Below are 278,534 nucleotides of genomic sequence, written 5' to 3' on the forward strand. Positions count from 1 at the left end.
AGGAAACCAATGAGTGGAGAATGGTGACAGGATTCAGGTTTCTAGGACTTCCCCAATAGGTACTGTTGTCTGTGAAGGAGAAGCAGAGGAGGGCAGACTAGGAGAGGCAGAAAGAAATGGTCTCTGCACACACACCCAATACAAGGCATTCAGAAACTGCTGGGGGGCTTACCCTGCTGTGAGCATGGGGAACACAGCAGTGACCAGGCTGGCATGCCCGTTGTCCAAAAAGAGCTCCCAGGCTGTTTGGGAAAATGTCAAGGTCATTGAACCCTAGGGGGTGCTGGAGACAGGGTTTGGGAACTGTATGTAGTACGGGCAGGTTTGACCCTAGGTCCTAAAGGATTTTCAGTTCATGAGAATTTAGAGCATATATATGATGGGATATTACTCAGCCATAAAAAGGAATGAATGGTATTCACAGAAACCTGGATGGCACTGGAGACTATTATTCTAAGTGAAGTAACTCAGGAATGGAAAACCAAACATCATATGTTCTCACTTATAAGTGGGAGCTAAGCTATGAGGGCGCAAAGGCATAAAAACATCACAATGGACCAGGCGCAGTGGCTTATGCCTGTAATCCTAGCACTTTGGGAGGCTGAGGCGGGAGGATTGCCTAAGCTCAGAAGTTCCAGACCAGCCTGGGCAACATGGCGAAACCCCGTCTGTACTAAAAATACAAAAAATTAGGTGGGCATGGTGGCACACGCCTGTAATCTGAGCTACTCAGGAGGCTGAGGCATGAGAATCGCTTGAACCTGGGAGGCAGAGGTTGCAGTAGGCCGAGATCGTGCCACTGCACTCCAGCCTGGGCTACAGAGCAAGACTCTGTCACAAACAAACAAACAACCCACGATGGACTCTGGGGACTCAGGGGGAAAGGGTGGGAAAGGGGCGAGGGATAAAAGACTACAAATTGGGTGCAGTGTATACTGCTCAGGTGATGGGTGTACCAAAATCTCACAAATCATCACTGAAGAACTTATTCATGTAACCAAACACCACCTGTTCTCCAATAACCTATGGAAAAAACAAAAAAAAAAAAGCCTGGGCACGGTGGCTCACACCTGTAATCCCAGCACTTTGGGAGGCCAAGGCAGATGGATCACCCGAGGTCAGGAGTTTGAGATCAGCCTGGCCAGCATGGTGAAAACCCATCTCTACTAAAATTTAAAAAAAAAAAAAAAAAATTAGAGCAGCTCAGAGTGGAGCTCTATGTCCCTAAAACAAAGCCTTAGGAAGAGCCTCTCAGTGCCTCCTCCCCACAACACACACTTAAATAAAAAATGAAAAAATTAAAGCATGAGCAAATTATTTCACATTGAGAGTCATTGACTATATGGCTTTTTTTTTTTTTTTTTTTTGAGTCAGAGTTTCTCTCGTCACCCAGGCTGGAGTGCAATGGCACAATCTCGACTCACTGCAACCTCTACCTCCTGAGTTCAAGCGATTTTCCTGCCTAAGCCTCCCAAATAGCTGGAACTACAGGTGCCCACCAACACGCCCAGCTAATTTTTTGTATTTTTAGTAGAGATGGGGTTTCACCATGTTGGCCAGGCTGGTCTCAAACTCCTACCTCAGGTGATCTGTCTGCCTTGGCCTCCCAAAGTGCCAGGATTACAGGCATGAGCTACTGCACCCAGCCATATAGCCTTCTCCTTGAATCTGGCCTTCATGCCTTAATGTTTAAAGCAGCTTACCCGTGTTACTCGGGAGGCTGAGGCAGGAAGATCACTTGAGGTCAAGAGTTTGAGACCAGCCTGGGCAACATAGCAAGACCCCACCTTAAAAAAAATGAATACATAGGCTGGGCGTGGTGGCTCACGTTTGTAATCCCAGCATTTTGGGAGGCCAAGGCAGGCAGATCACGAGGTCAGGAGATCGAGACCACCCTGGCTAACATAGTGAAATCCCGTCTCCACTAAAAATACAAAAAATTAGCCGGGCGTGGTGGCAGGCGCCTGTAGTCCCAGCTATGTGGGAGGCTGAGGCCGGAGAATGGCGTGAACCCAGGAGGCGGAGCTTACAGTGAGCCAAGATTGTACCACTGCACTCCAGCCTGGGCAACAGAGCAAGACTCCTTCTCTAAAAAAAAAGAATATGTAAAACCCAGTTTACCGTGAAATCATCTTCAACTCTTCATTTAAGCTGATAGGAGAGGCTTTATTCAAAGTTCTTCCCCTAAATGGGCTAACTTGGCCTCAGAATTTAATAAAACATCATGGTCTCTGATATTTCTGGAATATAATACATGTAGTGTGTACACTGACTTTTATTAGAATTTTTAAAATAACATGTAGAAAGTTAAGTCAAATAAAAGGTTATGAACTCCTGATGTACTTTCATTATCCCCTAGTGTCCTCTGAGACATGATGAAGGGAAGCAAGCTGATTTGACCTATCCAGTCTGCATCCTTTACCTGTGAGGAGGTGGGCCTAGAAATCTGCAGCGACTGGACTGGAACTCCCACCTGTCAGAGAACTGAGGTCCCAATCAATTCTCACTCAGCCTGGGCTTGGCCGAACCCTGGCCCTCCTTAGGGCCTGAGGCCCAGACACTGGCCACCCTGGCTCAGAGTCTGGACTGCAGGCTCCACATCACAGCACAGAGCCCACTCTGGGCAGGTCAGCATTTCCTGTGCCTCAGCCCCACTGGGGAATGGGTCCTAAAAGGTGAGGCAGGTCCTGTGAAGCCCGAGACCCCAAAACTCTAGGTTCTATAATTCTGACAGGGGCTATTCTTCCTTCCCAAGGGAAACTGATTCCTTTCCCTCTCGTCATATTGAGAGGTGACAGCGTGCTGGCAGTCCTCACAGCCCTGACTTGCTCTCGGCCCCGCCTCTTCCTGGGCTCCCACTTTGGCGGCACTTGAGGAGCCCTTCAGCCCACCGCTGCACTGTGGGAGCCCCTTTCTGGTTGGCCAAGGCGGGAGCCCGCTCCCTCAGCTTTCAGGGAGGTGTGGAGGGAGAGGGAACCGGGGCTGCGTGCGGCGCTTGCGGGCCAGCTGGAGTTCCGGGTGGGTGTGGGCTTGGCAGGCCCGCACTCGGAGCAGCTGGCCGGCCCTGCCGGCCCCGGGCAATGAGGGACTCAGCACCCGGGCCAGTGGCTGTGGAGGGTGTACTGGGTCCCCCAGCAGGGCCAGCCCACCGGCGCTGCACTCGATTTCTGGCCAGGCCTTAGCTGCCTTCCCGCGGGGCAGGCCTCGGGACTGCAGCCTGCCATGCCTGAGCCTTCCCCCGCCTCCATGGGCTCCTGTGCGGCCGGAGCCTCCCCGATGAGCCCCACCCCCTGCTCCACGGCGCCCAGTCCCATCGACCACCCAAGGGCTGAGGAGTGCCAGCGTACGGAACGGGACTGGCAGGCAGCTCCACCTGCAGCCCTGGTGCAGGATCCACTGGGTGAAGCCAGCTGGGCTCCTGAGTCTGGTGGAGACATGGAGAACCTTTATGTCTAGCTCAGGGATTGTAAATATACCAATCGGCACTCTGTATCTAGCTCAAGGTTTGTAAACACACCAATCAGCACCGTGTGTCTAGCTTGAGGTTTGTGAGTGCACCAATCGACACTCTGTATCTAGCTGCTCTGGTGGGGCCTTGGAGAACCTTTATGTTGATACTCTGTATCTAACTGATCTGATGGGGACGTGGAGAACCTTTATGTCTAGCTCAGGGATTGTAAACGCACCAATCAGCGCCCTGTCAGAACAGACCACTGGGCTCTACCAATCAGCAGGACGTGGGTGGGGCCAGATAAGAGAATAAAAGCAGGCTGCCCGAGGCAGCAGCGGCAACCCGCTGGGGTTCACTTCCACGCTGTGGGAGCTTTGTTCTTTCGCTCTTTGCAATAACTCCTGCTACTGCTGACTCTTTAAGTCAACACTGCTTTTATGAGCTGTAACACTCACCACGAAGGTCTGCAGCTTCACTCCTGAAGCCAGCGAGACCACGAGCCCACCGGTAGGAACGAATAACTCCAGACGCGCCACCTTAAGAGCTGTAACACTCACCTTGAAGGTCTGCAGCTTCACTCCTGAGCCAGCGAGACCACAAACCCACCAGAAGAAAGAAACTCGAAACACATCTGAACATCACAAGGAACAAACTCCGGACACGCCACTTTTAAGAACTGTAACACTCACCGCGAGGGTCTGTGGCTTCATTCTTGAAGTCAGTGAGACCAAGAACCCACCAATTCCGGACACAATATGATGTCAGTTATTAGCAGAGACACTGTTTTGTTTTGTTTTGTTTGTTTTAGAGAGACGTTATCTTGCTGTCACCCAGTCTGGACTGCAGTGGCACGATCATAGCTCATTGCAGCCTCGAACTTATGGGTTCAAGTGATCCTCCTCCCACCTCAGCCTCCCCAGTAGCTTGGACTACAGGCGCATACCACCACACCTGGTTATTTTTTATTTTTTGTCAAGACAGGATCTTGGTATGTTGCCCAGGCTGGTCAACAGCCTTGGCCTCCTTAAACTGCTAGGATTTCAGGCCTGAGCCACCACACTGAGCTGCAGAGTTTTTTTTTTTTTTTTTTTTTGAGACAGGGTCTCACTCTGTTACCCGGGCTGGAGTGCATTGGCACGATCTTGGCTCACTGCAACCTCCGCCTCCCGGGTTCAAGTGATTCTCCCACCTTAGCCTCCACGTACCACCACGCTTGGATAATTTTTTTGTATTTTTAGTAGAGACGGGTTTTCACAATGTTCGCCAGGCTGGTCTCAAACTCCTGGCCTCCCAAAGTGCTAGGATTACAGGTGTGGGCCACCGCCCACAACCCATAAACATTTTCTGATAGCCATGTCAAAAAAGTAAAAAGCAACACGTGAAATTAATTTTAACAATGTACGTTATTTAACCCAACACACCTAATAGTCATTTCAATATGTAATCAATATAAGCCATGGTTATTGCAGTTTCACATTCTTTCCTTTCTTACTGTATCTTCCAAATCGGGGTGTGCTTGGCACGGCACATCTTGGTTGGGACCAACACATTTCAGGAGCTCATCAGCCCGTGTGCCTGGGGCTGCCTGAGACTTCAATTCAGGAGGAATTGTAATTCCTCTTCGAAAACACCTCCCTTAGTTCCCGCCTTAATCCCAGCTACTCAGGAGGCCCTGGCGGGAGGGTCGCTTGAGGCCAGGAGCTCGCGATCAGCCTAGGCAGCACAGTGAGACCTCTCCTCCCAGTAAACAAAACAAAACAAAACAAACAATTGGCCAGGCGTGGTGGCGCGCGCCTATGGACCCAGCTACTCTGAAGGCCGAGGTTGGAGGATCGCATGAGTCCAGGAGTTGGAGGCTGCAATGAGCGGAGATCGCGCCACTACACTCCAGCCTGGGCGACCAAGCGAGACCCTGTCTCGAAAGAAAGGAAAGAAAAATAAACCAAACACCTCCCAGCCAACTCTCAGGGCCCACCGCTGGCGGTTCCCAGCCCATCGGGGCGCCCCCAGCCGGGGTTAGCCAGCGCCACGCAGCCGGGCCGGGAAGGGGCGGAGCGGCCGGGCCCCGCCTCCCTCGCCGCGCCGGGGCCGCCGGGGCACGGGGCTGCCTCCTCCGCCGAGAGCGCTGTCGCCGCCGCTTTCTCCCGGGAGCCGGGGGCCGGGCGCCATCATGCTGAGCCGGCTCGGGGCGCTGCTGCAGGAAGCTGTGGGGGCGGTGAGGCCGGGAGGGCCGGGCCGGGCCGCCGGGGGTCGCGGGCCTAGGCCGGGCTGGGCGGGCGCGGAGCCGGGCGCGGCCGGCAGGAGGGCGGGCGGGCGCGGGCCCCCTCGGGCAGGGACCCCTGGGCCGCGGCGCCCCTTCCTCGGCCTCCTCTCGCCGGCCGCACCCCGCTTCCCCTCGCTCTTCCCAGTCCCGCTCCCAGACTCCTCCCGACCGCCCCGCCTCCCCGGCCTGCTCCCGCGTCGCTTCCTGTCTGTGCGTCCTCGCCCCGGAGTCTCTCCCAATTCCCGAACTCGCCTCCGCCGGGACGCTCCGTGTCACCCCTTGGGGTGTTTCCTGCCCCCCGGGGCCCTAGGCCGCCTCCCCGCAGTCCGGGTGGGCCTGCCTCCTTCCTCCGCTCCACCCCGCCGCCTCCCCTGGGCTTGAAAAAATCGCCGCCCCTTCCCCTCGGTCTGATCTCCCAGACAACTCCAGGACCTTGTTGGGGTGCAGGACGCCCTTCCCGTCACCCCGGGACGTGGGAAGTGCAGGCCCTGCCGGTCCAAGACCCCGCGAAGGGTAAAGACCCGGGGCAGGCTGGTGGGCGCCCAGCCGGGGAAATCGCTTTCTGTTGGGTGCAGATGTTTCCAGCGTGGCTGTGACCTCTCACAAGCCAAATTGACTTTGAGTTAGGGACAGGCCCCCCGTGGTGGGGCCTGGGTGGTCCTGTGTGGGGAGGAGAGTCCATTGATGTTTCACATGCCGTCAGAGTTTGTGTTTTTGCCATTTTTTGTTGGGACTGCGGGCTGGCAGGCAGCCTACTACTAGGGTTCGTTCAGCAAGATGTAGTGCTGTGTAGGAAGGGTGAGGGTATTCCCGGTAGGGTGGGGGGGTACCCGCTGTTGAAAGTAACTCTGCCAAGAAGCTGTCTGTAAAGTCAACAATACTTCTGCCTTCTAGTGTAAATCTTCCCCCAATTGATGAGTGGAGTATCAGATTTTCTCAGGAGAGAAAGCCTTGGGTTTCACCCTCCTTCCTCACCACCACCTCCTCCCCAACCCTCATGGGAGCTCCTGTTGAAAGAAGTTTGCCTTAGGCAAACTTGGGAAGAAAGTCAGAAACTATGACTTCCTCCACCTTCCCAGCCCTGCTGTTGACCCAGGTCCAGGGCCTTGGGGCATCCAGGTAGAGAGGGTTCCAAAATGATTTTTCCTCCCCTTCCCCCATCCCCAGTCAAAACGGCTGTCATCTTCAAAAGTGATCTGATAAACTAATTCATACCTCTGGGGAACACTCCATTTACAGGAGGTGAGACAGGCCAGACAGTTCCTCAGTCCTGAGAAGTGAATTTCTTTCTTTTTATTATTTATTTATTTATTTATTTCTGAGCCCAGGCTAGAGTACAGTGGTGCGATCTCCGCTTATTGCAGCCTCCACCTCTTGGGCTCAAGCAATCCTCCCACCTCAGCCTCCTGAGTAGCTGGGACTACAGGCGTGCGGCACGGCCAGGCTAATTTTTGTATTTTTTGTAGAGACAGGGTTTTATCATGTTGCCCAGGCTGGTCTTGAACTCCTGGCCTCAAGCGATCCACCCACCTTAGCCTCCCAAAGTGCTGGGATTACAGGCATGAGCCACCGCACCCAGCTAGGAGTCATTCTAAGGCTTCCAGTGATGGAAATACAGGCATTAGTGGCAGGAGGAGGTTTTGGCAGTGGAGGGAGATCTTTTTAGGCAGGTGATCTTCTGGGCCCTTTAGTATTGACCATATAGGCTATGACCGGGAGGTGTGGCTGGCCCTACGGGAGATGGGAATTCCTCTTTTCTGCTCTACCCCCAGGTCGCCAGTCTAGGTCTTTCCCAAGCCTCGGTCACCAAGTGTGATCCTAGTAAGTCAACTGATTCCTCATTGAGGAGGAAGACTGCTCCTCCCCGCCCTCTTCTGATCCAACAGATTAGGAATCATTACAGCTTTTTTTTTTTTTTTTTTTTTTTTTTTAAGATGGAGTCTTCCTCTATCACCCAGACTGGAGTGCAGTGGGGCGATCTCAGCTGACTGCAACCTCCACCTCAGGTGGTTCTCCTGCCTCAGCCTCCTGAGTAGCTGGGACTACAGGCCTGCACCACCACGCCCAGCTAATATGTGTAATTTTAGTAGAGACGAGGTTTTTGCCGTGTTGGCCAGGCTGGTCTCGAACTCCTGACCTTAAGTGATCCACCTGCCTCGGCCTCCCAAAGTGCTGGGATTACAGGTGTGAGCTACCACCACATCCGGCCACTAATAATGTCTTTAAAGAGAAATTGTTGGGTCTGGTGCCTTTGGTTTGGAGTTACCATAGCTGGTCGTGGAGTCAGGTAAAGATCACACACCTGTGTCACCAGCTCTCTAATGGCCTGTGCTGGTTAACCTGCCTCTCCTGTGTCTCCTGCCGTACTGGAGTGTTCTTTTTGGTTAAAGCCCAGCTCAAGGTTTTCAAAGACTATAAGCCAATTTTGAGGCTAAAGGAGACCCCATCACAGAAATTATGAGATAATTGTAGGGCTGGTGAAGGGCCAGAGGACTTTCTAAAACAAGGAACTAGGGAAAGAATGTCTCCAGGAGTTTCCTGGGATATTTGGTAAATATTCATGGGTATTCACTATGTGCTGAGCCCATTGAGGGCAGGCTAGCTGTAAAACACAGAACCCTGGCTCTCAGGGAGCTCATCGTCTAGCAGAAGAGACGACTGCTCAGCACAGCAGGCACTGTCACATGGAATGTAGTGAGATGCGGTTACTCCACAGGGATGGAATATTTGGAATAACTGTGGGTGGTGCTACTTTTGAGAAGGGTCATAGCCCCTACCAACTAGCTTTGAAAGAAGACAAGATGTCCTGCGGACCAAGGGGAGTTTCCAGTTCTCTGAATGTCATCCCTCCCTCCCCATGTTGCAGTGGCCTTTACCTCCTCTCCCAAGGTCAACTGCCAGATGAATCTTCCGAAAACACTGCTCAGAAGGTGCCAGTGGCCGGGTATGGTGGCTCACGCCTGTAATCCCAGCACTTTGGGAGGCCCAGGTGGGCGGACCACTTGAGGTCAGGAGTTCGAGACCAGCCTGGCCAACATGGTGAAACCCCGTCTCTACTAAAAATACAAAAATCAGCCAGGCATGGTGGCACACGTCTGTAATCCCAGCAACTTGGGAGGCAGGAGAATCACTTGAACCCAGGAGGCGGAGGTTATAGTGAGCTGAGATGGTGCCACTGCACTCTAGCCTGGGTGACGGTGAGACTTTTTTTTTTTTGAGACTGTGTCTCAAAAGAAAAAAAAAAAGCTGTCATTGACCTGCTCCATGCTGCCTGCAAAAAATGATTGAGACTTCTTGGCTTGGCATTAGAGACTCCAAAGTCTCGCCAGCCCAACCCTTCCCCAGACACACTTTGCAGAGTTCCTTCTGCAGGGACTGTCTTTCCTTCTCTTGTTGATATTGACCCAATTGTTCAGGTTTTAGTTGAGATGTGATCTTGGTAAAGCCTTCCCTGTTCCAGCCTGTTAGAAGTTACCCCTGTTTTTCTGAGAGGTCACTACTTTCCGCCTCTCCTGCGGCCTCACACTACTTCCTTGTAGCTTCGTTATTCAGTGCGGTTTTATATCGTCTTCTCCATGGCACGTTTCTCGAAGACTGGGTGTTAGTCATCATCATGTTGCTTGTGGCATCTAGCATAGTGTCTTGTACATAGTGGGCGCTTGGAATGAAAGAATGATTTCATGAGTGGCTACTCAGCTCTGTGGTGCAGTAAAGTGTGAGGTCAGAGAGGTGTAGGCAGGCAGGGACACTGGAGAGGGCTTAGTGGAGCTGCTGGGGACTGAACCTCACTGGGGACTCTCAGGATCCAGACAAGTTAGCGGGATACAGAGCACCTTGGGCAGAGGAGTGGCCCCAGCAAAGACCTACAGGCAGAAATGCACAGCTGTGGGGAGGGATGATTAGAATTCTTTCTTTTTTTCCTGAAAACATTTACTCTGCAAGAAAAGCGAAGGAATGGTTTTTTGTTTGTTTTTTGAGAAGTTTTCAGGGAAAGTGGTTGTTCTCAGTGCAAGGCCAGTATTAGCCATGGTGTAGAGATGGAGAGAGTGCTTATGGAAAAGGGGGAGGTTAGGGGCTTCCCCAGAACAGAACCAGAATTTTCCAAGGCTTGATAGAAGGAGCCGGTAGAGGAGCAAACGAGAGCAGCACTGGCTAAGGAGTTGGGGTTGTGCAGGCTCAGGCTTTGGACACAAGATGAAAGCATGTTATAAAGATGGCACTTTGTTAATATCATGCTAATGTTACCTACCCATCAGGCTGAACAGAGCCTGTGGTGGTCTTGAACAGATTTTCATAGACTCTCAGATTGAGAGGAATGGGAAAGCTTTGTCTTTTTTTTTTTTTTTTTTTGAGATAGGGTCTCACCTTGTCACCTAGGCTGGAGTGCAGCGATGTGATCACAATTCACTGAAGCCTTGACCTCCCTGGGCCCAGGTGATCCTCGCACCCCAGCCTCCCAAGTAGCTGGGACTATAGGCACACACCACCACATCCTGCTAGTTTTTAAATTGTTTATAGAGACAGAGCTTCATCATGTTGCCGAGGCTGGTCTTAAACTCCTGGACTCAAGCCGTCTGCCCACCTTTGCCTCACGACGTGTTGGGCTTACAGGCGTGAGCCGCTGGCCTTTGCCACATTTTCGATCTGTATCATCTTGCTTTTCTTTGGGGGACTGCACTCCTGTGTTCCTCTATGTGCGTGTATTGTAGCGTAACCATGCTGTGTTGAAATAATCTGTGTCTGTTTCCCCCAGCAACGTTCTTAGCACCTCCAGGACAGAGACAGGACAGGATTGTGACATACAGCAAGAAAACAGCATTTCCAGGAGGGAGGGGTATCTAGGGAGAAGTGCCTGTCAGGAGATCCTTGGCAAGGTGCCAGTGTGTCCTGGAGGAAATGTGTTATTCCTCCCTTTGAAAGCCAGGGAGCTGGGTGCCTCCTCATGCGGAGGCCTAGCATGAACCTGACACTCAGCATGGAATGTCTGTTCCCATGAGGGCAGGGGCTCCCTGGCCTTTGTGGCCCCCACTAAGGTCGTGTCTCTGCCCTCTCCGCAGCGCGAGCCCAGCATTGACCTGCTGCAGGCCTTCGTGGAGCACTGGAAGGGCATCACGCACTACTACATCGAGAGCACAGGTGCGGCCTGGCCCTCCCCAGCCCAGGGACCCTGGAGGGAGCGGGGAGGAAGGAGTGTGCAGAGTGTCACCATTCAGGTGTCCTGGGAAAGGTAACATGCCCAGTCGTTCAGAATCGGAGCCGAGTTCATGGAGACAGAGAACCAGACAGACAGAAGACCCAGAGCCCTGGGCCACTCCACTCCTGATGATTTAGCTGCCGGTCCCACCCTGACCTTTTGGAAAGGGGCTGTGTGAGGAAGGAGTAGCCTGGTTGGGGGCCTCACTGGCCTGACTCTGCAAGGAAGATGTGGCTGCACTTACCCCAGCTTCCAGCTCCAGACCTTCAGGCCCCAAGTGCTTGTGCCTAGGGCTTAATGATCAAAAGAAAAGAGTTTAATAAATTCCCCTTTCCTCTGAGCCAACTTAGGGGCATTTTCCTTGTAGAGATCTGGCGTAGGAGGAGAACGAAAACCAAGGTGGGTAACATGCCTGGGTCCCTCTCTCCAAGCTGACACCCCAGAGAGTCAAAGCCTTGGCACCTGGTCCCATCAGGACCGCTCACTGAGGGGATGGCATCTAAGTGGCTGCTCTGCAGTCATGATTCTGCCATGGGTGGATACAGACTGGTTGCCAGGTAACCATATCCTGCATCCCTCGCTTTTCTCTTCCTGGAGTTCAGACTGGGGCTTGATCCCAGCCCACACCTTTCCTACAGGCTTTCTTTCCAGCCCGGGCCAGCCCAGGAAATTCAGAAATCTGCGGGACCCTCTGAGGGTTCTACTAGACCAGGTTTCTCAATCTTGGCACAGTTGGCATTGGACCTGGAGCCTTCCCTGTGTGGGGCTGTCCTGGGCGGTGTGGGATGTGCAGCAGCAATTCTGGCCTCTACCCACTAGGTGCCAGTAGCACACCCCACCCCTGAATTGGGACAACCAGGAAGGTCTCCAGACATTGCCTCATGTTCCCTGGTGGGGGGGGAAGCACACCCCTGGTTCTGAACCATCTCTTCAGGTTAAAGATCTCTTGAAGGAGAGCCTCAGTCCACCAGCTGAGTAAGATCAGATCAGAACTGGCTGAAATTCACCTGGGGCTTCCCCCATCCAGCCCTTTCATTTCCAGAATGGTCCCTAGACCAGAAGGGTTGGAAGTGCGTGGGGCAGGCCGCCCTACTCAAGCTCCTGTTCCTTAAAGGAAAGCTAGGGGGTGCTCCAAGGCCAGTCCTGAAGCACCAGAACTTTCTTTAAAACACACACTGAGACTCTGACTGCAAAAGCCCCCACTAAGTAGTTTCCCTTGTCAGGGCGTTGGTCCAGGGAGCAGGACTGGGTCAGACCTGAAGGTGGTGGCGCAGATGTTTTTTTCTGCTTTGTGAAAAACAGAGGCTTGCCTTCTCTGAGTGTCAGTGGGGGAGGCCCCAGGAGGTTCTCTCTCAGGCAGCTGCTGGAATTACAGCTTCTAAGTTATGTGACAAGAGCCCTGAGCCCACAGCGTCTCACTCAGGCCCGGAGCTGACAGCAGCCTTCTGTGGGCCCAGGACCACGTGTCCCTGTCTCTGTACCCATCCCGGGTTTGAAGGAAACCGATGCTGCTGCCCCCTGATAAAGTGCTGGGCATGCATGTGTTCTGAGAGGACTGTGTCCTGAGCCTGGAAGGACTTTTGTCTTCTTAAATATTGAGGCATCCACTGTAAACTTCCATTTCCCAGTTGCCAGCAGCTCTCTTCCCCCACCTCTCCCAGACAGGACCTCTCCTTTCTGGGCTTTGGCAGGAGAGGGTGAAATTTTCAAGCCAGGGTGCCCCTCTTCACCCTACTCACCCTTGTTTCCCAAACATCATTAGATGAAAACACCCCCGCCAAGAAGACAGACATTCCCTGGCGGCTGAAGCAGATGCTGGACATCCTGGTGTATGAAGAGCAGCAGCAGGCGGCCGCGGGTGAGGCAGGGCCCTGTCTGGAGTACCTGCTGCAGCACAAGATCCTGGAGACTCTCTGCGCGCTGGGCAAGGCCGAGGTGGGAGGCCCTCTGCACGCTGGGCCAGGCCGAGGTGGGAGGCCCTCTGAGTGCTGGGCCAGGCTGAAGTGGGCAGTGGGCAGCCTGGGGCTCCCTGGATTCCAGGCCTTTCTGCCTGTGCTCTTCCCAGTCCTGACACTGAAAGTGGCAGTTGGGGAGAGAGGAGCAAACAGGACGGGCACTGTGGCTGTCTCATTTAGAACACTCCACCGTCCCAGCACTCCTGTTCCCAGTTCACTCCACAAAGATGGGCCTGCCATGTGCCAGGCTCTGCTCTAGATGCTGGGGACACAGCAGGGATTCAGACTGACAAGAGCCAGGCATGGTGGTGCACGCCTGTAGCCTCAGCTACGTGGGAGGCCGAGGTGGGTGGATTGCTTGAGCCCAGGAGATGGAGGCTGCAGTGAACTGTGATCGTGCAACTGCACTCCTGCCTAGGAGGCAGAGCAAGACACTGTCTCTTAAAAAAAGGAAAGAAAACTCGACAAGAATCCTAGTGGGAAAGGCAGGACCATCCCGTGATGGGTCAATAATGACCCAGTCGTGGAGCAAAGTGACGCAGGAAAAGGGGTTGTGAGTGCCAGGAAGGCCAGTTTCGAACAACGTGGCAAGGGAAGCAGGCCTGTGAGAACGGGCCCTCTGAGCTGGGACTGAGGGAGGAGTTGAACCTGGGGCTTTCTGGGGGTGCAGCGTTCCAGGTGGGGGACACAGCTCTGACAGGCGCTCTGTCCCTGGCCTCAGTACCCCCCAGGCATGCGGCAGCAGGTGTTCCAGTTCTTCAGCAAGGTTCTGGCACAGGTGCAGCACCCCCTGCTGCATTACCTCAGCGTCCACAGACCTGTGCAGGTGAGAGACCCGGAAGCCAAGGGGTGTCTGGGCATGAAGCCCCCTCTCTCCCCTGCCACCCCTCTCCCCTCTGTTTCTGTCCTGCTGCTCTTCCAGAAACTCCTCCGACTTGGTGGGACTGCTCCCGGATCCATTACAGAAAAGGAGGAGGTGCAATTCACCACCGTCCTCTGCTCCAAAATACAGCAGGACCCAGAGCTGCTCGCCTACATCCTGGAAGTGAGCACTCCGATCGGGAACAGGAGCGGGAGGGCCCGGAACCCCAGGGCAAGCCCCCTCGGCCCTCCTGAGGAGGCAGAAGCAGAGAGCAGGTACCCGGGAGGCACGCAGGCAGCTTCCCCTCCAGCTCCAGGCCGACGCGCTGCTGGCAGCCCACACTGCGGTCCCAGTGGGGGACCCTGGGAAGTGGTCCCCACCAGGCCTGGCTTCATCTCACCCTCTTTGCAGGGTAAAAAGATTGTAGGTAGGAAGAAGGCATGCGGAGAACCCACTGCCCTGCCTAAGGACACAGCCAGCCACAGGGACAAGGACTGCTTCCACGATGGTGCTCCTGCCAGGCCCCAGCTGGACGAGGAGTCCTGTGGGGCCCAGGCCTTGAACAGCCACATGCCTGCTGAGACCGAGGAGCTGGACGGTGGGACCACAGAGAGCAACCTGATCACCTCCCTGCTTGGGCTGTGCCAGAGCAAGGTGCTGGCAGCAGAGATGGAGAGGGTGGGGGTGGGGGAAGGGTGGGTCGATGGCCGGGGGGTGATTTGGGGGCTCACATGCATGTCCCTGAAGTCGTATCCTCATCCCCTAGAAGAGTCGGGTGGCCTTGAAGGCCCAGGAGAACCTGCTGCTCCTGGTGAGCATGGCCTCCCCAGCAGCCGCCACCTACCTGGTACAGAGCAGTGCCTGCTGCCCTGCGATCGTCCGGCACCTCTGCCAGCTGTACCGGTCCATGCCTGTCTTCCTGGACCCCGCAGACATTGCCGCCTTAGAAGGCATCAGCTGGAGGTGGGTGCCCAGGCAGCCCTGCCTGTCTTTGGTGGCCAGCTCCCCTGGTGTTCCATGTTGCTAGGGACCTGTGCTGGCCACCCTCTCCCCAAGGCTACAGCTGATCCCCAGGGGCCTTCTCACCCTCCAGGGAAGCACTGCTCTTGCTGCCTCTGTCCATAAAACCCCCAAGATAACTGATCCCCAGCCACAGAGGTTCCACGGGAGAGGGGAAGGGCCCAGTTTCCGTAGACATTGAGGAAGACCTTGAAGCTCCTCCTCCACTCTCTGAGACTTCACTCCCCTCTTCCTTCAGGTTACCCAGTGCCCCGTCTGACGAGGCTTCCTTCCCTGGCAAGGAGGCCTTGGCTGCCTTCTTGGGCTGGTTTGATTACTGTGACCACCTTATCACAGAGGCACACACGGTGAGCAGGGGTGGGTGGAGGCCGGGCTCTCACGCTATTCCCTGTACCATCTCCATCTTGAGAACTGAGTGGAGCAGGGACATGGAAACATGGAGTCCAGGAACTAGGCGGGGCCCCAGGCAGGCCGGGACCCTCTCCTGTGGCATCAGGCACTGTGCAAGGACACGGTTATTTCTCAGCTGGAATTGTGATGAGGGCAAAACACGTTGACGACACGCTCTCTGGCACCCAGGTGGTTGCGGACGCCTTGGCGAAGGCCGTGGCTGAGAAGTTCTTTGTGGAGACCCTGCAGCCCCAGCTTCTGCACGTGTAAGTGTCTAGTTCCCTCAGGCATGACTGGCGTACAGCAAACCGCCTGCCCCACCCAGCCTCGTCCTGTCCCTCAGGTCAGACACCTTCTTGACTAGAATCCCATCTGTGGACCCCATTGGGTGATGTTTGCCAGGCCTGCCCCGTGATGTGCACATGGCTTTGAGCTACGTGGGCTAAACAAAGGCCTCCTACCGTTCCCTGCAGGACCTCAGCAGGGATGGGCAAGTGACCACAGACATACCAGCCAAAGATAGGCAAGCAGGAAGGGTTCTGCCACCTGCACCCATGTGCTGTCTGCACACACCAGGCCTGGCTAAGGTGCCCTCTTCCCGTAGGTCTGAGCAGAGCATCCTGACCTCCACCGCCCTCCTCACAGCCATGCTGATCCAGCTCCGCTCCCCTGCGCTGCTGCGGGAGGCCGTGGCTTTCCTCCTGGGCACAGACCGGCACCCTGAAGCCCCCGGCGACAACCCCTGCGCCCTGTATGCTCATCTCATCAGGCACTGTGACCACCTCTCCGATGAGGTACAGCGGGGGACCTCCATCTCTGTTCCTCTCACCACCCCTGCCAGAGGGATTTCCTGACCACTCTTCCCATTTCATTAGTGTTCCCAGCTGACTCCACCTTTGAGACACTGAACTGCAAAACACTGCCGAGCCACTTTTGTCACACACTAATTTTCTATGATCATATACTTTTTTTTTTTTTTTAAAGAGACAGGGTATTGCTGTATCACCCAGGCCCTGGAGTGCAGTGGTGTGATCATAACTCACTGCAGTCTCCAACTCGTGGCCTCAAGCGATCCTCTCACCTCAGCCTCCTAAAGTGCTGGGACTGCAGGCCTGAGCCACTGAGCCCAGCTTATTTTTTACAGTATTTTATAATGCACACTTGGCTCGCTGGAGGGCTAACACTTACTCCGTGAGGTAGGCGAGGTTGATACTCCCATTTCTCAGACATGGAAAGTAAGGCACAGAGAAGCGAATTGACTTGCCTGCAATCGCACATCAAATTAGTCACATACCAAGGACCACCCAGACTTCTTGATTCCTAGGCCCACACCCCCTACTCCCCCCAAAACCTGCCACCTTAGCATGCAGCCAAGGGAGGTGACTCTGCCTTAGAGGCCTTTTCTTATCTGGGTTAGCCATGCCAAGGCACCCCTGGGAGCTGGGTGGGGAAGGGGCTATCCTGCCGACCCCCTTCCTGCTCCAGATCAGCATCGCCACACTCCGGCTGTTTGAGGAGCTGCTGCAGAAGCCCCACGAGGGGATCATCCGTAGCCTGGTGCTGCGCAACCTTGAGGGCCGCCCTTATGTGGCCTGGGGCTCACCAGAGCCTGAGAGCTATGAGGACACCTTGTAAGTGAAACCGGCGCCCTTTGGACCCAGCCCAGCCCTTAGCACTCGCACGCTCACTCTGTCCATTCATTCATTGGTGCCGCGCTGCTCTGCCCTGGCCACAGAGATCTGGAGGAAGACCCCTACTTTACCGACAGCTTCCTGGATTCCGGCTTTCAACCTCGCACAAAGCCTCGCCTAGCTCCTGCCACCAGTTACGATGGCAAAACAGCAGTGACCGAGATCGTCAATAGGTGGGGAGCAAGTTAGGCAGTCTGAACCACTTGAGTTTTACTCTTTTTTTTTTTTTTTTTTTTTTTTTTTTTGAGATACAGTCTCCGTCACCCAGGCTGGAAGTGCAGTGCCACAATCTCGGCTCACTGCAGCCTCCACTTCCCGGGTTCCGGATCCAAGCGATTCCTGTGCCTCAGCCTCCCGAGTACCTGGGATTACAGACATGCACCACCACACCCAGCTAATTTTTATATTTTTAGTAGAGACGGGGTTTCCCCATGTTGGCCAGGCTGGTCTCGAACTCCTGACCTCAGGTGATCCGCCCACCTCGGCTTCCCAAAGTGCTGGGATTACAGACACGAGCCATCGTGCCTGGGCTGAGTTTTACTCTTTCTTTGGCCACAGCCCTGGGGTCAGGGAGGGAGATGGGGTCCCACGAGCAGGGGAGAACAGGGTGAGCCGGGAGCGCCTCCACACCGGCTTCTATCTCTCAGTTTCCTGTGCCTGGTCCCCGAGGAAGCCAAGACCTCTGCCTTCCTGGAGGAGACGGGCTATGACACATATGTCCACGATGCTTATGGCCTGGTGAGTGGCTCTTGCTACCAGCTCCCACTTCCTGTCCTTCAGAACAGCTGGATGATAAGCTCTGGGTTCCCCCTCTCTCATCTGCCCGAGGACCCCAGCCCATCCCTCCTGCGTGGGGCCCTGTCTGCTGGTTCCCAGTCCCCAGGCCTGCTGCCTCTACTCTCCCGCCTCTCTCAGTTCCAGGAGTGCAGCTCCCGCGTCGCCTCCTGGGGCTGGCCTCTGACCCCCACACCTTTGGACCCCCATGAGCCCGAGCGACCTTTCTTCGAGGGCCACTTCCTTCGAGTGCTGTTTGACCGCATGTCCCGGATTCTGGATCAGGTAGCCAGTGGGCCTGGGCCAGGAAAACTCCAGGCTGGTGCCCCTGGGGTCCTTCAAGAGCAGAGAGAGGCTGGCCACACGGTTGCCTCCGCTTTGGTTCTTTGGTGCCACCCCTGTCCTTTCCCCAGGTGGGAAGCCCCGTCTCACCCCTGCTCCACACGTCCTAACACGTTCTGGCCCTCAGCCCCGTGGAATCCATGACACACACACATCATTTGAGCCTCCCACCCCCACACACGTTCATACTGGCCAGGCACCTTGCTGGGGGAGTGCAAAAATGCTCACCAGCCTTGCCAGCCTCGGTTCTGTCCACCATGTTCCGACAGCCATACAGCCTGAACCTGCAGGTGACCTCGGTCCTGTCCCGGCTTGCCCTCTTCCCCCACCCCCATATTCATGAGTACCTGCTGGATCCGTACATCAGCCTGGCCCCGGGCTGCAGGAGCCTATTCTCTGTGTTGGTGAGGGTGAGGACGCCTTGGCCCAAGGGAGTGTGCCCAGTGGGGGTGGAGGGGACAGCAGGGAAAGAGAACGGGGCAGGTGGTTGGGGGCTGGAGAGGTGGGCACCTTTGCCAGTGCCAGGGAAAGCACAGTCTCCCATGCTCTGCATGGTGTGGCAGGGCCAGGGGACTCACTGGTGTTGCTGGCCCCATCTGAGTCCCCCGTGGTTCCCTCTGTAGGTGATCGGGGACTTGATGCAGAGAATCCAGAGGGTACCCCAGTTCCCAGGCAAGCTGCTCCTGGTGCGCAAGCAGTTGACGGGCCAGGCTCCTGGGGAGCAGTGAGTACTAAGGGTGCCAGCTAAAACCTGGGGGTGGGAGGGTGGAAAGCACCTCTGGAGGAGAGGTGGCTGGCCACAGGGTCAAGCCTCGTGGATGCTGGGCTGTCATGCTGGGCACAGTCCTGCCCCCACCCAGCCATGCCCCCTGTGGCATCTCCCCTCAGGCTGGACCACCAGACCCTCCTCCAGGGCGTGGTGGTGCTGGAGGAGTTCTGCAAGGAGCTGGCTGCCATTGCCTTCGTCAAGTTTCCCCCACATGATCCTCGCCAGAACGTCTCCCCAGCCCCGGAAGGGCAGGTCTGAGCCAGGACCAGGGCGGTGGGAGACTCCTGTCCACACCTCTGTCCCAGAGCTGCCTCCTGCCTGGCACTGCCACCACACTCCCCTCCTGGGATGGGGCTTCTGCTCCCAGGCTCACTCAAGGAGACTGCGGCATGTTGACCACACCAGACTGGGTTTCAGGGAATGGGCATGCCAGGTGCCAAGGAGCCAAACAGATGGCTTTCCAGGCAGCAAGGTCCTTGGGGCCTTCTTGGAGGAGCTTGGGTGACAGCCAGGTGAGCACCCAGACCCCAGACCCTCATGTGCTGTGTGCCTGGCCCCTTCTGTACTGGCCATTTGTGGCCAGGGCCAAGCCTGTGACTCAACTCCAGGGGCAAGACGGGGAGTGAGCCTCCACCTCTCTATCTGTTCACTGGGACAACAGAGACTGGTCGGGAGCCCAGACCAGTGAGATGGGGCCTGGAGCCTTGTCTGTGTCACATTAGGTACCATGGGAGCTGCTGAGACCTGACATTTTGTCCCCTGCCTACATGGCTTGGCCCATGGAGAAGGAGCAGTGAATGGGATCGTCGGGGAAGCCCCTCTTCCTGCTCTGCTCCCCTGGAAACTGTTGCAAAACTCCCAGCCGCCTCATGGCAAATGCCCAAAGCATGTTCCGCACCCAGGCGGGGGCCGCTGCTAATGAGAACCTTGGTGCAGCTGCAGCCAGGAGGGGAGCGGGCCCGGGAGCCAGGCTCAGGTCCAGCTGGTTCCTCTCTGGCGCCTTCTGAACCCGTCTCAGCAGGTCCACAGCACCTGGGCAGAGAGGTCAGAGACCAGGGGAGGCCGGGCCTTGCCCTCCCTTCTGCCCAGGGCCCAGTGTTCTTGATAGGAGACCCTTCTGGGGAGCCAGGGAGCTCAGGGGACAGATAAGGGCAGGAGGCCCCCTGACTCCAGGCCCCTGAGCCTGGCGGGGAGTGGCTGCGGCCCAGGCAGCCAGTCCTGGTGGTGTTCTCCCTGCATGCCCGCCGTGGCTGGGCTGCCACCCCACCCGGCCCGAATCTGTCTTGACCTGCAGGAATACACGGGCGGCGCCAGGCATTACCTCACAGCGGGACTACACAGTTGCTGGCTTTGCTCCTGGGCAAGGAGGAGCAGGCCAGAGCCTCTTTTGCTTCCTTTTCTTGCCCATGCCGCTTCTAGAAGCCAGGCACAGGTTGCCAAGAGGTGACACGAAACAGGAGGAAACTCAGTGACCTCTGCCTCTCCCGCATTCCTCCCCACGGGGGAGGACCTCGCCACTCTGAAGAGCACTGTGCGCATGTGGGTGCACAAATGTGGGTGTTGGTGTGGACGGGGCGCAGATCTCCGTGGATGAACTGCGTCTGGACTCTCTGATTCATAAAATATTCGAGGGTTTGGGAGTCACAGACCCTCCCCTCTCCTCAATGCACTTTGGCGTTTGCATGGTGTCTTCCCCGGACAGCACAGCAATAAATGGTGTGATTGCGTGGACACGGTGGCTCTGTTCTTGGCCAGGTTTCCCCTCCTTCTGCCCAGGACTCCACTGCTAATTCGGGCCCATCTTCCTCCCCAAGGAAGACAAATTCTTTTTCTAGCGCTGGAGCAGGGAGGTGGGGTGGGCGGTAAACAGACAGGCTCTGGCAGTGCAGATCTGCTGATCCTCAGTGCCTGCCAGGAGCCAGACTCTCGGTGGAGCAGTGCCACTTCTGCTGGGCTGACCTGCAGCTGAGAGCCTGCCCGCCCCGGAGACACCGTGAGGGAATGGACCACGTGGGAGCATCTGTGTGCAAGTCTCATTTGGGTGTGTTTATGCTGCATGTTGTATGCCTGTTTTAGTTGTAAAGTAGGCCTGATATTTAAAACCTTGTCTTTAAGTTCAAGGCTGCAATGAGCTGATTGCACCACTGCACTCCAGCCTGGGCAACAGAGTAAGACCCTGTCTCTAAAAAAAAAAAAAAAAAAAAAAAAAAAAAAATTCACAGGTGTGTTCTCAGGGAAAAAGAAAAGTTAAGACATAAACAAATAAACCCTTTGTCCTCAGATGTGTGTGGAGGGGTGGGGGATCCTCTGAGGGGGGTCCCCAAGAGACTGCGGGAGGCAGGCTGAGAACTTGGAGGAAAAGGAGGCAGATGTTGGCTCTCAACTCGTGTTGATCACTGGGTGGCTTTTTAAAATCCCAATGCCCAGTGCCCCATCACCAGTTAAATTATTGTTGCTGGGGGTGGGCCCAGAGTTAAAGCTCTCCAGGTGGCTGTGCGTGGTGGCTCACACCTATGATCCCTTTGGGAGGCTGAGGCGGGAGGATCACTTGAGGACAGAAGTTCGAGACCAGCCTTGGCAACATAGCGAGAACCCCATCTCTACTAAAAGCTTAAAAATGCACCTGTGATTCCAGCTACTTGGGAGGCTGAGGCAGGACAATCACTTGTCACTCGAGCCTGGGAGGTCAAGGCTGCAGTGAGCCAGGATCACACCACTCCACTCCAGCCTGGGTGACAGAGCAAGACTCTGAGGGAAAAAAAAAAAAAAAACCAGGTGACCCTAATGTGTGCCCAGGGTTGAAAACTACTAGGCTAAATAATGGGGGCAAATAGCCAAACATTGCCTGGCTGACTGGATATGGGCCGGTGGGTCCCTTAGACACTGAGAGAAGTGAACTGAAACAAAGGGTTTGGTTCCATCATTTGTGAGGTATTTGTCCTCAGAGGGTACAAGGATTCCTACCACCTTCCAGGGGCCAGAAAGGAGGGCAGCCAAAGAGAGGCAGGGAGGAGGCTGGGAAAGGGGCCTGGGAGGTTCTCTTGGCCCTCAAGAGAAGGGGAGCCTGTGCAAGTGTTTCCTTGCTCAGAATCAGAAATCTCTACCATAGAACACTTAATATATTTTATTTGTTCATTTCCTTTGATTTTTGCTTAAATGTCAGTAAAGTTCGTTTTTTTCTCTTTTTTCTCAAGTGATCCTCCTGCCTCAGCCTCCCAAAGCACTGGGATTACAGGTGTGAGCCACCATGCCTGGCCAAAGTTTTTTTTTTTTTTTTTTTTTTTTTTGAGATGAAGTCTATCACCCAGGCTGGAGCTCAGCTCACTGCAACCTCTGCCTCCGGGGTTCAAGCAATTCTCCTGCCTTAGCCTCCTAAGTATCTGGGATTACAGGCATCTGCCAACATGCCCGGCTAGTATTTTGTATTTTTAGTAGAGATGGGGTTTTGCCATGTTGGCCAGGCTGGTCTCGAACTCCCTGACCTCAAGTGATCCACCTGTGTCAGCCTACCAAAGTGTTGGGATTACAGGCGTGAGTCACTTTGCCCGGCCACTTATCAAAAAAAAGAAAAATTCCTACCATGATTCAGCCAGGCTGAGGGGAAATGAAGAAAAGGTTTGGTCTGGTGTGGGCTGAAGCTGTGAAAAGGCAGAGGCAGGAGAGCCAGGGGGAGGGGTCCGCGCCAGGGAGGCTCAAGGAGAGAGCAGAGGCAGCCCCTGCCGCTCCTGTCCCACGTGAAGTTCCTCTGGGGCCACCCACTGCCCAACCCTTGGAGGGCTCAGAGCTGTGTTTCATTAGGGATGGGTCCCCTCAGAGTCACATCCCGGGCCAGCAGGCCAGCTGAAGGGAGCCCCAGGGGCCGTGCTGGACAGCGGACTGGCCCGCACTGTCAGTGCACTGGGAAAGGTGTGGGTGCCTGTGGGTAACACGAGGGGAGCAGCAGCTCTTGGACAGCAGTCCCCATCACTTTCTCCCCACAGAGACGTTTAGGCAGGGAGGCAAGGTAAGTAACACCTCTTTACTCAGCAACGTGCTTCTCCCTCGGGGTACCTTCCCCAGTGCTCCTCCATGCTCGAAGGGCCTGGAAGGATCAGGATGCAGCCCTTTCCCAAGGAGGGCACAGAACGTGATGAGATGCCACTGGGGGTGCAGAAAGCTCCCCATCCCCCTGGGGAGAGGCGTCAGCGTGCCCTCAGGGTAGTCAGGTCCTGAGCTTTGGACTCCTTGCTTGGTTAAAGGCACTGTCCCTTGTGCAATCTAGAGGAATGCTCCTCAAAGCATCTCTCCTGGGGATCAGGAGAGCCGCCCCTGCCCCCAATGCAACAAGACCCCTGATGGCCAGCCTCTTGCCTCCCTCAGAGGGAGACAAGTCCGCACTGGAGGGAGCACGGCTGCCTAGCTCCCTGTCACCTCCTCCAACTCTCTATCTGTTCACTGGGACAACAGAGGATCCCTGAAGCCGCTGGAGGAGCTGGCTTTGCAGGTCTTCCTCCATCACCTTCCACCAAGAGAAGTTCTCACCCCGAACTTTCGGGGGTTCATCCTGGATCCCTGGGCTCCGAAAAGCCACAGTCACCAGCACATTCAGACAGATGCCATCACTGTGATCTCGGCCCAGGTGCTGCAGTCCAAGCAACCCCTTGATCTCGACCACCAAGTGATGCAGGGTCAGACACTCCTGCAGCAGCCGTAGGACGGCCATCTTCATGCCACCCCTCTGCTCCATAGGGTCGAGGCCACAGGCAGTGACAGGCAAGTGAGGCATCCCCACTGTGCCCACCAACACCCACACTGTCTGGGCACTGGTAAAGGTGGCCACGAGCCGCTGGCAGACCAGATCACAGGGTAGCTCTTGGGGCAGAATTAGAGGGTGCCTGGCTTGCTGGCGATACTGGGCGGCTAGCTCAACCAGGTGCAGGATGTCATGGGCTCGCAGCGGAGTGGGCAGGGAGGTCCGTGGGTACCAGGCAGCCTGCAGGGACTCCGCATCGGCCTCCTTGGAAGTCTTGAGAATTCCACCTGGGGGAGATGTGGGGGATGGGTGTTAGAGATGTGGCAGGGAGGGTCTGTGTGGAGAGAAGTGCAGGTCTGGCAGAGAACAGACATCCCTGACCCAGGAGAGAGGCCCCCAGCCCAAAGGCTGGAATCTGCCCATGCCAGGCTGTGCCAGCCATAACAGGGCTGGCTGTGGAGGGGCTCACCTCACCTAGGAGCTGGGGGAAAGGTGTCAACTGGCCCTGTTCACACTGCCTCCAGGTGGGCCATACCTGTGGGGCGAACGAGGAACACGAAGCGGACCCAGGAGGGGCCCCGCTCCTCCACGGACAGCAGTGTCTCGGGCTCACAGTGCAGCCCCGCCTCCTCCTTCACTTCCCGCTGCAGCGCCTCCACGATGGTCTCCCCTGGCTCCATTCTCCCCGCAGGCAGGTACCACGACCCCCGGCACTCCCTCTTGGCCTCCTGGATCAGTAGCACCTCATCCTGAGGGGAAAGAGGATCCTCACTTCCTGCCACAGCCTTCCCTCGCCCCGGGACCAGGGGGCATCTCAAACACAGTTGCCCAAGACTCCCCTCTGGGCAGACACCCTCAACCCGGCTAGCGCTCCAGGAGACCTGCCCTCGTGTCGCTGGTGGCTGCAGCCCTCTCCTCTCTGCAATTCGTCCCTCTCTGGATTTAGGAAGACTTCCATTTCAGGAAGGGCTGAGATTCCTGGAAGCCGCTTCAGGGGCTGGAGATGAGGCCCCAGAGTGAGGGTCACCATGTGTCTGTCTTGCATTTATTTGCGTCTGTACCTGTCACTGTGTATCTCTCGCCTCCAACGGCGTGGTTTACAAACTGTCATGAGTCCTCACACTGGGGTCTGGCTTGAAACACGACCCCCCACCTCCACTCTGTACAACCCCGCCCTATGGCCCTGGCCCCTTCTAGTTGTCATTACATCGCCCACTACAGGGATCACCACCAAAGCCCTAAGGGTAAGCCCGGGTTGAGCCACTGCTATCTGAGGGGCCCTGGGCATTCCGCTAGACTCTGGGGAAGGGAAGGAATGAGGCCTAGTGGGATGAGACAAACAGACCCCGGGCCTCAGTTTCCTCTTCTGCATATCGGGGCGAAAGCAAGACACAGATGCGAGTGGGAGTGGGAGTGCTTTGCAAAACTGGGAAGCGCCATGCACGTGGCAGCGCTGGCTGTGGCCGTTGGGTCTTCTGTCCCCACCTGGGCTGGCTGCGCGCTCCCGAGGCCCGGCGGGCCCGGGGGCGGCCGCTCACCTGCTCGCTGAGGAACACGGCCAGCACCACGTAGCACACGTTCTTCCGCAGCCGCACGGGCGCCTGCGGCTCCCCGGCCGGCGCCGAGTCGCAGCTGTGCACGCTCGACCCCTGGCCAGCCAGCACCGAAGCCAGCGCCCCTACCAGGCCCTCCGAGGCCATCGGGTCCCCCGGGGGGCGGCGGCCCGGATCCTCGCAGACCCTAATGAGCCGAGCCGCAGGCTACCGTGTGCTGCGGCGCCCTCTCCCAGTCCCTGCGGCAGCGGGCCGGGCGCTCACGAGAACGCGGAAGCGCACGCGAACGCGGAAGCGCACGCGAGCTCTGGCCGCTGATAGGCTGCGCGGCGCCGCGGCCTGCCCGGATTGGCCGGCCCGCGGCAGTCACCGAGGGGGCGGGGCCGCCCGGGAACTGGGTGGGCACCCAGCGGACCTCGCCCGGCTTCTGCCGCCTGTCAGTCCCGCGCGCTCGGGACGTCTCCCAGCCGCCCCCCGCTCGCCAACTCCCCGAGCGCGCACTGGTCTGCAGGAGCTCCGACGGTGACGTCATCTTTCCTGCAGGGCGCGTTGCGCCGCCGAGGTAGGCGACGGTGACGCGACAAGCCCGGTGACGTCACGGAGGCCCCGGGGCCGCCCCTTGGACCCACTGTCCCGCTGTTGCCGTAAACACACAGTGGCATTGCCGGAGTTGATCATATCCCAAATACTTTTCTTCTCACTCCACCAAAGAGTTATAAATGTCACATGGCCCGTGGGGTGAGGGACATAAACCCCTGCCTTGAAGGAGATTCTGCAGTAGTTGGAGAGATGGACGGAGTCCTAGATGAGGAGTCAGCTGAGGGTTCGAGGCTAAGTGCTAAATGCTTGGTTTGGGCAGGAAGAGTGACAGGCGCTGGGAGGAGGGTGGGGGCAGGGCTGGGGATGGCGGGAGGGGTCCGGGGCTAAGAGAAGGCTGCAGTCAGCCGGCCCACCCTCATCAGTGTCCCTCTGCCCACCGCATTTCCCACGCAGCTCAAGGCCTTCTCTGCTGCAGATGGTGCGCCCTGGGAGGGCGGGGGTGGGGCCCTGCTCCACCATCCTTGTCGTCACCCTCCCACTCAGCGTGCAGGACCTGGCGCGTGGAGAGCAGGGTGGGGGTGGTTGTGGCGAGCGCCTGCTCCTCTCCCAGCTTGGTCTTTCCTCCTTCACCCTCCCCTCAGCACTGGAAGGCAAAGCCAGCTGGAAGGGATCTGCGAAGCAGGCCGTCTGGCTCCTCACCCAGCGGAGGCCACCCCTTTCCTCTGCCTCTGATAGTTTTGTGCGCCTCCCTGCTGGGGAGACAGTGGCTTGGTGGTGTGGACAAAGCTCAGGACCTGCAGCCAGATGGCCAGCCACTGCTGACTGGCTTGCTCTGTGCTCCTGGGTGAGCTGTGGGCCTCAATTTTCTAATTTGTAGAGTAGGGTCATAGCAATTCTTCTTTTACAGGGGTGTTGGGAAGCCACAACAATCAGGGAGGAGCTGTGTGGATTGTCCAGCACTGGGCACCGTCCCCAGGCAGCCCACCAACCCTCAGGGGTGGTCCCTCTCCACCATGGCTCTTGCTATCACACGCAAGGCCTGCCCTCATGAAATGTGACTTTTGTTATCCCCTAGAGACAGGGTTTCACTCTGTTGCTCAGATTGGAGGTGCGGTGGCATGATCACAGCTCCTACCGCAGCCTTGATCTCTTGGGTTCGAGCCATCCTCCTGCCTCAGACTTCTGAGTAGCTGGGACTGCAGGTGTGCACCACCACGCCTGGCTAAATTTTTAATTTTTAATTCTTTGTAGAAACGAGGGTCTTGCTATATTGCCCAGGCTGGTGTCGAACTCCTGGCCTCAGTGATCCTCCCGCCTTGGCCTCCCAAAGCGATGTGGTTGCAGGCATAAGCCACCACGCCTGGCAAAATGTGCCTGTAGAGCTGCCTTAGAACTGGACTCAGGAACTTCAGCAACACAGGATGCGTCTCTTTAGGCTCCTCTCACCTGCTGATACTGACCACAGGCTCCCTGGAGGCAGGGCCCTGTGTTAGGCTGTGGGATATCACTAGAAGGCCCATGAATTTTGAGGCACTTGCTGAACGCTGCTGGGCCAGGCCCTATCCTAGACCTCTCACCTTCCAAATAACTGCAGGCACAGGACCCCAGGACTGCAGAGCAACTTGTCAACATATTTGCTCTGTGTGTGTGTGTGTGTGTGTGTGTGTGTCTTGCGGCACACGCACATGTGTGAATCCCTCAGTTTTCCCACCTGTGAAGTGGGGGCAGTTTGGACCCAGACTCCTGTCTGTCTGGCAGGGATGATTTGAGAGAGTGAGATCATGTCTAGGCAGGGAACTGGGAGCTTCAGAGGCAGCCTAAGGTAAACAACAGGAGGCCTCACTGCCCAGAGAGCAAAGACCGCAGCAAACCATGGCTCCACACCTCCCATTATCCCGGAGGGGAAAGCCCTCCCCAAAAGCCCCTTGTAAACTGTGAAGGGAGTGCTGAGACAACAAAGAGGCAGGAGTTCCCAAGGCCTTGGGAGAGAACAGCAGTCAGATAGAGGCTGGAGAGGCCCTGAGACAAGGGAGGCAGCTGAGGGAGGACGGGAGGCTAGATAGGAACCACCAGTGTCCCCATCAAGTCAACTGTGTGTCCTCCAGTCACAGAGAGGGAAGAACCCTGGCCAGTGTGGCGGGCCGCACAGCATGGTGAATGGGAGTAGCTTAATGCTCCCAGCACCCATGGGAGCCAAGCCGGAGCCAGCCGTTTCAGGACATATGTGCGCATGTGCGGGGGATGGTGGGGGGAGCACATGAGCAGGAAGGCCTGGGTAGGCGGCCATGGGGATGGGGACGGGGACAGGGACAGGCAGGGCAAGGTTGTATCAGGGGCATCTGTGATGCTACAGCCATGGACAGAGCAACAAGGCCTGTGTCTTGACAAGGTAGGAAGGTGAGGAGGGCAGGAACCCAAGCTACAGCGGGAGAGGGAGGGCTGGCCACAGGCCAGCTCTCTGAGGGACCCTGGGGATGCCACATCTACCCTCCAGGCCATCTGTCAAATGCAGGCATGGTTGGATCCTGGAACAGAAAAAGGGCATTCATGAAAAAACGTGAAATCCTGGTGAGGGCTGTTGCTTCGTTAGTAGTGTGGTATCAATATTAATTTCGTAGTTTTGATCAAGGCACCATGGTTATGTAAGATGTTCACAATAGGGGAGGCTGGGTGAAGGATAATTGGGAACTTCCTGTGCTATCTTTGTGACTCAGCTGTAAATCTAAAATTATTTCAAAATAAAAAGCCTGAGCATGTATATTCAGGGCAACTCAAATCTATGCTCCTGGGTAAAAAGGGAAAAAAAAAGTCTAAGAATTTTATCAGAGAAAAAGGAAAGAAGGCATTGGGTATGCAACCCTGCGCTCACTTCCAGCTTGGCTGGTTGTATGTCTGGGATTTCTGAGCGACAGAGGGGCTGCAGGCAGAGCACAGCTGGTAGACCCTGTGAGCAGCAGAGGCCCAAGGGTCTCTGAAGAACAGTTCCACCGAGTGCCCCAAGACGAGTCTCAGAGTCAGTCCCTACCTGGCCTGGCCGCATTCTCAGGAACAGTGCTGGAACAAATGAACATTGATTCACTTCTGTTTACAAAGAGACCAAATATGTCCTCAAGGGCATTGTGACCCACCTGGAAGGCCAGGGGGGGTTAAGAGGAGATAGGGTCTTGTGGGGAAGACAGAGGTTCAGTGATGCACTGTTCCCACCCCTAAAGGGTAAAATTCAGAGAACCATCTTCCCACAGGAAATACCCCGGATTTGGGGTTCTGAGGTGACATCAGGACATAGCTACAGAAGATGAAGTGGGGCATGGTGGATCATACTTGTAATCCCAGAACTTTGGGAGGCCAAGGTGGGCAGATTGCTTGAGCCCAGGAGTTCGAGACCAGTCTGGGCAGTGTGGCAAGACCCTGTCTCTACAAAAACTACCAAAATTAGGCATGGTGGCACGCACCTGTAGTCCTAGCTACTCAGGAGGCTGAGGTGAGAGGATGGCGTGAGTCCGGGAGGCAGAGGTTGCAGTGAGCTGAGATTGCATCACTGCATTCCAGCCTGGGTGACAGAGTGAGACCCTGTCTCAAACAAAAGATGAAACGTAGGTAGGAATGGGTCATTCAGGGCCACTTGGAACATGATCAGCTATAAAGCACGTACATTGGAAGAAGAAGGACAGAGAGGAAGGCAAGCCTGTCTTTAAATTCTACTAAGAGTTAAGACTATAATGTACACAAGGTGGCTTGACTCAGAAAACTTGGTTCAAATCCTAGTTCTGCCACTAAAATTGCTATGCGACCTTGGGTAATTTACTTAATTGTAGCTTGCCTGTTTCTTCTTCTGTAAAATGGAAATAAATCCTATCTGTCTCAAAATCGTGATAACGGATTAACTGAGATCGTTTTAATGAAAGGGATTAAATGAGATAAATTATTATTATTATTATTTTGGAGGCAGAGTCTTGCTCTGTCTCCCAGGCTGGACTGCAGTGGCATGATCTCAGCTCACTGCAATCTCCACCTCCCAGGTTCAAGCGATTCTTCTGCCTCAGCCTCCCGTGTAGCTGGGATTACAGGCACCTGCCACCATGCCTGGCTAATTTTTTTTTTTTTTTTTTTTTTTTGGTATTTTAGTAGAGACAGGGTTTCACCATGTTGGCCGGGCTGGTCTTGAACTCCTGACCTCAAGTGATCCACCCGCCTCTGCCTCCCAAAGTGCTAGGATTACAGGCGTGAACCATGTCTCCTGGCCAGATGAGATAAATTAAATGAAAACAATAGCAAAGTAAACTGTAGAGTTCTCAGTTTTTTCTTTTCTTTTCTCCTCTTTAGCCCATAAAAAAATGAAAATAACTGAGTTCTCCAAACAATGAAGGAAGCCCTACATTTTTTTTTTAAATAAAGCATGGTTTTGTAAATCATGGCAAGGCCACTTAATGAAATAGAAGCAGTCATTTAAAATGAAGATTAGGTAGCAACACAGAAAACGATTATGATATGGTGTTGAAAGAAAGAAACCAAGGACAAAACACAGCAATCCAGCCATGTGCACAGCAAATCCTTGGGGAAAGCACTGGGAGGGAATACGCCAAAATACTCATAGTAGTTGGAGGTGTGTAATGATGGGCTCGAAGGTGACTTTCTTGTTTTCTAAATGTTCTGAAAGTATATTACACTTATAATAAAAAACTTTATTTAATAAAAAAAATTCCCCAAACCACAGCAGGAACAATTAGGTATGACAAGAGTGGGAGTGTTTTTCTTTGTGGGGCTGAGATACACAAAGGAAGCGGGAGAGGGCAGAGCGCCACCAGGAGGCTGCGGGCGTGGAGCGGGGACAAGGAGGGGTCAGCTGCCTGAAGCAGTCAGGCTCAGTCCCAGGGTGGCCGGGCCTGGCGTCGGCCACGGCCACCAAGGGCAGACAGGCGGGGCAAGGGCTCTTCTGGGCCATACTCCTGGATCTCCAGGTCAAGGTAGACAGGAGAGATGGGACGGCCTGGAGCTTGTGGGTGGAGTAGGGCTGGGGAGTCTCTGCACAGGGAGGTCACCTCATGGCTGTGCCCCAGGACTCTGCCTTGCCTGCGGTTGCACTCAGGAGCATCTTCGGGGGACAGCCCCCCACCCCACCCAAAGGCTTCTCAGTGAGAGGCAAGGACCCAGGCCCCCGAAGAAGAGCAGGCAGTGGTGTCCTGTCCCTCAGGCCCCAGCTCCGAGCAGCCCTACTCCATTTGCCTCTACTGTAAGGCAGATTTCCATGTCCCCTTCCCTCCCTGGACCATGTGGCCTGCAGGGGCAGGGCCAACCACACTGGCAGCAGTCACAAAACAACAGACTTTAATGGAAATCATGAAGGAGGGAAGCAGGCGGACCGGGAAGGGGCTGAGTGACATCGCCCATGCCGCTCCCTCTGCCAAGCCTGAGCAGCTCCTGATGCCACCCTCTCCTCACACTCCCCAGATCTTTTGGCAGGAGGGCAGAAGGTCGGGGGCCCCTTGTTCAGCATGCCTGCAGTGAGCCCAGTGGGGATGCGGTGGTAGAAACGCAGCTGGGGCAGTAGAGTGGGCTCACCGGGAGTGAGCAGCACGAGGAGGTGTTGTTTAAGCCAGAATGATTCCCAAGGTTCCCCAAGGAAGGGCTGTTTGTCCCCTGGGTCGGGGAGGAGTGGGGATTGGAGGAAGTCAATTGCCCCCAGTGCGGGCCTGGTACCATGGAGAGGGGCACAGGGTGGGGGAGGTGCCAGCCTGAGAAGGACAGGTGTGAGCTTGGTGGCACTGTGGTTGTTGGCTTAAGGGGGAGGGGAACAGAGTGCCCTGCTTGTGCCCAGAGTGGTGCTTGTGAGGTTGACCAGAAATCCCCAAGTCCCCTAGCGTCATCCCCTGCTAAAGTTGTGCCTGGGCTGAGCACCTGGTCTACCTGTCCCCACCCTGACCCCAGACATCTAGCATCCCTCTATTTGGCCTCCTGTAATGTTCCCACGGCCACCTTCACTGCTTGGAACACAGCCCAGTCCATCTAGGAAAAAGAGAGAGGACAAAGCATTTTCAGCTACATTCCTGGGCCCCCCCGCTGTCCCCCACCCCACTTAAAAGGAATACTCTGGCCAGGTGCTGTGGCTCACACCTGTAATCCCAGCACTTTGGGAGGCCAAGGTGGGTGGATCATTTGAGGTCAGGAGTTCGAGATCAGTCTGGCCAACATGGTGAAACTCCACCTCTACTAAAAATCCAAAAAAAAATTGGCCAGGCGTGGTGGTGGGTGCCTATAGTCCCAGCTACTTGGGAGGCTGAGGCAGGAGAATCACTTGAACCCAGGAGGCGGAGGTTGCAGGGAGCTGAGATAGTGCCACAGCACTCCAGCCTGGATGACAGAGCAAGACTCCATCTCAAAAAACAAAATGAAACAAAATAAACAAAAGGAATACTCTGCCCCTGCACAGGGTGGCTGCCTGCTTGGCACAGGGTGGGATCTGCTATGTCCACCGCAGCTGTGGCACAGGGAGGTGGGAGGCTTGGGCAGCACACCCAGCCTGCTGGCCCACATCCCACTCACCTGGGCATAAAGCAGGCGGCAGTCAGGGGGAAGGCTGGGTCCCTGGTGGCAGAGCTGAGCGGAGAGGGCAGAGGTCTCAGGGGAGAGGAAGTGCTGAGTGACGCTGACTGTGCTCACCAGGCCCTGCATCTGTGTCGGGGGGACACGGACAGTGAGGCTCAAGATCACACATCCTCTCCCTGTCCCCCTGGTCCCTGAGGTTCGCTTCCTCTAATGACACCCACCCCTAACCCCTGGCTCTCAGCAGATTCCTGGATGCACCAATGGACACCTCATAGGCTATGGCCAAAACCAGGCCTCAGAACTGCCAGAGAGACCCAAAGTCTCCCCGCGAGCCCCCTGACATCAGCATGCCCAGGAGACCAGGAGTGGACTCTGGCACCAGTCCCAGTTGGGCTCAGTGACTTCAAGGCCTATTGGCTCCCCCGTTTTCTCTTCCCCACAGCAGCGTGCGGCTCCCTACCCTGCCTGGCTCTTGGGTATTGAGGGGATGTTGGATGCCTGCGGCCTTGATCAGGTCGCTCCTGCCATCCTGATCTCCCCGCAGAGCCCCTGCCCGCCGGGAAGCACCTGGTGGGGAGCCCCTGCAGGCACCAGCACGGCCTCTCCGGGGGCCTGGAGCAGGGTCCAGCAGCTCACGCCCCACTCCTCCCGCAGGCGCCGCCGCAGCCCTGCATCCAGGTAGCAGCTGCCTGGGGCGCCAGGCTCCAGGGCGCCTGCCCCGGCCGGGCACACCTCAAAGAAGAGAAGGGGGAATGAGCAAGATGGGGAGGGAAGGGCAGGGCTGCAGGAGGATGGGGCATGGACTTTCCAGAGGCCAGGGGTGGAGAAAAGAGCCGAAGGGTCAAGTCTTGAAGGGCAGGCAGGGAGGGCATGGCTGAGTTTGTTTGGGGCTGGGGCAGCTCAGGTTGGCAGAACACACATTTGGCTGGAAGGAGCTTAGAAGGAAGGGATTCAAGGCCCTACAGTTGGGCAGGCTGAATCCCTGCTTTTCTGGAGCTGGAGGCCTTTAATACCCTCTGTGACCTCGGCCCCTCTGCTCCCTCTCAATGGTACCCCTTTCTGCAAATCTGAGGGAGACGTCCTGCATAATCCCAGTTCATAAACTGTCTACTAGGACTTCTTCATCTGAAGTCTTTGGAATGGCCAGAATTGTGTGCTAAGTGGTGGATGAGGAGAGAGCTGTATGTCCCTGAGGAGACAACTCAAAGTGTTCATCAGGGTCTCCCTAAGATTCCGGACACAGAAAAGGGAAGGACCACTGTGAGGCTCTGAGTGCCAGCGGGTGAACAGGCTTTCGGGCCAGGCTGAGGCCTCTGCAGCAGCCACAGCTACGGGGACCTCACAAGCCCAACCAGAGCAGGGAGCTCTCTGGGCAGGAAGGGACTCGTGGAGGCCAGAGGAGCCCAGGGAACATGTGCAAAGGGGACGCCAGCATTATGCTCCAACCCACCACCAGCCCAATCCACCCCCTTTGGCAAGGACCTCAGCCATTGTCTCTGGCCTTAGGGCTGCAAGATGGGGCCATGGGGGAAGAGAAGGCTGGTGAAGCAGATTGGACCCTAGGGGAGTCCCAGATGGGTGCCAAGATTCCTTTGCCCTTGGAAATTTAGGTCCATCCTGGAGCTGAGCAGTTTTTCCCAGGCCACCCAGGGAGACTGTGCCCCTCAGCCCTGCCCCGTGAGTCACTGGGTTGGGCCGTAGTGACTGCCCACGGCCAGCCACACCCAGCCCGGAAGAGGCCATCTGTGTGTGGAGGTGTGCTTGTCTGCTCCCCTCTGCGTGTCCCAGCATCTGTGTGTGCATCTACACATGTGTGTGCCTCTGGGCAGGAGGGATGCACACCATGCTGGCCTCTGCACGTCTCCGTGTGTGTGCCTTGGCGAGGGGTGACACTAGGTGGAAGTCTTTTCCCCAGGATAATGAGGGCTCAGCTGGACTTGGGAACCACGGGGCTGCCCTCGGCTTACCCCTGGACTCTCTTCTCCCCTGCGCCTCAAGCTTCTTGCCTCCAGCTTCTTGCCTCCAGCCCACCCCATCACCTTCCCCTTCCCTGGCTCCTCACCTGACCCGTCTCTCACTCCACTTCCCTCAGCCCCCTTCCTTGCTAGTCCCTCCGGGAGCATCTCTTCCAGGCAGTCTCCCCTAACAAGATGCAAATACCAAAAGGGGGGCAGCTGGACAGAGTCTCAGAAGGGAGAGGAGGCTGCCTGCTTCCAGGAAAAGCATAGAGTAGTGACCTGGGGCCATGACAGACAGAAGCTCAGATCCCAGCCCTGCCATTGAGCCTCGGTGTTCTCATCTGCCAATGGGAAAGGAGCAGTGCCTGCCTCATGGGGTGGGGGGCTGAGACGGATAACAGATAATTGCGCCTAAGGCCCTAGCGCCACGTCCAGCCTCGGGCAGCTGGTGCTCTCATTTCATCATTGGGTCCAGGCTCTCCTGCCGCAGCCCCTGCCCCTTCTCTGAGCCCCACGGCAGAACTCCGGGTCCCCTCTGCCTTCTCTGCACCTGTCTGTGCGAGTTGGGTCTGTGCAGCTCACCTGAGGGCGTGGGGCGGGGAGCGAGCACACGGGACCTGGACCGCACACTGGGGTGGGACTGGACGAGCTTCTAGGGCTGGGCGGGGGGGAAGGGGAGGGCTCCCGGCTGCCTCCTCACCATCTGGAGAAAGCGGCGGATGCGCTGGGCGTCCTGTGCCCGGAACACGTGCCACACAGTGCTGACCTGGCTGCCCGGAGACCAGAGCCCCTCCCCGTCCAGGCCTGAAAGGAAGTCTGAGGAGGAAAGAGCGCTCAGGCAGGCCCAGGGCTGGTGGCGACAGACACTCACCTCTGTAGCTTGTCCCCGCTCCTAACTCTGGCCGGGGACCTACCTTTCTGTGCCCGGTGCCAGGCAGGCAGTGGTGCGTCGGCGTGCACCAGGATGCTGACCAGGTCGGCCACCTCCACACAGAGGTTCTTGGTCCCCAGGTGTCCCCGGTGTGGGCTCACACCTGCATGGCAATAGAGAAAGAACAGTTAGAAATGGAATCAGAGAGCCAGGCGCGGTGGCTCATGCCTGTAATCCCAGCACTTTCGGAGGCCGAGGCTGGCAGATCACCTGAGGTCAGGAGTTTGAGACCAGCCTCAACATGGAGAAACCCCATCTCTACTAAAAATACAAAAAATTAGCTGGGCGTGGTGGTGCATGCCTATAATCCCAGCTACTCGGGAGGGTGAGGCAGGAGAATTGCTTGAACCTGGGAGGTGGAGGTTGTGGTGAGCCAAGATCGTGCCATTGCACTCCAGCCTGGGCAACAAGAGCGAAACTCCGTCTCAACAGAAAGAAAGAAGGAAAGAAAGAAAGAGAGAGAGAGAGAGAGAGAGAAAGAAAGAAAGAAAGAAAGAAAGAAAGAAAGAAAGAAAGAAAGAAAGAAAAAGAAAAATGGAATCAGAGAAGTGCTTCAGGCCCCAGCGCCTTGACACAGATGCTCATGTGCCCCGAAATGACAGGCATGGGAGTAGAGACTGGGCAGGAGTGGAGGGACACTCACCATAGGCTGCCCAGAGCTGGGGCTCCAGTGGACTCAGGGCAAGGCCCGGTGGGAGGTAGGAAGCCAGGTTGAGTTTTCCATGAAGGGCGCAGTACTCCGGGAGTGGCAGGCTGGCAGCTAGGTTCTCCACCCTGTCAGGGGAGGGGGTCATGCCCAGCAGGCCCAACCTGGGCACCAGAGACCCCATCAAAGCTCCCCCACTGCCGGGGTAATTCCCAGAGGGCAAACATGAGAGTACCAGGGACCACGGGGTGGGAGTGGGGGGCAGAGGAGGAGGGGAGGGCTGAACGAGGCGGGGCCTGCGGTGGCTGGGGAGGTAGGGCTGGCCCTTGGTGACATACATACCTGCTGGTGTCCTCATCCCCCAAAGCTCGGTGCAGCAGGAGGACAGAGCCCTCATCTGACTTTGGGCGAACTAGAGGAGGAGACAGAACGGCCATTGGCCTCCTCGGCCCCGAAGCCCCTGCCCCGGCGGCAGCAACACCAGCTTCCAGCCCCTCAGGGTCACCCTGGGACTCCTCTGACACCCGATCCCTAGGGCTTGGGCTCCCAGCTCCCTCTCCCCTGTGTCGGGGACACTTACGCTTAGGCCAGGAGAAGCCCTCCCAGAATGTTGTGCTGCCCAGGCTGGTGGGCTGGGGAGGTCCGAGGGGGTTCAGCGCCTGCACCTGGCCTCCAAGTGCCCCAAGAGCTTCTGTCCCCCACAGGTTGCCCTGCAATGTCCTTTGGATCCCTGACACCAACACAGGCTGTGGTGGGAAAGGAAGGAGGCCATGAGGAGAATGGCCAGGGTGCCCGCCGTGGCCAGGCAAGGGCATGTTGTAAGGGCAGTAGAACAGCTCGGGGACAGCCCTCCTGCTCCCTCTGAGCCACTGGGTCTGTCTGGGCCTAGGGACCAAGGCCCCGAGGGGCAGGTGGGGTGGCCAGGGCTGGGAGGGGAGGGGAGGGGTGCCTCACCTGGCCCTGCCTCCAGTGCTCCTGGAAGAGGTGGAAGCCACGCCGAGGCCGAGGCCGGGGCTCCTGCAGCCACAGCAAAGCCCCCGGGGGAGGCAGCCGGGGCCGCACTGGAGAGAGGGGCAGGCCCAGGCCCTTGCGCAAACCCGGGCCAGCTCGAAGCCCCGGCCCCAGGGCTTTCTCCTGGATCTTCCGTTCCACCACCTGTGCGATAATGCTGTCCAGGATGTTGGTGATGCGGTCGTCCTGCAGGGAGGGGCACAGCGGCTCAGGACCCACTGGGCCCCGCAGGGAGGGCAGGCCCAGCCTCTGGTCCCCTGGCTCCTAGCCCTCCCTCCATGCCCTCACTCACACTGGGCAGGGCCGGAGTGACGGGGGCGAAGGCCATGTGTATTCGCTCATGGCCCAAGCAGAGTTTGACTGCGGTAGAAGCCAGCAGTTCGCAGAGAGAAGGACAAGGCAGGGGCCCTCGGTCAGCACGGTCCTCTGCTGGGGTCTCAGCGGAATCGGGGGTCTCTGTCGGGGAGGAAGATGGTGGGGGAGTTCACGTTTGCTCCCTCCTCTTCCCCTCGAGGCCCTCTTGCCCACGCTGCTCTTCCCTCTCTTCCTGGCTGAGCCCACTCTCTCCCCAGCTAGCATCCCCCACCTCAGCTCTGCTCTGGGTCTCCCCACTCTACTGCCTTTCCTGCAGGCAGCTCCAGAGCCTCTAAAAAGAGGGGTTCAGAGGGGGGTCCGGCCAAAGAAGGTGTTCGGAGGCGTGTCCTGAGGGGAGTGGTGGAGATTATTGGGAGGGGGGGGTTGCTAAAGTCCCTGGAGACTTCCGCAGCTGTGCCCTCCTGCCTCAAACTCTGGCCCAGCCTCCCTCCTGCACAGGCCGAGGGGCAAGAGGAGCCGCTCACCCTCTTTGATGCTCTTGGTCCTGTGGGTGTTGCCATTGCAGGAAGGTTGTGGAGTTGGGGGCATTTTCTGTGTCGATTCCTTCTGTTAAACCCATCCACCACCCCCCAATCCAACCAGAGATTTTAAAATGGCAGACACAATTCAACACAACCCACGAGAATGAACAATGGACTCTTGTCAGTCCTAAAATCGTGTTTATAGGAGCAAAATGCTATAGGATATAACATTAGGTGGAAAAAAGTTGCTCATGGACTTCTACCTATGGTAGGGTCTATAGTCTACTAAAACAGACAAATGGCTGGAAAGAAATATGTCAAAACTAATGGTAGCATTAAGGTCATCGTCATTTTCTTCCTTATACTTGTCTGTATTTTCCAAATTTTCCACAATGGGTATATAACACAGTGTCTGGCACCCAAAATGCATTCAATGAACTATTTATTTTGAATGGATGACTTTTATGATAAGAACATGGGCTTCATAAAAACTGTGCAAAATGCACATTGAGCGCCTGCTAGGTGTTAGGTGCTGGGATACTGAGAAGGCAGGCAAACGCTCCCCCTGCAGGAACCCATGGCCTGGGGACCTGGCCATACCAACAAACACCTCTAGCGTGCTGTGGCAAGTGCCAAACAAGAATATGCACAGAGTAGGGCGGATATGCTCCAGGAAGGCAGGGGGTGAGGACCTCCAGGGCACGGGGGTGGGAGGGACCAGCGCTCGAGGTCGTACATGGCTCCTGATCCCCAAGGTGGGAATTAGCCTGATCCCACAGGCTTCTCTCTCTTCATCCCCACCAAAAAAAGGGGGGGGCCAAACCCCTGCAAAGGTCAGTCATTTGCAGGCACGATACCCACCCGGTGACATGCCCTGGGTCTTACCTGCTGGCCTGCATCCCCGGGGGCCCACACCCGGGCATCAGCTTGGCAGGGGCAGTGCCCCCGGATATCAAACTTGACCCAGACCTGGTGCATTGCAGTGCTCAGCTCTGCCAAAGCTGGGGGTGGGGGTGGGCAGGAGAGGGAGGTTGATGGTGAGTGTAGACCAACAGGCAGTCCCGGGCAGCTTGGCCTTGCCAAGCAGAAGGGCATGGCACTGGGGGGAGGGACAATCAGATGGGAAGCTGGTCTCCCTCAGGACCCAACCTCTGCACGCCCCACCCCTCCAAGATGGCTTACCCTGGCTGGAGACAAACTGGGTCAGTGTCAGGGAACAGGCAGCGTGCCCAGCCTCCTGCGTGCACTCCTCCGTGGACTGCTCCTGAAAGCCTGTGGGGCAGGAAGGGAAAAGCTGCAGGTCCAGAAATCAAGGTAATCACAGGTTAAGGTCAGATAAGGTCAGGACATGATAGCTAAATCAGGGGACTCAATAGTCCACAAAACTCCTGCTTTCTGGGAAACCTGGGTCACATAGAGACACGGCGCTCTTTGCTTGTAGAATGCACAGCCTTTAATGTGCTTAGATGCTTTGCAGGCCCTTAGGCTAACCATGTGGAAGACAGTGTTCTAAAACGTTATCTGACCCTGGAGCTCTTTTTGGTCATGCCTACTGGAACACAGGGAAATTTCAAGCTCTCCCGTGGCCAACTTGAGCCAAGGGAAAGAAAGCTGAGAACCATAAAAAGAACAGAACGATATCAGAAGACCTGAGTCTAAGTCCTGGCTGCAACACGTTACTAACTGTGTGACCTTGGACAAGTCACTTATCCTCTGAGTTTTTCTTATCTGGAAAACAAAAGCAGTAATACCCACTTCACAGTGTTACAGCAGGTTTTAAAAGGTGCAGCTGAACAGAGTGGGAGACACCGAGTGGGCACACTCGCCTTTGTTTAAGGGTGGTCAAGGACGCAGGCATGGTCCTCTGATCTGCAGAGAGGGGAAGTCTGCTCTAAGGGCATTGAGCCACGGTGGCTGAGGTTGGGGCTGCGCAGTGGGTAGGGGGCTTTTTGGGGAGAGGCAGCCAACGAATGACCACAGGCTTGCAGCAGTCCCCCTGAGGGCTCCATCCCGCCCTCCCACCCCCAGCCCCTCTCCTACCTGCTTTCTCCCTGGCCCGCCCAGTGCCTGCCACACGACCACAGGCCACACACAGCCGGTGGCTGCAGCGGGGACATCGCCAGTGGGTGTTGAAGAGTCCATGGTGGCAACGGCTGCAGCAGCGTGGAATGCCTGGGCTGTCCTCTGTCACGGCTGGCCCTTGGCCTGCTGACCACGGAGAGAACAGGGTCAGAGGGTGAAGGCAACAGGCCCCAATGGAAGGGTTTACATGGGAAGGATCCAGGCAGGGGCAGAAGAAGCAGGGAGCAGCTTCCATGGAGGGGCCCCCCAGGGAAGGGAGACAGGCCCCTCGACAGCTACCCCCTGCTTACTCCACAGCCCTGTCAAGAGCCTCCCTGTAGAAACCATCCTCTCCAGCAAAGCCTTCCAGGGACAGTGGAGGCCTCAGCTCCACCATTCCTGCCCCACACCCAGCCCTGCCCCAGGGACTTCCCCACTGGCCCTGAATTACTAATCCACACCACTTCTAGCACATTCTTTCCTCCACCTCCTTCCCTCCAAGCCCTACGTGCTACCAGAAATGGTAACCATGCTCAGGTGCCGTTTCCTCCAGGAGACTCTGTTGTCGTTGTTTTGAAATAGGGTCTCACTCTGTCATCTAGGCTGGAGTACAGTGGTGTGATTACACCTCACTGCAGCCTCCATCTCCTGGGCTCAAGTGATCCTCCCACCTCCGCCTCCCAAAGTGCTGGGATTACAGGCGTGAGCCACCGCGCCCAGCCAAGAGTGGGGTTTTCTAAGAACCAAGCATCAGACTAAGCCATTGTTGGTAGGTGGAAAAGGTGTCGCTGAGTACAATTCAACGAACGCCTTGCCTTTGGGTGCAGGGGTCTCAGAGGTGGTTAGGACTTGGCCCTGCCTCGCAGTGCACACATTCCAGGTAGGGAGATGGACCCATAAATACGGCGATGACTGTGGCACTACGAGGCGGGTGCTGGAGATGGAAAATGCCAGGGAAGGGTGAGGATGGGAATGCGGGGGAGCTTCCCAAGTGGGCCCCAGAGGATGAGTAAGTTTTCATTCACCAGGTAGAAAGGGAGGAGCAGGGCATTCCAGACACAGGGACAGCCAGTGCCAAGGCCCGAGGGGATGACAAGCTCCAGGGAGCCGGGAAGGGAAGGATGGGTGGCGTGTGTGCCGGGAACCCAGGCTGGGAGTGGCAGGAGCTGACAGGGAGCCGGCTGAAGATGCACCAAGGGGCTTGGCCTGTCTGGGGCAAGAGGGAGCCCCGGGGGTCTCCACCCAAAGACTGACCAGCAGCCCAGGGCTGTGTGCTTAGGAGGAACTCTCTCTGCTGCGGAAGGGCGACCGAAGGGAGCGCCTGCAGCCAGAAGGGACCTTAGCCCAGGTCCTGTCAGCCCTCCAGGCCCGGGAGCTTCGCGTGACCCCCAAGCCCTCAGGAGCTCCCCCACCTCCCAGTGCCTTGCAGATACTTGGCACTCATTCTTGTTTTCCCAACAAGCCCAAAAACTCCCAGAGAACTGGGCTGTACCCAGTTTGACACCTTCCTGATGTCCCCACCCAGGCCAGGAGCTCTTCTGAAGTTGCCTTAGGTCTAGGAGCCGGCAGTGTGGGTGGGGTCAGGGGAGGGACACCTGGGGCTCCCCACACAGAGACCCCATGCAGACCCAGGAGATCCTGTTCACCTTCCCGCTGGGCCCAAGCCAGGGCCTCCCGCTCCCTCCGCAGCAGACGGCACAGTCGGTCCCCCAAACCACTGAGCAGGTGCTTGGCAAGGCCTGTGCTGAGCCGGCTGTCAGGGCCGGACCCTGGGCCTTCCTCAGAGCTGGAGTTGGCGGCTGTGTCTTCCTCCCGCTGCGGCTCCCCTCCCAGAGGTGATCTGGAGAGAGGGCAGGGGGAGGTGAGGAGGGAGCCCTGGCGGGAGGGCACTGGAGGCATCCAGGGGCAATGGCTCACCTCTGCACTTGCTGAGAGTGGCAGGCGTGCCCTCCTCCCTCTCCAGCTGCCTGGGCACAACTTTGGCATTGAGCCAGTTTTGCAGGGAGAGCCAGGCATGGTATGTCCTGAAGTCCTGGGTCCTGGAGACTGGCCTGGCCATCTTGGGGTCCTGAGAGGACAATGCAGAGGTCAGGAATCTGGGTCTCCTGGGCTGTTGAGAACCCCATTCCCCACCTTAGTGCCCACCCCATCCACACTCAGAGCCAGCCCAGTTCCTCGCCCCAGGTCTCTGAAGCCTAATTCAGAACCAGCAAGAGTGGACCAGGCAGCTGGAAGGCTTGCACGCCAGGCTGAGCAGGGAGTCTGAGGATGCCCTGATATGGATCGGCAGCTGAGGGAGAGGTTGTCTGGTGTGTTGAGCCCAAGGCTTTGGGCAGCTGGGGCGATCGTCCTGACACAAGTGCAGGATCCAGCCAGTGTAGACTTTGGATAGCTCCACTGAGGGCTTAGTGATATGATACCACTGGCTGCGTGACATGAGGAGACAATCCCAACGTGGACGGAGGGCGCTGGAAGGTGAGAAGGCCGGAGAGTTTCGACACAGGCCACAGGTGCAGTAACCCAAGAAGGCGAAGGGGCCAACAAATTCCCAGCCAGGGCAGAGGCCTGGGAGGGCACAGACAGGCCCATGCCAGGTGCAGGAGCATTTGGGCAAGGCCACGGAGAGTCCTGATCCATACCCAGCCGTCCAGGAAGCTGAAAAACTGAAGTGATCCCAAAGAACTGAGGCTGGGGCCGGCAGCGCCAGGGTCCTCCATGGAGGGCACAGTGTAGCAAATGACTCCAGGGTGCGCCCAGAGCCCTAACACTGGCAGAGTCCAAACTGAGTATCCAGCTCCATCTGGCCAAGAAAGCAGCCGTTCCTGGGGCAGGGCAAGGGATCCTTCAGGACAAGCAATCCCCAAACAGGGATTTGTGGCACACGCAGTCATCACAGTGAACATTTACTGAGTGTTCACTGGGTGCCAGGAATTCTTCCAAGCCCTTGCTATGAATTTTTCTAGCATTTAACTTTTGCAGCAGTCTTCCTGAGGTAGGTGCCGTCTTCTTCCCCATTTTATAGATGAAGTAACTGAGGCCCAGAGAGGTGAAGCAACTCATCCGAGGTCACACAGCTACCAATCAGCAAAGTCAGGGATGAGGCACTCTGGCTCCAGAGCCATGCTCTGAACCATGTCATTATACTGCCACCAACACACCAGGGCTTGGGAGGAGACAGAGATAGAAGATACTTGCTGGAAGGCTCTGGCCTGGAGATGCTGAGGAACTCCCAGAGAGCCCTCGCGATCCAGGTGGGAGCCTGACCAATGGTTGTGGTCCACTCACAAAGCCTACAGACCCCACCCCATGCGAAGCCCCAGCCCCGGCTGCCCCCTCCCACGCAGGGCCTGCAGCCCCTCCTGGCCCCCTTACCTTTCTGCTCATCATGCTGTCCTGAGTCCGCCTCTTTGTTCCCTATCAATGTGTCCTGCACCTCCTGCCAACCCCCAGCCCCCTGTTCTGCAGTGCCTGGGAAAGGGTCCGGTGGCCGCTTAGGGGCTGGACTGCCCACTGCTCCCTGGACCTCGGGGCTGCCTGCCCTTTTGAGGGCCCGGAGCCGAGCAACCGGCCTCTCCTCGACCTCAGGGCAGCCGCGTGGACATTCAAACTGCTCCGAGTGCCGTGTGAGCCATGTCTTCTTCAGCTTGGTGTGGTGGCTGGGGGGGCAGGCCCTGAGGCCAGAGGCCTTGTTCACTTCCTCGCTGGGTTCGCTGGCTCCACTGGCACCCCCCTCCAGGCCCTCCTGGCACTTCCCACAAGGGCCAAGACCCCCATCTTTAGTGGGTGGGTAGGATGAACAGCAGCCCCACTGGGTGACAGGTGGCTCGGGAGAGGGGCACCTTGGTGTTGCTGGTGGCCCCAGCTGGTACCCAGGGTTCCCATCGCCTGGCCCAGCCCAGACGTTGCCAAGAGTATGAACGAGGCCTGGGGGACAAGCAGGCCAGGGGGTCCAGGGCACAGTGTCTGGCTGCCCCAGGAAGAGCGGGCAAGGATTCTGCTGCCGGCCAGCTCCCATCTCTCCATCCCTCTGGTGCAGTGAAGGGTGTTCGGCCTCCCCGGCTCTCTGCAGGTGCCCACCAGGGTTTAAGCCCAACAACCCAGGTTCTGCAGCTGCCAAGGGCTCCTTTGCCAACCTGGGAATGCTCGGATCCTTGTAGTAAAAGCCCTAAAGAGGGGAGAAAGTGTTACGCTTCAGCTGACTCGGGCTCCCTGTGCCTAAATGGATGGGCAGAACTGACAAGCAAGAAGGAAGGGGAGAATACTGAAGCCCTCACATTCTGATTAATAAACAGCACTGCCCTAGGTCTCCGGAGTGCCTCTGACACTGTCCTGGCAACCCCCACCACCTCCCCCAGGATTTCTCAGACTTCCCCACAAGGAAGTCTAAGAACTAAAGGGTGAATGCCTGGCACAGCCAAAGGGCATCTGGGGTCTGTTTGGGCCATTTGGTGTCCTGTGCCATACTGAGTTTTAAGTGTTTTAATATCTCATCCCTGGAAGTGGGAGTCATCTATGGAGGAGGTGCCCTAGACATGGGCCATGGGGTCTCCTGCACATCCCACTCTCAGATAGAGGGCCCTTGTTTGCCTGCCCATCTCCTCCCAGGACAAGCCACACATTCCAAGGCCACAGTTCCCAGGGCCTTATCCTAGGCAGACAATGGGTGAGTCAGTGGCTGCAATGACCTGAGGGCAGGGGAGGCCTAGAGAGATGGAGCTGCTCAGGGGAGGGCTTGCTTGGGGTTGACTGTGGGGTCTGGGACAGCTCCAAGCTGATAGACTCCTCTACCTCGGTGCTGCCTTCTCTTTTCATCACAGTGGAAGAGCAGCTTGGGGACCACCGAGCTACTTTGCAAGGCCAGAGCCACAGGTACCCTCTCTGCCCCTGCACTCACCTTGCTGCCTAAGCCGAAGGCAGAGGGCACTTTGGGCTGGCCCCCGGAGTATACCCAGGGGTGCGGGGTTAGGGGCCAGTCACATGGACGCTCTGGGGGCAGGCCAGACACTAGGTAGGGTGGCAAGCAGGTGGGCACCCAGAAGGGAGCTCGCTCCAGGATCTTGGTCTCCAGAAGGAAAGGGCAGTGCCATGGCCGGAAGGCCACAGGGTCACTCTTGAGATGGCCACCACTATGCTCAGGCATCAGGGGGCCACAGCGAGGTGGGCACGCTGTCCCGCAGAATGCCAGCGGATGGGTAAGCATGGCCTCCTTCCAGCGCAGTCCCTCTTTGCTGCCCAGCCAGTTGACCTTCCTCTCCCCATTCTGGGGGCCCTTGCCCTCCACAAGTGGGAGTGTGTCCTTGGGGCCCTGGGGGAAGCCAGAGGAAAGCCAGGAGTCTGGGGTGCTCAGGACACCCCTCCAAAAGGGAGCAGGCTCTCCCAGGCACAGCGGCCCACGGTGCAGTCCATCTCGAGGCGGGCTGCCGGGCTCCTGTCTCACGATGCCGTTCTCTGGGGCCGTCTTCTCCCAGGTCGGGGTGCCCTTCAGGAAGCTGGGCGTACTCTCCATCACTCTCCTGCCCTCATGGGGCTCTCCCAGAGGGGGGGTCCCTGGAGCATAACCATCAAAGCATGAGCTTCTGGGGCACATGCCCCAAGCACCTTACAGCCTGGCACAGAGTGGGCACCGCCCTGGCAGCACTGAGGCAGCTCAAACCAGTAAGGCAAGTGCCAGCCCACAACTGGGCACCATGCTGCCTCTCCACATGCAGCCAGACGCATCTTGCTCCTCCAGTGTGGGGATGTCACCCCTGCCCCAAATTCCAACTGAGCCAGTGCCCCTCAGCAGAGGCTGCCATTGCTAGTAGGGCATGTCCTGGCCTCACCAAGCTAGGAATCTGCTCACGACACATGAGGGAGGACAGAAAGTGGAAGGCACTGAACGAAGAAAAAGGCTGGATCCTGAACCTGACTCTGTCCTCTGCTGTATGGCCTTGGGCAAATCACGTCACTCCTCTGGGCCTCAGTGTGCCCTTGAGGCTTGGGTCGGTTCAGAGGATTCTTCCCATCCTACAATCCGTGGTTTTGGGGGTGCTGCTAGCCCAACCCTAGCCTACAGCCCCAGCCAGGCTTGTAGCCGTGGGAAGTGCAGGCCTGGCAGGCTGGAGTCACTGGGGAAGGCTGCCAGCCAGGGCCGCTGGCTGTGTCTCTCTCTACACCTGGGCGGCCCTGAGTCAGCCTCTTCCCAGAGCCCTGCGGTTTCTCCGCTTCTCAAGCAGAGTCCCAGGACAGCTGCAGGGGGCTAGGAACCCCGCCCTGGCCCCCAGCGGGAAGAGCGCTCCGGCACAGGGGAGGGGGATTAAGAAGCCTCAGCTGGATGGGTCAAGCTGCCCTAGCCCAGCCAGCAGTGCTAGGGCAGCCGCCACCGCCGCTGGAAACTTCAGCCTGGCGGGGAGGGGAAAGGGAAGGAGGCGGGGAAAGCGGGCTGGGCCCCAGAGAGAGGCAAGGGAGGGAAAATTGAACGTGCGTGCAAGGGACCAGGATGACAGGTGGCACTAGAGCGGCAGCGCTGTCTTGGCGCGGTCCCCTCGGCCACAGCGACGATGCCCCAGGTGGGACGTGACGGCGCAGTGGTAGAGGGCCCCCAGGTTTTCTGGAGCCACCGCTCCGTCGTGTTCTGGCCGCGTCGGGCATCCTAACTTTCAGGTGTCAGAATGGGTGGCCCAGCCCAGAGGGGCACGGGGAACTCAATCCGTACCGGCACCGCAGGCTCGGCTCAGAAATCCCCCGCCACGAGTGTCCCCAGACGGCGCCACTCCTGGCGCTTACCTGGGCTTCACCGGCCGGTCGCGGCGCGGGCGGTGGCGGTCGTCGTGGCCGGCACCGGGCGCCTGCTCCCCATGGGCCAGCTCCGGGGCCTCCTGGCCGGCGGGCGAGGACGCGTTCTCCCGCTCTGTCTGCTCAGCGCGCTCGCGCTCTCCTTCCCCCGGGGCGGCGGGGGCGCTCTAGGGCCGCAGGTTGGAGGGGTCGGACTCCGGGATCTGCAGGATGCGGCACACGGCGCGGATCGGCCGCACCAGCTTCTGGGCCGAGGCCGTGGGTTGCGCCATGGGACGCCGAGACTCCGTGCTGCGCCGCGGGGAGGGCCGGGCCGGGGCTAGGGAGCGGGTGCCCCCGGAGGGAGAGAAGGCGCCGGGCCGGGGGGAACACGCGCCCCGGGTCGGAGATGTCCGAGTTGGGGGAAAGGCCGAGGGGCCGGGGGAGGGGGTCGTGCCTGGATGGGGGGGGCCGATCCTGCGACCCAGGAGAGAGGCACCGGCGAGGGCGCAGCACCGCGCAGCGCGGCTAATGGAGGTAGAGCGCGGCGGAGAGCGCAGCAGGACCTCTGATCGCCATCGCCAGACGCGCAACTGAGAGAGGGGAAGCTGCTCCGCCGGTTTCCTCCTCCAGCACCCTGCGGGAAACAGGAGCCCGTGATTCGGCGGCCGCGCCTGGGCCTGCCCCCTCCCGGGCCCCGGGGGCTTCCGCCAACGCCCCGGCGATGCCACCGGCTGCGCACGGGGAGAATGAGCCCTTTGTTCCCCCTCCCCCCCGCGGCACCCGGGCGCCTGCCGAGAGAGGCTCCCCCGGGGCAGCGTGCCAGCTTCCCAGCCGCCCCACCCTCCCGTGGGCCCGGCCCCGGAGCCTGGCAGGCGGGCGGCACCCCCACTATAGGTGCCAAGCCCGGGAACTGGAGCAAAGGGCGGGAGGGGCCGGACCAGGCCACGGTTGGGCGGGGTGCCCCCCAGGGTGCTAGGGCGGGGCGGCTGGGAGGGGGCAGTGCCAGAGCTGGCAGGGGCAGTCGAGTTCTCACGGGTCAGTGATGGGCGCCCTGGCCCACGCCAGCCGGGCTGTGCCTGCCGGGCCACTGGCTCCTGGTCCTCTCCAGCTGTGGCACATGGCACGCCCCGCTGGCCTGTGTCTGCCCTGCCTCATCCTCACCTGGCTAAGCTGCTCTTTGCCATCTTCCACCCCAAAACCTTCCCAAACCTCTTCCAGAGCCCAGGGGCACAAAGGGTTGCGGCCTAGGACCTCTGGGAGGGCCTGGGCTCGGGTCTGTCCCCGGTCTAAGGGCCTTGATTTTGCCAAATGTCTGGAGAGGTCATGGGCCCAGATGAGCTCCGACACCGACACCGGCTCCAGCCCATGGGCTGTGAGGGTCTGCCCCATCCCCAGGGTTCCTGGTGCTTCCAGGCCAGGGGCTGGAGAGGCGCCCATGGGAGTGGCTCCCGGGAGAGTGCAGAGAGGAGGAGAGGAAATGGAAAAGCAGGGCACCCTCCACCCGAGGAAGCATCCCGGCTCCACTGCGGGGGTGGTTCCAGTGCAGACACAAACAGACAGATTCAAACACACACAGACAGATTCAGACTCACACAGAAACCCACACGCCCAACGGGCGCTTCCCTTCCCCTCAGGCACCCACCTCCCACCCTCGGCTCCCCTGCCTCCCTGCGGAAGCCATCCTCGGCCTGCCTGGGACAGAAGCTGCACTCCCTCTTTCCCATCCCTTGGAAGCGATGGGTTCTGGATGCCTCTAGCTTGGTCCCAAGTCACACCACCATCCCTGCAGAGGGGAGCCCTGAAGAGCCAGGAGCCTTCCTCCTAAGGGATGAGCAAGGCCTAGAGCCTTCTACCAGTTGAGAAGAGTGGGGGTCCTGGGGAGCGAGGGTCTAAAGGAGCAAGCACTGGGCCGGACTTGGGCCGTGTTGGCATCCATTCACCCTGCCCCTGGCCCCCCCCCCAGAGGCCAGTTCTGTGGCAAGGCAGGCTGGTAGGGGTTGTTTACATGACTGAGTTAATAACACTCCCTTCCTCCCCAGCTCCCCTGAGGGTGGCTGGGACCTGAGTGTGCCAGGGGAGATGCTTGTAGAGGGTCTAACATGGACTGGAGGCCCCAGGCCCTGAGGCCCGTTCTCCCACTCCCAGGCTGGCTCCAGGGGTGAAGGTGAGGGCTGGGGTGTGTCTGTGGTCCCCCATCTGTGTCCTCTGGGCTCCCTCCTCAGCAGCCGAAGCTTGTGGGAGTGCCAGGGGAAGATTCCTGCGGCTTGGGGCCTGGAAGAGGCCAAGATGGGAGCCTGCGGTGTCCAGAACCCTGAGGACCTATAGCCGACATCCCCAAAGGGGATGGGGACTATCCCAGGGGAGTGGGGCAGATACCCCCCCAACCCCAGTTGCCATGTCTGCTTTGTCAGGCCGCAGTCCCTGGACTAGAGCAGCAGGGCTCTTGGGGACAGGCTCCTGAAAAGCCCAGGTGCTCGTGGGGACTTGCGGGGTGGGAGGAAGGACCTCTTCCCCACCCTCACCCAGCTCCCCATCCCGCTTTGGAGCCCATGCCATGGGCCCACAGAGTCCTTGTAGCCGGCTGTTCTGTGCCTGAAGACGGAGCAGAGCTGAGGAGACACACAAAAGACACAAACACAGAAGAAAAGCCACACGGCGCGTGGACACAATGCCAGACTTGTGGACAAAGGCAAGCTGACCAGCACCCCCAGCCATTCGGGGGCCAAGCCCCAGCCCCGCACCGACCCCTGGCGCACTGACACACACTCACTCGCTGACACACGCTCGTGCTGATGGGCACAGCAGCACTCACGAGCCGGCGGCCCTCATGCCATCCCCAGAGCCCCTTACCTGGGCAAGCACAGTGCCCCCCGGGCGGAGCAGCCCCCGGCCCAGGGGAGGGCAGCAGGCGGGGGCGGGGGAAGGAGCCCCGGAGAGTCAGGCCAAGCTGCCACTAATCCGGGCGGGGAGAGGGGGGGCACCCACGTCAGAGCGGGGACTGCCGGGTGGAGGGCATCTGAGGACATCCCCTCCCACACACGCGGCCGTCTGGGCACCTAGCCCTGCTTCCCCAGCCCCTCCATCCTTCAGACAGCTGAGGCTGGCCTCCCCCCACCCCCACCCCCCACCCTGTGGCAACGCCTGGGGGGATGGGGGAGGGGGAATACCAGGCTAATTCTCCCGAGACCCGCGGGGGTGAGGGCAGGGTGTGGAGAGGAGGGGAAGGGAAGTGTGGAGATGCGTTTGGAACCCGGAGGAAGCTCCAAAGCAGATGCCGCCATCCCCTCTCGCCCACCCGCCTACATCCCTGACCTAATTCTTCTTCTCAGTCTGCACCTCCCAGTGCGCTTCCTCCTCCCCCCACCTCCCCTCCCCTCCAGGTTACCCCCACAAGCTACCCACCCGGGGAGAGGAAGCCAGCTTCACTCTGCCCTGGGCTTGGGACCTTTGTGCCTACCCGGAAACACCAACTGTGGCCCCCCAGGACTTCTCCAGCAGCAGAGAATCCTCCTCCTGCCCAGGCGTCTGCCCCCTACCCAGCTCTTGAGACCTCTGGTCCCTGATGCTGGGTAGAGGACAGGGCCAGAGCCTGAGTGCCACCTCCTTAACCACCTCAAGGTGGAGGGCAGCGCCAACCAGGACGCCCCAACCCAGCTTGGGCCAGGGCTGCTTCAGAACTAGAGGCTAATCAGTGGCAGCTAAAAATACAGCCAGCGCGCGCGGTGCACATGGAGGCTGGAGACAGGGAAGGGGACCAGGACACGGAGGGCCCCAGGCCGAGAGGGACAGTGATGGGGGCTGAAGGGTCAGGGCGGGAGAGGAGCCACCTGGAAGGGCCAAGGGATGGCGGTGGGTGGAGAGGAGAGAGAAGAGAGGGGCAAGAACAGAGGGCGATCTGCACCCAGAAACCAGGGTGGATATGCAGGAATCCCTCAAAAGCAGACAAGCTGCAGGGAAGGTGAGGAGGGAGACCGGGGCACAAACTGAGTGGGGCAGGGGCCAGGACCCAGCGGAGGTGTGCAGCTCTAAGGGGGCTGGCTATGGCAGCTTTGTGTCCCCACCAGCCCTGATCCTGCTGGTGGCCCACTGTCTGGTGGGGAGAAGAGGACTGGGGGTGCTTAGACAGGCTGGCATGCAGCCTACTCTTCCAAGAGAGGCCAGGCCAGAGGGGGTGGAGGTTGAGACAGTAACCCCCTCCAGTGTGCAACCGGAGGCAACGTGTGCAACTGCTGGGCAAAGGTGAGGACTCAGGCGTTCTCAGAGAGGCAGGGCTGGCTCTCAGGGAAGCCCAGTTGACAACCAGTGCCCTGAGCCTCCGGGTCACATGTGTGCTCACCCAGAAATGCCCCAGAATTTGGACTTCTCCTGGCTCCTTCCCCTCCTGCCCCCAGCATGTGTTGGAATTCATACAACTGCAGTCAGCCGTTCACCAAACCCGTGTTCCAGGGGCCTTGGCATGTTCAAGGCTTGGCGGTGGGCCCCAGGCGATGCAGGGCACAAAGGCAGAAATCACGAGGCCATCCCACCCCCCCAGCCTCCACCACCCAGAACTTATGGTCACTTCTCGCATTTGTTCTTTCACCAGCAAAACTCCTCCAGGCTTCTTAGGTATTGGCCCTGTGCTGGGCGTTGGGGGTGTTGGGCTTGTTCATGAATGATTACAAGATGCCTCTAGTCCCACCCTGGGGAAGTCAGGGGAACTTCATGGAGGAGATCAGAGAATGAGATCAGGACTTCACCACCCAATCGCGAACTTACAAAAGTATTTCACTTCGGTTAGACCATTTGTTCCAGGCTGAGCTACAACAGTGTGTAAAATATGTCTGTTCTTTATGAAGTCACAACACAGTGGGGGAGAAAAGGCAATGTGCTCAAGGCAAAAACAGAAGTCTGTGCAAGAACAGAGGTGGTGTGGTCCAGACAGGAAACCACCCTGAGGTGAGGGAGTGCTTGCGGAGGGTTTCCTGGGGAGGCGATTTCTGAGTGGGGTTCAAAGGGCAAGTAGAAATGGGACAGAGTTGGATGGTGGAGGAAGAGCATGTCAGAGGCCAGCACGCATAGGGCCACACGGAGCCATGAGACAGTCTGATGAGATGGCGAGGACAAGGCATCGCGAGCTCCGCCAAGGGGCCTGGGTGGCCCTGTGGCCCTCTCCAAGCACCCATCCTAGGAGGGAGGGCAAGTGAAGCCCCCACCCCAGTGAAATCTCCCTCACCACCCCACGACTTAAGGCCTCTCCCCAACTCTTGTTTTCTTTCACTCTGTTTAGTTTTGCCATTCATCACATGCCCTTCTGGGTTTGTTATTTTTGTTTTTTTCTGGAGACGGAGTCTTGCTATGTCACCCAGGCTAGAGTGCAGTGGTGCAATCTCGGCTCACTGCAACCTCTGCCTCCGGGGCTCAAGCGATTCTTGTGCCTCAGCCTCCCAAGTAGCTTGGATTATAGGCACGCGCCACCATGCCCGGCTAATTTTTGTTATTTTTAGTAGAGATGGGGCTTCACCATGTTGGCCAGCTGGTCTCGAACTCCTGACCTCAGGTGATCCATCCGCCTCAGCCTCCCAAAGTGCTGGGATTACAGGGGTGAGCCACTACGCCCAGCGCCCCTCTGGTTTTGTTCCCTTGGTTTGGGTATATGGATCCTGCCAGCCCGCCTCTATCAACGCAACTCCCAGGCAGAGGTACTTCAGGAGTCAGGGTCCCCGACTCACAAGCAGCACAATGGTACACCAGTTGTTGTGGCTCCCCAAGCCTCGGTTTTTCATCTGTAAAATGGGTATAGCCCTATGGGTGTGGTGGCTCATGCCTGTAATCCCAGCACTTTCAGAGTTCAAGGCAGGTGGATCACTTGAGCCCCAGAGTTCAAGAACAGCCTGGGCAACATAGTGAGACCCTGTCTTTACCAAAAAAATATGGTAATTAGCTAGGTGTGATGGAGAGTGCCTGTAGTCCAAGCTACTCAGGAGGCTGAGGTGGGAGGATCCCTTGAGTCCGGGAGTTCGAGGCTGCAGTGTACTCTGATGGTTCCACTGTATTCTAGCATGGGTGATTCAGTGAGAACCTGTTTTAGAAAGTGGATATAGTCCTTACTTGACAGGCTTGTTGGGAGGATTCAAGGAAATCATCTCTGTAAAATGCCCAGTACAAGGTCAGGCACACAACAAATATTCCATACGTGTTAGTCTCCATGTCCTTGCCTCCCAGGCAGGAATCATCTCCTTCACTCTGGTACTGCTTAGTGATTAAGTGCACAGACTCTGGAGCCAGACTGCCTGATTCCAAGCCCTTCTGCTACGTACTAGCTATGTGACCTTGGGCAAATCACTTGCCCTCTCTGTGCCTTTTTTCCTGTTTGGAAAATGGAGACTATAAGACTAGTGTGTATCCGCCCCCCAAAGATGGTCATGAGAATTAAATTAATATATGCCAGGGGCTGCGTGGGCAGCCACACTCTGGGCGCCAGCCGTTACTACTGCCTGCATCCCTGCAGTGTCTGGCAACATGTCTGGTACCTGCTCGAGGCTCAATAAAGATTCATTTTTGAATGAATTAATGAAGCGATAAGACAACCCCACAATGCAAAGGCAGGCCATGTTGGACGCCAGTGAGCCCCTATATGTGAGAAGCTAAATCACCGCAGCAGATTAACAGCCTCCCCCAAATAAAACCCAGATAATCCCCACACCAAGAGTTAATCCACACTCTCTGGGGCCACTCCAGGTTACCACCCCGTTTCCCCTCTTCTCATCCCACACTCTCACCCACCTCTTTGCTTAATCAAAAGCAGGGAGGAGGAGCAGGTGCGGCAGTGGCAGAGGGGTGCACCCCAGGCATCGTGGTGAGACCAGCATCGGGGCAGGAGAGGGCAGAGCTGGGTACCCCGGTTGCCCCAGGGATTGGAGGAGTTGGAGTGGAGCCAGCCAGGCAAAGAGCCTCGGTCTCAGGAGAGCAGAGGAGACTCCTTGGATGGGGCAGGCCAAGGACCAGTGACCACAAGCAGCAGGGAGGGCCATTGGAGGCCGTCTGAGCTCCACCAGGCCCAGCAGGGCGAGGCTCTGGCCAGTCTCCCAACCCCACCCTCCTTGACCTGGAAGCCGGGGACAGCCCAGATCCTGGACACTTCTGCCCTCTCGTGGCCACTCCTCAGAGGTGCAATGGTGCCCCTGTGGTTACCTGACTGTTTACACAACTTAATGTCCCCAGAGCTGCCCCAGGGGGCTCCTTCTTCCAGGCTCCTGGAGGAGGTACTCCTCCCCAGGTCTCCTCTGCCCAGCTTCGACCTCCCTATGGGACTAACGTGCTGCCCCAAGCCCCTCCTGCCTGTGCCACTGGTTTCTCTATAGCTGCACCTTCCTGCCAAGGCCTAACTGAAGTTTCGGGTTCTGACTCGTCCCCTGGACTGGTCCCCACTTTCCCATCAGTGCTCTCAAAACTCCCCAAAAGCTCCTTCGTGAAACCATGTGCTGCATCGCAACTCTCTGTCAATGGTTCTGTCTCCCTCAGAAGACTGGGCTCCTTCAGCCTTAGACCTAGGCTAGGACTGGGCTGCTCAATTTCAAGGGTGTGACGCGAGCAATGGGAGTAAGAATCAAGAGAAACAGAACCCCTTTACGTATTTATTTATCAAAACATTCGCAAACCTGACCTCACTCACCAACATACACACACACAACCAGGACACACGTGCCAGGCCTTATGAAAGGCTATCAAGTACTTCGAAGGACGGGAAGGAATGAACACACCCAGGTGGACGTTTGGTTTCATTTGCAGGGGTACAGGGAGGGCTCTTGTCCCACAACCGGGGAAGGGAGAGGGCAGAGCAAGGCAATAAATAGACCCCTGGGCCCAGCCTGCTTTGGTACATTGTGCGTGCATCCTTTCATGTGGCCTTGGCAGCATCTGCTCCCGGCCCTTAACCATTAGCAGAGTCAGGAGGGCGGGGCCCAGGCAGCTGGTGCAAGCAGGCCAGATGTGCAGCCCAAGGTCCCTCCAAATAGCCCTGGAGCCCTGCAGGGCACGAGGTAAGAAGGGGCCAGATGCAGCAGACCCTAGCTGTCCATGTCTGAGGGCACAGTCTTTTTCCTCGTCCGAACCTTCAGGGAGCGGGAGGTGCCCTGGGGAAAGGGTAGGCACAGCATGAGGGTGTGGGGAGCACCAGCCAGCAGAGCCCTCCTCCCTCCTGTCGTCCTCCCACACTGACCTCCCGCACCGGTGGCTTCCTCTTGACCACACGCAGGCTCTGGCTGCGGATTAGGGGCTTCTCTCGGGGCCGGGCTGGCGCCTGGGGGACTGCCTCAGTATCCGACCAACACTCATCCTCGGTGTCGCTGTCCTGCAGGCCCCCGGCCTGGTACCCTGTGTGGAGGAGGAGGTGAAGCTGAAAGCCTGCGGCCAGGCCAGCCCTTCCTCGAGCCTTGGGGGAAGCCACGGTGCGAGTGAAGGAAGCCATCCCTCCTGGCATGGCTCTGGGCCCCTCTGCCCACTCACCAATGGGTGGCCTCCGGTAGGGCACCTGGTCCTCTAGGTAGAGGGGGTCCTGGTAGGCAGGGGCAGGCGTGTCAGGGATGGAGCGCAGGTCCTGCATGGAGAAGCTCCGCAGCCTGCCAGCCAGCGCCCCCTGACTCTGCAACAGGGAAGAGGCTTCAGCGGGGAGGCTGCCCAGGGAAATCGGCCAACCAGCTAATCACCAGGGCTGAGACACAGAAGTGAAAACTGCTCAGCAAGCTTCTGGCCCCGCGCCAATGTGGCACCAACAGGAAACCAAAGTCAGAGAGCAGGAGCCGCTGCTTACGCTCAGTGCCAGAGCCAGGAAGGAAGGTCTGACTCCAGCTCCACGCTTCTGCCAATACCCCCCATCACCTTCTCACCCCTGCTCCCCAGCTGCCAACTCTGGGCTCCCTGGCAGAGGAGCTGAATGAGCCCAAAGGGCCTTAGGGGTGGGATGGGGGCTGCTGGAGGGCTGGGGGCCCGGAGCACCTTGGTGGCAGCCTGCACAGCAGCGGAGGCGGCAATGTTGAGGCCCCGCTTCCCGAAGCTGAGCACGGTCTCGTAGCTGCGCTCCTTGGCCTGCACGATATACGCGTCGATCTCCTGTGGACCCAATGGGGAAGAGAGCTCAGGTGGACAGCCAGAGTCCCTCTTCCTCTGAGAAGCCACTGGTTGTGGCGCCACCCAGCCCAGCCCCACCTGGTGCCCAGAGCCACAAATCTGGGCCACAAACACACACCAAGAGCAGGGCTGCCACCTATTCACACCTCCATGAGTGGCCATGCTCCAGCTGCCGCCACCACTACCCCCAAACCAACTTCCATCCTCAAAGGTCATTCATGTGCACCCCCACCTGATTATCCCAGAAGATGAGGTAGGCTGGGCCCTGTCAAGGTCCTGCCCCTCAACAGCAGCAGGACTGGGATAGAACCCCGGTGTCCCCAGCATCCTAAATCCCAGGTCCAGGGCTCTTTCCCTCACACCCACCCCCTAAGCCTCCCTTCCCGCTTCCCCCTGGGGTACCTTCTCATGGCGGGACAGGGACGGGTGGACAAACTTGCGGTAAAGCAGGCTGGCACCCTTGGTGTAGGGTGAGAGCAGCCACAGCACGAAAGCCATCTTGATCTCATAGTAGAAAGGGAACCTGTCACAGCACAAGGGGCAGGGTGAGCCAAGGAGCAGGGCTGGGGGGCCACCCCGACCCATGGCTTGCGGACCCTGTGTCCATACCAGGAGATAAAAATGTCTGTAACGATCTCTGCTGCCATGAAGAGTGCAAAAACAATCCAGTACATCATCCACCGCACCTGTGGGGTGAGAGCGCAGAGGTCAGCATGGGGCCTGCAGCACCAACTCCCAACCCAGGCCAGCCCAGCCCAGAGATTCCAGGGAGCCTGTCCGACTGCATAGCTGCTTTCCCCCACACATGGCTGGACAGGAGCTCTGAGAAACTGCTGCTCATTCCTATGCCCGCCTCCAACAAGCTTCACCCACGAGATCTTCCACAGGCACCCCGATGGCCTGCCCTCTATCTACACCCTCTTGAACAGGGCCCATTCTCTCTCCCTCCCCACTCCACTCAGGATGTGCCACACAACCTTGCCCCTGGAGGAGGGAGAGGCCAGCTGAGACCCTCCCCACCTCACCAAGTCCTATTACACACACCCAAACCCCCACGCTCACATATTCACGAATGTTCTTGGTCTTCACAGCCTTATAGGAAGCATAAGCTGGACACAGCATCCCAAACACCAGCCTGGAAGAGCAGCCATGGGGAGTGTGAGGGGCACCATGCCCCACTCCCACCTTGCCAGGTAGCCATTTCCCCCCACTGGGGTGCAAGGTGGCAGTACCCGCCCTGTTTTTCTCGCTTGGCTTGTACAACCCGTGCCTGAGTCAGAGCCCTGGAGGCCACCTCCCCACCCTGCTGTTTACAAACATCCCAAGCCTGCACCGGTGGCCCATGGGTGCGTGATGGAGCGAGAGGACAGCCACTCCACGAAGTGGGTGAGAATACCAGACTGTCCCCTCCCATGGGTATGCAATCAGGCCCTGGGTCACCAGACCTGACACTGCTGGGCTGCAGACAGGGCTATGTGAGCCAGGTGTTGGCATACTCAAAGGTGAGGGTTAGGATGGTGAGTCATGTGACTGCTCACAGATGGCAAGCAGGCACCTGGATTCTCCGCCCACAACGTGCCATATCACCTTGTGTTTGCCAAGGGGCAGCAAGGTAGGCCTGTGGCCCTCGGCCCCACGCATCTGTTTGCAGTGTGTGTGGCGTGCGGCAGGGGTCGTCCTCAGCCAACGAGGCTTGGTGGGGCGGGGAGCCTGCGGTGCCCAAGACACCGCGTGCAAACCCACAGGCCCCTTGCATGGGGTGCCGGAGGGTGGAGCTCAGAAAGTTCCCCCTCCCACTAGACGTCCACAGCCTCCACCACAGGGGCGGGCCGGCACCCCGGGGTAGAGGAGGTCTGAGGGCGGCCATACTCACACCACCAGGCGACAGATCATCCAGGACACCATCTTGCCGGCCTTTGGGACGTGGGGAGGACCCCGGGAAGCCGCTCAGAAGGACGTTCACTCAAGGGCTGGGACGGGGGGTGATCAGGGCAGTTGCGGGAAGCAGAGGGGCGATCCGGCTGTCCCTCGGCGGAGGCGGAGCCCGCCGCCCACGGCCTCCGACTGTGCAGTTCAGGGGACCTGGAGAATGGGGAGACCCGAGGCAAAGCGGCCCCGGCGGGGAGGAAGCCGACTTGGGAGCGGGCGCTCCCCGCGGCCCGGGCAGTTACAGCTCCGACCCGCCCTTCCTGCCGCGGAGAACCTGGCGCTCGGCCCTTGCTGCTGGTCCCGCGCTGGAGCGGGTCGCCGCGGTTCCAGCGCGCGGGGCCACCAGCACCGGCCTACAGGGCGGAGTTTGTAACTCACTTGAAACTTGCACGGAACCGAGTGCTGCCCAACCCCAGGGCTCCGGCTCGCCACGCAGGCGCAGTGTGGCCCCGGAGGGGGCGGGGCGAGGTCAGGGAGGTGAGAGGCCGGCCCCTTAAAGGGGCGATGTGCCTCGGGACTGGCTCGTGGGGCCCACGGTGGAGTCACCTTTCCAATCGGAAAGATTAGAGTGTGGGAAGCTGTAACAAAAAAGCAGGGGGAGTGCGGGGGTCGGCACACAAAGAAAATCTGGACTCCAGAGTTTTCGCGACCCTTCACTGGCTTTTCCCGGTGTGTTTCCCTCCCGCCTCATGTTCCCCTCTGTGAAATGGGTAAAGGCATGAGATGCGGTTGGTGGGGTAGAGGGGAGGCTCTCCTCTGCAGGCTCAGTCAGAAGCTGGAAGGAAGCTTGGCTGAGCGCCAGCGAGTCCGGGTCTCACACCAGTGGGTCCCGGAGGGAAAGGGGGGAGGCGTGGGGGGAGAGGGAACCTGAGGGACTCTTCGCCCCAGCAGGTTTCAGGGGTTCCCTTCTCTCTGGGATGCCTTTCCAGAGCCCTGACTCCGGTGCAGGCTGACCGCGATGATTTGAGGCATTCTGGGTAGAGCTCCCAGCTCCCACACTCCTTCTTCAGCAGAAGTTTGAAATTCCACCTATTCCTCTGAGCCAAGTACACAAATATCCCTGGGCCCTTAATAGTAGTATCAACCATTGCCATTTTGTAATGCACGTTTGCACGCAAGGTCTTAGTCTTTGCAAACATCCTTTTTACCATGTAGGAAATAGGATGCTCAGTGGTGAAAAGTAACTTTCCCGGGATCACCCAGTGGTATTTATTGCTGGCTGGTGGCTACATGCTCGGCTTGATCAGTCTTCTGAGAGATCAGCAGCTGCAGGCTGAGAGTGGCCCTGCAGAGGGCCATGGAACCGGAGAAGTTGCTCTGGGAGGGAGGCAGACACCAGGAAGAAGGGGGAAGGCTCTAAAAAAGAAGGCAAACGTTGCTGCTTCTACTACTTGCCCTGTGAGGTTTCATTCTTTTTGACATCTTCAGCTTACTGCCTCTGTTGTTCCCTCTGAAAATAGTGTCCCCCCACCCTGCAGAGGGTGGGAGCAAAGCTGTCCGGGCATGTGGGGTGGAAACACAGGCAGTTACTGCTTTTTATTGGAGCCACAGTTAACGCCTACCAGCTATAATAAGGATGGAATAGGTGATCATGGGGCCAGGGAAAGGAGGCTTCTGGGGGATAAATAAACACACAGTGATTATATGGTCTTAATTATTATCATCAGTTTTATTGGTATTGCTGGGTGTGAGAGCCAGCAGTGAAACCAGCCCACGGGAGAAACTCCCCCAAGGCCCCATGTCTCCCTCTCCTCTCTTAACCAACCCTCACATTTACCCGTCCCCCCTTACACACACACATTGGAGTAACCAAAAAGGTCAAGGGCTAGAGGAACCCCTAAGGAAGGCCCCAGCCACTGTCCATCTTTAGGCACAGACATGGTTCTCTAGGTGAAAAGTGTCCTGGGTCTCCCTGAAGGAGGAAAGCTGTGACTGAATAGGGGAGCTGTGGAGAAAAGAAAGAGAGATCAGATTGTTACAGTGTCTGTGTAGAAAGAAGTAGACATAGGAGACTCCATTTTGTTCTGTACTAAGAAAAATTCTTCTGCCTTGAGATGCTGTTAATCTGTAACCTTACCCCCAACCCCGTGCTCTCTGAAACATGTGCTGTGTCAACTCAGCGTTACATAGATTAAGGGCTGTGCAAGATGTGCTTTGTTAAACAGATGCTTGAAGGCAGCATGCTCGTTAAGAGTCATCACCACTCCCTAATCTCAAGTATCCAGGGACACAAACACTGCGGAAGGCCACAGGGACCTCTGCCTAGGAAAGCCAGGTATTGTCCAAGGTTTCTCCCCATGTGATAGTCTGAAATATGGCCTCGTGGGAAGGGAAAGACCTGACCGTCCCCCAGCCCGACACCCATAAAGGGTCTGTGCTGAGGAGGATTAGTATAAGAGGAAGGAATGCCTTTGCAGTTGAGACAAGAGGAAGGCGTCTGTCTCCTGGCCGTCCCTGGGCAATGGAATGTCTCGGTATAAAACCCGATTGTATGTTCCATCTACTGAGATAGGGGAAAACCACCTTAGGGCTGGAGGTGGGACATGCGGGCAGCAACACTGCGCTGTAAGGCATTGAGATGTTTATGTGTATGCATATCTAAAGCACAGCACTTGATTCTTTACCTTGTCTATGATGCAGAGACCTTTGTTCACGTGTTTGTCTGCTGACCTTCTCTCCACTATTATCCTATGACCCTGACACATCCCCCTCTCCGAGAAACACCCAAGAATGATCAATAAATACTAAGGGAACTCAGAGGCCGGCGGGATCCTCCATATGCTGAACGCTGGTCCCCTGGGCCCCCTTATTTCTTTCTCTATACTTTGTCTCTGTGTCTTTTTCTTTTCCAAGGCTCTCGTTCCACCTAACGAGAAACACCCACAGGTGTGGAGGGGCAACCCACCCCTTCAGGGAGCCGCTGAAAGGGACATCCATGACTCAGGAGGTCACTGCCCACGTGAGCGTCGGGTCCTTTGGTGCGTGCTGCAGAACTGTCCCTTCCCCGCTGGCTGCCTTCCGGGGCCACACGCCTGACCTCAGCATCACAGGCCTCTGTCTACCCCTATTTGCTGGGAAACGTTCCCTGGGCCCGCCCAGAGCTCACTCAGCTGGGTTGGTCTCCCGTATGGAGACTCCTGGTCCCGATGCCTGTGCTTGGGAAATCTAAGAGAAGAGATGTCAGAGGGCCGCGCTGACAGCAAGGCTCAACATGGAGGGCAAGAGGCTGGCAGCTGAGGAGTATCACCATCCCTGGTCTTGGCAGAGTGAGTGGACCTTGCCTCTTGCAGCCTTTGGTCCTGAGCTGTTGACACAGTCACCCAGTTCCACTGGGTTGCTAAGCAGCACTCTGGACATGGACAAGCTCCGGGGCAAGTGACCCAGCAGGCACACACAGAAAGCCAGGGCCAAGGGAGGAAAGTGCCTCCCACCCCTCAGAAGAGCTCCCCACTGGGGGCAGCAGCTGTCAAAGTGATATTTATCCTTCTACTGGGCAGCAGAGTGCCAGCGTGTCTGGGAGACTCAACCCACTTTCCCTGGCAACCTCTCCCAAGCACAGGATAAGGGCCCGTTTCCCATTTGGAAAAGAAGGACAGGCCTCCCCAGGATGATGGAGGTGCCTGCTAAGCTAAGAGCATGTTTGAGGAGGTGGAAAGCAGGTAAGTCACCTATTGCTGGGGGCGAGCAGGCCAGGTCAGAGGCTGCAGGTAAGATAGGGGGCACAGGGGCTCCAAGACTGAGGATGGGTGAGGAACTGTCACCCACAAACAGTTCTCTCCAAAGATCCACCTCCTCCTCTTGCACAAAACACCCTTCTCTGAGCCACTTCTGTTTTCATATATTCCTATAGACCAAGGCAAATCATAATTATGTGCTGGACACACTATACCAATGGACTTACATATGCTAATGCATTTCACTCTCATGAGAAATAACCCTGTCAGGGTAGGATGCGATGGCTCACGCCTGTAATCCCAACACTTTGGGAGGCCGAGGAGGGCAGATCATTGAGGTCAGGAGTTCGAGACCAGTCTGGCGAACATGGTGAAACTCCATCTCTACTAAAAATATGAAAATTAGTCAGGCATGGAGGCGTGCTCCTGCAGTCCCAGCTACTTGGGAGGCTGAGGCAGGAGAATTAATTGAACCTAGGAGGCGGAGGTTGCAGTGAGTCAAGATCGCACTACTGCACTCCAGCCTAAGCTGGAAAAAACAAACAAACCCTGTCAGGTAGGTATCACGATTATACTCATTTTATAAATAAGAAAAACCAAGGCACAAATAGGCTAACGTGGCTGAGTGTTACTAGCTGGTTTCACCCAGCTGGCAGAATCAGGAACCCATGAAGTGGGGTTTTTAAATCTGCTTCACAGAAGGAGAAATTGAAGCTCAGGGAAATCAGCTGACTTGCTTGAAATCTCACACCATGGGAAGGGACTGAGCCAGAATTCACACCCATGTTATCCAGGCTCCAGACCCCACTGTCTCCAGTTCTCCACTCCCCGGGCTGGCTGTGAGCTCCTTGGGCTCTCTGGCCATAACCCAATCCTCTGCGCACAGCCGCTCACAGGTGCTCGCTGAAGACAGAGAAACGAAGGGGGTTTTGTGACATGCGAGAGCTGAGAGGGGCTCTGGAGGACAAATGAAAACCTGGAGACTCAGAGAAGGGATTTGACCTGCCCAGGATCACACAGCAAGCACCACTGCCCAAGGATCTATCATTTCCCCCCGTTTCCATCCCCTGTCCCTTACACTGTCACCAACCCACACACGGCCACAAGGGGATTTCATTTACTCAAGCCCATGGGGGAAGAGGAGAAAAGGGGTCCCCACAGCTTGACAACACCTGTTTTGCCATTCAGCGTGCTGTCCCCGAGACCCCATTACTTGCACTGACACCCTGAGCACTGTCCCCCACCCGGCCCCCATCTGACTGTCTTAGGCTCTCTCGACTCCACTCACAGAGATGTTGAGGGACCCTGACTGCCCACAGGGCTTGGGTGTGTACGGTGGGACCAGGTCCCAGGAGATCTTCATGTTGGGCAGAAGCTCGTGGGCTTGTTGAGCAGGAAGCCAAGGCAGGCTCCTGAGCAGGGGAGGACAGGAGGAAAGTGTGTGTTAGAAAAATCAGACCGATGGCCGAGCATGGTGGCTCACGTTTGTAATCTCAGCACTTTGGGAGGCCTAGACCGGCGGATCACCTGAGGTGGGGAGTTCGACACCAGCCTGGCCAACATGGTGAAAACCCGTCTCTACTAAGAATACAAAAATTAACCGGGCGTGGTGGTGGGCACCTGTAGTCCCAGCTACTAGAGAGGCTGAGGCGGGAGAATCACTTGAACCCGGGAGGCGGAGGTTGCAGTAAGCCGAGACAGGGCCACCTCACTCCAGCCTGGGCTACAAGAGATAAACTTCGTCTTTTAAAAAAAAAAAAAAAAAAAAAAAGGCCGGGCTCAGTGGCTCACGCCTAAAATTCCAGCACTTTGGGAGGCCGAGGCCGGCAGATCACCTGAGGTTGGGAGTTCAAGACCAGCCTGACCAACATGGAGAAACCCCATCTCTACTAAAAATACAAAAAAATTAGCTGGGCATGGTGGCGCATTCCTGTAACCCCAGCTACTTGGGAGGCTGAGGCAAGAGAATCACTTGAACCTGGGAAGCAGAGGTTGTGGTGAGCCGAGATCGCGCCATTGCACTCCAGCCTGGACAACAAGAGCGAAACTCCATCTCAAAAAAAAAAAAAAAAAAAAAAATCAGACTGAGAAGCGGGTTGGTGGGGGCTGGCAAGGGACCCAAGACAGTGGGCGATGAGGAGTGTTTGGACAAAACTTTGAGCTGGGAAAGAGCAAAACAAAAAAGTGCCCATCTAGCAAACCTTTGGGACAAAGAATGGAGAGGACTTGGTGGCTTATGAAATATGGGAGAAGAGAGATCCAGATGTCACCTAGGACTCCAAGGCCTCATCTGGGTGGATGTGGCAGCAATGACAGACATTTGCCCAGTGGAGGAATGGGGATCAGAGGTAAAAGAAGAGGGACTGCTGAGATCATCCTCAGCCGTGCTAGTTGGAGTTGACCTGACGGCAGGACAGACTCAAGTCTTCGTGGGTCCCCGGACTGTAATCTCCAGGAAGGAACACTAGCTGTGAGTCAGCCCCAGGTGCTGGAGACTCATCACACCAGCACCTGAGTGCCATCCCTGTGAACTCCTGCCCCCAGCCCCAGCTGACCTTGGGGATGCCCACGTCTCAGAAAGAAGGGAGCCAGGAGGAAGAAGGTCTGGAAACCATTGCCAGGCCCCCCGTGGGCGGCAGGGCAGGGCCAGGCTCTGTTTTCAATGAAACATTTTGATGACACCTGAGAGCTGGTTATGGAGCCAGAACTTTTTATTTAAAGCAAATGAATCATAGCATTGTCCCCCAGTACCCTGGTATCCTGCCACAAGGAGCATCACACCATTTGGGCACAGGGCAGGGCCACCCCTGCCCACTCCCTCTCCACTAGCCTGGCATCTCAGCAGACAGCAGAGGGCAGCAGAAGCTCGGCTAGTGGGGCCCCTCCCACCAGCCCCCACCCCGGCCACTGAAAGGCAGTGCTCCTGGGGGCCTCTGTGGACTGGCGGGGCCAGGGCTGCAACATGCCCTCAGGCCAAGCTCCACTCTGGGCACCCTCGCAGGTAACTCAGGTGCTTGCAGCTCAGCCAGCTCTCTAATCCACCCAAGGAGCCCGCCCAGCTCAAGGGCCACATCCCAAAGACAGGGTGAACCAGGGGACAGTCCAAGCCTGAGAAAGCAACAGCTACAGGAAGGAAGGCAAAAAGGCTTTCAGTTGAGGGGAGGTCTTCTGTCCATGGGTGAGCTGGGATTCAGGGCCATGAAGGAAATGCCAAGGAGAACAGAGACAGACACCCCTGGCAGGTCCCCGGGGTTGCTTCTGCTGCTGTTGTTATTGCTTCGGGCAGAGGGGCTTTGCCCCCAAGAGGCCAAGCAGGCCCTCAGAAGCTGGCACCACCATTCTCGTCGTTATCAGTTGCGGGAGGGCACGCTGGGGGTGAGCAGAGGGGCCCCCTCCAAGCAGAGAGGCAAGGTAACAGGAGAGCCTGGTAGGCAGTGCTGAATCTGCTTGTATGCACACGTACCCTGACATGTTTATAGATGGACACCGGGTGCAGACAGGGCGTGTGAGTGTGTAACTGAGTGTGTCCGTCCGCATCCATGTGAGCATGCAGACAGGGTGGGCCAGGGGTGAGTGGCCCCGGGGAAGCATGACAGATATGGCTGTGGGCTACGGTGGGGAGCAAGAGCAGGTAAACAATGCCTGGAGCACCAACAGGAAAGACCAGAGGGGCAGAAGGAGAAGCACAAGGACAGGAAGGTGCGGCCCCCCTCGCTCCCAGCACCCCGCACCACTCATATGTATGAGACGGGGCACAGCGTGGGGAAGGCTGCAGAGTAGGGGGGGCCTGCAGCTGGGGTCACGAACTGGGCGTTAGGTGTCCCAGGGGTGCCTGGTGTTCATGCTGATTGCAGTGATGATGCATGTCCTCCTGGGCCAGTCCACGGGGTGCGCCTGTGCACACTGGGCGTGTGTGGATGCAAGAGCATGAATGCAGGTTGGCCCCGCGTCTTCACACAGGCACACGTGGTGCTAACAGAGGCCCCCACTCATCCTCCAGTGGCCACCCTGAGGAGACCAGAGGCCTTGGCGCCCCCCTAGGCACTGAGATCCACCACAACGTGTCTATACACCAGTGTCTGTCCCTTGAAGCTGGGGGCCAGGAGTAGCTGGGCGTCCCCAGCAGGCACGTAGCAGAAGGCCCGAGGAGCCTGCACAGCCAGCTCCTGGAACCGTACAAACTTCTGACGTCCCTCATCCCACTGGTAGATCTGGGTGAAGGAGAAATCGCTGCCCAGCGCCAGGTAGCGGCGGCCACCCACAAGGAAGGGCTGCAGGGCCAGTGAGCCCCGGGAGGGCAGGGCCTGCACCTCCGAGAAGCGGGTACCCTCCCAGCGCAGGATCTTGGAGTCGCCGATGTAGCGGCTGAAGCACAGGTAGCTGTCTCGGCCGGCACGAAAGTGTTTCACAGCTTGGGCATCAGGCACCTGGGTCACCTCACCCTGGGCCACAAACTGCTTCTGGGTGCGACTCCACTGATAGATGACGGGTGCCTGGGAGCTGCTGGACACAATCAGCCGTGGCTTGCCCTCGCCGTCCACAAACTCCAGGTCGGTGTCACGGTGCCAGGGGTGCAGCGCCTGGTGGGAGTAGAAGCCATTCTGGTGCCAGCGGTAGAGGCTGGTGGCGCCTGCCTTGGAGCTGTCGGCCACAGCAAAGTACCAGTCACCGTCGATGCGGAAGGCTTCTAGGTCGTTAGGCTTGCGCACGCGCTGCGGGTCGATGTCTTGCAGTTTGGTGAAGCGTGTGGTGTTGGGATCCCAGTGGTAAATGTAAGAGCCGCCAAACAGCTGGGCCACGACCACGTACAGCTGGCTGTCCACAACCATCGGCTTGCAGTGCACTGCAGAGGGGGCTGTGCCAGGACAGGGGCAGACAGCATCAGGCAGGCCGGCGGCTCCCACTCCATCCAACCCCCTTGGAGAAGGCCAGTCCCTTCCAACCTTGGGCCAGGACTAAGACTCTGCGCTATACCATTCCACCCACACTGAAGTTCATGCACTAAGCGCTCAATGCTTTCCAGTTGTTTCACAGCTAATAACCAGTTTTAGTATCACCCTTGTTCCACCCATACCCCGAGAGTTCAAATATAAGCTGACACAGCACAAAATAAGTGTCCCTCGATAGTGTCTCGTTGCTTAACCATAATGTCAGTAACTGAATTTTTATTGCGTGCAGTCACTGTGCTGAATGTAAGCACATGTTACATCGATGAGGAATTCATCACACTGGAAAGGACCCTGTGATTTTGTCCATTTCACACAGAAAGAAACAGAGGCTCAGAGAGAGCAAGTGACTTGCCCAAAGCTACCCCACTGGCAGTGGCAAGGCAGGGAAGGGAGGGAGAATTTGAGTGGATCCACAGCGGGGAGAGAAATCTCAGGTATACCCAAGACATCTTGCTGTTTGCATCACAGTGCATGAAAACACATCCTCCCAAGAGTTCTCATTTTTGAAAGGGCTTTTATGTACAAGAATGCATGCCCATGTGCACCTATACTCACAATCAGCTTCATTGGAGCCCTTCTCGGGCACCAAGCACATGAAACCACACACTGCTCACCTGTCCCGGGGTCTCCAGCTGCTGCCCGGCATCTCCAGTTTGACATCCCCAGTTCACCCCTTTTTCCTTCTCACTACGACCCCACCTTTCCCCCAAGAGAAATTTGTGCAGAGCCTCAGGCTCTGGCAGTCACTGCCTAAATCCCTTCTTTGGGGTTTGGTCTGCCCTGCCCAGATGCTAATGACCCCCATGCCACACCCCAGCTCCTGATCTTCCCTCAGACTCTCCTGGCCCACACACCCACACAAGCACCTCAAACTCAGTCACGACTCACAACTCACAATTGAGCTCCATACCCATCGCTGAGCCTGCCCTGCTCCTCCTCTGTTCTTGATTTCAGCTGTGGCTCCACTAGTCTCCCAATCCAGAAACCTGGCAGTCATCCCTAACACCTTTCTCTCCTCCACTCACCCTTCCCTGATCAGTCCCCAAGTCACGACAACCTTCCCTTCTACTTTCTAATAGTGTGTATGTAGATTGGTGTTAGTTCCTCCTTAAATGTTTGATAGCGTTCACCAGGGAAACTCTCTGGGTCAGGAGGTTTTTTTAGGAGAAGGTGTTTTGTTTTTGTTTCTTTTTTTCTTTAATACTGACTTCAAGTTCCTTAATAGAGACAGGGCAATGTAAGTTTTCTATTTCATCTTGTGTCAGTTTAACCCTTCTATTTTTGTTTTTGTTTTTGTTTTTTTTTTTTGTTTTTTGTTTTTTGTTTGGAGATGGAGTCTCGCTCTGTTGCCCAGGCTGGAGCACAGTGGCGTAATCTTGGCTCACTGCAAGCTCTGCCTCCCAGGTTCATGACATTCTCCTGTCTCAGCCTCCTGAGTAGCCGGGACTACAGGCGCCTGCCACCACACCCAGCTAATTTTTTGTATTTTTAGTAGAGACAGGGTTTCACCGTGTTAGCCAGGATGGTCTCAATCTCCTGACCTTGTGATCCACCCGCCTTGGCCTCCCAAAGTGCTGGGATTACAGGCGTGAGCCACCACACCCAGCAGTTTAACCCTCCTTTCTAAATATCTCCCTCCATCACCACTGCTACTATCTCGTTTCCAGGCTCCAGCACCCCTCAAGCAGACAGGCACATATCCCCCTACTGTTCTGCCCTCGTGTATGGTCCCACACCTAGCCTTTTTCTATGCAAGAAGCTTTCTAAAATGCAGACTGGATCACACATTCTGCTTAAACCCTGTCAATGACCTGGTACTCATCAATGTCTGGTTGCCACTCCCCACCTTGAACCTTATCCCTTGTCATACAAGCTGCTTATGATTTGCACACATATACACACTCACATACTAAGTTATTGCACACCTCCTTGACTTCGTTCATGCTGTTCCCTCTGCCAAAACACTCTTTCCACTTTTTTGCCCCTAGCTAAGTCTCCTTCAGCTTTCAAGACTCAGCTCAAACTCAGTAGATCCAAAACTGCTCAACAGTCACTCCTGTCTCCTCCTCATTTCCTAGTCCATCTAATTATGTAAGCCGAAACCTGGGGATCACCTCTGAGTCCTCCCTTTCCTCTATTCTTCAAGACTCAGCTTAGGTATCCCCCCTCCACCAAGAAGCCTTCCTTGATTGCCCAGGGAAGGCTTGTCCTTTGTGCTGCTAGAGCATCATGTTCATATCTCCCTCTTAACACCTGCCTATCATATGGATGTTATCTGTGTATATATTGGCCTCCTCCCAAAGACTGGAAAGTTCTTGTGGGCAGAGGGTATGTCTCATCTATCCCTCTACCTACAGGAACTCAATGGGGTTGAACGATGGAGCCCACTCCCCCCTCCCCCTAGCAAGGGCCAGCAGAACCAGATTGGGCTCAGGTACCTGGGATTCTATCGTAGTCTCGAAGCTGCCGCTCGACATAGTCCCACTTCAGGATGGTGCAGGCACTGACACCTGGCTGGGCCAGAGCCAAATAGAGGTCACTGGAGTAGAGGAAGGGCTCAGCCGACACTGCTGGGAAGGACAGAGTCTGGTACAACACGAAATCTGCAAGATGAGAGGTGCGTTACTGAAGACCAGAGGGAGAAGGGAAGGGCTGCTTGGGTGATGGTGGTTGTTTTACTGCTGCTGGGTGTTGTGGGGCAGGGTGGGGGGTTTCATGTCTGTAAAGCTGCCTTGGGGTAGGCGTGGACTGACACCCAAGGCAGGGGCACCTCCTACCTGTGGTGATGCAGTCGAACTCCCGCAGCGGCAGGTCCTGCACCTTGTGTTCCTGGAAGCGGGGTGGGCTGGCGCAGTAGATGGGTGCCACCGTGGTGTTGGTGTGTGCCAGCCACTCCACCAACCACTTCACCTTGCAGTCGCAGTTGAGTGAGTTGCCCCGCAGGTCCCTGCATCATTAGGGCAGAGGAGGGGGGCACAGAGAAAGACATGCTCTCAGGGCTCTACCCACCCAGGCCCTCCAGGTTTTCAGAAATAGAGCTGGTCAAGGCTGCTGCGAGTTGCTCACGTGCATCTTTGTATGATTAGAGAAAAGTTTCCCTCTGACTGGATGTAGCCCCACAGACACAGGCTTGGCCAGCATAGTATGGAATCAGTTTCAGTCCTTGCTGACCTCTTTGGCCAGGTTGACTTTTGCAGTGTGCATCCTGCACAGCTGTATGTTGCATCCCTGCTCCTCTAAGCCTCCCACAATCTAAGGCTTTTATTTTCTTATAAATAATGATAAATGAGTGTGGCTATGCTATATACTACTATATGCTATATACTACTTACTCGAAACTTTCAAACTCCTCTCCCCGATTGGACTGTAATGTAGAGTCCAATCAAACATACATTTAAAAATCACAGGCTGGGCATGGTGGCTCACACCTGTAATCCACTTTGGGAGGCTGAGGTGGGCGGATCACAAGGTCAAGAGTTTGAGACCAGCCTGGCCAACATGGTGAAATCCCATCTCTACTAAAAATACAAAAATTACCCAGTCATAGTGGCGCACACCTGTGGTCCCATCTACTTGGGAGGCTGAGGCAGGAGAATCGCTTGAACCCGGGAGGCGGAGGTTGCAGTGAGCGGAGATCATGCCATTGCACTCCAGCCTGGGCAACAAAGCGAGACTCCGTCTCAAAAAAAAAAAAAAAAAAGCACATGTTGGCCGCGCACAGTGGCTCACGCCTGTAATCCCAGCACTTTGGGAGGCAGAGGCGAGCGGATCACCTGAGGTCGGGAGTTCAAGGCCAGCCTGACCAACATGGAGAAACCCCATCTCTATTAAAATTATAAAATTAACCAGGTGTGGTGGTGCATGCCTGTAACCCCAGCTACTCAGGAGGCTGAGATAGGAGAATTGCTTGAACCTGGGAGGCAGAGGTTGCCGTGACCTGAGATGGCACCACTGCACTCCAGCCTGGGTGACAGAGCGAGACTCTGTCTAAAAAAAAATTTTTTTTTAAAGTACATTTTTTTTTTTTTTTAATATTTTGAGACTGAGTTTTGCTCTTGTTGCCCAGGCTAGAGTGCAATGGCACGATCTTGGCTCACTGCAACCTCTGCCTCCCAGGTTCAAGTGATTCTCCTGCCTCAACCTTCCAAGTAACCAGGATTACAGGCGCCCGCCACCACATCCAGATAATTATTGTATTTTTAGTACAGATGGGGTTTCACCATGTTGGCCAGGCTGGTCTGGAACTCCTGACCTCAGGTGATTCGCCCTCCTTGGCCTCCCAAAGTGCTGGGATTACAGGCTTGAGCCAACACGCCCAGCCTTAAAAAGCACATTTTTGGCTGGGCACGGTGGCTCACACTTGTAATCCCAGCACTTTGGGAGGATGAGGTTGGCAGGTCACAAGGTTAGGAGTTCAAGACCAGCCTGGCCAACATGGTGAAACCCCATCTCTACTAAAAATACAAAAAATTAGCCGGGTGTGGTGGCACACGCCTATAGTCCCAGCTACTCAGGAGGCTGAGGAAGAATCGCTTGAACCCGAGAGGTGGAGGTTGCAGTGAGCTGAGATTGTGCCACTGTACTCCAGCCTGGGTGACAGAGTGAGACTCCATCTAAAATTAAAAAAAAAAAAAAAAAAAACACATTTTGAAAACATACATACATGGTGTCTCAGGTGCACTTTGAGAGAAACTCCAATTTGGAAGGCTACCATCTATATCTAACTCCACCTCCTCACCTCCTCAGGGTCCCCCGACCCAAGCCTTCCCAGCCTCTCAAGACCTTATGACCATCCCAATTCTGACTCCCGCACCACACCCTCCAGGGATGCACCCTCTGCGGCACTGTTGGAAGAGGTAGGACTCAGGTCTTACAAGTCATTCAGGATGTCCAGGGGCCGAAAGATGTCTCTGGGCAGTGTCTGCAGGTTATTGTTGGCCAGCGAGCTGCAAAAGAGACCGCCAGGTCATCTGAAGATCATGAGCAAAGCCGAAGGCCACAGGAGAGGTGGGGCTTTGGTGCAGTGTATGTGTGACGTACTCACAGGTGGGTCAAGGACTTGAGTCCTCGGAAGGTGAACTTGGATAGTGCCCAGATGTCATTGTTCTCAATGAAGCTGGGGAAAGTGGGAACTTGCCTCAGTGGTCGCACAGGATGCCAGACCCCCAGCAGCACTCGCCCTATGCCCCAGCCTAGATTTCAGCCCATGTCCCCGAGACAGGTTTCCAAATGGAGTCTGGCATCATCAAGCCATAGGGATAGGGCATCAGGTAGGGTAGAGGTAAAACGAATGAAACGACCTTCTGCTCGGGTCCTGCCACCACGGGATGCAAGGGCTCTCGCCTCCCATCACCTTCCCTTTCTGCGGCATTCTCATCCACTCCCTACCCAGTCCCTGGGCCTCCCAGGCCTGGGGTCCCCCTCCCTTCTGCTTTCCCATTGCCCCTTTCCCTCCCACACACAGATACTGCAGGTGCGAGAGTCCTGTGAAGGCGTTGTCTCCAATCAGTGTAAACTTGTTGGAGTTGAGTAACCTGCAGAGACAAAGGTGGAATTAGAACTTCCAAGGGTGTGCCTGCTGCCCCAGCCCCCAGCCTGCTGCCTCAGCCCTGGGCTTCCCCAAGACCTGGCTGCCCTGCTGCCACCCCTAGGGACCCCATGGGGAATCCCTGGGCCACCTGGGCAACAATGCCAGGCAGGAGCCTGTTCTGGCCCCAGAAGCTCCCAGGGTCCCTGTTGGCTCCTAAACATGGCCGAGGCCAAGCTCTCTTGTCAAGCCAGTTCCTGGCCCTCCCGAGTGGCACCTCCTCTCCCTCCCCCCCACCCTAATTCTGTCCCACTCCAGCCCCTCATGGACAACTGTCCCTCAAGGATGGCATCTTGTAGAGTTGGATACACTCCTGCCATCCCTTCCTTTCAGCCCCCAGCTCTTTCTGGGAACCCCGATTCCTGGGGTCACCTGTCTCTAAGATGGCCCCACAGTGCCCACCTTGGGCACTAGCCCAGGCTATCACACCAAATTCTCTTGGGTTTCCAGAGGAGCCAAGCCCATCCCTGGATCCTGCCTGCTTGGCTTCTCTGTGCCATCCCTAGCTGTCCTCCTGCTGCCCCTGACTCCCCTGACTCCAGGCTGCCCCGCCTTTTGGGTATATCCTATCAGAACAAAAGCAAGGGACACCTGCATCTTCGTCTCCAGAGGTTGCCTCTGTCCACTCTCCCTCTCCCAGCCCAGGATTTGTCCCCTGCTACCATTTCCATAGTTCCCCCAACCCTTCCACAAGGCCCAATCCATACAAGAACTGCAGCAGCGGGAGGTGGGAGAACGCTCCATCCTGGATCTCTGAGAAGGCGGCATTCACCAGGGTCCTGCGGGGACACCCGAGTCAGTACTGTGGGGTCTGCAGGGGCTGTGCTGAGGCAGGGAGAGGTGAACACGGAGGGCAGTGGTTTTTGTACTCACTTGCCCTGGAAACGCCCCATTTCACCGACCTTGGCCCCCACCTGTGTGTCTTTCCCTTCTCTTCCCAAATTCACTACCTGCCTTCACTAGGGTCCTCCCCTATTGCCTCTTGGGGCACCCATGGCCCAAGGCTCAGCTTCCCTCTCAGGCAAGAAAAGGTTCCATCACCCACACCGTTGTCATCATCATCCAAACACCCACAATGGGCTGGGTGCTGTTGAGAGATGGGGCTTGCGGGTGGGGGCTGGCATCCTGGTCCCCAAGGACCTCACAACCTCTCTGGTCCCACAGACAAGGGGATCCCCTGAGGCTGGCTGTTGTGAGTGACAGGCTGTCCGAGCTGGGTGCCAAGTGGCTGGTCAGTGGCAGGCATGTGCCCCATGCCAGGGTGCTGGGAGGGCATAGCTCATTCTCACCCTGCTCTGGCTGCCACTCTCCTGCCCTTGGTGTGACATCACAGGCAGGGGCCCACATGCTCGTGTAAGCAACGCCCCCAAGTCTGGAGCCCAGCACACAGTAGGTCTCACTGACGCTTGTGGTGGTGATGATTCATTCTTGGTGGTGAACTCCTGCTTTCCCCACCCATTGCCGCTGAGGCTGCAAAACTGCAGAACTCCCTGCCCGACTGGTGCCTGGAATCTCTAGCCCTTAGGACCCCTGCAGTCCCCCGGTCCCCACACTCTGAAGAGGGGGAGCCGGGGGTTTCTCCTGTCCTCTCCCAGAGCTGTCCTCGGCCTCCTCTCCCTCCCCACCCCCCAAGGCCAGGGCTGGACACTCACAGGGAGATGACCTCCGAGGGCAGGTTCCTGGGCACTGCCTTTGAGTCCACGCAGAAGGCGGTGTCCCTGGTGCAAGAGCAGCTGGGCGGGCAGGGGGGCGTCTTGGGGGGCCTCTTAGCGCTGACTTGCAGCATGAGGCAGAAGCCGAGCGCGGAGAGCGCCAGCAGCCCCGACCCCGGGCCCCGCCTGGTCCGCAGCCCCGCCATGCTGCCCGCGAGCTCTCCCTGGGGCCGGCGGCCGCGGCCCCCGCCCCACCGCTCCCGCGGCTGGGCCGCCCCGCGCGGGCTGGCACCTCCCGGCCACCGACAGCTGCTACCGCAGCCAGGGGCCCGCCTGCGGACTCCTCCTGCCCTCGGGCGCCGGCTGCGGTCCCCTCCCCTGCTCGCTCCCGCGATCCGGCTCGGGAGAGAAGCGCGGAGCGCGGAGCTGGAGCCGCAGCCGGGGCTGACCGCGCCGGGTGGATGCGGACTGCGGCGCGGGCGGCGGGGGCGCGCGCGGGGCCGCGGGGGGAGGCCCGAGCCTGGGAGTCACCGAAGGGGAGGAGTGGCCGCTGTGTGCTCTACCGGGCAGTCTCTGGGGCAATCCGCGTGAGTGCATGCGTGTGAGCTTGTACTTGTGCCTCCGTGTGCTGGGCACGACCGTGCGCGCCGGTGCTCACCTGTCTCTGCACGGGCACATGCACACACTGCCTTGTGAAAGCGCTTCGGGGTTAGGGATCCCTGTGCTTCTGTGTACCTGGGTTTCTTTGCATGGGGGGACACATCCCCTAGGCAGCATCATGGGCATGTGAGTGACAGACGCATATCTAAGTTAGCATGCAAGATTAGAAGCAGAAGGGCGTCCTGGAGGAGTCTGAAGTGCGCTTCTAACCGGATTCACATGTTTTTCCACGCGCCGCTGAACAGAATGTACCTTTGTGTCAGCATGAGCTGAAAAGGGAAACGCAGCCTCTGGAGCTGGAGTGGGACTGTGTGGAATTCTGGAACATTTCTCACTGCTCAACCACAGCCTGTTGAAGCTGGGAAGCGCTTTGGATATTTTTCAGTCCAGCCCTTTGTCTAACAAATAAGGAAACTGAGGCCCCCAAAAAAGAGGCTGGCTAAGCTTGCTATCGCAAGTGCTCTCTACTTTGTCTACTTAATCCTCTCAATCGTTTGAGGCAGGTGATAGTAATTCCCTTTTACAGACAAGAAAAGTGAGGCCTGTCACACCAGAAGAAAAAGGTATCAGCAGGGATTTCCGCCCACTCTGCCCAACTTCAACGTTCACGGTCGTCCTTCCATGCAGGGCTCTTCCAAGTGTAGCCCTGGGAGCCCAGGGGTCCTTGAGAACCTTTCAGGGAGTCTCTGAGGTAAAAACAATTTTCCTAATATTGTTAAGACATGATTTGCCCTTTTCACTTCTATGAAGCTCCAAATGTAAAAGATTTCCAAAACTGTAAAGGAATGACACTTTCTCTCTGATTTTATTTTGCTTTGTAAAATAGTTTTTCCATTAAAAATGTGATTTATATCATAATATATATTGGGTTTATTGCTGATATTTTAAATTCACATGTAAATAAAAATGTAATTTCTCAGTAAATATCAAGAGACATATCCCACATAAACAAAAGCTCTTTGGGGTCCTCAGTACTTTTTGAGAGTGTTAAGAGGTCCTGAAACCAAAAAGCTTGAAAACTGCTGCTCTATACCACGTTAGCTCCCCCGTGGCAGAGGATGACTGTCCTAAGAGCTCACAGGCATGGGACAAGGAGAGCCTGGCTGTCAGCTGCCTGGGCTTCTAGTCTTGTGCTCTTTCCACACCAGTCCAGGGAACCAAGACCACTGGCTTTAAGACGCTTCCCCAGCTGTCCCCAGACTCTGCCAGCAGGGGATTCTCTGATATGAGCTTAAGTCGTGTTCTCCCAGCCAGGGATGCCCCTGCCCTTTGATGTCTCCTTGCTGTCACACATTTAGCTGCCCTCCCTTTGCCAGCTTGGGCGGAGGGAAGCAGTGGGGGTAGGGAGGTGGCTGGGGCAGCTGGGCAACTGTCCCCACCCGTCCCTGGCACGGCTCTGCCCAGTACACAAAGAGCAAAGTGAATCTTGTCCCCACCCCTGCAGCTGAGGGGCTGGAGGAGGAAACGGGAAGGCCCACGCAGAAGGGGTGGCCACCGTGGGGCCGTCCATCACCCAGGGCTCTCAGAGGGGGTCAACCCAGAAACAGACAAAGAGGGCGAGTCTGGGCTGTGTTCTTAGCTAGTGAGAGGTCCCCTAGAGGATGAAGTAGATGATGCTAATGAGGAAGACTGGACGTCACACCTATGATGCCATTAGGTCCTCATAATAGCATAGTGAGGTGGACAGCTAGTACCTGACCCATCTCACGGATGAACATACTAACGCCTAGCAAAGCAGAATGACTCACGCTGGGTCCCAGAGCTGGCCAATGGAAGCACTGAGACCTCCACATACTGAAGGCATGGACTATTGACCACTGTTGGTATTGGTCTCATCATTGACTATCATTAAGTGTTGGCTGTTTGCATGCTTCCTGCCCAGTGGCAGGTTCAAAGAAGCCTGTGGGAAGCATGCTGCTTTCCTTCCCAGGGCCCGCAATTGGGCTGGAAGATAGAGCAACAAAAAGCGCCCATGTAACTAATGAGAACATTCATGTGTGCTGAATGGCAGGTGAAGGTACTACAGAGAGGCTGAGAATTTCAGAGGGCACCATGAACTGGAGTGTGGTCACAGAGCAGGTGCCATTGGCTCTTGGCCTGTTTGGGTGGGTGGCATTCAGAGAGATGGAAGGTCAGATGCAGGGTTCACGCCTGTAATCTCAGCACTTTGGAAGGCCAAGTTAGGAGGATCACTCGAGGCCAGGAGATCAAGGCTGCAGTGAGCATGAAGCTGTGATTGCACCACTGCACTTCAGCTTGGGTAACAGAATGAGACCCTGTCTCTAAATAATTAAATAAATAAAATAAAAATAAAACCGGAGAAGTGGAGAGGGATCGGAGGTGGGCTTTCACAGAGGGAGAAATGGCTTAAGTAAAGGCCAAAAAGTGAGAAGGCTGCAGATAGGGCTGGTATGGGGGAGGCGGAAGGTTGGCACACCCAGCTAAAAGTCCTTCTGTGTTTCCTTCTCCAAGGAACCCAAGACCTTCACCTGATTGCTGTGAGCACTCCAGGAAGTGGGCACCCTCCCTCAGCCCTCGAGCAAGCAAAAATGAGTTTAAAAAAGAAGGAGAAGAAGCAGCAGAAGCAGCAGCCACAGAGCTTGTGACAGCTACAGCCTAAGAGCAACAGGCAGGGGATACCAAGGACCAGAAAGAGCAGAGGCTTTTTCAGAGAAAGAGACCCCTCTCCCGGCACCCAGCGATGGCAGCAAGCCCCACCCACAGTGCCTGCTAAGAACAAGTCCCACGTGAGGACAACACGGCCCCCCGAGATGCCCACAGGGACCCCGAGATGCCTGCAGTGCTTGGCTCTCCCGCTGGCCGGCTGCCCACCTGGCTCAGGCCCAGTACTCGTGAGTCAGCCGATCAATCCCAATGTTGCTAGGATGATGGGGGCGGGAGTAGGGGCCCTGGGGGAGGGCAGGGGTGGGCACTGCAGGCGAGCTGTCTCCTACATCTGGCACCTGCACACAGCTGAGGCCGAGCTGAGAGGATGCTTCTCTGGGTTCCCCCTCCTCCCGGCATCCCTCCCCTTCTTTCACTGTCCTGGGACACTCTCTGGCTGCTGGAGTCTTAGGCAAATATTTAAAGGGGCAGCTACGGGGTGAGGAGGATGGTGGGGGCAAACACTTCCTTCCCTTTCTTCCTCCCTGCGCTTCTCAGGGGCTCTCAGTTCAGATGCCATGCTGTTATGCAACCTTGGGGCTGAAGGCCCTCCAGGTGGAGAGGGGGACAGGGGAACCTGCCAGATCATGACTGAAGGGCAGGGCCCAGGTGGGAGGGGGCTGGGGCAGGGGACAGGAACTGGGGCAGCATGTTAAAGAACAGGAGGCTGGTTGGGCATGTTGGCTCACACCTGTAATCCTAGCACTTTAGGAGGCCGAGATCACTTGAGCCCAGGAGTTCAAGACCAGCCTGGGCAACATGGTGAAAACCCATCTCTATAAAACATGCAAAAATTAGCGGGGCAGGATGGTGTGCACTGGTAGTCCCAGCTACTCGGGAGGCTGAGGTGTGAGGACCACCGGAGTCCAGGAGGTCAAGGCTGCAGTGAGCAGTGATCTCGCTACTGCATGCCAGCCTGGGTGATAAAGTGAGACCCTGTCTCAAAACAAAAAAACAAAACAAAACAGAAAAAGGATAGGAGGTTAAGGGAGCAAGCCCAGGCCTGGACTCTGCCACAGTCACCTGAGTTTAGAGGTGAAGGGACTTTAGAGACCACCTGGCCCAAGGAGTGAAAGGGAACCTGAGAGAAAGTGTGAGCCAGCCCAAAGTCATTGGCAGATTTGACCTCGTAAATACATAGAGATGGCTTTGGGAAGGCACTAGGAAAGAGAGAGAAAAGAGAAGCAGACAGTCCTCAAAGTTGATCGTATTTGGGTGAGTATCATTCTCAGGGCAAATTTAGGATCAGAGGATGTAGAAAGCGGAGTCTAGAGGGGTAGACTGTAGACCACAGGGTGAGTGGGCTGATTCGAGGATGGGGAGACTGGGAGCCCACCAGTGACCAGGGCCAGCCCTGTGCAGGGCTGTCCGGGCAGAAGAAAGCAGTGTCAGACCTGGAATCTGCCATCAGCACAGCCTGCAATTGACAGACAAGCCCAGAGCAAAGAAGGAAGCACTGCACATGAGTAAGAGCTTGCCACCAGTGGGGACAGTTTCCAGAATTAGGAAAATAATCACTGGGGGCAAGTTTGAGGTTTGTACCAGATATGTGGGAGGAGGCAAGGTAAGGGAAAGAGTGCTTGAAGTTGGAACTGGTCCTTGAGGGGAAATGCACATTTATGAAATCCCCAAAAACTGATGTCAAAGCACCTCCTGCCTTGGGCAGAGTCCTCTCAGAGTCTACAGGTGCTGCCTCCAGAACCCTCTTCCTGGAGCACATCCCTATGCATCTAGAAATTCTGTTGGGAAATACGATGGTCAGACCCTTGGCCGCCGGAGAGGTTCAGGCTGGCAGAAGAATAAGGAAAGCCACAGGGCAGCAGGGGCGGGTGCCAGCAAGGAAGGCAGGCACGCCAGGAAGACACCCACAGTGAGAAGTGCAGATGGCCCGAGGGCAAGTTTGCTCAACTCACCCAGGTTTGCTCTTGCTGAGGCCAAGAGGACTCATGTGCCAGGGCCAAGGGCCCTTGGGGGCTCTCACAGCTGGCTTATCTGGGCTTCGGTTCTAGAGGGCCAGGAACAAACAGGCTTCAAAGCCAAGGGCTTGGCTGGTACACAGCGGGCTTGGTCCTTCACCTCTGTCCTCTCTCCCTACGGACACATATAAGACCCTGGTCACACCTGGGAGAGGAGGAGACAAGAGCATAGCACCTGCAGCAAGATGGATGTGGGCAGCAAAGAGGTCCTGATGGAGAGCCCGCCGGTGAGTGTGGTTGCGTGTGTGTATATGTGTGCGCACGCACATGCGTGTGATGGGCCCTGCCTCCTCTATCCTCCCTGGCCTGTTTCCTTATCCAGATCCATTCACTCAACTAACCTAGGACTGTGGTAAGTCAGGATGGGGACACCAAGACCACTAAGCCAGGGACCTTTGGGGAGCTATTTGTGGGCTGAGAGCCACTATAGGGGTCCATAGAAAGGGCCGTCCGTAGACAGCCCCGAGTCAGAAGCCATGAAAAACTTCAGAAGTCAGGGGACACTTCACAGAGAAAACCACATATGAGCTGGAGCCAGAATAAGGAGGAGCTCGTCTGGTGGAGAAGGAGGAAGGCATTCCAGGAAGGAGGGAGACTTTGTATTGCCGCATGGAGGTGATCACCTGGGGACAGAGAGGAGCTGACCATGGCTGGGGGAAGCAGCAGGAAGAGACAGGTGAAGCAGGTTCTCTTGGGTCCCTCAAAACTAGACCCTGCTTCTAAGCTTCTATGTGTCTATGGGTTTGTTAGAATCCAGGCCACCTCCTCCAAGAAGACTTCTCTGATCTCCTCAGCCCTTCCCTGTCCATCCATCGCATTGGCTGTCCAGCCCTAGACGGCCGTGGGAGGGTGTTCAGCTTGTGTAGGGAGAAGAGGGGACAGCCTCATGACCTCATGCCTGTCTCCCTGCCTGCCCCACCGTGTCAGGACTACTCCGAAGCTCCCCGGGGCCGATTTGGCATCCCCTGCTGCCCGGTGCACCTGAAACGCCTTCTCATCGTGGTGGTGGTGGTGGTCCTCGTTGTCGTGGTGATTGTGGGAGCCCTACTCATGGGTCTCCACATGAGCCAGAAACACACGGAGATGGTGAGAGGTGTTGGATGGGGCGGCAGTGGGCACAGGACATGCCAGACAGAGGGGCTAGGTGGGATGTGCGATAGGAAACTGTCCAACGGGAGTGGAGGGGAGGAGGCAAGGGGCACAGCTAGAAGGAAAGAGGCACGAACCAGGCGGCAACCCAGCCCAGGCTTTTCCACAAGGCCCCTGCCCCGCAGCAGGACAGCCCGCTCCCTCCAGCACCTGGTTCCACTCAGCCTCCCTGAACTCTTGGGAAAGAGGGAAGCGCATTTAAGTACAGAGGCCTGAGTAGGGGATGGGTACCGCAAGCTGAGTAGGAAAGGGGAAGACCAGGCAGCTCCATGCCCTTTCCCCAGGTTCTGGAGATGAGCATTGGGGCACCAGAAGCCCAGCAACGCCTGGCCCTGAGTGAGCACCTGGGTACCACGGCCACCTTCTCCATTGGCTCCACTGGCCTCGTGGTGTATGACTACCAGCGGGTGGGTATGCCCAGACCTCCTGACCCTGGGACCAATGACAAGGCTCTGCTAGAGCCACCTAGCTGGGCCACTTCATCCACATCCATCTCTCCCTGTCCTCCAGCCTTTTTGCCTGAGCCCCAGATTCTAGTATGACTCCCGTGCCCAACCTAGAGGGAGGTGGCTAAGGACGTGGGTCAGGGGGCGAGCAGGGCAGGAAACCCCGAATGATCTCCAGCATTCTGTGCCTAGCTCCTGATCACCTACAAGCCAGCCCCTGGCACCTGCTGCTACATCATGAAGATTGCTCCAGAGAGCATCCCCAGTCTTGAGGCTCTCACTAGAAAAGTCCAGAACTTCCAGGTGTGTGTGTGGGGGTGAAAAGAGTGGGCTGTCTCCCTCCCAGGGCTGCTGGGAGGAGTGTCCGAATGGTGGCTCTTTGTCACCTGTAAAGCACTGTTCCTCATCGGCTGCCAGCTGACTGCCCCTCTCCTATTCCCCCGCATGACTCCTTCCCTTCCCACCCCACTGCCAAGCTGCTGGGCTCAGCTGAGTCCACTCACTACCTGGTGGCTTCTGACTCTAGCACGCACAGCCCCTCTTTACTGGTGAGGAAACTGAGGCTCAGAGAGATTGCCTGATATACCTGAAGTCCCACAATAAGGGCTGCACATGGGATAGAAACTCACTTCCTAGATTCCAGATGGAATGCTCTCTGCAGGCCAAGCCCGCAGTGCCTACTTCTAAGCTGGGCCAGGCAGAGGGGCGAGATGCAGGCTCAGCACCCTCCGGAGGGGACCCGGCCTCCCTGGGCATGGCCGTGAGCACCCTGTGTGGCGAGGTGCCGCTCTACTACATCTAGGACGCCTCAGGTGAGCAGGTGTGATCCCAGGGCCCCTGATCAGCAGCGGAGGAGTGCTCTGGCCATCTGCCCGGGCTGTGGAGGAGCGCTTGCGCTGACCAGGCGCTGGGGCGTCCACTGAAACGGGGTTATCCAGGGAGCTCAGGGGAGGGGAAGCTCACAGGCCGGTACTTCCCACTCCCCCGACCCTCTCTGTCCATCCTCAACATTCCTTTGCTTCACAGGGTCAGTGGAAGCCCCAAGGGGACAGGAAATGCCCCGGGCAAAGGGTCTTTTGCAGCTTTTGCAGACGGGCAAGAAGCTGCTTCTGCCCACACCGCAGGGACAAGCCCTGGAGAAATGGGAGCTTGGGGAGAGGATGGGAGTGGGCAGACAGAGGTGGCGCCCAGGGGCCCGGGAACTCCTGCCACAACAGAATAAAGCAGCCTGATTGAAAAGCAAAGGGTCTGCTTCTATCTTCCTGCAGGGCGCAGTCCTGCCCTGGCGGGGGCCGGCCGGGAAGGGAAGGGCCTTGGGAGAGCAAAGTGGGGTTTGCCATTCTCCCTCTGTCCCAGGGCGCTGGGGGACTGGGTCCACCTCGGCGGGGGAGAGGGGCTCGCGGGGAGCCATCCACGGGCTTTCGGCGCCCTCCAGCGGCGTCTCCGGAGGAGGGAGAGACACCTAGACAGCGAGAGAGACAGAGAGCGCAGAGAGCGAGACGCGAGAAAGCGAGGGTCCGAGAAGGAGAGAGAGAGGGAGACGCGGGCGGAGAGAACGACCCGAGGCGGGGGCGCGGGGCAGGGGCGGCGCGAGGACCTGACAGCGTGTCCCGCGGCGGGGCGGGGGCTCGGCCGGGCGCCCGCGGGGGAGGCCGCCGCTAGAGGGCACCTCGGGAGCGACAACACTCCCGGCACCCCGGGGCCCGAGCTCCAGCCCCGGCCTCGCGGCCCGGGCGGCCCGGGCAGCCCGAGCCCCCTCCCCGGGCGCGCGGCTCTCCGCCTTCCCCCGCCCCGGCTGGCGCGCGGCCCGGCCGAGCACTGTCCCGGCCCCGAGGGGGGCCGAGCTCGGGCGAAAACCCGCCCTCCAGCGAGCTCATTTCCCTAAAAAGGGGGGGGGGAGCCAGAGGGAGGGAGGGAGAGAAAGAAAGAGAGAAAAAGAAGGAAAGGGAGAGGGAGACGGCTGGAGCCCAAGGACTAACGCCGAGCCGCGGGCCGAGTGGGGGGCGGGAGACAGGAAGGAGGGAGGCGAGCAGAGGGAAGGGGAAGAGGTCGGGGAGCGAGGGCGGGAGCGGTCGCGGTCGCGATCCAGCAAGCAAGCGGGCGAGGGGACGCCCTCCCCTGGCCTCCAGTGCCCCGCTTCCCTCGCCGCCGCCCCGCCAGCATGCCCGGCGTGGCCCGCCTGCCGCTGCTGCTTGGGCTGCTGCTGCTCCCGCGTCCCGGCCGGCCGCTGGACTTGGCCGACTATACCTATGACCTGGCGGAGGAGGAAGACTCGGAGCCCCTCAACTACAAAGACCCCTGCAAGGCGGGTGAGCGCCCCCCAGCCCCCCGGCGGCGGGCCAGGCGGGGAGGCGCGGGCGGGTTCGGGTTTGGAGTTGGGGGAGGACAGTCCAGTGTGGGAAGCCGGGAGCTGCCTGGTTGGCAATGCAGTGGGGAACAAAAGAACGAGGGGGAGAGGGAGGGGGCTTTGGGGGACTTTTCGGACTGAAGTTTTGCTGCTGTTGGTGGAAGCTGCTGCCGCTGCCTCTCATATTCCCAGCGGATTCCAGAGGAAGTCTCCTTGGGTCCCGGGAAAACCGGCGGGCAAGGCGGCTTTTCCTTCTGTAGGAAACTTTTCTGGCCAAACTCCTGTGAGTCCGTGTGTGTGTGTGTGTGTGTGTGTGTGTGTGTGTGTGTGTGTGTGTGTGTGTTCTTTCCCCTTCTCCCCCATCTCTCCTGCTCCAGGAGCTGGGTGTTTTCCAGCCTGTCTGGGCTGCCCTGGGGCTGCACATCTGTCTGGCTTGGAGCTGGGAGGCCTGAGTCTCCAAGGAGCAGGTCCCCCGGCCACCACCCAGCCCAAGTGGAAGAAGAAAGTTTTGCCAGGGATTCCCTGAGATCGTGCTCTCTGGGTATCCCGTAGTTTAACCAATAGCTGAAGCTTTCTGGGACTTAGGAGACAGCTGTCAAAGTCAGAGAAGGCAGCCCAGAAGGGGGACTTAACTTTGTCCCTATGTGCCCGGAGACCCCCGCCAAGGCCAAGTTGGGGTGGAAAGAGGGAAAATACAAAGAGAACCCAGATATTTTATATCAGCTGTGTCACCCCCGAGACACCAGAGGCTAATTAGCTGAGGTCAGGACCCCGGAGTGTGTGTTTGCCTGTATGTGTGTGTGTGTTCTTTGTCTCTGAAGACCCTATGTAACCCCTTCACTCCTGCTGGGCCCAGAAGTGTCCTGCCCCTGGAGTGACCAGATGGCCAGGCACTTGGGCCATTTGCCTGATTGGATGACCCTGGGCAGGCTGTTTGGGGACACACAGGGACAAGATATCAGAACTTTTCCTTGACTTCCTGCCTCTCTGACTTCAGCTCATCTCCAAATAGCCAGAGCCAGGGGAAGTGGCATAGTTTCTAGAACTGGACTGGCTGTGTGGGGCACAAGGGGCGGAGGGGCAGGTTGCTCTAGTCCTGGCTCTGGAGACCCTGTTCAGGGACTCTCCTGGGAGGACGGCCCACAGGCAGAAATAAGAGACCATCCAATGGAGGAGATCAGGGCAAATCCCTCAGCCCTTACCCCTCTATGCCTGCTGGGCTGCGGGTAAACCAGGACATTTGCTGTCATTTTTCTCGCTGGGTGCTGGGAGTGGGTACAGGGCAGAGTGGACTGCGCATGGATTTTGAAGGCAGGCACATCTAGCTTTCAATCCTGACCCCGCCACTCATTATAGCTGTACCACTTCGGAATGGTAATGATCATGTCTGAACTGCCACTTTCACACCTGTAGAATGGAACTGATTATACCTCTTCCCATAGAGTTGGTGGTAAGGGTTAAATATGAGAACATACATAAAACACTTAATAGTGCTTAACACACAGTCAGCGCTAAATAAATGTGGGCTCCCTACTCCCTGTTTTCTGTGCCTCAGACTCTCACTTCATTTTTTCGAGGGGTGTGGGATTGCTGGTGTCTCCTTGTGCCTCTTCTCCATCAATCCATCAATACCTAATATGTGCTAGGGCCTGGAATGGATGTTGTGGGAGGTACTGAGATGTACAAGCTAGGACCCTGCCTTCAAGGAGCTTACATTCCAGTAGGGACCCAAGACACCTACAGACATAACCAATAGCACAAACCAAGCCACACTGAGTGCCACATTGGAGGGTAGGACGCTAAAGACTCAGGGAGTTTCCTGCCCCTCTGCAGCCTGGTGGTGGCAGAGAAAAGTGATTACAGCAGGCTGGGAAGGTCTGGGGGGTCTTCATGGAGGAGGTGGGGCTGGGGCCAGGCCTTAAAGAATGGGTGGGAAGCCATTCTGATGTCTTTCCCTTCTTGTTGGAAATGGGAGTGATTTTCAGAGCAGCAAGAGGCTGAGGGCTCTCCCCCCAGTCTCAGGTTTCATGCTGGGTGGGGCTGGCTGAGTTGGAGCTTCAAGTAAGGGCTCTGGAGAAAGCACTCCAACCCGGTGAAGTGAGGCTGGTGGGGCTCTGGGCCAGGCCTGGGGGTGGCTGAGAGGGCTCCGGGGCCTGACAAGGCCAGGCCTTGGGTCAGATCAGGCCTCCCTCTCGGGTATAACTGATGCTTAAGATCAGCTGCCCACCTCTGAAGGAAACTCACATGGGTATTCCCAGGTACTCACACCCACACCCCTGTGCCATTCACTGCCTTCCAGCCATAGGTCCCTCAGCTCTGTTCTCCATGTTTCCTTCTCCTGCCTGGCTTTGCTTCCTGTACCCTCTGCAGCCCTGACCTCTAGATGCTGGAGGTGATGATGGCAGGCATGCCTGTCCCTGCTTCTTTCCAAGGGCTGGAACTGAAAGCTCCTTTGACTCCCACAGCTTACCTGTGACCTGTCCGGTTGCTCCGAGGGGTAGCCAGGCCCCTTCATCTGACCATTACTGGCCGAGTTATGGTTGCCGTTGTAGTAAGGGCAAAATTAAGATCCTTGATACCCTGGAGAGGTTCCTGGACCCTCTGGGTGAGACCAGGACGTTGGGCAGGAAGGCAAACTGGTCTGTTTGTGTGCTCAGAGGTGGTGCCACCAAGCCCTCACTAGCCCTTGCCCAGGAAGATTTTGAGGCAGCCCTGATTTCCTGTATGTCAGGAAATCAGCCAAACCATGAAGGGGGTCCTTCTACAAGATTCCCAGCACTGCTTGGCTGCCCCAGGTGACTAGCCAGCACTCCCCTGGAGAGACCTTGGAGGCAGGAATTGGGACACAGTTGATCCCATAATCAGAGAAGCCCAGGGGCCTGACCCCACAGGGGTGGGGCTAGAAGCATGTCACACCCAGGGCTGGGTAGTGACCCTGTGCCAGTGAAGCTCCTGCTACCACCTCAACCTCATCTGACAGCCCAGAGTCTGCAGGAGCGGGAGGGGGCAGCACTCACCAGCCCACATCCCCATCCCCACCCAGGGGGCCGCCTGGCCCAGGTTTGGACATCAGAGAGCCACAGAGGATTAGGGTACACCCTCTGAGGTCAAAAAGTAATCTCTCCTCTCACCAGACCACATTCCCCCTCTAGACAGCTGAGTCACCCCACCCACCCAGGCCCCTGCCCCTGAGTCACCTTCTTATTTCAGTGCCCCAAAGGGGAAGGAAAAAATTTATACTCTCCCTGGGCCCTACATGGGGTGGGGCGGGGCAGTGGGGTTCCCCAGGAAGAAGGGATTCTTTAGAATTCTAGGCTGGGCGCAGTGGCTCTTGCCTGTAATCCACTTTGGGAGGCCAAAGTGGGAGGATCACTTGAAGCCGGGAGTTTAAGACTAGCCTGGGCAACACAGCAAGATGCCCATCCCTACAAAAAAATTAAAAATTAGCTGGGCATGGTGTCATGCACCTGTAGTCCCAGCTACTTGGGAGGCTTAGCTGGGAGGAGTTGGAGCTGGAGAGTTGAAGGCTGAATCCAGGAGCTGGAGGCTGCAGTGAGCTATGATTGCACCACTGCACTCTAGCCTGGGTGACAAAGCAAGACTCTGTCAAAAAAAAAAACAAAAAAAAAAACTAGTTTCTCCAGAGATTTGAGGAGAAGATATTGGGGTCGGGGGAGTAGAAGCAGCACTCCTCAGTCCACTAAGAACCTCCTAAGGAGATCCAAGGGAGTCAGCTAATCTCTCTGTCTCCCTCCCTCGCTCTCTTTGTCTCACACAAGTGCGTCCCTGTCCATTTCTAAGTGCGCCCTTGTCCTTTGGGGAGTGTGGCCCGTGAAACACGGTGCATGCCTGCAGTTATGTGTGTGTTTGAAAACACAAGATCCTGCATGGGGAAGTGGTTGAGTGTGTGTTTGTGCATGTGCGTGGGTGTGTCGCTGCCTTGTGGGCAAGCGTGTTCACCTGTGATGGGTCTTCCTGAGTACATGCAGGCATGGGTGCAAACATGCACCTCTGCAGAAGTGTTCGCATGTGATGAAGTCCATCCACATGTTTGCAGGGGTTTGGGTGTGTCATCCTCCAGCTCGAAGCTTGCGTTTGTGCGATGGGACATGTGTCAGTCCTGCACATATAGCCTTGGGGCTCATTACACCAGCCAGCCTCCTCTCCCCACTTCCCCAGAAGGCGATGCCTTGCCATGCCCTGGGGGAGGAGACGGTGGAGTCCAGAGGTTGACCTGGAAGAGTGAGATTCTTCCCAGGCACAGGCACACAGATGGGCTCAGCCACAGTTCTCCTGGCAGGTTTACAGCCAGAAAACAACACAAAAAATTTTTATCTTGTGTCGAAAATAACTACTACCCTGACCGTGACCCCAGGGCTTCCTCTGAGTAAGGAGAGACCTCCTAGACTCCTTAGCATCCAGATTCCCTCGCTTCCCCAGAGGGCAGCCCAAAAGCACAGAGCCCCAAGGCCCAGCTCCTGCCCCTAAGGCTCTCCTGCCCATGTCCTCTCTCCCCACCCCCACTTGGTTCCCATGCATTCTTCAGCCATGACATCCTCACTCCAGGAGCTCAGCAGCCAGGGCCATGCCCTGCCCTGCCTTGCATTTGCTCTGCCCTAGTTCTACACTGGCCCTGGACCCGCAGGCCAGCACAGTTCTGTGGCCTCTGCACCGGGGTTTCACTCAAGGAGGGGTGGGGGCAGAGAGTGTGGGTGAGCCAGCATTTCCTGAGGAGGTCTAGAGCTGACTTTGAGCTTACGGGTTGTGTTGGGATAATATGAAAGTTGCTGGTGGGTGCTTACCGTGTTACACACTCTGTGCTAGGGGGTTCGTCTATAGGTCTTATTTCATGCAGTAATCCTAGGAGACAGATTCTGTTATGTAGGAGAACACTGAGGCTTAGAAGAGTTTACATGACTTGTCAGCTAATAGTAGGCAACCTGGATTCCAAGACAGGTCTGTCTGACTCCAAAGACCTTGCCCTTTGCTCTGTGTCCAAAGGTGAGTCTAAATGTCCAGCCACACCTGTATGCGGTGATGCCTGTGGGTTTGGGTGTGGGAGCCTGCAGGTACAATGTCTGTGAAAGGTATAATACGTGTGTCCGGGCACAGTAGCTCATGCCTGTAATCCCAGCACTTTGGGAGGCCAAGGCAGGAGGATCACCTGTGGTCAGGAGTTCAAGACCAGCCTGACTAGCAAGGTGAAACCTCGTCTCTACTAAAAAAAAATAAAAAAATTAGCTGGGCGAGGCTGAGACAGGAGAATTGCTTGAACCTGGGAGGCAGAGGTTGCAGTGAGCTGAGATTGCACCACTGCACTCCAGCCTGGGTGACAGAGTGAGACTCCATCTCAAAAAAAAAAAAAAAAAAAAAAGAAAAAAAAGAAAGAAAGGAATAACACAAGCCTAAGTGTGGAGGCATTCGTGTGGCAGATGCACATCCATGTGAACTTTGGTGAGTATGAACCCACTGCTTCTTCCTTGAAGTGTACCTCCCATCCCATGTCCTTGTTAAGGCCACTCTTGCATGTCACCTGGGAAGCATCTTCTGTTGCCATCCCATCAGTTGCTGAGCCAAGGCCACCTGCTGAGGATGGCGATTTAAGTAAGAGTAGCTTTCTCATGGATTGGAAGAGATTTGGGGCCACTTACTGGCTGGTGACCTTGAGTGAGTTATCGCCCTTCATAGGCTCAAGTGTTCTGATGTCTAAAGTCAGGGAGGTGGGCTGGAACCTAGCCACTTAGGTTATCTCTCCCTGAGAGTTTCTAATGCTCTGCAAGAGCATGGTGTGGAGTGTGGCTTACTGGGCATGTTGTGGGCAGGCCAGGATTAAATTAATTAATGGGAAAGCACTTTGCCAATTGGAAAGCACCACAAAAATTTCAACATTTACATAAGTTGTCTTTATCACGACTATTATTGGTTTAATGGGTCCAGAGCTTGCAGCTGGTTTGTGTATGTTGGAGCTTGTGCGTGTGTGTTTTTTAAAAACTGTCTGTGACTGTGTGTGTATTTTGTTATGGATGTGTCCGTCTGAGTATCTATTTTTGTGCATATGTATTTACATTAGGAGTTCTAGAGAGTGCAGTGGTCGCTGCACTGGGAATGGGGAGGCCTGAGTTATAGGTCCAGTTTTCCAATGACTAGCAGTGTAGGTTCAGTTAAGTTGTTGCTTTTGGGACCTCAGTTTCCTCATCTATAAAATGGAAGTTTGGCCTCGATGACTGCCACAGTCACTCCCACATTCTGTTGATCGTGTCTAGGTGAGGGTGTGTCTCTGGGCGTGTATTTGCAAGCCAGAAGAATATCAGCATGGCAATTCATTCATTCGAACATCCCGGAGTGCTTCCCGCCTGAAAGCGCAGGGCTGGACGATGCTTTCTTGTGCAAGGATGTGTGTCCCTGGCTTTGATGGCTCTGCACTGGATGGCAAGGGTGTGGACGCCACCATATGTCTGTAGGAACACTAACCTTGGGTGTCTGAGTCTGTATGTGATGAAGTCAGTGTGTGTGTGTGTTCACCAGTGAGGCCAACTGGGGAGGAGAAACCTGTGTAGAAGTCTTCAAGGTTAAAACAATTTGTGTAACGCGACCGCCAGGCCTGTATAGCACTCTGCCTGGATGAGAAGCAGATGTTGCTGTGGGTGGAGCTGCAGGGAAGCTGCTGTGGGTCCCACCTCTAGCCCAGCCTCCCACCTCCCCCAGCCCAGCCCAGCTCAGCATGCAGCTCCCATCTGAGCGCCTTACAAAGCGGCCAGTTCTATGGCCTCTGCTTCCTTTTCTCCAGACTTCTCAAAAGGAATACAGACAGTTCAGCCGGGCCTCTGGAAACATCCCTCCTCAGCTCCAGATACTGGAATCGGAATGGCCCTTTAGGGAGGCTCTCTTCCCCTCTGGCCTTTCTGCTTGGGCAGCCTAAGACTTGGAATAGGAATTACCTGAGAACTGTTAAACTTTTTCCTCCTACCTGGGAAGCTCCCAGAAGGTATCTTCGTTTCCCAAAGATGCTTATCTGTTCTAATGAAAATTGGTACAATTTTATTTCCTTTTTTTTTTTTTTTTTTTTGAGACGGGGTCTTACTCTGTTGCCCAGGCTGTATTGCAGTGGCATCATCTCAGCTCACTGCAGCCTTGACCTCCCGGGCTCAACTGATCCACCTGCCTCAGCTTCCTGAGTGAGTAGCTGGAACTACAGGCATGCATCACCATGCCTGGCTAATTTTTGTATTTTTTATAGAGACGGGGTTTCACCATGTTGCCCAGGCTGATCTTGAACTCCTGAGCTTAAGTGATCCGCCCACCTCGACCTCCCAAAGTGTTGGGATTACAGGTGTGAGCCACTGCACCTGGCTTATTTTATTTCATAGACCACCCCTTGGTTAAATTGAAACAGCATTTGCTGAGTGAATGCCACATGCTCAGCACACCCTGTTTTATTTTCTTCATAGCTCCCATTGCTATCTGGAAGACCCTAGGTCAGTATTTATTTACTTGCATATTATGGAAGGTTAGCTCCACTGAAGCAGGGGCCTCTTCTGTCTTGCTAATGAGTAGGGTATTGTCTGGACCACAGTAGGAAGTTAACTAAGTATTTGCTGAAGAGTGATGGCTCTGTGGCTCACACCTGTATTCCCAGCCACTGGAGAGGCTGAGGAGGCTGGAGGATCACTCAAAGCCAGGATTTTGAGACCAGCCTGGGCAACATAGCAAGACCCTGCTAATTTTAAAAAATTAGCTGGGCACAGTGGTGAGACCGTATCTGCCCCACACTCCCCAAAGAATGATGAGGTAACAGCCTGGTAGAGGCTGGGCATCAGTTTTACTGGGATTTTAACTGAAAAGTAAGCATGAGCTTCCCAAGAAATTCTATAAGCTGATCCCTAACTGCCCGTCACCTTCTTGTTCAGATGGAATTTGAGGATCACAGTCGCTGTGGAGGTTGGGGGCTGGTGCCCACAGGGGTGGGGCTAGAAGCACGTCGCACCCAGGGCTGGGTAGGAGGATTAACTCAGCCCTGACTTCTCGTTTTCTCTTTAGCTGCCTTTCTTGGGGACATTGCCCTGGACGAAGAGGACCTGAGGGCCTTCCAGGTACAGCAGGCTGCGGATCTCAGACAGCACACAGCTCGTAAGTCCTCCATCAAAGCTGCAGGTAAGCCGGGTGCCAATGGGCCCTCTGTGTCCTAGAAATGGGTTCCAGGCTTAGGGAAACAAGGAATCTCCCTGTTCCCAGCCAGGCCCTCCCAGGACAGAGGCCATGAGCTTGACCCCAGCACATGGGCCTATCTTCCCTTGGGATATCTTCATCCCTTCCCCAGAGGAGTAGTAAATATAGATATCCCCAGCAACTAAGAACCGACATTCTTTCTGCTTACAGTTTAAAAACCACTTTCAAAAGTATTGTCTAGCCTGACTGCCCCCAACCACCTTTAAAGGTGGTGTCAGGACAACTCCTGTTTTACAGGTACAGAAACTAAGACTCACAGAGGTAAAGTGACCTGCCCAGGATCACACAATTAGTTAGTGGCAGAGCTGGGACTGGAACTCAAGCTTTCTCACTCCAGATCTGAGACTCTGCCCAACACTGCAATCCCTCCTGGGCTCTCCTGTTCCCACTTTGCAAGTTTCTGTGCATCCTCTGAGGCCCATTTCAGGAGCTTCTCCTATTCTTCTTTCCCAGTTGCCCCCAAAACATGACTGTCCCTCCATTTTCCCTGTTTTCTCCCTCCTCTGTCCTCACACTGTTACCCTGTCATTTATCACGCCATATTGAAAGGATTTGCTCCTATGTCTCCCTAGCTCATTAAGGTCAGGGATGCTTTATTCTTATCCTTGACTGTGGTCCAAACTCCTAAAAACCCATGTGGTATTTGTGCATGGATACAGCAATGGGAGGGATGAGGGCCTGGGCTGTGTCTGTTCTTTCCAGTCCCTTACTGCTCTGTAGAAGGGTGAAAGCTCCTCACCGCCAGTGCTGATGTTTGAGGCATGGTCCTGAGAGCACACAAATAGCCTTCCCCTTCCCAAAGGGCAGCGGCAGGGATTCTTTTTTCTTTTTTTTTTTGGTTTTTTTTTTTTTTTTTTTTTTTGAGACAGGGTCTCAGTCTGTTAGCTAGGCTAGAACACAGTGACACCATTTCGGCTCACTGCAACCTCTACTTCCTGAGTTCAAGCAATTCTCGTGCCTCAGCCTCCGTAGTAGCTGGGACCACAGGCATGCAACACCACGCCTGGCCAATTTTTTATATTTTTAGTAGACACGGGATTTCATGGTGTTGGCCAGGCTGGTCTCGAACTCCTGGCCTCAAGTGATCGGTCCTCCCTGGCCTCCCAAAGTGCTGGGATTACAGGCGTGAGCCACCGTGCCAAAGGGCAGGGATTCTTATTGAGGGCCTGCTCTGGGAACACTGTGGTGTGCCTGAAGTTGTCCTGTCCAGCTTGAGGGAAGATCCTGATGTGGGCACATTATGGAATAAAGTACCCCAGAGGGTAGATGGCATTGGAGGGTGACCTGGTGGCCTGCTAACAAGTACGGCTCATGTGACCTTAGTGGGGACTAGTAGGTATGGCACAAGGGAAAGCTGCATGGAGGGGTCCCCTGCTAACCTATCAGGTGACTTTGGGCAAAGCTTTGGCCTTAGTTTCCTCATCTGCCAAATACAATATGACACTTGTCCACATGCCTTAGAGCGCCTATGTCAAATGCAAGCATGAATTTGGGAAATCAAAAGAAGGCAGAGAGTTCTGAATGCTCCACAAATGTCAAGGTTTATTCAATGAGAAGGGATATTTTCCTAATCTCAGATCCTCACAATTCCTAGAAAATGAGTACACCTTTGTTCTCTTTTATGATTATTGTCAATTCTCGCTATTTACAGAAGTTATAGAATAACTTTATAGTTACTCTGTACAGTCACTGAAAACATTAGCAAATACTGACCTATTGCTCCTAGGGAAAATACAGGGTCAGGTTCCTTCAAGCTTCTGGTCACAACATTTTTGTCAACTGATCAATGCATCACCTTGTTTTATGAGTGTTTCTTTTTAAAGACATCTTACTTAATATGGAGCTGATTCATTAACATTGAACTCATGACCAACAGCACTCTAACTCATGCCTCAAAGAAGCTTACCTAGCACACGTATGTTCTCTGTAAGGCACATCACAGCCTTCTTGCCCTTGGGAACACCAGAGAGCACTTCAGCATTATGCTCAGGGGCTGTTTTAAACAGCGAAACCCTCAACAAAGCACACGAAAGCGCAAAAAACAGGGCCTTTAACTAGACCTCAAAAAGGACACTCGTTGGCCGGGCGCAGTGGCTCACGCCTGTAATCCCAGCACTTTGGGAGGCTGAGGCGGGTGGATCACGAGGTCAGGAGATCCAGACCATCCTGGCTAACACGGTGAAACCTTGTCTCTACTAAAAATACAAAAAATTAGCTGGGCGTGGTGGTGGGCGCCTGTAGTCCCAGCTACTCCGAGGAGAATGGCGTGAACCTGGGAGGCGGAGCTTGCAGCGAGCCGAGATCGGGCCACTGCACTCCAACCTGGGTGACAGAGCGAAACACTGTCTCAAAAAAAAAAAAAAAAAAAGACACCTGTTTACACAATGGGAGCCGAAAGAAGAAGGCAGAGCATTGCCTTATTCCACCTCAGCTGGGAACATGCATGTTGGATGACTGAAATTTTTCACTGCTCTGCAAATGTCTACAAATGACCGTGAAAGCCCTGAGAGTATTGATTTTGGGGCCTACGAATAAATTTTAGCCAGTAGACGAATTTGCAAGCACAAAATCCATGAAAAATGAGGTTTGACTATGCTTTTGTTTTCCTCCTCTTTCTCTCCACTCGCTAGTCACCATGCCTTCCTCTCTCAGTTCCAGGAAACACTTCTACCCCCAGCTGCCAGAGCACCAATGGGCAGCCTCAGAGGGGAGCCTGTGGGAGATGGAGAGGCAGATCCCGTAGCCGGCGGGCGGCAACGTCCCGACCAGAGCGTGTGTGGCCCGATGGGGTCATCCCCTTTGTCATTGGGGGAAACTTCACTGGTGAGCGTGCTATTGTGGGCCCAGGGTGCAGCCAGCTTCCTGGCCTGGCCTTGGGGCAGTCAGGCACGGAGGCGTGGGTGCCACCTGCAGTCCGAGTGCCCACACATTCCTTTCCGGGCAGTCTGCTCTCAGAATGGCTGTGACTCTTCAGTGGTGGGTAGGGGGTGGGACTGCCTGGACACCGTGGCAACCTGGCTTCCTTCCTCCTGGCAGGTAGCCAGAGGGCAGTCTTCCGGCAGGCCATGAGGCACTGGGAGAAGCACACCTGTGTCACCTTCCTGGAGCGCACCGACGAGGACAGCTATATTGTGTTCACCTATCGACCTTGCGGGTGAGCAGGAAGCCCTAGGCACTGCACCTCCCGCCCTTGCCCCAACCCAGGTTCTGCCCTGGGCCCTGCCACTGCCCCCAGCTGGGCACAGCCCTGGGTCCCTTCGTCCCCGCCTGCTATGGGGCGTCTCCCCAGGAACTGCCCCTTGTGTGGCTGTGACCTCCAGCACACAGCCTGGGCACTCGGTGCTCAGGGCCCACCCCTCCCCTTCGCTCCCCTGCCGCCCCGCCCCCGGCAGCCTGGCCCCGCCCCTGAGTGGATGCACTCCCCCAGCTCGGGACCGCCCCCCTGAGCTGGCCCCGCCCTCCAGGTGCTGCTCCTACGTGGGTCGCCGCGGCGGGGGCCCCCAGGCCATCTCCATCGGCAAGAACTGTGACAAGTTCGGCATTGTGGTCCACGAGCTGGGCCACGTCGTCGGCTTCTGGCACGAACACACTCGGCCAGACCGGGACCGCCACGTTTCCATCGTTCGTGAGAACATCCAGCCAGGTAGGCACCTGCCCCTCGGTGCGGCCTTGGTGGGCGGCTCACACCCCAGCCCCCACCTCCAGGGCCCCTGGGGGCAGTGGCAGCCGCTCCTGCCAGCCGTCATCGCCTGGGCCCGCAGCGCTGCTCACAGCCTGGGTTGAGCCAGCCCCTGCCCTTGAGGCATTTCCTCCTCCGTGGCAGATCAAGGACCCGCATCCATTGTAGAGCTCCTCTGGGGAGCTGGGCCAGGTCCTGGTCCTGGACAGCGGTAGCCCGGGCAGCCTCTAGGGTGGGGCATGGGCGTAATGGGCCGTCCTGGGGACTGCTCAGGCCTTTCTCCCCACCTTTGCCCACTATCTGCCCTCTGCCTGGTCTGCTCTCTGAGGGCTTTTCTCTTATTTTCTCGATGTCTCTGTCCCTCCCTTCCTGCCTCCTCCCTCTCTCCCAGGCGTTCTCCACTCTTCACTGCTTCCTTCTCAGCTGTGGCTCTAGAAATGGGTGCTTCCTTCCCATGTTCCCTTGAGTCCTCCATTCACCAGGCCCTCTGCTGGACAGGACTCTTCCTGAGACCCTCCCCACTCCCCAGGCTCCCCTTGGCCGCTCCCCGGACCCTCAGGTAGGGGGGCTCTCTCAGATACAGGAAGGACTCCATTCCCTGCCCTGGAAAGTGAGCATTGCATCCCAGGCAGACCCACCCCCTCCTCTCCCCCCACACCCTTTTCCTGATCTTCGCAGGGCAGGAGTATAACTTCCTGAAGATGGAGCCTCAGGAGGTGGAGTCCCTGGGGGAGACCTATGACTTCGACAGCATCATGCATTACGCTCGGAACACATTCTCCAGGTGGGAGATGGGGTCGGGGCTGGGCCTCTGCTCGGGCAGCCCCACCCTGCCCTCTGTAGGCTATTCTCCTTCTGCCTCCCACTTCTGGGGCAGTGACCCAGGAAAAGAGTGGCCCTCTGGGGGCTGTGGCCTCCAAGCAGAGGGTCCGTGGATGCTGCCTGCCCTCCTGTCCTCTTGCACGGGTGGGTCTATGGCAGGGCCTTACCACCGTGTGCACCCAGGGCACCTGGCAGAGGAGGCTGAACCCAGCCACTCTGCAAGCCAAGCAGTGTAGGGTAGCCCCAAACTATCAGCCCAAAGGGTGCTGAGCTTTTATTTGTGGGCCATTTGTTTGTTTTTGTTTTTGTTTGAGACAGGATCTTGCTGTCACCTAGGCTGGAGTGCAGTGGCACAGTCATGGCTCACTGCAGCCGCAAACTCCTAGGCTCAAGCAATCGTCCCGTCTCAGCCTCCTGAGTAGCTAGGATGACAGGCACATGCCACCATGCCTTTTTTTTAGAGATGGGGTCTCACTATATTGCCCAGGCTGGTCTCGAACTCCTGGGCTCAAGTGATCCTCCCACCTCGGCCTCCCAAAACACTGAGATTACAGGCATGAGCCACCATGCCCAGCCATTCCTTTTTAATTAGTCTGCTTTTTTTGTAATTGGCCAGTTTGCATGAAGCCTGGCTCCTGCCCTGGACTAGCCCCCATGCCCAGCTCCAAAGCACATCCTCCTTATCTGAGGCCCAGGTCCCCAGAAGCCACAACCAGAGCCCTCAAAGGTGGTGGCCCAGGCTCCCCTCCCCCAGGATTCTCCTTAGCAGAGTGTGGGAAATGGCACCTCCCTCCTCCTCAAACTCCTTCCTGGCCTGGCCATTCCCAGGCCTGGTGCTTTGCTCATCCTCTGTCTGTGTCCCAGACAGTGGCCCTGCCCCCTCTTCCCTACCCCATCCGCTCTTGCTGCCTGCAGACCTGCAGGAACAGAGACCAAGGAAGGGTGGTGAGGTCATTCTGCCCCCAACACCCACAGACCCGGCCTTACATTTCCCACCACATCCCACCCCACCCCCTGCTGCGATCCACCCAGCTGGGTGTGAGTCAGGGGCCCTGGGGAGGTGGAGGGCTGCCTGCCTCCCCTTCACTCTGCTCCTCCCAGTGCAAACACCCAGGATTCAGCAGGGAGGAATGGCCAGGACAGGAGACACTGATAGATTGGGAGCTGGTGGGGCTGTCCCTGGGGCTTGGTCTGGCTGCAGTGGAATCTGCCTTTGGCCTTGTTCCAGGTGCTTTCAGATGCAGCCTGTGCCAGCAGGGTGAGGAACTGGCCTGGGGAGCCCTGGGAGAAGTTTAGTTAGGGCTGGAGCAGCATGAGGGCTGCAGAAGCAGGGGCCCAGTGGGGTTGGAGAGAGATGACCCGCTAGGGGCCTGTAGCTTTCCTGGGGCTGGGAGTTGTGGCCAGCCTGAGCTGGGAGCACCAGTGGGTCCAAGGGCACCCTGGACCTGCATCCCTGACCTCCCAAAGTGTTCCTGGGGCTCCCCTGACTCCTGTGGTGTGGCTGCCACGGAACAGGGTGGCTGCTGGTCAGTGGGCAGCATAATGACAGGGTGAGATGTCTCCACCCGGCCCTGACCCTGCTGAGGAATGTCTGAGCTCCAGCAGGGTCGTGACTTGTGGGTACAGATGGGCATGCCACCCACTCCCTGCCCACTGTCCATGAGATGCTCACCCTTACTTTTCTCCCTCTTCTTCAGGGGCATCTTCCTGGATACCATTGTCCCCAAGTATGAGGTGAATGGGGTGAAACCTCCTATTGGCCAAAGGACACGGCTCAGCAAGGGGGACATTGCCCAAGCCCGCAAGCTTTACAAGTGCCCAGGTCAGGGCAGAGAAGGGATGGGTGAGGGCGTGGAGGGCAGGGCCTGAGGGAGGCAGAGGCCAGGTGCCTGGTGCCACCAAGAAGGCTTAGGCTGCAAGTCTTAAGAGAATGGTGTGGCAGGGGAGGGGACCCCATAGGAGGGGCAGTGTCCAAGTGAAGGAGGCCACTGGGGGTAGGCTCAGGTGGGTGGTCAGAAGCTGACCTGCCACCTTCTGAGGGTCTGTAGGGGCCGAAGTGGGGAGAACAGCAATCCTAGGAGAGGGAGGTGGCACGGAGCCCCACCAAGGGAGCCTGACCTTAGCTCTGGAACCCATATTGCCTTCACAAACAGGGCAGCACTGGGCTGGGAGGTAGGATGGCGTGTGCTGTTTGTGAGGCAGAGGGTGTGGATCTTACAGGGGCAGGACAGTTGCAGATACCCTCCCACTCCTCAGGCATTCTCCCCTCCCCCAGAGGATGCCAAGGCTCAGGGGTGGGTGAGCCAGAAGGTGGGGGGATTTGGCACCTGCAGCCCTGCCCTGTCATTTTCTTTCCTCACAGCCTGTGGAGAGACCCTGCAAGACAGCACAGGCAACTTCTCCTCCCCTGAATACCCCAATGGCTACTCTGCTCACATGCACTGCGTATGGCGCATCTCCGTCACACCCGGGGAGAAGGTACGTGTGGGCTCAGCCTCTGAGCCTCCCCCTCCCCTGCGGGTCCCCATACCTCAGGGACTTCTCCCACAGTGGGGGTCAATACGGGTGCCAGCGACCTACCTGGCTACCATAAATGCATTGAGTCCACAGCGCTGATGGAGCACTGCTGTGGGAAGGGGCTCCTGGCATTCACCGCCTTCCCTGGCATCTCCCAATAATTGTAAATTAGTGTTAATTTGCACATAGCACTTGCTGTGTAGGTCTATTTTGATTATCTAGTTCTTCTTGGGTGCTTTTCCTACATCACCTCTTTTAGTTTTTATGGCTACCTCCACCTTTATTTTACAGATGAGGAAACTGAGGCACAGGGTGGTTAAGTAACTTGCCCAAGGTCACACAGCTAACAAGGACTGAGGTGGGACTGGAGCCCTTCTCAGGTCTGGGTTCCCTTGGATTAACTGCTCAGCAATCATCCATCTCATCAGGGCTTGGGCCAGGGGCTCCTGAAGGGCTCTTCCCAATTCTGACAGGCTCTAGTCCTGTGAACAATTAAGGAATGATGCAGGTGCCTCCAGCAGGATGCTGCCTGGTGGGTCTCTCCTTCTCACCTATCCTTCCCCTTGCTCAGGCCAGGACCCTCCAGTCTTTGCTCTGTGGGCCTGATTTTCTGTGCCTGGCTCTCCACTGGCACTCTATTTCTCCTCCCTCTACCTGTCACCTGCTGTATCAGTTCTGATCCATAGGGAAAGCTCACCTCCACCTTCTGTCTTACCTTGTGGGGAAGTGCCCAGTTCTCATACTTGCTGCCACGTGGGGCTGGCTTCAGGCATACTGCGGGATCGGGTCAGAGCTGTCTCCATCTTCACAGTCTAGCTCGGATGTGACCTCCTTCAGGAAGCCTTCCCTGCTCGTTACTAATTGGTGGCAAGCAGGGTGGACACCGAGTGTGGGGAGGGCCCCCAAGCCCGTGGGTCAGGTTTCCCACTGCATGGTTGCTTAGCCCTGTTTGAATACCTAAGGTGATGAGAGGCTCACTACTTTTCAGAATAATTCATTCTGTTCTCTAGCCAGCTCTTTTTTTTTTTTTTTTTTTCTTGAGACAGAATCTCACTCTGTCACCCAAGCTGGAGTGCAGTGGCACGATCTCAGCTCACTGCAACCTCTGCCTCCTAGGCTCAAGCAATACTCCCACCTCAGCCTCTGGAGTAGCTGGGACCACAGATGTGCGCCACCATGCCTGGCAATTTTTTTTCTATTTTTGGTCGAGGCAGGGTTTCGCCATGTTGCACAGGCTGGTCTTGAACTCCTGAGCTCAAGTGATCCTCCTGGCTCAGGCTTCCAAAGTGCTGGGATTACAGGCGTGAGCCACCGCATCTGGCCTATAGCCAGCTCTTAATGTTACAACATCTCTTCTCCCTTAAGCCCCCCAATTGCTCCAGTACTTTCCTCAAGAGCAGTTCAGGATAACTCACTCCCTCTTTCCCATGTCAGCCCTCCTAATGTGGGAGACTACTCCCATCCCTTCTTAGATCTATTCACGGTCTTTTCACACAGACTCTGGACCTCTGCACCAACTCCAGACCTTCTGTGTCCTTCATATTTTTATTGCTCCCAAGAATGAGCTACAAGACTTTATTTTCCTTGATTGGGGCATGGTTCTTAATGTCATAATGTGGCGTTGAGCTGGGTTCAATTCTATTATTGGTTCCATTGTTCATTTTGACATAGATCATTTCGAATCAGAATTTCACCATCCATCAGGCAGCCCTTCTTTTACCTCTGCCATGAGCTCCTTTGATAAGCATGTCTTTTAGGTCTTCATCCTGGCCTTTGATCAAAACATAGAACAGCACACAAACCAAAGAAGAACCAAGATTTCCCTCCAAATTGACATTAGTCTGTTAATCTAGGCTTTGAGCAGTTGTTACACCAGTTATGATGCCACTTAAGGTCATTACTATCCAGCCACAGGTGACCACCAGTTGACCGGGATGTACGCTCCTTCTGAGACCATACCTTGGTCTTCTTTCTATCCTTGGCCCAAGAAGTGTTTCATAAATGCTGAATACGTAAGATGCAATGCCTTACCAAATTAAATCTACTGTTCCACCAGTTGATAAAACCCCTTTTAAAAGGAAGACAAATGTGTTCGACCTGCCTTGTTTCTAGTGAACCCAAACTGGCTCCTAGTAATCAAGTGTTTCTTTTCTAAATGGTCACAGACCATCTGTTTCATTGGGGATTGACGTTTGGCTGAGTGGTTTGCAATTCCCAGAATCCACTCCTTACTCTCCTCCCAGCACACACACACCCCTTTGAAGACTGGGAAAGGTTTTACTCTGAGTCCTGCAGATTACACATGCTGATCACATCTGCAAATTATTTGACTGTCTCCTCTGATGTCACTGATGAGCTTGGAGACAAAAACCAATGTAGAGAGGTGCTCACGGGCTCTCCTCCTTCTATGTTATTGAGCTTCTATTTCCTTTTCAAACAATGCTTATTTTCATTTGTTGTAATTTGAAGATCATTCTTACGTAGGACAGATTTTTATTGAGAGTTGAGTAATTCTGGCTTCTCTCTTGGTTGATATTCTACCATCTTCCCTTAAAAATGAACCCATTCTTCCTTGTTCTGAATCTCACTTAAAAAATGGCAGTTCTGGCCAGTATATGGCCCATGCCTGTAATCCCAACACTTTGGGAAGCTGAGGCAGGAGGATCACTTGAGGCCAGGAGTTTGAGACCAGCCTGGCTAACATAGGGGAACTCTATCTCTACAAAAAATTTTAAAAATTAGCTGGGTGTCTGGTGGGTGTTGGTAGTTCCAGCTACTCGGGAGGCTGAGGTGGGAGGATTGCTTGAGCCTGGGAGTTCAAGGTTGCAGTGAGCTATGATTATACCACTACACTCATGCCAGGGGGCAGAGCAAGATCTTGTCTCAAAACAACAACAAAAAATTGCATTCCTTTTTTGCTGTTTTCCACCAGCTATGCCCTGGCTTCCTTTGTTTCCCTCTAAAGGGTTCCCATTACTCCAGCCTTGGGAAATCTCACCCATCGATAATAATAGCAATAACTAACAATGATTGAACATATGATTGAGCAGGTATGTGTTAAATTATTATTATTATTATTATTATTATTATTATTACTATTGAGACGTGTTTCATTCTTGTTGCCCAGGCTGGAGTGCAATGGCACAATCTCAGCTCACCACAACCTCCTCAGCCTCCTGAGCAGCTGGGATTACAGGCATGTGCCACCACACCCGGCTAATTTTGTATTTTTAGTAGAGACGGGTTTCTCCATGTTGGTCAGGCTGGTCTCGAACTCCCGACCTCAGGTGATTCGCCTGCCTCGGCCTCCCAAAGTGCTGGGATTACAGACATGAGCCACTGCGCCCGACCATGTTAAATTCTTTATGTGTGTTATGTCCAACATTATCGTACAGCAACATTATGGGCCAGATGCTAACATTATCCCTGTTTTGGGTATGAGAAACCAGGCTTGGAAAAATTTAGTAACTTCTCCAAAATTACACAAAATTGGATTATGACACAAGAGTCAGTGATTGCAATATTATGTATGTTCTAAAGCCCTGCTGCATTTCGACAATTACTTTAGTGCTCTTCAGCAAACCTGTGTGCCTACTATGTGCCCAGCACTGAGCCAGCCACCAGGGATGTACAGACACACAAGACGGTCCCTGGCCCTGAGCAGCGGAGTCAGGTGGCACGCTACTTACCTTCCTGTCCAGGAGGTTTTGCAATCGGCAGGGGTATGGCATTGGGCTACGATCAGCTTCCTTCCCTGTTCTTCCTGGCTGGCCTGGGCTGACACTAGTCTCTCTAGTGGACACACATGGCCTTGCCCCAAAAGCATCTCTCTCTGCCTTGGGGCTGCTCCCGCTGCAATTCCCAGAGGACTCCTGTCCTTTTTTTCAGAAGCTTGCCTGGAGCCGCAGAAAGAGAAAAGGGCTAGCTATAAAAATTCCAGATTAATCAACGCATGGTTGTAGAAATACACGAAGCAAAAACTATCCACAGTCCTGAATGAAATTGGAGAGTTGTAAGGAAAGCCAAGTGACACCCTGGGGACGTGAACATTGAAAGGGCATGAAGAGCCAGGTGTAGTAAAATACTAATGGCCTCTCTATTGTTTAATGATTATGTACCACGGAGAGCATTAGGCACCTTACATGCCAGACCTCGCTATTCCCCATAACACTTTTACGACCTAGGTAGTATTATCCCTATTGTACAGCCAAGAGAATGGAGGCTTCAAGCGCTTGAGTAATCTACCCAAGTTTACACAAGTAGTAGTGGTGAAATTGGCATTCGGTTCTAGGACTTTCTGACTCCAAAGTCTATGGTCCTTCAAAGGTAAACCTGAAATAATGCTGCCTGCTTTAGTGGATGGACTTTGCCATCTATTTTGGCTGTGGAGAAGTTGTTTTTCATTTGCCTCCCAATTCTCAGCTTATTGCCAGAAATGTGAATGATAGGTAAATCTTGCCATATACAATTGATTCTGCCGGTCATGGGTATGTCAAAGTAAAAGAGCCACCTGGAAAGCCTTCTTTTCAGATCCCCGAAGTCTACACTCATGTAATTAGCAGATGGCATGGAGAGGACTGACAGTGGTTCCCCAGCAACGGAGGAGAATCTTTATGAGGAGGAGACGGTTTTAAGAAGGGAATTGGCCGTGTGCGGTGACTCACACCTGTAATCCCAGCACTTAGGGAGGTCGAGGCGGGTGGATCACTGGAGGTCAGGGGTTTGAGACCAGCCTGGCCAACATGGTGAAACCCTGTTTCTACTAAAAACACAAAAATTAGCTGGGCGTGGTGGTGCATGCCTGTAGTCCCAGCTACTCGGGAGGCTGAGGCAGGAGAATCGCTTGCTCAAACCCGGGAGGTGGAGGTTGCAGTGAACCAAGATTGTGCTACTGCATTCCAGCCTGGGCAACAGAGTAAGACTCACTCTCAAAAAGGAAAAAAAAAAAAAGAAGGGAATCATGGTCAGCGGATTAAACATTTGCAGAGGAGCCAAGAAGATAAGAACTTTTGGAGCTGGCAATATCTGCCCTCATTCCCATCCCTGCCTCCTGATAGGCTACCTGTTCTTCAAGGTCCAACCCGAATTCTTTTTTTTTTGAGACTGAGTCTCACTCTGTTGCCCAAGCTGGAGTGCAGTGGCACGATCTCGGCTCACCTCGACCTCTGCCCCCCGGGTTCAAGCAATTCTTCTGCCTCAGTCTCCCGAGTAGCTGGGATCACAGGCACCTGCCATCGCCCCTGGCTAATTTTTGTATTTTTAGGAGAGACAGGGTTTCACCATCTTTCCTTTTTTTTTTTTTTTTTTTGAGACGAAGTCTTGCTCTTGTCCCCCAGGCTGGAGTGCAATGACACGATCTCAGCTCAATGCAACCTCCACCTCCTGGGTTCAAGCGATTCTCCTGCCTCAGCCTCCCGAGTAGCTGGGATTACAGGCGCCTGCCACCACGCCCGGCTAATTTTTGTATTTTTAGTAGAGACGGGGTGTCACCATGTTGGCCAGGCTGGTCTCGGACTCCTGACCTCAGGCGATCCGCCCGCCTCGGCCTCCCAAAGTGCTGGGATTACAGGCGTGAGCCCCCCGGCCCAACCCAAATTCTTAATGCCTTCCCTGACTTCCACATCCCCAGCCAGGCCAAAGGGATCCCTCCCTTCTCTGCAAAGCCTGTGCTGGATCCTACCCTAAGTTCCTGCTTCTTGAAGGATGTGGGGCTCTGAGGATGAAGGGAAAATGGACACTCGTCCTTAGCACAGCTGCTGAGCAGAATTGCTTGGCAGGCCCAGGGAGGCCATGTGGAGGATTGGTGGAGGGTGTAACTTTAAGAGCCAGAGTGCCTGAGTTTGACTCACAGCTGTGCCATGTACTGGCTGTGTGGTCTTGGGGAAGTTGCTTAACCTCTCTGTGCCTTTGTTTCCCCGTCTATCTATATATATATTTTTTGAGATGGAGTCTCACTCTGTTGCCCAGGCTGGAGTGCAGTGGCGTGATCTCGGCTTACTGCAACCTCTACCTCTGGGTTCAAGCAATTCTTCTGCCTCAGCCTCCCAAGTAGCTGGGACTATAGGCACGTGCCACCATGCCTGGCTAATTTTTGTATTTTTAGTAGAGACAGGGTTTCGCCATGTTGGCCAGTCTGGTCTTGAACTCCTGACCTCAGGTGATCCTGCCTCAGCCTCCCTAAGTGCTGGGATTACAGGCGCGAGCCCCCGTGCCTGGCCTGTTTCCCCAACTATAAAATGAGCCTGGCAATAGTACCTACCACAAGGGGGGTACTATCAAGTTTGATCTGCTAACCATGATTCCCTTCTTAAAACCGTCTCCTCCTCATAAAGGTATAAGGATTAAACAAATTAATATACATAAAGTTCCTGGAGTAGTACCTATCACATAGTGAGAACTCAACCAGTGTTAGCTGCTGCTATCTTTCCCATATTCCTAATCTTTTAATTTTATTTAATTATTTTATTTTATTTTATTTTTTAGAGACAGAGTCTTACTCTGTTGCCCAGGCTGGAGTGCAGCTCACTGCAAACTCTGCATCTCGGGTTCAAGTGATTCTCGTGTCTCAGATTCCCAAGTAATCGGGACTACTGGCACGTGCCACCACATCCGGCTGATTTTTATATTTTTAATAAAGATGGGGTTTTGTCATGTTGGCCAGGCTAGTCTCAAACTCCTAACCTCAGGTGATCTGCCCACCTGGGCCTTCCAAAGTGTTGGGATTACAGGCGTGAGCCACCACGCCCAGGCCAGCCCCTAATCTTTTATTTATTTTAATTAATTAATTAATTTATTTATTTATTTTGAGACGGAGTCTTGCTCTGTTGCCCGGGCTGGAGTGCAGTGGCATGATCTCGGCTCACTGCAAGCTCCGCCTCCAGGGTTCAGCCATTCTCCTGCCTCAGCCTCCTCAGTAGCTGGGACTACAGGCGCCCACCACCATGCCCAGCTAATTTTTTTTTTCTTTTTTGTATTTTTAGTAGAGACAGGGTTTCACTGTGTTAGCCCGGATGGTCTCAATCTCCTGGCCTCGTGATCCGCCCACCTCGGCCTCCCAAAGTGCTGGAATTACAGGCGTGAGCCACCGTGCCCAGCCCCCAGCCCCTAATCTTTTTAAATGAGGAAATCCTGGTCCACTTCCCTAGGGACGCTATTTCTCTCTAATTCCAGGATTCTAGTCTGAACCATTCCAAATACCAAAAAATCTTAAGCAAACTTCATTCTACTAGCAAAGTTAACATTTATTGAGTGCTTACTGTGTGTTAGGCACTTGTAAATTTTACACATATATGAATTGAACTCCCCTAAGTCCTGGGAGGCAGATAGTATCATCATTACCCTCTTATAAATAAGGACACAGAGGCACAGAGGAACTGGTTGTTGGGCCTAAAGATCATGCAGCAAAGTCAGATTGAAGCCAGACAGTGAGTCACCAAGGGGCAACATGTTTAACTGGCACACTGTGGCCTGAAGAGAGGTGTCCTATTACTTCTCCCCTGCCAGCATGCAGCAAGCATGAGGAGTATTTCCTATATTCGGGGTGCACCAGGAGACTCTGCACCCCATATCTCATTGAATCCTCCCAACTCCCCAGTGGAGCCATTATAATCATTTCCAGTTTGGGGTTTTGTTTTTTTTTTCTGAGACAGAGTTGCTCTGTTGCCCAGTGGTGTGATCATGGCTCATTCCAGCCTGGACCTCCGTGGCTCAAGTGATCCTCCCACCTCCACCTCCCGAGTAGCTGGGACCACTGCCATGCACCATCATGTCCGGCAAATTTTTCAATTTTTTTGTAGAGATGGGGTCTCACTGTGTTGCTCAGGCTGGTCTCAAACTCCTGAGCTCAAGCGATCCTCCCACCTCAGTCACCCAAAGTGCTGGGATGACGGGCATGAGCCACCGCACCCGGCCCCATCTCAATTTCAGACAAAAACACTGAGCCTTAAGGAAGCTGAGCCACAGGCCCAAGTCACCAGCCGGAAGCGGCGGGGCTGGCCAGGTTTTCTCTGGCAAAGGGCATTGCCCTTGCCACCAGAGCACAGCTGTTTCCACACGACAGAAGCCAGAACAACTCTTAATTTGACACCTCCGGTCTCAATATAGCCATCACTGGGCCTCTCTGTAGGATGCCTCTCTTGGCCAATGCAGGTTTCTTCCTCCTGAGTGATGTGACCCCTGGTTCCTCCTGCTTCTTTGGAGGTCTCGGGTGGGCCCTCTGGGGTTCTGCCGGCTGGGCGTGGTTTCGTCCTCAGCAGCTTTGACATCATCCTCCCCAGACAGAGCCAAGGCTGCTTCTAAGGATGAAGGAAAGCGGGCGCTTGTCCTCAGCACAGCTGCTGAGCAGAACTGCTTGGCAGGCGCAGGGAGGCCACGTGGAGGAGTGGTGGAGGGTGTGTCAGGAGCCAGAGCGCCCTCACTCGGCCCTCTGCATCCCTTCTTCCACCCAGCAACTCTTGTTTTTGTTGTTTGTTAGGTATACAAATAACATATGCACACAGTAAACTTTTTGAACAGTCTAGAAATGCCTAAAATAACAAGTGAATTTTCTCCCCTTGACCCTCCAGATCCCACTCCTCAGAGGTGACTAAGCATTGGTAACACTTTCTGGTGTCTCCTTCCAGACCCTTCTAGGCATATATGTGCATGTGAGCATGGATGTGTATATATGTATGTATATATATACAAGACAAAAAGGAATTGTATGCACACGTATATGGGCTTTTGCAACATACCTTGCACTCAGCAATGAATTGTGGTCGCTGTTCCATGCCAGCACTCAGTCAATGGCTGCTTAGAATACTATTGTGTTGATTTCTCTCAATTTAATTATTCAGTTGCCCCCTGCAGGTCTCTACTGATGGAGATACACACACACACACACATACACATACATATACATATATATCTTATATATTATGTATTATATATTACGTATAAATAATAAAACCAAATTTCCATTCAGTGAGCCAGTGCAATCCCGGCTCACTGAAGCCTCAGCCTCCTAGGCTCAGGTGATCCTCCCACTTCAGCCTTCCTAGTAGCTGGAACTACAGACACATGCCACCATAGCTGGCTAATTTTTTAATTTTTCTAAAGATGGGGGTCTCACTATGTTGCCCAGGCTGGTCTCACACTCATGGACTCAAGTGATCCCCTTGCCTCAGCCTCCCAAAGTGTTCAGTGACAGGTGTGAGCTACCATGTCTGGTCCACATTTGGTAATGAGACGCCATCTACTCCCTTGCAAGAGCTAGAACGGACTTGCATCTTGAGAGTTTCAAAATGCCAGGACTTCTAATAGTAACAATAACTTTTGATGATGATAATAATAACCAAGAGTAATATATAGTGTGCTTTTCTTTATTTTATTTTATCTTTTTTTCGAGACAGAGTCTTCCTCTGTCGCCCAGGCTGCAGTGCAGTGGCACGATCTAGGCTCACTGCAACCTTTGCCTCCCAGGTTCAAGCAATTCTCCTGCCTCAGCCTACTGAGTAGCTAGGATTACAGGTGCCCACCGTCACACCTGCCTAATTTTTTTTGTATTTTTAGTAGAGATGAGGTTTCACCATGTTGGCCAGGCTGGTCTTGAACGCCTGACCTCAAGTGATCCACCTGCCTTGGCCTCCCAATGTGTTGGGATTACAGGAGTGAACTACCGCGCTTGGCCTATAGTGTGCTTTTCAAAAACATCTTACTCAATTATATCACAGAATACCACAATTAATAAAAGGTCCCCCAAATAAATATAGTTAAACTCATGTATGAATTTTTAAAAAGAATAGAAGAAAAGGGATGGGCTGTGGAGCTAAGCTGGGTAAGGAGAGAGAGTAGATGGGGGTGACCGGCAGTGGCATTGCCCTGGGTGCAGTGGGTTGAAGGTCGCAGTGATGAGAACTGACAGAAAGACTGGGAACTGAATGGAGAGTGGGGCCCTTGAAGCTGAGATTATGGAGGGGCAGACAATTCTCGATGAAGCCGGCCTGCACGGTGTGACATGTTGGTGTGTGGCCGAGAAGGTATAGAGAGGCCGAGAGAGGAGGTTGCGGAACTGAGCAGCCAAGAAGTGGGAAAGGTCCTCTAGGCAGATATTGGAATCACTAGGTATTCTGATAGGGCCCATGTCAGAGTGACCAGGAGCCAGGAGCTCCTCCCCGACTAGCCAGTTGACCCTGGCTACAGACAGCAATTGCCAGTGCCCACCATGGAATCTTTTTCATCCTGGCCTCCACTCTGCCTCTAACTCTCCAAGAAGGTACAAGGGAGGCAGACTCTCCCCTTCTCTAGCGGAGAACCCAGCTCTCCCAGAGCGGGAGACCCCTGAGACCATTGAGAGTCCGCTGCACTGGCCTCGCAGGTCACAGCGAACACATCCCTGGAATCCCTACTTGTTGGAACTCTGAATACACAGCAGGCTTTGGGCCCACTCTGGAACCTACCAAGGAAGTGGTTTTCCCCTGGAAGTGGAGGGAAATCATTAAATTCTCTACCTGTTAAAATGCCCACCTGCTAAGGAGGATTGGTACTCACCAAGATGTAACATTCCTCCAGTAGCGAGCGAGCATTTCCTGAGCTCGAAGCCTGAAATGAGGGGCTCAGGACAGACAGTGCCTGTGCCTTGGAAGTGTGATGTCAGGGTAGGGACTCTTCTCCCCATTGCACGCAGGACATAGCAGAGGCTCAGAGGTTGCATGGTTTGCTTGATGACTCACAGCAGGAAATGCAGAGTGGAGATTCACACCCAGGCTGTTGTGACTGGGGTCTGAGCTTTCTCATGCGTATGTCTCATCCCTCCCTAAGCCTGGAGCTTCTTGAGGACAGGGATGGATTCAGATCTGGTGTCCTTTCAGCAGTTAGTGTGTCCCCCTGTCCAGAATCAGCACTCAATAAATGATGATGGGGCCGGGCGCAGTGACGAACTCCTGTAATCCCAGCACTTTGGGAGGCTCAGGTCGGAGGATGGCTTGAGCCTGGGAGGTGGAGGCTGCAGTGAGCTGTGATTGTACCATTGCACTCCAGCCTGGGCGACAAAGCAAGACCCTGACAAAAAAAAAAAGTGATGATTGGCGATTCAGCCCTTCTTACCCCTTGCCTCTCCTCTTGGGACCCTTCGTCCCTACTTCAGACCCCCCAGTACCCTCATGCAGCCCTTGGCCCTTCCTACCACTGTAGAGACCAGTTCCTCTTGAAGGTATTATAGGTTGTGTTATCTAATTGACTATGAAGAGAGCTGGAGCCAGGGGTTCTACCCAAAGTGACGGCTCCTTCTCCTCCTGGGCCTTCTGGGAAGAAAGCTGACCATACGCAGATAACTGTGGAGGAGGGCCGGTTCTGTGCCGGGAGCTCCTTTTGGGAGCCCCTTAACTCTCACCCGTGGGGACCTGCCTCGCGTAAGGTGGGCGGTGGTCATCATGGGGCTGGCAGAGGGCTGGTGCAACGTTCGGGACAGCTTAACCCTCTTCCTCCCCTGTTGCCCTAGATCATCCTGAACTTCACGTCCCTGGACCTGTACCGCAGCCGCCTGTGCTGGTACGACTACGTGGAGGTCCGAGATGGCTTTTGGAGGAAGGCGTCCCTCCGAGGTAACGGCACCAGCCACCCCCTGCCCCCTCCATGCTGATTCCCTCTCTGAACCACCCTCATCACACTCTTCATCCCCCTCCAGGGCCCAACACTGGCCAGGGATGACATCCTGTTGTGGGAGCCAGGAGTCCTGGCATCATTAGTCCCAGAGAGCTGCATTACTCACTTGCTGCGTGACTTTAGGCAAGTCCTGACCTCGATCTGGACTTCAGAGTCCCCAGTGCAGGCTTCTGGGCCTCCCTGTGAAGTTGGCTGTCACCCTACGGGTGCAAGGAGTCATCGGAATTGACTGAGAGAGACAGGCTGTTCTGCGCATCCCCATGGCCCCAGGCTCTCTTCCTCATCTGGGCACTTTCAGAGGCTCCGCTATTTTTTTCTGTCTGCCCTTCTGGTTTTTGAGTGCCCACAGTGCAGCCTGGCTCAAAAGAGAGTCATCATAACCTGCCAGCCCATCTCCTAACTCACTGCCGAGGGCTGCACACTGGGTGCCGTGGCCCGACCTTGTTTGCATAGGATACTTTGTCCCGAGGAGGGTAGGGGGCAGGAGGTGAGTCAGTGGGAGTAAGTGGGTCAGAAACACAGAACAGAAGGTGCTTTAATGAACCTAGAATTAGGGCAAAGGGAGGCAGGTGATCCTAGAGGGTATTTGCAGCAAGCCCAAGGAGCTGTGTGAATCTCCTCCTAGCTGGACATGATGGTAAGGAGCTCAGGGCCACTTTTGGCAACAGAACCTCTTCTCCTCAGCCTATGCCTAAAACAGCCAGACGGATCTTGCTCACCTCTATTTTCCCCCCAGTTTCCGATATTTAAATATTTCTTTTTGGTCACTCAAAGCAGCTGTCCTTAACAGCACTTCCTCTCGCAGACGTGTTAGTGTTTTTCCAAGATGGGAGTTTCTTTTTCATAACTTACATTCCTGGGCCAGCACCCTCTGTCCCTTGCTGAATGTTGGGAAACACCGGCCTTATTAGGAACACACAACTCATTCCTAGTTGATTCTTGACTACAAAGAATTCCACAGATGGCCGACCTCATTCACTTATGTCGATTCTTATTCATTTTTGTTTCAAAGTGGACATTTTGTGACCTAGTCCCCAGATTCTGGGGATTTATTTAGGGTCCTGGGGCATCCTTTGCATTTGACCAAATAAAAACATGTCTGTGAGGGCAGTTTGTAATGTGTAAAGAAAGCCATGTTTATTTCTGATTATATTTCCGATTTTATTTCTTATTCGGTCTCTTCTTTGCATAGAGACCAAATAAGAAAAGGTAAATAATGATGGTAGTATGCTCTTTAGAAAGGTAAATAGAACACATGTATAGTTGGACATTATAAAGATCTACCTTGGCCGGGCATGGTGGCTCACACCTGAAATCCCAGCACTCTGGGAGGCCAAGGTGGGTGGATCACCTGAGGTCAGGAGTTTGAGACCAGCCTGGCCAATATGGCAAAACCTCATCTCTACTAAAAATATGAAAATTAGCTGGGTGTGGTGGCAGATGCCTGTAGCCCCAGCTACTTGGGAGGCCGAGGCAGGAGAATTGCTTGAACCCAGGAGGCAGAGGTTGCAGTGAGCCGAGATCGCGCCACTGCACTCCAGCCTGGGTGACAGTGTGAGACTCCATCTCAAAAAAATAAAATAAGATAAAATGAAAAATAAAGATCTATCTTTCCTCCTAGAAATAGACTCATATCCTATCCCTCAAGTGGTCTCTGGCTCTCCTAAGCCAAATTGGACCTTGGACCAGACAGAAGCCAACCAGAGGGTGTACAGTCTTGGGAATATGTGAAGTAGGGTGGCCACAGATCAAGGCCCAAGCACCGAAGCCTCCTGGAGAGGCGGGGCCTCTGTACAGGGTGTCCTCAGGGTTCACCACTCTTCCATCCACACTGTCTGTGCAGGCCGCTTCTGCGGGTCCAAACTCCCTGAGCCTATCGTCTCCACTGACAGCCGCCTCTGGGTTGAATTCCGCAGCAGCAGCAATTGGGTTGGAAAGGGCTTCTTTGCAGTCTACGAAGGTACTGAGGAAGGCGGCGGGCGGGAGGAGTCAGATAGGAGGTCTCTGGGCATCGTAGAACAACTCCCTCCTGGCACCTGAGGGGCAAGATTGTGGGTTCCCAAGGGAAGAAGCAGAGAGAATGATGGGATTGCCTGGGACTGGGGGTTTGGTGGGGAACTGAAAAGTTGGGGGACATGGGAGGGACTGGAGGAGTGGGGAAAAGAGCTCCCTAGCAGGGCAGAGCATGCTGACTCACCACCCCTTCCCACCCCATCCCGTGTCCCCACAGCCATCTGCGGGGGTGATGTGAAAAAGGACTATGGCCACATTCAATCGCCCAACTACCCAGACGATTACCGGCCCAGCAAGGTCTGCATCTGGCGGATCCAGGTGTCTGAGGGCTTCCACGTGGGCCTCACGTTCCAGTCCTTTGAGGTAGGTCAGTGGCCCTGTGATCTGACATTTGAATCCTGCAGTTGCTCCCTGGGACAGCTGCCTCTCTTTGGGCTCCCAGGGGTGGGTCTCTGGCAGCCAGAGCCCCTTCCACTGATGAAGCCTCGACCCCTAGATTGAGCGCCATGACAGCTGTGCCTACGACTATCTGGAGGTGCGCGACGGGCACAGTGAGAGCAGCACCCTCATCGGGCGCTACTGTGGCTACGAGAAGCCTGATGACATCAAGAGCACATCCAGCCGCCTCTGGCTCAAGTTCGTCTCTGATGGGTCCATTAACAAAGCGGGCTTTGCCGTCAACTTTTTCAAAGGTGCCTCCTGTCTTACTCTCCCCTGCTCCAAGGTGCCTCGTGACCTTCATTCCTTCTTCACTCACTCATTCAACACGGAGACTCCAGGAGGCATATGGATGCCAGTGAGACCCCGGGGCCATGCCCTTAAGGAGCTCTGGGCTACCTGGGGAGAAGAGGTCCCCCAATGTGGATTAGAGGCAGGACCTGCTGTATGATTCAGGGAGGAAAAAAGGCAGTTGGAGGTCTTTTTCACCTATATGACCTTGGGCAGGGTATTTTCCCTGAACCTCAGTTTCTCATCTGTAAAATGGGCACAGTAACAGTCCCTCCACCACAGGCTTCACATAAGGATTGAAGGAGAAATGAAAGAGGGGTCCTTAGTCAGGGAACAGCATGTGAGAGACACCAACCCAGTCCGTGTGTTCCGAAGGAAGGCTCTGTGGGGTTCCAGCCATTGGGGAGTTGGGTGGGTCTTGGGGCTGAGTGGACAAGTGAGGCTCACAGCCAACTTCTTCCCTTGAATGGGGGTGAGAGGTGGTCATAAGAAGCATGAGGGACCCTGGACTTGACCCCCAAGCAGAGGTGGGAAGAGGGACCAGGCCCCTGCCTGGAGTCTGTGACACCCTTTCCTTCCCACCACAGAGGTGGACGAGTGCTCTCGGCCCAACCGCGGGGGCTGTGAGCAGCGATGCCTCAACACCCTGGGCAGCTACAAGTGCAGCTGTGACCCCGGGTACGAGCTGGCCCCAGACAAGCGCCGCTGTGAGGGTGAGTGCCCCCGACTGCCTCCGACCCTGTTCTCTCCCTGGCACCAGCCCACCTGCCCAGAATTTTTTTTATTTTTTTTTTTTTAGACAGGCTCTTGCTCTGTCACCCAGGCTGGAAGTACAGTGGCTCAATCTTAGTTCACCACAGCCTCCCATTCCTGGGCTCAAGCAATCCTCCCACCTTAGCCTCCCAAGTAGCTGGGACTACAGGCACACACCACCTTACCCGGCTAATTTTAAAAAATTTTTTGCAGAGATGAGGTCTTACTTTGTTGCCGAGGCTAGTCTCAAACTCCTGGCCTCAAGTACTCCTCCTGCCTCGGCCTCCCAAAGTGCTGGGATCACAGGCTTGAGTCACTGCCAAGATTTCTTATGCCCTTGGACAGACCCCTTCTTGGAAAAGCTAGACGGATACCCCAACACTCTTTTCATAGCTTATGGATAAGAAACACATGTCACATTGCAACCCCGAGAACACACTGTCCCCCCATAGGCTGCATTCTGGCTTTGGGTTTGTTTAGTTTTTTCATTCTTGGGGTGTTTTGGGGTTTTTTTTTTGTAATTGACCACCTTGACTTGCTAATTGATATCACCACCCACCACGGTGATATGATCTACAGGTTGGGAAACCCCTGTTGTGGGACAGGCACTGTTTCCGCCTCTCCACGCATGGCCCCGAGTTGCTGGGGACAGCACTCCGAGGCTAATGGCTCCGGCTCACTAGGCCGATCTTGCCGTGCCCCTGAGCTCTCCCTTTCCGGCACCTCCCAGGACTGCCCCTCCCTGAACTGCTTTCCCTGGGCCCCTTATTCCCCCTCACTCCCTCCTGGCAGATCCTTGGCCTGTTCATTTGCAGAGAAGATAGAAATGGCCACACTTATGACCCCTTAGCTCCCCCACTCCTCCCTACAGGCTCACCCCTGAAGACACCCAGGCCACCCTGCCTTCTCCCATCCGCCCCAGAGGGACCAGACACAGGTCCCTGAGCCTTGGGGAGTCCACAGGCTCCCCATCTTCTCCTTACTGCATCCCAGCCCACATCTCAGCCCTTCCCCCTGGCAGGGGGTCCCCGCAGATGATGCCACCTTCCTTGTCCCCACAGCTGCCTGTGGCGGATTCCTCACCAAGCTCAACGGCTCCATCACCAGCCCGGGCTGGCCCAAGGAGTACCCCCCCAACAAGAACTGCATCTGGCAGCTGGTGGCCCCCACCCAGTACCGCATCTCCCTGCAGTTTGACTTCTTTGAGACAGAGGGCAATGATGTAAGTGCCCACCGGGGGCTGAGGTGGGGCAGGAAGCTGTGAGGCGTGGGCATTCAGCTCAGTGCCTGCTTCCTGTCCTCCGAGAGGGGGCCCGGCAGAAACACTCTGCGAATGTCGAGGAGAGACTGCTCCCCCCTCAGGAAGCACAGGAGGCCCAGCAGGGAGGGCCCCAAAGGGGGTGGGGGGACATGTAGCAAGTGGGAGGAAGGACATTGAGTTAGGGAGGCGTGCGGAGCAAGGGAAGGCTTAGGGCTGGCTTGGGGAGCACGGGAGGATCCAGTGAGGGGGCGTAGCTAAGTCAAGGCTAAAGGATGTGCAGAACAGAGAGCTTCCCGAGGGCAGGAGTAGTCAAGAGAGGCTTCCTGGAGGAGGCGGGCCTGGAGCTGGGCTTCCCTGCAGGTGTGCAAGTACGACTTCGTGGAGGTGCGCAGTGGACTCACAGCCGACTCCAAGCTGCATGGCAAGTTCTGTGGTTCTGAGAAGCCTGAGGTCATCACCTCCCAGTACAACAACATGCGCGTCGAGTTCAAGTCCGACAACACCGTGTCCAAAAAGGGCTTCAAGGCCCACTTCTTCTCAGGTATCCCTGGACTGCCCAGCTCCTAGCCCTGCCTCTCCTCGGAGAACAGGGCTCCCTTTCTCCCTGCCCCTGCACCCCCGTACTCCCCAGCCCTCCCTGATGCCAGGCAGGCGGAGTCTGCCCCCTGCTCCCCACCACTTCATTCTCCCATCAAGCCAGCCCTTCCAGTATCCAAATCCCATTATTCCTGAGCCCTCAGGACTGTAATGACTGGGGCCTGAGGATGGGCAGAACATAAGCATTCAGAAATCAACACCCAGAAGTGAAGAAGGGGTATTCCAGGTGTCAGGAGCTGTGCAAGCCAAGGCCTGGGAGAGGGCATGTCCTAGGAACAGGCAGTTCCAGAACATGGGTAGACAGAGGAGAGGCAGGTGTTTGCCTTGGACTGTATGGGGCAGAGTCTCTGGCAGTGGCGGACTTCTAATCAGACCCTGCACACGCCAAATAGGTTCACTCTGGGGCCTTCAGAAAGATGAGTCTTGGCCGGGCGTGGTGGCTCACGCCTGTAATCCCAGCACTCAGGAAGGCCAAGGCAGGAGGATCACTTGAGGCCAGGAGTTCAAGACCAGCCTAAACAACATAGAGAGACCCCATCTGTATAAAAAAGTTTAAAATTAGCAGGGTGTAGTCGTGTGTGCCTGTAGTCTCAACTACTTAGGAGGCTGAGGTAGGAGGATTGCTTGAGCCCAGGAGTTTGAGGCTGCAGTGAATGATGATCTCGTCACTCACTCCAGACCCTGTTTCTAAAAAGTTTTTTAAAAAGGAGAAGGATGAGTCACCTGCTTCCTTCAATACCAAAGCCTTGGAGCTCCCCTGAGCCGGTGGGTGGGAACTCAGATCCAATTAGCACATGTTGATTGACAGCTGCCCCACCTAAGGCCTGGGCTCCAGTCCCTTGGCCTCATTTGAGCCTTTGATGGCCCCACCTTCGGGTGGTCTCAATGGTGATCAGCAGCCCCCGGCCCAGCCTCTCTGAGCTGATCCTCCGGGTCCAGGAGATCTCCCCTTCTTTGTGAATCACTCAGCCCTTCATCCTGGGCTGAGGCCGTAAGGTAGCTGGTAGTCTCCACAGGTAACAGGACCCAGGCCCATGCAGTGAAGGGCAGGAGTGGAGTTGAGCAGGGGAGACAAGGAGGTCAGGGTCTGGCTGGAGCAGGCCCATGGATCCTCACTCCTGGCCTGCCTGCTGGGCTGGGGCAGGGGATAGGCAGGAAGGCAGGATGCCCACGGCCGAGTCCATGCTGCCTTCCTTCTCCCCTCCTTCGCCCAGGGTCCTGCATCCTCAAGCCCCCTCTGTGGCTGCCCTGCACCCCTGCCTGACTCCTGGATGCCATGCACCTGCCCCTGCACTGGCTCCCTGCTTGGCACTGCCAGCCACCCTGCTCTGCTTACAGTGGCCCATTGACCTCCTGCCCCCAACCCCTGCTTGCTGAGACCCTCCCCATGCCAGGCCAATTTCTTCCCTCCCTGTGCCCACCTGGGACTCCTAAGAGGTGCTCACCAGAGGGTTGAGAGGATGTAACACCCACTCGGGGCAGGCTCTGCCCCGGGAAACCATTACCTGCTTACTCTCGTCTCTTCCTGCCCTTCTGTTGCTCCAGTCTTGGAGGGGGCAGGGGACCGACACTCACATCTGTCAGGCCTGGAATTACTGCTCTGCCCCCATGCCCTGGTCGACACTGTGCCCGCCCCACCCTCGGCCCTGCACAGAGACACACACGCCCACACATGTGCACACACATTGCCCCGTCGCACAAGAAACCTGCAGAGGACCCCCACTGGGGGCATCGAGGCTCAGCCCTCAGGGCCCGGGGCATCTGACTCTGGCCCCCCAGGAGGGGGGCTATTTGGACTTTTGGGACACCCACCGAGGAGACCCTAAGCCAAGAAGGAGAAGAAAGAGCCTGAAGACCTTCAGTCTGACCCCTGCCACCTTCCGGGGCATTTGGGCACTGTAGGGTGAGTGCCATCTCCTTGCCTGGGCCCATGCCCACCTCCTCCACCCCACTCCCCTGCAACCTGCTCCCCCCAGCTCCCAGGTGAGGCTGCCCACTCCTGCCCCGGACACTGAAGCAGCCTTCCTCAGGACTCGCTTTCCCCCACTCATTCATCCAGCCATTCACTTACCCGTTCACTCGCATTTGGCAGGTGTAATTTTACCGCTGCTGTGTACCAGGCACTGGACTAGGTTTCTAGGGCACAAATGTGAGGAAGGGGTGGAGCGAAGACTTTGCTCAGTCCATAAGCTGGGCCCCCCAAAGCTTCTAGCACAGTCACTGGAGACGTTGTCCTCAGTGAACCCCAGGATGGCTCATAGGGTGCCCTTCACCCCCACATTTTCTGCAGGGCTGATTCAAAGGCAGCTCATGGAGGGCTCTCGATCAGGCCCCCTCTGATGTGTTAACTGAGCAAGAACCCTTGAGAAGGACTTGGGGACTCCACCTCTTGGCCTGGTTCCCGTGGCCCCTAGGGGTCTAACCTACCTGATCCTGGGTTGGAGAAGCAGGGCCTTCTGGAAGCCCATGTTCCAGCCCTTGGGCCCCCCTCCTGATGGGGATCAGGAATAGGCCCCCTTGCACAGACCCCCACCTGGCCAGCTCAGTGCCAGCAGACATCTTTCTACCTCATGGTTCATCTCTGGAATTCTGGGGGTCCACTGGATCCCTCATCTTCCCTGGATATGCCTGCTTCTATGCCAGGCACATCATCCCCCAAGTGACCACAGACAGACCTGAGTGTACGTGCCTGTGGCACACACACCCCTGTGACCATGTGCACTTCTGTGCCCTGGGGCACAGATGGTGTATTCATTGTGTGAGTGCATGTGTGGGTCTGTGACACGTGGCAGTTGCTCCTCTGTGAGCCATCTGCTAATGAGCTACATCTCTGCCTTTACACGTGACTTTGTATCCATGTCTAGGTGTCCATGTGCCTGTGTGTGCAGATGTGTCCTGTCCCTGGGTGTGTCTGTGCCTGTGTGTGTGTTGATATCTGTGCCTGCCTCTTCACACATAGGTGGGAATGCAGAGTGTGTATTCTTTGTATGCACCTGTACACAGGCTGGGCGGGCAAGTGAGGATGCGTATGTGATTGGCTGTGTCTGTATCTGCATTTGCATGGTGTATTGGAGATTGGAGCTGTGTGTCTGTGCGTGTGTGGGTAGTGTGTACCGTGTGCACATGTGTGTGTGTGTCTGTGGACCAGCGCCTGTGTTGCCACATTTGGGTGACAGTACATCCATGCACTGGGTCTGCAGGTGTATTTGTGAGTGTGTGTGTCTGTCTAACACACTCTGTAGATGTCACTGCCTGAATGAGAGCCAGAGCGGAGCTCTCCCCAGTCCTTCCCAAGTACTGCTCCCCTCTACCGACGACTCCTCAGTTCTCTCCTTCCCTGATGCAATGCACGCCTAGTGGGCTACATGTGCCAACCCTCCAGGCCTTCTCCTGCCACAGGCTCTGTCTCTGTCCCATCGCTGTGCCCTCCTGCCCCTGCTAACCCAGCCCTCCGTGCCCTGGATGCGCCCGGACATGGCCACCCCGCATGTGTGTCCGCCTGCCCTCCCGCCCCACCCTGCCCCTCGGACCCACCTCGGAGGCCCTGGGTCTGGTTTTCACTGCTGTCCCTCCCTGGTCCCTGCCCTCCACCCCCACCCCTTGGTCCCTTTTCTTCTTCTCTCTCTCGTTTCAGAAAAGAGGCCAGCTCTGCAGCCCCCTCGGGGACGCCCCCACCAGCTCAAATTCCGAGTGCAGAAAAGAAACCGGACCCCCCAGTGAGGCCTGCCAGGCCTCCCGGACCCTTTGTTACTCAGGAACCTCACCTTGGACGGAATGGGATGGGGGCTTCGGTGCCCACCCACCCCCCACCTCCACTCTGCCATTCCGGCCCACCTCCCTCTGGCCGGACAGAACTGGTGCTCTCTTCTCCCCACTGTGCCCGTCCGCGGACCGGGGACCCTTCCCCGTGCCCTACCCCCTCCCATTTTGATGGTGTCTGTGACATTTCCTGTTGTGAAGTAAAAGAGGGACCCTGCGTCCTGCTCCTTTCTCTTGCAGTCTGCTTGTCCATGTGTCTATTTTTCCACTTGTCCATCTGTCCAGTAAGCAGGTAATGGTGACCCATGCTGGTCCGCTCGGACCCCTGTCCTCCTCTCCCCACAGCTGGGCCCTGCTCAGCTGGTCCTGTTGGATGCAGTGCCCCTTTGGACCCCCTTGTCGCCTGGCCTCCCACTCCCCGCCACCTGGCCTGGCCAGCTCTGCCGGCTGTTGCTTTGTCCCAGTGGGAGAAAGCCCAGCCAGGCCTCCACTTCCCCCTGGGGCATCCAGACCTCAGCCCTGCACAGACCCAGCGTCTGCCCTTATTTGCTCCCCTGCAGACAAGGACGAGTGCTCCAAGGATAACGGCGGCTGCCAGCAGGACTGCGTCAACACGTTCGGCAGTTATGAGTGCCAGTGCCGCAGTGGCTTCGTCCTCCATGACAACAAGCACGACTGCAAAGAAGGTACGGGCTGCATGCTAGGGGCGTCTGGGCTTGAAGGACCCACTGCTGGGAGTGGAAGGCCAGAGGGTCATCTCCATCAGCCTCCATTTAGATTCTGAGGCCTGAATGATCTCCGAGGCCCCCTCATTCCCCCACCCACCTGGTACATAGATCCCCCTTCCGCAATGTCGGAGCCACACGCTCACTTCTGTTGCCCACATTAGGAGAGGAGGAGCTCACGGCTGCTCTGAGGCTTCATTTTCAGACCTTTCTAGTTTGCACTTCTTAAAACCATGTCCAAGTCTCTTTGTGACTTCCTACCAGCACAGAGGCAAGAAAGGATAGTGGGTAAGAGCACAGCCTCCAGAGCCAGGTGGCCTGGCCCAGCCCTGCCACTTCACTAGCTGTGTGCCTTTGAGTGACTCCTTGACCCTCTCTGTGCCTTGGTTTGCTCCTGCGTAAAATGTAGATAATAATAATAGTACCCACCTCAGAGAGGCATTGGGAGCTTGAAATGCCCCAAGCAGGGCCTGGCTCACCGCAAGCACAGTGGCATCTGTTACCATTATCGGTCACACTTATAACCCCTGGGGATGCTCAGAACAGGGCCACTGCCTTCCTGGCAGTGAAGCCCTGCACACATTTAAAAATAGCTCTAGGCCAGGCGCGGTGGCTCATGCCTGTAATCCCAGTACTTTGGGAGGCCGAGGCAGGAGGATCACTTGAGCTCAGACATTCAAGACCAGCCTGGGCAACACAGTGAGACTGTCTGTATTTTATTTTTAAACAGGTTTTTAAACTAGAAATAAAGTAAAATAGGCTGGTGCGGTGGTTCACACCTGTAATCCCAGCAGTTTGGGAGGCTGAGGCGGGCAGATTGCTTCAGCCCAGGAGTTCAAGACCAACCTGGGCAACATGGCGAAACCCCATCTTTACAATAAATACAAAAGATTAGCTGGGTGTGGTGGTGCACGCCTATAGTCCCAGCTACCCTGGAGGCTGAGGTGGGAGAATCACCTGAGTCTGGGGAGGTTGAGGCTGCATGAGCTGAGATGACACCACTGCACTCCAGCCTGGGTGACAGAGTGGGAAAAAACAAATAAATATATAAAAATATAAATAAATAAATAAAGCAAAATAAAAACAGCTGTCATGGCATCGCCAGCCTAGGTGACAGAGTGGGAAGAAATAAATAGATAAAGCAAAACAAAAACAGCTCTCATGGCATCACCAGTATCCCCTAATACCTCCTGGGACTTGATACCTCACAGGCCCGCTCGCAGTCAGGGATTCCACTGTGGCCCTTGCCTGCTGGGTGTGTCCAATCCCAGCAGCACAACACAGACTTGCTTCTAGCATTGAACATCTGTGTGACTTTGGGTGAGTCACTCAACCTCTCTGTGTTTCAGTTTCCTCATCCATGAAATGATAAAAAATGATAGGCCAGGTGCAGTGGCTCACGCCTGTAATCCCAGTACTTTGGGAGGCCAAGGCGATCAGATCACTTGAGGTCAGGAATTCAAGACCAGCTTGGCCAACATTATGAAACCCCGTCTCTACTAAAAATACAAAAATTTAGCCAGGCGTGGTAGCACGCACCTGTAATCCCAGATACTCAGGAGGCTGAGGCAGGAGAATTGCTTGAACCTGGAAAGCAGAGGTTGCAGTGAGCTGAGATCATGCCATTGCGCTCCAGCCTGGGCAACAGCGCAAGACTCCGTTTCAAAAAATAAAAAATAGTAAAAATTATACCTACCTTGCAAGGTACTAAGCTTTATAGACATGGCTCTGAGCCCTTAGCACCATGCTTGGCAAGTGACTCTTCCCACCCTGGTTAGGTTGACAACCCAGGTATAAACAGATGAGCTGCTCAAAAGTAGAAACAGAACTGAAGCCCTCAACAGTGAACCAGTGGACAGTCGAGGGCTTCCAACCCCATGACCTCAGGCTTCCCAAATACACAGTTCCCGAGTCATGGAACTAGCTAGAGGGGACCTTATACTGATATTGTCTAAACTGCATTCTGTCTCTGTACTCCCCTGTGTGAAAAGATGGTTTGATAAAGAACAGAATCCACAAGATAGCCAGGACTGGGGTGAAGCTCCTGGAGAAGATGGCCTGTTTACCTTTTCATCTGCTGATTCACCTTAGAAGCATGTGTGGTTTCTTACTCAGGTGATAGGTTAATTACAGATCTGTAAGCATTTCCTGATTCCTACGGAGGACCCAGCACTATGCAAAGATCTGTAGGGAATTCAAGACAGGAACCCCTCTGTTCCCATGGAGATTGCAGCCTAGCTGGGGAGAGACATGGGCGTGCAAGGAACACAGGGGGCATGGAAGGCCAGAGCGCAAAGAGGGAGGGCAGGGAGCTGTGTGAACCCACCGATGGGTAATGGTGACAGCTCACGGTTCAAGTGTGGGTAGACGGGAGCTTCACCTGCCTCCACCAAGGACTTGAGAGGCCCTGTTTTCTGGGCCCTCGTGCTGTATCTTGCCCATCCTTTTCCCCACCAGTCATAGTGCCTGGCTGCCTGTTTCCCCCTGTGAAACCTGTCCAATAACGTGATCATGAATCATCATCAGCTTTTAAATTTGAGTTGGGGCCAGGCGTGGTGGCTCATGCCCGTAATCCCAGCACTTTGGGAAGCTGATGGGGGCAGACTGCCTGAGCTCAGGAGCTCGAGACCAGCCTGGGCAACATGGCAAAACCCATCTCCACTAAAAATACAAAAAATTAGCCAGGCGTGGTGGCGCAAGCCTATAGTCCCAGCTGCTTGGGAGGCTGAGGCACAAGAATCGCTTGAACCTGGGAGGCGGAGGTTGCAGTGAGCCAGGATCGTGCCACTTCACTCCAGCCTGGGTGACAGAGTAAGACCTTGTCCCACCCACCCCCCCAAAAAAAATTGAGTCGGGGAAGCCATGCTTTTCAGAGGCAGAAGTCAGATTGCCGTGGATTGAGGAGACCTGCAGTGAGAGTGTGGCCATAGCAAGTGTTCTCGAAGGCGAGCTGGAAAGAAAAGGAGAGAGATGGGCTGTAGCTGGAGGGGCCTGGGAGAGCTCTTTCAGGATGTGTGAAGGTTCCGAGGCTGCAGAGCTGAGGGAGAGCGTGAGGCTGGATCATTTGTGGTGTGAGGGTTCCCAGGCGTGGGCAGCAATGAGCTGCACCTCCCAGAAGGGCAGTCCATCCTGATGGCGAGGAGGGACACTTGCTCTGAGGCTGCAGGGCAGCAGGGCAGGTGGGTTTGCAGGTCGGAGTCTAGAGGTTGAAGCCATTCATAGCAGAAGGCCCTGGCTTTCTCAGGAGATAGGAGAGAGGTGGTCTGCCACTGGGAGCTGACACAGTGGCTTGAGGAGGGGGCTGGATGTTTGCAGCAGTTACTAAGGAGGTGAGAGATGGAGCTGGTAAAGGCCAAATCCAAAGAGTATCAAGTGGTCTGGGGGCCCAGGTGAGGCTGGAGCCACAGGTGGGGTTTTCTAAGATGGTGCTGTGCAGAGCCAGGGATGCAGGGCCATGCAGGGTCAGAGGAGCAGGCTGGGTGGTCAGCCCTGCAGTCAGTTAAGTCAATCGAGGAGGAAATACTGGGAGAGAATAGAAAGATCAAGACCCTGGAAGTCTCTCTAAAATTAGGAGGCCAGCCAGGCACAGTGGCTCATGCCTGTGACCCTAGCAATTTGGGAAGCTGAGGCAGGAGGATCGCTTGAAACCAGGAGTTTGAGATCAGCCTGGGCAACATAGTGAGACCCCGTCTCTACAAAAAGTAAAAAAGAAAAAAATTACCCAGGTGGCATGCCTGTAGTCCCAGCTACTTGGGAGGCTGAGGCAGGAGGATCACTTGAGCCTGGGAGCGCAGGCTACGGTGAGCTATGATCGCACTACTGTACTCCAGCCTGGGTAGCAAAGTGAGAACCCGTTTTTGTTTTTGCTTTTTAATTTTAATAAAGCCGAATGGCCATGGTCAGGAAGGTGAGGTCCTGAGCACCCCGAAGGAACAGGAGGTGGCTACAGAGGGGTGATGTGTTGTGGTGTGGAGAAACAGTGGATGATGACAAAGCCCTCAGGGAACTGAGAGGCTGTCTTGGGTGGACCATTTTATGTCTGTTGACTTCACCTGGGAGGGTAGCAGGAGTGGGGGTGTGGAGAACTCAGTCAGGTGTCAAAGTCCCCTGTGACTGTCCAGGCTGCTGGAGATCAGTGGATGACAGCTTCAAGAAGGGGCACAGGTCAGCCGGGTGGGGTGGCTCATGCCTGTAATCCCAGCACTTTGGAAGGCCTAGGCAGGCAGATCACTTGGGGCCAGGAGTTCGAGACCAGCCTGGCCAACATGGTGAAACCCTGTCTCTACTAAAAACACAAAAATTAGCCGGGCATAGTGGCTCACGCCTGTAATCCCAGCACTTTGGGAGGCCAAGGTGGGCAGATTACCTGAGGTCGGGAGTTTGAGACCAGCCTTGCCAACATGGCAAAACCCTGTCTCAACTAAAAATACAAAAATTAGCCAGACATGGTGGCGCATGCCTGTAATCCAAGATACTCAGCAGGCTAAGGCAGGAGAATCACTTAAACATGGGAGGTGGAGGTTGCAGTGAGCCGAGATCACACCACTGCACTCCAGCCTAGGCAGCAGAGCGAGACTCCATCTCAAAAAAAAAAAAAGAAAAGAAAAGAAAAGAAAAATGGAGAGGCACAGGTGATGTGACCCCTGTGGCCCAACACCTACAAAGGTCAGGGGGTTGTCCAGGGGAGCCTGCGATGGCTGCTTCATAAGTGCTGCCATGTGAGGCGTCACTCAAGGCTTTTGTAGGAATCGGGCAGCTAGATTTTCCCCAGACACAGTAACCTCATGAAAAAGAAATGATGCCTGCCTGTCATCCAGTTCGTAAGTGGGACAAGAGATGGAAGAAAGGAGGGGGGCAGGAGGGAAGGGCCTTCCCCACAGGAGGCATCGGAGCTTGGGGTCCCTCTCTATCCCCTTCCGTCACTCGCTTCCCTGCAGCCGGCTGTGACCACAAGGTGACATCCACCAGTGGTACCATCACCAGCCCCAACTGGCCTGACAAGTATCCCAGCAAGAAGGAGTGCACGTGGGCCATCTCCAGCACCCCCGGGCACCGGGTCAAGCTGGTAAGGGGTCCCCTCCCCACTCCTCATGCGGTGTGGCCGCCCCCAGTCAGAGGCACTGCCCAGAGCCACACAGGCTGCAGGCTGAGCCCAGAGGCCTGCCACCCTCAGCAGACCCCAAGTCTGGCCTGGACAGAGGCCCCTTTCCCAGTATAAATTAGGGGCATCCCTGCCTTCGCCCTATTCCTGGGCCCTCCTTCACTGTCATCCCCAGCTGTGGCCGCTCCCATGGGTGTCTGTGAGGCCTAGGTTTGGGGCCCCCATCCTCACCCCACCTGCCCTCCAGCCAAATTTTTAATCTGTGCTCCTTCCTCATCCCCCAGACCTTCATGGAGATGGACATCGAGTCCCAGCCTGAGTGTGCCTACGACCACCTGGAGGTGTTCGATGGGCGAGACGCCAAGGCCCCCGTCCTCGGCCGCTTCTGTGGGAGCAAGAAGCCCGAGCCCGTCCTGGCCACAGGCAGCCGCATGTTCCTGCGCTTCTACTCAGATAACTCGGTCCAGCGAAAGGGCTTCCAGGCCTCCCATGCCACAGGTACTGTCACTGGTTGTGGGAGTGTTCACTGAGCCTGGTCTCCAAGACTGGGGTAGAGTCGGGGGTTTCAAAGCGGATATGAAGGTATAGAGGGACTGAGCCCTGTGACCCAGGGCCAGGCTTGTGGGTGATGCAAACATTGTGTCCTGAGAACCAGGCCTCGGGGGCAGGGATAGGAGGGTGTGGTTAGGGGTTAGGATGGCAGTGATGATGATGGGCAGGAGAGGTTAGGGAACTCAGGGACAGAGAGGAAAGCCCCCAGAGGTCCTCCTGAGTGCACACTGGCCACCGCAGCAGCCCAGCCACCCACCAACCCTGAAATATATTCTATTCATTCTCTGATATTTATTTATTTATTTTTATTTTTATTTATTTTTTATTTTTTGAGATGGAGTCTTGCTCTGTCGCCCAGGCGGGAGTGCAGTGGTTCAATCTCGGTTCACTGCAACCTCTGCTTCCTGGGTTCAAGTGATTCTCCTGCCTCAGCCTCCCATGTAGCTGGGATTACAGGAGCCTGCCACCACGCCCAGCTGATTTTTGTATTTTTAGTAGAGACAGGGTTTCACCATGTTGGCCAGGCCAGTCTCAAACTGCTGACCTCAGGTGATCCGCCCGCCTTGGCCTCCCAAAGTGCTGAGATTACAGGCATGAGCCACCGTGCCCAGCCCATTCTCCTGATACTTATTGACATGTAGCATGGATGAGGCTGCATCCTAAATGCAGGTCCCAGAAACAGACCAAGCAAAGATCCCAGCCCTCGAGGGGCTTGCTCGGCTTTCACTTGCTTGTTTATTTAGCAGCCATGAACTGAGCTCCGCTCTGTAAGAGGACTAAGGGGCACGTGGCCTGAATCAGGCATGAGCCCTTCACCCCTGCCCCCCACCCCATACTAGGAACTCACAGTCCAGGAGAGAGACAAGGCAGGCACCACCTGTGACAGCATGAGCCCAAGCGGGAGCCAGGCAGGAAGAAAGGCACCCCGGCCTCACTGGGCATGAGTTGGTAGAGGCATTCGAGGCAGGGGGAGGTGCCCAGGCAGAGACACAACCCCAGCCCAGCCCAGAGTGTGCCCAGGTGACAGCAGGTCCTTTAGTTTGGCCGAAGCAACAGGTGTGTGAGGACAGCAGGTTGTGGGAATGATGTGGCTGCAGAGAAAGGCTGGAGTCCAGGGGGATGCCTTGAGTGCTAGACCAAGGATGCCACGAGGGAGCTTTGCAGTCTCCTCCTGGGTCCTGAGCCACCTGTCAGGGCATCCCCAGAGCTGATGGTCCACAGCCTCTCCTCTTCCCCTTCAACTCAGTCCCTGACCCAGCCCCACCCGGCCCTCACCCCACCTCCTCTAGGGAGACCTGAGCACCAGGTGCACAAAGGCCAGAGGGCCTGGGGAGGAGGGTGGCCCCATGCACTGTCCTCTGCCCCTCCCAGCACAGGGTCACAAACCAGAGGCCTGGAACTCCCTCTGGCCCTCAGACCTGCTATGTTTGGCCCACGCTATGTTTTTTTTTAAAATGTGAGCCAACACTTAAAAGTTAGGCGTTTTCACATAAAACCCAGATGTACAGCTTCTCTCTTGAAAATGGAAGCTGTGGCGACACTGGGCCCACATTCTTCCATGACAGCCATCAGCTGGAGAAAATGAGCAATGCCCTCTTTAGACAAAGTGTGTGGTGCCTCGTGCCACCGCTCCACGCTGCCTTCCTCTCAGTGAGCCTCACCCCCTGTCCCTCTCAACCTAGGGCCAAGTTCCTTTATTTAGAGATGGGGCAGCACAGCAATGTTCTGGGCCAGGCCTGCACCCACCCATCACTGGCCACGTGGCCTTCGTCCAGGCCTCCATCCTGCCATGAGGGTGCACCATGGCATGGTGCACCATGGGGCCTGGCACCTGTAGTACTCAGGGCTGGTGGCCAATCTTGTCCCCTACAGAGTGCGGGGGCCAGGTAAGGGCAGACGTGAAGACAAAGGACCTTTACTCCCACGCCCAGTTTGGCGACAACAACTACCCTGGGGGTGTGGACTGCGAGTGGGTCATTGTGGCCGAGGAAGGCTACGGCGTGGAGCTCGTGTTCCAGACCTTTGAGGTGGAGGAGGAGACCGACTGCGGCTATGACTACATGGAGCTCTTCGACGGCTACGACAGCACAGCCCCCAGGCTGGGGCGCTACTGTGGCTCAGGGGTGAGGCCCCCACCCCTCGCCCTCCTGGCCCCATGCCCCACACTGTCCTCCACCCTTCTCATCCCAGTCTCCAAGACCTAGCGCCCACACAGGCCCCGGAAGTTGAGTGCAGCATGCATGTGGCCCTCTGTGGGAGCCCAGAGGCCCGGCCTGGTTGGGGCTACTCAGAGACACTGCCCCATCCCCGACCTAGGAAACTGAGTCCTTTCTGGGCAACCTAGAAGTTCCTATGGCCTCTGACCCAGGCCTGCCTCAGAACCAGTTGGCCAGGGCCTGCAGGGGATGGAGCTTCCCCTGTCCCTCCTTTCCTTACCCCTCCTCCAAGGCAGCCCACCAGGGCCTGGAATAGGGGGCAGAGATTGGCACCAGAGCCGGGGACAGCGGGCCTGAGTGGGACAGGGGGCCTGAGCAGAGTGGCCCTCACCAGTCCTTTTGCCAGAGCCGTAAACACCCTTGTCATTTCCTCTGCCAGTTTCTCCTCCTGATGAAAGGCCAGCTTGTCCCAAAGCTCTTGCTGCTGCTGTCCCAGTGGCCTCTGGGCACTGCTTCTTGGTCCATAAAATGGCACATTCAGAGGCAATGAGCAAAAGTCAGCTTGATGGGCTTTTCCCTAAGGACATGGGCTAGCTTTATGGGGAGGATTTATTTTCCTCCCTGTAAGAGCTTGCAGCTTCTTCTTTTTTTTTTTTTTTTTTTTTTTTTGTCCTTTCCTGAGGACTTCAAAGAGACAGACTTCTGTTCCTACCCATCTCTCTCTCTCCCTCTCACACAGACACACACACACTGGCACACCCACTTGCATGCACTTTCAAACACACTGTCCCTCCTGTCACCTCCCTGGTCCCCTGCCTATCTCATGGCTGTGTCCCAGCCAGCCTGGGTGCCCCAGGAAGGGTTAAAGCTCCTGGAAGCTGCAGCAGCTACTGGACCCAGCATTGGCTGAACCTCCCCCAGGAGCAGAGCTTCAGCCCTTGTGTGGCTGGCAGGGCTGGGACAAGGTGGAGCCTGAAGCAGCTTGGCTGCCCTGGTGTCCCCTGGCTGCCAGGCTAGTGTCCCCTCCCCTCTTTGCTCTTTCTTCGGAATCACACACCAAATTGGATGTCCCCAGGTGTCTTCTTCCAGAGACCTCCCCCAGACTGAGTTGACTGGAAGGGACTTGGGGAAGGATCAGGGCCTCCTGGCACAACTACTGGGAATGTCCTCAACGTTCTCAGAAATGATTTCTTCTGTGCCTGGAAGGCCAGGGCGTTGACGTCCGATGCTCTGCAGGCTGACCTCACTCAGTAGGCTTGCAGGACGCACCTAAGAAGGGCCCGGGAGCAGACCTTGGCCAGGTGCCAGAGGAGAGGCGGGGCAAGGCGTAGGGATGGCAGAGTCCAGGTCTGGGGGACACTGTGCTTCTCTCCAAAACTTCCTCCACACTCCAGCAGAGAAGTGGCTGTGCCATCTTCCCTAAGAGTCCGCTGGGACAGCAGGAAGTCATGCCATTCAAAGAACTCCCTCCCTTTGCAAAATACTTTGACATCAGTGCAGTCCTTTGTTTTTCCCCAGCACCCCTCCTAGGCATGGAGAGCAGAGACCTTTTGCTCCTGTTTGTGGCTGAGGGAAGTAAGGCCCAGAGATGGGAGGTGGCTTGCCTGAGACTACACAACTCAGTTAGTAGTTATAGCAGAGCTGGGTTTACTGGAACTTAGTTCTCTTGGGCCCATGCCTCCTCCCCTCCCCAGGTTCCTCATTAAACTAGCAAGAAGCCCCATGCTTCAAGCAGCGGGGAGAATCTGGTGGCTGCCTGGGAGCCTCCTGCCCCTCAAAGCTGGGGATCTTGGGGAGGCAGGAGAGCAGCCCCAGCCCCTCTTCCTCCACCTTACCCTATCTCTTTTCTCTGCCAGCCTCCTGAGGAGGTGTACTCGGCGGGAGATTCTGTCCTGGTGAAGTTCCACTCGGATGACACCATCACCAAAAAAGGTTTCCACCTGCGATACACCAGCACCAAGTTCCAGGACACACTCCACAGCAGGAAGTGACCACTGCCTGAGCAGGGGCAGGGACCGGAGCCTGCTGCCCTTGGTTGCCTAGACTGGACAGTGGGGGTAAGCGGAAGGCGACGCACCATCCCTCTCCCCCAGGCCCCAGGACCTGCAGGGCCAATGGCCCAGTGAGACTGTCCATAGGAGGTGGGGGAACTGGACTCCGGCATAAGCCACTTCCCCACAACCCCCCCACCAGCATGGGGCTGGGGCCAGGGAGCAGAGCTTCCACAAGACATTTCGAAGTCACCATTCCTCTCTTGGGGGGCCCTGCCTGGTGGCAAGAGGGAATGTCAGCAGGACCCCATCGCCATCCCTGTGTCTCTACACGCTGTATTGTGTATCGCCAGGGGCATTATTTTCATTGTAATGTTCATTTCCCACCCCTGCTCCAGCCTCGATTTGGTTTTATTTTGAGTCCCCACTCCACCACCCCAGTTTCCTGGGGCACAAGTGTCTGTGCGTGTCCCCCAGGAGCAGCTGTGGGGAGCCGATGGGGAGGGGATGGAGAAACAAGACAGGGCTTCTCTCAGGCCCAGTGGCCGGTCAGCCACACCAGGGCACCGCAGCCAATAAACCGAAAGTGTTACAGCCAATATCCTGTGCCAGATGTTGTCTGGGCCATGGGGGCGGAACCGTCATGTTCCAGATGTACGGGCTTGCTGTGGAGGCTGGCATGCAGCCAGGGCACCTGGCATCACGGGCTGCCCTTCCCTCCCCTGATCCCAGGCTGCCGAGGGTGTAATTTCACACTCAGGCACACATACTCACAGGCACCCATCGCAGCACGCACACACACCACACGCACTGCTTGCGGTCCTCCCACATGAGGGGAGGGGTGGAACATTCCATAAAGTGGCTGTTTGGTGGGGAGGGAAGAAGGATGTGAAAGGGGTCAGGGGTGTCTGTCCGTCTGGGTTTTCTGTCTCTGCATCTGGGGAAGGAGCAGGTGGGCTTGTGCAAGGGTGTCCACCTGGGTGAGCACACGGGGGCCAGAAAACCCACATCGGCTAGGACAGGTCCACTTGGCCCCTGGTGCCTGCCTTCCTGCTGGTCAGATGCTGAGTGCTGGTCCCCATGGATCCTCCTGTCTTCGTGGAGACAAGAGCCAGAGCTCAGTGGCCACTGAGCAAACATCCCAGCTCTGGCCCCTCTTCCCAGGCAACCCAAATCTATGTCTTATCTGGCCTCCTCCTTACTGCCATTGCCCACCCCGCTTCCCCATCCCAGACCTGTACCTCCCAGAGGCCAGGAGGAGAAACCACATGTCAGTTCCCTCTCTCCCCTCTCTCTACACGGATCTCAAAAGGAAAGAAAGCCCAGAGCAGCCCCGGCTCTTATGCCCGGGCTGGCAGCTCCCAGGGTCCAGAGAGAGCTGGGCGGCCTGCTGCAAGCCCCAGGGTTTCCTAGAGCCTTCAGTGGACTGGGCAGGCTTTTCCCGGCTCCTTCCTGAGGCCGTGCCAGACGCTGTCTGGACCTGCAGGGGCCCCCACCCCCAGGAAGCAGCCTGGCATGGGGGACTCCATCTTGGCCTTCTAAGCAGAAGGTATCAGTGGAAACCAGGCACACTGCGAGTGTTGGATGTGTATGCAGGGCCCTCTTCTTCCAGGAAGCCCGCCTGCTCTACTGCTCAGGCTGCAGTTGTCTCCTCGAGGCCTGACCACCAGTGTGACCCCGGGGCCCTGAGAGAGAGCTAGAGGTGCCCAGAGAGGTTACTGCTTGTTGCGCCAGTAGAGTCACAGGCTGTGATGTCACAGCCACTCCTCCCTGCTGCTGCTTCCTCTGAAAGGGAGGCTCAGGACAGCCTGGAGGGCCAAGGCAGAATGGAAAAACCCCTACACTGGTGGAGCTGCCTGGGCATCTCACCCAGACGCTGCCCACCCACTTGGCATGAGCTCTACCACGGAGTTGGTGGTCAGTGGCCATAGCTCTCCTTACCAGCCCTCTGGGTCCTTCGGAAGCTCAAAGGACCACAGTCCCAGCTCATAGGCCAGGGTCATAACCCTGTCCAGGCAGGGGGTCCAGCCCACGAAGATACATTGGGTCCCCCACCCCAAATAGGGTCCTTATGGACAGCAACCCCCAGCTAGAGGCAGGCTCAGGATAACCCATGCAGCCACCTGGGCACATGTCTCAACACTCCATCACCCACAAACACGGGTTCCTCCAGCAACTCAAGAACCCACGCCAGCGAGCCCTCCAGACGTTCCGTAGGCCCCTCTTCAGAGGTAGGCAAGGGGCTGTAGTGCCCTAGGTCCAGGGTAGGCCCAGCCAGGGGAACTTCAGCACAGAGTATCTCGGAGAGCACCCACACCCAAACTGAAGCAGTGCAGGAGCCCCAGCCACAGTGGGCGCTCCCAACCCACCCCATGGAGTGAACAAAGATCTTGAAGATGGCCGAGGAAGTCCACATGGCAGTTCCGGATCTTCTGCCCTAGTCAGCCAAGAAGCAGGGGTACAGGCCTTTCTAGATGCCCAGATGTCCACCCCCAAGTGGACAGGAGGCAGCCCAAAGCATGGATAAGGGCGTCCATTTGATAGAGAGGGAGGAGAGGGGAGGACGAAGAGGAAGAGGACAGGGAGGAAGAGGAGGAACACTCAGAGGGTGGAGGCTAAAAAGTGCTGAGGAAAACAAGATGGTGGCTGGAGAGGAGGAGGAGGGGAGGAAGGAAGGAGAGGAGGGAGAGGAAGGGGAGGAAGGGGAGGAGGAGCAAGGATCTGCCTCCTCAGGTGATGGAAGCCCCTCAGGAGCTGGCTGCAGGCCACGATGTGTATTTCAGAATTTGATAAATTGATGCATTCTGCAGGCCCAGCCTACCCTTACCTTCTAGCTGCCCAGGGTTCTAGGTGAGCCCCCCATCCCCACCCAGTGCAGCTGTCCCTCTGCGCAAGTGATTCCATGGTAGATGAAGGTACACTTGCTCCTCCTCCTGTGTCCCAGCACCTGAGGTCCCCTGGGGGCTTAGCTGAGGTCCCCTGGGGTCCTGAGCTCATGATAAGCATTCTCATGGGAAAAGCCGGGATGCAGCTGCCCCGACCCTACGCTCCAAGCCCCAGTAGCCAGGTCAAGGTGAGCACATCCCTGGGAGCTTCGAACTTTCTGGAGCCCTCGGCCAAGAGGGCAGCATGAGCCTGGCAGTCAGGAGACCTGGCTCTGCTATGCTTAGCTCTGTGACACTGGCCCACTGCCCCCTCCTTGGTCCTCTGCTCCCCAAACCTATCACCCTTCCCCAGCACCCTTCCTGCCACGTCCTGAGAGACAGATTTGAAAATCCAACGTCTTGTCTCCAAAGCAGTCAGAGGGCAGGGCACCAGGCAATTGAAGTGACTGGGACCCTCAGCAGAGATGTGGCAGCTTCCAGGGACAAGTGTTGGCTCAGTGGTAAAATAAGGAAAGTTGAATGCCTGGCTCTGTCCCTCACTCCCTTTTTCTCTTTTTCCCTGCCCCTCCCTCTAACCCCACAGGATCCCCAGTAGTAAAAAGGTGACAAGCTTGAGAGCAAACAAAACCCATTTTGAACACCAGCTCCACCATTTGGTGGCTATGTGACCCTGGAAGAGTCACTTCTTTGAACTTCAGGTTCTTCATGGATAAGCGTGGGATGATATGGTTGTGAAGGAAAGAGGCCAGGCACGGTGGCTCATGCCTGTAATCCCAGTGCTTTGGGAGTCTGAGGTGGGAGGATCACTTGAGCCCAGGAGTTTGAGACTAGCCTGAGCAACATAGCGAGACACTGTCTCTACAAAAAATGTTTAAAAAGTTAGCCGGGAGTGGTGGTGCATGCCTGTAGTCCTAGCTATGTGGGAGGCTGACGTGGGAGGACTGCCTGAGCTGGGAGGTTGAGGCTGCAGTGGGCCGAGATCACACCACTGCACTCCAGTCTGAGTGACAGGAAAAAAAGAAGGAATGAGTTAACCTTTGAAGAGAGCTGGTCACAGTGCCTGGCAAAGAGGGGGCTCTTAATAAATGGGCCTGCTTTTCCTTTCCTCTGCTAGCTCCCAGACAACTCTACTCCTGTGTTAGAAGGAAACTTTCAGGTACAAAAGTAGTTACCAGGCAGGCACTAGGAGCTTAGTGTAGAACTTCCCCTGCGGAGGGGCAACGCTGAGCCCACAGCAAGGAGTGGGCTGCAGGGCAGCAAGGGACATATTTCTGGTGAGCTGGTGGCCTCCCAAGTCACACCCTGTACTCGCCTGTCCCTACGCACAAGGCTGATTCTAGAATCTGAAAAGATTTGTTGCTCCAGTTTGCAAAAATAGTAATGCCTGACTTGGAGAGTGGGGGACAGGGCAGCCAGATGTCTTCCCCAGAGAACCCTGAGCCCCCAGCGCAGCCTCCCGCCAACCAGAGCTGCTGCCTCTGCTGCCCCAGCCCCCTCCATCCCACACCCTCCCTTCCCCCATCCCTTGAACATCTGGTTCCAATCTCCTCCAGATGTTGTGGCCAAGCTGTTTTATGGCCAATCACCTCAGCTCCGCTTCCTGAAGGCCTCCCTCTACTTTGGGGAATGGACCCTCCTCGTCCCTTTCCTTGGGACCCCAGCCACCTCTTTCCTAACATGGAGAAGAGACACATACCAAAGCCGAATGAAACTGCTAGCATCCTCAGAGCGGGCGCCTCCCCTCCCTCCACTTTGTGGGATGCCCAGGTTAAAAGGAAAGATGCTGGTCCAGGGGCAGAGGAACGGCAGGGAAGTGTGGGTGCGTGCCCGAGCAGAGGAGTTTCAGTTGTGAGTTTGTGTGTGTGTCAGGGACCAAGTGTGTGCCACCACGTGTTTGTGTCAGTTATGTCTGTGGGTTTGTGCCTGCACAGCAGAACCCCTCACCTGGAATCTGAAGCTTCCCCTTGTGGCCGCCACCTCGTTTTCCCTGGCTGTCTGCACTGCCAGAAAGAGCTAACTTGGGGCCCCTCAGCTGGACAGTGGCAGCTATGGGTTCAGGGTTGTCCCTCACCTTGCAGCTGTCTGTGGCCTTCTAGGCTCCTCTAAATCCAGCCTAGGGTGGGGGGTGTGTGTAGGCGTGTGTGTGTGTGCATATGTGTGTGCACTCCCACGTGGACCTCTCTCCTTCCACCAACTCAGAATAGGCCAGAAAGGACCCCAGGGCAGACTCCAGCGGACGCTCTGACCCAGCTCTGTCTGACTGGTGCTTCCAGCGAGTATGGCAGGGCTGGCTGTGCGCCGGGACTCACCATCTGGACAGAGGAAGGAGAAGCAGAAGGCTCTCCAAAGGAACCTGCCTGGGGCTTCCCACAATCCTACCTCCATTCTGCCTTCGTGCTCCACTATGCGGGCTCTGGGAGCCAATCTCTCCTCTCCTCCCAAGAAACCCAAAAGGGTTCATAAAAGGAAGACTGGAGCCTGCCCCTCTGGAGGACTGAAACCCTCTCAGCTGGGAGTGGAGAATCGTGTGCAGGCCCGCCCAGAGGCAGAAGGGTTGATCCCGAATCACTCCGTTCTCAGAATGCTGGATTTGAGGTACTGCCCACTACTCCCTTTGTTTTTCAAAAGTTGGGATCTCACCCTGTGACCCAAGCTGGACTGCAGTGGCACGCTCATAGCTTACTGTAGCCTTGAACTCCTGGGCTCAAGTGATCCTCCCACATCAGCTTCCCATGTAGCTAGGACTACAGGCTCGTGACACCATGTCTGGCTCTGCTCCATTATGCCTTTAAAATAAGCTTCCATGCCCTCTGTGACTCCATAGCCTCCCCCTGCCCACTCCAGTGATATTCTGGGACTAGGCACAGACGTGCTTAACTGGCGTTGTGGAGGAGACTCCTGGGGGTGTCACTGCGTCTGAAACAGGACTGTCCCAGGTAGCCCCTGACATACACTAGAGGAGACAGGCATAGGGTAGAAAATGGGAAGATTCTGGTATCTCAATCAATGCCTGGGCACTGTCACTTACAGGCTATAAGACATGGGCAAGGCTTTGTGCCTCAGTTTCTACTTCTGTTAAGTGGGAATAATACTCCCCAGGACCATCGTGAAGACTAAAGAAGCTGATGTGTGTGACAGCTCCCAGGTGCTTGGTGCATAGTAGGCCCTCAGGAGCTATCATCTGCCCTTCCGCTTTCCTTTCTACCCCAAAAAGGCTGTGCCCTGAGCTCTGGATGACACACATGAACATGGCCTTGACTCAGACAGTGTTGGTGAGGACTTTGACTTCTCTAGAGCTTTTCTACTCCAGCAGAGGACCGTATCAATAAGTCCATAATAATAGATGCAGGCCAGGTGCAGTGACTCAAGCCTGTAATCCCAGCACTTTGGGAGGCAGGAGGATCACTTAAGCCCAGGAGTTTGAGACCAGCCTGGGCAACACAGGGAAACTCCATCTCTACAAAATAAAAAATGTTAAAAAAAAAACCTAGCTGGGCATGGTGGTGTACACCTGTGGTCCCAGCTACTCTGGAGGCTGAGGTGGGAGGATCACTTGGGCCCCAGAGGTTGAGGCTGCAGTGAACCATGATCGTGCCACTGCAATCCAGTCTGGACAACAGAGGAAGACCCTGTCTCAAGAAATAAAAATAATGGCAAGGCACAGTGGCTCGCTCATGCCTATAATCCCAGCACTTTGGGAGGCTGAGGTGGGTGGATTGCTTGAGGTCAGGAGTTTGAGACCAGCCTGGCCAACATGGTGAAAGCTCACCTCTATTAAAAATACAAAAATTATCCAGGCGTGGTGGCATGTACCTGTAGTCCCAGCTACTTGGGAGGCTGAGGCTGGAGAATTGCTTGAACCTGGGAGGCAGAGGTTACACTGAGCCAAGATGGTGCCACTGCACTCCAGCCTGGGTGACAGAGCGAGGCTCCATCTCAAAAATAATAATGATGATGATAATAATAAAATGATAGATGCAGAGGTGACTCGGATCTGTAAACGGGAGCTCTGTCGGGGAGCGGGCACACTCAGGCACTTGGGGCAGGGACATTTGGTGGCATCTGGGTCTGGAGCAATGGCAAGCTGCTGTAGTAGGAAGGCTTCAAAAGCTCCAAACGGGGCCTCCAGATGCTGTGGGTCCTCTCCTAGGAGGCCCCATGTGGGAGGCCCCATATGGGAAACACCGGGTGGCACCAAAAGACTCCAAAGTCCCTTCCAAGCTGGAGACTCAGCTCTACATCCTGAGCCCCGCCTCCCACAATGGACCGGGTGCTCCCTTGGAGCTGATTTCAGGTGGCCTGTCCTGGGGGCATTCTCACCTGAGCTCCTCTGTGGTTTGCAGAACTCACCCACACCATCACCGGCCCAAAGAGATGGGGTGCTATGGTCTGAATGTTTGTGTCCCCCCTAAATCCTAGGTTGACTTTTTTTTTTTTTGAGATGGAGTCTCACTGTCAACCAGGCTGGAGTGCAATGGCGCAATCTCAGCTCGCTGCAACCTCCACCTCCTGGGTTCAAGCAATTCTCCTGCCTCAGGCTCCTGAGTAGCTGGGATTACAGGCATGCACCACCACGCCCAGCTAATTTTGTATTTTTAGTAGAGACAGGGTTTCACCATATTGGCCAGGCTGGTCTTGAACCCCTGACCTCCAGTGATCCACCTGCCTCAGCCTCCCAAAATGCTGGGATTACAGGCGTGAGCCACCTTGCCCAGCTCTAGGTGGAAATTCTAACCCCAAGGTGATGGTTTTAGGAAGCGGGGCCTTGGAAGGCAATGAAGTCATGAGGGTGGGGCCACATGAATGGGATTAGTGCCTTTCTGAAAGGGGCCCAAGATGGCCCAGAGCAGTGGCTCATGCCTGTAATCCCAAGCACTTTGGGAGGCCTAGGTGGGACGATCAGTTGAGGCCAGGAGTTTGAGGGCAGCCTGGGCAACAAGGTGAAACCCTCTATGTCTACAAAAAAAAAAAAAAAAAAAAAAAAAAGGAGGGGCAAGAGATCTTGCTAGTCCCTTTCACCCTGTGAGGACCCAGTGAAAAGAGCCATCTGTGAAGCAGGCCCTCACCAGACACCGCTTCTGCCACCACCTTGATCTCGACCTCCTGAGTCTCCAGAACTATGAGAAATGAATCTGCGGTTTCTGAGCCACCCGATGTGTGGTATTTTGTTACAGCAGCTCAAATGGACTGAGACGAGCAGGGCCCTCAGGCCATGGTGGTTTATTGATGCACGTCGCAAGCACAGCACAGGCAGGCGGACCCCAGCCCCGGGGGGACATGAGGGCCAGGGGAGGGCAGTGGGCCACCCCCACAGCAATGCTGTCAGCACGGGGGAAGGAAAGGGCCTGGGCCATGTTCTCTCCTTCTCCACACCTCTCCCCAAGCCTCCAGGCCTCCTGACTCATCCCAGAGAGACAGCTGGCCACACAACTGCCCCTGGCTACAGAGAGGTGACCATTGTCCACCTGCCCCTCACCGAGGTATGGCCTTGCCAGCCCGCTGCTGCTTCCATCCTTCACAGAAATCCAGCCGCTCATCCATCATCTCTGTCACCTCTGAGAAAGTCACTGTGAGGCTGCACTCTCCTCCGCCTGATGTCACCTCCGTCATCCCCCAAACAGCCGGCTGCTGCTGTCAGCCCCTCCCACAGGCTCTCTGTTTGCTTTGTTGATCGTAGGGAGTCCACCCTCGTGACCTGTGCGACAGTAGGAATGAGGCAAAAACACAAGGAGGCCCGGGAAGGACCAAGAACTCCCCGGGGAGGGGCTCCCGGCCAGCAGGGTGGCAGGAGAGCAGACAGAGCCAGTGGGCAGGGGAGAGGTGGAGCAGCAGAGGGTCCACAGTCCAGGTCACGCACGGGCACAGTACAGCCATGGCACCGTGGCAGAGCGAGTGAGCAAAGTGCACAGCTGGGCGGGGTGCTGGGGCCCCGCGGGACAGCTTACAGGTCTCACGTTCCATGCCAGGCCCCAGCAGAGCATGACGTGGCCCACTCCCAGCTAAGGAAGGGGCACCTCTGGGTCTCAGGGGTCTCCTCCCCCTCCTCAACCCCAGTGGCTGCTGTCTCAGACCCCTGCACTCTAAGCAAGGAGAAGGTATGCTGGGGTATGGAAGGAAGGAACATCTGACAGCCTGACGCCTCCATTGCCAAGAGAAGAAAGAGAGTTCCTTTCTAGGGAGCAGGGGGAGTGTCCCGGTGGGCAGGTGGAGAAGGAGGGACAGCTCTCCCATGCAGGAAGAGGGTTCTTTGGGGCAAGGAGCAGCCAGGGAGTCACGGTGGTGCAGGAGACTATTTATAGAAGGAAGGGATCCGGGCCTGGAGTGGGAAGCCCCAGAGACCCAGCTCAGCAGGGAGGGGGCATTCTGTGGTTGGCCCTGAGTGGGGTGAGTGGGACTAAGAAAGATCGCCCCACAGCTCTCTGCATCTCTTCTGGAAGCAGCCAAGCTACACGTGGGCTTTGGCCCAGAGGGGCTTCCCTGGGAGATCCCAGGAGGTGGGCAGGTCTTTGGGAGATAGAGACCTGGATGAGGCAAAGAACAGTAGGGCAAGAAAACCAGAGGAAAGGGGAAGTTCTCCAGAAGTCCAGCCCAGCTGCCAACTACAGAGGCTGAGAAGCCTTTCCACGTCCACCAGGCTGGGGGTGGGCCACACTTACCAAGAGGACCACCATCTGTTGCCTCCAATGGCAAGGGGCGAGGGGAGGGCAGCTGGGCAGAGTGGAGGGAGCAGGGGGGCAGGAGAGAGAAAACCAGCTCCCTGAACCTGGGCTACCCACCTCCACCTTCCGCTCATCTCTCCCTCGCCCCCCAGCTCCCCAGGAGTCCCTAGCGGCCCACGCTGATGTTGCAGGTCTTGCAGCTGGGGTCTTTCTTGGCGTCGGCAGTAGACAGGCTCATGAGCTGGTGCCCACTGATCTCCCCGAGGGTGCCCAGGGACAGGTCGACGGGCTCGGTGTAGATGATCTCCAGGATGAGGTCCTGGGCATGGCGGAAGACCAGCTCCCCGTCCTCCACGCTGCAGGTCAGGAACTTGTTGCAAGCAATGTCCAGGAGGGGCAGGCGGTCGCGGCAGAAGCGGTCCCCCAGGGAGCCTTTGGGCGCCAGCACCAGGATAGCGTAGTGGTAGGCCGTGTACATGCAGTAGAAGTCCGCAAAGTAGAGGTTGGTGCTGGGATTGAAGAGGCGCTGAGCTGGGATCTGGAAGCGCCAGCGGCCGTAGGGGGAGTCCTGCGGGGGCTGGCCCGTGTTGAACTCCGTGTTGCAGCTGAAGAAGACCCCATGGAGCATACCGCTGGTGGGGGAGCCGTGGCTGCCGCTGTTATCCTTCAGGTAAGGCTGCAGCATATTCCCGCAGTGGGTCCTGCCCACCCCAGGGAGACACGCCAAAAGGAAGAGAAGATGCGGCTGGTGAGCCGGGCTGAGGCTTGGCTGCTGCGTGTGGTCAAGGAGGGAGGGAGCCAGCCCAGCTCCCAGCCCTCCCCCAGCCGCCTCCACTAGTCGCAAATAGAACATTCCAGAATGCAAGAGCAGGGAGGGCCCTGGAGAGGGATTCAACCAGCCCACTCTTTCTCAGAGAAGAGATATGAAGCTGTCACTCCCCGGCTTGAAACCCTTTGATGGGGTGTGTGTGAAAAGCACGGCGGCTCATGATCTGATCTCTGTGGTCTCCTTGCCACTCCCCATCTCCTGCCACCCCACCCACTTACCCAGCCCCTGGACACGCAGTCTCCTGCCTCTGTGACCCCTATGCAGGACTCTTCCCTCTGCTGCACTGACCGCCCTCTCCACCTTCCTCCGTCTGGCTTGGCAAACTTCTAATCAGCCTTCAAGCTTCAGTCAAGTGTCTGCCCCCCTCTAAAACCTCCCAGTAACAGCAGACACCTGCACTTGACAAATTTTTGGCTGCCTACTATGTGCAGGACACCCGATCTTCTCACTATGTTGCCTAGGCTGGACTTGAACTCCTGGCCTCAAGTGATCCTCCTGCTTTGGCCTCCCAAAGTGCAAGGATTGCAGGTGTGAGCCACTTCACCTGGCCAGGGCACTGAACTGTGCTCAACAATTACACGTACTTTTTACATGAAATCTTTCCATACTGTCTCTCTGACTGGATTCTGAGGTTCTCAAAACGGTGAACTGTGCCTTTATCTTTACATCCTGGCACCAAGTAAGGTGCCTGGCACCCATGAGTGCTCCCTATCTCTCCCATTCTCGCTGATAAAGGAGCCCAAACTGGGCCACTGACTTGCTTTCCAGGCTGGAGTGCAGTGATGCAATCCCAGCTCACTGCAAGCTTGAACTCCTGGGCTCAAGCGATCCATACCCGGCTAATTCTTTAAATTTTTTGTAGAGACCGGGGTCTCACTATGTTGCTCAGGCTAGTCTTGAACTCTTGGGCTCAAGAGATCCCATCTCAGCCTCCCAAAGTGGTGGGATTACAGGCTTGAGCCACCAAGCAGGCCTTGCTTCTTTAATACAAACCCCAAAGACTCCCAAGGTCCTCACTGCCCTGAGGTTAAAACTGCCCTGACTGTAAGGATAAAGACAGACAGAGGCCGGGCATGGTGGCTCATGCCTGTAATCCCAGCACCTTGGGAGGCCGAGGTGGGCCGATCACGTGAGGTCAGGAGTTTGAGACCAGCCTGGCCAACATGGTGAAACCCCACTTCATTAAAAATACAAAAATTAGCCGGGCATGGTGGCGCACACTCGTGGTCCCAGCTACTCAAGAGGCTGAGGCGGGAGAATCATTTTAACCCAGAAGGCAGAGGTTGCAATGAGTGGAGACTGCACCCCTGCACTCCAGCCTGAGTGACAGAGAAAGACTGTCTCAAAAAAAAAAAAAAAAAAAAGAGCAGCTGCTTGCCCTGGCTGAGCCTCAGAAGGATGTGGCCTTGGAGCACTTTCCAGCAGGGCCCGGGGAGGGTGGGTACTCCTGGTCCTGCCTCACTCTTGCCTGGTCCTGCCTGTCCTCAGTGACAAGTGACTCCCTGGCTCGAATGAACAAGCCGCTTCCCTCTGGGCCTCAGGCTCCTCTTCTGTAGGCCAAGGGTGTTGGATCAGATCACCATTTTTCAAACACTTTTGGACTGCAGCAACTCTCTCTTTTTTTCCCCAAAAGAAATTATAGGTGGAAGGGTCACAGGCGAATAAAACTGAGGCTGCTTTGGCTGGACATCAGGTGTGGGGCCCACCAAGCCTCATCCTCTGTTCCCCCCAACCCCATGGCAGCATTCTAAGGGGTTCACTGTCACGTCTCCCTGGAGGGAGCACCCAGTTTGAAAACCGATGAGCTGGGTGCTTCCTCGAACCCTTTATGATCAGAACACTCATTTTGTGCACTCCCTGCCACCTTCCCTTTGGCCCCAGGGCCTGAATCAGAGAGACCTGTGGTGGTAGACCCCCGTGAAAGGAACTGTCCCAGAGCGGGAGCAAACCCAGACCTCATTCTCCCAGGCTCATTAGTACAACACTCTTGCAGAAGGCCCTGTCCCCAGAGCCCTTGATATTCCCTGAGCCCAATCCCCAAAGTAGCAGTCTCTTCAGAGCCAGCCTGGTGATGTCAGGACATGTCAACCCTAGAGGAGGGACTGGCAGCCACGAGGGTGGGGGTGACCTCAGACAGCCAGGACAGGAGCAGGAAGGGCTGGGAGGGAGGAGAGGCCTGGTGGGTCCAGCTGGGATCCCACGCTCATACCTGGCATGCTGGAAGTACTCCTTGTGATGGTTGCGGTAGAAGACGGAGAAGCGGAGCATGCGGCCTGCGATCTGCTCCGCTTTCTCCTGCAGCTGAGCCAGGTGCTCCTTGGCATAATCTGCAAAATCCCAGATGCGGTGGGTGAGCCGAGGGCCAGCTGAGGAGCACAAACACCTCCTGTCCCCACCCCACCCCATACTGTGCGTGCCAGCCAACCTCTGTCTGCCAGAGCAGCAGGGGCGACTAGACAGTCGCAGAACCTTAAACTCAGATAGGAACAGGCCAGCTGGCCTCTGCTGGAAACACAGAGCGCTGCATGCTGTCTGTCCTCATCACCTCTGCAACCACATTGCCAGAGGCTTGGGGCTTTCCGGGTCAGAAAAAGGCAGAGGGCTGCCCAGTTATCCTGCCAGGGTCCCCAGGGACTGTGATCCCAGGCCGTCCTCCTGTGAAAAGAGGACCCATGGGAAAAAGGAAGACTTGAGAGGGGAGGGCTTGAGGTCCTTTCGGGAAAGCCTCTCAAATCCAGTAGATAGGAGGCTGCCCACACCACCCCCATGGAAGCCAGCTGTAATTACAGGTGAGGGCTCCTGAGGGTCTAGGGAGAACTGAGCCCAGGCAATGTTTAGGCAGTCCTGGATCTGGAGCAATGGCTCTCAGCTTGAGCATCTCAGGAGAAACAGGGAAGGCTGGAAACAAGATAGCAACATTGAACCCTGGGGCCCCAGCAAGGCTGCTGCTGGCACATACAGCTCCTTGGTACAAATTAGAAGAAGCTGGCCTTCCCTCCTTGTGGCTGCATCCCTGGCCAGGGTGCTTGATTTGGAGAGAGGAGTGTGGATGGGATTGCAGACAGATCTCCAATTTGAATTAAATGCCCACTGCACATGGAGGTCTCAGGGGTAAACCAAGAAGCTTTCCCCACTAGGAGCAAGAGGCCTCCAGGGAGTGGGGTTCTGCATCAGAACTAAGAAAAAACACCACTCAACCAGCAGCAGTGGCTCACGCCTGTGATCCCAGCACTTTGGGAGGCCGAAAAGATCACTTGGGAGGCAGAAGATCACTTGAGCCCAGGAGTTTGAGACTAGCCTGACCAACATGGAAAAACCCCATCTCTACAAAAAGTATCAAAAATTAGCCAGAAGTGGTGGCATGTGCCTGTAGTTCCAGCTACTCAGGAGGCCAGGAAGCTGAGGAGGGAGGATGGCTTGGGCTCATGGGGAGGAGGCTGTTGAGGCTGCAGTGAGCCATGATCACACCACTGCACTCCAACCTGGGCAACAGAGCAAGACCCTGTCTCAAAAAATAAAAATAAAAAAAGGCCAGGCATGGTGGCTCACACCTGTAATCACAGCACTTTGGGAGGCCAAGGCAGACAGATCACCTGAGGTCAGGAGTTCAAGACCAGCCTGGCCAACATGGTGAAACCCCATCTCTAATAAAATACCAAAAAAAAAAAAAAAATATATATATGTATATATATATATATAGCCAGGTGTGGTGGTGGGCATCTGCAATCCCAGCTACTCAGGAGGCTGAGGCAGGAGAATCACTTGAACCCAGGAGGCGGAGATTGCAGTGAGCTGAGATCACGCCACCGCACTCCAGCCAGGAGGTGACAAGAGCAAGACTCTATCTCAAAAAAAAAAAAAAAAAAGGCAGAAGGAGAAAAAAAAGAAAAAGCACCACTCAAAAGACAACAGCAGCTCAAGGAGACTTGGGGCATAAATCTTGGCAAAGGATGGAGCCAGCAGCCTCAGAGGCCTGGGGCTGAGAATGTTCCGTGTCCCTTCCGTGTGACAGAGAGATCTGGAGCAGCTCTCACCGTGAACACCAAAAGATGCAATCTTGTGGGGGCAGACCCTGAGTCACGAGTGACCAAGCACACATAAGCCCACTGTTTGTTTGTGCTGGAGTCTACAAGTTAAGTTCTGCTAAGAGAGTTTGCAGGGCCATTGACCAGGGGCCATTTTCCCAGGCTACGTGAAGGCTCAGAACAAGTGAAATGTGATTGCCTCACCAAGTGCACATTGACGAATAATTCATTAAGCAAAATGCGATCTAGCCATACAATGAAATACTATCCAGTTTTAAAAAGGAAGGAAATTCTGGTATATTCCAGTCACAAAAAGACAAATCCTGTACAATTGTACTGATGTGAGATACCTAGAGGAGTCATATTCATAGAAACAGAAAGTAGAATGGTGGCTAGCAGAGGGAAATGGGGGGTGGTTATTTAATGGGTATAGAGTTTTGGTTTTCCAAGAAAAAATGTTCTGGAGATTGGCTGCACAACAATGTGAATATACTTAATACCATTGAACTGTACACTTCAAAATGGTCAAGATGGCAAATTTTACATCATGCACATTTGACCACAATGTTTAAAAGATGCCTGTGATCTGGTACCGAGCCAGAAAAGTAACTCCCTTTCTTAATGGAAGTGGTCTTGCCAACATGATTAGTGGGGTTCGCATTTGCCTCCAGTGAGAGAAGAGAAAGGGCGGGCTCCTGGAGGCAGGGAGGGTGTCATGCCCGTGCATCTCCCCTGTGGCCCAAGCATGCTGCCTGGTGGACAGAAGGTGTTCATCAGTGTTTGCTGGACTACGAGGAAGCCCCGCCTTGACCACAGCTAAGCCTGAGGTGCCAAGCAGCAGGACAGGGGTGTGACAGCAGGGCCTCACCCCCAGTGCAGAACTCCACCGTCTCGCTCCAGCCGGACACCAGGTACTCCCCGTCGCTCTGCTTCACTGCCGTCTGCACGGCCACGCTGTACTCTGTGCGGGGGCTCAGGAACCAGTGGCCTCTCACCGTCATGGGCAGCGGCACTGCCTTGGCCACGAGCTTGGTGGGGACGTCCTGAGAAACAGGGTACAAACAGAGAGCCGGGCGTCAAACAGGGGTTCATGCCCGATCTGGGCATCACCCCAGAATCCCCACTCCCCAGATAGCCCTGTTTCTCCTGAGCAGGACCAATCTTGAGGATCCAATGGCTCCATACCCTGGCCACCATTTTCCTGGGAAGGCCACACAGACACTCCACAGCCTTGGCACCTCCTCGAACCCCCCTGACACCCCGTTCTCTTGGGAACAGAGGGGAAAAGCCACAAAGTTGAGGGCGGCAAGGCCTTCATTTTTTAAGGAGACTTTGAGAGCTCTGCACACTGCAGTGCCGTCTCCACGGCAACGGCAAATGCTGAGAAGCCAGGGAGGAAGGGAAAATATGCCTTATTCTTTGGGGGGGAGGGTTAAGGGGGTGGTGTTGAACATTCACGTCACCGTGGCAACTGGCCTGCCAAAAGACACCCAGATCAGGAGAGCCGGTTCCAGAGAAAGAGAGCCGGTGAGTAACCCACGCCGGTGCCGTCGGCCTGGGAGCCAGCTGGCCGCCTCACTCCCCCTGCCTCTGCCAGCTTGAGAGGATGGGGGGCTTCCTCCCACCCACCCCCACACTGGCTTTTAACCCCAGGAAAGGACACGTCCATGGAGGACTCTCTCCCATTCCTTTTCTAAGCCAAGCAAATGGCAGGCCAGCAGGTGAGGGGCCTGAGAGGGAGAACTGAGGCCACAGCAAAAGGGCCCCACCCCGACCGAGGCCCATGTGGCCCACCCAGCCAACAGCGAGGCTGTGCCCTGAGCCGGGGCTTGAGACGTCATCCCCATAGGCAATGCCTGCGGCCCCACCCCACCCGGGCTCTCTGCCCCTGCCTGAAGTCTCAGTTGTGGTGCTGATAACAACGCTCCCTCTGTGCTAGGCGCCGGGCCAAGCACCACGCAAACATGACTCACTGCATCCTCTCCACGACCCTGTGAGGCTTGGCATTGTTATTCCCTCTTCACCAGGGAAGGAGCTCAGGCCCAGAGAGGTCAAGTAACTTTCCCAAAATGACATAGGAAGAAAAGTGTGGATTTTAACCAGCCTCTGACTCCAAGCCATCACTTCCAGGTGTTCCCTTATCCGGCCTCTTTCAGGAACAGGAGCTGGGGAGGGGCTCCCGGGACACCTTCTACTCACCCGGTGCTTGAACTTATTGGAATTCTTGTTCTCCTTCTTGTTAAGGTCAATGAAGTAATGAGTGACCCTCTCCAGGTCACTGTCCTCCATGGCCCAGGAGATGCGGAAGGAGTCGCAGGTGATGTTGTTGATCTCAATGCTGTGGGGCGTGGACAGCAGCTCCATGCTCCTGTCAGGGTTGCCTCCTGTGGGGACTGAGGAGGAGGGAAAGGGTCAGTACCTCCCTTGCCCCCAGTGAGCTTTCTGGAATGTCCTCCTCCCAATATCCCTTTCGAGGCGGAACCTCAAGGACCCCTGGAATCCACATGCCTCATGAACCAGATGGAAAAGACTACACAGGGGAGGCTGGAGAAGGATGATGGAGGGTGGAATGGGGTGCCTGCCCGGGGGGCTCTTTGCTCTCCTCGGCGGGGTCTGCAGAGCAGACGGCACCTGACAGGTGGCAGAGGCAGTGGGAACGCTGCAAAGCCGGGCGGGGACAGATTTGCAGCAGATGGAGCCGAGGAGGGAGGGGGCCCTCAGCCAGCAGGCGTGAAAAGAGAAAGGGGTGGGGGTGGAGAGGACGGGTGAGAGGCAGAGGAAACGCAGGAAGCACCTGCTGTGGAGCGGAGGTGCGAGGCTTGGGGCAGGTGACAGCCAAGAGCTCACAGGTGCCAGGGCCCTCGGATTCAGGCCTCTCTCCTCACTGGGGTCAGCAAGGGTTGCCGCGGTACATGGCTGGAAGGACAAGTGCCACGTTGGTGCATGTGGACACATTCGTGGTGGGAGGGGTACGCGGCACAGCCAGCTTCAAGCTCTTTTTCCACCCATAACTTTTTTTGACGATCCCTCTTTCTGTTTCGGCCAATCTTCTCTTGACTCCTTTCAATCATGACTTTTAACATTAACATCTATTAGGGGCCAGCCATGTGCTCATAATTTCACAGACATTTCATGCAATCTTGGAAGTAGGCACACACTATCATATTATCTCCATTTTACAGATGAGGCAACTGAGGTTGGGGAAGTACTAACATGCCCAAGGCCACACAGAGAGCAAATGATTTGAACTCCAGCACCCAAGCTCTTGATCACTAAGCTAAGATAGTGTCCCCTCATGTGTGGGGGTGGAGGGGCACACGTGTGGTGTGTGTGCATGCATGGGTACCCATGGTGTTTCCACCCTGTATTTTTCCTCCTTCCATCATTTCCTTTCAAGCAACTGCATTTTCTCTCCCCTCCCTGTCTTACTCCTTTGGTTCTCCCCTGATGTCTTCTGCTCGTCCAGGTATGAGAGGACCTCATCACGGTCACTCTCATGTGTGCTTTAGCTGGGAAGAGCTGACTCTGGCCTGGCTGGCCTAGCTCCGGGATGGGGAAGAACGAAGGGAAGGGGAGTGACAGCGTCTGGGAGGGGACCACAGATGTGGGTGGGGCATTCTTCAGGGGCATTTGGTCTCCTGCTTTCCAATCCCTTCCTCCATCCCAGCTCCTGGCACCCCTCATTTTTCTAAATGTCACCTCCTTCTCTTCTTTCTCCCCTCTTTTTCTCCTCCCCTTGCCCAGGAGCTAGTGGTGAGGGCATCTTGTGCCTGCAAAAGCAGGTACTTTTATTTATAGCTTCCAGAGGATCCAGCCCACACCTTCCTGTCAATTAAGCTTGCTCCAGAGCCTGGCACCTCTGTATTAACCTGTGAGTTGCCTGGATGGCAAGTACAGGGTGAAGGCTAAAGGTGATGGTCCTTACCTGCCCCAGGTGTCACTCGAGTCCTGTTTCATCTTAGCCTCCCACCCCAGAGCCAAATGCCGGTGGCTTTGTGCATGGGGAATCCTATGGTAAATAAGCATGGGGGTGCTACCAGGCCCACCCCAAAATCAGGCAGATGGGATTGGGTGTCTGGAAACAACCCTACCATAATAAACCAGTTTGTAATTCATGGGGACAGGTGTGGAGTAGTGGGGAGTTACCATCTCTTGGGATCCTGGTGAAAAGCTCCCAGGGAGACACACATGTGCCCCCCCCCACACACACACACACCCACGCACACGAACACAGACACAATCCTACCCAAGAGGCCCTGAGCGGCACCCACCCACATGCTCGGAGGCAGCCCACACTCGTCCCATGAGCAGGCACTATTCCTGCCTCTCCTTGGAGTCCTCCTAGAAATAGGGGCAGCTGTGTTCGGTGGTAGGGGTCTCCAGGACCTGGGTGCCTGCTTGTCCCTCCCTCCCTACGGTTCTGGGAAAGCTGAGATGACATCCCCACCCTAGCTTGGGAGGGCGGCAGTGAGTGAGCTGGGGTGGACAGAAGGGTGGGTGTGAACCCAAGTTCTCTACACCCAGAAGACTGGGGAGGGCAGGGTGTGAGGGACAGGTTGAGGCAACAACCGAGAAACACCCACACTCCTGTGTGGATCCACCCCAAGACAGGCATGTACACACCCACACACAGGCAGGCACGCACGCGCATACACACATGCGCCAAGAGTGCCCACCCACCCACGTCCCACACCTCCGCAGACGTCCTCACTCCCACACGCCCATCTCCACATTCAGGTGCCTCCTGCCACCTTCCACATTCTAAGAATGCCCCACAGTTTTCCCTTTTCAAGCTGTCACCTCCATGCACACCCAGACATGTTCATGTCCACAGGCTCACGCACACACACATCCACGCACACTTCCTCACAAGCCATATTTGGGGAAAAAAGGATGCCACAGGCACCAACATGAGTGCGTGCCACCTCCACAAGAAGGCACGCAACCCACACGCCTGCCTGCACACACATGTGTGTTCATACACACAGCAGCCCCCGCCCGAAGTCTGGTATTCTCTCTCGAATCATCTCCAGGCTCAAAGACAGACTTTGAAAATGTGTTTGCCTCTGGCCACACTCTGCCAGCCTCGAATCTTCATGCCAACAGGTTTGTGCACCTACATGGCTCTGCCCACAGACAATGGTTTCTGCCCCCTCTTCTCTTTATCCACCCCATTCTGCTCTGGGTCTCACCTCCCCATATAGAAAGCCCCTGTCTGCATACACTCCCACACACATGAAAAGGGACATGGTTACCCCTAAATATACTGCCTCATAGTGTCCCCACCCACGCACACCCACAGGCTACTCAAATAAGTCCCCTGCACACATGTACCTCACGTGTGCCAGAAAGATATGTTTCTAGACATGCCTCACACCATGAAAAACCCAGACATGAGCATGACTGCGGGCAGATGGACCTATCTGCGCCAGCAAGCTTCCAGCCAACTCGCAAGCACGCACACACACACACCGCGCACACCGGTGCCCCTTCCCCATGCCCACTCAGAACAGCCACCCTGCCACAGGGAATGCTTCCCCCACCTTGCTGTCCCTGTTGGCATCGCTGACTGCAGCAGAATGGTCACGGGGTGACTAACTGTGGTGCCCCAGAGACTGGATTCAGCCATTAACCACTTTGCCAAAGGCCTGGGGGAGAGGGGACAAGGTCGTCAGGCCTGGCAGTCCAGGTGGGCAGGACCCTGGGTGGTGGCAGGACCCTAGTGCCCCTAGCTCCCGGCTACTCAGGATCAACAGCAGCAGGTTCCAGGAAGGAAGGGTACTCACCTGGCTCCACTAGGCTCTGCAGAGGAAAAGCTGGCAGGGAGGAGAGGGAGAGACCTCTGTGTGGATGAGCTCCCAGGCAGGGGACAGCAGCCGGATGCCTGGGTCACAGGCAGTGGTGTGCGCTCGCTCCTCTCCCGGCTGCCAAGGAGGCTGCTTCCATGCCCCGCAGCCAGCTCCTGTCTGGCTGTGCAGCGCGTCGCTGCTGCCCCTGGTGAGACGATGTTCCCAGCTGAGCAGCGCAAGGAGAGAGGCAAGAGAGAAATCAAAGCAGCGTGGAGGAGAGAGAGGCAGAGAAGGGAGAAAGAACGAGAGAGCCAGACCGAATCTGGCTCCACCAATGGGATCAGTGGCTGCGCAGCGTCAGGTGATAATAAGCAGGCTTGGTCCCTGCTCGCCGGGCTGGTGGGAGGGGGAAAGGGCAGAGGGTCTCCCAGGGAGCTACACAGATGTCCTCAGGGACAGCAATACATGCCGCCTTTCCCCCATTCTTCCAGGACAAGCTGCCCTCAGAAGTCCCTCCAACACACCCCCTACTTGGAAATCTCTGACTTGAATGCAGCCCCCAAACTTTAGGATGCTGGGAGAGGGGTGGAGCTTAGCCAAGGGCTTGGGCCCCAAAGCAAAGACTCTGATTGGGGGAAGGGGAGGGAGGCTGTAGAGAGGAAAGGTCCAGATGGGGGTGTGAACCTGGGGTCGCTGTCTTCAGTCCGGAGCCTCTCCTTGGGGCCTTTTGGTGAACTGTGGTTCCATTTTCTTACCAACTCTAGCGAGAGATGGCAGACCTGCAGCTCAGGGATCCCTGTGGGTCTGGCGAGAACCCTCTGGCAGCTTGGGTGTCCGCAGGAAAAGGGGCTGGGAGAGATGCTGTGGCACAGTGCTGGGTGCACAGGGGCAAGAAAGTAGAGGTGGGAGAACACACCAAGCTTTGAGTGTCCTCAGCCCACCCCACTCTCTGAGCACAAAGGAAGCTGGCCCTGGGCATCTTGGGGAGAGAATGTAATATCTGCTCTCATGGCAGCAGGAGGCTGTTCTGCCATCAAGAAGCAGACTCAGTGGAGGCTTTCGGGAAGAACATCCAAGGAAATGTGAGTCCAGCAACAAGCAGGGACAAAGGGTTGCGCAGTGGTGAAAAGCACAGGCTTATAGTCAGATGGATGTGCTGAGAATCCCTGCTCTACTGCTGCCCAGCTGGGTGACCTTGGACAAGCCACTCAACCCCTCTTCATCTGTCAAATGGGATCACACAGGTTTATTGTCATCATGGAATGAAATAATTAGGTAAATCATCCAACCCTGGGCCTGGCACATCAGAAGTGCCAGTCACCTGTCAGAACTGTTCTCGTTCCCATCATATCAACAGCATCTGCCTGCAAGGAGCCCACAGTCTTCTAGGGGAGAGAAGATGGCCATTTAGAGGTTGCCATTAGAGAATGAGGAGCACACAACTAAATCATAGGGCACAGATACTGATTCAGAGAAAGAACAGTGGGCGGCTCCAGGGCACATGCAGGGTGCAGGCCAGAGGAGGCTGTGGAAGCAGGAGTGCGGCTGGGGTGGGGAGGATTGGCACGGGGGCAGCAGACACCAGGCAGGCCCAGGGTGAGGTCTTGGTGAGCAGGAGAAGGTGTGAGCTGAGCCTAAGAGACACTCACCAAGAGGGAGTTGAGGCAGCAGGCCTCAGTGAAAAATTTAGAGGAGGTAACAGCAGCAGAAAGTAAGAGAATGCAAAGACAAGCGGAAGCCAACCCTGCCTTAAACGGCTGTGAGAACCTCAGTGAGCCTGGCCAGGTCCTGAACGGCAGAATGTGGGGTGGTGCGTGGCACTGAGGCAGGACTAAGCACCCCCTTGGCCAAGCATGACTACGTCCTGCTCCGACATACCCACGCCAAGCTGGTGAGCTCAGAAGAGATGCAAAACATAACCTCCTGGTGATGGCCAGCACATGACATCTGGACTACAATTCTGTCCCAGGCCAGGCGCAGTGGCTCACGAGAATCCCAACACTTTGGGAGACTGAGGCAGGCAGATCACCTGAGATCAGGAGTTCGAGACCAGCCTAGCTTACATGGCGAAACCCCATCTCTACTAAAAATATAAAAATTAGCTGGATGTGATGGTGGGCGCCTGTAATCCCAGCTACTTGGGAGGCTGAGGCACAAGAATCGCTTGAACCCGGGAGGTGGAGGTTGCAGTGAGCCGAGATTGCACCACTGCACTCCAGCCTGAGTGACAGAGTGAGACTGTGCCTCAAAAAATAAATAAATAAATAATAAAATCCTGTCCCTAGGACCACACCAAGGGGCAGCGCAAGGAAAAAGGCAGGTTCTCTGTGACTTGGTTTCCCCTTCTGCCAAAGGAAAACTAGTCCCAGCACCATCCCTGCCTCCCACCTTCTTGGGATGTCATGAGGAGACTGCACCAGTTCTGTGGCCCAAGCATGAGCAATAGCCATCTGAGCGCCCCTTTGTGGAGCTGTATGCCGGCGACAGGTGAAGGCACAGCCCTTTAGGAGCTTCTGCCTCTTCTTGCCTCAGAGGACTTCTCTACAGATCACGAGAGGAAACACGTGGTAAGAGCAAAGCATAGTGTGCCAAGTATAACTCACTCCCTATGAAACCAAACAACCGCCAAGATGCACTTCTGCTGCATTTTTATTTTTAATAACTTTTTATGACACAAGTAGCACATGATCATTGTAGAGAGATGAGCACATTTCATTTTAAAATTTAAGAGGGAATTAAAATCTCTCATTTTCCCACCATGCAGAAATACACATTAAATACATATATAGAATTTTTTTAATTAATGTTTTTCGAGACAGGGTCTTGCTCTGTCACCCTGGCTGGAGTGCAGTGGCACAAACTCGGCTCACTGCAACCTCTGCCTCCCTGGCTTAAGTAATCCTCCTACCTCAGCCCCCTGAATAGCTGAGAGTATAGGCACACACCACCACACCTGGCTATTTTTTTTATTTTTTGTAGAGATGGGGTCTCACTGTGTTGCCCAGGCTGGTCCCAAACTCCTAAACACAAGCAATCCATCCGCCGTGGCCTTCCAAAGTAGTTGGGATCACACAGGTGTGAGCCACCACACCCAGCCAATACGTGTATAGAATTTACTAACAAAAATAGAATGAAATAATGCTGTTTTGTAACCTGCTTTTTTCACTTACCAATATCTTTTCTGTTCATCATATAGCCTTTTTTTTTTTTTTTTTTTTTTTGAGACAGGGTCTCGCTCTGTTGCTCTGTCTCCCAGAACCTGGGAGGTGGAGGTTGCAATGAGCCAAGATCACGCCACTGTACTCCAGCCTGGGTAACAGGGTGAGACTCCATCTCAACAACAAATTTTTTTTTTTTTTTGTAGACACTATGTTGGTCAGGCTGATCTCCAACTCCTGGCCTGAAGTGATCCTCCCGCCTCGGCCTCTCAAAGTGCTAGGATTACAGCTGTGAGCCACCATGCCCAGCTGATCAACTCCATTTTTAAAAGGTGGAGGATGGGAAAGAGGACTCAGGCTGTAAGCAGTAAAACTAGTTAGTATTCAAATTCAGGTCTGTCTGAGTACCAAGGCCAGATTCCTTGTGGTAGAAAGATGCATAGCAAATATAGAGTCTGATGTAATAGAGAATGAGACTAGAAGCAAAACATATTTACAATCTTAATATTGCTTATGCACTTTATAGGTTTAAAATGTTTATGTGTATTTCCCTATGGCTGAACTCAGTGTGGGGATCCGGTGAGCCAATGAATGCACATACATCCAGGTAGTCCATGGAAACCACTTTTGTCATTTACATGTGTTTACAATGACAAGAGTGGGTCATGAGTATTTATAAGAACTACATGGATTTCTCAGTGCTTATTTCCTTTTCTTTTTGATATTATGATATATGTTTGATATTATGTTTGATATTATGTTTAGATGACATACAACCTTCACTGGTCATCTATTTTAATGAAGAGCATTAACCTAATTCTAAAAACATTTACTAAACTAAAGAATAAGTATTTTATGGCTGGGTGCGGTGCCTCATACCGGTAATCTCAGCTCTTTAGGAGTCTGAAGTGGGCAGATCACTTGAATCCAGGAGTTCGAGACCAGTCTGGGCAACATGGTGAAACCCCGTTTTCACAAAAAGTACAAAAATTAGCTGGGCATGGTGGCATGGACCTATAGTCCCAACTACTCTGGAGGCTGAGGCAGCAGGATTGCTTGAGCCCAGGATTTGGAGGCTGCAGTGAAGCATGATCACATCACTGCACTCCAGTCTGGGTGACAAAGTGAGAACCTGTCTCAAAGATATATATATTTTAGATTTTGTAGAAAACTTAAATATTTAACCACTTTAAGACGTGGGAAAATGCTGAATTATATTAAAGGACTCAGACAAACTACAGAAGAGACACTGAGAGAATGTTGGAGGGATAAAAGGAACTTCAAGATAAAAAGATCAAGAACCATGATGAAAGAGATTCGTAAGTAGAAGGACTCATATAGAACCGCAGTACTGGAATAGTCAGTAAGTTATACCCAAAGTAGAAGAACATGATGTAGGAAATACGGAACACCACTGCGCACTGCTTGGCAAGGTACCAGGACAAGGCCAAGCGCGGTGGCTCATGCCTGTAATCTCAGGACTTAGGGAGGCTGAGGCAGCCGAATCATCTGAGATAGGAGTTCGAGACTAGCCTAGCCAACATGGCAAAACCCTGTCTCTACTAAAAATACAAAAAATAGCCAGGCATGGTGGCGCACGCCTGTAGTCACAGCTACTCAGGAGGCTGAGGCAGGAGAATCACTTGAGCCCGGGAGGTGGAGGTTGCAGTGAGCCAAGATCGTGCCACTGCACTCTAGCCTGAGCGACAGAACAAGACTGCCAAAAGAAAAAAAAAGAAATATCAGAAGAGTATTGAATACAAGCGATTACCATGATGAAGCGCCTTCCCTCCATGCACCCCAAATTTGCCACACTTACTCTATTAAGAGTCACTTACAGAAGAACCTATAGAGAAGACATGAAAATACAACTCACAGATGGCTTTGACATCAATGGTGCCAAAATTCAATTACCTTCTGGAAACAAGCTACTCATTTTTCTAATGCACATCCAGATTTTCTAGTTGATCTCATCACAAATTGGAATTCAATCACCCATTTAAAAAAATTCACTGAGTGTTTGTCTATGTATCAGGCACTGTTTCAGGCAATGAGGATCCTGCAGTTGTAGGCAGGGAAAGGAGAACCAAAAAAAAAAAAAAACAAAAAAAAAAAAAAAATCCCTGCTCTCATGGTGGGGGAAGACAGATACATTCTGGTGGGGGAAGACAGATAATTAAATAGGTAAGTGGATAAATAAACAAACTTTATAGTCTGTTGAGTGGTGAAAAATGCTCTAGAGAAAAATAAGTCGGTAAGTAGAGATAGGAAACGTCATGGAGAAGTCAGGAGTTATGATTTTAAATAGGGCCATCAGAGGAGGACTCTTTGAAAAGGTGACTTTGGTACAAAACAAAGCAAAGCAAAGCAAAGCAAAACAAAACAAAAAACACCTGATTAAAGGATGGACGGGAGCCATGCAGAATTTTGTGGAGGAAGGGCATTCCAGGTAACAGGTGCAGGGGCCCTGAAGCAGGATGTTGCCTGATATAGTCCAGAAACAGCAGGGGGAGCCAGTGTGCAAGGAGTTGAGACTGGAGAAATGGTGCACGGAGAGATTATGCAGGGCTGTGGCGCAGGCCATTCTAAGGCCTCTGATTTTAACTCTGTAATGGGAAGCCATTGGGAAGTTTAGAGCAGAGATGTGACCTAATGTGAAACATGTCAGTTGCACTATGTGGAGACTAGACTTGGAGGATTCAGGTGGAAGGAGGCCAGTTAGGAGTCAATTATAATAATCAGCAATAAATGATGGTGGCCTGGACCAAGAGGGTGAGAAGTGGGAAGATCCCGGATGTACCTCGAAAAGCTGATATATTAGACGTAGTGCATGGGAGAGAGGAGTCAAGAGTCGCAAGGCTGCGTGCAGTGGCTCAAGCCTGTAATCCCAGCACTTTGGGAGGCTGAGGTGGGCAGATCACTTGAGACTCAGGAGCTCAAAACCAGCCTGGGCAACATAGTGAAACTCCAACTCTACAAAAAATAAAAAAAAATTAGCCAGGCATGGTGTGGCGTGCCTATAGTCCCAGCTACCTGAGAGGCTGAGGTGGGAGGATCACTTGAGCCCGGGAGGTTGAGGCTGCAGTGAGCCGAGATCACACCACTGCACTCCAGCCTGGGTGACAGAATAAGAAAGATCCTGTCTCATAAAAAAAAAAAAAAAAAAAAAAAAAAAAAAAAAAAAAAAAACCTGCAAGATTTTTAATCTGAACAACTAGCAGGATGCAGTTACCATTTACTGAGATGGGGACCACTTTGGAGAAGTAGTTTGAGGAGAAAGATAAAAAAAGCGTGGATATGGCCAGGGGCAGTGGCTCACACCAGTAATCCCAAAACTTTGGGAGGTTGAGGCAGGTGGATCACTTGAGGTCAGGAGTTTGAGACCAGCCTGGCCAACATGGTGAAACCCAGTCTCTACTAAAAATACAAAAATTAGCTGGGTGTGGTGGCAGGTGCCTGTAATCCCAGCTACTCAGGAGGCAGAGGCAGGAGAATTGGTTGAACCTGAGAGGTGGAGGTTGCAGTGAGCGGAAATCACGTCACTGCACTCCAGCCTGGGCGACAGGCTGTCTCAAAAAAAAAAAAAGTTTGGATGTGCACATAGGTTTTGAGATGCCCAGCAGACATCCAGCTGGAGGTGTGGAATAGGCAGAGACACATCAGGAGTTCAGGGAGCACTGGACTGGAGGTGAGCCCTTAGGAGTGATCAGCATACAGTATACTTGAAGCTGAGAAACTGAACCATTATCATGGGAGTTAGTATAGAGAAAATAGGAAAGAATTCCAAGGACAGAATTCTTTTTTTTCTTTTTGAGATGGAGTCTCGCTCTTGTTGCCCAGGCTGGAATGCAACGGCAAAATCTTGGCTCACTGCAACCTCTGCCTCCCAGGTTCAAGCGATTTCCCTGCCTCAGCCTCCCAAGTAGCTGGGACTGTAAGTGCGCACCACCACACACGGCTAATTTTTTGTATTTTACTAGAGACGGGGTTTCACCATGTTGGCCAGGATGGTCTCGAGCTCCTGGCCTCGTGATCCGCCCACCTCAGCCTCCCAAAGTGCTGGAATTACAGGCCTGAGCCACCGTGCCTGGCCCCAAGGACAGAATTCTGCAGCTTTCTAACATGTAAGGGTCAAGGCGATAAGGAGGAACCAGCAAATGAATGGCCTGCAAAATGATGCAAATAAACAAGGACAAATTACACAGAGAACATGTAATAGCTTGAACTTGGATAGCGTTCTCATACCTCACATTCCTTTTACTCTACCAATACATACGCAAAACAGTTTCTTATTCATTTTCAATGCCCATGAAGAATTCACAGGAGGCAGGGCGCCATGGCTCATGCCTGTAGTTCCAACACTTTGGGATGCCCGAAGGGGGCAGATCGCTTGAACCCAGGAGTTTGAGACCAGCTTGAGCAACATAGTGAGATTCCATCTCTACAAAATAATTAAAAATTAGTTGGGTATGGTGGTGCACACCTGTAGTCCCAGCTACACGGGAGGCTGAGGCAGGAGGATCCCTTTAGCCCAGGAGTTGCAGGCTGCAGTGAGCTATGATTGTAGCTGTGAATAGCCACTGTACTCCAGCCTGGACAACAGGGCAAGGCCCTGTTTCATAAAAAAAAAAAAAAAAAAAAAGGCCGGACATGGTGGCTCATGCCTGTAATCCCAGCACTTTGGGAGGCTGAGGCGGGTGGATTGCCTGTGGTCAAGAGTTCAAGACCAGCCTGGCCAACATGGTGAAACCCCATCTCTACTAAAAATACAAAGATTAGCCAGGCGTAGTGGCACGCACCTGTAATCCCAGCTACTCAGGAGGCTGAGGCAGGAGAATCTCTTGAACCCGGGAGGCAGAGGTTGCAGTGAGTCGAGATCGTGCCATTGCACTACAGCCTGGGCAACAGAGCAAGACTCTGTCTCAAAAAAAAAAAAAATTCACAAGAACAGATTTTTGACAGAATCTGTTATACCTTCTAAAACCTGCATTTTGACCCAGAAAACTGTATTTGTTCTCAAGAGTTTGATTATTAAATTACAATGAGATTATTGTCTTTATTATGATATTTGTGAAAATAAAATGTTATTAATAACAAACTAAGCTCAGCTGGGCACAGTGGCTCACGCCTGTAATCCCAGCACTTTGGGAGTTTGAGGCGGGCAGATCAATTGAGCCCAGGAGTTCAAGACCAGCCTAGGCAACATGGCAAAACCCCAACTCTACCAAAAATAGAAAAATTAGCCAGTCTCAAAACCCAGTCTCAAAATAAATGGATAGATAAAAATATTAAAAGAACCCTGTGTAAAATATCCCAATTTAAAAAAATCTAAATGCATAGAAAAATGACTTCAAGAATGTAAAACATTTGATGGGATAATAATGGACAGCTTTTTCTTCTCAGTGCTTTTTAAATTTTTCCAAATTTTCTAAAATGAATGAGTGTATTTTTAAAAATACAAAATAAGCCAGGCGTGGTGGCTCATGCCCGTAATCCCAGCACTTTGGGAGGCCAAGGCGGGCGGATCACAAGGTCAGGAGATCGAGACCACCCTGGCTAACACGGTGAAACCCCGTCTCTACTAAAAATACAAAAAATTAGCCGGGCATGGTGGCTCACGCCTGTATAGTCCCAGCTACTCAGGAAGCTGAGGCGGGAGAATGGCGTGAACCCGGGAGGCGGAGCTTGCAGTGAGCCGAGATTACGCCACTGCACTCCAGCCTGGGTGACAGAGCGAGAGTCCGTCTCAAAAAAAAAAAAAAGCCACTACCTGGTGAACTTCAAAGCCCAACAGAATGAAATCAAAGCTATTTCATCCAGTGCTCTAATTAGAAGCTAAGGGCTGCTGCGTGTAGCTCTGTAGGGAACAGGAAAAGGGTATTGGTTTGGTTTGATTATTGTAAAATCAACATGAAGAAAGAAGTTGAAAAGGATCTGTTTAGAAAACAACGTAACAATATTAATATATTAGTAAATTGGCAAACAAAGTTTTAAATTTTAAAAGCCAATACTCAAAAGGATGTGGCCAAAAAATTATATATTCTCTTTTTTGTTTTTTTGAGACAAGGTCTCCTCTGTCTCCCAAGCTGGAGTGCAGTAGCACAATCAAGGCTCACTGCAGCCTTGAACTCCTGGGCTCAATCAATCCTCTCACCTCAGCCTCCCAAGTAGCTGGGACTACAGGTGGGTGCCACCAAGCTCTAAAATTACAGATTCTTATATACTACCTCCCTCTCTCTCTCTCTGTCTCTGTGTGTGTGTGTGTGTGCACGTGTGTGTATACACACACATTAATTTCGGAGTCAATAAAAGTTTTTTTTTTGTTTTTTGTTTTTTTTGAGACGGAATCTTGCTCTGTCTCCCAGGCTGGAATGTAGTGGCGTGATCTCAGCTCACTGCAACCTCCACCTCCCGGATTCAAGCTATTCTCCTGCCTCAGCCTCCCAAGTAGCTGGGACTACAGGCGCATGCCACCACGCCCGGCTAATTTTTGTATTTTTAGTAGAGACGGGTTTTCACCATGTTGGTCAGGCTAGTCCTGAACTCCTGACCTCGTGTTCCGCCCACCTTGGCCTCCCAAAGTGCCGGGATTACAGGCGTGAGCCACTGTGCCCGGCCTTTTTTTTTTTTTTTTTTTTTTTTTTTGAGACGGAGTTTTGCTCTTGTTGCCCAGGCTGGAGTGCAATAGCACGATGATCTTGGCTCACTGCAACCTCCTTCTCCCAGGTTCAAGCAATTCTCCTGCCTCAACCTCCCGAGTAGCTGGGATACAGATGCCTGCCACCAGGCCAGGCTAATTTTTGTACTTTTAGTAGAGACAGGGTTTCACCATGTTGGCCAGGCTGGTCTTGAACTCCTGACCTCAGGTGATCCACCCACCTCGGCCTCCCAAAGTGCTGGGATTAGAGGCGTGAGCTACCACACCTGGCCAATACAAGTTACTTAAATTCCAACAGTAGAGCAAACTTGGTATTCAGATTCCTTCCAGGCTTTGACCAAAAGTGCACACGAGGGTCACTGCTGTGAGCCCAGGATGGGTGTGACTGGGCACCGGTTGATCCACCGTGGCTGTTCCAAGGCTGCCCACACAGCCTCACCCAGGAGTCCTTCAAAAGCCCACAATGTGTGTGTGTGTGTATATAGTGTGTGTGTGTATATATGTTTCATTATTGTATATACACACATTCTTAGTGTTGATGCATTTCAGCACAATCTTTTTTGTTTTTTTGTGGGGTTTGTTTGTTTTTGTTGTTTTGAGACAGAGTCTCCCTCTGTCGCCCAGGTTGGAGTGCAACGGCATGATCTCGGCTCACTGCAACATCCGCCTCCCGGATTCAAGCTATTCTCCTGCCTCAGCCTCCCAAGTAGCTGGGACTACAGGCGCATGCTACCATGCCCGGCTAATTTTTGTATTTTTAGTAGAGATGGGTTTTCACCATGTTGGTCAGGCTAGTCTTGAACTCCTGACCTCGTGTTCCACCCACCTTGGCCTCCCAAAGTGCCGGGATTACAGGCGTGAGCCACTGTGCCTGGCCTTTTATTTATTTATTTTTTTTGAGACGGAGTTTTGCTCATTGCCCAGGCTGGAGTGCAATGGCACGATCTAGGCTCACTGCAACCTCCTTCTCCCAGGTTCAAGCGATTCTCCTGCCTCAACCTCCCGAGTAGCTGGGATTACAGATGCCCGCCACCAGGCCTGGCTAATTTTTGTACTTTTAGTAGAGACAGGGTTTCACCATGTTGGCCAGGCTGGTCTTGAACTCCTGACCTCAGGTGATCCACCCACCTCGGCCTCCCAAAGTGCTGGGATTACAGGCGTGAGCTACCACACCTGGCCAATAAAAGTTACTTAAATTCCAACAGTAGAGCAAACTTGGTATTCAGATTCCTTCCAGGCTTTGACCAAAAGTGCACATGAGGGTCACTGCTGTGAGCCCAGGACGGGTGTGACTGGGCACCAGTTGATCCACTGTGGCTGTTCCAAGGCTGCCCACACAGCCTCACCCAGGAGTCCTTCAAAAGCCCACAATGTGTGTGTGTATATAGTGTGCATGTGTATATATGTTTGATTATTGTATATACACACATTCTTAGTGTTGATGCATTTCAGCACAATCTTTTTTGGTTTTTTTGTGGGGTTTTTTTGTTTGTTTTTGTTGTTTTGAGACAGAATCTCCCTCTGTCGCCCAGGTTGGAGTGCAATGGCGTGATCTCAGCTCACTGCAACCTCTGCCTCCGTGGTTCAAGCGATTCTTGTGCCCCAGCCTCCCAAGTAGCTGGGATTATGGGCATGCGCCATCACGCCCAGCTAATTTTTGTATCTTTAGTAGAGACAGTGTTTCACCATGTTGGCAAGGCTGGTCTGGAACGCCTGACCTCAGTGATCTGCCCACCTTGGCCTTCCAAAGTGCTGGCATTACCAGCGTGAGCCACCACGCCCGGCCACACAATCCTTTTTGAAAGTAATTTAGCAATATGAATGAAGTACCATAAAATGTGCATGTACAAAATGGTACAGCCACTGTGGAAAGCAGCTTGGCAGTTTCTTATAAAACTAAGATACAACTACCATATGACCCAATGATTGCACTCATGGGCAATTATCCCAGAGAAATAAAAACTTACGTTCGCACAAAATCTCGTATATATTTTTCACAGCAGCTTTATCCATAATAACCCCAAAAGGAAAACCACCCAGATGTCTTTCAAAGGGTGAATGGTTAAACAAACCATGAACACTCTGCAATAAAACGGAACAAACTATTGATACACACAACTTGGATGATCTCCGGGGAACAATGCCGAGTGAGAAAAGCAATCCCAAGAAGTCACATACTGTATGATTCCATTTATATAACACTTTTGAAATAACAAAATGGCAGAAATGGAGAACAGATTAGTGGTGGGAGGAGGTGGGGGGGGAGGTGTGGCTATAAAAGGGCAACAAGAGGGATCCTTGTGGTGATGGAAACTTTTTGTATCTTGACTGTACCAATGTCAATATTCTGGTGGCAAGATGTTACTACTGGGGGAAAACGAGTAAACAGTACTTGGGATCTCTCTACGTTGTTTCTTACCACTCTACATGAACCTACAATGTTCTCAAAATAAAAAGTTTAATTTAAAAAATGTTTTTAGAGATAGGGTCTTGCTGTGTCACCCAGGCTGGAGTGCAAGGGCTGGATCATAGCTCACTGCAATCTTGAACTGCTGAGACTTTCAAGCGATCCTCCCACCTCCGCCTCCCAAAGCACTGGGATTACAAGCGTAAGCCACCATGCCCATCCCAAATATTTACTTAAAAAAAAAAAAAATCTTCTTTTGGCCAGTTATCCCAGGACGGGAAATCTATCCCGGGAATATAACCCAAAAGAAAACAAAAACAAAAACATAATTTAAAAAAAGCAAGTCGAATGTACCAGAGATTCACTACAGCATTATTTAAAACAGGGAAAAAAGAAACAATCAGGGAAATACTTAAATCGTGATACAGCCATTGGAGAACTACGCAGTCTTTGATGCCGCAACAGATAAATGTTATTTGAAAAAGGAGGATAAAGGCCAGGCATGGTGGCTGATGCCTGTAATCCCAGCACATTGGGAGGCCGAGGCGGGTGGGATCACTTGACCTCAGGAGTTCAAGACCAGCCTGGGCAACATAGTGAAACCCCGTCTCTACCAAAAATACAAAAAAAAAAAAAAAAAAAGAAAGAAAAAATTAGCCGGGCGTGGTGGCATGCACTGGTAGTCCCAGCTACTAGGGAGGCTGAGGTGGAAGCATGGCTTGAGCATGGGAGGCAGATGTTGCGGTGTGTTGATTGCACCACTGCACTCCTGTCTGGGCAACAGAGAGAAACCTCGTCTCAAAAAAAAAAAAAAGAAAGAAAGAAAGAAAAAAAAGAAAAAGGACACGAAATTGTGATACGACAACTCTGTGAAGACTACTAGATACATCACAAAATTTTTAATAGTAATACTCTACGTGGCATTCTGGTAGAAATGATTTCCTTTCCTCAAACTCCCCGTAATATTGTTACATGGTTTTTATACGGTCTGGGGAATGGGGGATAACAATAAATGACACTTTTTATGTTAAATCACAAACGCTGGAGTCAATAAAAGTTCTCTAAATTCCTCCAGCAGTAGAGCAAACTTGGTATTCCAATTCCCTCCAGGCTTTGACCAAGAGCGCACACGAGGGCCACCGCCTTCGTGATCCCAAGCGGGTGTGACTGGGCACCGGTTGGTCCATTGCGGCTGTTCCAAGCTGCCCCCACAGCCTCACCCCAGGACTCCACCAGGAGCACAGGGAAGGGGTCCCCGAAAGTGGGCGAGGTCGCTGCCCGGAGGTAGTGACCACTCCAAGGTCACCATGGAGAACCCGCAGACAGGGCTCGGCGTGGCCCAGGACTCCCCGACTCTAAGTCCAGGTCTCACTCTGCCCCATCCCGAGCAGCTACCCCCAAGCTCCCAGGGGCTCCGCCGAGGCGAATCCTCACATTGCGGCGTGGTGGCCGACAAGACCCGGGACCCTGATCTCGGCGCCTCCAAGCCACAGCCCGGAGACCAAGACCCCCGAGCGCCGCACCAAAGCGTAGCCCATACCAGTCACCTCATCCTTTTTCGCCCTCTCAACCCAGCTTTTCCCGACTCCGGGAAGAACCGGGAAGAGAAGGCGGAGGGGAGCGAAGCGCCGCCTAATAAATACTGTGGCCCAGTCCCGCCCCCGGAACGTCACTTCCGCCCCGCGCCAAGATGGCGGCGCGCAGGCCGTGCCACGCAGACTTCCGCCCGGCGCGGAGACCGAAGGCTGGCGGCGGTTCGCGTCGCAGGTGAAGTCGTGACGCGCAGTGTGGAGCCGCGGCCCGGGTGCGTCCCTGCCTGGTTCCTGGGCAGGGTTCCTGGCGAGAGGGCGTGTTGCGAGCCAAAGGCTCTCACCTGGGTGGTCCCGGGAGTCTCGCCACGTGGGAGGGGAGGAGCTGAGAGGCCACTGGAGGGACGCACCGACTGGGGGACCGGAAAGCAAGGGGGTGGGGTTCCGCCAGGGTCCGCGTGTCAGTCCCCTCTGGTGATCTCGTCGCCCCTTCTCTCCCAGGCAACATGTCGGAAGGAAACGCCGCCGGCGAGCCCAGCACTCCGGGAGGGCCCCGACCTCTCCTGACTGGGGCCCGGGGGCTCATCGGGCGGCGGCCGGCGCCCCCCCTCACCCCCGGCCGCCTTCCCTCCATCCGTTCCAGGGACCTCACCCTCGGGGGAGTCAAGAAGGTACCCAACGGCGCGTTTCTAAAGAAACTCAACTACCTTGAATTCCAAGCCCCGGGATTCAACTAATGTTTGTGTAGGGCCTACTGTGTTTCAGGACTGTCGTTGGGCCTCAAGCTTCCCCCTCTTTAAATTCTAGGGAGCCTGTCCTACCTTCAGATCTAGGTACTGAGTACAAGATGTTGAAATGACTCCCAGAGGTGGTTGAAGGACAGAGAATCCTAATAAGTTAAAGTCGTTCAAAAGCAATTTGAACAGTGTTTATTTACTTTTATTGTGTGTTTGGACATCTTTAAGAAACCCATGAAAGCCAGACAGGCATAAACTTCGCAGTCTTAGAGGGTTCAGAATTCACCATCTCAGTGTGCAAACTTGTTATCTAGAGTATGATGAATCCTAGGCATGGCATTCGAGGCTCTGTGGCCTCTCCCATGTGTATATGACTGTGGATGTCAAGAGTAGCCCAGAAAGGGGTGGGGTCAGGATGACAGAATAATAAAGCAGGTTTTTGTTTTTGTTTTTGTTTTTTTTGAGAGGAAGTCTCGCCCTTGTCCCCCAGGCTGGTGTGCAATGGCACGATCTCAGCTCACTGCAACCTCTGCCTCCCAGGTTTGAGCGATTCTCCTGCCTCAGCCTCCTGAGTAGCTGGGATTACAGGCGCCCGCCACCATGCCCAGCTGATTTTTGTATTTTTAGTAGACACAGGGTTTTGCCATGTTGGCCAGGCTGTTCTTGAACCTCTGACCTTGTGATCTGCCTGCCCGCCTTGGCCTCCCAAAGTGCTGGGATTACAGGTGTGAGCCACCACTCCCGGCCGAATAAAGCAGTTTTTTTTTTTTTTTCTTTTGTTTTTAACGGAATCTCTTTCTGTCGCCCAGGCTGGAGTGCAGAGGCACCATCTCAGTTCACTGCAACCTCCGCTTCCCGGGTTCAAGCGATTCTCCTGCCTCAGCCTCCCGAGTAGCTGGGATTACACGGGCCTGCCACCGCGCCCGGCTAATTTTTGTGGTTTTTAGTAGAGATGGGGTTTCACCATCTTGGCCAGGCTGATCTTGAACTCCTGACCTCGTAATCCACCCGCCTTGGCCTCCCGAAGTGCTGGGATTACAGGCATGAGCCACAACGCTCAGCCATAAAGCAGTTTTTAAAAACCTAACTTTGCCTTGGAAAATTGTGGTGACAGTCCATAATCACCTGATTGAGAGTGTTGGCAGATCTATGGCCTTCCCTACTTAGGCCTTGCTGCTAGAGCTGTTCCCCCATGATACTGACTGGTCTCTATAGCAGTTTGAAGATAAGAGGTGAGACCAGAGAAATTCCTTTGCTTTTAGAAGTCCCAGAGGATCTTCTTTCAGAGGCAGAACCTAAGGCTGCTGGTTAAAAGTGGGTTTTGGTGCCCCTTCTATGTGTAACTCCACTGCCACCACACTATGATATTCCTCCTTTTCAGGCACGTGTATCTATAAAACTGACAGCACTGTGGAATGTGCCAAAGAGAGCCATGGTGGCCTTGGTCTGTAGAAGATGCCCTTTGGGAATTTTTATTTTCCTCTGTACTTTGGGGTCAGAATCTAACCACATCAGTGACTCCTGTATTTTGCTTTCAGAAAACCTTCACCCCAAATATCATCAGTCGGAAGATCAAGGAAGAGTAAGTAGCTAGGCCTTCTGAATACTTGCCCCTTATTTACTTGCTCTGAATTTGGGGCTTTGGGGGAAATAACTAGGTTTGTAGCTCTGAAATTTAAATTTATATCTTTAGTTCTTTTCACTAGTGATTTTCAGCCCTGGTTCGTAGGTGATTCTGAAGCTTTAAAAAGTAAATAAATAAATAAATACTGGTGTCTAGGGTTCCATCTTTAGAAATTGTGATTTAACTTGCTGGCAGTAGAATGGAGTGATTCTCTTTGATGCCCGAGTTGAGAGCCAATAGTTTAAACAAAGATGTATCACACTTTCCCTGAAGTTCCTTTGCATTTCTGCCTTCCTGCTTTCAGTCCCAATGCAAACAAAAATCTACATTTTTGGACAAGAAGGTAAAGTAAAGCAAACTGAAAAAATCCTGCCTCATCAAGGAAGTGAGAAAAGTGCTAGAATTAGGATTGGATTCTGCTTCTCGTGGTGTAATTATTGGCTCAAACTCTCCACTGTCTTGGAGTGAAGTGGTATGGGAGAGTAAGGCCAGTTTTTGGAGACACAGTGAGTGAGTGGTTTCCCTTAATCCACTTTTTTTTCCAGGCCCAAGGAAGAAGTAACTGTCAAGAAGGAGAAGCGTGAAAGGGACAGAGACCGACAACGAGAGGGGCATGGACGAGGACGAGGCCGCCCAGAAGTGATCCAGTCTCACTCCATCTTTGAGCAGGGCCCAGCTGAAATGATGAAGAAAAAAGGTATAAGGAAGGAATCAGTGAATTTCAGTTCAGACTGCCCAAGAGAAGGGCGAGAGCAGTGGAATTTCCCCACTCCCATTGCAGTTTTCCTTGCTGTTGGCATCTTCCTTATCGATCCCTAGTGACCTGGGTGATTTCCCACAGGGAACTGGGATAAGACAGTGGATGTGTCAGACATGGGACCTTCTCATATCATCAACATCAAAAAAGAGAAGAGAGAGACAGACGAAGAAACTAAACAGATCTTGCGTATGCTGGAGAAGGACGATGTGGGTACCAGGAGGCTGGGGGGAAGGGGTTTCCTTGTGGCTGTAGAACAGGGCTTCTGGGAAGCCAGGTGAGGGGTAGAAGAGCTCACTGATGTCCTGGAATCCTGGGGAGCAGCAGGAATCTTTGGTTAGAAAGGGACTAAAGCAGACCTTGATCCAGGTGCATGTGCTAGCAGGCTGGATGACCCAGACTCTTTTTGGCAGTTCCTCGATGACCCTGGCCTGAGGAACGACACTCGAAATATGCCTGTGCAGCTGCCGCTGGCTCACTCAGGATGGCTTTTTAAGGAAGAAAATGACGAACCAGATATTAAACCTTGGCTGGCTGGCCCCAAGGAAGAGGACATGGAGGTGGACATACCTGCTGTGAAAGGTACTCTGTCGGTTAACTTCTCATCTCCAATTCCATGGCTGCTCCCCAGGAATCCCTCGCATGAGGCATCCCTTGCATGTGCCCCTGACTGCTGCTCATGAGCAGATCCTCCCATTCTGGCTGTAAGATACGTGAGCTGAACAAAGATGCTCCATTCTCCCTCGCAGAGGGTTCCTGTGTTGACAGGGAGCGGTGGGCCCAGCCTCAGATGTCCCTTTCTAGATAAGTCACGTGAGACTTGAACATGTAGTCTCTTGCTGCTCTCTATAACCGGTGCCTCCTTCCCACTCCCTGGCTGAGTGACAGTGGAGCAGACAGGGGCAAAGGGCTGCTAACAGTGAGCTGGTATGGAGGGTGGTCACATCATAGCATTCCATGTCTATCACCCGGGCAGTGAAAGAGGAGCCACGAGATGAGGAGGAAGAGGCCAAGATGAAGGCTCCTCCCAAAGCAGCCAGGAAGACCCCAGGCCTCCCAAAGGATGTATCTGTGGCAGAGCTGCTGAGGGAGCTGAGCCTCACCAAGGAGGAGGAACTACTGTTTCTGCAGCTGCCAGACACCCTCCCTGGCCAGCCACCCACCCAGGAGATCAAGCCTATCAAGACAGAGGTGCAGGGCGAGGACGGACAGATGGTGCTCATCAAGCAGGAGAAAGACCGAGTATGCTCAGACAGAGGCCTGCAGGAATCGAGTCGGGGACCGGGAGGGGAAGTGGTGACCCGTAGTGGGAAGCAAAGCCGTGCCACCCTGGCTGAAATGGGACAATAATGGGTGGTTATTCTTGATGCCTGCAAGAGCCATGGGGCTTTGTACCTCCAACCCCAATTGTGTGTGTGTTGTGGGTGTGTGTTTTCACTTCTTATAAGGAAATATTTCAAACACAAATGAGAGAACATATGACCAGCTGCGGTGGCTCATGCCTCTAATCCCAGCACTTTGGGATGCTGAGACGGGAGGATCAGTTGAGCCCAGGAGTTCGAGACTAGCCTGGACAACTGGTGACACCATGGCTAATACAAAAATTAGCCAGGCATGGTGGCGTGTGCCTATAGTCCCCGCTACTTGGGAGGCTGAGGTGGGGGAATGGCTGGAGCCCAGGAGGCAGAGGTTGCAGTAAGCCTAGAACACGCCACTACACCCCAACCTTGGCGACAGAGTCAGACCTTGTCTTAAAAAAATAAGAGAATGTAAACCGCCATGTACCAGAACTCAGCTTCAGCAGTTACTGATGTTTTGTCATTTATGTATTTGTTTGCTGTAGGTTTTGTATTTTAACCATAGCAGACAGCCCTAGGAGAAGGCACTCTTCGGGGAGCTCATTTTGACCTTTGCTGTGCCTTTCTCTTGGGGAATAGAAGGGGGTTCATTAAAGATGGAGGAAAGAGCTCCTAGCCCAGTGTCCATCCTCTGGTTTTCTCCGCAGGAAGCAAAGCTGGCAGAGAATGCTTGTACCCTGGCTGACCTGACAGAGGGTCAGGTTGGCAAGCTACTCATCCGCAAGTCTGGAAGGGTGCAACTCCTCCTGGGCAAGGTGACTCTGGACGTGACCATGGGAACTGCCTGCTCCTTCCTGCAGGTTAGAGCCTCCTTAGGGCCAGGGAGGGACCCTTTCAGAAGTGAAGGAGGATTGAAGAGCCACTGCTAAATAAGGGAGGGGCTTTCTGGGAGTATCATGTCCCCATTCACAGCTATACACACTGGGCATGTGGTGGTGGTTCTCATCACTGTCTCTGTCAATTGGCAGGAGCTGGTGTCCGTGAGCCTTGGAGACAGTAGGACAGGGGAGATGACAGTCCTGGGACACGTGAAGCACAAACTTGTATGTTCCCCCGATTTTGAATCCCTCTTGGATCACAAACACCGGTAAAATGAGCAGATGGAGGAGGACGGCGCCTGTGCCCACGGCTGCCGCCTGCTCCAGACATTTTGTTCTTGAATCTGTGAGACCCAGAAGGGGCCCACTGGGCCCACTCACTCCAGCCTTTGGCAGCCATTGTTCCAGGTCCCCCAGGGCTTCCTCCCACAGCAGCTGTGAATGGTACAGTGACCTTCCTGCAGTGTGGAGATGGCACATCCTTGCTGCTGGGGACTTGGCCCTGCTATTTATTTTTGTATTTATGTCCTAATCTCTTCCACTGACGCATCCTCCAAGGGTAGATGGGGAGGGTCTGTGTGAAGGGGCTGGCTTCTCTTGGTGCCTGCTGGGTCACAGGGGCAGGAAGCGTGAGGACTGCAGCTTCTGCTGGTGCTCCCTCCTTCCTCCCGGAGGAAGCATAGGAGAGAGAGCAAGGATTGAGTCTGAGACTTAAGCACTCGGTCCCAGCTTGCCAGTTGCTGGTTCTGTGTCCTTGGACAAACTACCTAACCTTTCTGAGCCTCCTGTTCCTCATCTGACACAAATGGGGATGATACCTACCTCCAGGGTTGGCGTGAGGATTCATGGGCTATTATAGATAAAAACTGCACAAGGCCAGAACCAGCAGGCACTCAATAAACGTTCACGTCCTTTTTCTCTACCTGAGTCTATTGTCAAACAAAATAGAGATTCTAAGTCTCCCAGAAGCAGCGACTAGAGCTGCTCCCGTCCCCACTCTTGCCCCTTCCTGCTTTATATCCCGTCCTCACCCTGGGCCTGATGCCCTAAATTTACGGTGTCAGGCTGTTCTACGCCTTTTTCTCCTGGCTCCTCTTAGCCAGGTGCCTCCTGTGTGAGTTACTGTAATAGCTGCAGGTAATAGATAGGAAGAAGTCAGAGACCCCTCCCAGCACCCTGCAAAAGTCTTTGGGGGACATGTTGGGCCCAGGACATGTTCCCTGCACTCTTTCCTTTGCAGTTATTACTCATGTATGAGCCGAAGTCATATATTGCTAACAAAAAACTAAATCCTTCGTAAGAGAAGTTAGGGATGTATTGAATAATGGCCTCTTTGACACTTGGCCAATGATGCCCACTTCAAAAACTTTGGGTTTCAGAGGCCTGCCTTTTCTCCTGTCCTAGCACTGCCAGAGCCACCTACTTAGTGTTACTTTTTTGGGTCTGTGATCCTGTTCCCTTTACCAGGTCATTGTACTGTGTTGTCCCTGGAGGAACAGCTTCTCCTCTTGTCTTGACAGTAGGGCTGGGGTTTTCCCTGGTTCAGATGGGGAGACGTTTGCAGGTTAGAAAAAGGCCTCATGTGGCGGCGTGTGTGGCTGTTAGACACTGATGGCACAACTTTCCTTTGCTGGCATCGTGGCACATGACCTCTGGGACAGTATGAACCACAGGGGCTCAGGAAGAACCACTTCCCCTCCACCCCCATCCCTGATTCCTAGTGGCCCCTTAGATTTTGGGTACATCTTCCTTCAGGCTCACCTTCCTTCTTTTCAAAGTTCCTCAAGCCTGTTACTCATTTGTCAAGGCTGAGCTTTTCCTACAAAGCCCTCAACCTGCCCAGCCAGTAGCTGTGAGGCTGACTGAATATTTGGTGACCATATCACCCTTTCTGGTGCTGAAGCTCATGTCAGCTCCATTGGATAATGTTGTTCTGGGCTCTTCTCACTGTAGAGGACTGGAGCAGAAAGGGTTCCTTGGAAACCTGTGCTGGGAAGCCCTCTTTGGTCTAAAGCTAAGCTTTGGTTAACTCTGGGCTCCAGCCCTTTCTTCCTTTAAATAGCTGATGCACGGCCAGCAGGTCTCCATTCTCATCCTCTCTTTCTGTTCTGTTTCTTTGGTTCAGAAATACTCTTCTGCTTTTTTTGGACGAACTCAATGGCCCGATGTTAAATATTGGGTATTTTTTAATCTTCAGTTTTCTGACCCTTCCAAGAAAGTTTGAGGAAGAGCATGTACTACTGCTTTCATGTTCATTTCGCCCATTCAGATGTCTTGGCTTGAACCTTATGACTCTGTATCAAAGTCTGCACAACCTGTCTCTAGATCCCTGATGCACAAATTAGGTCTTATTAATAAGTGTGGGAAAAGAGAGGAGAGTCCACCTTCTTGGTCGGGCCCCTGAGGCATGCGTTTCTACCAAGGAATATAGACAAATGACAGAGAAGAGCCCAAAGCCAAATTTATACATGAGTGCAAGTGGATGCAAATTTGTTGCTCCCTGCATCTGTGTATATGCTTTCTGTTAAATACAGAAAGAAGGAACAATAGGCTTGCACACTTTTCTAACTACATGTTTAAGCGGCAGAGTCCGGGCTGTCGAGTCACGGTTGGGTTTGAATCTGACTCCACCAGTAAGTGGTTGGAAAAAATCACTTACCCTCTTTAAGCTTGATTTTATTTATTTTATTTTATCTAAGAGTGAGACAGTAGTAGCTTAATAGGGTTGCTTTTAAATTAGAGTGAACATGAGGCATTTACTCAGTGCCAGACAGATAATTGCCTATAACAGGACGTGATCCGCACAAGTAACAGAAAATTAGCCTGACGGTGGCTTAAGCACTGGGAATGTTTATCTCACATAGCAAAAAGTCTGTAAATAGATGGTTCTAGAGTTGGGTGGAAGCCAGAATGTCATCAGGATTTCCTTGGAACCATTTGCTTTGCCATCCTCAGTATTGCATAATGGCTGCTCCTGCGCCAAGCATCATTCTGCAAATGATGGTGTCTACAGCCAGAGTGGACATTAGTACAGGAGTGTTCTCATTCTGCCCTCATCCGGGAAGAACCATCAGCAGCTCCAGCAGCCTCGCCCGTCTCTTTATAGAGTGGGGCCGTGTGCCCACTCTTGGACCGGGCCCTGGCAAAGGGGGATGGGTTGATTAGTGTTTCCCCTGGTACTGAGCACACTTGCCCTAGAGTTGGGATTTTGTTAGTAGGGAGGAAGCTGGACTGGCAGTTGGATAGACAATTCATAGTAGCTGCTGCCATGTTCAAAAAATGCTACGATGTAAAATCATTAAGAATTCATCTAGGCATAACTTTTTAAAATGTTCAGTCACCTTTTATTCTACTAAAATCAATTTTAACATTTTAGTGTATATTATTTTATTTTAGATTCAGCAGGTACATGGGCTTGTTAGTTTTGTTTTGTTTTGTTCTGTTTTGTTTTTTGAGATGGAGTCTCACTCTGTCACCCAGTGGTGTGATCTTGGCTCACTGCAACTCTGTCTCCCAGGTTCAAGTGATCCTCCCGCCTCAGCTCCCCAAATAGCTGGGATTACAGGCACGCGCCACCACACTCGGCTAATTTTTGTATTTTTAGTAGAGACGGCGGTTTCACCATGTTGGCCAGGCTGGTCTCAAACTCCTCACCTCAAGTGATCTACCTGCCTCAGCCTCCCAAGTGCTGGGATTACAGGCGTGAGCTACCGCGCCCAGCCACATGTGCATGTTTGTGTATATTGCGTACTGGTGGGGATTGGGCTTCTGTCATACCTATCACCCAAATAGTGAACATTGCACTCAGGTAACTTTTCAACCCTTGCCCCCACCCCCACTCACCCCCTTTTGGAGTGCCCAGTGTTTACTATTTCCATCTTTATGTCCATAGGTACCCATTATTTAGCTCCCACTTATACATGAAAACATGTGCTATTTGATTTTCTGTTTCCGAGTACACTTAGGATAATAACCTCAAGCTCCATCCATGTTGCTCCAAAGCACATGATTTCATTATATTTTATGACTGCTCATGTATATTATTTCAGCCTCCAAAATTTTGTATGTTATTTATAATGATATAAATTATGTGGTTTTATCATGTACTCTATCTCACTCAGAAATACATATAATTCTTCATTCCCAGCTACTCTGGAGCTGAGGTGGGAGGATCACTTGAGCCCAGGAGTTCAAGACCAGCCTGGGCAACATGGTGAGACCTTGTCTCTGAAAAATAAATAATACACACCCACATGCACACACATCCAATTCTTCCATGTTAATGAGTATCTTGTGTTTCACATACTTCTGAATTAGCTGAAGGAATTAAAGGTAGCACCTTTTAATCCTCAGACTGCCCTGCGTGGTCTGATTGAATTGGGCACTCAGCACTAGGCTCTTCAAAGGGAAACAGGCTTCTTTCTTAGGACGGTGCACAGTGAAAGAGTGGCACCCACGCTGTTCATCCAGTGCTCCAACCCCCAGTCCTGGTGTCAAGATACTTCCACATTTGGGGCATTTCCCCTCGAGATGGCTGTGGCTAGCGACAAATGATGTGAACACCTCTCTTGGATTGTGGTTCGGCTGCACAAGGCCCCACCAGAGTTCTACAGGTGGAGTGTGGGGCCCAGAAGAGGCTCAGGTCTTAGGGATGTCATCTGAAAAAACAGAGATGGTGATGGGACGCCAGCTCTAGGAGCCCTCTGCATGGCCACTTTGTGCCTCAGCTCTTCTAAAGCATTTCTTCTGTTCCCTTCCATTGGGGTAACCACTGATCTGTCTCCCCAAAAACTGAGTCAGAAGTTGGACTTTGTTATTTGGCTCATCTACATTTAAGATATAGTGAGAAAAAAAATGCAGTCTTTACATCTTAAGAAAGCTTACATGGGCCGGGCACGGTGGCTCATGCCTGTAATCCCAGCACTTTGGGAGGCCCAGGTGGGCGGATCACCTGAGGTCAGGAGTTCGAGACCAGCCTCAACATGGAGAAACCCCGTCTCTAGTACAAATACACAATTAGCTGGGCGTGGTGGTGCATGCCTGTAATCCCAGCTACTTGGGAGGCTGAGGCAGGAGAATTGCTTGAACCTGGGAGGTGGAGGTTGCGGTGAGCCGAGATCACGCCATTGCACTCCAGCCTGGGCAACAAGAGTGAAACTCCATCTCAAAAAAAAAAAAAAAAAGAAAGCTTACATGAAAGAAAAAGAAAAATGCAGTCTTGATCACTGTTGGCCTGGAGACTTTATCTTGTGTGTTTTCCAGGGCATGCATGAGGTTTCACTGGACAAGTAGAAACCATTCTAGGTATTCAGAAAGAGTTAATACAAGAAGAGAAGTTTATAGACTCATTGGAAGGCTGGAGGAGTGAGCTATAGGTTGAGCATCCAGGAATCAGAACCCCATAGAACAGATGGTGAGGGAGCTACACCCTCTGCCACAATCAGGAGGGTGGAGACTCAAGCTGGACTGAGTTCCGGAACACAACACACTGCCACAGCTGCCAGCCTGGGATGAGGGAATCCCACAGCCCCAGCTGCCTCTGGGGAACCATACAGCTGTAGCTGGACCCTGGCACACCTGAAGAAAGTGCCTGCTGTGTGCTAGGCACCCTGCAGGAGTTAGGAAAGCAGTGGTTAGGGGCTGTGTCCTGCTGGAGGATCCTGCCTAGTGAGGGAGACAGGATAAGCTTAAGGAAGGAGGTTAAAAGGTGACAAGAGTTTGGGAACTTGCAGGGAGCCGGGGATTCTGGGTGGTGGCAGGCATGTTGCATCAAGTAGGGTAGGCCTCCTTGAGAAGGTATCGTTTGAGGAAGTGAGCCAGCGGGATCACATGCAGGTGGGGAGAGTGCTCTGGGCTGATGAGAGTAAGACAGAGACTGGCTGGAGCTGAGGGAGTGAGGGGGTGGGACCTGGCCCTGGAGGGCTTTTAGGCCACGGTAGGGACCTTGGCTTTATTCTTTTTTTTTTTTTTTTTTTTTTTTTTTTTATGAGACGGAGTCTCGCTATGTTGCCCAGGCTTGATTGCAATGGCGTGATCTTGGCTGGTCTCAAATGCCTGACCTCAGGTGATCCACCTGCCTCGGCCTCCCAAAGTGTTGGGGTTACAGGCGTGAGCCACCACGCCCGGCCTGGCTTTATTCTTAAAGTGACCTGGTGAGCCGGCTGGTGTGGAGATGAGGCAGGAAGCAGGGCTGATGGAGTCCATGGGCAGTGGATGGCAGTGGCTTGGCCAGGCCGCTAACAGCAGGGGCACTGGGAAATGATTGGATTCTAGATACTGATTTCAAGGGTAGCACACACATGATCTGCTGATAGATTCCATGTCAGGTATGAGAGAGAAGAGAGTCAAGCTCATCCCACAGCCCTGGCAGTGGAAAACGGCCAAAGTGAAGAAGGTGGCCTCAAGTTTACCTCCACCTTTCAAACCTCAACTGGTAAAAGCTCATGCATGCCCATAACGCTAGGACAAGAGATTTAGGGAAATGTGGGTATTTCGCTTTCTGGCCCTGCAGTTCAGGTTCCACCTTATAAACTGGGAGTGGAGTGGGTGGTGGGCACCACCAGCCATATTCACGGGAGTTGGCACAAGGGTTCACAGTTTGAGTGAAGCTTCCTGAGACTGTGCCGTGCTGCCAACACAGTTCTGATTCATTCCCTCAAAACAGTATATTCCCAATGAAAGCACGACCAGTACTTAAACTAGCCATGTTCAATGTGGCTCTCAGACCTTTCCTCAGGGCAAGATGATCACAAGAATTCCTTTAGGAACGTCTCTTACATTGTACAACTAAAGTTTGATGGTTATATTAGAATCCGTCTTCTTACTATAAAAATTCACCCAAGTGATCTCCCATTTCTGGGATATTTAGTTTTTTTCTAGTTTTTCATCGTTTAAAAAATGATGCAGCCTGGGGTGGTGGCTCATGTCTGTAATCGTAGCAGTTTGGGAGGCCAAGGCTGGTGGATCACTTGAGCTCAGGAGTTTGAGACCAGCTTGGGCAACATGGTGAAACCCCATCTCTACCAAAAATATAAAACTTAGCCAGGCGCGGTGGCTTGCTTCTGTACTCCCAGCTACTTGGGGGGCTGAAGTGGGAGGATTGCATGAGCCCAGGAGGGGGAGGCTGCAGTGAGCTGAGACGAGATCGCACCACTGCACTCTAGCCTGGGTGACAGTGAGAACGTGTCTCAAAAAAAAAAAAAAAAAAAAAGATAATCCGTTAAATTGCCAGTATCTTCAATTATTTCCTTAGGAGTCTCTATTTAAAATGGTTTTCCCGACCAGACTGGGCAATGTAGCAAGACCTGGTCTCTAGAAAAAAATTTTTTAATTAACTGGGTGTGGTGGCATGAGCCTATAGTGCCAGCTACTCTGAAGGCTGACGTGCGAGGATCATTTGAGCCCAGGAGTTTGTTAAGTCCAATCCTATGAAATTTTTAAGGATTTTGATAGGTTTTTCCCTCCAGAATGTTTGCATCTATTCACATGTGCATCAGCAGTGCATTTGTAGTTAAATGTGTAATTAACGTTCTGTTTTTAAAACTATACAAATGTTGGGCCCAGGCACCATGGTTCCTGCCTATAATCCCAGCACTTTGGGAGGCTGAGGTGGGTGGATCACTTGAGGCCAAGAGTTTGAGACCAGCCTGGCCAACATGGCAAAACCCTATCACTACAAAAAATAAAAAATTAGCTGGGCCCGTGGTGGCATGCGCCTGTAATCCCAGCTACTCAGGTAACTGAGGCCCGAGAATTGCCTGAACCAGGGAATTGCTTGAAGCCAGGAGGTGGAGGTTGCAGTGAGGTGAGATCACGCCACTACACTCCAGCCTGGGGGACTGAAACTCTGTCTCAAAAAAAAAAATTATACACACACACACACACACACACACAGAGTGTGTGTGTGCGTATGTGCAAATGTTGGGCCAGGCATGTGGTTCCTGCCTTTAATCCCAGCACTTTGGGAGGCCCAGGTGGGCGGATCACCTGAGGTCAGGAGTTCGAGACAAGCCTAACCAACATGGAGAAACCCCATCTCTACTAAAAATACAAAGTTAGCCGGGTGTGGTGGTGCATGCCTGTAATCCCAGCTACTGGGAGGCTGAGGCAGAAGAATTGCTTGAACCTGGGAGGTGGAGGTTGCAGTGAGCCGAGATCACACCATTGCATTCCAGCCTGGGCAACAAGAGTGAAACTTTGTCTCAAAAAAAAAAAAAAAAAAAGAAAATATGGTAAATGCATAATTTTTATTAAATATATAAACTGATAACAATGTGAGTGCTGAAGAAAAAGTTCTTATTTCTATGGAAACTAAAGTAAAGGCTTTGGCAAGATTAAAGATGAGGCTGAGCGCAGTGGCTCATGCCTGTAATCTCAGCACTTTGGGAGGCCGAGGCAGGTGGATCCCTTGAGGTCAGGAGTTCGAGACCAGCCTGACCAACATGGTGAAACCCTGTCTCTACTAAAAATAGAAAAATTAGCTAGGCATGGTGGCACAAGCCTGTAATCCCAGCTACTTGGAAGGCTGAGGCAGGAGAATCACATGAACCCAGGAAGTGGAGGGTGCAGTGAGCCGAGATCACTCCATTGCACTCCAGCCTGGGCGACAGAGGGAGACTCTCTCAAAAAAAAAAAAAAAGTGATAGAGGCATAGAGGCTGTTGGTTGTTCCTCAATATCCAAATATCCACTCTTCTTCCATGATAATGAGCCTTAACTTTTAGGAGGGCACGTACTCATTCAATACAAAGACCACATTCTCAGCCTCTTTTGAGAGCAGAGGGGACTCTATCATTACTCTCTCTCTGGACAATGGTATGTAATCATAAACATGGGGCAGTGCTAAGGTTTGGATGTTTGTCACCTTCCAAAATTCATGTTGAAATTTAGTCCCCAATATAACAGTACTAAGAGGCGGGACCATTAGGAGGTGATCTGACCGTGAGTGCTCCCACCTCGTGGATGGGATTAGTGCCCTCAAAAGAGCTTGAGGGAATGTTTGTCCCTTTTCCACCTTCCACCATGTGAGGACACAGCAACAAGGCATCATGCTTGAAGCAGAGAGGGCAAGCCCTCAACAGTCACCAAATCTGCTGGCATCTTGATCTTGGACTTCCCAGCCTCCAGAACTGTGAGAAATAAATCTCTGTTTACAAATTACCCAGTCTGGTATTTGTAACAGCAGCCAGATGGACTAAGACAGGGAGCTCCCAGGAGCTTTCCTTAAAGGAGACATGATACATGCCTCTGTTACTGGCAGGGGTGGGGGAATTATGAATCTTTATTTAAAGATTTATTTTTAAAAATAAATAAAACATAAACTACCATTCTCCTTGTCTGTTTACTCTCCCATTCCCCTTTTCCTAAGTCCTCAAGCCTCCAACGCCTCTCCCCAGTTCTCACTCTCAGCTGAAGACACTGCTTCTTAATGCATTAAGAAAATAGAAGCAATCGGCCAGGCGCAGTGGCTCACGCCTGTAATCCCAGCACTTTGGGAGGCCGAGGCAGGCAGATCACCTGAGGTCGGGAGTTTGAGACCAGCCTGACCAACATGGAGAGACCCTGTCTTTATTAAAAATACAAAATTAGCTGGGCGTGGTGGCACATGTCTGTAATCCCAGCTACTTGGGAGGTTGAGGCAGGAGAATTGCTTGAACCTGGGAGGCGGAGGTTGCAGTGAGCCAAGATCGTGTCATTGCACTCCAGCCTGGGCAACTAGAGCGAAACTCCATCTAAAAAAAAAAAAAAAGAAAAGAAACCTATGGATGAACTGTCTGCTCCTCCCTGAGACCAGCCCCTTCAGTGGGCCTTAGATCCCATTCCCTCTTGTCCACTCAAAGGATATGGCTCCAGCAAACACCTCCCTCACCCACTCACCCACACATTGATGCCCTTCACTCACATATAGACCAGTCCCATATTCACCCACTCCCCACACATATAGACCAGCCCCACAGGATACAAAGCAGTAGTCCCCTCCTATCTGCAGGGGACAAGTTCCAAGACCCCCAGTGGATATTTGAAACTGGGAAGCACTGAGCCCTAGATATACTATGTTTTTTCCTACTCATACATACCTACGATAAAGTGTAATTTATAATTTAGCACGTTAGGAGATTAACAGCAGTAAGAAAGAACAATTATAACATACTGTAATAAAAGTTATGTAAATGTGGTTCTCAACGTCTTATTGTACCCATCCTTGTGATGATGTGAGATGGTACAATGCCTTTGTGATGAGATGAAGTGAGGTGAGTGGCATGGGCATTGGGGCACAGTGTTAGGCTACTACAGACTTTTGAAGATACATCAGTAGGGGGATCATCTGCTTCAGGTGATCATGGACCACTGAGCCATGACAATGTAGATGGTTTATGTCAGGGGCTATGTGTGTGCCTCACCTCCTTTCCTGGTACTTCCTCATCTCTCCAGCTCTAAACATGGAATGCCCAGGGCTCAGGCCTTTGAAGGTTTCTCTTGTCCATCTACCCTCCTTCCCTCAGCAATCTCATCCAGAATCATGGCTTTAAACTTTCTTTTTTTTTTTTTTTTTGAGACAGAGTCTCGCTCTGTTGCCCAGGCTGGAGTGCAGTGGTGCAATCTCGGCTCACTGCAAACTCCGCCTCCTGGGTTCATGCCATTCTCCCGCCTCAGCCTCGTAGCTGGGACTACAGGCGCCTGCCACCACACCCAGCCAATTTTTTTGTATTTTTAGTAGAGACGGGGTTTCACTACGTTGGCCAGGCTGGTCTTGAACTCCTGACCTCGTGATCTGCCCGCCTTGGCCTCCCAAAGTGCTGGGATTATAGGCATAAGCCACCGCACTCGGCTGGCTTTAAACTTCCTATGTCTAGTGAGCTGTGATTGCACCACTGCACTCCAGCCTGGGTGACAAAGCAAGATCCTATCTCAAATAAAAGGAGAAAGAGAACGGGGAGGTGGACAGCTCACTGCAGCCTCGACCTCCCAGACTCAACAATCCTCCCATGTCAGCCCCCTGAGTAGCTGGGATTATGGCTAATTTAAAAAAAAAAAAATTAGAGGCAAGGTCTCACTTTGTTCCCCAGACTGGCCTTGAACTCCTGGGATCAAGAGATCCTCCTGCCTCAGCCTCCCAAAGTGCTGAGATTATAGACATGAGCCACCACACCATGCATCTCTTTCTCCCTTTAAGAGGTCCAGTTACCTCTTTGAAAATTAGAATGGAACTCAGCTCTTTCCCCTACTGTTAGTAGTTACTAAATAAAATCTGTCTTCACTGCTTTAACTGGTGTCTGGCTTTTTAATTTTTAATTTTTTTTTTTTTTTAGAGATGGAGTCTAACTCTATCACCCCGTCTGCAATGCAGTGGTGTGGTTATTGCTCACTGCAACCTCGACCTCCCAAGTTCAAGTGATCCTCTCGCCTCAGCTTCCCGAGTAGCTGGGACTACAGGCACACACCACCATGTCCGGGCAATTTTTAAAATTTTCTGGTAGAGAGAGGGGCCTCACTATGTTGCCCAGGCTGATCTCAAACTCCAGGCCTCAAGTGATTCTCCTCCCTCGGCCTCCCAAAGCACGGGGATTACGGGCATGAAAAACTGTGCCTGGCCTGGCTTTGTTTATCTTTGACAATTCTAACAAACTTTAAAAAAAAAATCCTGAGGCCGGGCGCAGTGGCTCAAGCCTGTAATCCTAGCACTTTGGGAGGCCGAGGTGGGCGGATCACGAGGTCAGGAGTTCGAGACCATACTGGCCAACATAGTGAAACCCTGTCTCTACTAAAAATACAAAAAAAAATTAGCAGGGTGTGGTGGCAGGCGCCTGTAGTCCCAGCTACTCGGAGAGGCTGAGGCAGGAGAATGGCGTGAACCCGGGAGGCAGAGCTTGCAGTGAGCCAAGATGGTGCCACTGCACTCCAGCCTGGGGGACAGAGCCAGACTCTGTCTCAAAAAAAAAAAAAAAAATCCTGAGACAATTAGGGGCATTTGTATATTGGCTAGATATTTGATAATATTAAGTGATTGTTGTTCATTCTTTTGAGCTGTGATAATGGTGTTGTGGTTATATTTTTCAAAATAATCCAAATAAATTTATCCAGACTATTAGCATCTCTCCTCACTTCCAGCACTACCACTCTCAGCCAAACATCCTTTTATCAGATATCAGATTTTTACATTTGCCTCTTTTTTCTTTTTTTTTTTTTTTAGACAGGCACACATCACCATGCCTATCTAATTTCTGTATGTTTTGTAGAGATAGGGTTCAGCATGTTGCCCAGGCTGATATCAAAATCCTGGGCTCAATCAATCCTCCCGCCTTGGCCTCCCAAAGTGCTGGGATTACAGGGATGAATTACTACGCCCGGCCCCATTTGCCTCTTCAATGATACATTACCCCCTCCTACCCACCGCCAGTCTGTTCAGTCTGTTACAGAAGTTAGCATGGGACCCTCCTGGGGCCTCTGAGGCCTCATGTCCCACTCTCCTCCCAGGCCATCCCACTCCAGTCGCACAGGCCTTGCTACTTCTGTCACACAGCAGGCCGGTTCCAGGTGCAGGGCTTTCCCATTACTTTCCTCCCTGCCTAAAACTTGCTTTCCCCAGATAGCTGCATGTCTTGTTTCCTCCATTTCTTCAGGTCTCTGAGACTTTCCTGACCACCCTACATAAACTAGTAAACTCCCATCCCTGACACTCTTTTTTTTTTTTTTTTTTTTAATTTTTAAGTTGTTATTTTTGTGAGACAGAGTCTCACGCTATCACCCAGGCTGGAGTACAGTGGCACTATCTCCAGTGGCTCACTGCAACCTCCACCTCCTGGGTTCAAGCAATTCTCATGTCTCAGTCTCCCGAGTAGCTGGGACTACAGGCACGCGCCACCACCCGGCTAATTTTTGCTATTTTTTTTTTTTAGTAGAGACGGGGTTTCGTCATGTTGGCCAGGCTGGTCTTGAACTCCTGGCCTCAAGTGATCCACCTCAGCCTCCCAAAGTGCTGAGATTACAGGAGTGAGCCGCGCCTGGCCTCTGACAGTCTTTACACCCCTTTTCTTGTTTTCTTTTTCTTTTTCTTTGTTTTCTTTTTCTCCATAGCACTGACATACCATGTATTTCCTTTTTCTGTCTGATATTCCCCCTAGAACACAAGCTATAGAGATGGTTTTGTTCATGCCTGTATCCCCAGAACTTCTAATTTCTTGCCCATAATAGGCACCAAATAAGTGCTGGTTGAAAGAATAGAGGCATGACTATTATTGTGTGAATGCTGCAAGTATGCACTAAAGAATCCATAACCACATTTCTGAGCATATAGAGAAAGAAAACTGATAATGGCTGGAAAAGTCTCCTAGCTTCCTCCCAGTGGAAGAATGTCCCTCACTTTTCCAGGACACTGACCTTGTAGGGTAAGGCTTTGAGTCTATTCAACATACAGTCCTTGTGGCTCCCCAAGCTGCATGTACAACGGGCACTGGTGTTTTACATCAATGTCCTATGAATGCTCATAAAGGCTGAAGGGCATTCTACCCACCAGCGAATACTGCACATAGAGCAGTGCTAGGGTCTTTGGGACCCCACAACGCCAATGACCCCTTTGACCTAAAAGTCCTGCTGATTGATGATTTTGCTGATTGGGGCATGTGCCAAAGGGAGGCAACCATCACCTGGAGGTGCCTCTTGGGGGGTTTTGGATTTGTTGTCTTTCTGACATAAGAGATACACTCCTTTTGAAAAGCAGCTCTTAATGTGCTATTGGTTCTCGTCAAAACCGAGCACTCATGCCTGTAATCCCAGCCCTTTGGGAGGCCAAGGCAGGAGGATCACTTGAGGCCAGGATTTTGAGACCAGCCTGGACAACATAGCAAGACCCTCATCTCTACAAAAAAAAAAAAATTAACAATTATCCAGGAGTGGTGGCACTCACCTGTAGTCCCAGCTACTCATTAGGCTGAGGCGAGAGGATTGCTTGAGCCCAGAAGTTCGAGGCTACAGTGAGCCAGGATCACACCGCTGCACTCCAGCCTGGATGACAGAGCAAGACGCTGTCTCTTAAAAAAACCCTGAGCACCTGACAAAGTGTGCATAGCACATCCTCATAAAGGCCTTGTGACTGATGGTCCCATTTTGGGGTGGCATGATTCCAACTCAAAGCTAACAATGTGGGAAGGGCCTGACAAGCCTCTCTTGTCCGATGGAAATGGTGCATTCAGCATGCAGCTGGCCTGGCCCTAGTGGCATTTTGGCTTTACATGAAGAAAAAAAAAACACACACACACACACACACACAAAACGGCAGCTATCCTTTTAGGGGAAATTTTATCCTCCACCCCACAGCCTAAGCAAAGCCACTAGCTCAACGAGGCTCACAATCCACAGAGGTTCCCCTAAATGCCTATGCCTGGTTCACTGATGGCTTGGCTAAGCTGAAGCCAGTGCTGTCCACTGGGCTGCTATGTGGAATGGAAAACAGATATGGTCACTCCACTTGGTAGGCAGAATTCAAAGCTGTCCTCATAGCCCAGGTCAGTACTCCTTGATGAACCTCTTTCTGTTATATTTTTACTGACTCAGGCTGCTGACAATGACCTAGCTCCTTAGTTGGGCCACTTGGAAAACTACAGACTGGCAGATTAAATACTTCTCTAGCCTGGCATGGTGGTGCATACCTGCAGTCCCAGCTACTTGGGAGGCTGAGGTGGGGGAATCGCTTGAGCGCAGGAGTTAGAGGCTGCAGTGAGCTATGACTGCACCTGCAAATAGTCACTGCACTCTAGCCTGGGCAATATAGTGAGACACATCTCTAAAAGTAATAATACTTTTTTAAAAAGAATTTTGTCAGCTTGGTACAGTGGCTCACGCCTGTCATCCCAGCACTTTGGGAGGCCAAGTCAGGCAGATCACCTGAGGTCAGGAGTTCGAGACCAGCCTGGCCAACATGGTGAAATCCCATCTCTACTAAAAATACAAAAATTAGCAGGGCGTGGTGGCAGGTGCCTGTAATCCTAGCCACTTCAGAGGCTGAGGCAGGAGAATCGCTTGAACCTGGGAGGCAGAGGTTGCAGTGAGCCAAGATCGCACCATTGCACTCCAGCCTGGACCATAAAGCAAGACTCTCTCAAATTAAAAAAAAAAAAGATTTTTGTTTTTATCTTGTTTTGTTTTGTCTTTGGCCACGAACTGTGGAAACAAATTGCAGCTGCTGATTGAACTGTCTTGGTCGATCTAGGTGCCCATGGTAAGGGTGTCTCTGATGAGACCAACTGGAATCAAGGTACAGATTGAGTCTGCACTGCCCAGACTAACACCTTTGCTTTCTGGATCGATCGTTGTACCAGACATGGCAGCATACCCACCACAGACTGGGCACCCAGTAGAGAACTCTGCTTCAGATGCACAAGCTATCACTGCATGCCAGACTTGCGACTCCTAATAAAAGGAATAACAGGTGAGCCGTTTGTCTCCAGGGAGGAGACGGCATTGCACAGGGTGTGGCAGTTGAGTCCATCCAACCTTTGAACCCCTTTTGGGGCTCCTGGCTTACTGCTGTTGACACTTTTTCAGGTTACAGTGCTGTTATCCTGGTCCAATCAACTGATTCTGGCACATGAAACTAGAACTCCTTGAATCTTGTCATTAAGTGAGCCTCTTTTTCTCTAAAACTACTTTTTTGCTGTAAGGTTGTCTGTCTGATATTGACATGGCGACTCCAGCTTGCTTGCTTTTTTGGGGGGTTAGTGCTTGCTTGATTTTATTTATTTATTCTTATTTTTTATAGAGATGGGATCCCACTCTGTCACCCAGGCTGGTGTGCAATGGCAGGATCCTAGCTCACTGTAACTTCAAATTCTTCTGCTCAAGCAATCCTCTCGCCTCAGCCTTCCAAGTAGCTAGGACTACAGGCATGCACCACCGCACTCAGCTAAATTTTTTTTTTTTTTTGGAAATGGAGTCTCACCAGGTTGCCCAGGCTAGTCTCAAACACCTGGCCTTAAGTCATCTCCCACCTCCCAAAGCACTGGGCCTATGTTTTCACCATCTGAATTTCAACCTTTCTCTATCATTGTATTTTATGTTTACTTATGTCTATCTCTATCTACTAAACACTATATAGCTGGATTTTGTTTTTAAAATCCAATCTGATAATCTCTGCTTTTTTTTTTTTTTTTTTTTTTTTTGAGACAGAGGCTTGCTCTGTTGCTCACGCTGAAGTCAGTCGCATGATCTCAGCTCACTGTGACCTCCGTCTCCTGGGTTCAAGCGATTCTCCTGCCTCAGCCTTCTGAGTAGCTGGGACTACAGGCACATGCCACCATGCCCAGCTAATTTTTTTTTTTTTTTTTTAGTAGAGACAAGGTTTCACCATGTTGGCCAGGCTGGTCTCAAACTCCTGAGCTCAAGCGATCCACCCGCCTCAGCCTCCCAAAGTGCTGGAATTACAGAGTGAGCCACTGCGCCCGACCAATCTCTGCCTTTTGCCTGGAAAGTTCTACATATTTATATTGTAATTACTAACACAGTAGAATTTATTTCTGTCACTTATTTGTTTCCTTTTTGTCCAGATTTTTCTGTGATAAATTTTTATTCTTCTTTGCCTTTTTGTTTAATTTTATCTCATTTGTTTTTCCTCCATTGATTGGAGATATATAGATTTTATTTCTTAAAAAAAAAATTGAGACAGGGTCTTGATCTGTTGCGCAGGCAGTAGCATGATCACAGCTCACTGCAGCCTCAAACTCCCAGGCTCAAGGGATCTTCCCACTTCAGCCTCCCTAGTAGCTGGGGCTACAGGCGTGTGCCACCATGCCCAGCTAATTTTTTTTTTCTTTTTTTTTTTGCAGAGACAGGGTTTCGTCATGTTGCGTAGGCTCACTTTATTTCTTTAAAAAATTTTAATGTGCATACTTAGTGAGTGTAAAGTTAATTCTTTTTTTTTTTTTTTTTTTTTTTTTTTGAGACGGAGTCTCGCTCTGTCGCCCGGGCTGGAGTGCAGTGGCGCAATCTCGGCTCACTGCAAGCTCCGCCTCCCAGGTTCACGCCATTCTCCTGCCTCAGCCTCTCCGAGTAGCTGGGACTACAGGCGCCCGCCACCACGCCCGGCTAATTTTTTGTGTTTTTAGTAGAGACGGGGTTTCACCGTGGTCTCGATCTCCTGACCTCATGATCCGCCCGCCTCGGCCTCCCAAAGTGCTGGGATTACAAGCGTGAGCCACCGCGCCCAGCCTAAGTTAATTTTTATTACCCTCCTCCAGAACCTTATAATGCTTTTATTATAATTATCTCTCTTCTGACTTATATGCCTATTTTTCTTTTTCTTTTTTTTTTTTTTTTTTTTTGAGACGGAGTCTTGCTGTCCCCCAGGCTGGAGTGCAGTGGCGCGATCTCGGCTCACTGCAAGCTCCGCCTCCCGGGTTCACGCCATTCTCTTGCCTCGGCCTCTCGAGTAGCTGGGACAACAAGCACCCGCCAACACTCCCGGCTAATTTTTTGTATTTTTAGTAGAGACGGGGTTTCACCGTGTTAGCCAGGATGGTCTCGATCTCCTGACCTCGTGATCCGCCCGCCTCGGCCTCCCAAAGTGCTGGGATTACAGGCTTGAGCCACCGCACCCGGCCCGCCTATTTTTCTTAACTTCTTGGCTCTATCATTTTTTTTTTTTTTGGCTTTTTAAAAACTTCATTGTATTGGACATCTCTATGACCCTTTGCACATCTTCTCAGTCTTACCTCTCTCTTTATTTAGCCAGCACTGTGTTGACCAGTTCTCTGTGGGTACCCACTAGGTCTACACAGATTCAACCTGATAGTACTTAACCTCAGGCTTGCTCTATGCATCTTCTCCCTTCTTCCCTGAGACTTTCATGTTGATGACAAGGCATGGAACAGGATGGGAACACCATGGTGCAACTACAAAGTACCGGGGTTTAACACTCCTTGAGGCGTGTCTTTGACCAAAGGGAAGGAGAGAGTCAATGGTACAAGCATCCTCCTCGCTCCTGTAGGATAGGTGGTCTTGACATGGACTTTATATGGCTTCTCAAATGGTCCTGACGGATAGAGCAACCAGATCACTGTAGCAGTGGCCAACTTCCTAATGCATCTTTGAGTAAGCTCTCCCTCCCTCCCTGCATCATTCCCCTGTCCCTCACTCCTAGTCCCTGGGATCACACTCTGCAGTAAAATACTTGCACTAAATCTTTGTCTTAGGCCCTGCCTTCTGAGGATCTAGGCTAAGTCATCCATCTATTGGACACTATTATTACCCCTTTATTCAGTCACTTACTACACTCATGATTCCCTTTTTCTTCCCAGACTTTCCTTCTGGGGGGCATTTTTTCTTTTCTTTTTTTTTTTTTTTTTAAGAGTCTTGTTCTATTGCCCAGGCTGGAACACAAAGGCATGATCTTGACTCACTGCAAACTCTACCTCCCGAGTTCAAGCGATTCTCATGCCTCAGCCTCCCAAGTAGCTGGGATTACAAGCATGCTCCACCATGCCTGGCTAATTTTTGTATTTTTAGTAGGGACGGGGGTTCATCATGTTGCCCAGGCTGGTCTCGTACTCCTGGCATCAACTGATCTGCCTTCCTAGGCCTCCCAAAGTGCTGGGATTACAGGGTGAGCCACCTCACCTGGCCCATTTTTGCTTTATCTTCATGTTTAGAAATTTCTTTAGAGAGGGTTTGTTGAAGGTAAATCTGTCAGTTTCTGTTTCTCTGAAAATGCTTTATTTTACCCTTGTTTTGGAAAGAAAATTTCACTGGCTATACGATGTCTAGGTTGACAGGTTTTTTTTCCCTTAACCTCTCAGGCCTGTGGATATATTATACCACTGTCTTCCAGGATTTTTCTATTAATATTACTGTTACTGAGTCCACTTTTCACTCATTTATACATAATGTGTTTTTTTCTTTATGACTGCTTTTTTAGATCTTCTCTTTGCCTTTGGTATTCTCCATTACAATGGTGATATGCTAAGTGTAGATTTCTTTTTACTTCTCTGGTTCAGAGTCACTGGTCTTCTTGAAGCTAAAGATTTGTATCTTTCATCAAATCTAAAAAGTTCATACCCATTAAATCATTGAATATTGCCTTTCCTTTTTTTTTCTGTGTTATCTCCATCTCAAACTTTATTGGGCCTTTTAACTCTGTTCTCTGTGTCTCTTAGCCTCTCATGTTTCCATCTCTTTGTCTCTGTGCTACATTCTAGGTAAATATTTCAGCTGAACTTCTAATTCATGATGTCTCTCTTTACTGTGTATATTCTCTTGTGTAATTTTCCTTTAAGTGTTTAATTTCTATTACTTTATTCATTTTTAGAAGTTGTATTTTGGTTCTTTTCCAAACTTGCCTCATCAATTTTGGTTACCTTTGCTTTTTTTTTTTTTTTTTTTTTTGAGACAGGATCTCATTCTGTTGCCCAGGCTAGAGTGCAGTGGTGCAATCAGAGCTCACTGCAGCCTCGACCTCCCAGGCTCAACTGATCCTCCTACCTCAGCCACCCAAGTAACTGGAAGTACAGGCATGCACCACCATTCCTCGCCAATTTTTTTTTTTTATTACTATCTTTTGTAGAGACAGGGTTTTGCCATGTTGCCCAGGCTTGTCTCAAACTCCTGAGCTAAAGCGATCTGCCCGCCTCAGCCTCCCAAAGTGCTGGGGTTACAGGTGTGAACCACTGCACCTGGCCTGCCTTTGCTCTTTACTCATTGTTGCAATTGCCACCTTTATTTCTTGAAACATATTGTTTCATATTTATGAAATGTGCTATTTATTTATATTCCGTGTTCAGTGACACTATTTTTTGAAATATTTCTGGATCTGGTTCTGTTCACTGTAATTTCTGTATGTTATTTTGTGGTGTTGCTTTTCGTTTGTTGGTTTGGTTTTTTTGAGACAGAGTCTCATTCTGTCGTGCAGGCTGGAGTACAGTGGCATGATCTCAGCTCACTACAACCTCCGCCTCCCAGGTTCAAGCGATTCTCTTGCCTCAGCCTCCCGAGTAGCTGGGATTACAGGCGTGTGCCACCGTGCTTGGCTAATTTTTGTATTTTTAGTAGAGATGGGGGTTTCACCATGTTGGCCAGGCTGGTCTCGAACTCCTGACCTCAAGAGATCTACCCACTGTGGCCTCCCAAAGTGCTCTGCTTGTTTTTTAATGTGCGTTTTTAAAAAAAATGCCTCTATTAAGATATATTTTAGGATGGGTGTGGTGGCTCACGCTTTAATCCCAGCACTTTGGGAGGCCGAGGCGGGTGGATCATGAGGTCAGGAGTTCGAGACCAGCCTGGCCAACACAGTGAAACCCCGTCTCTACTAAAAATACAAAAATTAGCTGGGCGTCATGGCGGGAGCCTGTAATCCCAGGTACTCAGGAGGTTGAGGCAGGAGAATTGCTTGAACCCGGGAGGCAGAGGTTGCAGTGAGCCAAGATCACACCATTGTACTCCAGCCTGGGTGATGGAACTAGACTCCGCCTCAAAAAAAAAAAAAAAGATATATTTTACATATCATATAATTTATCCTATTCAATAATTTTTGGTAAATTTAATGAGTGGTGCAAATATTGCCATAAATCAGTTTTTGAACATTTTTGTCACCCTAATAAAAGCCCTCATGCACATTTACAGTTCATCCTAATTCCCACCCCCTGCCCCAGGCAACCATTAGTTTACATTCTGTCTCTATAGATTTATCTTTTCTAGACATTTCACATAAATGGAATCATACAATATGTGGTGTCTTATGTCTGGTTTCTTTCATTTAACGTATTTTTTGGGGTTCATCCATGCCATAGCAGTTTGTTCCTTCTTATTGATGAATCCATCCATTGTGTGAATATATACCACATCTTTATTCCTTTTTTTTTTTTTTTTTTTTTTTGAGACAGAGCTTTGCTCTTGTTGTCCAGGCTGGAGTGCAGTGGCGCAATCTTGGCTCACTGCAACCTCTGCCCCCCGGGTTCAAGCGATTCTCCTACCTCAGCCTCCTGAGTAGCTGGGATTACAGGCGCCTGCCACCACACCCAGCTAATTTTTTGTATTTTTAGTAGAGATGGGGTTTCATCATGTTGGCCAGGCTGGTTTCGAACTCCTGACCTCAGGTGATCCACCTGCCTGGGCCTCCCAAAGTGCAGGGATTACAGGCATAAGCCACCGCACCTGGCCGGGATTACAGGTATGAGCCACCGCGCCCGGCCTCCTTTTTTTTTTTTTAACGCATCCGCATTGTTAAGCATACAAATTTCTGTTTATTCATTTACCAGTTGATGGACATTTAGGTGAAGTTTTTGGCAATTATCAATAATGCTGCTATGAACATTTGCATGAAAGTTTTGGGTGGACATGTTTTCATTTTTCTTAGGTAGCTACCAAGAAGTGAAATTTTGGTTCCTACAGTAATTTTTTTGCTTAACTTTTTGAGAAACTGCCAAATGTTTCCCAAAGAGGCTGCATCATTTTACATTCCCACTGGCAATGTATGAGGGTTCCTGTTCCACCACATCCTTGCTGACATCTGTTATTCTACTAGTTAGACAGGCCTGCCATAACAAATTACCACAGACTGGGTGGCCTCAGCAACACGCATTTGTTTTCTCACAGCTCTGGAGGCTACGATTCTATGATCAAGGTGCTGGCAAATTTGATTTCTGGTGAGTACTGTCTCCCTAGCTTATAGATGGCCACCATCTTGCTGTGTCCTCACATGGCCTTGTCTCTGTGCTTCCATGAAGAGAGAGGGATAAGGATAGAGATCTCATGTCTCTTTCTCTTCTGATAAGGACACAAATCCTATCAGATTAGAGCTCCTCCTTACCTCATTTATGTTAATTATCTCCCTACATACTCTATCTCCAAATACAGGGGATTAGGGCTTCAACATAGGTTTTGCAAGGAGGACACAATTCACTCCCTAACATTCCTCCCTCTGTCCCCCCCAGATTCATGTTCTTCAGACATGCAACACATTCGCCCCATCCTAACAGCCCGCAAAGTCTTATACCATTTCAGTATCAATTGCAAGTCTAAGGTCTCATCTAACTACAATAGGCCCTCCCTATCCACGGGTTCTGCATCCATGGATTAAACCAACCACAGATCAAAAATATTTGGAAAAAGCAAAAAGGACGGTTGCATCAGTACTGAACAGGTGCAGACTTTTTTCTTGTAATTATTCCCTAAATGATACAGTGTAACAACTATTTATGTAGCATTTACACTGTATTTGGTATTATAATTCATCTAGAGATGATTTAAAGTATACAGGAAAATGTGCATAGGTTATATGGAAATATAAAATTTTATATAAGAGACTTGAGCATCTGTGAATTTTGGTATCCATGGAGGGAGGTCCTAAAAACCAATACTCAGCAGATACTGAAGGACAAATTCCATTAAATTTTATGGCTCCAGTCAGGGGTGGTGGCTCACACCCATAAGCCACTGAGTTCAAGACCAGCCTGGGCAATATGGTGAAACCCTGTCTCTACTAAAGGACTTATTAGTTCCAACAACAGCTGGTTGTTAAAAAGAACCTAGCGCCTCCCTCCCCTCTCTTTCTTGCTTCCTCTCTCTCCATGTAATCTCTGCACAGGCCTTCTGGGGTCTCTTTGCCTTCTGCCATGAGTGGAAGCACCCTGAGGTCCTCACCAGGTGTCCAGTCTTAAACCTTCCAGCCATCATAACCATGAGCTCAATAAACCTCTTTTCTTTATAAATTAGCCAGCCTCAGGTATTCCTTTATAGTAACACTAAAGGGACTAATGGATTGACACAGGTCCACTCACATATTTTGCTCACCCTCCCTCGCCTTTTTTTTTTTTTTTTTTTGAGACAGAGTTTTGCACTCGTTGCCCAGGCTGGAGTGCAGTGGTGTGATCTCGGCTCACTGCAACCTCTGCCCCCCGGGTTCAAGCGATTCTCCTGCCTCAGCCTCCCAAGTAGCTGGGATTACAGGCATGCACCAGCATGCCTGGCTAATTTTTGTGTTTTTAGTAGAGACAGGGTTTCACCACGTTGGCCAGGCTGGTCTCGAACTCCTGACCTCAGGCCATCTGCCCACCTCGTTCTCCTAAAGTACTGGGATTACAGGTGTGAGCCACCATGCCTTTTGCCCATTTTTTAAATTAGATTGTGTGTCCTCCTGTGATTCAGCCTGATGTGTTTTGTGAGCTCATATTTATTGATACCTTTTACACGGAAGTTTTGGGAGCCTGGTGTATTTCTCCTGAAAGGATTTCTACTTATCTCTGCCAGGAACCCAGACATACTACATAGGTCTACTTTAAATGAAATCCTTCCCATAGGTTTTAGGCCCCACTAGTAATGTAATTTTCTGCCATTAATCTTGCTGTGACTCTGGTGATCTTACTTTCTGAACAGCAGCAAAAACAACGACAACAACAACAACAACAAACCAGAATACATGGTTGGAACAGAAATATTTATGGGCACCAAGTGCCCAGGGTATTTGGAGTCATGACTGCCTAGGAAAATTCAGATTATGTATAGTTATGGGGCCATTTTCACTCTGAATTTTAGAGACTGGCAGGGCCAGGTGGACAGAATTTGGTGTTGTGACTTTTTTGAGTTAAAAAAAAAATCTGTGATTTATCTCAAAATACTATCTCTTAGAGTGATATATGTGCTCTTTTTGCCCCTTTCATTTTTAATTAACAAATAGCAATTACATATGGTTATGTGGTATGGTATGATATTCTGATATTTATTTACATTGTGGAATGATTAAACCAAATTAACATATCCATCACCTCACATACTCATCTTTTTGTGATGAGATTATGTATGTCCTTTTTTATCAATACCCTAGGGATGGCTAATTAACAATTACAGTACTCTGTTAGGGAATAGAAACTCCAAGAGAGGTTGATTAGCTTTTGAAATGTCCTAAATAGATGTCCACGTTTCAGAAAGCTTCAACCATTTTTATGTCCAATCAACAGCAAGACTATATGGATTTTCCTTTGGTTAAATAAGTAGTGTTAATGATGTCTGGATTAGCTAGAAATACTGTACAAAGGCCACCTACACTTGCATGGATGGACAAGATATAGAAATCTAGGAAACTCAATGTGCATACCCTTTGTAATAGTGCTTTTGGTTTAGGTTCCCAAATAGAAGACGTGTTCAAGAAATTATCTGAAGATTATTATTCCCTTACTTCAACTAGAAGATTTGCTGAATCCTGCCCCCAAAATAGTTTCATGTGTATAGAATAAGTGTGTCATGCAAAGTTTGGTCGGAGTTCCTAAAAGAACAGGGAGTTGGATCTTCACATGAAGGTTACAAAACAGTTTGTATAACTGTTTTTGACTGCACTTGCTACCATTAAGTATTTGCACAGGCAGGAGAATTGCTTACAACATAACATTGCAACAGCTGCAAGTTAAGAAGGTTGTGTGGTAAAGGAAGTGAAAATGTTAGATCATGGTAAGCAAATACTATCTAGGAACAGTGAAGGGGCATCGTGCCAACTGGATTCCTGAGTTGAAAATCATCCTGCTCCAATAATTTTCAGACTATCCTCATTCGGGAAGGATAGGGAGGGCCCTTGTATGTGTGGATTAAAATAAGTCATGGGATATCTGAGGCCTGGAAAAGATTAGGTTAACCCTTCTCTAGGCGTATTCCATGCAGAGCCTTTGGATGTCTCTATAGCATCCGCCAAAGCCGTCAGAAGCTTGACCTCAACCACCCTGTAAAACCTGGGTGTGGGAGACGGATGCAGTTATTTGACAAAATGGTTGGGAGAGGGGCAGAAATCTTTCTTTGGGTAAAATCATTCTGTAGTTGCTGAAGTAACCACTAATAATTTAATCTGCTTCCTAGAAATCTCTTCTTGGCTCACAGATTTAGGCATCAATAAAAATAGGCAACATTTATCGAGGGTCGTCTTCTCCTTGTGCTAAGTATTTTACATACGTTATGTCATTATGTGTGTACATTTCCATTCAACCCTATGAATGGATGTTTTTAGTTTTTATCTCTGTTTTACGTATAAGGAAAGTGGTGTGCAGAAATCATATGAAGTAGGTGTTTGCGCACTCGAGCTTACCGTTTATTTTTCACCACCTGTATCGCTAATCCTCTTAAATGGCAGGAATGGGGCAAGTCAATTTCAACACGCGAGTCTTACGCTAAATCTGTTTATAGGAGTTGCCCCCAGAAAGGGAGTCAGGATCTCCAAACCGTAACACATTTTAACGCTGAGGTTCACATAACTTCCAGCGCTCCTTCCGCACGAACCTCCCGTGCACAGCGAACCTGCTGGAAAGGACGAGCCTCTCTTGCAGATGGGCCAATGAGATAGCTTGCTCTTGTGAACGACAGGTCAAGTGGCCAATGGGCTCATGCCCGGAGGCCTCGAAGAGCGGAAATTGGCCCTGGAGCATGTGGGTCCTGGGGCGTGGATTGAGCCCCGTCTTCTCCGGCGGCCGCGTGGAGCTGGGCCAGTGGGGCGAGGACTCGCGCCCAGGTGAGGACTGGCCCCGGTTGCGGCAGGCCAGGCAGGCCAAGGTCGCTCGGGGGCGGGCAGGGTGGGCTTTTGCTCAAGCATGTGGGGTGAGCCGCCCTCCCGGGCCTCTCCCCTCCCCCTTCGGGGAGGTGCTGAGGGTTGCGGGTCGGGCGGGGGCGGGAAGTCGTTATTCGAGGCCCGGCGCCACGGCCCCAGAGAAGGTGCTCAGGTGGGGGCGGCAGGGGAGGCCCGCGGGAGGCCCAAGTGGACCTCTTATTTGGCCTGAGAGAGGAGATAGAACCCCTGGCAGGGCTGTGGCTTTGGGGAAAGGTGCTTTTCTCGGGGTGGAAAGGGGATGGGACTCGCCTTCGGGGGCCTTGCTTCTGGTTAGGCCCGAGTCGCGAGGCCGCAGCGCGGAGCACGCACTCAGGGATGCGAGGGAGGCAGGCCCAGACTGTCCTGGGTTCCCTCCCCATTGAACCTTTCGGTCAGCCAAGTATCTGCTACCCGATCCCAGGGGAAAACCCACACTGGGAGAGGGCCCTGTGGGGAGCTACCTGAATCTGTAGAAGTGATGCCGGAGGTTGAGGGAAGCGTGGACAAAGAGGAAGATTCCAGATGTCCCTTAAGGGAGGTTGTCCAGCGCTTCTGAGTATGTAGCTGTTAGCATACTGATTGCTTGGGATTCTTTGGGTGGTGTTGGGGAGGTGTGAGCAGAGTCCTGGCTCACCGAAAAGGGGTGTTAGCAGTTAAATATAGCCTTCAAGAAAGGGAGTCATATCCTGCATTTTAGAGTGTGAAAGAGGATAGTTTAGTTCAATAAATTTTGCAAGTTCTTGAACTGTGTGCACTTATGCTGTGGACTTATGAATTGTGTGTTAATCCTTTCTTGAAATGTATGATTTCTCTGTAGCTAATACTTAAGACAGCTTTTTTATTTTTGTTTGTTTTGAGACGGAATCTTGCTCTGTTGCCCAGGCTGGAGTGCAGTGGCGTGATCTCTGCCCACTGCAACCTCCGCCTCCCAGGTTCAAGCGGTTCTCCTGCCTCTGCTTCCCGAGTAGCTGGGATTACAGGCACATGCCACCATGCCCGGCTAATTTTTGTATTTCTAGTAGAGATGGGGTTTCACCATTTTGGTCAGGCTGGTCTCAAACCCCTGACCTTGTGATGTACCCACCTTGGCCTCCCAAAGTGCTGGGATTACAGGCATGAGCCACCATGCCCAGTCAAGACAGCTTTTTGAAAGTTAAGAAGAGGCTTCTCCCAGCATTTGGGGAGGCTGAGGTGGGAGGATCACTTGAGGTCAGCAGTTTGAGACCAGCCTGGGCAACATGGCAAGATCCCGTCTCTACAAATTTTTTTTTTAAATTAGCTGGGTATGGTGGCAGGTGCCTGAAGTCCTAGCTACTTGGGAGGCTGAGACAAGAGGACTGCTTGAGCACAGGAGATTGAGACTGCAGTGAGCTAAGATGCCACCACTTCCCTGTAGCCTGGATGACAGAACAAGACCCTGTCTCTTAAAAAAAAAATTCTTTTCCTTTAAGAAATATTTTTCAGGAATCAGGGGCAAGTCAGGACAATGAGAGGAGCCCCTTAAAGAGGGAGTCTTGAAATCTCTAGGTTATAAAGTGATTTTTTAATTTTTTTGAGACAGAATCTTGCTCTGTCACCCAGGCTGGAGTGCCACGATCTTGACTCACGGCAACCTCTACCCCCTGGGTTCAAGCCATTCTTGTGCTTCAGACTCCTGAGAAGGGGGGATTACAGGCATGCACCACCACGCCTGACTAATTTTTGTATTTTTAGTAAAGACAGGGTTTCACCACGTTGGCCACACTGGTCTTGAGCTCCTGACCTCAAGTGATGCACCCGCCTCGGCCCCCTAAAGTGCTGTGATTACAGACATGGGCCAGCACGCCCAATCTACAGGTTATGAAGTGATTTTGAAGAGACCTGATGGGCTTTAGATTTGGTAGGGAAGCCAGGGAGAGCCTCACCCCTGGTAACCTGGGAGAGAGAAGGGTGTTAAATGCAACCTGTGAGACTGAGCAAGTATTGTAGGCTCAAAGCAGAAAGACTGTGTACTCTGGAGACTTCTGATGGAGTTTGAAAGAAGAAGAGTTTTTTAGAATTTTTTTTTTTCTATTTTTTAATTCTTTGTAGAGACAGGGTCTCGTTGTGTTCCTAAGGCTGGCCTCAAACTCCTGGCCTCAAGCGGTCCTCCCACCTAGGCCTCCCAGAGTGCTAGGATTACAGGCATGAACCACTGTGTGTGTGTGCTCAGCCTGAAGGAAGAATTTTGTAAAAAAGAATTGGATAGAGATTCGGAGAAGCAACTAAACAGATAAAGGAAAAGAGTTTAGTGCAATCATAGACTGGAAAAATGTTAGGACTGTCATGTAGGAAAGAGAGGCCAAAAACAAAGCAAAAACCCATAAATATTTATTGACAATAATTTTATGATATGGCTATGTTAACTATGAAATTGTTTATAGGCCAGGCGCGTAATCCCAGCACTTTGGGAGGCCCAGGTGGGCTGATCGCCTGAGGTCGGGAGTTTGAGACCAGCCTGACCAACAGAGAGAAACCCGGTCTCTACTAAAAATACAAAATTAGCCGAGCATAGTGCTGCATGCCTGTAATCCCAGCTACTCAGGAGGCTGAGGCAGGAGAATCACTTGAACCCAGGAGGCACAGGTTGCGGTGAGCCAAGATTACGCCATTGCACTCCAGCCTGGGTAACAAGAGTGAAACTCCGTCTCAAAAAAAAAAAAAGGAAAAAAAAGAAATTGTTTATAAACCAAAGTCATCCTCATACATAAAAACTGCCTTAGCCAGGTGCAGTGGCTCACGCCTGTTATCCCAGCATTTTGGGATGCTGAGACAGCAGATCACTTGAGCCCAGGTGTTTGAGACCAGCCTTGGCAACATGGCAAGACCCCATCTCTACAAAAATATACAAATTAGCTGGGTGTTGTGGTGCATGCCTGTAGTCCCCGCTACTCAGGAGACTGAGATGTGAGGGTCACTTGAGCCCAGGAGGTCGAGGCTGCAGTGAGCCATGATCATGCCACTGCACTCCAGCCTGGGCGACAGAGGGAGACCCTCCTAAAAAACTGCTTCCTTATACAACAGCTAGTTAACTTACAGGACTGAATTTTGTGAGAGGCTATTTGGGTAGAAAATATAAGTAAGTTCAAGGAGGACATGGGCCTCTAAGGGAGGGGTTCCCAACCCCCAGGCCACAGACTGGTTGGGGGGCCTGTTAAGAACTGGGCTGCACAGCAGGAGGTGAGAGGTTGGTGAATGAGCAAAGCTTCATCTGTATTGACAGCTGCTCCCCATGGCTTGTAGTATCACCTGAGCTCTGCCTCATGTCGGATCACTGGTGCCATTAGATGCTCATTGTGCAAACCCTCTTGTGAACTTCGCATTCGAGGGATCTAGGTTGCATGCTCCTTATGAGAATCTAATGCCTGATGATCTGTCACTGTCTCCCATCACCCACAGATGAGAACATCTAGTTGCAGGAAAACAAGATCAGGGCTCCCACTGATTCTACATTATGGTGAATTGTATAATTATTATATTTTATTATCTATTATAATGTAATAATAGAAATGAAGTGCACAATAAATGTAGTGCATTTGAGTCACTCTGAAACCATCCCCCCACCCCTGGGTCCATGGAAAAATTATCTTCCAGGAAACCAGTCTCTGGTGCCAAAAAGCTGGGGGACCACTGCTCTAAGGGATTGTTAATGAAGGGTGTTTAGGATATTACAGATCAAATAGAAGCCTTTGAAGTGAATATGTTGTAGAAGGCTAGGTGTGTTACTGGACTGGGTCAAAATACTATTTTAATGCTTTGTGAGTGTGTCTTGAAGGAAAAGGAAAACAATTGGGAACCTTAATCTTTTGAAAATGCTGGCAGGTAATTAACCAGAACAGGATCGACACACGTGTTCTCTACAGCCTTTCCATGGATACTTTCCGACCATCGTTCAGGGGCCAGTCTCCTGTCCACCCATCTCAATGCCAGGCTGTACGGATGCCAGGCTGTTGGCCACAAGCTTCTAAACCTTTGGACCCAGCTCTGGGCAGGGGAGCACCTGCAGGCAGAGGCCGTGTATTTGGAAAGCCAGAGGAACCAAGCACACAGAGGGGGCCAGCACAAAGGGTAAGACCACTTCTGGATGCATAGGAGTGGCATACAGCTTCCCTGTGTGCCATCAGAGGAAGTAATGGATTTCAAAGTGCTTGCAGGGCTGGGCATGGTGGCTCATGCCTGTAATCCCAGCACTTTGGGAGGCTGAGGCAGGTGGATCATCCTAGGTCAGGAGTTCAAGACCAGCCTGGCCAAGATGGTGAAACCCCGTCTCTACTGAAAATACAAAAATTAGCCAGGCATGGTGGCGGGCGCCTGTAATCCCAGCTACTTGGGAAGCTAAAGCAGGATAATTGCTTGAACCGTGGAGGCAGAGGTTGCAGTGAGCTGAGATCTCGCCACTGCACTCCAACCTGGGCGACAGAGCGAGACTCCATCTCAAACAACAACAAAGTGCTTACAAAACTGGGAAGCCCTAAACAGAAACAAGGTTGTCTTTTTTTTTTCTTTAACAAGCAGATACATCTGGGCAAATATTTCAAATCTAGAGTTTCTAGAGGTATGAAAAAGTACCTCATAATGAACGCTAGATGGACTTGGTAAGTACCATAGGTCCTCTAGCTTGCAATCATCCCTCCATCCCTCAATCTGTAATTGTTAGGTCTAAAGGTACAACCTCTTGTTTTCTAAATATTTAGATTTTCACCCTGGTTTTGGCTGTATGATACTAGCAGCAATTTCTACCTCTGAGGTAATAATACTTTTGTTCATTTTGGAAGGCTCATTGCCCAAATCTTAAAGGATCTTCAGTTATTGCTGCTGCTGTGTGAACACTTAACGTGTGTATGTTCTTAAACTTTTAATTATAAAGTAATTTTAAGAATAATGTTTGTCTATAATTAATATGTCAAAGAGAGTTAGCAAATATACGAAGAACCTAATAATGAAGTTATGATTATTTTAAGTAGAGTTTACATTTGTCAAATGTATTGTTTTTGTAGGGAGAAAAGTTTATGAAAGTAATCTTACGTGTTGACTCAAATGAATTGCTTGAGTCTATATGTAGCTTTTATTCATGTCAGATCCAACTGTTATAACAGTAGTAGACATTCAAGACTGCCACAGGAAAACAGTAGCAGGTTACCCAAACCTCTGATACTCATAAATGATCCAGCTTTTTTGAAATTTATTAACCAGTACACTTGTTCTCTCTTGCCTTTAATATGCAGAAAATAGAAAAATGGAAAAGTTAATTCTGTTCTGTTGCATTTTGTTACACTGTTTATCAAATCGAAATGGAAAAATTAACTCTGTTCTGTTGCATTTTTTATACTGTTTATCAAGTCAAAATGGAAAAGTCAATTCTATTCTGTTGCATTTTGTTACACTGTATACATCAAATCATGGGCCATAACTGTAACTGTGCTTTAAAACCTAATATCACGTAGTTACAAGTATTTTTTAAAGTTTATAAAATGTTTCCCTTTATTCTTATAACATGTATAGAATTTGAAGATGATTTTTATTATATACCAAGATTAAGAAAGCCCTTGTTTCTGGGGTTTTAAACTACCTCTTAGAACTTTATTCTCTGACTTTCCACAGGAGTCTGTGGGTTTGGTCTCCATGTTCCGAGGCCTGGGCATTGAAACAGTTTCTAAGACCCCTCTGAAACGGGAAATGCTTCCATCAGGTATGTGGAAAACTAACTCGAGAAATTCAGTGGTATGTAGGATTGGTTTCTTCTAAAATCCAAATGGTTTATTTTCAGAAACATAACTGTGCTTTTTAAAAAAAAAAAAAAAACACTGTACTTTAAAACACGTTTAACTCATAGTCGTTGCTGGGGTTTGGTTCTTTCTTTCAGGTAGAGGCATTTTAGGTCGAGGCTTGTCTGCTAATCTGGTACACAAGGACAGGGAGGAACTCTCTCCCACTTTTTGGGATCCAAAAGTGTTGGCAGCTGGGGACAGCAAGATGGCAGACGCCTCCGTTGGTTGGAGTAGGTGGGTAAAGTTACCCTCTCAGGTAACTATCAAATTCAGATGGAATATCTCTATAAGTTCAGAGAGCAACTCTAAGAAGGGTTATGTCATCTCGTAATCAATGTCTGGTTTTATATTAAAGAATGCGCATTTCCCAAGAGTAGTCAGCAGCTGTTAACACAGCTAGGCATTGGAAAAGGGTAAGAAGTAGTTCTCCACTGGGCTGTTCAGAAATTCATTTGTGCTCTTAAAAAATTACCCTGATCGTGGTGATTTTTTTTTTTTTTTTTTTTTTTTGAGATGGAGTTTTGCTCTGTCGTCTAAGCTGGAGTGCAGTGCCTTGATCTTGGCTCACTGCAACCTCCGCCTCCCAGGTTCAAGCAATTCTCCTGCCTCAGCCTCCCAAGTATCTGGGACTACAGGCATGTGCCACCATACCCAGCTAATTTTTTGTATTTTTAGTACAGACAAGGTTTCACCATGTTAGCCAAGCTGGTCTTGAACTCCTGACCTGAGGCAGTCCACCCACCTCGGCCTCCCAAAGTGCTGGGATTACAGGCATGAGCCCCTGCACGCAGCCATGGTGATTCTTTAATAATGTTGAGTCAAACTTTCTCCTCTATTCTGCTATGGAAGATGGCTTTGACAGTCAATATTAATAGCAGTTGGTGAATGAGTCATGGTGGCATATGTTGTGTTTTTTTTTTTTTGAAATTGGTTCTGTCTCTGTTGCCCAGGCTTTAGTGCAGTGGTGTGATCTCAGCTCACTGCAGCCTCGACCTCCCACGCTGAAGTGATCCTCCCACCTCAGCCACCCGAGTAACTGGGACTACAGTTATGAGCCACCATACCTGGCTAATTTTTGTATTTTTTATAGTTCGGGGTCTCACTGTATTGTTTAGGCTGGTCGTGAACTCTTGGGCTCAAGCAGTCTGCCCACCTCGGCTTCCCAAAGTGCTAGGATTACAGGCGTGAGCCACTGTGCCTGGCCTTGGCATATGTAGCTTGAGAGAATTTGAAACTTGGATCCCTTTTGCTGACTCCTCCAGGAAGAGATTGTGGAGTTGGGGGAATAATCTGGATAGGACATAGCTATTACAAAAAGCCCTAATTTGCCTCTCTCTCCGCATTTCAGGTTGCTTGGAAGAGGGATTTCGGATGCTTCTTTATTACCACTGGGAAGAGCAGCAGGTGGTATTGGCAGAGGAGTGGACAAGCCTCCCTGTGCCTTCAGCACACCTTCCCGGGGTCCCCCGCAGCTGTCATCACCACCGGCTCTGCCCCAGTCTCCCCTGCACTCTCCAGATCGCCCTTTGGTTCTGACTGTGGAACACAAGGAAAAGTAAGTCAGGAGCACTGCCTTATCTACTTAGTAATGATCGTGAAAATTCTGCATTTTGGCTGGTGCGTAGTATTGTAAAATCTATTTTTGTTGGTTCCTCCCTGTGTAATAATACTGCGGGGTGTTTTGTTTTTTGCCAGTGGGAGATTGACAAAGAGATGGGACAATTTTTTTTTTCTTTTTGAGACGGAGTCTCATTCTGTCACCCAGGCTGCAGTGCAGTGGTGCATTCTCGGCTCATTGTGACCTCCACCTTGTGGGTCAAGCAATTCCCCTGCCTCAGCCTCCCAAGTAGTTGGGATTATAGGTGCCCGCCATCACCCCCACCTAATTTTTTTGTATTTTTAGTAGAGATGGGGTCTCACCATCTTGGCCAGGCTGGTCTTGAACTCCTGACCTCGTGATCCACCTGCCTCGGCCTCCCAAGGTGCTGGGATTACAGGTGTGAGCCACCGTGTCCGGCCAAGGTGGGACAATTTCTGAAGTTAAATGTGGTTGACAGTGGACATACAGCATGCAATAAAAGAGTGGACTCACGGCCTTTCATTTCCTTCCCAATTGAGACAATTCTTTGTTATGTTGAAGATAAGGAAATAATTTAGGAAGAATATCGTGACACTTAATCTTTCTCCATAGAACTCATTCTTGTGTTTTTAGTTAATGGGCCTAGTTTATTTGGTAATGTTACTAGGAAAGGTAGAGTGACCTTGCTTATCTAATTAGGGCTTGCTAATGATTTGCCTTCTAGCCTTCAGAGCTTGCTTTTGTAAGTGTTGCCTCTTGATTTGTGTACCTCTAGCAAAATGTGAGAAAATGTTACTTCCCGCAATCTTTTTGTTGTCGGTTGTGTGGGTTGGTTAGTTATTTTGTTTTTTTGTTTTTGATATATACAGTTGCTTTTTGTTTTTATTTTCTAGAGAATTTATTGTGAAGCAAGGATCAAAAGGAACACCTCAGTCTTTGGGCCTGAACCTTGTCAAAATACAATGTCATAATGAAGCAGTTTATCAATATCATGTGACTTTCAGGTATTCACAGCTTTCATTTGTATTGTTCACTTCTTAAAGGGCAGTAAAAAAATAGTTCCCCTGGAATAACTGAATATTGTCCTGGACAGTTCCTGGTGGACATCTTAGTGTGATAATGCCTTTACTCACATCCTCACAGGAAGTTTAAGGTTAATCTTAAACTTTGTGTATGATTTGGCTATATTACCAATCTCGGTTTTAACTTCATAGGGTGTAGATTTATACATGAGGCTAGAAGTTAATGTGAAATTAACGAAGCTTAAGTTCAGGGCCTTTTAAAACTTGCATTAGGTGTCTTCCATGATCTTTTAACTTATTTTGTATGTGTAATTTTGTATTCTTTTTCTTAAAGAACCCTCCCCCCTCCCCCATCAGTGGTGTGAAATCCATGCCCTATGAAACCTGGATCCTTCCCTGCGTGAGCCATCATACCAACATCTGATGTCTCTCTAGTGACAGTCTAGGGTTAAATTTAGGGGTGAGAAAAATGAAAGAAGATAACTTCAGTTTTATATCAATAATTTTAGGATTACTATTTAAAAATAGTTTATATTAGTTTGTGTTCTCTTTTAATATCTTAAAGGAGTCATTAGCTGGAAGTTCTTAGCTGGAATTGTGAAAATGAGTGTTTTGAAATACCTGTGAAGAAAATGAGACGATGAAGTCTCAGGTTTTTTTAATTGAAAAATAATTGTGTATATGTATGAGTACAAGATGATGTTTTGGTATCTGTATACATTGTAGAAAGATTAAGTCAGGCTAATTGACATATGTGTCACCTCACCTACTTACTGTTTTTTTTGTGGTGAAAACATTTAGAATCTCTTTTAGGAATTTTGAAATACACGCTATTGTTAACTATGGTTACCATAGATCACTAAAACTTAACTCTACCTGTCTATCTGAAACTTGGTACCTTTTAACCAACATCTGCTATTTCTCCATACCCCTCAACCCTCAGCCACCTTCCTACTCTCTGTTCACAATGAGTTCAACCTTTTTAGATTCCATATATGAGTGAGATCAGATGGTATTTGTCTTTCTATGCCTATCTTATTTCACTTAGCATAATACTCTCCAGATCCTTTCATACTGTCACAAATGACAGGATGTACTTTTTAAAGGCTATATAGTATTCCATTGTGTATGTATACCACTTTATCCATTCAGTGGACACTTAGATTGATTCCACGTCTTGCTTGTTGTGAATAGTGCTGCAGTGAACATGGGAGTGCACATATGTCTCTTTGACACACTGATTTCAATTCCTTTGGATAAATACCAAGAAGTGGGATTGTTAGATCATATTAGTACTATTTTTAGTTTTTTTAGGAAACTTCCATACTATTTCTTGTCTTTTTTTTTTTTTTTTTTTTTTTTTTTTGAGACAGGGTCTCAATCTGTCACCCAGGCTGGAGTGCAGTGATGCAATCTCAGCTTACTGCAACCTCTGCCTCCTAGGTTCAAGCAATTCTCTTGCCTCAGCCTCCCTAGTTGCTGGGATTATAGGCAAGCGCCCCATGCCTGGCTAATTTTTGTATTTTTTTTAGTAGAGTCAGGGTTTTGCCATGTCGACCAGGCTGGTCTCAAACTCCTGACCTCAATAATCCACCTGCCTCGGCCTCCCAAAGTGCTGAGATTACCGGCATGAGCCACCATGCCTGGCCAGAAACTTCCATACTATTTCTAAAGGTAGCTATACTAGGAAGGCTGAATTTGTGAAGGGCAGCTGCTAGTTGATGACACAAGAGGAAGAAGTGGAGTGAAAGAGAGAAGAAAGGAACAGTTAAGGAGAAAATATTCTGAAGGTATGTTATAAAGACCAAAGGAAGGACTCATTTGAATGAAGGTAATGAGAAGGTGGTTGACTTGGCCACAGGAAAAAAAGCAACTGAATTTGCTTGTTGAGGGTGTTGTGATCTTCTACTAGTTTTGTTACAGTTGTAGGGAAAAAAAAAAAGGAAAGATGAAAAGCACAAAGGAGGGCATAGGCCATGAGAAGCAGCCAGTGACTTGGCCACTCATTTAAAAAGTTTGTAAGAGGAATGAGAAATGGAATAATTATAGAAGGCAACAGGATTGCTGTTAATAGTTTCTATGAGGTAAGAAAGCAGAGCTTAGCACATACAACAGTTAGAGGGAAGTAGCCAGAAAAGGGGGGGAAATTGGATCCCAGGAAGCAGGCTTGTTGTGAAACATACAGCAAAGAGGTGAGCATTAAAGAGAGGGGAGAGGGCTGCATGCAGTGGCTCACGTCTGTAATCTCAGCACTTAGGGAGGCCGAGGAGGGAGAGTTACTTGAGGCTAGGAGTTCAAGACTATCTTAGGTAACAACAACAAAAAATTTTATTTATTTATTTATTTATTTATTTTTTGAGACAGAGTCTCACTCTGTTGCCCAGGCTGGAGTGCAGTGGCACAGTCTCGCCTCAGTGCTACCTCCATCTCCCAGGCTGAAATGATTCTCATGCCTCAGCCTCCCGAGTAGCTGGATTACAACCACATGCCACCACACCCCACTAATTTTTTTTGGATTTTTTGTAGAACAGGGTTTCACCATGATGTCCAGAGTGATCTTGAACTCTTGGCCTCAAGTGATCACCCACCTCGGCCTCCCAAAGTGCTGGGATTACAGGCATAAACCACCGAGCCAGAGCAAAAAAAAAATTTTTTTTAATTAGCCAGGTGTGGTGGTACCCTTATAGTCCCAGTTACTTGGGGCACTGAGGCAGAAGGATCACTTGAGCCCAGGAGTTTGAGACGGCAGTGAGCTATGATCATACCACTGTACTTCAGCCTGGGTGACAGAGCAAGACCCTATCTCAAAAAAAAAAAAAAAAAAAGGGAGGTGGGGAGAACCCTTCCTCTTAAAATGGATTGACAAATGTTAAAGAAACAAAGGGAGAGTCACTTGAACCTGGGAGGTGGAGATTGCAGTGAGCCGAGATTGCGCCACTGCACTCCAGCCTGGGCGGCAGAGTGAGACTCTGTCTCAAAAACAAATATGTATATGTGAAAGAATATACACTGACATGCTAAGGCAGGTGTCCTTTGGTGGTAGAATTTGGTGGTTTTTATTTTTTTTTTAACCTATGGTTTCTGATGTTTCAGCTGTGAGCAGGTCTCCTTGAGTCAGTTCTAGTCAGATAGATAATTTTTAATATGGCCGCTAGATGGAGCAGTAGTTGCTGGGTAACTAGCACCTGTTGCGCAGCTGTAATAAAGATTGCTGTTTGAGTCAAGTTGAAGGAAAATCCTCTTCATTATTTTCCAGCCCCAGTGTGGAGTGCAAAAGCATGAGGTTCAGCATGTTGAAGGACCATCAAGCTGTCACCGGCAACGTCACTGCGTTTGATGGATCTATTCTCTATCTCCCTGTTAAGCTTCAACAAGTGAGACCAAACAGGAAATGGACTTTCAGATGAACCCTAAGAGTGCTCTGGTGTTTTTTGTTTGGTTTTGCTTTTAAGAGATTGGGTCTTGCTATGTTGCCCAGACTGGTCTCGAATTTCCAAAGCCCTGGGACTATAAGCGTGAGCCACTTCACCTGGCCCAGGACTGGTGTTTTGAGGGGTAGGAAACCATAGAATTCCTGTGCGTTTGAGTTGTACTTTTCTGTTCATAGAGGGGAAGACAGATTTCTGCAGGACATAATGGCTCATTTCAGGTTTGAATTCCTCAAGAAGCACCTTCTCACATGAAAGGAATGGTTGGAAGTCTGTGACCTCAGTGATAAAGAGTAACTTAAAATTGCAAATGTAGGCCGGGTGTGGTGGCTCATGCCTGTAATCCTAGTACTTTGGGAGGCCGAGTCAGGTGGATCACGAGGTCAGGAGATCAAGACCATCCTGGCTAACACGGTGAAACCCCATCTCAACTAAAAATAAAAAAAATTAGCCGGGCATGGTGGCAGGCGCCTGTAGTCCCAGCTACTCAGGAGGCTGAGGCAGGAGAATGGCGTCAACCCAGGAGGCGGAGCTTGCAGTGAGCTGAGATCACACCACTGCACTCCAGCCTGGGTGACAGAGCGAGACTCTGTCTCAAAAAAAAAAAAAATTGCAAATGTAAACTTGGTTGGAAATCTCTTACCAAATCATTTTTCTGAATCATAGTCGTCATGCTGTGCTTTTGCCAGTGTGGGCAACAAAGTGAGGGGAAGAGTAGAAAAATGTTTTAAGATACTTTACTGTTCTTAAGATCACAGTTGAATTAGATTAGGACTTGGTCATTAGTTCTTAGTTTTGTCATTTTGTTTTACCTGTGTGTATTTATTTGTTAGGTTCTTGAATTAAAAAGTCAAAGGAAAACAGACAGTGCTGAAATCAGCATTAAGATTCAGATGACAAAAATCTTGGAGCCCTGCTCTGACCTGTGCATTCCCTTCTACAATGTTGTTTTCCGTCGGTAAGAAAACAGCTGAAGTTCTATTGTCCTTTAACTTCAGTCTTGTATTTACAGTAATGTTCTTCAAGATACTTGGATGGAAATACGTGACAGTATATTCTAGATGGGTTTGGAAGCATTTAATGAATAAATGGATGGTATCGAGGCTAACTTACTCAAAAATTATCTCACAAGCGGTAGACCGGATTTGAATATATGAAATTAGGTTTGGAGGTAGCTGGATAGGGGAATGGGTTCCTCCAGGTGTGTTCAGGAACTTTGAAAGCGGCTATTTATAGTGCATATTTGATGGTGATGGTAACAAGGGGGCTACTTAAAGAGGTGGTGTGTAAAAATATTTGCTGGAAGGATTTTTTTTCAGGGTCTTGAATTTTTGGATTACAGACAGCTCATAATTGTTTAACTTCTTTTGAAACATCCTAATTTTCATACAGCTGCTATTCTTTTATTTAATGAAACACAGAACCTAATTTCTTTTCTTTTTTTTTTTTTTGAGACAGAGTCTCGCTCTATCGCCAGGCTGTAGTGCAGTGGCGCAATCTCAGCTCACTGCAACCTCAGACTCCCTGGTTCAAGCAATTTTCCTGCCGCAGTCTCCTGAGTAGCTGAGATTACAGGCATGTGCCGCCACGCCTGGCTAATTTTTGTATTTTTAATAGAGATGATGTTTCATCTTGTTGGCCAGGATGGTCTCAATCTCCTGACCTTGTGATCTGCCTACCTCAGCCTCCCAAAGTGCTGGGATTAGAGGCGTAAGCCACCGTGCCCGGCCCATAGAACCTAATTTCTACCTAGTAAGTCGAACTGCCAGGAATAAACGTAACTCCCTTTGCCACGCTGTTATTCACACACTTAGCAATGGGCTCTCGCATTCTTTGTAGTTAATGGTGAAAAGTAATGTAATCAAACCTGGGAAATCAACTCAGTGTTTGGTCAGCTAGTAGTGGAAAAGACTACTGTCGTTTTGCTTTGCTTTTTCAGTCAAATGCTTTGGCAGTTTTTGGTTTTCTTTTAACAAGATTGTTCTCAATATAAAAGCTGTCTTCTGCAAAGAGCACAAACATTTCTAACCATTCAGACTTCCAAAGGCAAATGTAGCTAAGAATAATGGAACATAATTTTTTTACTCTTCTATTAGAAAACTCATACTTGCTTTTTATTTCAGGGTAATGAAACTTTTAGATATGAAGCTTGTGGGGAGAAACTTTTATGACCCTACAAGTGCTATGGTACTACAGCAACACAGGTTGGTACTTTTTTCCCTTTCCTCACTTTTGAATGTTCTGGAAAGAAATTTTCCATTACAACCATTGTATTTAGTAGTATAATCTCAGCAGTAGTTTATGGTAGTGAATACAGTTTATCAATTAAATCTCTTCCTTAGTTTGGTTTTTCAGTAAGTTTGCAATAATGTCAATTAACTTAGTTTCCTGAGGCTTTCTCATTACTACTGGGGAAGGGCAGTATCACCTCAAAGTATTGTTCACATGAGGGCATGGAAGTATATGTGTTCTTTGAAAATCCTACAATTAAGACCACCTCTCTCTCCAGATTGCAGATCTGGCCGGGCTATGCAGCTAGCATCCGAAGGACAGATGGAGGGCTCTTCCTGCTAGCTGATGTCTCCCATAAGGTCATTCGGAATGACTCTGTGCTGGATGTCATGTGAGTGAATGGTGGGGTCTATCTTCAACATGCTGATGATTTTTTGAAAAGTTCAGTAACACCTGGTAGTAATACACATTAGACATTGTTCTGTTTGTTTGTTTTTTCCCCCAGAGACAGGGTCTTGTTTTGTCACCCTGGCTGGAGTACAGTGGTTTGATCATAGCCCGCCGTAACCCTGAACTCCTGGGTTCAAGTGATACTATCACCTCAGCCTTCTGAGTAACCAGGGCTACGGGTGTGCTACCATGCCCAGCTAATTTTTATTTTATTTTATTTTTTTGTAGAGACAGGGTCTTGCTATGTTTCCCAGGCTGCTGTGTTTCCTGGCTTCAAGGGATCCTCCTACCTCAGCCTCTCAAAGTGGCACCCAGCCCTGTTTAGATTTTTAGTTGTAGAATAACTGAACTGAATATATGTGCCCTTGTCCCTGGTCCTCCTGAGATAAGCATCTGAATAGACATCTGCTGTGCTTTGAGAAGGAGTTTTATTTAAATTTGTGGTCAGGAGAACTTGGTTTGATATATGCACATGCTGAGTTTGCATATAATAATATACAATGTATGTGTTACTGTAGTAAATACAGATGTGTATATATATATATATATATATATATATATATTTTTTTTTTTTTTTTTTTTTAATTGACACAGAGTCTCACTCTATCACCCAGGCTGGAGTGCAGTGGTGCAATCTTGGCTCACTGCACCTTCCACCTCTTGGGTTCAAGTGATTCTCCTGCCTCAGCCTCCCGAGTAGCTGGAATTATAGGCGCCTGCCACCATGCCCGACTAATTTTTTTTCTTTTCTTTTCTTTTCTTTTTTTTTTTTTTGGAGACAGAGTCTCTCTCTGTTGCTTAGGCTGAAGTGCAGTAGTGCGATCTCAACTCACTGCAACCTCTGCCTCCTGTGTTGAAACAATTCTCTTGCTTCAGCCTCCCAAGTAGCTAGGACTACAGGTGCATGCTGCCACGTCTGGCTAATTTTTTGTATTTTAGTAGAGACAGGGTTTCACCACGTTTCCCAGGCTCGTCTTGAACTCCCGAGCTCAGGAGATCTGCCCGCCTCAGCCTCCCAAAGTGCTGGGATTACAGGCATAAGCCACCGTGCCCAGCCAGATGTGTATAATTTTTAGTGGTTGCATGAAATCTCATCTTACACATAAGTCTCTGTACATCTGATTTTTTTAGGCCGTGTACTCAGAAGTAGAATTACTTAATGGAAGGGCTGAACATTCTAAAGCCTTTTAATATATATCTATAATAATACAGTAGTTAACTATGTCTTGACAAATTACCCTGTAGAAGATTTATTCAGTTTCTTTTCCCACCAGCTATGTACAACCACTGGGTGTTATCAGGCTTGTAAATCTTTGCTTCTCTGACCATTTCATTCATTGCTTCAGTGTATACTTACTGAGCTCCAGTTATGAACCAGAGTCTTAGGACCTATCAGATAGCAAAACAAAGATCCCTCCCCTCACGGAGCCTCTGTTGTTGGCAGGGGAGATGAACAGTAAATAATAAATATAATAAGTTGTATAGTGCATTAAAAGTGAAAAGAGCCATGGAAAAAAAGAAAAAGAGCACACGGTCAGGGCGATCAGAAGTAGTGGGGCAGGGGGTGGAGAATTGCAGTTTTAAGTGCAGTGGTCAAGCTCATTTGAGCAAATGCTTCAAAGAGGTAAGAGGTTAGCCAGGTGAAGGGAGAAGAAGCTTTTGGCATGTGGACAGCTCAGGCACAGACCTTAAGACAGAAACAGGCCTGGTGCAGGCGCATGCGGGGTGGCTAGAGCCGAGTGAGCAAGCAGGATGGTGGAGGGGCAGAGCAAATGGAGGAGCTGATTACATAGGGCTTTGTAGGGCTTTTGTGAGGGTTTTAACTTTCACTCTGAGTGAAATGCAGGACTTTAAGCAGTGCACTGGCAAGATCCAACTTGGATTGTGAAAGGATCCCTGTTGTTGTTGTGTGGAGAATAGACTTGGTTGACTGAGGATGGAAGTGGGAACACCAGTCAAGAGGCTGTGGTAATCCAGTGGAGCCATGAGGATGGTAGTGATGGAGGTGGTAAGGAGTCAGATTCTGGACATCTGTATTTTGAAAGTAGCACTTAAGTGGATTTCCTGAGTGCGTGTGGGATAAGAGAAAGAGAAGCTGAAGATGTCTTGAACTTTTTTATAATTATTCTTTATCTCCTAGACTGTCAGCTCCTCTGGCAGAGGCCGTGTCTTTTTTGCTCACCCTGTACACTTAGACCTAATATAGGGCTTAGCACTGTCAAAAGTTGCAATTACTGGCTTTTATTTGAAGTTCATGAATTGGGTAACACCTTGAGGGTTCTGATGAGCTGAGCAGCGGAGGTTGGCTTTATAGACAGAAAAGGGCCAGAGAATCAGAAACAGAACAAAAAGGAGATTGGTCGTTTGTTACTTTCCTTGTAAAGGTTAAAGCAGAGGGGACATCTTTATCATACTAAAACTGGCCTGTTTGGGGATTTGGCTATTATCTCTCTCTCCTGATTTCTCAGAAAGTCAGATAAAGATCTTAGTTTCTATTTGGTGGCATGGAAGTTCAGCATGAGTAACTCCATTTTGGTTTGCTCTGTTGGGCCTAGTGCAGGAGCCCAGTCCAAGCCAATAGCCTCCTGTAAGTTTGATTTAATTGTACACAGTAAATGTTCAAGGATATTTATTAAATAAAAGTATATGTCTTCAAATCCGCTATTTCTTTTTTTGCAGTTTCTGCCTTTGCTTTTATGTATTTATTTTTCTTGCATGTACTTTCAGTGAATGCCTTTGCTTTTCTGCTTAGAAAGGTCTACTTGGCCAGGGATGGTCTGGTTCATGCCTATAATCCCAGCACTTTGGGAGGCCAAGGTGGGAAGATTGCTTGAGGCCAGGGGTTCAAGGCTGCAATGTGCTATGATAGTGCTACTGTACTCCAGCCTAGGCAAGTGAGACTCTGTCTTCCAAAAAACAGAACTAGCTTTTATTTTCCATTTTTTTTTTCTTTTTTGAGATGGAGTTTCACTCCTGTTGCCCAGGCTGGAGTGCAATGGCATGATGTTGGCTCACTGCAACCTCCACCTCCCGGGTTCAAGCGATTCTTCTGCCTCAGGCCTTCTGAGTAGTTGCCACCACACCTGGCTAATTTTTGTGTTTTTAGTAGAGACAGAGTTTCGCCATGTTGGCCAGGGTGGTCTTGAACTCCTGACCTCAGGTAATCCACCTGCCTCAGCTTCCCAAAGTGCTGGGATTACAGGCGTGAACCACCACGCCAGGCCTATTTTCAGTGTTTCAAACCCTATGGATTTACCTTGATATGAAGTTGGGATTATCATGGTTATCTCTGTACTATTATACAATTTATTGAAAAACATTCTTTTTTTTCCACAGATTCAAATCACTGCCTTATATGCTAAAATACCTGGATTTATTTCTGAACTTTCAATTTGAGCTATTGGTCCAAACTAATGTGATTCTGTCTAAAATACTGTACTTTTTTGGTTTTTTATATTTGTCAGAATTTTATTTTCAGAATTTTCATGGTGAATGTCACCCACATACTCTTTGATTTGATCCTTTGAACAATTTAGTGAAAATAAGAAAAAAGTTGTTTAGCATTTTGATGGGCATTGACTAGGGAGAATGTTCACTTAGTCTTCCTATTGAAAAATATGGCATGTCTTTCCATTTATTGAAATTTGTTTTGGCCAGACGTTGTGGCTCACCTCTGTAATCCTGACATTTTGGGAGGCCGAGGCAGGCGGATCAGTTGAGGTCAGCAGTTCAAGACCAGCCTGGCCAACATGGTGAAACCCTGTCTCTGCTAAAAATAAAAAAATTAGCCAGGCGAGGTGGCACACGCCTGTAATTCCAGCTACTTGGGAGGCTGAGGCAGGAGAATCACTTGAACCCAGGAACCTGGGAGGCAGAGGTTGCAGTGAGCCAAGATCATGCCATTGCACTCCAGCCTGGGTGACGGAGTGAGACTGTCTTAAAAAAAAAAAATCCAGGCACGGTGGCTCATGCCTGTAATCCCAGCACTTTGGGAGGCCGAGGCGGGCAGATCACGAAGTCAGGTGATCGAGACCATCCTGGCCAATACGGTGAAACCCTGTCTCTACTAAAAATACAAAAAATTAGCCGGGCGTGGTGGCCGGCGCCTGTAGTCCCAGCTACTCAGGCGGATGAGGCAGGAGATTGGCTTGAACCCGGGAGGCGGAGCTTGCAGTGAGCCGAGATTGTGCCAGTGCACTCCAGCCTGGGCAACAGAGCGAGCAAGACTCTGTCTCAAAAAAAAAAAAAAGAAAAAGAAAAACGTCAGTTGGCATTTTGATGGTCATTGACTAGGGAGACTGTTCACTGAGTCCTATTGAAAAATATGCATGTCTTTCCATATTTATTGAAATTTATTTTGTTTTGGCCAGGCACAGTGGCTCATGCCTGTCATCCCAGGACTTTGGGAGGCCGAGGCAGATGGATCACTTGAGGTTGGGAGGTTGAGACCAGTCTAGCCAACATGGTGAAATCCCGTCTCTACTAAAAAAAAAAAAAAAAAAAAATTAGCGGGGCGTGGTGGCGCAGGGCTGTAGTCCCAGCTACTCTGGAGGCTGAGGCAGGAGAATCACTTGAACCTGGGAGGTGGAGGTTGCAGTGAGCCGAGACTGTGCCAGTGCACTCTAGCCTGGGCAACAGAGCAAGACTTCGTCTGGGGAAAAAAAAATTATTTTTATTTTCTCCACAGTTATTTATCTTGGATTTTTTTTGCTAAAAAAATTCATTCCTTTCTTTCCTTCCTTTCCTTCTTTCCTCCTTTCTTCGAGACAAGGTCTCATTTCATGGCCCAGACTGAAGTGCAGTGGCTATTCACAGGCATGATCATAGCTCACTGCAGCCTTGAATTTTTGGGCTCAAGTGATCTTTCTGCCTCAGCTTCCTGAGTAACTGGGGCTACAGGCTTGTGCCACTATGCTCAGCTTTTTTTTTCTAAGTACATAATTTTATATGTACTTACCACTAATTTAAGCTCAAATTCACACCCAGTTGTGTAATCCCTTTACTATACATTGAAACACTAGGTATTTTGTCAGTTTCATTCCCCTCCTGTCCAAATACCACATTTTTGGGGTGATCTAGACCACTTTAGATCTAGCTTTGAGAACCTCTTCTCCAAGATAGTGTGAGAAGGCCTGTGTCAGGCATTACCCCGTTATGTCACACATGGACCCTCTCAGTGTAGCTGCTCAGCCCTGAGAGCATGTCCATGTCTGTCAGGGAGCTCTGCAGGCTGTCCTCCCTTGTCCCCTGCAGCTGTTACTGGCTTGGTGTTCTACCATCTTCGTTCCCTGTTCTTATGGATCACTGGAAACCACAGAAGAGCATTTATTTTCTTGGAGGTGAGAAGAGCTCGGTGTTTAAAAATGTAGCAGCTTTTCTTCTCATCACCCAGGAATGGTTTGCATACTTCTAAAAGGTAGTAAGTCAACTAAGGTTTACAAAATAAGGTTACTTTCTTATGTCACTGGTAAGTTCTCAATTCATTTAATGACCCATTCCTACTGAATTCAATACCATCTTAGAAATGTCTGTTAGAACCTGATCGGCTTCAGTTCAGCCGGTTGCTCTCCAGGCTGGCTGAACCATCACTGTCTTGGGGTTCCTCTTCCCTTCTTTTTTTTTTTTTTTTTTTTGTTGAGATGGAGTCTTGCTCTGTTGCCCAGGCTGGAGTGCAGTGGTACAATCTCGGCTCACTGCAACTTCCGCCTCCCAGGTTCAAGTGATTCTCCTGCCTCAGCCTCCTGAGTAGCTGGGACTACAGGCACGCGCCACCACGCCCAGCTAATTTTTGTATTTTTAGTAGAGACGGGGTCTCACCATGTTGATCAGGATGGTCTCGATCTCTTCACCTTGTGATCCACCTACCTCAGTCTCCCAAAGTGCTGAGATTACAGGCGTGAGCCACTGCGCCTGGCCCCCTCTTCCCTTCTTATGGGGAATCTCCTGTATGTCAGATTTCATAACTGCTGCTTTCTTGATTTATTTCCTTGTTTTGGTGTAGCATATATACTCCAGTATTATCCAGAAGAAGTGTGCATTGGAGGAAATTATTTTGAGACCTTACATGTTTGAAAAATGTCTTTAGCTTACAAAGTAGTTGTCTAGTTTGATTGGGTATATAACTCTAGGTTATAAATCTAGTTTGGAGATACTTTACCCTGAGAATTTTGAAGGCACTACTCCATCGTCCTTGCTTTTAGATTTATTGTTGAAAGATCTAAAGCCGTTTTAATTTCTGATTCCAGAATCTTTGTATGTCTCTCCTCAGCCTGTCCTGCCCCTTTGGGAGCTTTGGGAGTTTTTCTTTACTGTTGTCTTCTGAAATTTTATTTGTTCTTCATTCCTTCCTGCATCTCTCAGGATTCTATATGGGATTACTTTCCCTTTGCCTGAAGAACTGCTTGTAATATGTCCTTTAGTGTGGACTCTGCTGGTGACAAATTCTTTTAATTTTTATCTAAAAATGTTTTCCATCTTGCCTTTAACTTAAAATTCTGGGTTTGGCAGTTACTTTCTTTTCGCCCTTTGAGAAATATTATCTGGCTTACATTCTTCGCTTTTTTTTTTTTTTTTTTTTTTTATGGAATCTCACTTGGTTACCCCAGTTGGAGTACAGTGGCACGATCACAACTCACTGCAGCCTCAAACTCCTGGGCTCAAGCAATCCTCCCACCTCAGTCTCCGAAGTAGCTGGGGCTGCAGGGATGCACCATCACACCTGGCTAATGTTTTCATTTTTTCATAGAGGCAGGGTCTCACTGTGTTGCCAAGGCTGGTCTCGAACTCTTGGGCTCAAGTGATTCTCCTACCTCAGCGTCCCAAAGTGCTGGTGTGAGGCACTGTGCCCAGCCTATTTTATTTTTATTTTTGTAGAGATGCAGTTTGACTGTGTTGCCAAGGCTGACCTCGAAATCCTGGCCTCAAGTTATCCTCCCTCCTACCTCGGCACTCTAAAGTGCTAGGATTACAGGTGTAAGCTATTGCACCTGGCCCGTGGTTTGTCAACATTGTTCCTGTTGACAAATCAATCACCAATAATACTGTTATCTTTTTAATTTTTTTTTTATTTTTGTCTTTGGCTTTCAAAGTTTTACTGTAATGCATCTAGTTGTGATTTCTGTTAAAAGAAAAAAAATATTCGTGGCACTTGTTAAAGAATGATAAGGCGGACTTTATTCAGAACCAGTGCAATGGGCACAAGGACCCCTGCAATGGGGATTTACAGTATGGGAGAGAGATTGGGCTCAACTCAGAATACAGCAAGGAAAAGTGGGAATTTATAGTCTAGGAGAAGGATCGGGGTCAGTGGATGAAAAATTGCTGATAGTTGGGGTTTCACCAAATTTTTACAGTTGGGTTGCTGGTCTAATGGGCTTCCAACCATAAGCTCTCAGGAATGGCCTGAATTGGTATGAAGCCTCATCTGGCTTCTTCTAAAGAGTACTCTTCTTTATGTTGAGCAGAAAAGACAGTCCAGAACAAATAAAAATGCCTTATATGTATAGACAACAGTAAAAGCAAAGCAAGCAAATGAAAAACAGAACTGACTGGGTGCAGTGACTCATGCCAGTAATCCCAGCATTTTGGAGGGTGGATTGGTTGAGCCCAAGTGTTCGAAACCAGCCTGGGCAACATAGCAAAATCCTGTCTCTACAAAAAATACAAAAATTAGCTGGGCATGGCGGCACGCATCTGTCATCCCAGCTACTCGGAAGGCTGAGATGGGAGAATCACCTGAGCTGGAATGTCCAGGCTGCAGTGAGTGTGAGCCATAATCGCACCACTGCACCCCAACCTGGCCAATGGAGTGAGACCCTATTTAAAAAAAAAAAAGCTAATGGCAAAAATATTTTCAAATGATATACTTTCAAAACAAAAAGGCTAATGACCTCACACAAAGATCTAGGTCTGATTATATGCTGGAGGCTGTACTTCTAAACCAAAAGGTCTATTTATGTAAGGAAGTAAGGCTAATTGGCTTACATAAAGACCTAAGGCTAATGACAAAGGCCTGTTTGGTTATAAATATTGGGATTCAGCAACTAGAGCTTAATGAAACTAGTCACACCTCAGATGGTTGTTGGGATTGACTCACTTGACAGCAGATCTGAAGAACAAAGAATTAAGCACAAGGGCCCAGTGAGTGGATTGTTGGTCTGAGAATCTCTGGAATGTTGCCTGGGAAGTTTTCAAAATTATCTTGGTTGGACCTCCAGAATTGTCAGAGGATGGTGAGACCTCTGTTCTATCGGAAATAAAAAGAAAGCTGAATTTCTTGCTTACTGCAGTTAGAGACTATTGGTCTTCTATAGAATATTGGAGAAGAGTATAGTTCAGGCAGGCGAGACTCTTGTGGATTGATTTGCCCTCACAGGTATGCATATTGGATTAAGTCATCCGTGATTGGCTGGCTTATAGAAACAAGGGGATTACATTGATTAGTTGGCTTGCAAAAGTGTGTTTGCTGAAGTAAATTGATGTAGATTGATTCAACAGGCTTAAAACCCATTCTTATGGCTACTTGTTACTATGGTGACAGAGTAATCCATCTTTTCCAGTTTGTGGGAATTTTATTTTATTCTCAGGAGTATATGAATATTTGTTTTCATTTAGTTTTATTGTTTAGTTTCTTAGATATTAATCTTAAATTCATAAAGAATTTTCTAAAATTGGCTAGCAAGCTAACCTGTTTCTTTAATGATCTTTTTTCTTTTTCTTTCTTTTTTTTTTTTGAGATGGAATTTCGCTCTTGTTGCCCAGGCTAGAGTGCAATGGCGTGATCTCGGCTCACTGCAACCTCCGCCTCCTGGGTTCAAGTGGTTCTCCTGCCTCAGCCTCCCGAGTAGCTGGGATTACAGGCATGTGCCACCACACCCGGCTAACTTTGTATTTTCAGTAGAGACAGGGTTTCTCCATGTTGGTCAGACTGGTCTTGAACTCCTGACCTCAGGTGATCCACCCGCCTCGGCTTCCCAAAGTGCTGGGATTGCAGGCGTGAGCCACCGCACCCGGTCAGTGATCTTTTTTCTTACAAATTTGAAATACCACTTTATTCTACACTCAGTATTAATCTGTTTGAGTCTATTTCCGTATCTTTTATTCTGTTCCGTTAATTTCTTTTTTCAGATGTGTAAAGGTACAATTGACATCCATAAAAAACGCACACACGTTTAAAGTATACTGTTTGATGAGTTTTCATATATGTATATATATTTGATATATTTCACCTGTGAAATGTTACAGTGAAGAAAATAGACATGGCCATTGCCCCAAAATGTACTCAGGTCTCTCTGAAGCCTCTTCCCACTTCTGTTCCTCCTCTGCACGCCATGGGCAGCAAATGCTGGTCAGCTTTCTGTCACTAGAGATTATTCTGCATTTTCTAGAATTTTATATAAATGGAATCACTATGTTCTTGTTCTTTTTTATTGTATTTATTTTATTTTATTTTATTTATTTATTTTTTTTTTGAGACAGAATCTCTCCCTGTCACCCAGGCTGGAGTGCAATGGTGCGATCTCAGCTCACTGCAACCTCCACCTCCCGGGTTCAGGCGATTCTCCCGTGTAGCTGGGATTACAGGTGCCTGCCACCACGCCCAGCTATATAAAAACATTTTTTTAATAGAGGTGGGGCCTCACTATGTTGCCCAGGCCGGTCTCGAACTCCTGGGCACAAGCAGTTCTCCTACCTAGCCTCAGCCTCCCAAAGTGCTGGGATTATAGGCATAAGTGGGGCGAGGAAGAAGACCCACCCAACAGCCCACCCACCCACCTGCCTGCCTTCTATTGTTTTTCGGTTGGCTTCTTTCACTCAGCGTTATTTTGAAATCATTCACATTGTTGTATGTTGCAAATGTTCATTCCTTTTAATTGCTGGGTAGTGTTCCATCTTGTGGCTCTACCACAATTTATTCACCCATTGTTTCCAGATTCTTTCCAGCTTTTGGCTGTTACAAATAAGTTGCTATAAATATTAGTGTACAAGTCTTTGTGTGAACATATACTTTCATTTCTTTGGGTTAGTAGATACCTGGGAGCGGAATGGCAAGTCATATGGTAGGTGTGTGTTTAATTTTATAGGAAAGTCTTTCCCAAAGTGTCTGTACTGTTTTACATTCCCACTAGCAGTGCCTGAGAATTCAGGTTGTTCCACATTCTCACCAATACTTGGTTTAGTCAGTCTTAATTTTAGAAATTTTAACCAGTGTACAGTGGTATCCAATTGTGGTTTTGATTTACACTTTCCTAGTGAATAATGATGTAGAGCATCTTTTTCTGTGTGTACTTCCCATTCATTTGTCTGCTTTGGTGAAGTATCCGTTCGTATCTTTTGCCTATTTTTAAATATTTGGGTTGTTGTTTTTACTGAGTTGTGCAGTAATTCATTACATATAAGAAGTACAAATCCTTTATCAGGTGAATGATATGCACGTATCACATGATTTACGCATATTTTCTTCCATTTTGTAGCTTGTCTTTGCATTTTTCTTAAAGGTGACTTTTTTTTGAGACAGAGTCTTGCTCTGTTGGCTGGAGTGCAGTGGTGCAATCACAGCTCACTGCAGCCTTGGCCTCTAGGGCTCAAGCAATCCTCCCACCTCACCCTCCTGAGTATCTGTGACTACAGGCATGCACCACCATGCCCAGCTAATTAAAAAAAATTTTTTTTGTAGAGATAGAGTTTCACCACATTGCCCAGGCTATTCTTGAACACTTGGGCTCAAGTGATCCTCCTAAAGTGCTGGGATTACAGGTGTGAGCCATCACACCCGGCCAGTGGTCCCTTTTGTTTGTTTTTTATTCTTTTTTATTTATTTTATTTTTTTGAGACAGGGTATCGCTCTTTCACCCAGGAGGGAGTGCAGCGGCACCATCTCAGCTCACTGCAGCCTCTGCCCTCCGGGCCGATTCTCATGCCTTGGCCTCCTGAGTAGCTGGGACTACAGGCATGCGCCACCACACCTGGCTGTTTTGTACTTTTAGTAGAGATGGGGTTTCATCATGTTGCCCAGGCTTGTCTCGAAATCCTGAGCTCAAGTGATCCACCCACCTCAGCCTCCCAAAGTGCTGGGATTACAGGCATGAGCCACCATGCCCGGCCCAGTGGTCCCTTTTAAGGAGTAGACATTTTTAATTCTGATGAAGTCGAATTTATACTTTTTCTTTCATAGGTTTTGGTTTTGGTGTCATATCCAAGAAATCATTGCCTAACTCGAGGTCACAAAGATTTTCTGTTTTTTTTTAGGTTTATGGTTTTAACTCATATTTAGATCTGCGATCCATTTTGAGTTAACTTTTACAGGTGATGTCAGGTAACGGTCTGAGTTCCTTTTGTTACATGTTTAATTATCACAGCACTATTTCTTGAAAAGATTGTCCTTCTCTGCTGACTTACCTTGACACCTTTGTCAGTTATTATTTGATCATAAATGTATAGGTTCTGTGTTTCATTCTCATGTAATTTAAGGCACAAATGTCCCTCTGAGCACTGCATTAGCTACAGCCCCTGATTTTTTTATTGTCTGATTTTTCATTTTCCTTCAGTTCAAGATATTTTCTCATTTCTCTTGTGCTTTCTTCTTTGATCTATGGGTTATTTAGAGTGTATTATAATTTTCAAATATTTGGAGGTTTCTTATTTTTCTTTCTGTTTAATATATTTTGGCAAGTCTGGATCGTTTATTTTTCTGATTTTTTTTTTTTTTTTTTGAGACGGGGTCTTGCTCTGTCGCCAGGCTAGAGTGCAGTGGCACGATCTTGGCTCACTGCAATCACTGCCTCCCGGGTTCAAGTGATTCTCCTGTCTCAGCCTTCTGAGTAGCTGGGACTACCGGCATGCACCCCCACGCCCAGCTAATTTTTGTATTTTTAGTAGAAACGGGTTTCATCATGTTGTCCCGGATGGTCTCGATCTCTTGACATTCTGATCCACCCACCTCGGCCTCCCAAACTGCTGGGATTACAGGTGTGAGCCACTGCACCCAGCTTATTTTTCTGATTTCTTTTTTTAAATTAACCTATCCATATTGAGACTAAAGACTCTGTTATTTCTGTGGCGTTCAGCTGCTGATGTCTTTGCTCAGTTTTTCCTTATTATCATATTTTAACCTGGCTTCCTAGTGATCACCCCCTTGTCTGTAGAGCGTAGTCATTCGGATAATGATTTGGAGAGCAGTTATACTCAAACCCTGTGACCCCATAAGGCTTCCATCTCTACTAATGGATTTGTGTGTAGATTGAATAATGCATTCAAAATTACAGGTAGTTCTCCCATGTTTTTTGGCTTTTAACTTTCAGCTGAGATTTCTTGGCTCTCTTCTAAGCATAGATGGTTTCCCAGTCAGCCAAGGATGTGTGGCCTTCTATGGCTTTCTGATTGCCAGTATTTAGCCCTTAAATTTCTGGTTGATGCACTGCTCACCCCAACTTAGATGACAAATCTAGGCTAACAGAACTTTGCTTTTCTCCTTTGCCACTTGTAGTTGGCTTGCCATGGGTTCCTATCCCTACCCCTAGATTAAGTTTTCTCTATCTCAAAAGATTGTACACTTTTTGGTTCTATTTCTATAGCAGTCTCAAAATGACAAAGCTAGAGAATAGACTAGTAGTTACCAGATCTAGGGAAGGAGGGGGAGTGTGAATATAAAGGGCAGCAGGAAATAGTCCCTTGGTGGTGACATGCAACAGTTTGGTATCTGATTGTGGTAACCTATAAATGAGAGAAAACTGTATACACATACAAACACACCAGTGTATGTACATAACAATGAAAATGGAGTAAGATCTGTAGTCTAGTTAATGATACTATAGCAATGGCAGTTTTGTACATGAGACTCTATGTCCAGATTTTGCAACTTTCTGTGATTTGATGAGTATTTCAAAGTACGAAATTTTAAACAATTAATTTTAATTAATTTAGGGACAGGGCCTTACTTTGTCAACCAGGATGGGGTGCAGTGATGCTGTCATAGCTCACTGTAGCCTCAAACTCCTGGGTTCAAGCCATCTTCCCATCTCACTCAGTCTCTGGAGTATCTGGGACTACAAGGTATGCCACTACACCTGGCTAATTTTTTTAATTTTTTTAGAAATGGGATCTTGCCATGTTGCCCAGGCTGATCTCAATATCCTGGGCTCAAGCAATCCTCCCACCTTAGCCTCTCAAATAGCTGGGACTACAACTGTGAGCCATCATCCCTGGTAGGCCTATATTCTCTATTTCCTGCAGTTCAGGCCCTCTTAAGCTTTTTCCTTTTTTTCCCCCCCACCAAGGAAATAAGGTATCACTATGTTGCCCAGGCTGGTCTCCAACTTCTGGGTTCAAGCAGTCCTCCTGCCTCTGCCTCCTAAAATCCTGGGATTACAAGCGTGAGCCACTGCATCTGGCCAAGAGTCCCATCTTTTAACAGAACTGGAGCCTTCTGGTGCTATATAGCTGGGATTAGATTCCCAATTACTTGATCCCCTATCCGTTTCATACTGTTCTGGATATACACTGTGATCCAAAAGTCTTTTGTCTCTTTCCAAAGGCATGCCATTTATCAGCAGAACAAAGAACACTTCCAGGATGAGTGTACTAAGCTTCTGGTTGGCAATATTGTTATCACCCGATATAACAATCGTACCTATCGTATTGATGATGTGGATTGGAATAAGACTCCAAAGGATAGTTTCACGATGTCTGATGGGAAAGAGATCACATTCTTGGAATACTACAGGTAGCAAGAAGAGACTGGGTTTGGGCCTCAGGGTGGGGGTTGGATGTAGTCCACCTTCTCCAGCAGATATTGAGTTCTGCAATAGCATACCACTTGACACTTTCAAAATAATTGAATTGGTAATGTGTCTAAGACTGAATGAGCTTGTTTGTGGGATTTGACCTGAGTATGCTACCATTATGGCTTCAATTATTTTAGTAATTTGGAAGTTACTATATAAATTAATCTCAGGGCTTTGAATTGTATTTCTTTTTTTGATTTTATTAGAAGTCTGGAGAGATTAAATTCAAGTCATTAATCATTTGACTGTCATTTCATGTTTCTATTGCCTGAGCCCTTTAACCTCATGTTTTGAACAAAGTCTTTCTTGAACTTTTAGCCATATTTCTCCTATATTTAATTGCAACATAATTTGAGCCTGCTTTTTCTGGTTATAAATATATTATGATCGGTTTCCAGTGGCTCCTTGACAAGAGTATTATGCAAATTATGTACCTCAGTCCTGGTTAAGAGACTCAGACTGTGGTGCTCTAAGAGTATTGATGCCGCTTCTGAAATTTTTTCCTGCCTGTACTCTGTTCTAGCAAAAATTACGGGATCACAATTAAGGAAGAGGACCAGCCACTGCTGATTCACAGGCCCAGTGAGAGACAGAATAATCATGGGATGGTGAGTAGGGCTGTCAGGCTTACAATTCCAGCTTAAGTTCTTCATCTTGTCAGCTGCTTTTAGCCGTCCTCATGGCTTTGTGGGAGCTATGGAGTAGCGATCCTAGTGTGGTTGCGGAAAGCTGTGCAAGTGTTTGTCTGTCTCATCCAGTCAGAGGCACCACTCATACTGGTAAGATCTGCTTTGGAAGTCCCCACGAGGCAGAGCTAAATATCCACATAAGCTATTAGGTTAAAGAGTTAAGGAGAATTTCCAGTGAAGGAAGATTAAAACTCTGAATCCATGAGGAAAGGTGTAGACATTGATTGATTGATTGATTGATTGATTTAGTTAATTAGTTAGTTAGTTAGTTAGTTGACGGAGTCTGGCTCTGTCACCCAGGCTGGAGTGCAGCGGCACAATCTCGGCTCACTGCAAGCTCCGCCTCCCGGGTCACGTCATTCTCCTGCCTCAGCCTCCTGAGTAGCTGGGACTACAGGAGCCTGCCACCAGGCCCGGCTAATTTTTTGTATTTTTAATAGAGATGGGGTTTCACCATGTTAGCCAGGATGGTCTCGATCTCCTGACCTTGTGATTTGCCCGCCTCGGCCTCCTAAAGTGCTGGGATTACAGGCGTGAACCACTGCGCCTGGCCTAGACATTTATTTTAACAGGGCCAGAGGCTTAAGGAAGGTGCCTTGTTACCTGACTCCTCTGTCTTAAATGTGAAGACTGAAGACCAGTAGGTTACGGTGAGACTGAGGCACACTGCTTAGCGATGGGATGCATTGTCTTACCATTGTCTTGAGGCCCAAGAGGGACAGATTTTTTTTTTCTAGTTTTTACTCTGCTTTGACAGTTTCAATATTTTTCCTTTGACCTAATACAACAGGCTGTATGTATAGTGACTGAGGGAGAAAGGATAAAATACTTCTAGCATTTCACTGCTCTCTTCTCCAGGATTTTGTACTCCTTAGTGTGCAAGGTATATCACTGCGGGAGCAGCCCTGGCCATGGCATGTCCTGTATGGTCGGGAACATGAGCCTTTTGTACTGCCTCATTTTCCCTCTTCGTTCTCTCTTCAAAGCTGCTAAAAGGGGAAATCCTGCTGCTGCCCGAGCTTTCTTTTATGACCGGAATCCCAGAGAAGATGAAGAAGGACTTCAGAGCGATGAAGGTTGGAGTCCTGTGTTTTCAGCCAGAAATGCCCACTTTGTGAGGCAGCCTTTTGGTTAACAGTTTGAGTTAGAACCGAGTCACGTTCCAACTCTGATGTTGGCTTGCATTGTAACCTGGGCCTGTCCATTCTTCCAGGCTCCAGTTTTCTCCTCTGTAAAACATGATCCTTGTCCCTTCCCACACACGATGTGAAAAAGCATATCAGAACTTCCTTTTGAAGGTCATTAGAACAGTAGAGGGACTGGATTATAAAATAAGAAGCAAACAACTCTGTCTTCATCCTCACCATTCAGGTGGATAATTGTAAACTGGTCATATGACCATGGGTGAGGTTCTTTGAGAGCACTGAGTTATCGTAACATTTCTAAAGCCTTCAGTTTATTTGAAGGCATGGAGAAGATAATGAGGCAAAAAGCAAGTAAGTCGGGAGATGAGGATAGAAGTTTATCTTGTGGGGCCCTGAGTGTCCTGGGGGTGTTGGGCTCAGCTCCTGTGGGCAGGGCTGAGTAGCAGAGATGGGTGCAGCACCTAGCACCTAGGTGACATGAGTCCAGACCCCGAGAGCCGGCCCGCCACACTCTTGTCTGGGGCTGTCCGTGCTTGAACTTCTCTCTGCTGCCTCACTTTCCAGTCCTTGTCTGTCTTAGACCCATATGCCACATACAGTTTTTATGTGGCATCATAAAGAGCTTGAAGTGAAGCTCCAAATTCCTGTGAGAGATTTCTTTTATGTTTACCTTCCAGTTCTTCTACTTTCACCTACCTTGTAGGTCAGGGCCTTTTCCTTACAACTCCCAGTTACCTGATGACTTTATGATCACCGAGCTGTATCTATATACCCCTGTAGACTTACTGACCCTAATGACTACCTCAGAGGGAATAACAGCTGTGCAATTCATTCATCTCAGAAGAATAAAGAACTCACTTATGTGATTCAGAATCTTCCTGCCTACCTGTTAGATTTTACTTAACAGTATTTAGCAAGCACCTATAAATGAGTCAAACACCATGACAAGTTCTGGGCAAAAAAGTGACTTATGGTAACGTCAAATGCCTAGTATACTATGGCATATAGTGTTAGACTGAATATGGTTTTCTATTTTGTTTGGCTGGATGCCTCGCATGTGGCATTTTTTCCACATTTTTTCCCAAATTTTATTTCTTTTTTAATATTTGTTTTATTATACAGATGGGGTCTAGCTGTGTTGCCCAGGCTGGTCTCAAATTCCTGGGTTCAAGTGATCTGCCTGTCTTGGCCTCCCAGAGTGCTGGGATTACAGGCATGAGCCACTGTGCCAGGCCCCACATTTTAAGTAGGTGTAATCAAGCCCCTTTGTTCCTGTTTCATAGGCTCTTATAGGAATTTTAAAGTCAAAACATGCTTTGAGAAAGAAATAAGATCCATACATCATGAAAGAGAAAGAGTCAATGACATTTAAAATTCTTTTATTATTCAATTTTTTTTTTTTTTTTTGGAGACAATATCTTGCTCTGTTGCCCAGGCTGGAGCGCAGTGGCACAATCATGGCTCACTGCAGCCTCAATCCCTTGGGCTCAAGTGATCCTCCTGCCTCAGCCTCCTGAGTAGCTAGGAGTACAGGGCACGCACCACCTTACTTGGCTAATTTTTTAAAGTTTTTTATAGAGACAGAGTCTTGCCCATGTTGCCCATGTTGGTCTCAAACACCTGGGCTCAAGCAATCCACCCACCTCATCCTCCCAATCAATTTTTAACCTTATATCACATTCACATTCCTAAGAGATATATTTAATAAGTCCTTGAAGGTATTTGAAAATTTCTGCTGATTTCAATGGGAAAGAGAAACATTTTAGACCTACTGGGGTTTATTTAACTTCATACTGGTGAAGTTATCTTTATAAGTTATCTTTATGTTAATTCTGTTTAGGATTTGGCCCAGCAAATCAATCTGAGCCCCAAGCAACACCATAGTGCTTTGGAATGCTTGCTGCAGAGAATTGCAAAGAACGAGGCAGCCACCAATGAACTGATGCGTTGGGGGCTTCGTCTGCAAAAGGATGTACATAAGGTAAACCAGAAAATGTGATGGTGTATGCACATGTACAGACACACGTGTGCAATAGTTATGTGACTTTCCTTTTGTTGTCAGTATATTTTGAATGTCCGTGTCATTTAATATTTTTCTAAGTTTTTTTTTTTTTTTTTTTTGAGACAGAGTCTTACTGGGATTACAGGTGTGAACCTTTGTGCCTGGTCATATTTTTCTAAGTATTTCTAATGCCTGCCTGATACTTTTTATTAACAGTTTTCTATCCTTTTACATTCAAATTGAATTTAGTATTTTTCTATTATAAATAGTGATGCAGGGCAGGCGTGGTGGCTCACGCCTATAATCCCAGCACTTTGGGAGGCTGAGGCAGGTGGATCACCTTAGGTCAGGAGTTCGAGAAGAGCCTGGCCAACATGGTAAAACCCCATCTCTACTAAAAATACAAAAATTAGCTGGGTGTGGAGGCACGAGCCTGTAATACCAGCTACTTGGGAGGCTGAGGTAGGAGAATCACTTGAACCCGGGAGGTGGAGGTTGCAGTGAGCCAAGATGGGGCCACTGCACTCTAGCCTGGGAGACACAGGGAGAATCCATCTCAAAAAAAATTAACTAATTTAAAAAAATAACGACGCAGTGTACATCCTTATAACTGAATCTTTGTATGTGTTATTTTTTTTTGAAACGGATTCCAAGTGATTCTCCTGTCTCAGCCTCCCGAGTAGCTGGATTTACAGGCGCACACCACCATGCCTGGCTAATTTTTGTATTTTTAGTAGAGACGGAGTTTCACCATGTTGCCATGGCTCGTCTCTTGAGCTCCTGACCTCAAGTGATCCGCCTACCTCAGCCTCCCAAAGTGTTAGGATTACAGGTGTGAGCCACCATGCTAGCCCTTGTTTATTTTATTTTTTCTGTTTTTTTAAGACAGGGTTTCATTCTTGTTGGCCAGGCTGGAGTGTAATGGCGCAGTCTTGGCTCACTGCAACCTCCACCTCCCAGGTTCAAGTGATTCTCCTGCCTCAGCTTCCCAAGTATCTGGGATTACAAGCACATGCCACCACGTCCGGCTAATTTTTGTATTTTTAGTAGAGACGGGTTTCACCGTCTTGGCCAGGCTGGTCTTGAACTCCTGACCTCGTGATCCACCTGCCTCGGCCTCCCAAAGTGCTGTGATTACAGGCATTGGCCACCGCACCCGGCCCCCTTGTTTATTTTCTTTTTTTTTTTTTGAGACGGAGTCTTGCTCTGTTACCCAGGTTGGAGTGCAGTGGCACAATCTTGGCTCACTGCAAGTTCTGCCTCCCGGGTTCACACCATTCTCCTGCCTCAGCCTCCCGAGTAGCTGGGACTACAGGCACCCGCCACCACGCCCGGCTAATTTTTTATATTTTTAGTAGAGGCGGGGTTTCACCATATTAGCCAGGATGGTCTCGATCTGCTGAGCTTGTGATCCACCCGCCTTGGCCTCCCAAAGTGCTGGGATTACAGGCGTGAGCCACCGCACCCAGCCTCCCCTTGTTTATTTTCTTAAGTCCAATTTGTGAAGGTAAAATAATTTAGGGACATTTATGTTTTTAATACTTTTATTTATTTATTTAAAAAATTTTTTTTGAGACAGTCTTGCCCTGTCACCCAGGCTGGAGTGCAGTGGCGTGATCTCAACTCACTGCAACCTCCTCCCGGATTCAAGTAAATCTCCTGCCTCAGCCTCCCAAGTAGCTGGGGACTACAGGCATGTGCCACCACACCCAGCTAATTTTTGTATTTTTAGTAGAGACAGGGTTTCACCATGTTGGCCAGGCTGATGTCAAACTCCTGACCTCAAGTAATCTGCCCTCTTCGGCCTCCCTAAGTGCTGGGATTACACGCGTGAGCCATGGTGCCCGGCCCCTTTAAAATATTTTTTAAAGATTGTTTTCCTTTATTCAGTGGTTCTAAATAGACAATGTTTTCAAATCCCTTTCTTAGGATACCATGTGGAAGCTTCAATAATGAAAGACTAGTACCTATAATAATTTTACCCATATAAATGTAGGTTTTTATTGACAGGGACTTTCACTGCTAGAAGCTTTATTATTCTGCTAGTCTCAAAAGTTCTAACAGGGACAAGTGTCTATGGTGGAGCTGAGCAGGCCTCATAGAGCAGTAGCAATGTTTTTCTAAATAGTGTTTGAAAAGACTCATGTCATAGATGGTTTATTTTCTGTTTAGATTGAAGGACGTGTTCTACCAATGGAAAGAATTAACTTAAAAAATACTTCGTTTATCACATCTCAGGAACTAAACTGGGTTAAGGAAGTAACCAGAGACCCGTCCATCTTGACTGTAAGTGATTTTTGAAGTGATAGAGGACCAGTATTCCCCAAAGTGTGGAAATTAGGAAGCAGGAATGATCTAGAGTCCTCTTTTTTGAGGGAAAGTACCAATTGAATCCCCATTCTGAATTACCTACTAACCAGGGATCCTTCAAACAGAGCAGTTGATGAGTTGTTAGAGGTAAGCCCTTTGCCTGACCATAGACTTAGGAAAAGGAAATAAATTGCTATGGTAATTCACATAGTGCCAACCTGTTACCCACTCTCCCTTCTTTCTTTCTCTTTTCCCCCTCTTTTTCCCTGGGAGTATCTAGAGGGTATTTGTATCCGTGAAAGAAGTTAAATTAGATTAAAACAGTACCTCACCTAGGGAACTAATAATACACTAGCTATTTGTATCAAAGTACAAAATGGTGTATAATTACTTCTCAGTGTTTTTGACCAACATGGACTTCATGGCCAGATATATAAAAACAGATACATAAAATGCATGTTTTTAAATGTTTTATTGAAATATAAATGAAAAGCACACTTACAAAGGTATAACTTGTTGAGTTTTCTTTTTTAATTAAATAGACCTGTGTAATCCACACCAAGGGTTAAGACGCAGAACTTTACCAGCACTCCAGAAGCCCCCTCCATTCTCCCAGTTACTGCCTATCCCTTACCCCTCACACACCCAGTATAACCACTGTCCTGACTTCTCACAGCACAGATTGGTTTTACCAGTTTCTGTACTTTATGTATACATGGAATCATAGATTATATATTCTTCTGTGTCTGGCTTCTTTTCTTAAATTTGTGTTGGTGAGTTTCATCCTGTTGTTAGGTGTGGTTGTTGCTCTTCCATTCTCATTACTGTATAACATTCCATTTTGAGACTATACCACAGTTTTCTTATCATGTACGTTCATGTTAATACAGGAGTTAGATAAGACAGGATTCAAGCAATGAGAGTGAAAAGTAATTTATTCTCTAGAATGAAATCTTAAGTATGAATTTGGGATATTTAAATTGTGAGAAATACTAAAAGTAGCTTGTGGTTGTTCCTAGATCCCCATGCATTTCTGGGCACTTTTTTACCCAAAGAGAGCAATGGATCAGGCTCGAGAACTGGTCAACATGTTGGAGAAGATATCTGGCCCTATTGGCATGCGTATGAGCCCACCGGCCTGGGTTGAACTAAAGGATGACCGAATAGAGACCTATGTCAGAACCATTCAATCCACGTTAGGAGCTGAGGTAAAAATGTAATTCAGATAAATTGATAGGATATCCATTTTAAATTACTTAAATAATTTTAATTTTTCATGGTTATCAGTCTGCTGTTGATGATGTCCCAGAACTTGTCTTACCCATGTGCGCATGAAATACTGATTGAAAAGTGTTCTTTATGCCCTTTGGTTAATTTTGCTTCTCACTCTATGTTGGCACCCTCACTTACTCTAGTCTTCTTTTTCTCATGTAGCTGGCTGAGAGAATAGCTGACTTTACTGTGGTTCATTATCTATAGAATATGTTGTGCTCAGAAAGCAGCAGCTTGGGTTGGGTGCCGTCTTGCACGATTCATTACTGAGCTGCCTCAGTCCGGCCTGGTTCAAGATTAAAATTACTCTGGTGATGAACTTGGCAGATGGCCCATTGATTGGGTCCTGATGGACTGATCAGGAACACTAGAGCTGGCCAGGTCATAGCACTCACAACTTAGTTATTCAGGCTTTTCAGTTCTTTTCTGTTTGTAAATAAAATAGAACAAGAGAAACAGGGAGAGAAAAAAGCAAGGGGAAGGCTTTTGGAAGTAATTAGCCCTTGAATTGAAGATTCTGGTAAATTGTTCTGGTGAGTTCAGTCCTAGAATTCAATCATCTTGGCATCATAGAGTTCTTTTTTTAAATTTTTTTTTAAGAAATTAGGTCAGCTGGGCACACAGTGGCTCATGCCTGGAATTCCAGCACGTTGGGATGCTGAAGTGGGCGGATTGCTTGAGCCTAGGAGTTTGAGACCAGCCTGGGCAACATGGCGAAACCCTGTCTCTACAAAAAATCTAAAAATTAGCTGGGTGTGGTGGCATGCACCTATAGTACCAGCTACTCAGGAGGCTGAGGTGGGAGAATCACCTGAGTCTGGGGAGGTTGAGGCTGCAGTGAGGTATGATCATGCCACTTTACTCCAACTTGGGCAACAGAGTGAGACCTTTTCTCCAAAAAAAAAAAATTAGAGAGATAGGATTTTACTCTGTCACCCATGCTGGAGTACACTGGTGCAATCTTAGCTCATTGTTGCCTCAAACTCCTGGGCTCAAGCAATCCTTCCGCCTCAGCCTTCCAAGTAGCTGGAACTACAGGCGTGGGCCATCACACCTGGCTAATTAAAAAAAAAAAAAAAATTACAGAGACAGGGTTTCACTATGTTACCCAGGCTGGTCTCGAACTTCTGGCCCCAAATGATTCTGCTGCCTCAACCTCCCAAAGCAGTGAGATTACAAACGTGAGTCACCATGCCCAGCAGCATTCTGTTTTTGATCCGGCACTCTTGGTGTATCATTCACAACAGCACACTAGTATTCTTTCTTTGGTGTGTTTCTCTCTTTTTTTAGACACAAGGTCTTGGCTCTGTTCCTCAGGCTAAAGTACAGTGGCATGATCATAGCTGACTGTAACCTCAAACTTGAGGGCTCAAGGGATCCTCCTGCCTCAGCCTTCTGAGTAGCTGCAGCTGTACACGTGCGTCACCACTCCTGGCTAATTTTTAAATTTTTTGTAGAGATGGGGTCTCCTTCTGTTGCCCAGGCTGATCTCAAACTCCCAACCTCAATCAGTCCTCCCACCTCCACCTCCCAAAGTGCTGGAATTACAGGTGTGAGCCACTGCACCCAGCCTGTGCATTCTCTTTGTAATTCCATCCTGATCTACCATGCCTGTCATACTCTACCATGGCCTCCCTCAGACCTGATTGTAGATAAGTTCTGCTCTGCTTTCAAAAGAATAACCCAGCCCAGTACATCAGCTCCCCCATTTCACAACTTCTTGTGTTCCCTTTTTGAGAGGGTACAACTGACAGTTTTCATGTGGCATGGATGTGAATTTCATTCATATCGCTAACCAACTTATAGCGGCCTTGCTCTCTCTCTGTTCGTCTTTAAGGCATTCCATGATCATCTCTATGAGGAATCACAAACTCATATGTCTCTAGGAGCCTGATAAGGAGTATAAATGAGTGAAGTGGGCCAGGAGGGGAGTGAAATGAACTAAAGAGGGTAACTCCTGTGACTGGAGATACAAACCTAGGATTGCCAAAATGATTCTTAATGTGCTTGTTTGTTGATAAAGGCCAAAAACCTGGAATTGCAAATGTCTGTATCTTCCTATGTTTAAATGTTAATTTAAACAAACAAAAACTTTTAAGTCATTGTAGGGCCTGAGAAAAACGCACCTGTTTGCCATGTCCAGTCCATAGGCTCCCAGTGCGCAGCTCTGTTCTCATGCCCTTGGAAATGCTTTGGTGTCATTGCTGAATGTGTCCTCTGAACAGTCTTAACATTACACCAATCTTAATTTGGAGCAGGGTACCACTGATTTACCATTTGTAGCAGTTTCTGGTGTAAAGGGTTGGCAACCTTCTTTCACTTAAATGCTGCTTTTCTTTATTCAGCCTTTGAAAGGTCCTCTTTTTTCAATATTGGATCCCTTCAGCAGTGAGGAATAGATGATACCGACATGTGCTGTGCTGCGGGCAATATCATTCTGTCTCTTCACCAGAGAGTTAGGAGTGGCTGCTTATGGATTTGGCAATAGCTTCATTCCAGTTTGCATTTAGTTCTGAATGCTTTCTTGTAGTATTGCATTCCCCGTTTCCTTGGTTAAAGTTCTGTGGTATGAGTGTAATAAGTTGTTTAGTAAACCAAAGAGAGTAGTAAAAAACGTTATACTGAATTGGAAGCAGCAAGTAATGTAAACCTTGCCTGCATTCAAACCTGGTCGTTTTCCAGCCATCTGAGTCTCCTAATAGATAAATCTTTTGGTAATCAGGGCCAGCTCTGGGTAATTAATAGTAACATATTACCTATCTATACAGAACAGCCCTGAGCCAAAGAATGCTAATTCAGCTCCAAGGACCTTGTTCTGGTTGGAATGTCCACCCTCTTTATTTCAGTTCCCTGTCTTCCTTAAAGGTCCTATGGCTTTGCATACTCAGAATACTGCAAACTAGAGTCCTGTAAAAGTCCCCAGAGAGTTCCACAGCCTGACTTGTATATACCTTATCTCCTCAAGGGGAAGATACAGATGGTTGTTTGCATCATCATGGGCACACGTGATGATCTCTATGGGGCCATCAAGAAGCTGTGCTGTGTGCAGTCCCCAGTGCCCTCCCAGGTGAGTGGGTGTTGGGGCAGGAGGCACAGATGGCACCTCTCGCCTCCCCTGAGGCTTGAAAAGAGGGATATGTGTGTTCACAAAGACTAAAGTAGATGTTAGAAGCCAGTATGTGCAGAGCCTTCTGGTGAAAGGTTCTCCTGATTAGAGCAACCTGGCAAAGAGTAGATTGCTCTTCATAAGCTGCCCTCGTGCTTCCAAATGAACAATTTCGATTGTTCCGAGGTTGAGTCACCAGGTGGTTTCATATGACTGAGTTCTGAGAGTGAATATAGGCTTCATTCTGAAAGGGGAAAGCTATTTTTCCCATGGGAATTAAAAAAAGCATTCCACTCTGTGTGAGATCCTTTTGAAAGTTTTCATTTGTTGGTTTTATTTTGTTTTGGGTTTGTGTTTTGTGTGTGGATGTGGGTGTGGGTGTGGGTGTGCGCGCGCATGCGCGCGCGTTGTATTTTGCCCATGTGCATGCATGCCTAGAAACCCTAGAATTAGAATTATTAATGTGAAATGTGTTATCTTCTAACTTGAGTTTCTTAAACAAATGTAGTGTTTACTTCAGAGTTCAGATTTTCTGAGAGGTTGATAGTGACCTGCTTCTCCTGACACCTTTTGGTCTCTTCATTATAGGTTGTCAATGTTCGAACCATTGGTCAGCCCACCAGGCTTCGGAGTGTGGCCCAGAAGATTTTACTTCAGATTAACTGTAAATTGGGTGGTGAGCTCTGGGGAGTGGATATTCCTCTGGTGAGTGATGCCGAGATGGTTCAGTCTGCCTCTCCAGAGAATCCTCCAAGCTGTTTTCCTGTTTTTCCTTATTCATTATACTTCTTCTCAACACTTACTCAATAGTCTAAATGGCTCCCTGCCTCTTCAGCCCATTATCTAAGAATGGGTTTTATGTTTGTTTTTTGTTTTTTGTGTTTTTGAGACGGATTCTTGTTCTTGTCGCCCAGGCTGGAGTGCAATGGCACGATCTCAGCTCACTGCAACCTCCGCCTCCCAGGTTCAAGCAATTCTCCTGCCTCAGCCTCCTGAGTAGCTGGGATTACAGGCGCCGGTCACCATACCCAGCTAATTTTTGTATTTTTAGTACAGATGGGATTTCACCGTGTTGGCTAGGCTGGTCTCAAACTCCTGACCTGGTGATCTGCCCACCTCAGCCTTCCAAAATGCTGGGATTGCAGGTGTGAGCCACCATGCCCAGCCTGGTTTTTATGTTTTTAAATGGCGAAAAAAATAAAACTAAGATGATTATTCCATGACACATGAAAATTATACGAAGTGAGTTTTTAGTGTCTTTAAATAAAATTTCACTGGAATACAGCCATACTCCTTTTCATACTGTCCATGACTACTTTTGTGTTAAGCAGACAGAATTAAATAAAGGTCAAGTATGCTTTTTCTGAAATACTTGGGACCAGAAGCATTTTGTATTTTAGATTTCTGGGGGTTTGGGGACATTTGCTTGCATCCCAAATTCAAAAATCTACAATCTGAAACACTCCAAAATCTGAAACTCTTTGAGTGTCATGTCGGTGCTCAAAAGCTTTTCAGATTTGGGAATGCTCAACCTGTGGTTTCTTACAGAAATCATAAGTCTCACAGAGTCTAAGTTATTTACCCTTTAGTCCTTTGCTGATCCCTGATCTAGATCTTAACTGTGCTTATTATGTTTAAAAAATGTCAAGTTGGTTGCTATCTTTTTTTTCTTTCCCAGAACTTACTTTCACATATAAACACTAAGGGGAGGTTGCTTTGGGATTCATACAGTAATTAAAAATGGAGCAATGCATTGCTCAGGTCTGGGGTTTGGTTTTTGTTTTTGTTTTCTAAACTAGAAACAGTTAATGGTGATCGGGATGGATGTTTACCATGACCCCAGTAGAGGCATGCGCTCCGTGGTTGGCTTCGTGGCAAGCATCAATCTGTAAGTACTGCTCACAGTCCCATCTTGTTTGATTATTTCATTTTAGTGCCTAATGTTATTATAAATCCAGCAAATCTTTTTAGCATTATGTATTATAGTATAAAGATTTCTAAACATTTTCTTCCTCTATCTTCATGTGAAATCTTTTTTTTTTTTTTTTTTTGGAAATGGAGTCTCCCTCTGTCACCCACGCTGGAGTGCAGCGGTGCTATCTCAGCTCACTGCAACCTGCATCTTCTGGGTTCCAGTGATTCTCCTGCCTCAGCCTCCCCAGTAGCTGGGATTACAGGTGCGCACCACCATGCCAGGCTAATTTTTGTATTTTTAGTAGAGACAGCGTTTCACCATATTGGCCAGGCTGGTCTTGAACTCCTAACCTCAGGTGATCCACCCACCTCAGCCTCCCAAAATGCTGGGATTACAGGCATGAGCCATCATGCCCGGCTATGAAATTTGTTTATGCAACTTTTTTTTTTTTTGAGACTGGGATTTACTGTGCACTGGAGTGCAGTGGCGTGATCACAGCTCACTGCAACCTCAACTTCCCTGGGTTTTGGTGATCCTCCCACCTCAGCCTCCCGAGTAGCTGGGACCACAAGCATGCGCCGCCATACCCAGCTAATTTTTGTAGAGACAAGGTTTCACCATTTTGCCCAGGCTGGTCTCGAACTCCTGGGCTCAAGTGATCCACCTGCCTCAGTCTCCCAAAGTGCTGGGATTACAGGCATGAGCGCTGCACCTGGCTTTGCAGCTTATTTAACAAACTTGGCACAGATGTGAATGTGCTTCCCAGCTGAAGAGCGGCCTCCTCCAAGGCTGGGGCTGTGCTGCCTTGTTGTTGGCATTTTTCCCCCAGAAATGAGGTTTTTTTGATTGTTTGTTCCAACTGTAAAAATAAGGCATGCTCATCCCAAATATCTGCGGAAATTTAGAAAGTGAGAATTCCTCAGGGTCCCGCTTTTATTCATATTAACAGCTGCCAAAGGTTTGATGTATATATACTTTCAGATTCTCTTCTATGCGTATATTAACACATACATCTGATATATATCTCTGAAACACACACACACACATATATATATATGTGTACAAATGGGATATTGCTAGGCATACTATTCCTTAGCTTAATATGCACTTAAACTGTACATTTTCCTGTATCATTACAAATAAATCTCGACCAACTCAACTGCTGCACAGAATTTATTCTGTGTATCATTGTTTAACCAATCCTCTCTTGGTGGGTATCTTAAGTTGTTAAATTTTTTCTATTGGAGCAGTTTTTGTAGGAAATATCCACAATTACACTTTATTTATTTATTTATTTATTTATTTATTTATTTTTTGAGACAGAGTCTCACTCTGTCTCCCAGGCTGGAATGCAATGGCACAATCTCAGCTCACTGCAAGCTCCGCCTCCCGGGTTCACACCATTCTCCTGCCTCAGCCTCCCGAGTAGCTGGGACTACAGGTGCCTGCCACCATGCCTGGCTAATTTTTTTGTATTTTTAGTAGAGACGGGGTTTTATTACCGTGTTAGCCAGGATGGTCTCGATCTCCTGACCTTGTGATCTGTCCACCTTGGGCTCCGAAAGTGGTGAGATTACAGGCATGAGCCACCGCGCTCAGCCACAATTACACATTTTTATGTTCTGCATGTGACTTAAATATATCTTTTCCCCATGTCAGTACTTGTTCTTACATATAACATAGATGCATTTTCTAGGTATTTGTTTTTGGATTGATTCATAGAGAAACCTGTGTTACTGACACAAGCCATAGGCTGTCCCCTTCAAGCATTTGTTCATCTTCGTTTCTCTGTCTCTGTGCTCACCCTGACCCTAGCACCCTCACAAAATGGTATTCCCGGGTGGTGTTCCAGATGCCGCATCAGGAGATTGTGGACAGCCTGAAGCTATGCCTCGTGGGCTCCTTAAAAAAGTTTTATGAGGTGAGGAGAACAGAAATTCTCAGGCTTCTGGGGATTTTTGTTGTTTTATTTTTATTTTTTGAGACAGAGTCTCACTCTTGTCGCCCAGGTTGGAGTGCAGTGGTGCGATCTCTGTTCACTGCAACCTCTGCCTCCTGGGTTCAAGTGGTTCTCCTGCCTCAGCCTCCCAAGTACCTGGGATTACAGGCACACACCAGCACGCCCAGCTAATTTCTGTATTTTTAGTAGAGTTGGGGTTTCACCATGTTGGCCAGGCTGGTTTCGAACTTCTGACCTCAGGTGATCTGCCTGCCTGGGCCTCCCAAAGTGTTGGGATTACAGCTGTGAGTCACCACTCCTGGCTAAGTTTCTGGGTTTTTAAGGATTACCTATGTGAACACTTTACAGGAAGTCTGATGTGGTGAGAGGGATCTCAAATCAAAGGTGAGTCTCCTAAACAGCTGCTGCTGAGCAGGCAGCTCAGAGCTCCTCCTTTCAGGCTTCAGCTTGTAGAGATCAGCTTAAAGAGCTAAATGCTTTCATTTGGTTTAGTAAGTAATAATTATTTCTCAGGTTGTCAGCCTGATGTCACTAGACATAATCTTCATGCCTTTATTGGGGAAGTTGGGGATAAGTTTCAGCAATTAAAGCAGCTTATGAGTGTACTCAGCTTTTTATAACTTATTAGGCACTGGCTCTTTTCATTTTGGTTCAAGACAAATGCCTCCTTATAAATCATCCCTCGAACTCTAAAGAATGCTAACCATGGAGGATTGCTATAATTAAGCTGATACTGGATCTAGAACAGTGAGCAAGCAAGGTACTGATTTCTGCCTTGGCCAGTACATCAAAGGAAGCACTGATAAGTGCCTTTCATTTCTTAGGGTCAGGGTTAGACCTTAACCTTTGCATAGAGGCTAAGTAGCAAGAAATGTAATAATTTCATATGATTGAACTCAGTCTCTAAGGCTCCACCTTGTCTCTTTATAGAATAATGTTTCCTACAGCATCCTGCAAATACTTTAATACTGTTCAGTTATGAGAGGTTATTTTTTTTAAAGTCTGTCTCCAGCAAGATCCATATGTTATGCTACTGAGTCACCAAGTTCTACCAGACTTTCCTTTTTGTTGTTGTTGTTGTAATTGTTTTCCTTCGAAGTTTGATCTGTCTTCTAAGACCTATCTGTGAAGCCTTTTCCCTTCTTCCCTCACTGCTCCATCCCTAAGCTGCCTTATATTTGTTATTTATCCATCCCACTGGGTTGTATCCTTATTTATCCATCCCACTGGGTTGTAAATTACTTGAACACTGGTTATGGATGGCTATGTAACAAATTACCCTGAAACTTAGTGGCATGAAATGAGCAAGTTTGATATTCACAATCAGGAACTGGACAAGGCACAGCAGCGGGCTCCAGTTCTCCATGTGGGCCTTGTTGTATGGTCTTTTCACATGGGCTCTTTGGGCCTCCTCCTTGCATGCTGGCTGGATTCAAAGCCTGAACGTTCCATAAGACAGAGTGCCGGTGGAAGTCATGCTGCATTTTATGCCTTAACTGTGGAAGTAATGCAGTATAACTTCTGCTGCATTCTAATTGTCCGAGGAGTCACAAAGTCCCACCCAGCTTTGAGGGGAGGGCAGCTGATTCCACCTTCTAATCCAAGGGTGGCGCAAGGGTCTGAAAGAGCATGTGGCACCAGAGATATTGCTGTGGCTATTTTCTTTTTTTGAGACAGGGTCTCACTCTGGTTGCCCAGGCTGGAGTGCGGTGGCATGATCTTGGCTAACTGCAACCTCTGCCTCCCAGGCTCAAGCGATCCTCCTGCCTCAGCCTTCCGAATAGCTGGGATTATAGGCATGTGACACCACACCTGGCTAATTTTTGTGTTTTTAGTAGAGACAGGGTTTCAGCATCTTGGCCAGGCTGTTCTTGAACTCCTGACCTCATGATCCACCCTTCTCAGCCTCCCAAAGTGCTAGGGTTACAGGTGTGAGCCGCTGTGCCCGGCTTTTTTTTTTTTTTTTTTTTTTTGAGACAGAGTCTCACTCTGTAACCCAGGCTGGAGTACAGTGGCGCGATCTCAGCTCACCACAACCTCTATCTGCTTCCTGGATTCAAGCCAATTCACCTGCCTCAGCCTCCCGAGTAGCTTGGATTACCTGCATGTGCCACAAGACCCAGCTAATTTTTTTTTGCATTTTTAGTGGAGACGGGGTTTTGTCATGTTGGCCAGGCTGGGCTGGTCTCGAACTCTTAATCTCAAGTGATCCGCCCGCCTCAGCCTCTCACAGTGCTGAGATTATAGGCGTGAGCCACCGTGCCTGGCCTGCTGTGGCTATTTTCTTTTCTTCTTTTTTTGAGATGGAATTTCACTCTTGTTGCCCAGGCTGGAGTGCAATGGCACAATCTGGGCTCACTGCAGCCTCTGCCTCCCGGGTTCAAGCAATTCTCCTGCCTCAGCCTCCCAAGTAGCTGGGATTACAGGTGCCCGCCACCACACCTGGCTAATTTTTTTGTATTTTTAGTAGAGATGGGGTTTTGCCACGTTGGCCAGGCTGGTCTCAAACTCCTGACCTCAGGTGATCCACGCCCCCTCAGCCTCTCAGAGTGCTGGGATTACTGGCGTGAGCCACCGTGCCTGGCCACTGTGGCTATTTTGTAAAAGTGCAGTCTGCTACAAGCACAGGGGCTGTCTTGATTCCTTTTCCATCTCTTACACTACTAAGCTGACACTCCTCCTGGTGATTTACATTGAATTTCTAGTATCAGAACTCTATTCTAATTCAAATAACAGTTTGTTTTGGTCTCTGTTTCTTTATCTGAACTATGAACTTTAGTATTTATTAAATTCCGTAGAACCAGGTCAAAGAAAAAATAAATCTGTTTTTAAATCTAGAATAAAACTGGCTTATCTAAATATAAATGTTTTCTGAATCAAAATAATTTTTTTTTTTGAGACATGTTCTTGCTCTGCCTCAGCCTCCAGAGTAGCAGGGACTACAGGCATGTGCCACTACGCCTGGCTAATTGTTAAAAATTTTTAGTAGAAATGAGGTCTTGCTATTTTGCCCAGGCTGGTCTTGAACTCCTGGGCTCAAGCGATCCTCCCACCTCAGCCTCCCAAAGTGCTGGGATTACGGGCATGAGCCACTGTGCCTGGCCAAAAGATTTCATTTGATTCAGGTCCTCATTATTGGCTTAGTCCTATGGCAGCTTTTGCCATTTCCCCAATTGTTCTGCACCTAGTGGAAGGAATCTTTGTATTTGAACTGTTTTGCAAAATGAAGACCTCATCTCTACAAAAAAATTGAAAAAATAAGCCAGGCTTGGTGGCATGCACCTGTAGTCCCAGTTCTTCAGGAGGCTGAGGTGGGAGGATCCCTTAAGCCTAGGAGTCCAGTGCTCCAGTGAGCTATGATCATGCCAGCCCGGTTGACAGAGCCTGTCTCTGAAACAAATAAAAAATAAACGATTTTGATCATGCCTCTCCCAGAGCTTATCCTGACTCAGCAGCCTCAACAAATTTGCTTTGGGGTTCTAAGATTCTGACTACCTCTGGACTCCCCAGTTTTATTAATATCTTCCCCTAGGAATGGCAGTAACCACCGGAAGTTCCAACACCTCCAAACAGTTGCAACCTTACATATTTTCAGCCCCATTTTGCATCAGGGCTTGCTAGTCCAAAGCCCATTTTCTCCATTCTAAATCTCTCACTTGTCCTCTGGACTCACATGCAATAATAAAATGCTTCCAAATATTGTTTTTTTTTTTTTTTTTGTAAATAAACTTTTTATTTTGGAATAAAAGTTGGAAAATAGGATAGAGGATAGAGTTCCCATACATCCTTCATCCAGTTTTCCCTCATTGTTAACATCTTGCCTTGCTAGCTGTGTTACATAAATGTTTCCAAATATTCTTATCCTTTTCCTTGAATAGTTGATTTTGCTCTTCTCCTTTTTCTGTAAGCAGGCTTTTCCTTGATGAATACACGCCCCCCTCCCTTTTTTTTTTTTTTGAGACACGGTTGCTCTGTTGCCTGGGCTGGAGTGTAGAGTCACAATCTCGGCTCACTGCAGCTTCAACCTCCTGGGCTCAAGGGATCCTCCCACCTCAGCCTCCCAGGTAGCTGGGACTACAGGCACATACCACCACACCCAGCTAATTTTTGTATTTTTTGTAGAGACAGAGGGTCACCATATTGCTCAGACTGGTCTCAAACTCAGGCTGATCTCAAACTCCTGGCCTCAAGCTATCCGCCTACCTCAGCCTCCCAGAGTGCTGGGATTATAGCTGTGAGTCACTGCGCCCAGCTGAATACCCTGTCCTGTCCTGTCCTGTCCCGTCCCGTGCCATCCCATCTTGTCCTGTCCTGTCCTTTCCTTTCCTTTCCTTTCCTTTCCTTTACTTGTCCTGTCCTTTTTTGTCCTGTCCTGTACAGGCACATGCCACCACAGCCAGCTCAGTTTTGTATTTTTAGTAGAGGTGGGATTTCACCATGTTGGCCAGGCTTGTCTCGAACTCCTGACCTTAAGTGATCCACCTGCCTTGGCCTCCCAAAGTGCTGGGATTACAGACGTGAGCCACCATGCCCAGCTGAATACCGTTTTCTTAGAATTATCTCAGACTGTGATTACTGTCATATCTCAAGAGCCAGACACCTTCCCCAGGCCAGTTTTTTGTTGTTGTTGTTTTTTGAGGCGGAGTCTTGCAATGTTGCCAGGCTGGAGTGCAGTGGCATGATCTCGGATCACTGCAACTTCCGCCTCCTGGGTTCAAGCAGTTCTCCTGCCTCAGCCTTCCCAGTAGCTGGGACCACAGGCACACACCACCACGCCCAGCTAATTTTTGTATATTCAGTAGAGACAGGGTTTCGCTATGTGGGCCAGGATAGTCTTGATCTCTTGACCTCGTGATCCACCCGCTTCAGCCTCCCAAAGTGCTGGGATTATAGGCATGAGCCACAGCGCCCAGCCCAGTCATTTTTTTTTTAATCAGTATTACATCTTGGAATGTCTTTAACCTAATTTCCCAATACAATTGATTATTAATATCAGCATCATCATAAGACTTGTTTACAATGAGTTAGTTGAATCTTCCCAACAATGTTAGTGTTATTTCATCTCATAGTACAATAGTAGATATAACCTGAAATGTAAGAGTCAAAGATACTGGCACATTACTAGAGTCCTACTCAGTTATAAATAATTAGTCCAGATTATCATCATACTGCATGATTAAAGTATCTCCCAGATATATGCCACTTAGGTTTGCAGGCTTCCATTTGACATTGTCAGGTTTCAAAAGCAGGAGTCCTCTCAGTAACATGGCTTTACCCCTTTAGGCATCCCGTTTAGTTGAGCTAACAAACAATATCACACCTTGCTCTAAGCCTCTCCCAAGGCACCAGTAGAATATTGGATTTTGGGCTGGGCTTGGTGGCTCATGCCTATAATCCCAGCACTTTGGGAGTCTGAGGGAGGTGGATGGCTTGAGGTTAGGAGTTCAAGACCAGCCTGACCAACATGATGAAACCCCGTCTTTACTAAAAATACAAAAATTAGCTGGGCGTGGTGGCAGGCACCTGTAATCTCAGCTACTTGGGAGGCTGAGGCAGGAGAATCACTTGAACCTGGGAGGTGAAGGTTGTAGTGTGCCGAGATCACGCCACTGCGCTCCAGTCTGGGTGACAAAACGAGACTTCATCTCAAAAAAAAGGAATATTGGATTTTGCTCACTATATAACCATTTGTTCTTTCCCTAATCCTCAGATACCATTCTTCTCTCCATTTATACCCCCACCTTTCCACTTTTGAAAGGGACATTAAGTTTGGCCACTGTGCTGATCTAGACTGCCGGCAGCAACGCTAGCCTAGCAAACGTCTCCCACTCAGTCCACTCCCATTCATATAGGGCAGTGTTACAGAGGTACAGAACTAGTGGGTTTTCTCTACTACTAGGCAACATAACTGCATTCCCTGTGAACCCCAGTTTTGCCAGATGGAATGAAGGTACAGTTCATCCTCATCGGGTCTTTAGGAACTCTAACATGAAGGTTTAAAAGTATAGTTTTCTTGCTTAGAGCTTGTTATGAGTTTGTGCTCCCAAGAAGATGAAGTCCCAATGCCCAGTACCTGTGAATGTAACCTTATTTGGAAATAAAGTCTTTGCATATGATTAAATTAAAATGAGGTCATTAGAATGGGCCCTGCTTCAGTATGACTATGTTTTTATGAAGAGAGGAAATTTAGACACGAGGCAGACACACATAGATGGAAGATAATCTGAAGACACAGGGAGAACACCTATCTGTAAGCCAGCAGACACCCGAGAATCCCAGAAGCTAGGAGAGGGGCATGAACAGATCCTTTTCTTTACAACCCTCAGAAGGGCTGTAAACACCTTGATTTTGAACTTCCAGCCTCCAGAACTGTGAGACAATAAGTTTCTGTTGTTTAAGCCAGCTTGTTTTGTATGATAGCCCTAGCAGACTAATACAGAAGTCATCCCAGCTTCTGTTACAGTGTAGGAGTACTACATCAGGTAGGAAAAAAAGACTGTTGAGGTCATGTGGGAAAGAAAGAAAAAAGTATAGTTGTATCACATCCTGGCCCCAGGGAAGAATTATAAAGTCACAACAGCATCCTGCCCATTCTGCTTCCTTCAATTCAGCAGAAAAAGGGGAGAAATCTACCTAGTGGAGGTGTTTCCTAGGCCCTGGCCCTGTTGAGTGTGAGCACACACTCATGAAAGTGTGTAAGCCAGCCCTTCAGGTTTTTCTTTCTTCCACTTTAGACAACAGATGTTTCAGTTGCCCATTCTAATTCTCTACCAAACCGTTACTGTGAGGATGAAAGTGTGTTCTTTGGTTTGAAGAAATGTGAGTTCATGGTCCAAATTGATGCATTATCTTTTGATTTAGTCCTTTTTTTTTTTTTTTTTTGAGACAGTCTCATTCTGTCACCCAGGCTGGAGTGCAGAGATGTGATCTCCATTCACTGCAACCTCCACCTTCCAGGTTCAAGTGATTCTCCTGTCTCAGCCTGCCAAGTAGCTGGGATTACAAGTGTGCGCCACCACACCCAGCTAATTTTTGTATTTTTAGTAGAGATGGGATTTCACCATGTTGACCAGGCTGGTCTCAAACTCCTGACCTCAAGTGATCTCCCCGCCTCAGCCTCCCAAAGTGCTGGGATTATAGGTGTGATCCACCGCACCCAGCCTTGTTTTAGTCCTTTCATAGTATTTTGGGTGTTTGCATCTACCAGCAGGTATGCAAAATCCAGTGTGTAGTAAGTGTCTGCTCATGTCAGGCACTGTCACAGCCTCTTGGGACTACCAGAGTAAGTCCAACTTGCCAACCAAGTGCAAAGCCTTAACTGCTGGGGAATCTGCCCCATAGCCATCTGCACTCTCTTGTTCAGAAAGAACAGTTGTTGTTGACAGTGCTTCTCAGGGTTCAAGAGGAACATGTAGAATAGATTCAGCCTATCTCTGCACTGCTGTATTTCTCCAGTGTCTACTCATTTCATGGAGCCAGATGGACTGCCTCAAGCAAGGACACTGGGATATCCACTCCCAGAGTTCCACTCGCCTTCCCAGCCTGGAAGGTTTTACTGTTGGCCATCAACATGTCCTGCTTGCTTGCTTTAAAAAAATAAAAAATTGAGGTGAAATAGGTGAGGTGCAGTGGCTTGTGCCTGTAATCGCAGCTCTTCGGGAGGCTAAGGCAGGTGGATTGCTTGAGCCCAGGAATATGAGACCAGCCTGGGCAACATGGTGAAACCCCCATCTCTATAAAAAACAGAAAAATTAGCTGGGCGTGGTGGTACATGCCTGTAGTCCCAGGTACTTGGGGGGCTGAGGTAAGAGGATCTCTAGTTTAAAAACATTTTCATCACCCCATAAAAACACCCCATGCCCATTAAATAATTATTCCTTATTCACACCTTCTCTTAATTTCTGGTAATATCTAATTTGCTTTTTGTCTCTACTGATTTGTCTATTTTACCTGTATTGTAGAGTAATTTTAAAATGTGTGACCTTTTGTGTTTAGCTTACTTCACTGAACATGTTTTCAAGGTTTATCTATATTGTAGCATATATTAATACTTTTTTCTTTTTTGTGGCTTTATAATATTCCGTTGTATTTATTCCACGATTTGTTGATCCTTTCACCTGTTGATAAACATTTGGGCTGTTCTCACATTTTGACTATTGTGAATAATGCTGCTGTAAACATTCCTGAACAAGTATTTGTTTAAGTTCCCATTTTCAGTTCTTTTTGGATGTATACCTAGGAGTGAAATTGCTGGGTCATATAGTAGTTCTGTTTAACTTTTAGAGGAACCACCAAGCTGTTTTGCACAGTGGCCAAGCATCATTTTACATTCCTACCAGTAATGTAGAAGTTTTCAGTTTCTCCAAACCATTGCCAACAATCGCTATTTTCTGTTTTTTTACTTTTTTTTTTTTTTTTTTGAGACGGAGTCTTGCTGTGTCACCCAGGCTGGCATGCAGTGGCATGAACTTCGCTCACTGCAACCTCCACCTCCTAAGTTCAAGAGATTCTCCTGTCTCAGCGTCCTGAGTAGCTGGGGATTCCAGGTGCACGCCACCACGCCTAGCTAATTTTTGTTGTTTTTTTTTTTTTTTTTTAGTAGAGATGGGGTTTCACCATGTTGGCCAGGCTGGTATCGAACTCCTGACCTCAGGTGATCTGCCCAGCCCAGCCACCCAAAGTGCTGGCCGCCCAAAGTGAGGCACCATGCCTGGCCTTTTCTGTTTTTTTAAATCATCACTGTTTTTTGTGGGGGTTTTTTTGTTTTGTTTTGTTTTTTTGTTTTTTGAGACGGAGTTTTGCTCTTGTTGCCCAGGCTGGAGTGCAATGGCGCGATCTTGACTCACCACAACCTTCACCTCCCAGGTTGAAGCGATTCTCCTGCGTCAGTCTCCTGAGTAGCTGGGATTACAGGCATGCACCACCACGCCCAGCTAATTTTGTATTTTTAGTAGAGACAGGGTTTCTCCATGTTGGTCAGGCTGGTCTCAAACTCCTGACCTCAGGTGATCCGCCTGCCTTGGCCTCCCAAAGTGCTAGGATTACAGGCATGCATCACCATACCCTGCTTGAATCATCACTGTTGCGAAGTATCTCATTGTGGTTTTGACTTGCGTTTCTTAATGACCAGTGATGTTGAACATCCTTCATGTGCTTGTTGCTCGTTTGTGTCATTCAAATCCTTTGCCCATTTAAATTGGGCTATTTGTCTTTTTGTTGTTGAGTTGTAGGGAGTTTTAAAAATATTCTGGAAACTATATTCTTATCTGATGTATGATTTACAAATATCTCCCCCCCATTCTGTAGATTTTCACTTGCTTGATAATGGTCTCTGCTGTACGAAAATTTTAAATTTTGGGCCGGGCGTGGTGCCTCACGCTTGTAATCCCAGCACTTTGGGAGGCCGAGGCGGGCGGATCACAAGGTCAGGAGATCGAGACCACGGTGAAACCCTGTCTCTACTAAAAATACAAAAAAATTAGCCAGGCGTAGTGGCGGGCACCTGTAGTCCCAGCTGCTCGGAGAGGCTGAGGCAGGAGAATGGCGTGAACCCTGGAGGCAGAGCTTGCAGTGAGCCGAGATTGCGCCACTGCACTCCAGCCTGGGCGACAGAGCGAGACTCCGTCTCAAAAAAAAAAAAGAAAATTTTAAATTTTGATAACATGCAATTTATCTATTGTATCTTTTGTTCCTTATGGTTTTGGTGCTCAATCTAAGAATTCATTGCCAAATCCAAGGTCATAAAGGCTTGTCCCCTGTATTTTTTTTCTAACAATTTTACACTTTTTAACTCTTACATATAAGTCACTGATTTGAGTTACACAAAGTGAGATAAGGGTCCAGTTTTATTCTTTCGCATCTGGATATCTACTTGTCATAGCACCATTCGTTGAGAGAATTCCTCATTAAGAAATCTTCGCACCCTACTCAAAAATCAATTGTCATAGATGTTTGGGTTTATTTCTGGACTCTTAATTCTATTTCATTGGTCTGTGCATCTCATTTTATGCCAGTAACACACTGTTTTGATTATTGTTGCTTTGTAATAAGTTTTGAAATTGGAGAGTGTGAGTCTTCCAACTTTATTTTTCTTTTTTAGTATTGTTTTTGCTATTCAGTGCTCTCTTGGAATTGTATATGAATTTGAGAGAAGGCTTTTTTGTTTCTGCAAAAAAAGGCCATTGAAACTTTCATAGGGATTGTATTGAATATCTAGATTACTTTGAAGACTATTATCATCTTAATAATACTGTCTTCCAGCATATGGACACAGGATGTCTTTCTATTTATTTAGATCTTTTTAAATTTCTTTCAGCAGTGTTTTGTAGTTTCCATGTATAAGTCTTTTACCTGTTTGGTTGAAGTTTATTCCTAGCTATTTTATTCTTTTGGATGCTATTGTAAATGGAATAGTTTTAATTTCATTTTTGGATTGTTCATTGCTGGCATATAGAAACACAACTGTTTTTATGTGTTGATCATGTACCCTGTAACTTTGCTGAATGTGGTTATGAGCTCTAGTAGTTTTTTTTTTTTTAATTCTTTGGGATTTTCTAGATACAGAATAATGTCATTTGCTTATGGGAATGGAGTCTTCTTTCTTTTCAGTTTGAATTCTTTTTATTTCCTTTTCTTTCTTAATTTGCTTAGTTTATTTCCTTTTCTTCCTTAATTGTTATGGCTAGGATTTCTATTATGGTATTGAATAGCAGTGCTAAAATCAGGCATCTTTGTCTTTTTCCTGATAGTAGAGGCAAAGATTTCAGTTTTTCACCATTGTATATGATGTTAGCTGTGAGTTTTTAATAAATTTCCTTTATCATGTTAAGAAAGTTTCTTTCTGCTCCTAATTTGCCGAGTATTTTTATAATGATAGTATGTTGGATTTTATCAGATGATTTTTCTGCATATTAACTTTTAACAGTCTTGTTCAGATTAATACCAAATTAATTTTAATAGTTGTGTCAGGCCATTCTTGCATTGCTGTAACAAGATACCTGAGACTGGGTAATTTATAAAGAAAAGAGGTTTAATTGGCTCATGGTTCTGCAGGCTTTACACGAAGCATAATGCTGGCATCCACTCAGCTGCTAGGGAGGCCTCAGGAAGCTTACAGTCATGGTGGAAGGTGAAGCAGAAGCAGGCACTTCACATGGTGAATGCAGGAATAAATGAGAGAGAGAGAGTGAGAGAGAAGAAGAGGTGGTACACATTTTAAATGACCAAATCTTGTGTAAACTCAGAGCAAGAGCTCATTTATCACCGGGGGATGGCCCAAGCCATTCCTGAGGGATCTGCTCCTATAATCCAAACACCTCCCACCATGCCCCACCTCCAATATTGGGAATTACATGTCAACAGGAGATTTGGCAGAGACACACATTCAGACTGTAGCAATAGTATATAGAAACTTTGTTTCTGTATAGTTCTATTCTCTCCCACTTTCTTGGTGCTAATTCTGTATTAGCATTCCCCAGAGAAACTGGACTGATAGGGTGTGAGCATGTGTATAGATTTATTTTAACAAATAAGGCTCACACAGTTATGGAGGCTGGCAAGTTCAAAATCTTCAGGATGAACCAATAGGCTGGAGACCCAGGGGACAGCTGAAGTTGCAGGTCAGCTTTCAGTTTATCCTGCTTGGTGTCCCTTAGGCTTTGGGGATGTGTCCGTTAATGTTTTTCCTCAAATTTGGGAAATTTTTGTGTTAATTATTTACTCAGATATTCTTTTTGCCCCCTCCTCTTGTTCTTCTCCTTTTGAGACAGCAAATATTTATATGATGGTGTCTTTGATGGTGTCTCCCAGGTTTCAGAGGCTGTCTTCATTTTTCTTTCTTATTTCTTTTTCTTATACTGGATATAATCTCAACTGACATGGCTTCTGGTTTGCTGATTATTTCTTCTGCTTGCTCAAATCTGCTGTTAAGCACCTCTAGTAAATTTTTCATTGCAATCACCATAGTTTCTCACTCCTGAATTTCTATTTGGTTCTTTCTTGTAATTTCTATGCCTTTATTGATAGTCTTTATTTGGTGAAACACATTCTCATACTTTCCTTAAGGTCTTAAGACATGGTTTCCTTTAGTTCTTTGAACAATATTTAAAATAGTTGATACAGCCGGGCGTGGTGGCTCACGCCTGTAATCCCAGCACTTTGGGAGGCCGAGGCGGGTGGATTACGAGGTCAGGGGTTCGAGACCAGCCTGACCAACATGGAGAAACCTCATCTCTACTAAAAATGCAAAAATTAGCTGGGCGTGGTGGCGGACATCTGTAATCCCAGCTACTCAGGAGGCTGAAGCAGGAGAATTGCTTGAACCTGGGAGGCGGAGGTTGCAGTGAGCCGAGATCACGCCACTGCCCTCCAGCCTGGGCAACAGAGCGAGACTCTGTCTCAAAATAAATAAATAAATAAATATAAAATAGTTGATATAAAGACTGTCTACAGGACCAACATCTGGGCTTCCTCCAGGACAGTTTCTGTTGACTTTTTTTTCCCATGCATACGTGTCCTACTTTTCTATTTCTTGGCAAGCATCGTAATTCTTTATTGAAAACTGGAAATTTAAGCTGGGCACAAGGTGGCTCATGCCTGTAATCCCAGCACTTTGGGAGGCTGAGGCGGGTGGATCACCTGAGGTCAGGAGTTTGAGGCCAGCCTGGCCAACATGGTGAAACCCTGTCTCTACCAAAAATAGAAAAAATTAGCCTGGTGTGGTGGCGGACTCCTGTAATCCCAGCTACTAAGGAGGCTGAGGGAGGAGAATCGCTTGAACCCAGGAGGCAGAGGTTGCAGTGAGCCAAGATTGTGCCAGTGCAATCCAGCCTAAGCTACAGAGTGAGACTCTGTCTCAAAAAAACTAAAAATAAAAAATAAAAAATTCTGACCTACAGAGGATTCAGGTAATTGATCAGACACATTTAAAAGTAACTTTTAGCCAAGGTAGAAGGATAGCTTGAGGCCAGGAGTCTGCAACCAGCCTGCTCAACATAGTGAGATCTCGTTTCTACAAAACAGAAATTAAAATTTTTAATTTTTAATTTCTTTTTTTATTTTCTAATTTATTTTCTTGAATTTCTAAAGCCCAAGGAGTTCAAGGTTGCAGTGAGCCATGATTGCATTACTGCACTCCCTCTTTCAACAGAGCGAGACCCTGTTGCAAATAAAAATAAAAATGACTTTTACTTAAATTCTTCAAAGAGATGAAATACAACATTAAGAATTTTCACAAAGAATTAGAAAGCATGAAAAAAATAATTGGAATTTTTAGAAATGAAAACTACAGTAACTGAAATTAAACTCAGTAGATGGGTGTATTAGTTTGCTACAAATGACATAACAAAGTACCACCAACTGGCTTACACAACAGAAATTTATTTCCTCACAGTTTCGGAGGTCAGAAATCCAAGCTCAAAGACTTGGCGGTATCGGTTTCTTTTGGGGGCCTTGGTCTTCCTTGTGTCTGTGTCCTCATCTCCTCTTCTTATGAGGACATCAGTCACATTGGATTAGGGCCCACCCCTATGACCTCATTTAACCTTAAGTACCTCTTTTAAGATCTTATGTTTAAAAAACAGTCATATTCTGAGGTACTGGGGGTTAGGACTTCAACATATGAATGTTGTGGAGGGCATAATTCATCCCCTAACAATGGGTAACAGTAGCTTAGATATAGCTGAGGCTGGAAAGAGTCAACTGAAAGATAGGTGAGCAGAAAATAATCAAACTAGCCTGTAATCCCAGCATTTTGGGAGGCTGAGGCAGGTGGATCACATGAAGTCAGGTGTTCAAGACTGGCCAACATGGTGAAACCCCATCTCTACTAAAAATACAAAAATTAGCCAGGTGTGGTGCTGCGCCCCTGTAATCCCAGCTTCTCGGGAGGCTGAGTCACGAGAATGGCTTGAACCTGGGAGGCAGGCAGAGATTATAGTGAGCTGAGATTGTGCCACTGCACTCCAGCCTGGGCTTACAGAGTGAGACTCTGTCTCTCAAAAACAAAAATAAAAATAATCAAATTGTAACAGGCCAATAGATAGGGGGTTAAAATATAATATGTACATAAGAAGTGGCTCAGGAGGTTAAAGAAGGCAGAAACAACATCTGAAAAGACGATGGTAAGGAATGTTCCAAAACTGTTAGAATTCTGACCCCAAGCCATAGATTCAGAAAGCCCAACACATCTCAAGCAGGATTTGTAAAAAGAAAAGCACATCTAGGCACATTATAACACTGTTGAAGGTAAAGATAAATATATATATAGTAAGAACAGTCAAGGAAAAATTAAAAAGAGATTCCTTCAAAGGATCAATATGGACTAATAGCTAACTTATCAAAATAAACAGTGTAAGCCACAAGATAATAATATAATAGCTGCAAAGCACTAAAAGAAAGTAACTGCCAGCATAGCTTCAATCTCATAGCCACTGAAAATAACTTTCACTAGAAGTGAAGGTGAAAAAAGACATTGCATGGCAAATAAAAAATAGACTGTCACCAGCTGACTTAACACTGAAGGAAAATATAAAAAGCATTATTCAGCTAGAAGGAACATGACCCCAGATAGAAGTTTAGAAATGGTTAAAGGAATAAGTAACAATATAAGTGACCGTTATGAAGGTAAATTTAAATCTATTCCATCTAAAACAAGAAAAAAATGTCATGTGGCTATATATTTGTCTGTGCATATAATTTGAAATTTATGACAACAGCGCGTATATCAGGAAGAAGTAAAAGATGTCCTGATATTCATAGGTCTTTAGATTGCTGAGGAAAAGGTAAAAGTACTCATTTACATTACGCTTTGATATGCTATAGGTGTTGTACTCTCTAGGGTAGCTACTAAAGGAAAAATAAAAGAGTTATAACTATCAAGATATGAGAGGAAAAAGCAAAATAAATTTAATGTAAGAAGAATACAGGTAAATAAACAGGATCAACAGCAAGCAATACCTAAGTCTTGAAAACATGCTGTGTGAATGAAGCCAGTCACAAAAGATCACATAGAAAAAATGTTTCTGGGCCGGGCGCAGTGGCTCACGCCTGTAATCCCAGCACTTTGGGGTGCTGAGGCGGGCGGATCACCTGAGGTTGGGAGTTCAAGACCAGCCTGACCAACATGGAGAAACCCTGTCTCTACTAAAAGTAACAAAATTAGCCGGGCATGGTGGCACATGCCTGTAATCCTAGCTAGTTGGGAGGCTGAGGCAGGAGAATCGCTTGAACCCGGGAGGCAGAGGTTGCAGTGAGCCAATATCACGCCATTCAACTCCAGCCTGGGCAACAAGAGCGAGACTCTGTCTCAAAAAACAAAAAAAAAAATGTTTCTGAACATCTATAAGAAATGTTCAGAACACGAACATCTATAGAAACCAGAAGGTTAGTGGTTGCCTGGGGCTGGGGTCGAGGAGGGAACTGGAGTATGGATAGGGTGATGATTACTCAAAAGTATGAGGTTTCTTTGTGAGGTGATGAAAATGTTATAAAATTGACTATGGTGGTGGTTACACATGTGGGAATATAATAAACTTTAATTCAGTGAATTGTAGCATATGAATTATAGCTCAGATTCATAGAGGCAGATGATTAGTGGTTTCCAGGGAATAAGGAGGAAGGGCAAGAATGAGGAGGAACTACTAATGGGTACAGAGTTTTTTTTTTGTTTTTTTTTTTTTTTTTTTGAGACAGTTTTCACTCGTTGCCCAGGCTGGATGGAGTGCAGTGGTAGGATCTCAGCTCACTGCAACCTCTGCCTTGTGGGTTCAAGCAATTCTCGTGCCTCAGCCTCCTGAGTAGCTTGGATTACAGGCACCCACCACCATGCCTGGGTAATTTTTTGTATTTTTAGTATAGATGGGGTTTCATCATGTTGGCCAGGCTGGTCTCGAACTCCTGACCTTAGGTGATCCACCTTCCTTGGACTCCCAAAGCGCTGGAATTACAGGCGTGAGCCACCGCGCCTGGCCCTGGGTACAAGGTTCTTTTTGGGGTGATGAAATACAAAATTTGGGGCTGGGTGCAGTGGCTCACACCTGTAGTGAAATTCCATCTCTACTAAAAATACAAAAATTAGCTGGGCGTCGTGGCGGGCGCCTATAGCCCCAGCTACTCGGGAGGCTGAGGCAGGAGAATCGCTTGAACCTAGGAGGCAGAGGTTGCAGTGAGCCAAGATCGTGCCACTGCACTCCAGCCTGGATGATAGAGTGAGATTCCATCTCAAAAAAAAAAAAAAAAAAAATACAAAATTTGGTAATTATCATAGGTACATGACTTTGTGAATACACTGAAAACTACTGAATTGTACACTTCAAAATGATGAATTATGTGAAAATGTGAATTATATCTTTTTTTAAAAAAAGTAATTAAGATATTCCCAAATAAACAAAAACCAGGAGAATTTGTCACTAGCAGACCTGTCCTACAAGAAGTGCTAAAGGGAGTCCTTTACACTGAAATAGAGTGACACCTAGACAGTAACTTGGATTCACATGAAGAAATAAGTACTGCCAGAATAAATAACTACATAGATAAATATGAAGGACAGCCGAAATGTATTTATGCTAGTAATTTTTCTTCTCCCTGATTGAGACCAACAAATAAAGCAATAATTGTAAATGTAGCTGGATGTGAATGCAGTGTGTAAAGATGTAATTTGTACAACAATAAAGACACACAGGAGACGGGAGGGAATGGAGCCACATCAGAGCAAAGTGTTTGTATATTACCAAAATAACTTTGTGTCAACCAAGCAAATGAGATTGTTGTAAATTTTATTTTTTTTATGTTTTTGAGACAGGGTCTTGCTCTGTCACCCAGGCTGGAGTGCAGTGGCCTGATCATGGCTCACTGCAGCCTTGACCTCCCTGTGCTCAGGTGATTCTCCCACCTCAGCCTCCTAAGTACGTAGGACTACAGGCACGCACCATTGTGCCTGATAACTTTTAAAAAATTTTTTTCTTTTTTTTTCTTTTTTTTTTTTTTTGAGACGGAGTTTCACTCTTGTTGCCCAGGCTGGAGTGCAATGGCGCGATCTCGGTTAACTGCAACCTCTGCCTCTCGGGTTCAAGTGATTTTCCTGCCTCAGCCTCCTAAGTAGCTGGGATTACAGGCAAGCGCCACCACACTCAGCTAATGTTGTATTTTTAGTAGAGACGGGGTTTCTCCATGTTGGTCAGGCTGGTCTTGAACTCCTGGGCTTAGGTGATTCTCTCACCTCAGCCTCCCAAAGCACCAGGATTACAGGTATAAGCTACTGTGCCTGGCAAGATTATTGTAAATTAAGATGTTAATTTTAGCCATGTGCGGTGGCTCACACCTGTAATCCCAGCACTTTGGGAGGCCGAGGCAGGCAGATCATGAGGTCAGGAGTTCGAGACCAGCCTGGCCAACATAGTGAAACCTCATCTCTGCTAAAAATACAAAAATTAGCTGGGCGTGGTGGCGGGCACCTGTAATCCCAGCAACTCAGGAGGCTGAGGCAGGAGAATTGCTTGAACCTGGGAGGTGGAGGTTGCCAGTGAGCCAACATTGTGCCACTGCACTCTAGCCTGGGTGACAGAGTGAGACTCTGTCTCCAAAAAAAAAAAAAAGTCAATTTTAATCCTCAAAAGGACCCCTAGGAAAATAACTCCAAAATATATAGTAAAAGAATTATAACAGTAACTGGAAAATAGCTATTTAATACAAAATAAGGAGTAATGGAAAAATGGAAGAATGACAAAGATATAAGGGATAGAAGAACAAATAGCAAAAAGGTAGATGTAAATCTCCCCTTATTAATAATTACATTAAGTGTAAATGGACTCAACACTCAAAAGATAGTGGTTGACAGTACAAATTAAAAGAAAAATGTGGCTAGATGTGGTGGTCATGTCTGTAGTCCTATTTATTTTTTCTTGAGACAGGGTCTCTGTTGCTCATGCTAGAGTGCAGCGATGTGATCATAGCTCACTGCAGCCTCAAGCTCCTGGTCTCAAGCAATCTTTCTGCCTAGTATAGCTATACTGTAACCAAAAGAAATGAAATAGCTATATTAATATCAGACAAAATATACTTTTTTTTTTTTTTTTTGAGATGGAGTCTTGCCCTGTCGCTCAGGCTGTAGTGCAGTGGCATGATCTCAGCTCACTGCAGCCTCTGCCTCCTGGGTTCAAGCAATTCTGCTGCCTCAGCCTCCCAAGTAGCTAGGATTACAGGTATACACCACCACACCCAGCTAATTTTTTTTTTTTTTTTTGTATTTTTAGTAGAGACAGTGTTTCACCATGTTGGCCAGGCTAGTCTGGAACTCCTGGCCTCAAGTGATCCACCTGCTTCTGCCTGCCAAAGTGTTGGGATTACAGGCGTGAGCCACTGTGCCCAGCCTCAGACAAAACAGACTTTTAGATAACACTTGTAAGTAGAGACAAAGAATGACATATTATAATAGCAAAAGAGTCAATCCATGAGAAAGACACAACAATTATAGTATATGTGCACTTAACAGTAGAGACCCAAAAATAGAGGAAACAAAAACTAATATAATTAAAGGGAAAAATAGGCAATTCAGCAATAGTTTGAGACTTCAAAACTTTATTTTCAGTCTTAGATATAATAATTAGACATAAGATCAACAAGGAAATGGAGGATTTGCACAACACTGTAGTCTGACTATACCTGACATCTATAAAACACTCCACCCAGCAACCAAATACACATTCTTCTTAATGTATGTGGCACTCTTCTCCATGATAGGCTATCAATACATTTAAAAATGACTTTAATCTTTCAAAATATATTCTCAACCCACAATAGAATGAAATTTGAAATCAATAAAGGAAATTTGGGAAATTCACAAATACATGGAAATTAAACAAGACTGGCTCCAAAATAACCAGTGGCTTAAAGAAGAAATTAAAAAGGAAATTAGGAAATACTTGGGAGATGACTGAAAACAAAAACACAACATAATCGAAATTTATGGATGTAAGTAAAGCAGTACTTAGAGGAAAATTTATTATAAATGTATTTTAAAATAAGAAGAATCTAAAAACAAACTAGCTTCCACCTTAAGGAACCAGAAAAGAACAACAAACTAAACCCAAAACAAGGAGAAGGAAGGAAATAATAGACATTAGAGAGCTGGGTGCAGTGGCTCATGCTTGTAGTTACAGGTACTCCGGAGGCTGCGGTGGGAGATCACTTGAGCCCAGGAGTTCAAGACCAGCTTGGGTAACATAGTGAGACCCTGTCTCTAAAAATAATATTAGTAGAGATTAGAGCATAAATAAATGAAATGGAGACTAGAAAAACAATAGAATCAATGAAGCCAAAAGTTGGTTCTTTGAGGAGATAAAGTTGACAACCTTTAGCTTAGACCATTTATGGAAAATAGAAGAATCTGATAACTAAGATCAGGAATGAGCGCAGTAACATTGCCACTGACCTAACAGAAATACAGGGATTATAAGAGAATAATGTGAACAACTATATACCAACAAATTAGGTGCCCTAAATGGACACATCCCTGGAAATACAGAAAATACTGAAATTTCGGAATTAGACCATATATTTAAATAAGAAACCAGTTTTGTTTTGCTTTGTTTTTACAAACTTCCCCCAAAATAGGAGGAACCCTTGCCTGCTTATACTATGAGGTCAATATTACTCTGATACTAAAGCCAAACAAAGCCATCACAAGAAAACTGCAGAAGGATCCAGACTGGAAAAGAAGTAGAACAATGAAAAGAATTTATATTAGAAAATCCTAAAGAGTACACACACACACACAATTAGAGCTAATAAATGTGGGCAGCAAGGTTGAAGATACAAGATCAGTATATAATAATCAGTTGTATTTCTGTACACTAGAATGATCAATCCAAAAATGGAATTCAGAAAACAATGTATGATAGCATAAAAATAAGCTATGCAGGAAAAATTTTTAACAAAAATGATACTAGGCCAGGCACAGTGGCACACACCTGTAATCCCAGCACTTTGGGAGGCTGAGGCGGGTGGATCACCTGAGGTCAGGAGTTTGGACCAGCCTGACTAACGTGGTAAAACTCTGTCTCTACTAAATTAAAAAAAAAAATAGCTGGGTGTGGTGGTGCATGCCTGTAATCAGAGGTACTTGGGAGGTGAGACAGGAGAATAGCTTGTACCTGGGAGGCAGAGGTTGCAGTAAGCCGAGATCGTGCCATTGCACTCCAGCCTGGGCAATAAGAGCAAAACTCTGTCTCAAAAAAAAATAAATAAAATAAGTAATAATAATAGACACACTGGAAACGACAGAGCATTGTTAAAGAAATTGAAGATCTAGGCCAGGCGCAGTGACTCGCGCCTGTAATCCTAGCACTTTGGGAGGCTGAGGCGGGTGGATCACCTGAGGCTGGAGTTCAAGACCAGCCTCGCCAACATGGCAAAACCCCGTCTCTACTAAAAGTACAAGAATTAGCAGGGTGTGGTGGTGCATGCCTGTAATCCCTGTAAGCTACTCGGGAGGCTGAGGAAGGAGAATTGTTTGAACCCAGGAGATGGAGGTTGCAGTGAGCCAAGATCATGCCACTGCTACAGCCTGTGTGACGAGAGCGAGACTCCATCTCAAAAAAAAAGAAATTGAAGATCTAAATAAAAGGAAAGACATCTCATGTTTATGGATTGGAAGACAATATTGTTAAGATGCAATATTAGGCCGGGCGCGGTGGCTCAAGCCTGTAATCCCAGCACTTTGGGAGGCCGAGGCGGGCGGATCACGACCTCAGGAGATCGAGACCATCCTGGCTAACACGGCGAAACCCCGTCTCTACTAAAAATACAAAAAATTAGCCGAGCGTGTTGGTGGGCGCCTGTAGTCCCAGCTACTCAGGAGGCTCAGGCAGGAGAATGGCGTGAACCCGGGAGGCGGAGTTTGCAGTGAGCCGAGATTGCGCCGCTGCACTCCAGCCTGGGCGGCAGAGCGAGACTCCGTCTCAAAAAAAAAAAAAAAAGATGCAATATTGAGAAGATTGGGAAGGAGAAAAGAAAACTATCTGTGCAGTTTGCGTGATTATGTAGAAAATCCCAGGGAACCAACAACAACGATGACAACAAAAACCTGCTAGAACTAGTAAGCAAGAATTGCAAGGTTGCAGGATACACAGTTATTACACAAAAGTCAATCGCTTAAAAGTCAGTTCCTTTCCTGTGTGCCAGCAATGAACAATTGGAATTTGAAATTAACATTAATGGCCAGGTGCGGTGGCTCACGCCTGTAATCTCAGCACTTTAGAAGACCGAGGTGGGCGGATCACCTGAGGTCAAGAGTTTGAGACCAGCCTGGCCAACATGGCAAAACCCCATCTACTAAAAACGCAAAAACACAGCTGGGTGTGGTGGTGCGTGCCTGTAATCCCAGCTAATAGGGAGGCTGAGACAGGAGAATCGCTTGAACCCAGGAGGCAGAGGTTGCCGTGAGCCAAGATCACATCACTGCACTCCAGCCTGGGTGATGGCGAGACTCCATCTCAAAAATAAATAAATAAAAACAACATTTATGTATTAGCAGAAAACAATGGAGTACTTTGGGTTTAACTCTCCAAATGTGAATCTACAAATGCAACAAGATCCATTGCAAAAGTAACATTTTTTTTTGCAGGAGTGGATAAGCAGATACTCAAATTCATATGGAAATGCAAAAACACAGAATAGTCAAGAACATCTTTAAAAAGAAGAACAAAGTAGACTCACAGTTTCTGATTTCTGAACTTGTTACAGAGATAAACAAGACAGTGTGGTCAGTAGCATTGAGATAGACTCAAATCAGTGAAGTAAAAATGAGAGTCCAAAAATAAACCCATGTGCCTATGGCCGGTTAACTGATTTTCAGCAAGTTTGCCATTCAGTGGGGGAAAGAGTAACGTTTTCAAGAAATGGTACTGAGACTACTGGATATCCACATACACAGGAATGACATTGAAGCTGTTCTTTACACAGTGTACAAAAAGTAACTTTAAATGGATGAAAGACCTAAATGTAGGAATTAAAACTATAAAACTGGCCAAGCGTGGTGGCTCATGCCTGTAATCCCAGCACTTTGGGAGGCCGAGGCGGGCGGATCACGAGGTAAGGAGATTGAGACCATCCTGGCCAACATGGTGAAACCCCATCTCTACTAGACATACAAAATAATTAGCTGGGCGTGGTGGCGCATGCCTGTAATCCCAGCTACTCAGAAGGCTGAGGCAGGAGAATCGCTTGAACCAGGGAATCAGAGGTCGTGGTGAGCCGAGATCACACCACTGTACTCCAGCCTGGCGACAGAGTGAGACTCCATCTCAAAAAAAAAAAAACTATGAAACTGTAGACGGCAACATAGATGTAAATCTTTGTGACCATCTCTATTAATATTAGGCAACAGTTTATTAGGACACTGGAAGCAAAAGCAACCGAAGAAAAAATAGATTTGATCAAAATTAAAATCTTTTGTGCTTCAAAAGACACTATTAAGAAAGTTAAAAGACAACGCATAGAATGGGAGAAGTCATTCATCCAATACATATGGAAAGGCTCTAGTATCCAGAATATGTAAAGAAGTCTTACAACTCAAGAAAAGCACAACCCAGTTTTAAAATGGGCAAACATTTTGACTAGACATTTCTTCAAAGAGTATATACAAATAGTAAGCACATGAAAAGAAGCTAAATACCATTTGTCATTAGGGAATTGGAAATCAAAACCATGAGATGCCACTTCACAGCAAAACCAGATAAAGACATTGCAAGAAAGGAAAACTACAGACCAATGTTTGTCATGCACATATCTGCAAAAATCCTCAACAAAACATTAGCAGAGTGAACCTAACTGTATAAAAAGAATTTTTTTTTTTTTTTTTGAGATGGAGTTTCACTCTTGTTGCCCAGGCTGGAGTGCAATGGCGCAACCTCGGCTCACTGCAACCTCCGCCTCCCGGGATCAAGTGATTCTCCTGCCTCAGCCTCCCAAGTAGCTGGGATTACAGACATGCACCACCATGCCCGGCTAATTTTTTTTTTTTTGTATTTTTAGTAGAGATGGAGTTTCTCCATGATGGTCAGGCTGGTCTTGAACTCCCGACCTCCCAAAGTGCTGGAATTACAGGCGTGAGCCACCACACCTGGCCTATAAAAAGAATTCTGCATTGAGACCATACTACGTTAAATAAAGCTTCTCCAGATTTATGTCCACCTGGAACCTGTGAATGTGACCGTATTTGGAAGCAGGGTCTTTGTAGATGTAATCAAATTAAGATGAGGTAAGACCAGATTAGAGTGGGCCCTAAGCCAGTGACGGGTATTACCGTAAGAAGACAGGGATAGGACACAGAGACATAGGGAGAACACCATATGAAGATGCAGACACAGATGGGAAAAGGCAACAGGAAGAAGGAGGCAGAGATTGGAAGAATGTATCTGTAAGCCAGAAACACCAAGGATTGAACCACCAGAAGCTTGAACAGACAAGGAAATATTTTTTATTTCTTTTTTTTCTGGGACAGAGTCTTTCTGTGTCGCCCAGGCTGGAGTGCAGTGGCATGATTATAGCTCACTACCTCCCAGGCTGAAGCAATTCTCCCACCTCAGCCTCCTGAGTAGCTGGGTCTACAGGAATGTACCACCATTTCTGGCTAACTTTTTAATTTTTTTGTAAAGACAGGGTCTCACAATGTTGCTCAAGCTGGTCTGGAACTCCCGGATTCAAGCATTTCTCCCGCCTTGCCCTCCCAAAGTGCTGGGATTATAGGCATGAACCACTGCACCCTAGCAAAGATTTGTTCATAGAGCCTTTAGAGGAAGCGTGGCTCTGCTGATACCTTGGGAACCATCAGAGAATAAATCTTTGTTGTTTTGAGCCACCCAGTTCGTAGTACTTTGTTACAGCAGCCCTAGGAAACTAGTGAAACAACCAAGTGGGTTTTATTCCAGTTATGCAAGGCTGGTTCAACAGTCAAAAATCAGTTAATGCAATCCATCCATCAACAGGCTAAAGAAGAAAAACCATATGACTACTTTAGTAGATGAAGAAAAATCGTTTGACACTTATTCATGATTAAAAAAAAAAAAAAGCCTGGTGCGGTGGCTCATGCCTGTGATTCCAGCACTTTGGGAGGCTGAGGTGGGTGGATCACCTGAGGTCAGGAGTTCAAGACCAGCCTGACCAACATGGAGAAACCCCGTCTCTACTGAAAATACAAAATTAGCTGGACATGGTGGTGCATGCCTGTAATCCCAGCTACTCAGGAGGCTGAGGCAGGAGAATCGCTTAAACCTGGGAGGCAGAGGTCGCGGTGAGCTGGGATTGTGCCATTGCACTCTAGCCTGGGCAAGAAGAGCGAAACTCCATCTCAAAAAAAAAAAAAAAGATTCCCAGCAGATTAGGAATAGAGGGGAACTTCATCAATTTGATTTTTAAAATCTACAAAAAAGCTACAGCTAACATCATACTTCTGAAAAACTAGATGCTTTCCCCTTAAGATAGATGCTATAAAGATACTCTTTATCACTACTATTAATCAGCTTCCTCCTGGAAGTCCTAGCTAATGCAGTAAGAAAAGGAAATTAAAGCCTTGCAGATTGGGAAGGAGAAAACAAAACTATCTTTGTTTGCAGATACCATGATTGTCTATGTAGAAAATCCCAAGAAACCAACAACAAAAAACCCTGCTAGAACTAGTAAGTGAGGATTGCAAGGTTGTAGGATACAGAGTTATACAAAAGTCTATTGCTGTAAAAAAAAAAAAAAAAAAAAAAAAGTCAATTTTGTCCCTGTGTACCAGCAATGAACAATCGGAATTTGAAATTTTAGACAATAAATATTTGTGTCAGCAGAAAAAAATGGAGTACTTTGGTTTCAGCCTAACAAATTACATACAAGATGTACACGTGGAAAACTACAAAACTGGTGAAAAAAATCAAAGAATATCTAAAAAATGGAGAGAGATTCTGTGTTCATTGATAGGAAGACTCAATATCGTTAGGATATCAATTCTTCCCAACTTTGATTGCTAGATTCAATGCAGTCTTACCCAAAATCCCAGTAAGTTATTTTGTGGATATCAACAAACTTGATTTTAAGGTTTATAAGAGGTAAAGACACAGGATAGCCAACACAGTACTGCAGAGGTCTGATACTGCCCAGCCTAAAGACTTACTGTAAAAACTACGGTAATTGGCCGGGCGCAGTGGCTCACACTTGTAATCCCAGCACTTTGGGAGGCCCAGGCGGGCGGATCACGAGGTCAGGAGATTGAGACCATGGTGAAACCCCGTCTCTACTAAAAATACAAAAAAAAAATTAGCCGGGCGTGGTGGCGGGCGCCTGTAGTCCCAGCTACTCGGAGAGGCTGAGGCAGGAGAATGGCGTGAACCCAGGAGGCGGAGCTTGCAGTGAGCTGAGATCGCGCCACTGCACTCCAGCCTGGGCGACAGAGCCAGACTCTGTCTCAAAAAAAAGAAAAACTACGGTAATCAAGATTGTGTGGTATTGATGAAAAGACAGCCAGTTAGATAAGTGGAGCAGAATAGAAAGCTCAGAAATAGACCCACACAAATATAGTCAAGTGATTTTTGATAAAGGAACAAAGGCAAGTCAGTGGAAAAACAATAATCTTTTCAAAAAATGGTGCTGGAACAAGTGGCTACCTGCATGCAAAAAACTATGCATAGACCATACACCTTTTGCAAAAATTAAATTATAGACCTATGTTTAAAATGCAAAACTCTAAAACTTAAAGAAGATAACATAGAAAATCTAGGTGGCTTTGGGTTTGGTGATTACTTTTTAGATATGATGCCAAAAGCCCATGAAAGGAAAAATTGATAAATTTTTCATCGAAAATTCGTCGAATTTAAAAACTTCTGAGAAACACTGATAAGAGAATGAAACGACAAGCCATGATTAGGAGGAAATATTTGCAAAACACGTATCTGATAAAGGACTGTTATAAAGTATACAAAGAACTCTTAAAACTCAACAGTAAGAAAATGAACAACCCAAATAGAAAATGAGCAAAATACCTCAACAGACATCTCACCAAAGAGTATAGGTAGATAAGGCCGGGTGTGGTGGCTCACGTCTGTAATCCCAGCACTCTGGGAGGCCAAAGCAGGCAGATCATGAGGCCAGGAGTTTGAGACCAGCCTGACCAACGTGGTGAAACCCCGTATCTACTAAAAATACAAAAATTAGGCCGGGCGCAGTGGCTCACACCTGTAATCCCAGCACTTTGGGAGGGGCCGAGGTGGGCTGATCACCTGAGGTAGAGAGTTCAAGACCAACCTGACCAACATGGAGAAACCCCGTCTCTACTAAAAATACAAAATTAGTCGGGTGTGGTGGCACATGCCTGTAATCACAGCTACTTGGGAAGGCTGAGGCAGGAGAATCACTTGAACCTGGGAGGCAGAGGCTGCGGTGAGCCAAGATTGTGCCATTGCACTCCAGCCTGGGCAGCAAGAGCGAAACTCCATCTCAAAAAAAAAAAAAAAAAAATTAGCTGGGCATGGTGGCACACGCCTGTAATCCCAGCTACTCAGGAGGCTGAGGCAGGAGAACTGCTTGAACCAAGGAGGCAGAGGTTGCAGTGAGCCGAGATTGTACCACTGCACTCCAGCCCGGGTGACAGAGCGAGACTCCGTCTCAAAAACAGGTAGATAGATAGATGGCAAATTAACATACAAGCAGGTGTTCAATATCACTTGCCGTTAGGGAACTGCAAATTAAAACAATGAGATAGCACTACACACCTATAAATGATCAGAATTCAAAAACTGATAATGCCAAATGCTGGTGAGGGTGTAGAGCCATAGGAACGCTCATTCACTGCTGGTGAGAATGGAAATGGTACAACCACTTTGCAAAACAGTTTGGCAGCTAATTACTAAACTAAATATGCACTTACATACACATACCAACAATCACGCTCCTTGGTATTTTCCCAAATAAGTTGAAAACTTACGACCACACAAAAAGTTGCACATGAATGTTTATAGCAACTTTATTCATTATTGCCAGAACTTGGAAACAGAGATGTCCTTCAGTAGATGAGTGGATAAACTGTCATGCATCCAGACAATGGAATATTGTGTTAAAAGAAATAAGCCATTAAGCCATGAAAAGACATGGAGGAATCTTAAATACATCTTGCTCAGTGAAAGATGGTAATCTGAAAAGACTTTATATGATTCCAGCTGTATGATAAATGGCATTCTAGAGAATGCATAAATGTGGTGACAGTAAAAAGTGGCTGTCAAGGGTTTGGAAAGGGGAGAAAGGAATAGGTGGCACACAGGATTTTTAGGGCAGTGAAACTAGATAACATTATGCGTTTGTCAAAACCCATAGAACTGTACAACACAAATATGTAAACTGTGGCCTATAGTTAATGTATCAACATTTGGTCATCAGTTGTAACAAATGTACCATAATGCAGTATGGTAACAAAAGGGGAAACTGTTTATGGGTGGGGATAGGAGGTGGGAGGAGGGCATATGGGAACTCTGTACTATTGCCTCAGGTTTTTTTGTAAACTTGAAAATTCCTCTAAAAAATAGTCTCTTGATTTAAAAACATACAGACACACAATGAGGTACCATGTCATATGCACGAGGATGTCTAAAATTTAAAAGAGGCCAGGTATGATGACTCATGCCTGTAATCCCAGCTCTTTGTGAGGTCAAGGTGGGAGGATTGCTTGAGCCCAGGAGTTTGAGACTGCCTGGGCCACATAGGGAGACCCCTATCTCTACAAAAATAAAAAATGAAAATAAATTATCTGGTCATGATGGTGCACATCTGTGGTCCCAGCTACTCAGAAGGCTGAAGTGGGAAGATGGCTTGAGCCAGGGAGGTCAAGGCTGCAGTGAGCTGTGATTGTGCTGCTGCACTCCAGCCTTGGTGACAGAGTAAGGCCCTTTTAAAGAAAAGATTAAAATAAAATTTAAAAGACAAGTAATAAAAGTGTTGTCCAGGACATGGAGAAGTTGGAAACTTCATAGATTGCTAATGGGATTGTAAAATAAAATAATGCAGCTACTTTGGAAAACAGTTGGGCAGTTCCTTAAAAAGTTAAACATGCCAGGCCTGGAGATGCAAGCCTGTGGTCCCAGTTACTCTTAAAGATAAGGTGGAAGGGTCACTTGAACCCAGGAGTTTAAGGCTATAGTGTCTGATGATCACACCTGTGAACAGCCACAGTACTCCAGCCAGGGCAACATAGACTCCATATGTAAAATAAAATAAAAATCAGAGTTAAACAGATTTACCATATGACCCAAGAATTCTAGTCCTAGGTATATACCCAAGAAAATTGAAAACATTATGTACCCAAGAAAATTGAAAACATTATATACCCAAGAAAATTGAAAACATAAGTCCACACAAAAACTTGTACGCAAATGTTCATAGCAACATTATTCATAATGGCTAGAAATTGAAATAATACAAATGGGCCAGGCGCAGTGGCTCACACCTATAATCCCAGCACTTTGGGAGGCTGAGGCAGGCGGATCACTTGAGGCCAGGGGTTTGAGACCAGCCTGGGCAACATGGTGAAACTGCATCTCTAGTAAAAATACAAAAACAATTAGCCGGGCATGGTGGTGTGCACCTGTAATCCCAGCTACTAGGGAGGCTGAGGCAGGAGAATTGCTTGAACCTGGGAGGCAGAGGTTGCAGTGAGCTGAGATCGCATCCTTGTACTCCAGCCTGGGTGACAGAGCAAGACTCTGTCTCAAAAATATAATGAAATAATTTCAAAAACCCACAAATGTCCACAAATTGATGAATGGACAAACAAAATTTGACATATGCATACAATGGAATGCTATTCTGTAATAAGGAATGAAGGACTGAGACATACTGCAACATGGATGAACTGTGAAAACATTATGTTTAGTGAAATTATTTAAACATAAAAAAGTTCATGATTTTATTTGTCTAGTATAATGCAACCCATGGAGACAAAGCGCATTAGTAGGTTCTAGGAGTCGAAGGAAGGAGGCACTGGGGGACTGACTGCCAATGGGTATGGGATTACCTTTTGGGGTGATCAATATGTTTTAAAATTAGCAATGATGATTTCAAAATTCTGAAAGTATAAAAAAAATTGAATGGTATAGTTTAAGTGGTTGAGTCTGGCCAGGCGTGCTGGCTCACATCTGTAATCCCAGAGCTTTGGGAGGCCAAGTGGGAGTATTGCTTGAGGCCAAGAGTTCAAGGCTGCAGTGAGCTATGATCACACCACTGCACTCAGGCCTGTGCAACACAGTGAGACCTTGTCTCTAAAAATAATAATAGTAAAGTAAATAAAAGGATGAGTTTTATGGTATTTTGAACTATATTTCAATAAAGCTGTTCAAAATAAAAAGCAGTCCTCCACCTCACAGCTTTTTAGTTCCCATGGTGGAATCAGCAGCCCTGCCAGGGAAGAATGCCTTCACTTGCTTGGCTGATTCCCCTGGGCCCCATCCTTCCTCCGCTGATGCTGGGATGCATCTAAGGCCTTCACAAACTACATGTTTTCATATTTTGCCCAGCTTTTCCAGTTGTCCTGAGTTGTAGGGCTTCTCAGAATTCATGGTTCACCACCTGAAGCCTCCCAGACAATCATAAGCTCACGTGATTTATTTAATATCTGTATTTAGATTTGTATCTAAATTTTTGATACTAGGGCCCCTTTATATTCTTAAATATTATTGAAGGCCCCAACGAGTTTTTATTTATATGGATACATATCTGTCAATAATTAGCATATTAGAAGGTAAAAATTTCAATGTTTATTAATTTACTTAGAGATAATAAGCCAGGCATAGTGGTGCATGCCTGTAGTCCCAGCTACTCAGGAGGCTGAAGTGGCAGGATCTTTTGAGTTCAGGGGTTTGAGACCAGCTTGGGCAACATAGCAAGATCCATCTCTAAGGAAAATTTTTAGTTGGGCTTACTGGCTCGTGGCTGTAATCCCAACACTGGGAGGCCGAGGTAGGAGGAGCACTTGAGCCCAGGAGTTCAAGACCAGCCTGGACAACATAGTGAGACCTCGTATGTATAAAAAAAATTTTAAGTCAGCTGGATATGGTAGTATATGCCTGTAGTCTCAGCTACTCAGGAGGCTGAGGTAAGAGGATTGCTTGAGTTGAGGAAGTTCAGACTGTGTGAGTCATCATCACACCATTTTACTCCAGCCTGGGCAACAGAGCAAGACTTTGTCTCAAAAAAAAAAAAAAAAAAAATTAGCAAATTCAGCACATTGACATAAACAAAATTTTCTTTTCTTTTTTTTTTTTTTTTTTTTTTTTGAGATGGAGTCTCACTCTGTCGCCCAGGCTGGAGTGCAGTGGTGTGCTCTCGGCTCACTGTGCAAGCTCCCCCTCCCGGGTTCATGCCATTCTCCTGCTTCAGCCTCCCGAGTAGCTGGGACTGCAGGCGCCTGCCACCGCACCCAGCTAATATTTTTGTATTTTTTTAGTAGAGACGGGGCTTCACCATGTTAGCCAGGACGGTCTCGATCTCCTGACCTCGTGATCCGCCCGCCTCAGCCTCCCAAAGTGCTGGGATTACAGGCGTGAGCCGCTGCGCCTGGCCTTTTTTTTTTTTTTAGACGGAGTCCTGCTCTGTTGCCTAGGCTGGAGTACAGTGGCATGATCTTGACTCACTGCAGCCTCTGCCTCTCGGGTTCAAGCGATTCTCCTACCTCAGCCTCCTGAGTAGCTGGGATTATAGGCGCCTGCCAGCACGCCTGGCTAATTTTTGTATTTTTAGTAGAGACGGGGTTTCACTGTGTTGGCCAGGCTGGTCTCGAACTCCTGACCTCAGATGATCCGCCCATCTCGGCCTCCCAAAGTGCTGGGATTACAAGTGTGAGTCACCACTCCTGGCCAACTCATTCTTTATGCCTTTTCCTGACACATTTCTCCCTCCAGGGAGCAAATCTCTTACACTCCTCTGTTGTCATAGCATTTATATCTTTATTATGTTATTTATAATATATTGAGGGCATTTATGCATCTGCCTCCCCTTTTTAATTTGAGTTCCATGAGGATCTGGATAGTACTAAGATAATGTTTTAGCTGAGCACAGTGGTCCACGCCTGTAATCCCAGCACTTTTGGAGGCCGAGACAGTGAGGCACGTCACTTGCGGTCAGGAGTTCGAGACCAGCCTGGGCAACATGGCGAAACCCCATCTCTACTAAAAATACAAAAATTAGCCGGGCATGATGGCGGGTGTCTGTAATCCCAGCTACTCGGGGGCTGAGGCAGGAGAATCACTTGAACCCGGGAGGCGGAGGTTGCAGTGAGCCAAGATCACACCATTGCACTCTAGCCTGGGTGAGTGAGCGAGACTCCATCTCAAAAATAATAATAATATTTTAATTTTCTGAGATAAACGCAGTGGCTCATACGTAGTGGACATGAAGTATTTGTTCCATGAATGAATGGAGCACACATAAAAACATGTCAAACACTCAGCAGATATTTTTTGCCTAACTGACCCTTACCCCTCTGTGCAGTGCTAAGGGATACCAAGATTAATAAACACAGTTTTGCTTTCAAGAACACTCATTACTTACTGTTTCATGTATCTACTGAGTACTGAAGTGGTTTTTATAACATACATTTAGGAGTATGGGCAACATATTGAGACTTCGTCTCTACTATAAATAAAAAAATTAGCCGGGCTTGATGGCACATCCCTGTAGTCCCAGCTATGCTTATAGTCCCAGCTGCTCAGGAGGCTGAGGCAGGAGGATCGCTTGAGCCCAGGAGGTTGAGTGACAGAGCAGACCTGTCTCAAAAAAAAGAAAAAAAAAACACATTTAAGAGTTATGTTTCGGCCGGGCACGGTGGCTCACGCTTGTAATCCCAGCGCTTTGGGAGGCCGAGGCGGGCGGATCACGAGGTCAGGAGATCGAGACCACAGTGAAACCCCGTCTACTAAAAATACAAAAAATTAGCCGGGTGCGGTGGCAGGCGCCTGTAGTCCCAGCTACTCAGAGAGGCTGAGGCAGGAGAATGGCGTGAACCTGGGACGTGGAGCTTGCAGTGAGCCGAGACTGCACCACTGCACTCCAGCCTGGGCAACAGAGCAAGACTCCGTCTCAATAAAAAAAAAAAGTTATGTTTCAGCCTTGTGATTTGTCCTATATTCTGACTCCTCCCTCAGCCATAGTTTTATAACTTACAAAATGAAGAAAAAAGACTAGATGACCTAGACAGCTTAACATTGTTGATTATTTTTAGATTTTTCAGCTCCTTGATTCCTTTCAGTTCTGTTGGAGGCCTACATAGGGCTGAGTGTGCTGCCTTGAACTCAGTGGTTAGTTGGCAAATGTTAAAGAAGGAGGTGATGCCAGTAATGACCAAAGTCAAATTTGATTTCTATTTTTCTTTTTTTTTTTTTTTTTTTGAGATGGAATCTCATTCTGTCACCCAGGCTGGAGTGCAGAGGCACAAACTCCGCTCACTGCAACCTCCGCCCCCCGGGTTCAATGCACGCCACCATGCCTGGCTTATTTTTGTAGTTTTAGTAGAGACGGGGTTTCACCATGTTGCCCAGGCTGGTCTCAACCTCCTGACCTCAACTAATCCGCCTGCCTCAGTCTCCCAAAGTTCTGGGATTACAGGCATGAGCCACACTGCACCCGGCCTTCTATTTTTCACTCTATTGATTTATTAAGTCCCTTCTTTGTGCTTCGGAATATCTGTATATCCTTGATCTAGCTTGGTCTCAACTTTTGTGTTTTTTATATCTATATATAATATATAAATGTTACCTTATCCCTTTTAACAACCCTGAGAAGAAGGTGAGGTGATCATTTTTCTTCACTTTTCAACTGAAGAAATTGAGTCCTGAAGGTCACAGCTAAAGGAGCAGCAGAGTCAGACTCAGTCCCAGGTCTCCTGACCCCAAATCCAGTGTACTCTCTGTTTCCTTGTCTGTCAAATGATGGTTTCTTCCAAATCTGAGCTCCTGGGTTACCTACCTTTTAACACAGTGAGTTAGGAGTCTTTGGGAATTAACAGGAACTGGTAACTTGAGCAGAATAGAAATTGGCAAGATCCTGCAGAGGCTCAGAGGATTGGTGAGAAGGTGGAGCCCCAGGCTGGGAAATGGGCATGATTCAGGCTAACTCCTGGGGTTTCAGAAGCAGGGGCCTGAAAAGGCACTGCCACCGAAGGGCCAAACTCCACTGTTTTGCATTCTCTACCCAAGACGGAGAGCAAGGGAGGAGCAGTCTGTTGGTGTAGCTTGAGTCATCTACACATCCTTTGGTTAGTAAAGTGGTTCTCAACTGGGAGCAATTTTGTCCTCCCCGTGGGTGCTATATAAAGGCGTTTTTAGTCATAAGGGTGAGGGGTTGCTCCTGGCATTTAGTGAATAGAGGCCAGGGATGATGCTAAATGTAGATTCTACAGTGCACAGGACAGCCCTCTAGGATGAAGAATTACCCACCCACAAATGTCAGTAGTGCTGACAGGTTGGGAAACCTTGGGTTGGGTTAGGGCACGTTGACTAATAGTCCCACCAGACTATATCTTGTTGGGGGCAGGAGGAAACTCAAGTGCTATTACTGAGAAAAGATGGAGTAGATGCTGGAAAGCAAAAAAAAAATTTTTTTAAAGATACTACAGGCCAGATGGTGGTATCTCACACCTGTGATCTGAGCACTTTGGGAGTCCAAGACAGGCAGATCACTGAGTCCAGGAGTTCGAGACTAGCCCAGGCAAGATGGTGAAACCTCTGTCTCTACAAAAAATACAAAAGTTAGCTAGGCATGGTGGCACAAACTTGTAGTCCCAGCTACTCAGGAGGCTGAGTCAGGAGGGATGGCTTGAGCCTGGGAGGTGGAGGTTGCAGTAAGCAGAGATGGTGCCACTGTACTCCAGCCTGGGCAAGAGAATGAGACCCCATCTCAAAAAAAATAAATAAAAAGTACCACAAACTGGTGCAATCTGAGACTGTGAAGATGAATTACATACTTGTAAGTGTAGTGCTTGAGACTTCTTAGGAAAAGGGGTCATTAATATTTGAAATTCTGGGCCAGAAGTGGTGGCTCATTCCTGTAACCTCAGCACTTTGGGAGGCTGAGGGAGGAGGATTACTTGAGGCTGGGAGTTTGACCAGCCTGGGCAACATAGTGAGACCTTGTCTCTAAAAAATGTTTTTAAATAAAATTAGGCCGGGCGCAGTGGCTAATGCTTGTAATCCCAGTACTTTGGGAGGCCAAGGTAGGCAGATAACCTGAGGTCAGAAGTTTGAGACCAGCCTTCCCTACATGGCAAAACCCCGTCTCTACTAAGAATACAAAAATTAGCCAGGCATGGTGGTGCACACCTGTAGTTCCAGCTAGTCATGGCTACTTGAGAGGCTGAGGACCAAGAATTGCATGAGCCTGGGAGGCAGAGATTTCAGTAAGTCAAGATTGCATCACTGCACTCCAGCCTGGGCAACAGAGCGAGATTCTGTTTCAAAAAAATTAATTAATTTAGTTTAATTAACTGGCGTAGTGACAAGCACCTGTAGTTCCAGCTACTTGACAGGCTGAGGCAGGAGGATCTCTTGAGCTTAGGAGTTTGAAGCTGCAGTGGCTATGATTACACCACTGCCGTCTAACCTGAGCAACAGAGTGAGACCTCAATTCTTTAAAAAAAAAAAAAAAAAAAAAATTGAAACTCAGAACTTTTTAAAGGGATTCTAAGTGCTTAATTTTTAAAGTGTTCTTGGAAATCACATTTTCAGGTACAGTAACCTGTAAGGAACAGTGCATACATATATATAATTTATATCTAAACCTAATTCATAATTTAGGTTTTTTTGGTGTGTGTGTTTTTTTTTTTTTTAGACAGAATCTCGCTCTGTCACCCAGGCTGGAGTGCAGCGGTGCAATCTCAGCTCACTGCAACCTCCACCTCCCAGGTTCAAGCAATTCTCCTGCCTCAGCCTCCTGAGTAGCTGGAACTACAGGTGCACACCACCACAGCTGTCTAATTTTTGTATTTTTAGTAGAGACGAGGGTTTCACCATGTTGGCCAGGGTGGTCTCGAACATCTGACCTCAGGTGATCCACCCACCTCGTCCTCCGAGAGTGCTGGGATTACAGGCGTGACCCACCGCGCCCAGCCCATAATTTAGGTTTTTGAGGGTAAGTATGAACACAAACTTAGAATGAACCACACTCCACTAGAATCAAAACCGAATTAAACTAAACACTTTTAAAGGGAACTTCCATTTTAAGTTGAACTGAGCTTAACCCTCTTGAATTTTGTTGCCCAGGCTGGAGTGCAGTGGCACAATCTCAGCTTGCTGCAACCTCCACCCTTTGGGTTCAAGTGATTCCCTTGCCTCAGCCTCCCAAGTAGCTGGGATTACAGGCATGTGCCACCATGCCTGCCTAATTTTTGTATCTTTAGTAGAGACAGGGTTTCAGCATGTTGGCCAGGCTGGTCTTGAACTCCTGACCTCAGGTGACCCACCCGCCTTGGCGTCCCAACATGCTGGGATTACAGGCGTGAGCCACCGTGCCTGGCCCTTCTTGAATTATTGAAGTTGAACACAACTAGAACACAATTATATTCCCTAAATGGGGAAAAATTATTCTTCAAATTGCTTCAAGCAAGCATTTAATTTAATTTGGACCCATGGACAATTCACATAGCTAGCTCTTTGCTAATTACTTAGTTACAGTAAAAATGTTTCACACCATACCAGACTGTAGGGTAATATTTAGTAAAGGGACGTTTCACTTGTCAGCAACTTGGGATGTTTCCAGTAGGTAAAAATCTGATGGCAGCGAATCTGTGGCATATGTGGTCATATGTGAGAATTTCTCTAACACTTTACCTTATTCTTTGCCTCGACAGTTATTAGTGTTAAATCCAAGTAGAAGGAAAATTGATTCAGCCTGCAGTTTTCCCAGCATTCCTTTGAACTTTGTTTGCATTGTTTGTGGATAAGCCGTATGCATGTGACTCATAACTTGCGTGTTTTGCTTTCATGTTTTATAACACCTTTGCTGCACCAGGTGTGTTTTACTACCCCAAGGAAGTCTAGAAATGATTAGAAGCTTTTTTCCCTGCCCTCTAGGCACAGTATCTTTGGGACTAACTGCAAAAGGCTCTGCCATGATTCCAGGTTACGCAATGTGAGTGGGCCTCTCACTGACTGTGGTCCATAGCCTGAGGGCCCTGTGAGTCACCACATCCCGGCTGTCATTTCAGGTGAACCACTGTCTGCCAGAGAAGATTGTGGTGTATCGTGATGGAGTGTCTGATGGCCAACTGAAGACAGTTGCCAACTATGAGATTCCTCAACTACAGAAGTGTTTTGAAGCTTTTGAGAATTATCAGCCCAAGATGGTGGTGTTTGTAGTTCAGAAGAAAATCAGTACTAATCTATATCTGGCTGCTCCTCAGAACTTTGTGACTCCCACTCCTGGAACTGTGGTAGATCATACAATAACAAGCTGTGAGTGGTAAGTGAGCAAAATACGTAGTATTGGAGGAAGAATAAGTTGGAGACGTTATCACTTTCCTGAGTATTGGAATGGGGAGGTTTCCTGGAGAGGTGTGGACTAGAATCTCAGAGATGCTACCGTTAAAAGAATGAAGCTTTAAAAAATATTTAAGGGCCTGGCACGGTGGCTCACGCCTGTAATCCCAACACTTTGGGAGGCCGAGGCAGTTAGATCACCTGAGGTCAGGAGTTCAGTACCAGCCTGGCCAACATGGTGAAACCCTGTCTACTGAAAATACAAAAATTAACCAGGTGTGATGGTGTGTGCCTGTAATCCCAGCTACTCAGGAGGCTGAGACAGAAGAATCACTTGAACCTAGGAGGCGGAGGTTGCAGTAAGTCCACTGTAATCCAGCCTGGGCAACAGTAGTGAGAGACTGTCTCAAAACAAAACAAAAAAGATTTAAAAACAAGAAAGCTTTTACCTCTTAAGTGAAAAGTTGAACATACATTGTTTTGCTAAGATAGTGTATGCTTAACTTCTACAGGTAGATAAGGGAGTTTCTACCACTTTTTTTTTTTTTTGAGGCAGGGTCTCACTTTGTTTTCCAGGGTGGAGTGCAATGATGTGATCTCAGCTCACTGAAGCCTCAACCTACTTAGGCCCAGGTGATCCTCCCACCTCAGCCTCCAGAGTAGCTGGGACAATAGGCGTATGCCACCATGCCCAACTAATTTTTGTATTTTTTGTAGAGACAGGGTCTTGCCATGTTGCCCAGACTGGTCTCCAACTCCTGGGCTCAAGCAATCTGCCTGCCTCAGCCTTCCAAAGTGCTAGGATTACAGGCGTGAGTCACTGCACCCAGCCTGCTACCACCATTCTTCAGTAGCCTCTTGAGTCAGGAGACCTGGGTTCTAATCCTGGTCTGGCGTCTGTGTCCTTGGTCCAGTCGTTTGACCTCTCTGAGCTTTAGCTGAAGGAGCGAGAACGATCTCCAGGATCTTTGCCAGCTCTGTCTGGCCGAATCCGACCATATCACTGATTTGTGGTTTTCCTTCCTAGGGTGGATTTCTATCTTCTTGCCCATCATGTACGGCAGGGCTGTGGCATTCCTACGCATTATGTCTGTGTTCTCAACACTGCAAATCTGAGCCCTGATCATATGCAGAGGTGGGCCCGTCAGTAACTTACTCTTTCTCTTTCTTAAATAATTCCGGCCTGCTAGCTAAGATGGCTTCACTGTTCACCCTCAAATATATTTACCTCTTGACTTTCTTCATATCTTTGACAATTATGGTGTCTTTTTGGGGAGAGATTGGAAATCCTGGTTTTATATTAAAATTACTTTTACTTAAAGAGCTTTAAAAAATATTGATGCCAGGCTTCCCCCCAAATATTCTGAGGCATCTGTATTTTTTAAATCTGTTCCAGGCGATTATGACATACAGCCAGACTTGAGACCCAGTGCCAGTGAGTTCAGATTATATAAATACTCCACTAGGGTACTTACCTTTCTCCAGCCTTTTCTTATAAACAAGAAATATTTTCTCTTTGTGTTGTTTTCGTATAAAAACAGGAGGCCGGGTGCGGTGGCTTACGCCTATAATCCCAGCACTTTGGGAGGCTGAGGCAGGCGGATCACCTGAGGCCAGGAGTTTGAGACCAGCCTGACCAACATGGCAAAACCCTGTCTCTACTAGAAATAGAAAAATTAGCTGGCTGTGGTGGTGCATGCCTATAATCCCAGCTACTCGGGAGGCTGAGGTGGGAGAATCACTTGAACCCAGGAGGCGGAGGTTGCAGTGAGCAGAGATTGTGCCATTGCACTCCAGCCTGGGCAACAGAGCAAGACGCCATCAAAAACAAAACAAAACAAACAAACAAAAAAAACGGAAATGCCTAAATTGAGAAGATTTACCCATGTCGTCTGACTTATGAATAGTGGGAATAAAAACAAGTCCACGTAAAAATAATGATTCTAAAAAGCTGCATCATGTATTCCTCTGCTCCCCGGTTTTCAGGAAGGTGTGCTCTGTGTCATATCCCCATGACTATTGTATTGCATGCCACAAATTGAAGGTGGGGGATGATGAGAATTATATTTTCTTCTTGGCCTACAGGCTGACTTTCAAACTGTGCCACATGTACTGGAATTGGCCTGGCACCATCAGAGTTCCAGCTCCTTGCAAGTATGCCCACAAGCTAGCTTTCCTGTCAGGACACATCTTGCACCATGAACCAGCCATCCAGCTGTGCGAGAACCTGTTCTTCCTGTGACTGCACAGCTTGGAGGTGAGCTGGTGAGAAGAAAGGTAGCCTCTGAACTCAGCTGTGACTCTTGCAGAATCAACAGAGACTGAAGTGGGCTTTTGTGTTATCATTTTCCCTTTCTCTAACCCTGTAGAATAAGATTTCTTTTTTGTCTTTTAAACCTAATATCACCAAGAAGCAAGTTTCTGAATAACAGCTGAAAATGGCCTTGTTGCCTATGTAGAGCGAGTTACGGTGGTACTGCCACTCTGCAGGTGGAGCGGGTGACTCTGGGGGACCATTAAGCCCTCCAGGCCGGGTGTGGTGGTTCACGCCTGTAATCCAAGCACTTTGGGAGGCCGAGGCGGGTGGATCATGAGGTCAGGAGATCAAGACCATCCTGGCCAACATGGTGAAACCCCATCTCTACTAAAATACAAAAAAATTAGCCAGGCATGGTGGTACATGCCTGTAGTCCCAGCTACTCAGGAGGCTGAGGCAGGAGAATTGCTTGAACCCGGGAGGTGGAGGTTGCAGTGAACCGAGATCGCGCCACTGCACTCCAGCCTGGTGACAAAGCAAGACTCTGTCTCAAAAAAAAAAAAAAAAAAAAAAAGCCAACATGAGCTGCAGAAACCAGCAGAAGCAGCCATTATACTTCTAAGCTGTGCCAACTAAGTGGTTCCCATTTCTGGAGCCAGAGATGATAATTAAGTCATTGCAAGTTTCCTGAAGAGAATTACTCAGGCAACTGGGAAAGGCAGTGGAAGGTCTGTGAAGCAAAGTTTTCAAGTAGATATTGCTATTACTGACAGGTGTGCAAGGCATGTAGTAAAATCAGTTTGTGGCATAGGTAGGCCCTTGTTGACTAAATCCTCTCAGGGGATTGAATTGATGACGCCTGTGACTTGAGTTGGATTCGAAAATGGCTTCCCTTGGCCTCTTGAAAGAATGCAGATGAAGCCTTTTTCCGTGGCTTTCAGTAACTTTCCAGCACACCATGTCGATTTCTTCCCCAAATATACACGTGCTCTTTTGCTCTTTGTGCCTGATCTTCAGTAATTTTTAGTTTTTTAACAGGCGGAAAAAATCTAGCAGCTAGGAAAGTTCAAGTTGGGGTGGGAGTTTTTAGTGAGCTTTTCTCCCAGGTGTGTGGCCTTTATTTCTATTTATATATGTTTGTAAATGGAATTACCCCCTTTCTCTTGCAAAATAACCTCTTCCTGGCTGTTGGCTCACTTTGCTGGAATTTTTCTGAATCCAGGTTAAGATTTCCAGAAGTCAGCTTTGGAAAACGTGACACTCCTACCAAAGTCCAGACGGTTTAGAAAGTTATCACATACCATGGGTTTCAGTGTTTTTGGAAACCCGTTTTTTTCTGTTTTTTTTCCCCCCTCTCCATTTTAGAATCTTCTCTCAGTCCCTTCGGGCCTAGTTCTGTCTCATCTTGCTTTATTGGGTTTTAAAAGCCGGTCTTATTTAAGCTTTTCTAATTTGTATTTATGTACTTATTTATTTTTTGGTATGATGGCAGGGAGGGGACAAAGCAGAAATACCGCTTTTATATGACAATGTGTGAGAAAAGAAACTTTAGCTTAAAACTCCTTAAAATGTGCTCACTTCAGCAGCACATGTACTAAAATTGAAATGATACAGAGAAGATTAGCATATAGAAAAAAAGAAAAAAGATTTCCTTAAAACAAGAAAACCAAGAATGTTTTTGGTTTGTTGTGGTGCCCAGCAGAGGTTGAGGAGGGATGGGTATTGTTGGTGCACTTCTGGTTTCATTTGGAGTGTGGGACATTAGGGTGAGACAAGGACCTGGAATTTAAAAACCACAGAATCAAACACTGTGAACCACTGGTCTCTAGCTAAACAGATCAGTTTTCTGATTTTCTTTGGAAGTGTTTTGAATTTTTCTGTTGATGTTGGATTTCCTAATACTCTTTTTCTCTTAGATAATCAGAACAAATGGTTGAATATATTATAATACAAAAATTTCTTCACTTTTTGTTCTTGGTTTGCTTGCCTCGTTTTTCGGTTTTAATGCCAAATGATTGGGTCATGGGGTGGGAAATAAAAACAACTTTGTATAAATGTGTAGTTGTGTTTGAAATAATGTTGTTTATTTATTATTATATTGATGTAACTCTTTTTCTTCAGAGAGCTGCAGCACTTCCTAGAAACACTCATTACTCTGCTTGTAAGGTGCAACTCCAGTGTTGCAACTCCAGAGCTGCAGCACTTCCTAGAAACACTCATTACTCTGCTTGTAAGGTGCAACTCCAGTGTTAGTAGCCAGGTAATTTCATCATCAGCTGGGTAAGAAGACTTATTGAAAAAGACAGTAGCCACCTCACTTCTCAGACAGATGAGGCACTGTGTGTGTGTGTGTGTATGTGTGTGTGGTTTTTAGCTCTCTTTCTCCTATCAGACAATTTCTGTTACCCTAAGTGACAGCCAGAGTGTGTCCACTTGCAAGGGCAGCCTCCCCACCACTCCAGTCTTTTAACGCTTGCCCTTTTTTACATATACCTCGCGGTGTGTCTGTCACCATTGAAATACCTTCCCTGGATACAAAAATCCCATTAGAAGGAATAAGATCTAGTGTTCAGTGGCACAGTAGAGCAACTATAGTTAACAAAAATTTATTGTACATTTCAAAATAGAGGAGTAGAATTGGAATGTTCCTAACACAAAGAAATGATAAATGAGCCGGGTGCTGTGGCTCACACCTATAATCCCAGCACTTTGGGAGGCTGAGGTGGGTGGATCATTTGAGCTCAGGACTTCAAGACCAGCCTGGGCAACATGGCAAGACCTTGACTCTACAAAATACAAAAATTGGCCAGACTTGGTGGTCTGTGCCTATAGTCCCAGCTACTCAGGAGACTAAAGCAGGAGGATTGCTTGAACCCAGGAGGCAGAGGTTGCAGTGAGCCGAGATTGTGCCACCTCACTCCAGCCTGGGTGACAGAGCAAAATTCTGTCTCAAAAAAAAAAAAAAAAAAAGTTAAATGTTTGAACTGATAGCCCAGTTACCCTGATTTGATTCTTACACATCATATGCTTGTATCAGAATATCACATGTATGCCATAAATATGTACCACTACTATGTATCCAAAAAATTAAAAATAAAATTTTAAGCACCTTCCCAAAGCACCTAGCTGCTCACTTAAGCACTGCGTTTCTTTAGAATACTACAGTTTCCCTATTTATTTAGAAACTCTGTGCTTCCTAAACTCATTCGAGAAAGAACCACATTTCTGTGCAGTAGTCTCTTATCCATGGGGAATACATTTGCATACCCCTACTGGTTGCCTGAAACCTCAGATAGTACTGAATCCTATATATACGGTACTATGTTATTTGAATCTGAAACTCAGGATGTCTATTAAGTGACTAATGTGTAGCATCACCGGTGTGGATACTCTGGACAGA

At 50.4% G+C, this 278,534-nt stretch overlaps 10 protein-coding genes across 28 annotated transcripts; 5 read left to right on the forward strand and 5 right to left on the reverse strand.

Annotated features, from left to right (window-relative positions):
- Positions 1 to 5,511: 5,511 nt before the first annotated feature.
- FAM160B2 (family with sequence similarity 160 member B2) lies at positions 5,512 to 20,444 on the forward strand. Of its 7 annotated transcripts, none has more exons than XR_004031298.1 (18): positions 5,512 to 5,666; positions 10,772 to 10,850; positions 12,671 to 12,843; positions 13,585 to 13,689; positions 13,786 to 13,908; positions 14,137 to 14,379; positions 14,492 to 14,688; positions 14,984 to 15,092; positions 15,325 to 15,401; positions 15,740 to 15,929; positions 16,621 to 16,766; positions 16,871 to 16,999; positions 17,474 to 17,564; positions 17,742 to 17,885; positions 18,212 to 18,352; positions 18,566 to 18,666; positions 18,831 to 19,223; positions 20,006 to 20,444. XR_004031298.1 is itself a non-coding variant. In XM_030816929.1 (17 exons), the coding sequence occupies exons 1-17, from the start codon at positions 5,622 to 5,624 to the stop codon at positions 18,967 to 18,969; spliced, it is 2,232 nt and encodes a 743-aa protein (XP_030672789.1). In that variant the 5' UTR covers positions 5,512 to 5,621; the 3' UTR covers positions 18,970 to 20,444. The 7 variants fall into 7 exon arrangements, 4 of the variants coding, with proteins under 4 accessions (XP_030672789.1, XP_030672790.1, XP_030672787.1 ...); XR_004031299.1 differs by having other exon boundaries at positions 20,131 to 20,444; XR_004031300.1 differs by having other exon boundaries at positions 14,495 to 14,688.
- Positions 20,445 to 22,710: 2,266 nt separating this feature from the next.
- Positions 22,711 to 25,263, reverse strand: NUDT18 (nudix hydrolase 18). Its single transcript, XM_003272842.4, has 3 exons — positions 24,982 to 25,263; positions 23,979 to 24,192; positions 22,711 to 23,730 (listed from the first exon to the last, which is right to left on the reverse strand). The coding sequence occupies exons 1-3, from the start codon at positions 25,141 to 25,143 to the stop codon at positions 23,135 to 23,137; spliced, it is 972 nt and encodes a 323-aa protein (XP_003272890.2). The 5' UTR covers positions 25,144 to 25,263; the 3' UTR covers positions 22,711 to 23,134.
- A 4,934-nt stretch (positions 25,264 to 30,197) lies between these two features.
- On the reverse strand, positions 30,198 to 47,734 carry HR (HR lysine demethylase and nuclear receptor corepressor). 2 transcript variants are annotated; one of them, XM_030816933.1, is made up of 19 exons: positions 46,288 to 47,734; positions 44,417 to 45,069; positions 42,895 to 43,687; positions 41,440 to 41,590; positions 41,169 to 41,362; positions 39,502 to 39,666; positions 38,644 to 38,733; positions 38,347 to 38,462; positions 37,465 to 37,546; positions 36,918 to 37,081; positions 36,569 to 36,811; positions 36,195 to 36,360; positions 35,957 to 36,026; positions 35,612 to 35,742; positions 34,952 to 35,071; positions 34,738 to 34,853; positions 32,647 to 32,811; positions 32,077 to 32,205; positions 30,198 to 31,539 (listed from the first exon to the last, which is right to left on the reverse strand). In XM_030816933.1, exons 2-19 carry the CDS (start codon positions 45,026 to 45,028, stop codon positions 31,477 to 31,479), a joined length of 3,570 nt encoding a protein of 1,189 aa, XP_030672793.1. In that variant the 5' UTR covers positions 45,029 to 45,069; positions 46,288 to 47,734; the 3' UTR covers positions 30,198 to 31,476. The 2 variants fall into 2 exon arrangements, with proteins under 2 accessions (XP_030672793.1, XP_030672792.1); XM_030816932.1 differs by having other exon boundaries at positions 39,502 to 39,669; positions 46,288 to 46,890.
- Positions 47,735 to 53,881: 6,147 nt separating this feature from the next.
- On the reverse strand, positions 53,882 to 57,760 carry REEP4 (receptor accessory protein 4). 4 transcript variants are annotated; one of them, XM_003272844.4, is made up of 8 exons: positions 57,260 to 57,760; positions 56,449 to 56,521; positions 55,996 to 56,072; positions 55,789 to 55,909; positions 55,255 to 55,368; positions 54,766 to 54,901; positions 54,479 to 54,633; positions 53,882 to 54,392 (listed from the first exon to the last, which is right to left on the reverse strand). In XM_003272844.4, exons 1-8 carry the CDS (start codon positions 57,289 to 57,291, stop codon positions 54,327 to 54,329), a joined length of 774 nt encoding a protein of 257 aa, XP_003272892.1. In that variant the 5' UTR covers positions 57,292 to 57,760; the 3' UTR covers positions 53,882 to 54,326. The 4 variants fall into 4 exon arrangements, with proteins under 4 accessions (XP_003272892.1, XP_012363881.1, XP_030672794.1 ...); XM_012508427.2 differs by lacking the exon at positions 54,479 to 54,633; XM_030816934.1 differs by lacking the exon at positions 56,449 to 56,521 and having other exon boundaries at positions 57,260 to 57,754.
- Positions 57,761 to 63,677: 5,917 nt separating this feature from the next.
- LGI3 (leucine rich repeat LGI family member 3) lies at positions 63,678 to 73,666 on the reverse strand. Its single transcript, XM_030816937.1, has 8 exons — positions 73,178 to 73,666; positions 72,233 to 72,304; positions 71,401 to 71,472; positions 70,983 to 71,054; positions 70,813 to 70,884; positions 68,716 to 68,885; positions 68,377 to 68,541; positions 63,678 to 65,844 (listed from the first exon to the last, which is right to left on the reverse strand). The coding sequence occupies exons 1-8, from the start codon at positions 73,381 to 73,383 to the stop codon at positions 65,027 to 65,029; spliced, it is 1,647 nt and encodes a 548-aa protein (XP_030672797.1). The 5' UTR covers positions 73,384 to 73,666; the 3' UTR covers positions 63,678 to 65,026.
- A 14-nt stretch (positions 73,667 to 73,680) lies between these two features.
- SFTPC (surfactant protein C) lies at positions 73,681 to 81,316 on the forward strand. Of its 2 annotated transcripts, XM_030816938.1 has the most exons (8): positions 73,681 to 73,764; positions 76,310 to 76,689; positions 78,610 to 78,704; positions 79,405 to 79,563; positions 79,911 to 80,033; positions 80,265 to 80,375; positions 80,734 to 80,884; positions 81,099 to 81,316. In XM_030816938.1, exons 2-7 carry the CDS (start codon positions 76,629 to 76,631, stop codon positions 80,872 to 80,874), a joined length of 690 nt encoding a protein of 229 aa, XP_030672798.1. In that variant the 5' UTR covers positions 73,681 to 73,764; positions 76,310 to 76,628; the 3' UTR covers positions 80,875 to 80,884; positions 81,099 to 81,316. The 2 variants fall into 2 exon arrangements, with proteins under 2 accessions (XP_030672798.1, XP_030672799.1); XM_030816939.1 differs by lacking the exons at positions 73,681 to 73,764; positions 76,310 to 76,689 and adding an exon at positions 77,643 to 77,967.
- Positions 81,317 to 81,975: 659 nt separating this feature from the next.
- BMP1 (bone morphogenetic protein 1) lies at positions 81,976 to 129,539 on the forward strand. Of its 4 annotated transcripts, none has more exons than XR_004031301.1 (20): positions 81,976 to 82,381; positions 90,457 to 90,570; positions 93,298 to 93,468; positions 93,682 to 93,799; positions 94,110 to 94,288; positions 95,003 to 95,108; positions 96,844 to 96,968; positions 97,509 to 97,624; positions 109,140 to 109,242; positions 111,147 to 111,263; positions 111,534 to 111,679; positions 111,813 to 112,008; positions 112,633 to 112,758; positions 113,860 to 114,020; positions 114,420 to 114,600; positions 118,976 to 119,101; positions 124,078 to 124,205; positions 124,526 to 124,739; positions 126,725 to 126,916; positions 128,806 to 129,539. XR_004031301.1 is itself a non-coding variant. In XM_030816940.1 (20 exons), the coding sequence occupies exons 1-20, from the start codon at positions 82,234 to 82,236 to the stop codon at positions 128,938 to 128,940; spliced, it is 2,961 nt and encodes a 986-aa protein (XP_030672800.1). In that variant the 5' UTR covers positions 81,976 to 82,233; the 3' UTR covers positions 128,941 to 129,539. The 4 variants fall into 4 exon arrangements, 3 of the variants coding, with proteins under 3 accessions (XP_030672800.1, XP_030672801.1, XP_030672802.1); XM_030816940.1 differs by having other exon boundaries at positions 126,666 to 126,916; XM_030816941.1 differs by lacking the exon at positions 111,147 to 111,263 and having other exon boundaries at positions 126,666 to 126,916.
- A 7,471-nt stretch (positions 129,540 to 137,010) lies between these two features.
- On the reverse strand, positions 137,011 to 149,661 carry PHYHIP (phytanoyl-CoA 2-hydroxylase interacting protein). 2 transcript variants are annotated; one of them, XM_030816945.1, is made up of 5 exons: positions 149,125 to 149,226; positions 145,538 to 145,731; positions 144,207 to 144,381; positions 141,523 to 141,640; positions 137,011 to 139,185 (listed from the first exon to the last, which is right to left on the reverse strand). In XM_030816945.1, the coding sequence occupies exons 2-5, from the start codon at positions 145,700 to 145,702 to the stop codon at positions 138,651 to 138,653; spliced, it is 993 nt and encodes a 330-aa protein (XP_030672805.1). In that variant the 5' UTR covers positions 145,703 to 145,731; positions 149,125 to 149,226; the 3' UTR covers positions 137,011 to 138,650. The 2 variants fall into 2 exon arrangements, with proteins under 2 accessions (XP_030672805.1, XP_030672804.1); XM_030816944.1 differs by having other exon boundaries at positions 137,013 to 139,185; positions 145,538 to 145,722; positions 149,125 to 149,661.
- A 13,387-nt stretch (positions 149,662 to 163,048) lies between these two features.
- Positions 163,049 to 172,277, forward strand: POLR3D (RNA polymerase III subunit D). 2 transcript variants are annotated; one of them, XM_030816947.1, is made up of 9 exons: positions 163,049 to 163,154; positions 163,381 to 163,550; positions 165,155 to 165,198; positions 165,786 to 165,937; positions 166,082 to 166,206; positions 166,411 to 166,579; positions 166,974 to 167,239; positions 168,003 to 168,155; positions 168,324 to 172,277. In XM_030816947.1, exons 2-9 carry the CDS (start codon positions 163,386 to 163,388, stop codon positions 168,444 to 168,446), a joined length of 1,197 nt encoding a protein of 398 aa, XP_030672807.1. In that variant the 5' UTR covers positions 163,049 to 163,154; positions 163,381 to 163,385; the 3' UTR covers positions 168,447 to 172,277. The 2 variants fall into 2 exon arrangements, with proteins under 2 accessions (XP_030672807.1, XP_030672806.1); XM_030816946.1 differs by lacking the exon at positions 163,049 to 163,154 and having other exon boundaries at positions 163,169 to 163,550.
- Positions 172,278 to 193,138: 20,861 nt separating this feature from the next.
- On the forward strand, positions 193,139 to 276,927 carry PIWIL2 (piwi like RNA-mediated gene silencing 2). Of its 3 annotated transcripts, XM_030816948.1 has the most exons (23): positions 193,139 to 193,640; positions 197,556 to 197,801; positions 199,335 to 199,422; positions 199,597 to 199,735; positions 200,850 to 201,056; positions 201,974 to 202,084; positions 205,359 to 205,476; positions 206,364 to 206,488; positions 207,654 to 207,734; positions 208,040 to 208,153; positions 221,744 to 221,932; positions 222,517 to 222,601; positions 223,669 to 223,758; positions 225,668 to 225,808; positions 228,002 to 228,115; positions 229,159 to 229,347; positions 232,377 to 232,478; positions 233,106 to 233,222; positions 234,317 to 234,405; positions 236,248 to 236,353; positions 272,607 to 272,860; positions 273,905 to 274,012; positions 274,963 to 276,927. In XM_030816948.1, exons 2-23 carry the CDS (start codon positions 197,604 to 197,606, stop codon positions 275,117 to 275,119), a joined length of 2,922 nt encoding a protein of 973 aa, XP_030672808.1. In that variant the 5' UTR covers positions 193,139 to 193,640; positions 197,556 to 197,603; the 3' UTR covers positions 275,120 to 276,927. The 3 variants fall into 3 exon arrangements, with proteins under 3 accessions (XP_030672808.1, XP_030672810.1, XP_030672809.1); XM_030816950.1 differs by lacking the exon at positions 273,905 to 274,012; XM_030816949.1 differs by lacking the exon at positions 232,377 to 232,478 and having other exon boundaries at positions 274,963 to 275,702.
- Positions 276,928 to 278,534: the final 1,607 nt, after the last annotated feature.

The sequence above is a fragment of the Nomascus leucogenys genome, chromosome 8, assembly GCF_006542625.1.
Source record: "Nomascus leucogenys isolate Asia chromosome 8, Asia_NLE_v1, whole genome shotgun sequence".
Classification (NCBI taxonomy): domain Eukaryota; kingdom Metazoa; phylum Chordata; class Mammalia; order Primates; family Hylobatidae; genus Nomascus; species Nomascus leucogenys.

Bases quoted from the DNA above. Each gene is read 5' to 3' on its own strand.
- FAM160B2 (XM_030816927.1), top strand. From the start codon at position 5,622: ATGCTGAGCCGGCTCGGGGCGCTGCTGCAGGAAGCTGTGGGGGCG. The intron at 16,767-16,870 runs GTAAGTGAAACC...CCCTGGCCACAG, and splicing joins GAGAGCTATGAGGACACCTT to AGATCTGGAGGAAGACCCCT. The intron at 17,000-17,473 runs GTGGGGAGCAAG...TCTATCTCTCAG, and splicing joins GTGACCGAGATCGTCAATAG to TTTCCTGTGCCTGGTCCCCG.
- NUDT18 (XM_003272842.4), bottom strand. From the start codon at position 25,143: ATGGCCTCGGAGGGCCTGGTAGGGGCGCTGGCTTCGGTGCTGGCTGGC. The intron at 24,193-24,981 runs GTGAGCGGCCGC...CTTTCCCCTCAG, and splicing joins CCGTGTTCCTCAGCGAGCAG to GATGAGGTGCTACTGATCCA. The intron at 23,731-23,978 runs GTATGGCCCACC...CATCTCCCCCAG, and splicing joins GTTCCTCGTTCGCCCCACAG to GTGGAATTCTCAAGACTTCC.
- HR (XM_030816932.1), bottom strand. From the start codon at position 45,028: ATGGAGAGTACGCCCAGCTTCCTGAAGGGCACCCCGACCTGGGAGAAG. The intron at 36,812-36,917 runs GTGAGTGAGGGC...CCCTCCCTGCAG, and splicing joins TCACTCCGGCCCTGCCCAGT to GACGACCGCATCACCAACAT. The intron at 32,206-32,646 runs GTGCTTCCCGGC...CCCCCGACACAG, and splicing joins CTGCAGGGGCTCCCCACCAG to ATGCAGGGCCTGGTGAGCAC.
- REEP4 (XM_012508427.2), bottom strand. From the start codon at position 57,291: ATGGTGTCCTGGATGATCTGTCGCCTGGTGGT. The intron at 54,902-55,254 runs GTGCTCCGGGCC...TCCCTGTTGCAG, and splicing joins CTGTGCAGGCTGCCACCAAG to AGTCAGGGGGCGCTGGCTGG. The intron at 54,393-54,765 runs GTGAGTGGGCAG...CCCTTTCCCCAG, and splicing joins CTACCGGAGGCCACCCATTG to GGCACCTCCCGCTCCCTGAA.
- LGI3 (XM_030816937.1), bottom strand. From the start codon at position 73,383: ATGGCGGGGCTGCGGACCAGGCGGGGCCCGGGGTCGGGGCTGCTGGCG. The intron at 72,305-73,177 runs GTGAGTGTCCAG...GTGTCCCCGCAG, and splicing joins CCCTCGGAGGTCATCTCCCT to GACCCTGGTGAATGCCGCCT. The intron at 68,886-70,812 runs GTAAGACCTGAG...CTAATGATGCAG, and splicing joins CTGGACATCCTGAATGACTT to GGACCTGCGGGGCAACTCAC.
- SFTPC (XM_030816938.1), top strand. From the start codon at position 76,629: ATGCCTGCAGTGCTTGGCTCTCCCGCTGGCCGGCTGCCCACCTGGCTC. The intron at 78,705-79,404 runs GTGAGTGTGGTT...CCACCGTGTCAG, and splicing joins TCCTGATGGAGAGCCCGCCG to GACTACTCCGAAGCTCCCCG. The intron at 80,376-80,733 runs GTGTGTGTGTGG...TGCTCTCTGCAG, and splicing joins GAAAAGTCCAGAACTTCCAG to GCCAAGCCCGCAGTGCCTAC.
- BMP1 (XM_030816940.1), top strand. From the start codon at position 82,234: ATGCCCGGCGTGGCCCGCCTGCCGCTGCTGCTTGGGCTGCTGCTGCTC. The intron at 82,382-90,456 runs GTGAGCGCCCCC...TTTTCTCTTTAG, and splicing joins CAAAGACCCCTGCAAGGCGG to CTGCCTTTCTTGGGGACATT. The intron at 97,625-109,139 runs GTACGTGTGGGC...CTGTTGCCCTAG, and splicing joins CCGTCACACCCGGGGAGAAG to ATCATCCTGAACTTCACGTC.
- PHYHIP (XM_030816945.1), bottom strand. From the start codon at position 145,702: ATGGAGCTGCTGTCCACGCCCCACAGCATTGAGATCAACAACATCACC. The intron at 141,641-144,206 runs GTGAGGCCCTGC...GGGATTTTGCAG, and splicing joins GGTGGAGTTCTGCACTGGGG to ATTATGCCAAGGAGCACCTG. The intron at 139,186-141,522 runs GTATGAGCGTGG...TGGGGTGGGCAG, and splicing joins GAGTACTTCCAGCATGCCAG to GACCCACTGCGGGAATATGC.
- POLR3D (XM_030816947.1), top strand. From the start codon at position 163,386: ATGTCGGAAGGAAACGCCGCCGGCGAGCCCAGCACTCCGGGAGGGCCC. The intron at 165,938-166,081 runs GTATAAGGAAGG...GATTTCCCACAG, and splicing joins TGAAATGATGAAGAAAAAAG to GGAACTGGGATAAGACAGTG. The intron at 166,207-166,410 runs GTGGGTACCAGG...TCTTTTTGGCAG, and splicing joins GTATGCTGGAGAAGGACGAT to TTCCTCGATGACCCTGGCCT.
- PIWIL2 (XM_030816948.1), top strand. From the start codon at position 197,604: ATGGATACTTTCCGACCATCGTTCAGGGGCCAGTCTCCTGTCCACCCA. The intron at 199,736-200,849 runs GTGGGTAAAGTT...TCCGCATTTCAG, and splicing joins GCCTCCGTTGGTTGGAGTAG to GTTGCTTGGAAGAGGGATTT. The intron at 201,057-201,973 runs GTAAGTCAGGAG...TTTATTTTCTAG, and splicing joins ACTGTGGAACACAAGGAAAA to AGAATTTATTGTGAAGCAAG.